The 272,556-nt window shown below is 48.0% G+C and overlaps 12 protein-coding genes, 2 long non-coding RNA genes and 2 other non-coding genes across 114 annotated transcripts in view; 9 read left to right on the forward strand and 7 right to left on the reverse strand.

Annotated features, from left to right (window-relative positions):
* Positions 1–14,471: 14,471 nt before the first annotated feature.
* Positions 14,472–23,777, forward strand: Rapsn (receptor-associated protein of the synapse). Of its 3 annotated transcripts, XM_039105428.2 has the most exons (9): positions 14,829–14,846; positions 15,394–15,490; positions 15,612–15,732; positions 19,710–19,868; positions 21,005–21,103; positions 21,183–21,305; positions 21,734–21,787; positions 22,918–23,117; positions 23,512–23,770. In XM_039105428.2, the coding sequence occupies exons 3-9, from the start codon at positions 15,679–15,681 to the stop codon at positions 23,582–23,584; spliced, it is 762 nt and encodes a 253-aa protein (XP_038961356.1). In that variant the 5' UTR covers positions 14,829–14,846; positions 15,394–15,490; positions 15,612–15,678; the 3' UTR covers positions 23,585–23,770. The 3 variants fall into 3 exon arrangements, with proteins under 3 accessions (NP_001386657.1, NP_001102054.1, XP_038961356.1); NM_001399728.1 differs by having other exon boundaries at positions 14,472–14,846; positions 15,394–15,732; positions 23,512–23,777; NM_001108584.2 differs by lacking the exon at positions 19,710–19,868 and having other exon boundaries at positions 14,472–14,846; positions 15,394–15,732; positions 23,512–23,777.
* A 7,446-nt stretch (positions 23,778–31,223) lies between these two features.
* On the forward strand, positions 31,224–36,606 carry Psmc3 (proteasome 26S subunit, ATPase 3). Of its 2 annotated transcripts, NM_031595.2 has the most exons (12): positions 31,224–31,535; positions 31,792–31,875; positions 32,177–32,302; positions 32,708–32,812; positions 32,897–32,959; positions 33,180–33,317; positions 33,995–34,138; positions 34,245–34,393; positions 35,099–35,195; positions 35,342–35,487; positions 36,239–36,320; positions 36,426–36,605. In NM_031595.2, exons 1-12 carry the CDS (start codon positions 31,452–31,454, stop codon positions 36,534–36,536), a joined length of 1,329 nt encoding a protein of 442 aa, NP_113783.2. In that variant the 5' UTR covers positions 31,224–31,451; the 3' UTR covers positions 36,537–36,605. The 2 variants fall into 2 exon arrangements, with proteins under 2 accessions (NP_113783.2, XP_038960723.1); XM_039104795.1 differs by lacking the exons at positions 31,224–31,535; positions 31,792–31,875; positions 32,177–32,302; positions 32,708–32,812; positions 32,897–32,959 and having other exon boundaries at positions 33,979–34,138; positions 36,426–36,606.
* A 2,203-nt stretch (positions 36,607–38,809) lies between these two features.
* Positions 38,810–47,860, reverse strand: Slc39a13 (solute carrier family 39 member 13). Of its 11 annotated transcripts, none has more exons than NR_174175.1 (10): positions 46,556–46,625; positions 44,806–45,114; positions 42,671–42,784; positions 42,245–42,366; positions 41,571–41,672; positions 41,382–41,471; positions 40,706–40,851; positions 40,343–40,475; positions 40,105–40,204; positions 38,810–40,012 (listed from the first exon to the last, which is right to left on the reverse strand). NR_174175.1 is itself a non-coding variant. In XM_063283288.1 (10 exons), the coding sequence occupies exons 2-10, from the start codon at positions 45,104–45,106 to the stop codon at positions 39,937–39,939; spliced, it is 1,128 nt and encodes a 375-aa protein (XP_063139358.1). In that variant the 5' UTR covers positions 45,107–45,114; positions 46,556–46,812; the 3' UTR covers positions 38,810–39,936. The 11 variants fall into 11 exon arrangements, 8 of the variants coding, with proteins under 8 accessions (XP_063139358.1, NP_001386187.1, XP_063139359.1 ...); NR_174176.1 differs by having other exon boundaries at positions 40,706–40,756; positions 41,382–41,494; XM_063283288.1 differs by having other exon boundaries at positions 40,706–40,756; positions 42,245–42,405; positions 46,556–46,812.
* Positions 47,861–58,939: 11,079 nt separating this feature from the next.
* Positions 58,940–68,399, forward strand: LOC134486120 (uncharacterized). Its single transcript, XR_010064846.1, has 3 exons — positions 58,940–59,221; positions 66,355–66,441; positions 67,564–68,399. It is a non-coding gene; the product is annotated as an uncharacterized LOC134486120 (long non-coding RNA).
* LOC120101909 (uncharacterized) lies at positions 63,967–91,150 on the reverse strand. 3 transcript variants are annotated; one of them, XR_010064848.1, is made up of 3 exons: positions 91,012–91,148; positions 64,872–85,555; positions 63,967–64,429 (listed from the first exon to the last, which is right to left on the reverse strand). It is a non-coding gene; the product is annotated as an uncharacterized LOC120101909 (long non-coding RNA). The 3 variants fall into 3 exon arrangements; XR_005502948.2 differs by having other exon boundaries at positions 63,967–66,071; positions 91,012–91,150; XR_010064847.1 differs by having other exon boundaries at positions 63,967–85,555.
* Positions 73,090–91,785, forward strand: Spi1 (Spi-1 proto-oncogene). 2 transcript variants are annotated; one of them, NM_001005892.2, is made up of 5 exons: positions 73,090–73,289; positions 75,676–75,772; positions 89,313–89,500; positions 90,308–90,473; positions 91,096–91,785. In NM_001005892.2, exons 1-5 carry the CDS (start codon positions 73,245–73,247, stop codon positions 91,413–91,415), a joined length of 816 nt encoding a protein of 271 aa, NP_001005892.1. In that variant the 5' UTR covers positions 73,090–73,244; the 3' UTR covers positions 91,416–91,785. The 2 variants fall into 2 exon arrangements, with proteins under 2 accessions (NP_001005892.1, XP_006234594.1); XM_006234532.5 differs by having other exon boundaries at positions 73,148–73,289; positions 75,673–75,772.
* Positions 91,786–94,554: 2,769 nt separating this feature from the next.
* Positions 94,555–112,797, forward strand: Mybpc3 (myosin binding protein C3). 2 transcript variants are annotated; one of them, XM_063283293.1, is made up of 34 exons: positions 94,555–94,696; positions 95,678–95,944; positions 96,503–96,619; positions 96,700–96,807; positions 96,894–97,042; positions 97,371–97,488; positions 97,870–97,918; positions 98,075–98,104; positions 98,187–98,240; positions 99,001–99,015; positions 99,215–99,378; positions 100,248–100,380; positions 100,707–100,709; positions 100,816–100,940; positions 101,018–101,123; positions 101,209–101,375; positions 101,698–101,863; positions 102,362–102,468; positions 102,583–102,612; positions 104,903–105,042; positions 105,344–105,424; positions 107,111–107,270; positions 107,697–107,801; positions 107,880–108,068; positions 108,936–109,070; positions 109,156–109,323; positions 110,406–110,494; positions 110,649–110,844; positions 111,028–111,167; positions 111,347–111,506; positions 111,591–111,727; positions 112,006–112,192; positions 112,376–112,413; positions 112,515–112,794. In XM_063283293.1, exons 1-33 carry the CDS (start codon positions 94,672–94,674, stop codon positions 112,384–112,386), a joined length of 3,831 nt encoding a protein of 1,276 aa, XP_063139363.1. In that variant the 5' UTR covers positions 94,555–94,671; the 3' UTR covers positions 112,387–112,413; positions 112,515–112,794. The 2 variants fall into 2 exon arrangements, with proteins under 2 accessions (XP_063139363.1, NP_001099960.1); NM_001106490.1 differs by lacking the exon at positions 100,707–100,709 and having other exon boundaries at positions 94,642–94,696; positions 99,004–99,015; positions 112,515–112,797.
* Positions 112,798–113,721: 924 nt separating this feature from the next.
* Positions 113,722–157,269, reverse strand: Madd (MAP-kinase activating death domain). 50 transcript variants are annotated; one of them, XM_039106011.2, is made up of 36 exons: positions 156,998–157,256; positions 153,682–153,824; positions 152,569–153,165; positions 151,678–151,981; positions 150,933–151,064; positions 150,431–150,544; positions 149,261–149,341; positions 146,457–146,635; positions 145,884–146,119; positions 145,582–145,738; positions 143,643–143,746; positions 143,360–143,550; positions 142,732–142,985; positions 142,371–142,510; positions 141,337–141,438; positions 139,959–140,018; positions 139,493–139,595; positions 138,691–138,877; positions 138,445–138,595; positions 137,988–138,194; positions 136,332–136,385; positions 135,232–135,332; positions 134,410–134,481; positions 133,975–134,133; positions 131,771–131,873; positions 130,653–130,715; positions 130,286–130,406; positions 130,076–130,181; positions 128,234–128,344; positions 122,602–122,709; positions 119,631–119,795; positions 119,311–119,383; positions 119,093–119,199; positions 116,876–116,945; positions 115,033–115,079; positions 113,722–114,729 (listed from the first exon to the last, which is right to left on the reverse strand). In XM_039106011.2, the coding sequence occupies exons 2-36, from the start codon at positions 153,738–153,740 to the stop codon at positions 114,625–114,627; spliced, it is 4,923 nt and encodes a 1,640-aa protein (XP_038961939.1). In that variant the 5' UTR covers positions 153,741–153,824; positions 156,998–157,256; the 3' UTR covers positions 113,722–114,624. The 50 variants fall into 50 exon arrangements, with proteins under 50 accessions (XP_038961939.1, XP_063140833.1, XP_063140831.1 ...); XM_063284763.1 differs by having other exon boundaries at positions 134,401–134,481; XM_063284761.1 differs by having other exon boundaries at positions 134,398–134,481; positions 156,998–157,255.
* A 927-nt stretch (positions 157,270–158,196) lies between these two features.
* On the reverse strand, positions 158,197–175,634 carry Nr1h3 (nuclear receptor subfamily 1, group H, member 3). Of its 11 annotated transcripts, none has more exons than XM_063284426.1 (10): positions 175,471–175,634; positions 166,751–166,830; positions 165,751–165,933; positions 164,968–165,234; positions 164,381–164,589; positions 164,104–164,283; positions 163,827–163,926; positions 159,051–159,164; positions 158,791–158,885; positions 158,197–158,616 (listed from the first exon to the last, which is right to left on the reverse strand). In XM_063284426.1, the coding sequence occupies exons 2-10, from the start codon at positions 166,791–166,793 to the stop codon at positions 158,470–158,472; spliced, it is 1,338 nt and encodes a 445-aa protein (XP_063140496.1). In that variant the 5' UTR covers positions 166,794–166,830; positions 175,471–175,634; the 3' UTR covers positions 158,197–158,469. The 11 variants fall into 11 exon arrangements, with proteins under 11 accessions (XP_063140496.1, XP_006234597.1, XP_038961679.1 ...); XM_006234535.5 differs by lacking the exon at positions 175,471–175,634 and adding an exon at positions 167,744–168,425; XM_039105751.2 differs by lacking the exon at positions 175,471–175,634 and adding an exon at positions 168,228–168,292.
* Positions 160,759–160,833, reverse strand: Trnaa-agc34 (transfer RNA alanine (anticodon AGC) 34). Its single transcript has one exon. It is a non-coding gene; the product is annotated as a tRNA-Ala (tRNA).
* Positions 172,802–172,907, forward strand: LOC120101973 (U6 spliceosomal RNA). The gene has a single exon (XR_005503022.1). It is a non-coding gene; the product is annotated as a U6 spliceosomal RNA (small nuclear RNA).
* Positions 174,235–186,182, forward strand: Acp2 (acid phosphatase 2, lysosomal). 4 transcript variants are annotated; one of them, XM_063283072.1, is made up of 12 exons: positions 174,235–175,260; positions 175,432–175,657; positions 176,234–176,329; positions 176,849–176,947; positions 178,409–178,561; positions 178,664–178,762; positions 178,842–178,931; positions 179,378–179,510; positions 180,640–180,722; positions 180,865–180,971; positions 181,085–181,260; positions 183,566–186,182. In XM_063283072.1, the coding sequence occupies exons 2-12, from the start codon at positions 175,436–175,438 to the stop codon at positions 183,697–183,699; spliced, it is 1,392 nt and encodes a 463-aa protein (XP_063139142.1). In that variant the 5' UTR covers positions 174,235–175,260; positions 175,432–175,435; the 3' UTR covers positions 183,700–186,182. The 4 variants fall into 3 exon arrangements, with proteins under 4 accessions (XP_063139142.1, XP_006234562.1, NP_001344000.1 ...); XM_006234500.4 differs by having other exon boundaries at positions 176,861–176,947; NM_001357071.1 differs by lacking the exon at positions 174,235–175,260 and having other exon boundaries at positions 175,507–175,657; positions 176,861–176,947; positions 183,566–184,432.
* Ddb2 (damage specific DNA binding protein 2) lies at positions 184,504–211,198 on the reverse strand. Of its 6 annotated transcripts, none has more exons than XM_006234498.5 (11): positions 211,050–211,194; positions 206,728–206,882; positions 205,347–205,444; positions 204,638–204,829; positions 191,691–191,836; positions 190,290–190,389; positions 190,030–190,207; positions 189,644–189,786; positions 185,347–185,511; positions 185,169–185,214; positions 184,504–184,938 (listed from the first exon to the last, which is right to left on the reverse strand). In XM_006234498.5, exons 1-11 carry the CDS (start codon positions 211,067–211,069, stop codon positions 184,874–184,876), a joined length of 1,308 nt encoding a protein of 435 aa, XP_006234560.2. In that variant the 5' UTR covers positions 211,070–211,194; the 3' UTR covers positions 184,504–184,873. The 6 variants fall into 6 exon arrangements, with proteins under 6 accessions (XP_006234560.2, XP_063139036.1, XP_063139037.1 ...); XM_063282966.1 differs by having other exon boundaries at positions 205,347–205,483; positions 211,050–211,193; XM_063282967.1 differs by lacking the exon at positions 185,347–185,511 and having other exon boundaries at positions 205,347–205,483; positions 211,050–211,195.
* A 15,436-nt stretch (positions 211,199–226,634) lies between these two features.
* Positions 226,635–235,200, forward strand: Pacsin3 (protein kinase C and casein kinase substrate in neurons 3). Of its 4 annotated transcripts, none has more exons than NM_001009966.3 (10): positions 226,635–226,684; positions 230,441–230,531; positions 230,674–230,830; positions 231,433–231,668; positions 231,769–231,924; positions 233,291–233,466; positions 233,570–233,690; positions 233,799–233,935; positions 234,282–234,403; positions 234,696–235,200. In NM_001009966.3, exons 2-10 carry the CDS (start codon positions 230,478–230,480, stop codon positions 234,809–234,811), a joined length of 1,275 nt encoding a protein of 424 aa, NP_001009966.2. In that variant the 5' UTR covers positions 226,635–226,684; positions 230,441–230,477; the 3' UTR covers positions 234,812–235,200. The 4 variants fall into 4 exon arrangements, with proteins under 4 accessions (NP_001009966.2, XP_063139728.1, XP_063139729.1 ...); XM_063283658.1 differs by lacking the exon at positions 226,635–226,684 and adding an exon at positions 227,095–227,220; XM_063283659.1 differs by lacking the exon at positions 226,635–226,684 and adding an exon at positions 227,110–227,217.
* Positions 235,201–235,685: 485 nt separating this feature from the next.
* Positions 235,686–247,827, forward strand: Arfgap2 (ADP-ribosylation factor GTPase activating protein 2). 3 transcript variants are annotated; one of them, XM_006234530.5, is made up of 17 exons: positions 235,686–235,912; positions 236,083–236,201; positions 236,692–236,764; positions 237,393–237,524; positions 237,608–237,688; positions 238,434–238,515; positions 238,734–238,790; positions 239,367–239,408; positions 239,757–239,809; positions 240,234–240,370; positions 240,459–240,590; positions 244,316–244,444; positions 244,524–244,658; positions 245,576–245,702; positions 245,855–245,948; positions 246,058–246,176; positions 246,657–247,827. In XM_006234530.5, exons 1-17 carry the CDS (start codon positions 235,841–235,843, stop codon positions 246,675–246,677), a joined length of 1,605 nt encoding a protein of 534 aa, XP_006234592.1. In that variant the 5' UTR covers positions 235,686–235,840; the 3' UTR covers positions 246,678–247,827.
* Cstpp1 (centriolar satellite-associated tubulin polyglutamylase complex regulator 1) overlaps positions 247,757–272,556 on the reverse strand; it is a 167,909-nt gene continuing 143,109 nt past the window's right edge. For 6 of the 10 annotated variants that reach the window (XM_039104520.2, XM_039104525.2, XM_039104521.2 and 3 more), the window contains 5 exons: positions 254,568–254,653; positions 253,262–253,457; positions 252,617–252,726; positions 250,188–250,251; positions 249,208–249,940 (listed from right to left, as the gene is read on the reverse strand). In XM_039104520.2, coding sequence (XP_038960448.1) covers positions 249,766–249,940; positions 250,188–250,251; positions 252,617–252,726; positions 253,262–253,457; positions 254,568–254,653 — 631 coding nt within the window. In that variant the 3' untranslated portion in view covers positions 249,208–249,765. Of the gene's footprint in view, positions 248,031–249,207; positions 249,941–250,187; positions 250,252–252,616; positions 252,727–253,261; positions 253,458–254,567; positions 254,654–272,556 lie in introns of those variants that run through there. The other 4 variants (XM_039104523.2, XM_063283294.1, XM_063283296.1 and 1 more) reach the window with 2 other exon arrangements.

Raw genomic sequence — 272,556 nt, forward strand, 5'->3', positions numbered from 1 at the left:
GTCTGTCTTTACGTCATTCCTAGACAGTATTATTTGTCCCCCTCCCTCCCCGTCTGCATACTAACAAGTCAGTTGAAAAGCAGCCCTGCTGCTGCTAGAATTGGGGCACTCAGAATTAGATCAAGCCGTCCAATTCCCAGGCCCTTTCCTCTTTTTTTTTTTTTTTTTGTTCTTTTTTTCGGAGCTGGGGATCAAACCCAAACCCAGGGCCTTGCGCTTCCTAGACAAGCGCTCTACCACTGAGCTAAATCCCCAACCCCGGCCCTTTCCTCTTAACCACCAGAGCAAATACTAGCATGTTAGTTAACCAACTCTCCATAGGCAGTTGCAGTGAGGAGAGACTCTGTGAGGCCAGTGGCTCTCATTCCATCAGCCTAAACCCCAGAGGTGACTACAGCTTTGCCTCCGTTGGGAGTTTTGATGTTGGAAGGAATTACTGATCACTACTGCTCCTGCAGAAGTGCCACCACCTGCGGGACTCAAGGCTCCTGTGGGGTATTTCTCTGTAATTCTGCTCTCCAGTTTATTTTTATTTTTCAGACAGTCTCTCACTACATAGCCCTAGCAGGCATAGGACTTATTATGTACATCATGTTGACCTCCAGCTCAAGAGTTTAAGGTGTGAGCCACCTCATCTGCCCTTAATGTTTTTATTTTTATATATTCATATAAAATGTGCTGCCTTATGTGTCCTTATATAAATAATGGCATTTAAGAACAGAGTGTGCCATCTTTGCAATTAAATGGCTTTTTTATAGTTCTTTTTTTTCTTTTTGTAAATATGGTATATTTTATAGTACTTTTTTTTCTTAAATGGCTTTTTAATTTTGATCTTTTGGGGGTTTGGTTTGGTTTTTCAAGACATGTTTATCTGAGAAAAATAAGTGCACTAGAACGTAAAATGTCTATTGGGCATCCTCCCTGGGTTCTGTATTTCATACTTTGAAGAAATGGTGTGGTCAGAGCCTTCTGTGGACTCTCTTCCCAGAAATTAGTTATCTTAATGGTTTCCTGTTCACAATGCCTTCCCCTCCTCCCTCTGCCCCCTCCCCATCTCTGTTTCTTGAGACAGTCCTACATAGCCTCAAACTAGCTGTGTGGGGGAAATGACCTTGAACTCTCCATCTTCCTGCCTCTACTTCCTAAATCCTAGGGTTATGGGCATGAGTCACCAGGTCTGGTTCACGATTGATTCTCTCTGACTCAAATGGCTGTGTCTGCCTTTAACCCCAGCACTGAGAGGCGAGTGGTCTCTGACTTAGAGGCCAGCCTGCTCTAGGTTGTGGACTCTGGCCAGCCAAGGTTACATAGTGAGACCCTGATTCAATAAAAAGAAGAAAAAGCTTGAAGGATGGTTAGTTCTGTGGTTTAAAAGCCTGGGTTGTTCTTGCACAGGACCCCCAAGTTTGGCCCCCAGTTCCCATATTAAGTGGTTCACACCTTGTAACTCCAGCTGCTGGAGGTCTTCTGGTCTCTGGGCATCTGGCCCATGCAGTGGCACAGGCATAATTAAATCATTTTAAGAAGCAAGATAGGGGGCTAGAGAGATGGCTCAGTGGTTAAGAAAGAGCACTGATTGTTCTTCCAGAGGTGCTGAGTTCAATTCCCAGCAACCACATGGTGGCTCACAACCATCTGTAATAGGATCTGATGCCCTCTGCTAGTGTGTCTGAAAAACAAACAAACAAACAAAAAAAAAAAACAAACAGGGTAGTAGAGCGGCTCTCTTAGTCGTTCCCTCAGGCTTGGAGTCTGCATTTCTTAGTTACAAAAATTAAATGGTAGGATGAGCATCTTTCAGTTCGATGGCATACCTAAGAGCTGTTGGTTTTCTTTACAACTTAACAAGACCAGGGGCTTCAGAGACTGCTTGTTCAGTGCAGTGCTTGCCGTGGAAACACGCAGACTTGCACTTAACCCCCCAGGGACCCACATAAAGAAGCCAGGCATGCTGGGAGGCAGAGGCAGGACGAGGCTGGGCACGGCAGCCATGTTTATTCTCTCTGCATTCAAAGAGAGACCTGATCTGAAAAATAAAGTGGTGGGGGGCTGGAGATATGGGTGGCTCTGTGAGTAAGAGCACTGGCTAAAAGATTGGGGTTGATTAGCAGCACCCACCCACACGGTTGGTTCTAACCATCTATTTAACTCCAGTGCCAGGAGATCCACACCTCCTATCCTCCATCGGCATTAGGGGTGTGTGTGTGTGTGTGTGTGTGTGTGTGTGTGTGTGTGTGTGTGTGTGCGCGTGCGCGCGCGCGTGCGCACACACACACACACTACACAGACATACATATAGGCAGAATGACAATACACAAAAGTATTTTTAAAAGTAGTAATTATGGGGCTGGAGAGATGGCTCAGCGGTTAAGAGCACCCGACTGCTCTTCCAGAGGTCATGAGTTCAATTCCCAGCAACCACATGGTGGCTCACAACCATCTGTAAAGAGATCCAATGCCCTCTTCTGGTGTGTCTGAAGACAGCTACAGTGTACTTATATATAATAAATAAATAAATCTTAAAAAAAAAAAGTAGTAATTATGGAAGATGCCTGATAGCATCCTCTGCCCCCCATATACATGTAAACACAGCATCTATAGCTCAGATATGCCTAGTTAGCATGCAGAAGTCCTATGCTTGGTTCTTGGAACCACAAAAATTAAAATTGATGTCGAAAGTAATTTGGTTCTGACGTTTTATTTGTTTGGGGTTTGGTTTGTTGCTTATTTGGGTTTTGTTTTTGAGACAGGGTCTCTATTTAGTCCTGGCTTTCCTGGGACTCACTGTATAGACCAGGCTGGGATTAAAGGCATGTACCACAATGCCCAGCTTGTTTTGGTGTTTTTGAGGTAGAGGTCTCATGTAAACCCAGGTTGGCCTCAAACTATGTAGCTGAAGATGACCTTAAACCAACCTCTGATCCTCCTTTATCTTCCAAGCACTGGAATTACAGAGAAACAACACACAACACACACACACACACACACACACACACACACACACACACACACACACACACACACACACACACACCAATGCATGTAGTGCTGGAGGCTGGACCCAGGCCTTCATAAACACTAAAAGAACACTACCAGCTGAGCTGTACCAGTTTGGTTTTTGTTTTTGTTTTTGTTTGGGTTTTGTTTTTTTTTTTTTTTGGTTCTTTTTTTCAGAGCTGGGGACCGAACCCAGGGCCTTGCGCTTACTAGGCAAGGCTCTACCACTGAGCTAAATCCCCAACCCCGCTGTACCAGTTTTTAAACTTGGCTTTGAGGCAGAATTTCTACATAACCCTGACCCTCCTAGAACTTACTCTGTAATCCAGGCTGACCTCAAACTCGCCTTTTATAAAGGTTTAAAGTCTGACTTTATGTTTCTGTAATACAGATGGTGCCTTAAACAGTTTGTATCCCCTTATGAAACACTTCTGTGGTGGCCCACCACCTTGGTGCTTTTTTGTCATCTGTGTGCAGTGACTTTCTTGGTCAGTACACGGTTGTTCTGTCACATGCTGCATTCATCTCAGCAGCCCAGTCTCTGATACAGAAAAAGCCACCAGGAAGGAAAACCAGATTTTCCCTTCACCTCTGGGAATGTCACACTGATGTCATAGCATTTCCCTCTGGGAGAGATGGAGACTTTCTTGTGCTTTCTGTGACTTTCAAGCACTGGTTCCTCCTTCTGGGTTCTTCTCCATCCCCTACTATCTGGGATTTAAATTACTTTGCATGTGTGGCCTTTGTTTCTGCAGGGGAAACTCCAGTAATAGGAAGGGCTTTCCTTTTTCTAAAGGAAAAGTTATCTTGGCTTGAGAAACTGTCACCTGGGAAAGGCATATTTCGTGTCCTAGGTATTCCCTTGACACACGGGGAGTTCGGGGCGGGCTGGCCGGCTAGCCAGTTTGCTTTGCTTTTTTGAGACAGAGACTTAATGCAGCTCTGGCTGATCTGGAACTCCTTATGCAGACCAGGCTGCCCTTGTATTAGAGATCCACCTTCTGCCTCCCAAGTGCTAGGTTTAAAGGCTTGTACTACCCTAGTGAACTGGGTAGTTGGAACCCATCGCTGTGCAGTTACCCCATTGGGTTTTAGAGTGGTGCAACTACTGTACATCCTATCGGGAAGGTTCTCCTCACTCCAGAGACTATTCATCAACAGTTATTCCCCCAGCCCTTGTTGACGAAGCTACTTTGTAGTTTGTTTTTTTGTTTGTTTTTCCCCCAAGACAGGTTTTAGTTTGGGTTTTATTGCTGTGAAGAGACAACATGACCAAGCTCTTAAAGACAAATATTTAATTTGGACTGGCTTACAGTGTTAGAGGTTCAGTCTTTTATCACCATGATGGGAAGGATGGCATCATGCAGGCAGGCTTAGTGCTGCAGGAGTCAAGACTTCTACATCTTGACTGGAAGGCAGCCAGGAGGAGACTTGAGTTCTATAGTGGGCAGAGCCTAAACCTAAGAGACCTTAGAGCGCACCTACACCGTGACACACTTCCGCAAGGCCACACCTAAAAGTGCCACTCCCTATGGCCAAGCATTCAAATACATGAAGCTATGGGGGCCAAACCTATTCAAATCACCACAGGATTTCTCTGTGTAGCCCTGGCTGTCTTGGTGGTCAGATCTATAGACCATGCTGGCCTGAACTCAGAGGTCCACCTGTCTCTGCCTCCCAAAGACTAGGATTAAAGGTGTGCACCACCACACCACCACCACTGGCTAGACCGATCTATATCTAGTTTTGTGTGCTTTGGATGTTTTAGGTAAATGTAACCACAGACTTTCAGATAGCCAGCATCCTGAAGTAGCTTCTCCTTCCTTTCTCTTCTAAATCTACTCAGTGAATAAATATCCTACCAGCTGGCTGTGGTCTTTCCAGCCCTTTGAGTTTGTCTTCCATCTTGTTTCAAAGCCACCCTCCCTGTCTAGCCTTTCCACCCCACCTTCCCTTCCCCATTGTGACCTGCCTCTTCTGAAACTGTAGAGTAGTGCTTCTCAACCTTCTTTAATCACAGTTTCTCATGCTGGGATGACCCCCCAACCATAAAATTGTATTGCTACTTCCTAACTGCAATATTGATAGTATAATGAATCTTAATGTAAATATCTGGTATGCAGGATATCTGATGTGACCCCAAAGGGGTCCTGACCCACAGATTGAGAACCGTTGCTTTAGATCTACATCATTCCAGTTTACCCATTATTTAAGTTCAGGTTTGCCAGACAGTGGCGGTGCATACCTTTAATCCCAGCACTCCGCAGGCAGAAAATCTCTTGAGTTCAAGGACAGCCAGGTCTACCAAGCAAGTTCCAGGGCGTCCAGGGGTACACAGAGAATCCCTGCCTCTAAAACAGAAACACAAAAAGGAAGATTTAATGTATTTTTCACATGCATGAATATTTTGCTGGCATATATGTATTTGCGCCCGTGTTTGTACCTGGTGCCTTGAAACTCAGAAGAAGGGGTTGGAGCCCCTGGAACTGGAGTTAAAGATGGTGAGCTGCCAACTGTGTACCAGAAACTGAACCCATGTCCTCTACTTGAACAAGTTCTTTTAACTTCTAAGCATCTTCTCATCCCCAAATAAAATATTTTTTTAAAATAAAATTGGTTCTTCATCTGTGCTTCCCTGACATTTCAAGTATTCAAAACTACATTTGACTCACGGTCAGTGTGTGTCTTGGTTACTGTTCTGTTGCTGTGATGAGCATATTCAAGGCAACTTATGAAAGAAATGGCATCAGTTGGGGGTTTGCTTAGTGAGTCTATGACCATTATGGTGGGAAGGATGGCGGCAGGCAGGCAGGCAGGCATGGTGCCGGAGTAGTAGCTAAGGACTTACATCTTACCTACAGGTTGAAGGCCCAGAGCAAGAGACTAGGCCTGGCGTGGTCTTTTGAAACCTGTAAGCCTACCTTCAGGAGCACATGTTCTCCAACAAGGCCTCTGCTAATCCTTCCATAGTAGTGCCTCTAACTAGGGACCAAGCATTCAAATATATGAACCGGTGGGGCCATTCTCACTTAAACCACCACAGCCAGCATAGAACATTTGCATTGTTAGTCAGTTGTTGGACTGTTCTAGATGGGTGCTTCTCTGGGGTTAACAGCAGGTTTTGCTCTTGTAGAGACTCAGATTTTATTCTCAGCACCTATGTAGTGGTTCACAACTGCCTATAACTCCAGTGGCAAAAGGCACCTGAGTTACCCTCTTCTAACCTCCCAAGGACACCAAGCATATGCATAAAATGAATCTAGTAATGAAATGTTTTGAAAAATAGGGGGAAGAAAACCTCGGTTCCTTTTTAAGATTATCTATTTATGTATATGAACACACTGTTACTCTCTCAGACACACCAGAAGAGGGCGTCAGATCCCATTACAGATGGTTGTGGGCCAACATATGGTTGCTGGGAGTGAAACTCAGGACCTCAGGAAGAGCAGTCAGTGCTCTCAACCACTGAGCCTGACAGAAGCTGTCTTAGGGTTTCATTGCTGTGAAGAGGCACCATGACCAAGGCAACTTTTATAAAGGACAGCATTTAAATGGGGCTGGCTTGCAGGTTCAGAGGTTCAGTCCACTGTCGTCATGAGAGGAAGAAGCATGGCAGCGTGCCGGCAGACATGATGTTGGAGGAGCCGAGAGTTCCACATCATGGTTTGAAGGTAGCAGGGAGGAGACTATCTCTCACTGGCCAAACTTGAGCATATATATGAGACCTCAAAGCCCACCTCTCAGTGGCACTTACAAGGTCACACCTAACAATGCCGTTTCCTCTAAGCCAAGCATTCAAACCTAGGATTCTTTGGGGGCTGTCTTAGTGAGGGTTTGTATTCCTGCACAGAACATCATGACCAAGAAGCAAGTTGAGAAGCAAAGGGTTTATTCAGCTTATACTTTCACATCCCTGTTCATCACCAAAGGAAGTCATGACAGGAACTCACACAGGGTAGGAACCTGAAGGCAGGAGCTGATGCAGAGGCCATGGAGGGGTACTGTTTACTGGATTGTTTCCCTTGGCTTGCTCAGCTTGCTTTCTTATATAGAACCCAGGACTACCAGTACAGGGATGGCACCACCCACAATGGGCCCTCCTACCTTAATCAGTAATTGAGAAAATGCCTTGAAGCTGGAGGCGTTTCCTCAAGGGAGGCTCCTTTCTCTGTGATAACTCCAGTTTGTGTCAAGTTGGCGCACAAAACCAGCCAGTACAAGTGACCCCTTGTCAACTTGACACACAAACACATCACTATTAAGCCTCAACCCTTACTTTCTTATTCATCCCCAAGATCTAAATAACTTTTTAAAAAGTCCTACAGTCTTTATAAATTCTTACATATTAAAATTTCGGTCCCTTTAAAATACCCAATGTCAGGCTGAAGAGATGGCTCAGTGGTTAAGACTGCCCTTACAGAGATCCTGAGTTCAATTCCCAGCAACCACATGGTGACTCACAACCAGTAATGGGACCTGATGCCCTCTTCTGGTATATCTGAAAACAGTGTACTCATATAAATTAAAAATACGTACATACATACATACATACATACATACATACATACATACATACATACAATATCTTAAAATTCAAAGTCTTTTTACAGTTCAAAGTCTCTTTAACTTGGGCTCCACTAAAATACTTTCTTCAAGAGGGAAAAATATCAGGGCACAGTCATAATCAAAAGCAAAATCAAACTCGAACCTCCAATGTCTGGGACCCACTCACAATCTGGGCTCCTCCAAGGGCTTGGGTCACCTCTCCAGCCCTGCCCTTTGTAGCACACACCTTGTCTTCTAAACTTGAGCTGCCTGTTCTCCACTGCTGCTGCTTTTGGTGGTCATCTCCTGGTACTGGCATCTCCAAAACTCTGCTGTCTTCTGCTGCAACTGGACTGCACTTTTACAAATAGCCTCCCATAGGCTCTTTTCATGGTGCTAAGCCTCAACTTCTCTGCATGACCCCTTCAGTCCTGGGCTTTCACCTGCCACTGAGGCTGCACCTTCACCAATGGCTTCTCCTGGCCTCTGACAGTGGGCTCTCGAAAAACCAGCCAGTAAAGGAGCCATACCTATTCAAACCGTCACATTGCACTCCATGTCACCATAGGCTTGTAGCCATAACAATGTAGAATGCATTTAGACCAACTTCAAAAGTCCCCATAGTCTATCACAGTCTTGATGTTTAAAAGTTCCAACGTGGGGCTCTGGATTTAGCTCAGTGGTAGAGCGCTTACCTAGGAAGCGCAAGGCCCTGGGTTCGGTCCCCAGCTCCGAAAAAAAGAACCAAAAAAAAAAAAAAAAGTTCCAACGTGTCTTCTAAAATTAATCACCTATAAAATCAAAAAGCAGATCACATACCACCAATACATCATGACACAAACTATATATTACTGATCCAAAATGGAGAGATGGACCGAAATGCAGTGAGGACCGAAGCAAGACCAAAACCCAGCTGGGCACATTGCAAACTTTGCAATCCCATGTCTGATGTCAAAATGCTCTTCAGATCGCCACCTCCTTTCAGCTTCACTGACTGCAACACACTTCTTTTGAGCTGGTCCTGCTTCCTGTTAGAGCTTGCCTCTGGAGTCTCCCATGTATGCCTTCTCTAACCTCTTGGGGTCTCCAGGGCAATCCAGGCTTCATCTTCACAGCGTCACACAATGGTTTCTCTGGTCCTCCATGCACCCTTGCCATGTGCCTGGCGTCAGTGGCTTTTATTAGTCTCAGAGGGAGATTTTACAACCCCTTTCACAAAATGGCCTCTCTGGTCTTCCATTCAGACACATCCCTGATATATTCTATCCTTAATTCTAAAGTCAGGACCTTGTGGCCAAAGCTGCCAAGTTCTGTTTGCTGGGGCTGGAACATGGCTCCCTTGTTCTGTGACATCACCAGCTTTCTACGTTTGATGTTTCCTTTACTGCCTATATGCTTGATCATTATGAAACTTGCTCTGTAAACCAGGATGGCCTGATCTTAGAGATCTGCCTGCCTCTTCCTCTCAAGTGCTGGGATTAAAAGTGTACACCACACCTTGCCTAGATCTAAACTTTTCTTTAATTCCTTTTCACAAGATGGAAACTTAGCTAGCTGGGATCTTGCCCCAAGTCAGATTTTGCTCCATTCCACTTCCAGTTCCCCTTCAATCCTTGAACTGTACATTGTATTTTTCTTGCTCAGTTTGCTGTTTCATCAAAATGCTCTTCATAAGAGTTAACATTAGGGGCTGGTGAGATGCCTTAGTGGTTAAGAGCACTAGCCACTCTTCCAGAGGTGCTGAGTTCAATTCCCAACAACCACATGGCAGCTCACCATCTATCTATAAAGGGATTTGATGCCCTCTTCTGGCCCATGGGTGTATATGCAGCAGAGCACTCATACATTAAATAAAATTTAAAAAAAAAAAAAAAAAAAAGTTAACGTAAGGACCTAGTGGTGGTAGCACACACTTTTAATCCCAGCACAAGGAAGGCAGAGGTAGGAGGATCTCTGTGAGTTTGAGGCCATCCTGGTCTACAGAAAAACCCTGTCTAGAAAAAAAAAAAAGAAAGAAAAAAGAAAAGAAGAGAGAAAAAGAATATTGGTTACTACACTACAGAGTCTGTACTAAGCTATTTTGAAATTTCCTTTGCCAGTGCAGTTAATCCAAAAGTCTTCACTTTGGCGTCAGGAAAGTCTTAGACAAGGACAAAAGCAGCTAAATTCCTTACCAAAATATCACAAGAACGATCTCTAGGCTACAAACAAATGTTCTCCTCCGAAACCTCCTGAGCCAGGCCTCGACAGTTTATCACCCCAGCACCACTGCCTTCCATATTCTTCTAGGGTGGCCCACTAAGCCCCTTTATTTATTTTATTTATATGAGTACACTGTCACTTTCTTCAAACACACCAGAAGAGGGCATCAATTCCCATTACAGATGGTTGTGAGCCACCATGTAGTTGCTGGGAATTGAACTCAGGACCTCTGGAAGAGCAGCCAGTGCTCTTAACCACTGAGCCATCTCTCTAGCCTCCATTAAACCCCTCTTAAAGCATTCCACTGCTTTCCTAATGCAAAGTCCCAAAAATCCACATTCCTCCACACAAGAACATGGTCAGCAATTACAGCAATATCCAAGTTCCTGATATCAGTTCTGTCTTAGAGTTTTATTGCTGTGAAGAGACACCATGACCAAGGCAACTTTAAATGGGACTGGCTTACAGGTTCAGAGGTTTAATCCATTATCATCATGGGAGGAAGGGTAGCAGCACGCAGGCAGACATGGTGCTGGAGGAGCCGAGAGTTCTACGTCTTGATCTGAAGGTAACAGGGAGGAGGCTATCTCTCACTGGCCAGACTTGAGCATATATATATATGAGACCTCAAAGCCTGCATCCTCAGTGACACACTTCCTCCCACAGAGCCACACACTCCAGCCAGGCCACACCTCCTAACAGTGCCATTCCACATGAGCCAAGCGTTCAAATGTGTGAGTGTATGGGGCTGTGCCGATTCAAACTACTACAGAAGCCAAAGCATTCCCTTCCCTGGAGACTCTTGGTTGTGTCACGTTGACAAACTAGCCATCACACTGACCCTAAGAAGAAAACAAGCAGATGGAAAGATACCTCTGCTGTTTATGACCTGCATCGCTGCCAGGTGTGTCGAGTGAGTGCTTCCAGTCCAGCCTGGTCTTCACAGTTCCCGGACAGCCAGGGCTGTGTAGAGAGCATCTGCATCAAATAAACAAGTAAATACATAAATGTTGTTTCCCACTCTTGAAGAGGACCCATGTTTGTTCATGAAGCATCTCACGACTGCCTATGGGCATTCAACACTTGCAAACTCCACAGGCGCCTGCATTTATGATACACACTCCTTTCCCCCCACACACACACACACACATAATAAAAACAGATCTATCTTCCCCAAACGTTATGCTACCTAAAAAAAAAAAAACAAAAAAACAACAACAACAAAAACCTTTCCCTAAAGGTCATACCCTAAAGGTACATGGTCCAGGCATCCCAAGTAGGCAACTCCATGAACACTCAGGGTCAGAAGCTAGAAATTCAAGATGTTCAAGAATTGGTCTCTCCATTTGTTTTTTCCTTTGAGACGGTCCTTTGTAGCCTCGGTTGGTCTTAATTCCTCGTACCTGAAGATGGCCTTGAGTTGATCCTCCAGGTGTGCACCACACACTCGGATTCACATTGTCTTCCTGTGTCTAAGTCCTGACCTCTCACCCATAATAGGTGTTAAGGCCCACTCCAGTATCATGGAGCTGATTCCTGCAAACTGAAATGTCCTCAGGGAGGGGGTGGAGAGAGAGGCTCAGGACTCAGGAAGCCAAGGAATCTATAAGGTTCTGGAACCCGTGAGCGGGTGCTGGGAGGAAGGAGACGTGGTGGATCAGACTGTCAGCTGTGGAGGAGGCTCCAGGGATGCAGAAGTCCTCATCTGCTGGGGTCAGCTTTCCAGCGATACTTTCCAGGAGCTTTTGAGTCACCCTGCTCCTGTAGGGAACTGTAATAAAGTCATTGGTTCACTCAAGCTAGACAGGCGAAATCCCTTCTTGGGTTAGGTCCTGGTGTCCCATGTAGGATTCCGGGATCACTGTTTAAGCCTCCCCACAAAAGCACAACAAATATCTCTTCTTGTGAGGACTGCTCACAGACCTTAGAACAACCAAAGTTTCAACTCTAGGTGTCTGTTGAATCATTGGTGGAGGAGGGAGACGCTTCAGTGGGATTGCCTGCGAGCCTGTGAGGCCTCCGGAGTCATCCCTATGTCAGGTGGGTGTTATGATGGAACTGCCTAAGTCACCCATGCTCCAGGGAACTCTGGTTACTCAGGGTAAACTTGGGTGGACTCCACAGAGATGGTCAGAGGTCAAGAGAGCTGACCGCTCTTCCAGAGCACCCCAGTTCAATCCCCTGCTCACAGCTGTCTGTAACTCCATTTCCTGGAGATCTAATGCCCTCTCCTGACCTCTGTGGGCATATGCACGCTTTTTATTGCTATTTTTTAATTTTTAAAATTTATTGAATGTATGAGTGCTCTGCTGCATATGCATCCATAGGCCAGAAGAGGGCATCAGATCCCCTTATAAATGGTTGTGAGTCACCATGTGGTTGCTGGGACTTGAACTCAGTACCTCTAGAAGAGCAGTCATTGCTCTTAACCACTGAGCCATCTCTCCAGTCCACAGTACACATGTTTTTTGAGATAAGGTTTCACTTTGTCGCCTTAGATGACCTGGAACTTTCTATGTAAACTAGGCTGGCCTGCTTGCTATGTAGACCTGCCTCTGACATGTTGGCTTTGGAAGCGTATATATCACCACACCTAGCTAAATATACTTTTTAAAATACAGGTCTACCCAAGTCTACCTGGTAAAAAGACTTGATATTTCCCCAGAAAAAGTCACTCAACCCCTATTGCCTCACTTACCCTTAATTAGCCCTTTTAAAAAAAAACTTTTAAAATTTTTAATTTATTCATTATATATAAGTACACCCTCTCAGTCATGCACATTGACCCTCGTTTTACCAGCCTTAGAGCACTGTGGGTAGGCAATGTCTGTTTATTGTCCAGCCTTCTTTTTTTTTTAAAGATTTATTTATTCATTTATTATATATAAGTACACTGTAGCTGTCTTCAGACACACCAGAAGAGGGCATCGGATCTCTTTACAGATGGTTGTGAGCCATCATGTGGTTGCTGGGAATTCAACTCTGGAAGAGCAGTCATCTCTCCAGCCCTTAAAAGAAAAAGATTTTTCATTGTCTGTGCATTGGCGTTTTGCCTGCATGTAAGTCTGTGTGAAGCCGTCTCCTGCAGCTGGATTAGAGCCCACCTTAACTAGCTCTAGACTGTTTGCGTATACAGATGCGTTGGGAGGAAGGGGTTAGGCCTTCAGGATACGGATCTAGGATGGGAGACACACTCTAGCCATAATTAGGGAGGGCTGATGGGAACTGCTCGTGAGTGCACACTTCTGAAAATAGTGGCAGGCCAGGCACCGCTGTGACAATATGCTGCAGTGTTTGGTGTTCGAGTTCACTGTTAAGACACTCAAACCAGAGCTGGAATTGGAATTGGAGCATTTAAAATGTTCTTATTTATTGTGTGCATGTGTAATGCACACCCTCTTCTGGGAGTCTGTTCGTCCTGTCACATGGATCCCAGGGATGGAGCTCAGGTTGTTGTGTTTGGCAGCAAATGCTATTACACCGTCTCACCAGCCCCTGGAACTGGGATACTTTTTGAACCTTCAAGGACCTAATTGTGACCTCTGGTCATCATTTTGTCAAGGGGTCATTCCATATTTTCTCACTAACACACTGTGTTTCCTTCACACTAGACACTGTTCTAAGTCCTTGTCGGCCATCAAGTCTTCTAGTTCTGTGGCAATCCTGTGAACTAGGTGCTGTTAACTTTTCTTCTTCAGGGCTAGCAATGTGCCCACATTCTCTGCGCTCACACAGCTAATTCAGAAATACAGCAAGCAGAGGCAGGCTGGTACCCATTGCTGTGCTGTGTGAGAACCACCACGCCGCTGTGAGAGTCTAACTGTCCTCGCTTTGGAGAGGAGGAAGCAGGCTCAGAGAGCTGCATGATTTGCTTAATTAATCGAGTTAGGAGAAAACCAGACCTCCCACCAACAGGCTAAGGTGAGGTGTTGGGAACAGTGTGGACGTGTGTCCAGGTAAGTGTCTATGTGATGAGTAAAATGTGAAGACAAAACGGGGGAGAAACTGGGAAGAAAAGAGGCAAAGCTGGGCTGTGATGGCACACACCTTTAGTCCCACACTCAGGAGGCTGAGACAGGCAGATCTCGGAGTTCCAGGCCATCCTGGTGTAGAGTGAGTTCCAGAACAGCCAGGGCTATGCAGAGAAACCCTGTCTTGTGTGGGAGGGGTGGAATGTTCCATTAGCCAGGTGTGGCTCATTCCTTTGGTCCCAGCACTTGGGAGGCAGAGTCAGGGAGATATCTAAGTTTGAGGCTACCCTGGTCTAAAAAACAAGTTCTAAGACAGCCAGGGTACACAGAAGAAGAAGGAGGGGGAGGGAAGAGGGGGGGAAGGGAGGGAGCGGGAGAGAGGAGAGAGAGAGAGAGAAGAAAAGAAAAACAGAAGAAAAGAAAAAGAAGCAAGGAGAATAAGCAGGCTGGACATTCACCTCACCTCCCTGATGCCTGTATGCCCAGTGTTCTGCCTGCTGTTTTTCCTGCTGTCAGAACCTCTGGCCTAAGGCTTGCCCACATCCTGGCAGACAGCCTTTGAGAGCTGAACCTGCTAGGGCATCAAGGCCAGTGTCAAAGTGTCAAAAAGGCACCAAACAGGTTCTCAGGTGGCACAGTGCCTGTATCCCCGGGGCAGCCACCTTTCAGCTTTGAGTGGGTGCAGCAGAAACCCTCGTGACCTTGCTGCTGACATTCCTCAGAAGCCACGTGGCCCCAACTGGCAGGGACAGCTGCAGACAGGGGCTGAACCAGCCTTGTTCCCAGGGTGGCGCCCGTTGTCCATCCAGGCCCTGCTTAGCTTTTGCCTGGTGTTGCTTTTCCCTCCCAGAGATCAGCTGGCACTGTGGGTCCAACACCATGAAGGTCTAAAGACACCTAGCCAACCACGGTCTTTCCGAGTGGCCAGACTGTGGGAGGATGGGGCAGGACCAGACAAAGCAACAGATCGAAAAAGGACTGCAGCTGTACCAGTCCAACCAGACAGAGAAGGCACTGCAAGTGTGGATGAAGGTGCTGGAGAAGGGCTCTGACCTCGTGGGCCGCTTCCGGGTGCTGGGCTGCTTGGTAACAGCTCACTCGGAGATGGGCCGCTACAAAGAGATGCTGAAGGTAGACAATACCCTTCCAGGGTGCTGTGGGAGGGCCCAGGCACTGAGAGGGTTGGGAACAGGGCTGGGTGGCTTCCTACTCCCAGGGGCCCTTGTATCTTCCTGAGAACCCTCTGTGTCTCATAGGCTAATGTCTTTTGTTTGAAGTTTTGAATATGCATGGAAATCTCCTCTTAGATGGCTGGGTATCTTTAGAGTCAGGCCTGTGGCCTTCAGCTTCAGTGTCAAAGCCTGTGAGACTCTGGCATCAGGAGCCAGGGTCCAGACCTCCAAGCCTAGGTTTTAAGTCTGCTGCTTGCTGCCTGGAGGAACAGGCTATAAATTTGAGGGTCAGGCTGATCAGTTGTAGACTCCAGGTCTGAGGCTGGGAGTGACAGGGTAGTGTCTACCTGAGCTTTGCGGTGACTGGAGCTTGGGAGGATGAATTCTTGAGTCTGAGCTTTGGGGTCTGCCATTCGCTCTGGCTGTGAAGTAGGGCTGGCTATGGCAGCAAGGGGGTGCAGGGTGAGCCTTGGCTGAGTGTCACCTACCTGTTACCCTGGGGTCAGTTTGCCGTGGTCCAGATCGACACTGCTCGGGAACTGGAGGATGCGGATTTCCTGCTCGAAAGCTACCTGAACCTGGCACGCAGCAATGAGAAGCTATGTGAGTTTCACAAAACCATCTCCTACTGCAAGACCTGCCTCGGCCTGCCTGGCACCAGGGCTGGTGCCCAGCTTGGGGGTCAGGTCAGCCTGAGCATGGGCAATGCTTTCCTGGGCCTCAGCCTCTTCCAGAAGGCCCTAGAGAGCTTTGAGAAGGCCCTGCGCTATGCCCACAACAATGATGACACCATGCTGGAGTGCCGCGTCTGCTGCAGCCTGGGCAGTTTCTACGCCCAGGTCAAGGTGGGCCTGGGCCCTTTGTGGGGAGCAGGGGAGGATAATGGGACATGTGAGGCTCCCTGGGAGTGTCCTGAGGGGGGTTCATACCGTTATGTATGATAAATATTTTCTGATTTTCTCTGGCCAGAAGTTCTTTTGAGACAATGCCATCCGAGTTAGCCAATCAGAGAATAGAATTATCTCACTCACCCATCCTGCAAATGGTCCCGCAGGTGCCATTGGTTTTAAACTGGCCATGGAACCTGCCTCATTCATGTGGATGGATGCATGGTTCTTGGCACCAGTGATGATGCTGATCATGGAGCCTTTCTGCAGCACACGCAGGTCCACAAACTCTCTGGCATCCATGAGCTCACTGGTGTGGTTTGTTGAGGCTGTACCCGCTTCCTCCAGGTCCAGCACAAGAAAGCCCCGAGATTCTCTCAGGAGCCACACACTTTGCTGGGCACTGCCTCAGCCCTCCTTTTAGATAGGGGTTCAGTGAATGGGAAACTCCAGGAAGGTAGAGCCATGAAGCTCACCTCCATCCTTGGATGACCTAGGAGTCCAGGAAGTTGCTGTATGAGAACAGGATGTGAAGATTCATTAGTCTAATATTCATTGGCAGGGTGGGGGCTGGAGAGACTACTCAGTGGTTAGAGTGCTTGCTGCTCTTGCAGAGGACCCAAGTTTGGTCTCCAGCACTGACATGGTGGCTCATAATTGCCACTACAGTTTCCGGGGATCCCATGACTCTCCTGACATCTGCAGGCTGCTGCAGGCACACAGTGAACATATATACACCATACTCTTAATATCAGATAAATACTTGAGAAATAGTTTCTGAGCCGGGCAGCACCTCAGGAAGCAGAGGCATCTGTGATCTGTGAGGCCAGCCTGGTCTACAGAGTGAGTTACAGAACAGCTAGGGCTGTAACCCTGAAATCCTGTCAAAAAAAAAAAGCGAAAAGGGGGTGTTTTGGTTTGGTTTGGTTTGGTTTTACTGAGGATCAACTACATCTCATGAACTGTTGTTGGACCGTGTGTCCCTAACAACAGAGATGATGGCAGGGTCTCTTATGAAGCTCTGGATATCTGGATGAGAAGAATAGTTAACACAACCAGGAAGTTGGTTGTTCATTATGTGAAGAAGTGTGGGCGATTTCAGGATGAGGGTTGGGGCACCATTTTTAAGAGAGTGGTCGGAAAGCCTCAGTGAGTGGTGGAGGACTGGTGGAGCTAGGCAGAGATCTCGGGAATAAGCTCAAAGCTCTGCCAAGAGAGAGGGAGGCCACTGAACTGACGGAGGTATATGAGGAGGTGGGAAGCCACGCAGAAGGGTGGGGTGTGAACTTACTGGGAGGGTCAGTGAGCAAAAGCTTCCGATTACCAGGATTTTAGTGTAGCCTAGTGTAACACCCAGATGTGGGGGAGTTTTTTTTTTTTAAAAAGACTTGCTCATTTTTATTTTATGTGTATGGGTATTTTGCCTATCTGTGTGTCTGAGTACCACATGTGTGCATTGCTTGTAGACAGCAGAAGGTGGCATTAGAAGGACAGATGGTTGTGAGCTGCCACTTGGATCCTGGAAGTCAAAACCAGGTCCACTGGAAGAGCAGCCATCATCTCTCTAGCCTCAAGCTTTGAGAGAATTTTTTTAAAGATTTCATTTATTTTATTTTTTTTAATTTTTTAAAAGATTTATTCATTTATCATATATAAGTACACTGTAGCTGTCTTCAGATACACCAGAAGAGGGCATCGGATCTCTTTACACATGGTTGTGAGCCACCATGTGGTTGCTGGGAATTGAACTCAGGACCTCTGGAAGAGCAGTCGGGTGCTCTTAACCACTTACTTAACCATTCCTCCAGCCCCTGCTTTGGGAGAACTTTAGCTGCTGGCACATGGTAAACACGGCCCCCTAGTATGTAGCCCAAGCCTGCGATCCCAGCTCCGAGGAAGCAGAGCAAAGAGGATTAGAAGTTGAAGGTCATTGGTAACTGACAGTGAGTTCGAAGCCAGCCTGGGCTACATGGCTCTGTCTTAAAAGGAAGGGAGGGAAGAAGGGACGGAGGGAGAAAAAATGTTGACACCTTGCTATTATTTTACTTTTATTGCATTTCTTACTTTATTTTCCATGTAAGAGTGTTTGCCTGCATGTGATTGCACTGCGTATGTGTCTGTGCTCCAAGAGGCCAGAAGAGGGCATCAGATTCCCTGCAATTGGAATCACAGATGTGGTTGCTGGGAATCAAACCTAGGTCCTCTGCAAAAGCAACACGTGTTCTAAACCGCTGAGCCGTCTCTCCAGCCCAGCATCTCATTTTTGACCCTGAGGTAGTCTATGCACATCACTAACATCTGAAAATGATGTTTTCTAATGACCAATTCTCACATAACTACAATAACTGTTCTCACACACCAGCTGTATCGTGATCTCAGAATAGCAGCTAACCAGCCCCTGAACGCTGTCTGTATTTACGTCTCTGCTTATCCCAAAACACTTCCCTTACTGCCGGCTTGAGGAAAGCAGGATACAGCCGGAGCTACGCAGCCAGCGGCTTATGGCGTCTTCTATGGCTCTGAATAGAACATTCTGGCTCTCCCTTTCATTTCCCCTGACACACTGAAGAAACCAGGCTAACTGCTTTGTAGAATGCCGTGTCTCCTTTCTCATCTCGCTTCTGTGTTTCCTTGAGGTGTCCTGAGATCCCTCCTTTATCTCCAGTGACTGTGATAAGATGAGGTCACACCTCTTGGGTAAGAAAGCTGTTAGACATATCTGTGTCCTGCTTTCCCATTTATTCGTTTATGGTTTTTCAAGATGAGGTCTGTGTAGCCCTGGCTGTCTGCGGACCAGACTGTCCGCTGTCATGCTGTGCTACTAAATCTTTTCAGATACCAGATCAACTGGAATTCATACAGCAGGACTAGTTCCACCCCAAACCTAGTGTTTAGGAAGGAGTTCCTTTCCACTGACTGTAAACTCAGTCCTTCTTCCTTGCAGATGGAAAATTTGGATCCATTTGTTTGTTTGTTTGTGTGGGTGGTGTGGGTGGTGTGGGTGAATGGTTAAAGACAGGGTCTCATGGATCCAGACTGGCCTCAAATTCCACACATAGCCGAGGCTGGCTTTGAAACCCTGATTCTCCTGCCTCTACTTTCCGTGTCCTGGGAGTCCAGGTAAGCATGTTACACTTAGCCTTACTGTTAGGTTTTAAATGAGGTAAGAAATGCCGGGCCTTGTTTGCATGCAGTAGATGATTAGCTAGGAAGATCTTCATGACGCCTTGGGTGTGGGGCTGGCGATTGGGTCCCACGATATGGATGGTGCACAGAAAGGGAACCATGATGTTGGTAGACGATGTGGCCTAGTACTGGACAAGGGCACTCCTGAGCCTCTGCTTTCTTCACGAGTGGAAGGAAGGCATTGGCTGTTCATAGGGGATGCCCTGGTGGGTTTGAGGGGGAAACTCAAGCAGGTTTTCCTGGCCTCGATAACCCTGCTGCTCTGATGTTCTTTGGTGCTGATGGTAGAACACTGTTTTTGAGCCCTTGGGAGCAGCTGCTCCCGGAAGCAGAACCCTTTGTGGTTCTGAAGCCAAGAAGCCATCTAGGACTGCATGAGAGGAGAACCCAGCTGCTTCTTTGCCTTTTCGTTTAAGGAACAAATATTTAAGAACTGTGTTTGGCGCTTGGAATACAGCAGCAATCTCAAGAAGCCATACTTGTGCACTGGTTTCCCCTGCTCCCTGGTTCATGCTTACTGCTGGAAGCTGAAATGAATAGGCTGACCATGACCACTGTGGTGCATATCTGCGACCTCAGTACTCAGGAGGCAAAGGCAGGAGCACTACAAGTTTGCAGCTATTCTAAGGAACATTAAATATACAAACACTGGTGCTCCCTGGCTGTCACAGATCCTGGGCCTAGAACCCTGGGATTGGGTCAGTTCCTACCACTCAGTGTATCTCCCTCCTGTTCTGTGTCCCCTGCAGGACTATGAGAAAGCCCTGTTCTTTCCCTGCAAGGCTGCAGAGCTTGTCAACGACTATGGCAAAGGCTGGAGCCTCAAATATCGGGCCATGAGCCAGTACCACATGGCTGTGGCCTACCGCCTGCTGGGCCACCTGGGCAGTGCCATGGAGTGTTGTGAGGTGGGGCAGCTGGGGAGCATGCAGGTGGTGGGGGTGGGAGAGGATCTCAGGCCCAGAACACAGGGCTCCCTATTTTCTAGAACGGCCCATGGAATCCCCCAAAGGCTTGCCAATAAGCACCTGAAGAGTGTTATCATTAACTCTGCACCAGACCTCATCCCCTTCCAGTCCATCCTCAGGGCAAGGAGCTTCCCTGCCCCAAGTAGCCTCTGTGGACCACTTTGAAAAGAAAAACATAAGAGCTGGAGATGCAGCTCAGCTGACAGAGTGCTTGCCTAACGAGCACAAAGCCCTGCTGGGGTCAACCCTTAGCCCTGCATAAAACCCAGTTTAGTAATGCATGCCTATAATCCCAGCACTCGGAAGGTGGAGAAGACAGGATCAGACGTTCAAGGCCATCTTCAGGTACACAGTTAGTTCAAGGCCTAGCTGGGGTACATGAGTGTCTTTTAAAAAAACAAAAACAAAAATTTAGTAGAACAGAGAGTTACCTGTCTGTAACCCCAGCACTCAGGAGCCAAGCAGTATGAGCACTTAGCTTGAGACTAGCCTGGACTGCATTGGGAGCCCTCGGGCCAAAGAATAAAAGAAAATAAAAGACTCGGAGGGGAGGGGGGCTCTTGGATCTCAGAGCTGTTTCAGCTCTCTAGCCCATAACATTCAGCCATCTCTCTCTCTCTCTATTTCTCTCTCTCTCTCTCTCTCTCTCTCTCTCTCTCTCTTCTGTCTGTCTGTCTCTCTGTCTCTGTCTCTCTGTCTCTGTCTCTGTCTCTGTCTCTCTCTCTGTCTCTGTCTCTCTGTCTCTGTCTCTGTCTCTCTCTCTCTCTCTCTCTCTCTCTCTCTCACACACACACACACACACACAGACAAAAAGAAAAAGAGAGCAGGTCTTGAGGTTTCTGCTCTCAGGTTCAAATCTCATTGCTTCTTCCTCTGATCCTGATGAAGGTGCTTCTCTCTGAGCCTTGGTCTCCCTCCATCAGACAGTACTGCAATCTTAGTGATTCAACCCAAGAGGCCTCAGCAACCACGAGAGGATGTGTGATCCCAGCTGTCCTCTCTAAGGGACTGCTGAGTATAGGGCACCCCATAGTAGGGCCATATGAACTCTCCTGAGCAACCAGCCTTCCTTGCAGGAGTCCATGAAGATTGCCCTGCAGCATGGTGACCGCCCACTGCAAGCACTCTGTCTGCTCTGCTTTGCCGATATCCACCGGAGCCGTGGGGACCTGGAGGTGAGATCACCAGGATGAGGTTGGGGGTGGGGGGCTTGGACCTGGAGCATCCTGAATCTAACCCCGCTTGGCTCTGCAGACAGCCTTCCCTAGGTACGATTCCGCTATGAGCATCATGACCGAGATCGGAAACCGCCTGGGGCAAGTGCATGTGCTGCTGGGTGTGGCCAAGTGCTGGATAGCCAGGAAAGTGCTGGACAAGGTGAGGCCGGCCCTTTCCGGTGGTAAATCGCTCTCTGATGCTCCCAATTTGGGGCTTTTCAGCCAACTCTGGAGGTACAGTGTTGGGCTTGTCCCCTTAATTTAACATCTGCCTCAACCTGTTGCCATGAGACCCAAACATTCCCAATTCTCCACTCTCAAAGAAGGTCCATGCCTCACCCAGGGACCCACAACTTATAAAGGGCCAGCGCTAGCATTTAAACCATATATTCCTAAACTCCCGTTTACTCTCTCATAGGATCCCATGAGGGGATCCTATGTTCTGCCCGTTGTGTCAGCATAACTCTCTTCGGCTGCCTTCCCACAGGGCAAAGGCCCCGCCCCCGTTCCTCAGGTTCACTTTTCTTTGTTTTTGTGTTGAGCCACGGCAGAAACTGCCCACAGCTCTGGCTTCTGCTCACCTTCCAGGCTTTGGATGCCATTGAGAAAGCCCAGGACCTGGCTGAAGAGGTTGGAAATAAGGTTAGACATAATTACGTCTCCTGGGTCTGGGGTCAAGAGCCACAGGAGAAAAACTGGGTATGTGAGGAGACAGGAGTTCAAGGTTTTTCTTGACTATATAGAGAGTTGGAAGCCGGCTTGGGATACATGAGTGAGACCCTGCTCACGCTTTGAGCCCTTCTGACCCTCTGGAAGGCACTTCCAGTCACTCCAAACTCCTGGATCTTCCTCCCAGAGAATATTTCTGGGGCCGGGCAGGCATTTCACACCTTGAAGAGTCCTGAGTTCCTAACAGCGTCTCAGTTCCATGGAGTAGATGTCTTCTTCATGGGCATTAGACATGCACCTGGATGTACACATGCATGTATGCAGGCAAAAACGCTTGAACACATTTTTTAATTGTACAAACAAAAAACCAAAATAACAACCCTAACACCCTTCACTCCTCACGAGCTGGATGTCCTCATAAATACTAAATACAGACTTCCCTGTGAGTGCTCTCATGCTATAATGAGGCCCAAGGTCCCCTGGCGACCAGCAGTACACATAGCACATTGCTTCTTCAGATGTCTCAGTTGTAACCATACCTTAACGTCTTGGAGAAAGCTTTGTGGCTCCCAAGGTCTTCTAGAGAATGTGCATCCCTGTAGGCTCTGGGGCACAGCCCAACTAAGATGTTGAAATATATTTGCTTTGGGCTGGGCCACAGCCACTCATGTTTATCCTGGTATCAGGATGATCAGAAATGTATACTCAATAAAAATAGGGAAACACATTAGTTATTGTAGAGGCAACATAGCAGCAGGTTTGGTCAACAAAACCCTTCAGAAACCTGGTCTGGTGGGGCACACCTGTTCCAGTGCTTGTAGAAACAGAAGGCTCAGGAGTTCTAGGCCAGCCATGACTATATGGTGAGTTTGAAGCCAGCTTGGAATATATATATATATATGAGACCCTATCTCAAAACAAAAACATGGGCTCCCATGTTCTCATCTCAGGTCTTACCCATTCTGTTCAAAGGGAATCCAAGGCTGGGGTGGGCAGGATATTTCTCCCAGGTCCCACAGCAAGGCAAGGGTGTGGTGGGAAAGGCACCTTCTTAGCCCTGCCCTTGCTCTAGTCCCTCATGGGATCTCTCCCCACCACCCTAGCTGAGCCAGCTCAAGCTGCACTGCCTGAGTGAGGGCATCTGCCGCAGCAAGGGGCTGCAGCGTGAGCTGCGCGCGCATGTAGTGAGGTTCCACGAGTGCGTGGAGGAGACTGAGCTCTACTGTGGCCTCTGTGGTGAGTCCATTGGGGAGAAGAACAGCCGGCTGCAGGCCCTGCCCTGCTCCCACATCTTTCATCTCAGGTGAGTCCTTCGCTGGGTGGGCAGGACCCCCCACATCACACTAACAATGTTAAATGCAAAGACCTGGTTTCTTGGGGCCTTGGTGTCTTCTAACAACTTCCCACCTGCTCACTGACTCTCCCTCCGGCCTTGCTGTGTGTCACTTACCATTATTCCAAGGGGAATCAGAAAGGCCCCTTCAAGTCACCTCCCAGCCCCAGGCTTGACCTGGGGTAGCAGCAGATGCCAACTCTGCCACGGCCTGGAAGCCTCTGGTGCCGGGCAGGCCGGAAATGAGCAGAGCCCAGGAGAGCCTTCTCCTCCACTGGGCAGTGACTTTCCTGGAAAGAAGACACAAGCCAGGGCCTGGCGTAAATCTCGCCTGGGTGAGTGAATGCAGCCTTGGCCTCCACAGATGCCTGCAAAACAACGGCACTAGGAGTTGCCCCAACTGCCGCCGCTCCTCCATGAAGCCAGGCTTTGTGTGACCTCAGTGGCCATCTTGGCACCTCCACCATCAAGCTGGAGGCCCTGGTGAAATCCTAGGGTAGCAGCCAGGACCTCCACAGCCAACTCAGGGCCAGAGGCCTGCCTGCTGCTCCTCTGGGCCTACCTCCCCTCCCTTGCCTCTTTGTACTTTGTTCTTTATAGAAAAATAAAATGTTTCTACCTGGTGCCAGTGATTGACCCTTCTTCCTTGTGGAGGTTTCCCTAGACACAAGCCTCAACCTATGTGTGTGAGACTCTCTGGCTAACAATTAAGTTATGAGAACTGGAGACAAGAACCCTGCTGCTGAGATGGTGGTGGCACTCACACACACACACACACACACACATGCATGCATACACACACACACACACACACACACACACACACGCACACACACACACGCACACACACACACACGCATACACACACACACACACACACACCAGCATGGGGAGTTGGAAGGGAACTACCATACAGTAAGCAGAACAGACAAGTAGTGTGGAAAGTGCTAGAAACTTGTGTGGATTTCACTGTAAACTTCTGCCCCACCAATGTTTTTAAGTACATCTATTTATTGTGTGTGCACATGTGTGGGAGCATATGTGCCCGGGTGAATGTGTGGTCAGAGAACCATTTTGGGAAGTCAGTTGTGTCCTTGAACCGTGCAAGATCATGGGATGTGAATGTGGGGTGATCTACCAGCATTTGGACCACCTGCCAGTGGTTACACTCCTGCAAAGAAAACTAGTTACCCCTTTCCTTGCAGCCATCAGCAAGAGGTGGGGTCTCATGAGCCCTTCCTCCTGCACCTATGGAATTTCCCTCACTTGACTGTGTGTAGGTCTTACAGGTAGCCACAGCTGCTGTAGGTTTTGGAGTAAGTGGCTCTCTCGAGCTAGAATACAAACATTTCCAGCTACCGTAGGAGACAAAGTCTCTCACTGGGACTAAGGTCTTACCAAATGAGCTAGGCAGGATGCGAACTTCACTTGCAAGCTCCAGGGACCGGCCTGTCTCTGCCTCCCTTGTGAGGGGTTTATAAGCCCATTGCCAGCACACTCAGCTTTGTGGATGCTGGGAATGAACTCGTGAGTCTTCATGGCTGCTCAACCATCCTCATGGTTATGTAAAGACAAGCCTGGTGGTGGTGGCACTCGCCTTTAATCCCAGCACTCAGGAGGTAGTCAGGCAGGTCTCTGTGTGGGGACAGCCAAGGCTACAGAGAGAAACCCTGTCTCCAACAAACAACAACAACAAAAAGGCTCGACAAAGTGGGTAATTATATTAAAAAATAATTAGAAATATGGAAAAGGAAAAAATAGAAGAGGCTCAGTAGTATTGTATCAAATTGTATTTTGTGCTCATCATTGTGAGCTCGTGGGTTTCTAGAATTCTGCCTTACCACTGTGTCCTTATAGCCTTTTATCTGTACTCCGGAAGAAAGAGAGGCATTCTTCCTTTCCTATTTCTATAAAGGTGAGTGCCCCACCTCATCACTGCCTCCTAAAGCCCTGTCGCCAAACGCCATTACCCCAGGGGCTAGGACCTCAGCGTGACTATTTTTGAGAGACACAAAGGTTCTGTACATCAGTGACACTGTTTAACAAGGTAGGGGCATACTGATATAATCAAAACTTCAGTATGGAATGTTTACAGTTTGCAAGTTCTTCCTCATCAAATGGGTATTAATGTGATTTTTAAAAACATTTATATCGGGGCTGGAAAGATGCCTCGGCGGTTAAGAGCTCTTCCAGAGGTCCTGAGTTCAATTCCCACCAACCATATGGTGGCTCACATCCATCTGTAAAGGGATCCCATGCCCTCTTCTGGTGTGTCTGAAGACAGCTGCAGTGTACTCATATAAATAAAAGTAAATAAATCTTAAAAACATTTATTTAGTGTTTGCATGTGCATATACATACCACTATGTGTGTGGTGTTAGTCTGGCTCTAGTCCTTACTCAAGAGGGAACCAGCCCTTTCAAGGAGATAAAAACTACACTTTCTGCATGTCTCAGGAGTCCAAGACCACAGCACCACAGCATCTGTTATCTTAGTGCCCAGAGGTCTCCACAGAACAATTTCTTTTTCAGAAGTTTGTTTGTAGCCGTTGCCTTCCCTTAGTGCTCTCCTGCCCCGTCCCAGCCTGACTTAAACTGGCCTATAAAAACCCAGCCTCCCTTTTGGCACGGCTGCTCTTCCTTCTCTCAGAGACAGGCCTCAATAAAGCTTCCTTCTTCGGCTTTGGTGTGGCTCTGGTGATCTTGTTCTCCTGTAAACCTTAGCACATGGATGTAAGAGGACAACTTAAAGGGACTCAGTCCTCTGCTTCCCTCAGGGGATCCTGGATGTTGGACTGGGGTCATTAGGCTCAGGAGCAAGACTGCTGAGCAATCTTTCCCCCTGGGTATTAATCTTTTAAAAAGATCTATTTACTTTTATGTATATGAGTACACTGAAGTTGTCTTCAGACACACCAGAAGAGGGCATTGGATCTCATTATGAGATGGTCGTAAGCCACCATGTGGTTGCTGGGATTTGAACTCAGGACCTCTGGAAGAGCAGTCTGTGGTTTTAACCACTGAGCCATCTGTCCAGCCCAGGATATTAATTTTTTTAAGGCAGGATTTCATTGTGTAGCTCTGGCAGACTATGTAAGCTTGGATAGCCTCAAATGCCGAGTACTGGAATTAAAGATGTAAACAGTTATTAATTTTAAAGGGAAGCTGAGTCTCAGTGGAGATGACTGGCCCAGTTCATCAGGTGAGGAGGGTCAACATCTCCAGGACAAGATAAAAGGAAGCAGAACATTAGGAGGATGCAGCTTTAGAAACATTCTGCAGAGTAACTCTGATCTCTGAATATTAAGTCAGCACCGTTCCACTGAGCTACATCCCCTGGCCCAGGAGGATGTTCTTCACCTCAGCAAACTTTCTCTGAAGTATCCAGCTGATGTGACAGCTAGCCCTCACCTTACTTCCATGATTCATGAAAAGAAGTTACAAGGCTGGCTGTGGTGTGGCTTACACCCTTAGTCCAGCACTCAGGAGGCAGAGGCATATGGAGACCAGCCTGGTCTATAGAGTGAGTTTCAGGATAGCCTGAGCTCCACAGAGAAATCTTCTCTTGAAAACTGCCCCTCCCGGGGTTGGGGATTTAGCTCAGTGGTAGAGCACATGCCTAGCAAGCACAAGGCCCTGGGTTCGGTCCCCAGCTCTGAAAAAAAAAAAAAAGAAAAAAGAAATCTGCCCCTCCCCTCAAAAGAAGAAGTTACTAGGGTTGGAATGTTAAGATTGCTTTAAGTATATATATGTATGTCTATATGTGTGTGTAATGTATAAGTATATGTAATGTATATGTATATTACACACACACACACAGACACACACACACACACACTCACGCACACGCACACACCAGGCATGATGACACAACCTGTAGGCCCAGCTCCTCAGAACACAGGAAGGTTGCTTCAGCTTGGGAATTCCAAGAAATAACCCACATCTTCATGTAGAAAACAAAGACAATAATACATACATTTTTTACAAAAAGTAGAGTAGATCCGGAGTAGGCAGAGCTGGCAGGCTTGGTATTAGTGTGGTTCTTAGGGGTTGTCTCACTGAGGTATTGCTTCTCAAAAGAAGCAAGGAGAGCTGGGATGCATCTCAGTGGTGTAGGGCTTGTCTAGCATGTGCGAGGGCTTGGATTCAAACCCCAGTACCGAAGAAAGAAGACGAGAAAGCCAGGTGCTGTGGGCTGTGGTTGTAACGTCAGCACTCAGAAGACTAAGACAGAAGAACCCCCGTGAGATCAAGGTCAGCCTGGGCTAGAAAACAAGTTCCAGCCAGTTAAGTTACAGAGTGAGATCCTGACCTTAAAACATAGGGCAAAAAATTGCTTAGTGCTTAAGAGCGCTTATTGTTCTTCCAGAGGAACAGAGTTCAGTTCCCAGTGCCCATGTTGGTGTCTCACAACCCATAAATCCCATAATTCCAGGTCCAAGGTGTCTGATCACCCACTCTGGCACACAGCACTCCTGAGTGCACAATACAGATGCGTGTGCCTACACTTCAATAAAATAAATATTGAAAGAGAAAGAAAAATCAAAAATAGGGATCAGGACAAGCAGCAAAATTATCAGTAAAGGATATTCTAGAAAAAAGGAATAGGGCCTTGCCTGATATAGTCAAAGCCCAGCAAGGAGGCTGCTTACCATGGCCTAGAGCTGGGGAGTCCAGAGTCTAAACATACCGGGCCTTATAAGCTACTGCAAGGATTTGGGTTTTTACTCAGAGAGAAAGGCAGCTGCTGTGGAGGTTTTAGGCAGGGTGACATGATCCATGCAGTTTCAAAGGAATTCCACTGCTATGCAGAGAACAGATTAGGTACAAGACAGCTGGCCTGGATACTTCAGAAATGGCAGACTGGGGTATAATGTCTCTCACAAACGCACACACATGTACACACACGCACTCGGGAAGTTGTGAGCCTTCAATATTAGCACTAGGGAGGCAAAGAAATTAGATCTCTGTGAGTTCATGGCCATCCTGGTCTATATAGTGAGACCCTCTCTTAAAGGAGTGGGGAAGAGAATATGTTTTGTGGTCTGAGCATTCCCCTGGGCTCTCATGTAAACACTAGGGCCTGTGTACTCGAGGAGTTTAACAGAAGACAATCAAATCATTACACGGAAGATATATCTACCTGCTAAGTGTCTTGAAGGGGAAGCTCAGAGAGCGTGGGAAAGAGTAAGACTTGACTTAGTCTTTGATGGTCAGTCAGGCTTTGCTGTTGACTTGAAGAACATGAATATTCATTGATATTCAGTGGTGACAGGGTTAGAGGAGGTGTAGAAACCAGATGTGGGACGAGTCATTGGGGGTCTGAGACACCAATCAAAGAGCAGAGGCTCAGGTACTGTGAAGAAGGATATGGAAGGTTAGCAAGATGTGGTCAGGGATCAGACTTGAGTCTTCATTCTGAGAAGGCTTTGCTTGTTTGCTGTTGTTTTTTCTTTGAGAGTGTGTACTGTAGTCAGACCCAGCTTGAGCCCAATATCTCTGGATAGTCCATGGAGAACACATTAGGTGACTCTCACCCCAGCCTAAGGCTGTCATAGAGAAACATTGGCTTTCTTACTATTCTCAGAGAACATCCACATCCACCAACCTGCTTCTTCCTCAGCACAACTTGTGTGATCAGCATGAGGAGACCAGAGCTGTTAAAGGACACTTGACACTTTCCATTCCTGGTCCCTTCCCCAGGAGCTTACGGTCAGAATGGGGCAGCCCAGCCATTCCTGATGCCCTCCTGGCTCCAGCTTGTTCTGGCACCAGTGTGTTGACTGCAGGGCTTCCTACCTTCTTTGCTCTGGGCCTTTTCTCCCCTTTCAAGACCCAGACAGAGCTGATGCCCTAAGCTGCTTTCTTCTTGAGGTCAGGCTCAGGATCTCAGCTTCCTCCTGGGATGGGCCCCTGATGAGTCCTAATTTCCCTCTGGACTGCAATGTTCTCAAATCACTTTCTTTCCCATCTTCCCCAAACATCACTACTTTGCTCTCAAGAGAACTGATCGATCCTGTCATTGTCATAATGAGAAATCCAAACAGGTTGAGATCGTTCATCCTTCCTCATCTCCTGTCTCCTGTCCTGGACTCCCAGTGTGCGTGCGTGTGTGTGTGTGTGTGTGTGTGTGTGTACGTGTGCGTGTGTGTTATATGAGCATGTCTTGTGAGCACACTCACATGTGTGTTTGTGTTGAGTGTAGAGGTCTAAATAGTATCTACTTGCTCTTGGCCTCCTCTCGCCCTCTGAGACATGGTCTTTTACTGATTCTGGTGCCTTGTTTGGGCTAGACTGTATCACACAAAAAAATCACCCCCAAATCTCCCTTTCTTAGTCCAATAAAAGGCTCTTTCTCTACCATCAATAAACTGTAGACATTACGAACAATGATGAAAACTATCAGGTAAGAATTACATTCATAATGTCCACTCCATTAGAATTTGGCAAACTTGGATAAAATACCGCACTCTCTATCCTGCCTTGGTGAGTACAGCATTCTATACCTAATTCATGTCTATCATGACTTGCATGTATTGACCTAAAAACATCTTTTTAGACCTTAAATCATTTTCTTAAACCCTTCACAATGTAAGCTTGATGTGAGACTGTAACTATCTAGTCTCCAACCCCATCAGAGACCTGAGGATAATTACCTGAATTAACAGGAAGTGTGGGGCAACCAGCTTCCAAAACTAAAGAGATGACAGACTGCTGGCTGCCTGGTCAGGCACCCAAGATTCCTCTGCAATGTTGGGGTGTCTATCTTCAGCCCACAGGCCCAGAATATCTGACACACTTTCTGTGAAGCAGGAATTATGAAGGACTGGTCTACTTGTCTTGGCAAAGTTTGGCAGTTGACTGCCTCTGTGTCCCTCTTGTCCACAGGTTGGACAGTAGTATGCTGTCAGCAGTTGAGGGGGGCAGTCTTTTGCCCGGTGGCTAGCTTTGTCACATTTGAATCAAACTCCGTATGAAGGGTCTTCAATGCCCATCATCTTCTTTGAAGTAGTATTCAGGTAATGTCAGGAGCTGATGCATCTCAATGTCACACACACAAAAAAGCCTTGTTATTAAAACAACATCCGAAATGCCGTATCCCATGGATTTCTGGTGTATCTGAAGACCGTCTATGTCCCTGTAGTATATCTGAATAGGCAAACATTGCTTCTTTCTAGCTACTTACTATCTGTGTAACTTTGAAAACATCTACAGGCTAAATAAAGCTTATTTCTGTAACTAACTAAACTAGTATCTAACATGACCATAAATTTGATTATTTATAGGTAACTACTAACTTGCATTTCAAATTACCCTAAACGGTCTGTAATAGCAGCTTTCAAGGACTACAACTTTATGCTACATTTTAAATGAGTTGCATCGATATAATAATACCTTAAACAAGAGTTGAAACAGAGATACTGTATGTTGTAACAAAAATAATCCCCCTGTGTGAGCAGTTCGATCTGCATTAATATTAGTAGAAGCAGTGGTTTATCTGGGATTTGTTAGGTTATTTTTGATTAAGACTCACACTGTGGCCAGAATAGCTAGAAATGCACTATGTAGCACAGGCTGGCCTTAAATAGGCAGCAATCCCTCTGCTTCAGCAGTGGCTCAGTGGCTGGAATGACAAGGATGTGCCATCACACTTGGCAGTTTCTCTCTCTGTGCCCCCAACTCCCCTTCCTGGACTCACTCTATAAACCAGGCTGGCCTTAAACTCAGAGATCCGCCTGCCTCTGCCTCCAGGAGTGCTGGGACTAAAGGCGGACCACCATACTCGACATTTTGCAAATCTTTTTTTTTTTTTTTGAGCTGGGGACCGAACCCAGGGCCTTGCGCTTGCTAGGCAAGCGCTCTACCACTGAGCTAAATCCCCAACCCTGCAAATCTTTCAATTCCAAGTTTACCCGAGACCTTTTTGAACCTTCACCTGTGCAAACTCCTTTTCGGTTATCCGCCACGCTAAAAACTGCATTTCCCGAAAGACGCCGCGGCTCCCTCCTTTCTTCCGCCTTTTCCGGTCCTGCAGCGAGTCCCGCCCCGCCCGCGCGCCGGCCAATAGCAGCCCACCCATTTCTCCCTCACAAACTGGAGCAACCGGCGAGCCCGGGGCGGGCCCTGTGGCCTCGGTTTGGTTCGTGGAGTCCCAGCGGCAGATTCGCTCGGCAACGCGGACAGGGCCAATTCTGTCGCGTCAGGAATCGCGGGTGAAGTTCGCCACGGGTGGAGAGAAGACGTTGAGGAAAGCCGCGCTGGGCTCCCTCAGGGGCTCGTGCGCACTCCCAGTTTCGGCCTTTTCATGCAGGAAATGAATCTGCTGCCGACGCCCGAGAGTCCAGTGACTCGGCAGGAGAAGATGGCGACCGTGTGGGATGAAGCTGAGGTGAGTGCTGGGAGACCTGAGGAGCATCCCAAAGTTTGGGCTATAGGGTTAGACGTTCTTGGAGGGCGGGGAAGGTGGTAGCTGGAAGTCCAGGTCCGGTCTGGACTGGGCACAAAGCTTCTTGTGCTGTGGGCAGAATTCTGTCCCGACTTCATCCTGCTGTTGGGTTAAGGAAGTAGGCAGTGAGGAGGTTTGGGAACGTGGGATGGCAGCTCTTAGTTACAGTAAATAAGTACTTCTTCCCTTCTTTAAACAGCAAGATGGCATTGGGGAGGAGGTGCTCAAGATGTCCACAGAAGAGATCGTCCAGCGCACACGGCTGCTAGACAGCGAGATCAAGGTGGGCTCCTGGCTTCGGGGCAGGCAGCAGAGTTCCATTTTACAAACGAGGAAACTGAGGCTCAGAGAGGGAGTCATTCACACACAAACCCGCGGAAAATATCTAGCCCTATACCACAGCCACTTCATCACACTGGCCTTTTGTCTTGACCTCTGCAGTTTGGACATACACAGGCCGGACCTTCAGAAAGCGGTGGATCTGGTTGGATGGGGTCTCACGGGCTGCCTGGACCTCACCCATTATAGGGCCCTAATTAATGCAAGCTGAATCAGAGGTAAACATTTGTTTTCTCTTATCCCAGATCATGAAGAGTGAAGTGCTGCGAGTCACCCACGAACTCCAAGCCATGAAAGACAAAATCAAAGAGAACAGTGAGAAAATCAAAGTGAACAAAACCCTCCCATACCTAGTCTCCAACGTTATTGAGGTGTGTGTGTGAGTGTGGGTATGTGTAGGGGAAGAGGAGGAGGCAGTAGGGCTTGGAGACATCTTGGGATGGGGCCCATAGGGTAGGGTGTGTAAAAAGCTTTAACCTTACACTTCCTGAGACCCACATCCTAGACATAAGCCTGCAAAGTCCTTAGAAGTGTCACAGGTTTCTGCCTTTTTTCTTGTTTTTGTTTTTCCTTTTCTGAGGCAGATGGACTTTACAAACAGAAGCAGCACCTAATGTTATCAGCTCCCTAGTACATCAACTGTGCATTTATTAACCTTAAGGCTAGTTTGAGGAGGGAGGTAGGGTCTGTGGCCTCGTGGGTATAGGGAACTGTGTAAGCACACGCAGCAGTGGACTCTGGGAAGTTCAAGGGCATGAGCTTATTTTCCTTCTTAGTTGCTGGATGTTGACCCCAATGACCAGGAGGAGGATGGTGCCAATATTGACCTGGACTCGCAGAGGAAGGGCAAGTGTGCAGTGATCAAAACTTCTACCCGACAAGTAAGGCTAACTCAGTAACAGCCGGGCAGGGTCAGCATTGGGAAGTTTCAAGGTAGCTAAGCCTGCCTGTAACTGTTCCTACAGACGTACTTCCTGCCAGTGATTGGGTTGGTAGATGCCGAAAAGCTGAAGCCGGGAGACCTGGTGGTGAGTGATGCCTGCGCCCAGGCAGGGATTCTCCAGTGAGCTTCCTGCACAGGTCACTGTTGCCTCTGAACCTGCCACTGCTGCAGGCATTCTGTCTGCAGCCTCTTTGATTCCTGCAATTTGCCAGTCCTGTAGCTTTCTGTTTACATTACAAATAACTGTCCCCCAGAGCATTAGGCAGAGCTGGGACAAACACAAAGGCTCCATGCTCTGTTCTCAGGGTGTGAACAAAGACTCCTATCTGATCCTGGAGACCCTGCCCACCGAATATGACTCTCGGGTGAAGGCCATGGAGGTGGACGAGCGGCCCACAGAGCAATACAGTGACATTGGCGGCCTGGACAAGCAGATCCAGGAGGTGAGGGAGGCGAGGCTGCTGTCCACAGCCATGCCGGCTTTTTTACTTTTCATCTACTTGACCAGAGTGTATTCCCTTACTGTGGGAAAGAAAACCAAACCAAACCAAAGACACTGTCAAATGCTCGTAGCCTAGATTCCAGAGACATTGGCGATTGCAAGGCCATATAAAGGGCCAGAGCCCAAACTCCACTGAGGTTCCCAGTTTTTGCCCCAATGTCTTCCTCTCCTCCCTCCTTCCGTGTGTGTGGTGTGTTTGTATAAGTGCATATAAGACAGAAAATGTCAAGTATCCTGATCTTTACTCCACCCTTTCCCTGTGAGACCTGCTCCCTCACTGAACCTCCTGACTCTGACCCACAGCACCGGCTTGGGCCTTAGGCTTGTGTTTTATAGGCCTGGACTTTTACATGGGTCCTAGAGATTTAAACTTAGGTCCTCATGCTTATGCAGCAAGCACTCTAACTCTCTGAGCCTTGTTCCCAGTGCAGACCAGTGTCCTTATCTTTCTGTTCTGTCCTGACTGCCTTTAGGGTGGGGAATGGGGACGTTGATGCCTTTTTGTCGTGAGAGGAGGGAAGACGGCCTGTGCATTAGAGTAGGAAAGATGCAGACGAGATTTGGGCTGTAGGATCCCTCAGGGCATCACTTTCCTCACCTAGGACTTCTTCCTGGCAGCTGGTGGAAGCCATTGTCCTGCCTATGAACCACAAAGAGAAGTTTGAGAACTTGGGTATCCAGCCCCCAAAAGGAGTGCTGATGTATGGGCCGCCTGGTACAGGGAAGACTCTCCTCGCCCGAGCCTGTGCTGCTCAGACCAAGGTGTGTGAGGAATGGGGCATGGGGATGGTACTTGAAGCTGTATGAAACAGGCTTGAAGACTTTTTGAGCCTCGTGTGCCTTTGATCTGATCTGTCCCTTCTCTCAGGCCACCTTCTTGAAGCTGGCAGGCCCTCAGCTGGTGCAGATGTTTATTGGAGATGGCGCCAAGCTGGTCCGTGATGCTTTTGCCCTGGCCAAGGAGAAGGCACCATCTATTATCTTTATAGATGAGTTGGATGCCATTGGCACCAAGCGGTAAGGGAGTTCCGGGGACTTGCAAGGGTTGTTGGGGTGAGGTGTGAGCTAGGAGCTCACCTCCCAGCTATGTTACATCCCAGTTCTCTCCCATTCGGTCCCTCCCCTGGTTAGTAACACTTCTGTTTTTCTGCCTCCTAAATTCCTCATAGCTGACAGCTTGCTCTCAAGAGAGAAAACTGGCACCTCTCGTTTCAAAGTCTGTCATCACACACTACTAAAAAGCACCTCTAGGCCACCCTATTGCTTCTTAGCACAAATGCTAGATCTGTATAGCCTGTTCTTTCAGTCTCACTCTACCCACTCCCAACCCAGGCCGCCTCCCAGTACCCGATTGGTTTTCAGCTCTTTCTATTCACTGAGTGGTTGCCTGGCCCTTGTTTATAGACTCAAGAACCCCTGCTTGGGGTTGGCTGTCTGGGTTCCTGGTTGTAGATATTTCTGGGTAAGTTCTGGGGATCATGTATTGCTCAGAGCCACAGCCCTAGCCTGGCTGTTTGTGCTCACTGTTTGTCACTAGCCCAGCACTGATCCCAGAAGCCTCTGCAAGCTTTGAATGCTGCAGTTAATTATTGGTGACCCTTTCTCTGTACCAGTCCCTGGGCTGGGAGCCTCAAGTTGAGGCAACCATTTCCCTGGACAAGTTGGAATAGCCTGTGCTTATGCCGTGGTGTCACTGGCATCTCGGGCTCCTGTGCACCGCAGCTTCGACAGTGAAAAGGCAGGGGACCGAGAGGTGCAGAGGACCATGCTAGAGCTCCTGAACCAGCTGGATGGCTTCCAGCCCAACACCCAAGTGAAGGTGAGTGCAGGGCTGACTCCATCGGCTTAGGTACTGACAGCTCGGGCTCTCCTTCTCCCCGGGCTGCCTCCTGTTGCTGCTGTGATGTGTGCTTGTGTTGGATGTCCTGCTCCTCAGTTCAGGTTGCTGCTTCCCCTCTTCCTTAGGTAATTGCAGCCACTAACAGGGTGGACATCCTGGACCCTGCCCTGCTCCGCTCAGGACGCCTAGACCGCAAGATTGAGTTTCCAATGCCCAATGAGGAGGCCCGAGCCAGAATTATGCAGATCCACTCACGGAAGATGAACGTCAGGTCAGCTGCAACAGCTTTTTCAGCCTTCAATTTTCATGACTCTGTACTGTTAGTTCCCGGCCTCCGATCCCCCACCCCCATGCATGCACACAGCCTCCATTTCTGCCCATTGCCTGAGGTAGAGTTTTGCTGGGGCTCAGACCCTCCTGGGTGCTGTGGTACTCAAAGTCACCTGTGCCCCATCCTCCCATTGAAGACACATAGGCCTTCGCAGCCCAGTAGATGGACACAGCCCAAGCATGGCTTAGGAGCATGTAACCAGGACCAGATAGATGATCTGAACTCAGATCTATACAACTTTCAGCACGTGACCTGTGTTTTGTTTTTGAAAGTTGAGGATAAATCATTCCAGTTTGAGATTTAGCCATGGTGATGTCTTAGGCACAGTGCTTGGCACATGAGGGCAGATGATGGGCAGCTGCATTGTGCTGGCTGATGCATGGCTTCATCAGGAATCATACTGTCTTTTGTCTATATAACCCCATGTTCCCAGCCTCAGGCAAACCTGCTTCCTGGGATCTCAGATGCAGGGTTCTAGAAGGCTGGTTTATGTATAGATCCTATACATAGGATCTCATTTACCTTTGGCTCCTTTCTTCTCTTTATACTAGAAGAAAAGTCAGGGTGGATAAAGACTTGCCTGCCAGCAGAAGCAAGTTGATTTTATTGTTTCATGGGTGCATAGGACTCCTTCCCTTTGCTGTTCGCTCTCCATGACTAATCAAGCTCTGGTGTCTTGTCCTTTCTCCAGTCCTGATGTGAACTATGAAGAGCTGGCTCGCTGCACTGATGACTTCAATGGGGCCCAGTGCAAGGCCGTGTGTGTGGAGGCGGTGAGTGCTCAGGGTGGGTGGGTGGGCTGAGTCAAGCCTTGCCCTTTCCCTGGGTAGCTCAGGGGTGCAGGGAGGCATTCTGGATCATATCTGTCCTGGCTGCAGGGTATGATCGCACTGCGCAGGGGTGCCACGGAGCTCACTCACGAGGACTACATGGAGGGCATCCTGGAGGTGCAGGCCAAGAAGAAAGCCAACCTGCAGTACTATGCCTAGGGACACCTCTAGTCTGTCTGCTGGTCCGGGGGCTACGGTTGATAATAAAGGGGGTTTTTGTTCTTTGCCACCAGTCTCTCTCAGCCTCCGTGGACTCTGGGTGGGGGCAGAATATATGAGAAGGCCTTTTCCTCGGGAGCTACAGCCTCAAAAATCCTGTAGGTGGCCATGGGGGGTGGCTGTCTGGATAAGGCCCTATGGCAGGGAGGTGCAGGGCACAGCTGTTGCCTGAGTCCTCCCCAGTCCCTCCTCCCACAGTCTCCTTCCGTCTCTCTCCACTGTTCATTGCTATAGCTCTGACCTACTTTGAGTCAAGAAGGAAGGGCCCATTTCGCATTGGTACTCCAGTTCTTACTGTCTTCTGAAACCAACATTTAGGGTTTTAGGTTTTTTTTTTTTTAAGATTTATTTATTATATATAAGTACACTGTTGCTGTCTTCAGACACACCAGAAGAGAGCGTCAGATCTCATTACAGATGGTTGTGAGCCACCATGTGGGTTCTGGAAATTGAACTCAGGACCTCAGGAAGAGCAGTCAGTGCTCTTAACCGCTGAGCCATCTCTCCAGCCCTAGGGTTTTAGTTCTTGACTAATGCCCCAATGTCCTGGCTTTTGGACCACATGTTTTTCCATGACTTTATTCATCCTTCTCATTTTTTCTGGCTCACAAAATAACCTTTAGCAAGATCCATACTAATTTTGCCATCTGCCCTGCTCTGTATGGCGCCCCATGGCCTTCAGTTTGCTGTGATCTTGCTAGACCTATTCTCGCTGCCCCAAGTGCTGAGGTTACAGGCATGTCCCACCAGTCCCAGTTTTACATGGCACTGGAATGGAATTTAGGATTTTGTATTTGTTAGGCAAGGACTCTACTAACTTTAAGATGCATTTTCCAGCCCCCTATAAAAGTCTTAATGCATAAATTTTATCAGGATAGTTGCTGGAGAATCTGTATTTACCTCAAAAATTTCCAAATTTGCCAAAAAGGGGGCACAAAAAAAAAGCCCTTGCTACTTCCCTTTCTTCTTTCCTTATCTCAAGTGGACACGGCTGCAGCAAGCTACAGTCATACCTCTGCAGGCTACCGTGCTGGCTCTCTAGTTTTGCCCTCCCCACATTGTGGCTCACTGAGCCTGCTGGTCACGGTGTGGCTACATCTTGCTCCAGGTGCTCACCAGCTAAAGTGTGGATTGTCCTCTGGCCTAGACTTAGGTGTCCTGTCTTCCCAACCACATGGGATTTGCTCCTGGCCACAAAACAAGTGAATGCAGGTACCACCTTTTCTCTCACAGTACTACAGGATCCCCTTCTACATCCCCTGGGGCTGTGTACAGTGGTGGACAGTAATCCTTGGCATGTGCATCTCAGCCACCCTGCAGGGCCTCATGCCACAGCGGCAGCCCTCACTGAACACCCGATGTCATCAGAGACAGCTGGGCTTGGACCTTTCGGGTCCATGTCAGCTAGGTGGAACCGAGCTCCCTCTTGGCTGCTGTGCTGATGAGACACTGGCAGCTGAGCATTTCCAGCTAAGGGCGTGGCTGATTCTGTTTCCCCAGCTACTTGCTCTGGACTCCTGGCCACACAGATGGTTGTCCCAACCAGTGGGCTGCTAAAGGCTGTTTATTAGCTGGACAAAGGATTCTCCTGCAGAGGCTGATGGAGATGCAGTGCCCCCTGCTGTGTGAGGATAATGGTGCAGTCTAAGGGAGCTTGGTAAAGACCCTCTTCTCCAGCCAGGATTAGGGAAGTGGATGGCGTGGGAAGGCTCGAGTGAGACAGGACCTCGAGTTCACTGTTCTGCCTGATATATTACTATATCCAGTGCTCCTTCCCACATGCCCTCCTTTTTTAACCCCCTTGTTTTTCATGATTTGGGTTTCATGTAGCCTAGGCTGGCCTTTTAACTCCAGATTCTTGTGCTGCCTCCATTTCTGGTTGCTGAAGTTACAGTATGACAGCACACCTAGCTTCTTAAATGAACTATAATCTCATTGAAGTCAAAGCAGGAGATGACTTTGTGGCTCCAAGTCCCCAGATGAGAATTGTTAAGAAAGAACAGGGAAATAAATACCGTGGCTTTTTACATCCATAAGATCACTAATGGTAATGAAGGCTCAAATGGGTGCTCAAGCATTACTGGGATAAGAAGCTAACAGTGAAGCATGGCAGGAAAATAGAGCCCTTTCGAGATGCACAGCAAGTGTGACACACAGACCTGCAGAGAGACTTAGGAAGAGCTGTGTGACAGCCCTAGTGTGTGGACGAGGCAGCCAATCTAGGTAATATTTATTATATCTACAGAACAAATATTTACAGATAAGATGAACCACAGAGTAACTGTGCAATCATTCAGATTCTTCAGTGGCCTCTTCTCTAACGTCCACAGTTGAGCAGCAGGGCTGGAGTCTGGCTGTAGATTGGGCCAGCTGAGTACCTGGGCATCAGCCAAGGGAAATAGTTGGGGATTATGGCTTCAGCGTTCTCCCAGTTCACATTCCTGAGCACTGACAATGTGGAGCCTTCACCACCCCCGTCTTACACTTAACCCAAAGGACAAGGGGCCCTGAGCAGGAAAGGGCAGCATGGCTCATTCTCTCTGCCTGGGGCATGCATGCCTGCTGAACCCTGTGCTGGCAGGAGCATCCGGGAGAGCTGGCTGGGAGACTGCTAGCCTCGGACTACTTACTGACTCGCAGACTGCTGTTTGGCAGCCGGAGGTGGTGAGAGCTGCCCGTGTGGCCAGGGAGCATTTGTTGGGGAAATGTGCCAGCCAGGCTGGCTGTCCCTAGGAAGAGGTCTTGGAGCACTTGCCTGCTCAGTGCTGGGGAGGGGTAGGACATCAGTGCTAAGTGGGGCTGGGGCTACAAGCACCCACCTCCCCCTTCTTTGGCTGTAGAGGTGGTGTAGGAAGGGTAAGGAAAATGGATAGCAGAGAAAAGCTGTGTAGCCTCTGCTTCTAAGGTGCTTTGGGCAACTTAGATATGTGAGCAGAGAGCTTTTGTTTGGATATTTTCTTTTTCCTTCTCTTCTCTCTTGGCTAGAGCCCAGGAGGAACAACTTTGGGCTATAGCCCTCTTCAAGCTGTAGCCCTGGGCTCATGGGGCTGGTTTCTTTGTCAAGTGAGAAGTGAGTCTTGTGCTGGCACCGGGACTGCCATTCCTTGCTGCTAGGTGACAGTGGGGTGGCCGGGCAGATGCTACGTTGGGCTCTGGGTTCTGCACCCAGAGATCACAGTGTCGGTCTCTCTCTCACACTCTGGCTGCACGTGCACACCACACACTCCCTGTCCAGTGAGAGGCTGGCTCTACCATTCACCCTCTGCCTCTCACACACATAGTCACAGAACAAATTGGAGTCTCTTATTGCTTGCTATGCAGAGTGGGCTGTCAGCAGTGGTTATTCAACGAACAACGAGAGCAGCACCATCACCACGATACCGGAGCAGAGCAGCAGCACCTGCTGCAGGGAGTGCCTGTTGGGAGAGGGGGATTTAGGTGCCTGGACAGGCTGGACAGATGCAGCGGTTCCTCCTTGGCCCCAATAGCCATCCCACAGGTTGCTCACCATGGGTCATCTTCCTCCAAGAGGTCAGGTAGCACATTCACCAGGGCAACATAGAGAAAGCCTCCTGAGGTAAAGGGCAGGGTCCAGACCACCGTCTCCTCTGTAGGGAGGGAGGGCCGACTGGTAGTGAGCTCAGGGCACATGTACCCCGCCCTCCTGCACAGGACACCAGGCAGATACTACCCAATAGCAGCAGGGCAGAGGTGCCTCGTGAACACACTGTCCACCACTCTCTTACCTACTCCTTTGGGGGATTGCGTACAGATGGCAAAGCAGGCCCCCAGAAGGCCTCCCAGGGCTGTAGAAAACTGTAGCTTGGCTGCGGTCCATCGGTCAAAGCCAGCCCGGAGCAGGATAGCAAAGTCACCCACCTGAGGAAAGGCTCAGATGTTCAACCAAGAACCAGATCATAGGAACACCCAGCCTCCTGTCTACCCTACCCCTGGGCCAGTATCTGATGAAGCCATGCCTGCTCCCCACCCTCCCTCTCCCCCACTTCTGTGGGCAAGGCCCACACCAAATCCTTAAACAAGTTGCACACCCATGTTGAGCATAGGAACCTTGGAATCCCCGACCCTAGGACCACGATCTGGGTACTTACCTCATGGGGGATCTCATGCAGGAGGATGGCCATGGTGGTTAGAAGCCCAATCTGCAGAGATTCGAGCCTGAGTCTATGATGCCTTTATGGGGTTACTAGGCTTCCCCAACACCCAGTCCCTCATAAACATGTATTCTGCTTTGAGTCTGCTATAGGAAAGACAGTAGTGACTAAAGGAGACAAAGCTTGCCTCTCAGACTTAACAAGGTAATATGATATCATCTACAGATGTGCCAGGAAAGACAGTAGTGACTAAAGGAGACTTAAGGTAGTATGATGTCATCTACAGGTGTGTTGGGCTGCATTCACAGCACACTGGGATATGTGCAACCCCAAGCTGCAGGTTGGACATTTACTGCTTTTCCTAGTTCAGCTCCCAGCACCCACATTAGGTGGCTCACAACTGCCTGTAACTGCAGCTCCAGGGAATCCAAATCCAGCTTGATCGTTTGGCCTCCAAAAGTCCACACATGTGGCACCAGCACAAACATGCGAACAAAAATAAATCTTTGAGGACAATCAAGGTGAAGGGAGAAAGTGAAGAAGGCAGCATCCAGGAGAGGAATAGGGACCAGGTTTCACAAAGGTACTGTTAATAAAAGCAAGAAGCAGAGGCTGTTTTGGAGACTGATCTTACAGTAGACACTGCCAGAGCTCTACTTGTCCCACCCCTTACCTTTTTGCTCACAAGGAAGCTGGCAGCCACAGCCAGCCCATGGGTGAAGTTGTCAATGGTATTGGCCAGCAGGTTGAGATAGCCACTGACCTGTATGAGGGGAGAGAGCCAGGCTGAGCCAGGGAGGCAGAGCTGAGTCAGCCATTCAGCTCTGCAGCTGCAGGAGGGGGGCCCGCATGGGCCACTCACTTTGAGGTTCCGGACCACGGCTCTCAGGCCGGGCTCTGCAGCCGGCTGGGCCAGACAGTGGCCTCCATTGAGCGCGGCAGCAGTGGGGTCTTTGCTGGGGGCCTACAGCCAGAAGAAGGAGAGAGAGGAGACATTAGATGCCCCCACTCAGACAGGCAGGCAGAAAGAGAGAGTGAGGACAGGAGATGATGAATACCTCTTTGATTTGGCTAGACTTTGCTGATCCATCGGCTGGGTTCCTCCAAGTCATCAGATCTCAACCCCACACTGCTGTTTCTATCCATCTAGGACAGTGCTTCTTAACCTTTCTAATGCTGCAACCCCTTAATACAGTTTCTCATGTTGTGCTGACCCCCAACCATACATTTTGTTGCTACTTCGTGGCTGTAATTTTTTTCTGCTGTTATGAATTGTAATGCAAATATCCTATATGCAGATGATATTAGGCAACCCCTATGAAGGGTGGTTTGACCCCCAGGTTGAGAACCACTGACCTAAACAATTAAACTACTTCAGAGGCTAATACTGTTGCTCTCAAGAGTAAGAAATGAGAGCTGGGAGATATCTTAGACTTAACCTAGACCCTGGGCTTCTCCAGGCCCTGGGTTCCACTTTAGGAAAAAAACAAAACAAAACAAAACTGGTATACCCAGGCTCTGGGACTTGGGGCTCACCTGGCTAGGGTCCTCCTCCTTGCAGTTGAGGAACATCTTCTCCAATGCCAGGAAGGTCAGGAAGCCAGCGATGACCCACAGCCCCAGTTGTTGCTGTCGCTGCAGACTCTGCCCTTCAACACCTGCAGGGGAAGCACTAACAGGCCATGCCAAGCCAGTGGCTAGAAGGGAGCCATTTAGAATGAGGCCTAGATCAGAGCTAGTCCAGGGCATTGTGGGGCTGCCAGGCGTGTGTTAGGGACTACCTACTGAACAAGCAACTGGGCCCTAGAACTCCCAATGAGGCCAGGGCATCAGGATTAGACCTTCCCTCTCAAGTAAGCTTTTTTGGCTATCTCTTCCCATACCCTCTCCCAGACGCTGTAGAGCCAGCAGGGCCTAGGTTAACCCGAGGATGGACACCAGCTCTGTAATGTTGTCACTCACCGGGGCTGATGTTACAGGTGTAGGCCCACGCCTCTGGCAGCAAGTGCAGAAACACATTGCCCAGGAGTCCACCTAAGGCAAAGCTGAGCAGCTGCTTCAGGCGCCAGGCTCCAGCTGCAAAGAGAGACATGAGGTCTGGCACTGAGCCTCTGCTACTAAGCCCACCCACCTTACTGGCTTTCTAGACTGCAAGCTTCCAAAGGCTTGATTTGGGCCACTGCTTTTCTGGGTCTCCACATCCCACAGGCCCAGCAAGGGTTCTCAGGAGGATCTACTGTGCTGTGGAATCATTGTGGATTTACTGACTACTATTGGTTAAGAGATGGGCTTATATCCTGGCAAGTTCCAGATCTTTAATCCATCTAATGGCAACCACAAGATAAAAACTTCTGAGACTTAGTTTACCCATGTATAAATTTGGATCTTGGCAGAATTAAACCACAATGCATAGAGCAAATGTTGATTAAATGGGAATTTCTTCAGCTAATTCCACCTTTAGAAAACTGACAGATCTTGGGACTTTTACTGGATTGCACATCCAGATTTGGAAATGCATTATGGAATATATGGAAGCCATATTCAGCTCTTCAGCTGATAGAGCAGCTGAGGCCTACAGGACAGATGTGCTGGTGGCGGGATGTGACACCCTCCCACCCTCCACCCTCCTTCGGGGACCCTGATGTCTCCAGGCTGGCCAGAGAGCACTTATAAAGTGGGAGTACAAAGGCTCCAAATGCATCATCCTGTACAGACCCCCGCTCAGGCCTCCACACAACAAGGAATCATTCTACCACAGAGCTGCCCCGCACCCTGGGACACCTGCTGCAAGGACATGACAGGCTCCAGAGGGGTTCTGGTCACAACTGGTAGCAACCATCAGACAGGCACCATCAACCAGGAGCCATCTGCATTACTGAATGATCCTGAGCCGGCAATTGGTAAAAGGCCAAGAGTATTTCTCACTGTCTATTCATTTGTTTTATTATTACTTGTAATGTGTGAGTATGGGTGCATGCGTGTTCATATGGAGGTCAGAGGACAACTTTATGGAAGGTTTGCTCTCTCCACCTTTACATGGCTTTCAGAAATTAACTCTGTTCTCCAGCCTTGCAGGGCAAGCACTTTTACCCACTGAGCCATTTTACCAGCCCTTCCCTTTCTAAGATTTATTCTTTGTTTTAGTTATACATAGTGCAGGTGCCTGCTAAGACCAGAGCATCCTGCTGGAGCTGTAGTTATGGACACTTGTGAGCTGCCTCACATGAGTGCTGACAATCAAACCTGGATCTTCTGGAAGAGCAGGATGTGCTCTCAATAGCTGAGCCGTCTCTCCAGCCCTAACCTTTTTAATTTGAAAAAGGGTTTCATATAGCACAGGCTGGCCTCTGCCTAAGTAGTAAAGATGACCTTGAGCTGGTTCTTTCATCTTCCGTGTGTGCTATACTCAGTCAAGTGTATGCTACCATATCCAGTCTTATGCAGTGCTGGGGACCGAGCTGCTGTGCACCAGGCAAGTGCGATACCAACTACACTACATCCCTAGCCTTTACCCCACTAACCAAAACTGGGGGTGGGGGGGTATGCAGCACTTGCTGCACCCAGGGTTCAACATGAGCCTTTAAACACCTGCCCCTTCCTTGTGCCAGGCAATCCTCCAAGTGCTTCATCTAAAACTCATGAGTTGGTATTTTCACTGGGGGGTGTTGAGAATTGAACCCAGGCCTTGAACATGTTAGGCAAGCATTCTACTACTAAATGACATGCTTTAGAATATTATCCCTATTTTAAAGTCTGACAGACTGAGGCAGAGTAAAGTTAACTAACTTGCCATGTGCTAACATAGTTGGTGGGTGGCAAAGTCAGGATTTGAGCCCAGGTAGTATGGCAGCCATATTGCCAGCCATTGTTCATACTGAGTCTGGGGAATGTTTGTTGATTGAAATAATAAACAGATGTGTGCATGAGTGAACAAATGAATAGTATACCCTATGCTCACAGGATCAAGGTGACGCTGGACTCAATGCTAGGCATACTATGTCTAGTATGCTTGGTATATGAGATGGCATTTTCTAAGAGCAAGCGGCATGTTTCCTACCCTTCAGACTGATCGTCAGGGCTACTGAAGGGTTACTCACCTTCTGATTGTAACATGGTCCCCATCTCCAGGGGAATGACCAGCAAGGGGAAAACCCCACTGAGCCCAACCATGAGAGAGCCCAAGAGGGAGCAGATCCAGGTGTCCAGTCGCTCCCCACTCAGCAGAGCCCCCCAGGACTCGCTTTCTTTACTATCCAGGCGACAGGCAGCTGCAGCCCCCAGGCTCCGGAGGGCTGGCTGGGAACCTCCAGCCCTTTCCAGGAGCTCCAGGGCAAGGACAGTGAGGAAGAGGAGCCTCTGGCCTGCCATACCACAGCCAGGGCAGGGACATCCAGGCATGCCGGGCACTAGAAAACACAAAGATTGCTCATGTGAGCTGCCTCCCTGGACCACACACCCCACTTAGGAAGCACAGCAGTTCTTCCCGCTCTCAACTGACCATGGCATCACACTCCTGCTCGCTCTGCAGAGGAAACAATCCCAAGGGTGGGTGCACAGAGCACCCTCTGCCCCTTCATACTTCTCCCAAGAACCACACATTTTTTCCTTCTGAGCTGGCTCCAGCCTATGTGTCAATGTGTCCGCCTGAGGCCAAACTTTCCTTAATGACTGGGTGAGGCACTGGCAGGTCTCCTTCAGCCACCGGAGGAGGAGGGACCATCCCTGCTGGGTGCCTCTAGCTGCCAGGAGAGGCTTGTGTGCCAGATTGTGCCTGCGAAGACACCCCAGGGTCTAAGGCCAGCACTGTCTAGCTTGATGGGTGGTACTAAGAAACACAGGTGGGGAAACTGAGTCATGGTCCAAATCTCTTCCTCCTAAATGATCTTCTTGTTCTTGGGCACCAAGAGACAGAGGTGGTGCTAAAGGGAAGAGATGCCTCACAGATGCCAGAGCCAGAGGCTATGGTGACTTACGGCTAACTAATTTGATACTCTAGCTTGCTTACTGTTTGACTGTGGGTAACTCCTGTAGTCCCTTTTGAGCCTGAGCGTCAGCATCCTGTCAGGGAGCGGCTGAGGTACTGCCTCCCGAACAGAGGTGAGCTTCACAGTGCAGGCAGTGCTGGCATGGAGGAGCTAATGCAAGTCCTCTGAATGCCAGGGGAGGCCTGAAGCACTCCCACAAGGAATGTGCACCGCAGACGGATCTCCGGATGGGGATGTGAGTCAACCAAGCAAGAAGTTCAATCTGGAAAGTTTAAAATGTGGTCTGTCCCATCTTACACTGGCTGTGACCTTGAACCTGCCTCAGTTTCCTCATTTGCTAATGGATGTGAAGAGAGAATTCATCTGCCTCTGGCTGGTGGGCTACAAGCCTACGTCTGGGACCTTCAGGCCATAATTAGTGACCCCACTCCCACCCCTACCCCTGGCTGCCACTGCCAACACCATCACACACACACACACACACACACACACACACACACACACACACACACACACAGAGCAAAGTTTCATTGGTACCAAGGCAGGCCCTAGCCAGGCCAAGTCCTTGGCAGGTCATGCAGAGGCAAGGGGGACCACAGGTTTAGCAGAGAGGTATGGGGTATGGAGAGAAAAGAAAAAGCAAGAGAAAGGAGAGTTAATAAAGCGAGCTAGAATGTCTGGTAGGAGAAGGCAAGAAGCGGGGCAGCAGGGAGGGCTGAGGGGGCAGCGTATGGGACGACAGAGGTAAAGAGCCAAAAAAGCAGGCAAGTTCGACTCCTAAACTCTGAGTGGCGACAGGTTTGGGAATTGACACGGTCCATCCCTCCCCGGACGCCGGCCTGAGGGTCCAGCGACCACTCACCGTGCAGCGGCAGAGGTGGCAGAGGTGGCAGCGGCAGCAGATGCAGCGCTCCGGGCGGGCCGGGCCATCCAGCTGCAGTCTTGCGCCCCGCCCCGGCTCTGCCTCGCCTGGCCCCGCCACTAGGCCCCCAGTCCGGAGCTACCCCCGGCGTGCAGCCACGTCACAGGGACAGTCCGGAACCTGACGCGCCCGGCTCCGGGGGGCTAGACGGAGCGACGCGGGGGGGGCGCTTCCGCCTCTTGCCGTGGGGGACCCGCGCGGTCAGCGCACTTCCGCTCGGGCCGGATTATGGGGCTGCGGGGAGGGTAGGACGGAAGTGGGTACCCTCATGGGCATCGCTTTTAGCCAAGCTAAACTAGGTTGAGGGCGGCACCCATGCGGGGACCGGGATCAACGGGGCGGCGGGACTTGAGTATGGCTGCTGCCTTCCTTCTGAGAATGCAGTGCCGGCAGTGGCCACACGGGGGCGTGCGTGGCTGCCAAACCGCTCCGTCTCGGGATAAGAGCAGGGCTGTGGTTCTCCTCTGAGTCAGCGGGCCTGGCTCCTCCATGAGCTAGGGAAAGGGGAAGTGCTTGCCTGCCGCAAGGAGGGGCCTGGCCCCGGGTACCTCAGAAGAGGGAATTTTATTCTTACTCATCGAATTATTTTTATGCTTTGGTTTTTTACTTGGAACCTCAGGCCACTATCTCCAGGACCTTAGTAACCCTTTGAGGCCCAATACATATTTCTAGACCCTGTGCCCTGGAATTCCAAGCCAGGATACAAAGGACTTTGTGTTCTCTTAACCTGACACAAGCTGGGCCTGAACTCTTAGACTAGTGGAGCCATTAATGGCAATAATAATTCAGTTCCCTGATGTAGTGTAGCCTTTTACTGACCATCTCTTTAGTAGTGTTACCTCACCAAATCATTTTATCCTTCAGGTGAGGGCCGACTGACAGACTGCCACGCAAATGGCAGAGCCGGAATTCAACTTGGATGTACCTCTACCTAGGTCATGTGGTAGCCACTTCAGGTCTAAGCTTGAACACAGGTGTGAATGTGGCCTAACATACCCCTTTTGAGGTTTGCATCCTTTTCTGGGAATCCGCTAGCAACTGACATGGAAGACATTTAACAGAGGCCAATGAGTACTCCCTTGGGCAGACTGTAAAAGATTCTGTGTCCAGTGGTAGAGCACTTGCCTAGCAAGCCCAAGGCCCTGGGTTCGGTCCCCAGCCCCGGAAAAAAAAAAAAAAAGAAAAGAAAAGAAAAGAAAAGAAAAGATTCTGTGTCTCATTAGTCCTCACCTCCCACTGAATCTCTCTATGGTCCCTTTTTCCTTCTGGGTGCTCTGAGAGCAGCCTGAACTCCCACTTCACAGCTGCTTCCTCCCTCACTTACCTCATTTGTGTGTGTATGTTTTATTTATTTTGAAATTGGTTTTATGTAGCTCTGACTGTTCTGGAACTTGCTTTGTAGATAGTGCTGGCCTTGAACCTACAGAGATCTACCTACTTGTACCTCCTTAGTACTGGGATTAAATATGTGTGCCACCACTCTTGGTATATTTCTTTATATATTTTTGATATGAGGTCTCATGCTAGACTGTCTCAGAACTTGTTACCTGGCAAAAGATGACCTAGAACTTGTGGACCTCCTAACTCTAGGCGTGCACTCCCACATCCAGTTTATGCAGTGCTGACACCCTGGGCATTGTGCATGCCAGGCAAGCACTCTATCAACTATATCCCCCCAGCCTTTTATACCCCCACCCCCTCCAACCCTGAGTCAGAATTTTCTCTGTGCAATCCTGCAACTCCATTTGTAGACCAGGCTGGCCTTGAACTCACAGAGATTCTCCTGCTTCTGCCTCCTGAGTGCTGTGTTTAAAGGCATGCACCGTCACACACGGCTAACATACAACATGTGTGCTTCCTAGACTTCCAGCTCCTTCCAAATGCTCCTTTCTGGCTCTCATCGACAGCCTCTGTTAAGTCTTCCAGGATGTGCTTCTAGGGCCTTCTGGAAGCTCTGAGACAGAATGCTTAGTCAGATTCTTTGCCACAGGGAGAAGGTGTTTAGGGATGCCACACTGGAACTTTAAAGATATCTTCCTCCCTGTATGCAAACCCTGTCATCTTATGCAAAGTACCTCACAATATGCAAATGATTTCACAATAACAACTGTCAGCATTCCTGCCTACAGAGGTCAAAGGGCTCCTAGCCAGCCAGGACACTAGCAAGACCCAGCTACAAGTACTAGTTACTGTATACCTTCTTCCCTCCTGGCCTGGAAGTAATACCAACAGAATCTAACCAATTAAAGGAGCAAGGGTGTGGGAGTGGGGACAGAGACAGGAGCAGAGTCGGGAGGGCGAAAAGGCCCATTGTTTGAAACAGACATTAAAAAGGTGATCTTGTGGGGAAGAGATGGCTCAGCAGCTAAAAGCACCGGCTGCTCTTCCAGAGGACGTGAGTTTAGTTCTCTGCACTCAAAAGATGACTCACAGCCATCTGTATCTCAAGTTTCAGGGAATCTGATGCCCTTTTTTGATCTCCACAGGCTTCTCATGTATGTAATGCACATGCATATACTCTGGGCACTCCGGAAGCTCTCTATTCTCTTCCTCTCTGCCTCTCTCCTCTCTCTCTCTCTCTCTCTCTCTCTCTCTCTCTCTCTCTCACACACACACACACACACACACACACACACATACACACACACCCGCACACACACACGAATAAATGAATAAGACTAGGCATGGTACCACATGCCTTTAATTCCAGCACTCAGGAGGCAGACACATGTTTGCTCTACATAATCGGTTCCTCTCTCTGCCAGTAGCTTACATGTATGTGCAGTTAGAAGTGTTAAGTCTCGGTGTGTGTGTAGTGAGGAGTGAATAAAATTATAGAAGAGTGCCAGGTTGGTGCCACACACCTTTAGTCCCAGCACTCAATCAGTTACAGGCAACTCTCCAAGTTCCTGGCTAGCCTGGGCTACATAGCAAGACCTTGCCTCAAAAAAAAAAAAAAAAAAAAAAAAGGCCTGTGGGAGGCAGAGGCAAGAGGATCTTTATGAGATCCAGCCTGATCTGCCCATCAAATTTCAGAATAGTCAGAGCTAAAAAATAAAAAGACCCTAACTCAAAACCAAAACCAAAACCAAACTACACACACACACACACACACACACACACACACACACACACACACACACACACGCAAAGAAAAAAATGAGTATGAATGATTATTCAAGTTAGTATGATATCATAAATTTCCTCAGAAAATCAATTATCCATATTAGGATGATATAAATTTCCTCAGGAAATCATAAGCTGAAAAAAAGGAAAATAGACTGCTTCATCCAAAACTGTATGTACTGTGTGTGTAGAAACAGGCAGATCTATGAGTTTGAAAAAAAATCTGTTTCCACACTTCCTGGGACAAATTACTTGCCTCAGTTTCTTAATCTATAAAGCAGATAAATGTGGTTGATATATTAGTGGTTTGGGGTGTTTTATTTTGATTTTTAGACAGGGTGTCTTGTAGATGAGGCTAACCTTAGGTTTACTATGTAGTTGAGGCTTGCCCTGAACTCTTGAACTCTTCTGCCTCCACCTTCTGGATTCTGGGAGCACAGGCTCACACTGCCTGCCTCATTCTGAGCTGGACTGCTGGGAGGGCCGGGAATGAGGGCACATGAGATACTCAGAGGATGAACAGTGTGAAGATTTACATAAGGACTAGATTAAAAAGTTATTTGTTTAGGGGGCCATGGGCATGTGTGCAGGTACCTGAAGAGGCCAGAAGAGGGGGGCTGACTCCCCTAGCCAGATGTTGAGAGCTTGTTGATGGCTGTTGAGAGCTTCCTGACATAGGTACTGGTCCTCACAAGAGCAACAAACTCTCTTAACCACTGAGCCACCTGTCTGTCCAGCCCCAAAGGTTAGATATTAATAGTCATTATATGCGTATATGTCTGTTACAAGTTTGTGCAAAGAAAACAAAGAACAAAGACATCAAGAAAGAGTGTCTACCCTTTCTTCCTGCTGAGCAAGTATGAACATTTACTGATGCTTATCAATTATTTGAAGGTCCTAAGGACTAGCTGGACTGAGTGCTGGACACACAAACCCCTGCTGGAATGGGTACTGCTCAGATCTGTGTGGCCAGGGGAGCCCTAGGGTCAGGAGCTGCAGGTCTTACTCTGCTTCACTGGTACGTCCAGCACTTTACTTCAACACCTTTTACCTGAGCACATGGTAGACAGTCAGGCCTCTACCCTCAGAACTCAGAAGCTGGGCCCACCCCTGGGCACGTTAGTCATGAAGAGGTAGTGGGCCAGCCTGGCCTGGCACTGCTGGGACTCTGACCACCCGATAGCCAAGGCTGCACACTTGGGCTGGGCCTGAGTGTTTCCAGAGTGTGGCCTCCTGAGAGCAAGCACTGGTCCTCTTCGCGGGTCTCTGTGTGGTTTAGCAAGCAAGTTGCAAGGTGTTCTGGAAAGGCATTGCCCTGGGTTGCAGCCGAAATGAGGCCCCATCCAGTGTTCCCTGACTATAGTCAGTACACCTGTCTCTGGAGAGTGTGGTCTGGGTCACTGTATTCAGAGTGAACTATACTTGGTCTGAGTTTCTGGATGCTTTCTTCTCTTAATCCTGAGCACAAGATGCTAGTGACTCCTCAGAGCTTGGTCCCACACTCAGCAGCTGTTCCATGAGGAGGCAGCCCTCTCCTTGTGCTCAGCTTTCTCGAGCTGAGACCTCCACCTCGCCATGACACCACCTATGTTCATCAAAATTCAACCTAACTGTCCATGGTGACCTTTAACCACAGCATTTGGGAGGCAGAGGCAGATGGATTTGTATGAGTTCAAGTCCAGCCTGTTTCCAAGGCTCCCTCTTTGTGGGATCTTTCCTCAGACATCCATCCTGACGTCTCTAATGCCTGAGCACTTGGGATTCTTGATAACATAGGCTCTTCGTCTGCCAACGCAGCCTCCTAGAAAAGACAAGCTCTGCGGGGCAGTGGTAGTGTGGGCTTTTAATCCTAGCACTCGGAAGGCAGAGGCAGGCAGATCTCTGTGAGTTCAAGGCCAGCCTGGTCTACAAAGTGAGCTCTAGAACAGCCAAGGGCACACAGAGAAACCCTGCCTTGAAACTTCACCTGTATGAATACAATAAATAAGTACACAGTAAAGACCCTCCCCTTGATGTCATGGTCCCGGTGTGCTAATTTGGGGCAAAATCACTACACTTTTATGCAAGTCACCTTAGCCCTTTAGGGTCTTCTTTAATATCTGTGTTTACTTATACTTTTTCTCATGAATAAAACATAATCTTATCTTGTCTTCTTTTTGAAGTAACCAGAATTTAGTGAGATTAGCATTTTGGTTGTGTTTTGTTTGTATTTGGTGCTGGGAATGCAAACCCAGGACTTTATGCATACCAGGCAACTGTGCCACCAATCTCCCTCTCTCTCTCTCTTCTCTCTCTCTGTCTCTGTCTCTCTCTCTTTCTCTCCCTGAACAAGGTCTCACCATGAGTAGTTCCAGGCTGGTTCCTCAGCCTCCTCTGTGCTGGGATACAGAGGAGTTCAGTGCGTTAATATATGTCTATGCTTGGACAATATTCTTTGATTTAACATTTCCTTATAAGGAAAAATAATTTTAAGTTTTTTTCATTATTTAGTTTTATAATTGTCTTCGTATGTGCCACCTTCACAATTATTAAATTTATGTGCAAATGTGTGTGTCAGTGTGAGTTTATGTGCATGATGTTTATGTAGGCGCCCAAGGAAGCCAGAGGACATCGGATCTGCCTGTAACTGGAGTTCTAAGCAGTTGTGAGCCTCCTGGTGTGAGTGAGGACTCCCAGTCCAAGAGCAGTAATCACTGTCAGTCACAGCCTTCCCTCCAGCCCCGTCTGGGAGAACATTTTAAGTGGAACCTTTCCATTAAGCTTTGAGAAATATTGGTAGAATATAAGGAAAAAAATTTTATTTAGTATTTATCTTGGTGTTTTGAAACAGGTTCTCTCTATGTAGTTCTAGCTGTTCTGGAACCCAGTATGTAGGCCAGGCTGGCCTCGAACTCAGATCTGCCTGCCTCTGCCTCCCGAGTCCTGTGATTAAAGGTGACCACCATGCCCAGTGTTATTTTTTAGTATTCATATTTTTGAATGCCTGTGTGTGCCTGCATGAGTTCATGTGTGCCATGTGCTAACGCTGGAGTTACAGGTAGTTGTGGGCCACTTGGTGTGGGTGCTGGGAATAGAACCTAGGGCCTCTGCAAGAGCAACAGTGCTCTTCCCACTGAACCATCTCTCCAGCCCAAGAAGATAAACTGGTGCAATCTTTTCTTTGCCTACCTTTTACCTGACCTCATTTTCTGAGCTCTAATAGTTTTTTAACATGCAATTGAGCCATTTGATGGCTTCTTTCTTTCTTTTTTTTTTAAGATTTATTTATGGGCTGGAGAGATGGCTCAGTGGTTAGGAGCACTGACTGCTCCTCCAGAGGTCCTGAGTTCAATTCCCAGCAACCACATGGTGGCTCACAACCATCTGTAATGGGATCTGATGCCCTTTTATGGATACTCATATATAATAAATAAATCTTTAAAAAATAAATAAATCCTTCAAACACTCCAGAAGAAGGCATGAGATCCCATTACAGATGGTTGTGAGCCACCATGTGGTTGCTGGGAATTGAACTCAGGACCTCTGGAGGAGCAGTCAGTGCTCCTAACCACTGAGTCATCCAGCCCTGATGGCTAGTTTCTAGTAGAAGCAATATAGGGAGGATCAGTATTGCTGTTTATAAAGATGTGACTGGGCTTGGCTTTGAAAGTCACTTACAAGATGCCTGTCTTTCCAGACTGCCCCGCCCCCCCCCCCCAGGTGGTAGCCAGCCACTTGTGATAGTCTGTGCAGTTTTGGGTCATTCAGATACTTTGTTGAACTAAATGCTACTTCTGTAAATGAATCCACTGAAACTGGTTTATCCATTCTTCTGCCCACAGATGTTGGTTGTTTGGTATTGGTGCCTGGAGTATGGTCTTGGGGCACAGCCTTAGGACCGTATTTGCTGACTGGCTTACTGAATGCTGATTTCAGCTTTGTAAGGGGAGGCCAAGTGGTTTTCCTCATAACTGCTAGGAGTTGAGCATAATGACCATTCTGTTGCCACACCTCTTTTTAAGGTCTTGAATCTACCAGGCTTGTTCTTGGTTTTTTGTTTTTTGTTTTTTGTTTTAAATTTTATTATTTTTTTTCCGGAGCTGGGGACCGAATTAAATTTTATTTTTATTGGTTTGTTTGTCGCTGCTTGTCCAGACAGAGGCTCTGTCTGCTACCCACTCGAGCTAGAACTCATTACATAGCCCACTAAAGCCTCAAGATCATTACTGTCCTGCCTCAGACAACTGCCATGCCTGATAGGGCTAGTTCATTTTACCTGATGAATGGTGTAAAATAGCATCCCACAGCGGTCTTCGTTTGCATTTCCCTGCTCACCAGGGAGGTTGGGCGTCCTTTAAATGCTGTGTGTGTGTGGGGGGGGGGTGGGCGACACGACAGTGTGTTTTCTCTTTTGTAGTTGTCGCTCTGTTGGATTCCTTGCACTTTTTCTGACCGCGTGCAGGGGTGCTGTATAGATTTCTGGGGTGTGTCCTCTCAGCGGGTACACTGCACACATCGCTAGTCTGTGGTTCTCTGTTCACTTTCTCTCAGGTGTCTTCTCCACCTTTCTCTTCCCTTCCAACTCTGAGCAGATGTCGCTAGGCGTGGATGTGTGTGCGTGTGTGCGTGTGCGCGTGTGTGTGTTGCGCACACACGCAAGGGCTGTGTCAGTCAGAATCTCTATTACCCTGACGACCTTCGCCGCTTCCTTGTCCCCTGAGACTTTGGGGAACCTTCCCACTGAGGGTGGAGACCGGCTTGGGGTGGACAGGATGGCAGGGAGGGTCTCTGCTAGGGGCTGATCACTTCCGCCGCCCAGCTGGGGGCCGGCGCTCTCCGCTCCGCTGGGCAGCAGCACCGCGGCTCCGACTCCCCTGGGCCCTGGGGTCCGGCGCACGGAGGCGGGGGCGGGGTGGGGGTGCGGAAGCTGCCAGGGCAGATAAGGCCGGGGTCGGTCCTGCGGCGAGACGTGCGGGACGCAGCTGGCCCACCCCGTACCCATTGCTCTGGGGAAGGAACCTTGGTGGGGTGAAGACCCCACCTGCACCACAGAGCCTGACCCACCCCCGGGAGCAGTGGGGTATGAGGCCCTTCCTGCTCCCTCGCCTTTGGACAAGTAGCAAGAGACAGCAGGACTGCCCCTACCCCCACCCTCGGGGAGGGTATCTCAGCTGGAAAATACAGGACTAGGAGCTCACTTCTCCCACAGCTTGTGGGATGGAAGAGGCCGACTTGGATGCCCTCTGAGGTTTTGGACTGGTCTTGACTTTTGGGCCTGATGTACCCCGAGGCTCTCACTGGCCCTGCCACACCTTCTTGACTGTCAGGCTTCATTGATCTCCAATGAATGGGTGTGGGGGGCTTACCGAATGTACAGCCAGCAAGCAGATTTAGGCTTTGTGGAGACTCAAGTGTTTACAATATTGGGCGAAGTCTAAGGAGAAGGTTAAAAAACCATGAATACAGAATTGCAGATTCCCTTCCCAGGGTTAAAAGGGCTAAAAGCAGGTCAAGTGCAGTTTCCTAGGGCAGCCCCCCCACCCCTGAAGGGCCTATATGTCTCTTCTCAGAGCTTCAGAGACCACCAACACAGGTAACTTGTCAGATCAGACTGCAGGGTGACAGAAGCAGCAACCTTTATACCCAGGCGGTGGTTGCTAAGACTATCAAGAGCAGTGGGGTACTTGAGGCCAGAGGGTCCAAGCTTTCCTTCTTTCTTTCTTTTTTTTTAAAGACTTATTTATTTAATGTATATGGATACACTGTAGCTGTCTTCAGACACACCAGAAGGTGACATTGGATCCCATTACAGATGGTTGCGAGTCACCATGTGGTTGCTGGGAATTGAACTCAGGACCTCTGGAAGAGCAGTCAGTGCTCTTAACCGCTGAGCCATCTCTCCAGCCCAGGTCCAAGCTTTCAAGTACCACCCTGCCACTCAAGGGTTTCTGGTCAGAGGAGCCGGTAGAGAAGGAAAAGCCTTTGGGTCCTTTGTGAAGTGCAACCAAACTGGATTTGTACAGGAAGGGGCTTCAGGGCCCAGGCAGGCAGAGGGATGAGGGGACGGGGCTCGCCCTGACTCCTGGACTACTGTTGAGAGCACCACCTCAGTGACGCCTGATGTTCCAGGAAGGAGAGCCTTGGCTGGTGGAAAAGTCAGGTTCTCGTCCAGGACACTCCAGACCACTTTCCTCCCAACCCTAAGATCAGGTTACATCCTCAGGGACTGCTCTCAGCTGCAAAACTAGACTTAAAAAGCTATCGATGGGGCCAGGCTTGGAGGCACTCCTTTAATCCCAGCACTCAGCAGATCTAAATTTGAGGCCAGTTTGGTCTACCTAGTAAGTTAAAGGCCAGCCAGGGCTACATAGACAGACAGACAGACGGACAGATGGATGAACAGGAGCTCTTGCAGAGGATCTGGATTCAGTTCCTGTCACCCACGTGTTTACATTCAGTGTGTACATTGGCAGTTTCCTACAGTCTGCAACCCCAGTCCCAGGGAACCTGATTGTCCTCCTTTGGCTTTCAAGGCACGGCACGCACAAACACGTGTAGCCAAACCATCCAGACATAAAATAAAATCGAACAATCCAAAAATCCTACAAGTGTTTGGTGTCACTGGAGGCCAGGCACCAGGAATACACCTTCCTCAGCCGGTTAGTGTCCTATAGACCTGTGGTTCTCAGCGTGTGGGTCACGATCCCTCTGAGAGTCAAATCACCCTTTCACAGGCATCGCCTACAACCATCGGAATACACAGATATTTACAGTACAATTCATAATAACAAAATTACGGTAATGAAGCAGCAATGAAAGTGATTTTGTGGTTGGAGGTCACCATGACATGAAGAACTGTATTAGGGGTCGAAGCATTAGGAAGGTTGAGAAGCATCGTTACAGGGTTCCCTCCTACTGTTCCTCTGGTGAATGTCCAAGGTGGGGAGGTGAAAGGGGCCTGTCAGTCAAGGAGGCTGCACCACATTCTGCTTCTTCGTTCTGTTTGTTTTTGAGACAGGGTTTCTCTGTTTAGCCTGAATCAGAGATTTGCCTGCCTCTGCCTCCCGAATGCTGGGGATTAAAGGTGACATTACAGTGACAGGCCTCACATTCTGTTTTTCAGACTGTTATTACGTTCAGTGTGTCTGTGCTCATGTTCAGGAATGCACACACGAGTACATACCATGAGATACATATAGTTGTCAAAGGACAATTTATAGGAGTCAGTTCTCTCCTTCCAACATGGGAGTCCAGGGGACAGAACGCAGGTTGTTAGGATTTGTGACTGGCTATCTTGATGGCCCCATTTTGTTTTGGAGATGAAAAGTCTCATGGACCCCAGGCTGGTCTTGTACTTGTGTAGTTGAAGAAGACCTTGAACTTCTGATCTTCCTGTGTCCACCTCCCAAGGGCTGGGATCACAGGCATGTGTCACCGTGTTCCATTCTCATTGTAGTGTTTCTAATCTCTGATTTCCCATACCCTTGAGGCAGTTTCCCCAACTGCAGCACCTTCTAGGGGGATAGGGGAGGCAGACTCTTAGGACAGCACTGCAGCAGAGGGCTGGGAGATATGGTCCCTGGCCAGACTGCCTGCTCATTGTTTGCACAGGACTTCTCCTGGACTGGAGAGCAGGAGGACTCAGCTACCTCCCTTCGGCAGCTTAGGTCACCTGGCATCAGTCACTCATCTGCTCTGGGCCTCAGTTTTCTCACCTGTAAAATGGAGCTAATCTTACACCTGTAAGGACTAAAGATGCTGTCTGCCTAAGTAGTCTGCTGAATACCATGGGTCATCAAGAAGTGCCAGCAGAAATAGGGAGTCCAACCCCTGGCAGAAGCGTAGGCCTTTGAGGTCTCTGATTTTAAGGGGGAGCCCCTTGGTTGAGGGTTGAGAAGCCTGGCTCTGGCATTCTCCCAAACCAGGAAAGGTCAGAGCAAGGCCAGAGGCTCTGGGGTGCTCAGGGAAGAATGGGGAGCCAAGCTTCTCACCTAAGTCAGCCAGGTGTGTGGGGAGGAAGTGGAGATTTCTGGGAGGAGGCAGGAAGGAGACTGTGGTATGACGGTGGCCCCAGGATGACTTGAGGCCACACTCCAAACCTTGTTTATTCCTCATTGCAAATGTTTGAAAGAAGCATCCCCCCCTTTCCCCCAGGCTCAGGGAGGTCACTTCTCAAGGGTCATTCACAGTGCACATCCCATGATCTTTTTGGCTGACAAGGTTGCTAGAGAGACGGTGTAATCTTGTTTTATTGCTGAGGAAACTAAGGCACCAAAGAATGTCAGTTCCCACCACTCTCTCCTAAGAGTTTCACGGGGGCAGCCGTCTAGATGGCACTGTGACGCTGGGGCCCGAGGAGAAGTGGCTCACAGTAAGAGCAGAGAACTGGAGTAAGTGTGCGTTCCCATCAGAGGGCCTTCAGTAGAGGCACCTGGTGTCCCCTTGCCCGTACCCCAATAGCAGAGATGTAGCAGAGGAAAAGGCTAAGATAAGAATTCCTTATCTTACTATTCATAGCTTTTTTTGTTGTTGTTTGTTTTTGAGACAGGACTTTCTTTGTGTAGCCCTGGCTGTCCAGGAATTCATTCTATAGACCTGGCTGGTCTCAGACTCAGAGATTCAACTGCCCATGCCTCCAGAATGCGGGAATTAAAGGTGTGTATGCCTACTGCCTAGCTTCATAATGTGGAAAGGTTCCCTATTTTAGTAGAACCTCCCTTTTTAACCTTTTGCCTAAGTGGGCACCCCAGAGACCCATACCACGGCTACCTCCTATGGCTGTGTACATTCTGTGTCTATACCTTGGACCCCAGGGACCCTGGGGAATTGAGAGCTGAGAGAAGAGCAAGAAAAAGAGAAGGGCCAAGGCAAAGGCCTGGCTGCTGTCACAGCACAGGGCCAGCTCTGCCTCTGGCCCCAGCCTTGGCCATCTTCTCTCACGGGCGTTTGTCCATTCAGCCCCAAGAATCTTGTTTGCAGTTTGCTCCACCTCACTTTGCTCCATGAGGCCCTTGGTCTGCCACCCATCTGCATGACCTTTTGCTATGCGGCCTGACACCCACCCTCCAAGGACTGGCACACAGCCTGGGGATTTTTATACCTCTTAGGAGGAAATTTGGGCCCAAGTTTCCTAGTCAGGGGTGCCTAGCCCCAGAGATCAATGAAGAGGGTTGTTGGGGAGGAGGCTTTGGGTAGGTGAGGTGCCAAGGCTTCAGAAGAGATCTGGACGCTGGCTGGAGAGGCAGGAGGAAGGAGGGAAGGCTATGGGTGCCCCAAGCTGCTGCCTGGCAGGTCCCCGTACCCAGGCTAGGGAAGTTTGTTATTTCTCCTGCTCCGACTTCCCCCTTTGATTTATTATAGCCATGAAATGCTCTGCTCTCTTCTCTTTTCCTTGCTGTACCCCGGGGTTGGAGGAACACAGGCCTCCCCAGGCCCCAGGATTCAGCCTTACTGGACTACCATCTCTTTCCAAGGGCAGGGCATGGGGACCAGGAATGAGAGGTGAGTGGGGTAGGCAGGGTAGGATGGGAGGGGCCATGGCCTCTTCAAAGCAGGCCACCTCAGGGTGGGCAAAGTATTTTCTGGACAGAGGGTGAAGTAGGTATAGATTTGACAGCTGCAGGCTATCTGGAGTAGTGGGGATAGCAGGCTCAAGGCTAACAACCTTGGTAAGGCTCAGAAATAGAGCCTGGCTAGGGGTCTGAAGACCAGGCGTCTCCAAGAGGCAAATACTGTATCTAAGACATGGGCTGTCTATGACCCCTGATTCCAAAATCTGATTTAAGTATAGCTACAATAGGCCTGGTTCAGGCCAGTTTGGGTAGTAGACTGAGAACCTTGAAGAAAAATGGCCTGAGGTCCGAGGGCCCAGAAAACTTGAGGTTCCTCTAGGTCACAACGGGACGTCAGCCTAACCCCTGCACATGAAAGCCAGGGTCTGTCTGCTCCTCTGCAGGCTTGGTGGCAGGAGCGTTTCTCCCAGGCCCTGTGTGGTGCCTGTGGTAATGGGGCTGTTGGCGTTTTGCAATGGGCAGGGGGTGGGGAGGCAGTGCACACATGCTTCCTGTGGTGACTGGGCGCTTCCTGTTTTCTCAGGCACCGGCCTTGCTGCTGCCGATGTGGAAACAGGGGCAGCTGCAGCCAGGGCGGCTCCAGGCTGGGCACTCTGACCCTGCCCAGAAGGGAGTGAGGGGCCCACCACCCTCAGACTTAAGATCTGGACAGTGGGTGAGCAGGAGTCCTAGTCTTAGCTCAGCCAAGGGAAAGGTCAGGCATGAATGGGTTCCTGAGAGCCCAGGAGGTCAGCAGCTACAGTGCTAGGACACATGGTTCTGGGTTTGGTTGTGTCTCTAAAAGCCACTGTCTGCCTCTCCCATGCTCCAGCCCTTGGTTTCTGGTTTTGTGTCATGGTAGCCATGATGTAAAATCTGTAACCCACATGGCCCTAGTCCCAACATTCACAGCTTTGGGGACAGCACTGAAGCTGAGCCCTCCAGAGGTAGAGCTGGGCATAGACCTTGGCAGAAGGGAAAATCGTAGAGACAAGAAGAATGTAAGGCAGGTGGGTCCTACCAGAACCAAGTAAGTCCTGGTGTTGGTGGAACAATAGTGGGTGTGTAGTTGACCCAAAAGGGACACTTTTATCCCTGCAGATGCTGGAAAGGTGTTTGACAGCCCCAACATCCTTCCTCAGAAGACTAGTGGTCAGATGCAGGGCTCCCCTCTCCCAGGGGCATGGAGTCCCATATGGTATATGCATGACCCAAGAGCCTTGGGAGAGACCCTTTCCGGCCCCATCTGTCAGCCTGCTTGCTGGGCTGAGATGGGGTGTTGCCATTAGGGGCAGGCCTTGAGGTTTGACATCGCCTCTTCCCAAAGCTGTTTTGCTTCTGGGCTGGTATTCCGAGAACTGGAGAGAATGACTTTGTGAGGGATTTGCAGAGGACCTCTGAATGAGGCTGAGGGTCAAGTCCCTGGCCACTGACCAATTTGTGGACTGAGTTAGCTAACTACTCTGTTGGTCTAGGATGCTTTGAGATGCGTGCCTCACAGGAAGTTCCCTTCTAATCCTAAGATTTCCTAGTCACAGAAGAGGGACCCAGTTGAAACTTCAGGATCCTCTGGCCCTGAGACTCAGGCTAAGGGGCCATTGGACCAGCCTGGCCTCTACAGGCCAGGCCCTGGGCCTGCCTGAGTGCTGAGTTGGCGACAAAGCAGCTGTCCCGGCCACGGAGGCCCAGTTATAAATAAGCGCCATCTGGCCAGGTCATCAAGTTCTGTAGCTCCTCCAGGCCAGCTGCATTACCTCAGTGACCACTGGGCTGCCCAGTGCTGGGCTCGTCAGAACCCACCCACTCAGACCGAAAGCTGAGGGTGAGCCTCGAGTCTCAGGCCTAAGCATCTGCCTGCCCCTCAGACCCCAGCCTCCCTGGACACAGGTCACAGAGGGACAGGGCACATTCCGCCTGCACAGAGCCAGACGGGCAGCTATTTACAAACCGAAACCGGGAGAAGTGAAGTGGCTGTGGCCAAAGTGGCTCCAGGTCCCCAGCCCCCACTCCCATCCATCCCCACTGGCCCAGCCCCCTCTCCCCATGGCTTCCTCTTTCCTTCCCCACATAGCTCCCCAACCTCCCACTGCCTGGTCAGCTCTAGATTACCTGCAAGCACCTCACAGTGACCTCTAACTCCCACAGGACGTTTCTGGGGGTCACCATCCTTTCATTCCAGGACCCCAACAATCAGAGCTCTTGGAACCATTCCTTCCCATCAACCTCAGCTCACCCTGGGCTGCACAAACACATTCCCACAGTTCTCAGTTCCCTTTCATGCCTGGAAAGGCTCCAACCTCAATGGCCGCCACAGTGCTTCTGGCCTCCACCCAAGGGCGGCTTCTCTGGCCGCTCCTAACCTTTACAATGGACAAGTAAGGGTCAAGAGATCTTGCAGGCTTGGGTGGTACTGGAGTCCCTGGGGCCCTCACAAGCCATGCTTTCTGACAAGAAGCCCTTGCCATCACTCTATTCAAATTGGATTTCAGCCCCTTGTCAGATCAGGCTCGTGAGGGGCACAGGCGTTTGTGCGGTCCAGACTTGAGTTGAGATAAGTAAGACCACAGCCCAGCACTGCCTAGGAACTAGTACTTCAAAAAAGACAAATGATTGACAACATAAACCCATTACTTTGAGGCTGGGAATGTAGCTCAGTGGGTAGTGCTCTTGTCTAGCGCAAAGCCGTGAGCTTGGTCCTCAGAACTATATGAACAGTCATGGGGCACACGGAGCAAGAGGATCAGAAGCCCAAGGTTGTCTCTAGCAAGAACCGCATCCAAGGCTACCCTGGACTACATGAGACTTTGGTTCAAAAACAACAAGGAAAACCTCTACTGAGGGTAGACAGCCTCCCCACATGGATACAGCCGCTTAAAGCACACAGTCATCTATTTGTCTTGGAAACAAAACAATCTCCTTATCTATCATAAAGTGGAAACAGAGGCCACGGAGGAAGCCATGCATCCAAGGGTGCACTGCTCAAAAGCATCTCAATGCATATGGCCTCTCCTCTGCCTGCCCCGCTCCACTCCTTAGTCTCCCTCTTCGCAGGATAGATGTTTCCCAGATGCAACAAGAACACAGAGAGATGTCCCGAGGAGAAAGCCGGCCTTCGTGCACGGAGCTGGTCACCTTCCCTGGCTCGTACATTACTCATGCCCGGTTCCACCGGCCTTCTCCGCTCACCCAGTCCTCCTTTCTTGCCATGTCCTGGCTGAGGAAGGCACTAGACTGAATTTGCTTGGTCCACAGACAGCTGACTGAGGCCTACTTGTCCTCTCTGAATCCTCACAAACACTTAGTTAGTATGCATGCCAGCCCGGTGTCAGGTGCCCAGTGTCTCTACAGCTGAGACTTATCCTTTGACCCCAGGAACCTATAATCCAATGGGCAGACGAGCTACAAAACCCCAAGAACATCAAGAGAAGGCCGTGGGAGGAACAGAGGAGCGGTGACGGTTGTTTGGGATGGGCAAAGGAGGTACAGGAGAGGGGTTACTTGAGATGACCCATGCCTGACAGGAAAGTAAGGAGGGTGGGATCTCCACCCTAAGTCACATGCCCATGCCTCAGCTTCAGTGGTTCTCACAGTCTGGGTGTCTCTCCTCGCTCTTGACTTTGCTGGATCCCTTACCAACCTACCAAGGCCCTCAGACGCATCCTAGAATGTATGTCAGCTCCTCACCGCCCTCCTCTTTCCAGAGCCTGAACAGAGCCAGAGGCCAGGTCTCCTTGTTCGCACCCTTGCCAGCCCCACCCGGGCAGGCGTCTGCTCCCAGGCTCCAGCCCCCTTTGTCCTCTGCTCTGAAAAGCACCGTTTCCCTTTTCTGGGTGACCACACACCATGCACAGGGAATTTCCATTGTAGCCTGCGGAGTGTCTGATTCACTCAGGCCCCTCACTAAGTTAACTCCTTGCAGGTCCAGCATACCGGGCTGATTCCCACCCAAGCCGGGAGGCCTGAGTAGCTGCACACTGACCTTAGGCCCCATAGAGTGGAAGTTGAGCTCAGAAACTCCACTTAGCACCCCCCATTCACCCTGTCACAAAACCCCCAAACATGTACCCTCAGGCAGCTTCCCAGATAACAAGATATTGGATGGGAGGCAAACCTGCCCCTTTCTACCTGTGTGGCCTGAAATGAGCCCATTGCTTATCTATAAAGCAGAAGCAATGGCTGCCCTTGGTCTTACTGAAAAGACAAGTGTGCTGGGCCCACATGAGCTCTTTCTTAGTTTTCCCTCTTTTTAAAGGACCCACTCCTCTGATCCTGGTCCCTGCTCTAGACCAGGCCCTCCGGGCTAGCTCTCTCTTAGAGCAGAGGTTCATGGACACCACCTTTAGGTTGGTGGGGACCTAAACAGAGAGAGGTGTTCCCAGCTCTTCTTTTCCAATTCCGTGGCTCCGTTTCTCGGAGCTCTTGGGGGATTGAGGACTAAGCAAGATGCTGAGCTCTGGGGACAGGACTAAGTCTTCTTCCCCAGATTGAGAAGCCAGGCATGCGTGTCCCACAGACTCAGTGCCTACGGCCTTCATTAGCCTAGAGAAATCCCCACCTCCATTCCCAGAGGTATCTTCTGTTATTGCTCCCATCTGGGGACAAAGAGCCTGAGGTCCCTGGAAGTGGGCTCAGCCATGCATAGGGATGGGAGTCACACTGCAGGCTTCAGAAAGCGTAGGCAGAAGACAAAGAAGCCCACGCTGAGTAGCCTTTTACTCCTGGAAACAGGGCTAGGAAGTGGTTCTTGTTGACGTCTCTCCGTAGAGCTGAGACCAAGCTCTGGAGACGGGAAGGCACTCAGAAGGCTACACAGCCAATCCATGGGGAGGCGAGGGGTGGGGTGGGGGGATTCCGTGGAGCTTAGAGATGGGATGGTACAGGGGGCTCCGTAGAGGAGGGGGCCTGAGTGGGGAAGCAGCTCTTGTCCTCGGTGAGCAAGCTGGGGGTGTGGTGCTGCCCGTGGTGAGCAGACGGAAGTCGCTGTGGGTGGCGGTGGGTTTGAGGTGCCAGAGACTGAGTGATGTGGCCAGGAGGTGAGCACTTGCATCTGCAGGCCTGGTCAGCAGGAGACGGGGTACAAAAAGATTCGGGGGAGTGTGGCTTGATCTGGAGATTCATATCTCTTGGTCACTGGTACTGGGGCATATGGGACCAGGAACTGGAATAGAACAGGAGGAGAAACTGAGGCAAGGCTTGGGAAAGACAGGGCAAACTGAAAAAAAAAAAAAGGCATGTGGAGGAGTGTCCAGTTGGGTGTGGAAGAGGGCGAGAGCCTGTGAGCAAGGCCTGTGGGAGATTGAGAAAGAGGTTCTGGGAATGTTGAGTAGTGTCTTCTGGTTGGCATGGGGGTAGGGCTAGCTAGGCTCCCAGGGTAGGAGGCTCCAACTCAGGCCTCCAAGGTGTGAGCTTCAGTTCTGCACAGGCAAGAGCTAAGGAAGACTTGCAGGTAGGGAGAGACACAAGAAGCCAAGAGGTGGGACAGCTGCAGAAGTCCAGGCCTTAGGGCACTCAGAGCTGCGGGCACCTCTGCCCCCACCCCTATCCCCAGCCACGTGTGTGCCCACTGCATGACCCTCACCTCTCTGACCTCAATCTCTCACCTGCAAAATAGGACTGCTAAGTCCTGCCTCATGGAACCACAGGGAGGCCGGAGGAGCTAGAGTAGAGCCTTAATAAATGCCAACTGCCCACAGTGCTCGGAAAGCACTCGTGGGAGGCTTTTTCTCCTGCCTTTTCTGTTCTGGCTTGGCTGAGTAATTCCGAAAGATGTAAAACCTCTTCAGAGCCTCAGTTGCCTGCTACCAGGGGATGATAATGGAGGTGACTTCAGATTTCGTTGAGCAAGACTGTACTTGCCCACCACTGTACCCACAATCAGAGTCAAGCCCAAACTCCAGCTCCCAGCCCTGTTTGACCTCCCCTCTGGGTCTGCTCTTAGGGCTCTTTGGCTGTTCCCACATCTGATGGTCTAGTGTTGACACTGGGTGGCTCCAGTGCTTGGAACATGTCTCTCGGGAACCCCGTGCACTCATTCCCTCACCTGTGTCCAGGGCTTGCTCAAATCTACCCCTCTGCCCTGCTTGACTCCTGCAATACATCAAACTTCCAGCATGGGAGCCCCCTTTCCCAGATGCATGATCTTTTTCTCTGTGGCCACTTTGCTTCTAACAGGCCCTGGAAGCCACCACACATCTACAGTTTGTCATCTCTTTGTCCCTGCTGTGTGGGCAGGAAGATTCCCGCCTCTTCTGGTCACCTGGCAGCTAGAGAACCCAAGTAAATATTTTTGACTATCTTAATGCTCTCAAGAGCCAACCCAGTGCTGTGACCAAAACTTGTGGAGCTGAGAGGCCCAAGTAACACAGGCTGGGGCCCCAGGAGCCTCTCTCAGTGTCTCAACCATGAGAGGAAGTTGCAAGACGGCCATTTCAGTACACGGGCTCGGCTCTTTATGGTCAACTTTCCCAGCCCTTGATGGGGAGGTCTGTGTTTTCACACGCATCTTGCCACAGCTCCTGGGGTTCTGTGCTTAGGAAGAGGAGTGCTCTTACCTCTCAGTCCTTTGGGCTGAAGTGACAGGCTACGGAGGTTGAGGGTCTGTAATTTCAGGACTCCTGTCTGTTTCCAGTTGCCAGCCTACTCTGCGATTGCATTAACACCCTGCCCACCCCCATCAGCAACAGCCCAGAGGGGACAAAGGGATACACAACCACCAGGCTGCCCGATCTCCCTGTCACTCACTCTCAGGCCAGCCTCTTGTCCAGTGTTGAGGGGGGGGGGTATCGGCGCCATCATGTGTGCTGTGAACAGAAGGATAAATAGGTGCAATTTAGGGGTTGGGGATTTAGCTCAGTGGTAGAACGCTTGCCTAACAAGCACAAGGCCCTGGGTTCAGTCCCCAGCTCCAAAAAAAAAAAAAAAAAAATAGGTGCAATTTAGTTGAGGGAGATAGGGCAACGGCTATCTGTCTATCATCTCTCAGAATTAAAAAACGCACTGCCCTTTGACCTTGTAATTCAAGCATTAGGCATTTTTGCTAGACATATCCCTGCATGCATATAAACTAATGTATTTTATCAACAGCAGTCCCAGTTAGAGCAGAGAAAGATGGCTGAACAGAGCTGTACGAGCCTCTGACCGTGGCATCCGGGAAGCAGAAACAGAAGACCTGTAAGTTCAAGGCCAGAAAAAAAAAAAAAAAGAATAAAGAAAGAATAACCCAGATCGATAAGGACCTGGTTATAGAAACCGTGACCACGAGACACTATCCAGCAACGACAAGAACCACAGCAACATGCATCCACACGGGCCACAGGGGCGATACCCAAGTTCCTGCAAGTTTCCTCTATCATTTTCTGTTATGAAAATAAATTAGAAAGCCAGTCTAGGTTAGAGAGGGAGTTCCAGGCTAACCAGACCGGCATGGGTCAATTGTAAGTAAGCGAGTACATTAAATAAATAAAAGCGAAGAACTAGAATGTACATCTAGACACGTTTATAAGGAAGAGCAGACAGGGCTGTAGCTGAGTCTTGGCCGGTACTCGCGAGACCTTTATTTCAATCCCCAGTACCACAAAGAAGCAGGACTGAGGGACAGGCTGGGAATCCCAGCTTCTGGAGAAAATGAGATGAGTGTGTGTCTGGGGGTGGGCAGGAAGTTCCAGACCTGCTGGGCAATTCAGTGACATTTTGTTTCATATTAAACTGTAAAGGGAAGCCAGGAAGATACAACTCAGTGGTAGAGCACTTGCCTGCCTTATGTGAGGCCCTGGGTTCAGCCTCAGTGCAAGACAGAAAGAAAAATCAAGGAAATAAAGTTAGGGTACAGTTCCTTCTAGAAGGAAATGAGGGGAGGGCACCTAGGGCTTGCTTCAACCTGGGCTTCTCTCTCCTGGCTTTCTTTAACAGCTCCATTCCCAGACCTGATGTTCATGTCTTCGCCCGGGTAATTATGTCCCAGGTGTTAACCCCACAGTTATTTTTCGCCGCCCCTACGTATGTTCTGTACTCTGTTTTATGAATGGTGTCCCATGGTCTGCAGATACACAGCCGGACGGGGAGACACACATTCAGTGCCTCGCTGCTGGGTTTGTTCTTTTCTGTTTTTCAGTACCTGGGAATCAAACTCGTGGCCTTGCGCTTGTTAGGGAAGCACTCTAAACACTGGGGTACATCTTCAGCTGTAGTCCTTGCTACTTATGAGATTGAGGGTCACTCGAGCCCAGGAATTTGGGGATAACCATCACAAGACACTATCTCAATAAAATAAATACGTTTTTTATATGTATTTAGTGTGTGTGCATCGTGGCCTGCGGTGAGGGCGTGCATGCGAGCTATGCACATGTGCGGAGGTGAGAGGAGCTCTCATTTGTGAATCAGTTCGCACCGTCCACCAGGTGCGTCCCAGGCATCTAAGTTAGGTTGTCAACGTTGGTGACCTTTACCACTGCGATATCTCACTTGACCTGTTTTTGTTTTTTTAACAAACTACATTTTTGTCTTGTATTACCATGTTACATCCTGGTAAAATAATCAAGTTGGAAATGCTTAAAGTTAGAAATGCATTTAGTAAGGGTGGCCAACAGGCTCAGCAGATGAGGGGATTCAGTCCTCGGAACGCACACAGTAGAAGAGAACCGATTCCACAGGGTTGTCCTCCGACCTCCACACTTGGGCTATGGGACACATAGCTGCCCCATCAAACACAACAAAAACACAACGTGTTTTAACTTCAGAACGCATGTATATAAGGCCATGGTGTTTGCCTTTAGTTCCAGCACTCAGGAGGCAGAGGTAGGTTGATCTCTGAGATGGAGGCCAGCCTGGTCTAAAGAGGGAGTTTCAGGACAGCAGGGCTTCCCAGAGAAACCCAGTCTCTGGGTAGGAGATGCATGTATAGGGCTGGAGAGATGGCTTAGTGGTTAAGGCAGTTTATTACTCTTGCAGAGGACAAAGATTCAGTTCCCAGCACCCACATCAGGTGGCTCACAAGTGCCTGTAACGCCAGCTCTAGAGGATCTGACATCTTCTGATGACTGGGGGAACTCGTACTCATGTGCAGATCACACACACACACACACACACACACACACACACACACACACACACCATATGTTTACATCATCAACTCAACAATAAAAATAATTTAAAACTTTGTTTTTCTCTTCTGTTCCCTGAGGCCCCAATAATTTTGGTTCCAAATCAATTTCCTGCCAACAAGAGTGAGTCAAAAGCACTGTCCAGCAAGAGGCATCTGGTGACCTCCAGAAAGCCCAGGACACTCTCTTCTGGAAAGGAAGGAGGCTGGGGTGTACTCCCTTCTCTGAGATCTGCTCACCTCCTGACCACCAGTTCTCTGAGGCCCCACATTCCTTTGTTCCTCTGTGTCCCCTCTTCTCCCCCACTCCCTTCCCTCCTTCCCTAAGGTGCCTGTTGCCAGCTTCTCCTCTCTCCTTTGGCTTTTGTATTTTCCCTTCCTGGAGTATCAGAGCCCCTCTTCCTGCTGGGAAACCTGAACCCACTCTTCTATCCATAGGGTGTGTGACCCTGTCTGCTTCATAGATCTGATAGGCCTTGGTTTATTAGGTTGCTGTCTTCGTCCCATGCGATCACAAGGATACATCCAGCTTGGTAAGAGACCCCAGACCCCTAAACCAACAGTTTTCTCTGTCATGTGTATGTGTGTGTGCTTGTGCATGTCTGTCCGTGTATATGTGTATGTGTGTGTGTGTGTGTGTGTGTGTGTGTGTGTATGTGTGTGTGTGTGTGCACTCATATATGTATGCATCCATGTATGTAGAGGCAAACAGTCAACCTCTTTTACCAACCTCTACCGTTTCTTAGGACATTGATTTTTGAGACAGGTTTCCTCACGTGGCTTGAACTCACTGATTTGGCTAGGATGATCCCTCCAGTCTCTACCTCTTCAGTACTGAGTTTATAAAGTACACCACCATTCCCTGCTTTTTATGTAGGAGCTGGGATTGCACTCAGGTCCTCACCCTTGCAAGTGAGCACTCAACCAACTGAGCTCTTACTGCATCCAAGCGTCTTTTAAAAAGTGATGCTAACTTGGGTTAGCATTAGCAGACTTCCTCTATTGCTCACGATTTGAAACTATCATGGCACCAATACCCCACAGAGGATGAAACTCACTGCAAGCTGCAAGCATCTTAGGAAGGTGCCTTTAGCTCAGCACCACCACAGTCTCAGGTGTTTCTCTTAGTGACCGGGGTCAGGCTAGGAGCCTTTCTGTGCCCTGGGTCCCCTCTGTGAGGCACAAGGTTTGACTTGGGCTTCCTTAGAGTCTAGGATTCTGGGATTTTAATAACAGCAGGTCTCTCGAGGTGAGAGGGGAAGAGGCCTTGGAGGCCTATTGGAGCTCCAGTGTGCTCAACCATAGGACACTGTTATCCAGAGGGTGGGCCTTAGTTCACACATTCTAGAGAGTTTAGTCTTATATTTCCTTGTGTTCTGCACACGGGAACCCCTCCCCAACTGCCCAGGTCTATTTTGTACTAGGGATTGAACTCAGGACACTAAGCACAACCTGGTCTCCAGAGTGAGTTTCAGGACAGTCAGGGCTACACAGAGAAAACTCTTTCTGAAAAACAAAAAACAAACAAACAAAAACAAAAAAAAAGAAAGAAAGAAAGAAAAAACTTGAGAATTATTTATTTTATGCGGACAAGTGACTTTTACCTAAGTATGTGCAGCACACATGTGCCGAAAGAGGACATTGGCTCTCCTGGGACTGGAGTTACAGACAGCTGTGAGCCACCGTGTGGGTACTGGGAGTGGAGCATAGGTCTTCTGCAAGAGCCGCAAATCTCTCTGTCATCTTTCTGGACACCCTGGCTCTTTTATGAGCTGCCATTGGGCAGACATAGAACAATGGGACAATTATTTTCCTGGAGGCCCTTGAATCTTATGCCTTGGGGACAAAGCCTACCTGGTCTGTGAACATAAGACAAAATCTCACACTCCCTGCTTAGAACCAACAAAACTCCATTGATGGTGTTATTTTTGGCCCAGGCTCCTGGGCTTAGCAGTAAAGGTTTGCCCTCTTCCTATGCCTTTCTTGTAGCCACAGTGATGGCAGCTTACTGCTCCAGGTTCTTCTCTGACTCCCTACCTCCGCTCAGACTGCCTCCTCAGCCAGGCCTGCCTTTTGTGATATCCCTTGCACGGTACTCCCAGGGTGTCCTTTGTGTGGCCTTGATCAGATGACTTGTACCTGCTACCGCTCTCTCTTGCACTGTTTCCGTGAAGCCCCACAGTCTGTCTGCACATCTCTCTTACGGGCCTGTGAACTCCTGAGGTCTGTGCAGGTCTCATTCGTGTTTGTCTACCTTTAGGTCCAGCACAGAGAAATCACCAAGGGAAATGTTTGTAGCTGGAGGGATGAGGAAATGGATAAACATGTTCACAAAGAGAACAAGCTAGGGTCTGGGGATGAGAGGCCCAAGTTCAATCACCAGCACCACATAAACTAGCAATTGGATGTGGCGGCCCACATCTTTGCTACTTTGAAGGTGGAGGCAGGGGGATCAAACGATCAAAGTCATTCTCAGCTACATAAAAAAGTGCAGGGACAGTCTGAGCTAGAGATCCTAACAAAAGCAAGGTGGGGTGAGGGAGGGAGTGAAGGGAGAAAGGAAGGAGGGAAGAATTTAGGGCTTGGCATGGGCTCACTCCTGGGACTCCAGCTCTGTCGAGGTAAATGTGAGAGGGTAAATACGATCTGATGACAGCTCGGTCTACACAGCAAGTCGCAGGCTAGCCTGGGATACCACAAGCGAGACCTTACTAAAACAATCCAAAGCAAGGAATTAATGACTGAAATAACAATCAGGGCCTGGTTCTCACATCCCAGCCCATTCTTCCCTGTAACAGAGTCACCTGGAGCCTGTTTGATGGAGGCATGAGGAACTACAGCTGCTGGTATAGAGCAGGCTTGTATCTACCCTCATCTCAGGGAGGGGCCTGACCCTCTGGGGACTCCCAAGTGTGTCTACAAGAGAAGAGGATGGAGGTGGAGGTGACATTGTTGGCAGTAAGAAACTACTGGGTGTATGGAGGGTCAGGCAAGTTTTACATTTATGTATATATTTTACATATACTTTAACCTTTAGCAAGAGGTTAAAGTATACACAGGAGGAAGTTGATTAATCAAGAAGACCTCCCTAGCCAAGGGGGTGGTGGCACACACCTTTAAGCCCAGCACTCGGGAGGCAAAGGCAGGTACAGAGTGAGTTCCAGGACAGCCAAGGCTACACAGAGAAACCCTGTCTCAAAAAGACAAAAACGAAACGAAACAAAAGCATCCTCTCTCAACAGAGTAAACTCACTAGAGGTGTGAAGAGGGGGACAGGTGTGTGTGGAGGAACAGGACGATTGTTTTACTCTCCAGACTGCAGGGCAGGAGACCTTTTCATTTTCCCCAGAACTCAGCATAGAACTTGGTTAACATTGGGAAGAAACATGCATGCATGCATGTATATATGAACAGATGGACAGATGGATGGATGGATGGATGGATGGATGGATATGTAATATGTAAATAGGTTTGATTAATAGGTGGCGAATGGAAAAATGATAGCTAGATAGTATATAAATTCATGAGTGGGTGGGTGGATGAGTGGATGGGTAGACAGACTGATGGATAGATGGATGGATGGATGGATGGAAAAGTAGCTTAGGAGTTAGATGGATAAGTAGGTGAGTAGACAGGGAGATGGATAGGTATAGGCAGACTAATGAATGAATAGATATATAGATTAAGTGAATAGATGGATCTGTGGGTGCAAGAATGTATGCATAGATAAATAATGGATGGATGGGTGGATGGACAGATTGACAGATGACCAGATTGACAGGAGATTATATAGTGGATAAAGAAATAAAAATATAAACTGTTAGCAGATGGACAGACAGGTGGCTGTAGGAGCATGTCGCTAAACACAAGGGTGAGGGGATGAATTGACTGACAGTTGAGAGGTGAGCAGTTGGATGAACAGATAGATGTGTAGAGGGATGACTGCTGAGACGGCAGGAGTGATGAGCAGAGAATCAGAAAGAGATAAGGATAGGAGAACAGAGGAAAGGAGAAACGTGCAGGAAGGTTTATAAACTAGGATGTCTACATAGTAACATTCACGGGGTGGAGAAACTGGGAAATCTGAGGTGCCCTTAGGGATCTAACACTATCTGTGGTACTTAGTATAAAAAGCCATGATCCTTACCAATTGGAAGGGAAGCCCATTTGAGGGGCCAGAAAGAGATACAATATGCAAGACCCAATGTCTACTGTCGGCCCTAACCGGTTTAGGGCCATCTAGCTGATACTGCAGGGCCTACAGAAAGAGCCAAGACTGGCAGCCTTGGGACCAAAGTCCTCCACCTGCCAAATTCACCTTAGAAATTAGGAACCCACACTATCACTATTCTGACTCCCCCCAAAGGGGTGGCTCTTGGCCACCATAGGGGTCTGAGAAGAAATCGGCATTATTAGGCTAAAAGAAGAGTGGACAGCCTCAGCAAGGCCTAGCGGGCCAGAGCAGTAGAAGCCTTCCGTGGTAGTGCTAGACTTTCTCCCTCCCAGCACCAGTTTCCTCTGGGCAGGGGGCCTGGCCCCCTGGCTTCCCAGGGCTGCCCTTTGAGAACCACCTGCCTCAGCCGGCCAGAGACTTCCTGTAGCGCAAGAGATTTATGCAAACGGGCTGGGGCGGTGATGTCACCCCAAGGGGACTATCTCCCAGTGGCAGGCCCTTCGATAAAATCAGGAACTTGTGCTGGCCCTGCAATGTCAAGGGAGGGGGCTCACCCAGGGCTCCTGTAGCTCAGGGGGCAGGCCTGAGCCCTGCGTCTGACCCACGACCGTCCAGCCCCCCCGACGGGGCACCTGGTCCTGAGGGGGATCCGCATTGATCCCCACCGAAGCAGGGGATCTGACCAACCTGGAGCTCAGCTGGATGTTACAGGCGTGCAAAATGGAAGGGTTTCCCCTCGTCGCCCCTGTGAGTACTGGGGCTTCGCTACCAGCCCAGCCTCGGGCCTTGGGATGTGTGACCATCTGCCCACTGACCCACCAGCCCACCCGCTGCCCTCCGGGGCTCCCTATCAGTGGGAAGTTGGTGTTTCCTCCCTGGAGCTGCTGGTCTGAGACCCAGCGAGGGGCCATTGGCTTCCTTAGAGCATGCCCTGGCGGGCTGAGGGTTGCCGGCTGGCCCCATGGTGGGGCTGTGATCGGTGGGGCCTGAACAGCTATTTATAGATGGGTTCAGTGGCAGGCCGAGCTCTAGGGCAGGGTACTGGGGTGAAGGTGGCGAGCGCGGCTACGGAGAGGCCATGGATGAGGAGATCTGGAGACCGGCCGAGGAGCCTTTGGAGGCAACAGGAGAGGTTTCAGCTCATGACCTGTGGGCTCCTGAGACAAAGGCTATTAGAACTCTAAGTCACCCTTGGGTCCCCAACATTTTTGTGGCCCGGCGTAGAAGAATGGCTGTTGATCCAAGTGTTTGGGCTTTGGGCCTACATGGACCTGAGAGTCTGGGGCAATGACCAAGACGGTCTTCTTGGGGCCAGGCTGTAGCATACAGCAGAAGCACTGCAATTAGATTTGTGGCTAGAACTTAGCTCAATAAGAAGTTGGGTGACGGATGGACTGGGTCCAGAATGGGACGGAGATTGGGGCTGGAGTAAGAGGACCTGGCTGGAGTTAAGGTGGGGCAGGGATAGGGCCACAAGCAGGTAGGTAGATCCTGCTGGTCCTCCTGTTTTCAGTGACAGTTGCAGCTTTAGGCAACTGGCAGCCCAGAATCCCTTAGAGAGGACCCTCTTGATTTCTCCTACCCTAGGAGGTGTTGGGGCAGCGAGGAAAGGCTGAGCAGGGCCTGCCCACCTGACTCAGCTTTCCTGAAGTAGAGACAGATCTCTTTTCTACCCCACCCAGCCTTCAAGCCCTCGGTAGCACCTGAGGCCTGACATCATAGCCAATGACCTGCAATAGGGGCAGGCCTGTTGTGCTGCCTGGAAACCCAGGGAAGCAAGGCAGCTCCTGACCTCTTCACAGGATAGAAGACAGGCAGGCCAAACCTGACCCCCTTCTCCCGCCTAGGACAGAGAAGGTGCTAGGGCAAGCACAAGTGATGGAGGTTGTCCCAGAAGTCCACTCTGCCTCAATTAAAGCCACTGTCCCCAACCCTTGACCTCTCTTCCTGCGGATATGGGCACAGGGCAGACCTCCAGCTCCTATACCAGCTCCTTAGCCCCTCTCTCCAGCCTCAAAAGTCTTCCCAAGTGTCTCTTGAGTGGATGGGCCACCAAGCAAGGCCACAGTAACGATTGTGCAATCCTTGGGCACATTCTGTGGGGGTGGGGAGAAGCCCAGTGACTGATGGGAAGGCTTGGGCGTGCATATCCCAGTGCCCAAGCAAGTGAGAGAGGAGATGGAGGAGGCTGAGGGAGAGGGAGAGAGAAGGTGGAGAAAGGAGGGAAGAAAGGCAGAAGGAGAGAACAGGAGGAGGGAAGAGAGATTAACAGTGGCAGGGAGTCTCCCATCAAGGACAGGGCAGGGAAGAGGCAGAAGGAATAGTTTCTTGGTCCCCAAAACCTGCCTGGGTGACCTTCGTACAGACAAATCGTCAAACATGACAGTCATCGTGTAGGACTGTGCCTGCCTGGGGCTAGATGGACAGAGGCTAACAGGGCGAGAGGAGTCAGGGGCAGGCTGTAGCAGAGGGGTTCAATGTAGCACTGGAGAGTAGGATGTGGTTGTCTCTGAAAGGCTGTGTGAACCTTACTGATGACTGGGATGTGAGTGCGCACGTGTGTGTGTGTGTGTGTGTGTGTGTGTGTGTGTGTGTGTGTGTCTGTACCCACAGTGGGTGTCTATGAGTGTGAGTAGATGTATAGATTTGTGGGGCTCACAGAGGGTGAGCATGCCTGTGTGTGAGACAGAGACAGGAACCCAAGAGTGAGCGGGTGGACATGTGAGAGTGAGTCCCACGGGTTTGGGTATAAGTGTGTCACAGGGAGTATTTGTACATGTGGGGGAAGGGTCAGTTGGTGGGAATGGGAGAGGGCAACAGGCTCCCACAGGCGTGGGTGTGTGGACCGATGCAGTGGATCCTAAGAGAAGAGAGGAAGGGGCTGCACACACCCCTTTTTCAGCCTGTTTCTGCTGACCTCTGACCTCTCTACCTCATCACTGCCTTAGCACACTGTCCTGAACTTCCCACCACCACCTTACCCTCTGTGTCCCTGGGCACTCTGGATTCTGAGCAAAGGCTGGGCAGCCCCCGGGTGCCCCAGTCAAAGAAGGTCACAGACCTCAAACTTAGCTGAAAACCTCACTGGAGTCTTTTTGAGATCTCAGGCTCTGACACCTTTCTCTCTCAGCAGCCATCGGATGAGCTGGTTACTTATGAATCAGAACTATACCAACGTCAAACACATGACTACTATTCCTTGATTGGTGGTGATGGAGACAGCCATAGCGGTGAGTACATGGTCCTCCACCCCTCATCCCAGCATGCCCTGGGGCTGGAGCGAGGAAAAGACTCCTGAGCTACTTGGAATTCTGAGAGTAAGATGCAGGCAGCTACGTCATCCCTGCATCCCACAACATCTGCCTGATCTCTGATCCTTGAGCCTCTTTCTGTGTCAGGGACAAATTTAGTTTCTTTCTCATTCACCTTGTCTGGTCCTTGGAGACTTTTTTTTTCTTTTTTTTTTCAGAGCTGGGGACCGAACCCAGGGCCTTGCGCTTGCTAGGCAAGCACCCTACCACTGAGCTAAATCCCCAACCCCCCTTGGAGACTTTCTAAAAAAGAGATTTATTTTCATACAATATATTCTTATTGTGGTTCCCCCTCCCCCAACTCACTTCAGATTCTCTCCACCACCCAAATCCACACCTTCTCTTTCTCTCTCATTAGAAAACAGACAGGCATTTAAAAATAAAACAAGATAAAACAAAAACAAACCAGAATAGGATAAAATAAACAGAAAAAAAAAGAGCCAAAGAAAAAGGGCAAGAAACACATATAAGCCTAATCTACAGAGCGAGCTCCAGGACAGCCAGGGCTACAGAGTGAGCTCCAGGTCAGCCTGGGCTACAGAGTGAGCTCCAGGACAGCCTGGGATACAGAGTGAGCTCCAGGACAGCCTGGGATACACAGAGAAATCCTGTCTCAGAGTGAGAAAGAAAGAAAGAGAGAGAGAGAGAGGAGAGAGAGAGAGAGAGAGAAAAACAGATAAAACACACATTCACACACACACAGAGAAGTTCCATGAAAATTCAAAACCAAACCATAAAGTTTGTTTTTAAAAAGTGCCCAAGGTATTGTGAGACAAAAACAAAAACAAGACAAAACTCCAAAAACACCATTGAGTTATTTGTGTTGGCATTCGGCATGGTCCTCCACCCAGGGAATACGTGTGACCTGCCCTTAAATGTGGTTTGTACACTTAGCGAGACTCCACTGAAGAAAACTAAATTTTCCTTTGTGAGTAGCTTCTGAGGTAGGGATGAGGACTTCTGTCTACTTTCTGTCTCAGCACTGGGACCCCACCTGACTTAGACCTGGGTAGCTTAGGGACTTTTTAATAAGTGAGGACAGGTAGGGAGCTGGATGCTTGACCAGGCAAGTGAATTCTGGTCCAGGTGATCTGTCCTGTGCCTGTGCTCATTCCTGACCACTCGTCCTACCTCTTCCACTCTTTTGTTATCCTCCTTTATCCAAAAACCACTTTGGTAAGTCTTTCCTTACTGTGTGGCTAACTGCCTTTCACTAGTGCCACTACTGAGATTTGGGGCTTGGTAATGCTGTTGGTAAAAGGCTTAGCAATTTTTAAAAAAATCTCTTTAAGTAGATGCCAGAAGGCCTCCAATCATGACCGCCATCTCTCCAGCCCCCCAACTCCACCTTGTTGAATGACCCTGGGTCCACTGAAAGCCTCTGAACATCCCTTGTTCAGCAGACACCAATCCTCCAGTCTAATGGAGGTAGTGAAGAGGTCTGGCCCCAACTGTCCACCCCAAAACCCAGCCTTGCCCTCTAGATAGTTAAGGGGAGAGGGAAGAGACTCTTAGTGATCAGAACCTTGGCGAGGAGGGAACAGGTCACCTGAAATGAACCATGAAGCATAGCCACCTTGTTCCAGACTGGGAGAGGGGATTCTCCACAATGCCTGCATCTGGAAACTCAAGGTCAGAGAAATGCTCAGTGCCACAGCTCATGGCTGACGGCCACACCCAGGGCTGTCATGGGGGGATGGCACACAGTTAAGGCTTTTTTATTTGGAAGCCAGACCTTGAGAGCACCTTCACCTGGCACTCAGCATAAGTTTCCTGGAAGTGTGTCCTGTCGGGAGGGTCCACCTCAAGGGCACAGGCTTCTTTCAGATCCGCCAGTGCTAGAAAAGCTTCCAAATGCCCTCTTTTGTGTAAGAAATACACCGTCCCTGGGTGAAGTTCAGATAACGTATGTTATCTCTTCCTACGTTTTCCTTATTTCCCCTCACCCAGATTAACAACCAGGTCTGAGCGATTGACCCCATATCCATTCACCCTTCCAGCAGCAGTGGGAGGACTGACGGAAATCCCGCTGGGCTTGAGGAGGGCTCCCTCTAGTGGCACAGGTTACGCAAGCACAGCGGGGCTTGGAGCCTCTTTCTCTGTCAGGGTTGCTTTCTCTTTGGCCTAGTCTCATGTTTGAGTCACTGGCATTTCCTTCAAGAGTTTTGCCACCTCGGTTTTGCCTTCATGTAGTTGCCTAAATATCCTGAAATCAGATGTGGGGATGTGGCTAGGAAGATGGAGTGAGCACTTCACGGAAGCCTGGGTTTCCCTGGCTCAGGTCCCAAGTGGGTTCTTTGTATCTCAGGCAGAGGTATAGCAATGACTCCTGGTCAATCATGGCACTCTGCTTAAGGCATGAGCCCAGAATTCCTTCAGACTCCTCCAGGGTCTCTGGGTGTTCCGGTCCATTCCCCACCTCTGCCGCTATTAGACATCTGAGTATCGGTGCTGTCCCCGATCCCTACTGGAACATTCTATTAGAAGACTCAAGAAAAGAGTCTCTTGCCCTTCACATCCTCCACTGATTCCCTCCTGTCCTTTGTGTCCACACCTTAAGAAAGCAATGCTTAGTGGAATACTGACTTCTCCAGCTGTGTGTCCTTGGGGCAAGCAACAGAGCCTCTCTGAGTGCCCCCCTCGTCTGTCAACCTGAGACATGGAAGCACTTCACAGAATTGCAGTAGGTTGATGATGTGTCCTCTCTGAGGTTGTGTGTACCATGCTCAGAACAGGACTGGGTGAGTGCTCAGTATGTCAGCATTGCTGTACCCAACCAAGCAGCTAGGGCAGTGGTTCTTAATACTATGACCCTTTAATACATTTCCTCATGTTGTGGTGACACACAGTTATTTTTGTTGTTTCTTCTTCTTTTTTTTTTTTTTTTTGGTTCTTTTTTTCAGAGCTGGGGACCGAACCCAGGGCCTTGTGCTTCCTAGGCAAGCGCTCTACCACTGAGCTAAATCCCCAACCCCTTGTTGTTTCTTCTTAACTGTGATTTTGCTACTGTTATGAATTCTAATGTAAATATCTGATATGCAAACCCCAAAGGGGTCACTGACCTGGGTGACAGCCATCCATTCATCCACCCACCTACCCATTCATCCATCCATCAACCAACCATCCATCCATCCACTCACCCATCAATCTATCCATCCACCCACCCACCCACTCATCCATCCATCCACTCACCCATCAATCTATCCATTCATATCCATCCCCTTACCCATCCACCCAGGCACCCATCCACCCATCTACCCGTCTATCCACCCGTCCGTGGATTTACCCTTCTACCTACCCACCCACTCATCTATTCACTCTCTCATCGACCCATCTTACCCACACCCATCCTCCATTCAATTTACCCCTCTCCTCCTCTACTCATCAGTGTGTGGAAGCCCTGATCACATGAGTGTTGAGGGAAGTCTTTGAGAGGGTAATGGCTAAGCTGAAATCTGAGTGAAGAGAAAGGACCATGCATGTGAGGTGAATGGGGACAGGGAACAGCAAAAACAAGAGCAGGAAGCCCTCAGCAGAGGACACATGGCTACAGATCACCAGGAGACAGCACAAACAACATGAAACCAAAGTGGCCATCAAAGGGCCAATCAAAAACGGTTTGAAGGCCACAGAGGACTGGAAGTCTTCTGTTACTAAGTTGTAATTAATCTTACTGGATAGGGAAATTACACGATCTGAATAGCCTTATGTTTGGTGAAAATTTAAATACACTTTCTAGTTTTTATAGTCAGTCAGTCAGTCAGTTAGTCTGTCCGACTGCCCATCTCTCTCTCTCTCTCTCTCTCTCTCTCTCTCTCTCTCTCTCTCTCTCTCTCTGTGTGTGTGTGTGTGTGTGTGTGTGTGTGTGTGTGTGTAGTAAGAGAACAACTTGTGGGAGCCATCTTGTCAGCCTTAAATACATTTTAAGTGCTTAATTTTAGACTATAAATGACAAGTGCTCAGGTGCTGGAGAGAGTTCAGCAGATAAGAACACTGGTTGCTCTTCTGAGGACTCAAGCATGGTTCCCAACACCTCTATGGTGGCTCACAACTGTCTGTAACTCATGACTACCACACGTGCACATGGTACAATGGCATACATGCAGTCAAAACATTTGTACACATAAAATAAAAATCTTAAATACATCTTAAAACAACAAGTTCTCATTGCCATAGTGAAAGACATACAGCACCTCAAGCAAAGCCTTCTCCTCTCCCTCCTCCCCAGTGACGCTGATACCCGCAGGAACTCTGTGGTACCTCTATCACCTTATGTATTTTCACCACTAGTATGTCTGGTCAGCTCGCTCTAGAGAATACTGGTCTTTTCCTTCAGAGCCCTGGAGTCACAGGGGCGGGGGGGCTGCCACTTACACTAAAAATTAACATGGGTTCTAGAATCTGAACTAGAATGCTCATGGTTGGATGCCCAGTGCTTTATCCACTGAGCCATCCCCCCAGCCCCACAAACATCTGTTTTTACTGAGAGCCTTCTAGGTGTTGAGCAGAGATGAGTCAGCTCAGTCTTCCAGATTGAGATATGTATGTGCATGTAGGCTGTGTGGAGGAACGTTTGACAGCAGCCATTCACAACACAACAGCTCACATCTCTGCAGGCTTCCCATGGTTATATGGTAACACATCTGAAGAGACCTGCCCCTTGTTATGATCATGTGACCAGGGCACAGCTCTGCTGAGCCTTAGTGTGTCCTTTGGATGCCTAGTCTACCTTTCCCATGTGCTTCTCAGTAACACTGTTGTGAGGCGTAAGAGCCCAGACTGCTGTGAGGGGTGTCTTAACTTTTCCGTGATGACACCCACTTGCAGACTTATTATAAGGACAGAGTGAGCCACTGTATGCAGAGAGCCCAGGAGGAGCTTATAGTAGACGTGTCAGGAACTCCAGAGTGGCTACCCAGGAGGTGAAGTACGGCTGTGCTGTGTGGAGTTTCTCTCTTCCTGTCTATTCTGTGCTCTCACCTGTGAGCAGCAGTTTGGTTGTGTCACATTTCACAGTGAAAAAAAAACCCTTGTGTCCATTATAAATTTGAAAGCATTTCCCTACTGTCTTATGGCTATTACAGGGTTTTGTTGTTCTTTGTTTGTTTTACGACATCTGGCACCATTCCATGTGTTTGTTCTCCTTTTTATAATCTAGATTTTTTTTTCAGTTTTGTCCTTCTGGAAGGTTCTTTTTCCTTTTCATCCATTTCTCCTTGCCTCTCTCCTCCTCCTTCCTTTGTCTATCTGTCTCTTTGTCCTTGTCTCTTTTTCTTGGATCTCATCATATACTCAGGCTAACCTCAAACAAGTTATCCCCCGCCCCCCGCCACAGCCTAAGAGGTAGAATTGGACCAGTTTTAAATGTCCCGCTGGCTGCTAGGTAGAGAACAGACATGCAAGAGACAGGACAGGATCTAGGCGAAGAGCACTTAGAAAAAAGGGCATCACTGTAGTGCTCTCCTAACTCAAGACACAATGGAGGCTCAGATGAGAGTAGCAACAATAGAAAGGAAGCAGAGTGGGCACAAAGATGGGGAGATGGGGAGAAGGCTCAGTGGGTAGGACTGCTTGCTACATGAGCATAAGGACCTGAGTTGTAGCCCCCAGCACCTACAGAAGAAGCCAGGCATAGCTACCAACTATACCACTGTGACTCTGGCAGTTAGGGCGGATCCTGAGAGCTTCCTAGCCAGACGAGTCAAAATGGGAGAGCGTCTGGTTCAGTTTCTTTCCCTTTCTCCTACTCCTTCTTCTGAGATAGAGTTTCACTATGTAGCCTTGGCTGGCCTTGAACTCAATATGTAGGCCAGGCTGGCCTTGCACTCACAGAGATCTGCCTGCCCCCTCTCAAGTGTTGAAATTAAAAGTGTGCACCACCAAGTCCAAAGAGAGACTCTGCTTTAAAGAAAAGAAAAAGGTGGAGTGTAAAAGAGAAAGATACTTGAAGTCCTCTTCTGGTTTCTGCATGTGCACACACTCTGCTGAACATCTACATATACACAAACATACACACCAAAAACCAAACCAAACAAACAAATTAACAGGTTAGACATAGTTAGGGGAGGTTTTGAAGGTATCACAAATATACATATCGTATAAAATTTACCATCCTGGGGGTTGGGGATTTAGCTCAGCGGTAGAACGCTTGCCTAGCGAGCGCAAGGCCCTGGGTTCGGTCCCCAGCTCCGAAAAACAGAAAAAAGAAAAAAAAATTTACCATCCTAATCTTAAAATTTTTTATATCTATCTATCCATCTATTATCTATATATCCATCTATCTACCTATCTTTCATTTACCTATCCATATATCATCTATCTATCTATCATCTATCTATCTATCTATCTATCTATCTATCTATCTATCTATCTATCATCTATCTATCTATGTGTAGTTATGCATGTGTCAGCACAGGCATGGAGATCATAGTGAGTTCTCTCCTTCCATCACATGGTTCTGAGGAATCAAAGTCAGGTTGTCATGCTTGGTGGCAAATGCCACTGTCAGGCTACCCACCTAAATTATCCAAGGGCATAAGGGGTAGTAAAATACATTCACAAACGCTGGGCATGTGAGCACGGTGGTTCGTGACTGTAATTGTAGCACTCAGGACACCAAAGATAGGGGATCAGGAGCTCAAGGTCAGTGTCTAAGTGAGTTCAGGGCTATGGGTTACTTGGCCCTGTCTCAAACAAAACAAAACAAAACAAAAATTCACGCACCATTGTCTCGAGAACTCATCTTGCCAAGCTGAGACCCCGTGCCCATCCTCCAACCTGGCAGCCCTTGGCAACCTACATCCTTCTTCCTTCCTTCCCTCCTTCCTTCCCTCCTTCCTTCCTTCCCTCCTTCCTTCCTCCTTCCTTCCTCCCTCCCTCCCTCTCTCCCTCTCTCCTCCCTCCTTCCTTCTCTTTTGTTTTGTTTTGATTTTTGTTTTTGTTTTGAGACAGGGTTTCTCTGTGTGTATCCCTGGCTGTCCTGGAACTCTCCCTGGCTGTCCTAGAACTTGCTCTGTAGACCAGGCCGGCCTTGAACTCAGAGATCCCTCTACCTCTGCCTCCCCAGTGCTGAGATCAAAGGTGTGCGTCAACACCGCCTGGCTCTACTTTCTGTCTCTATGAATTTTATTACGTTAGGTGCCTTTGGTAAGTGAAGTCATACTGCAATTTTCCTGTTATAACCGGCTCGTTTCCCATAACAGAATATCTCAAGATTCACCCATGTAGCACATGCCAGAATTTCTCCCCGTTTACAGATTGAATAACATTTCACTATATGAATACATTTTGAGCTATGCTCATGACCTGGACCACTACATTTTGCTAATTGGCTCATGTGTTAATGGATGTAGTGAATAAAGCTGCTGTGACCATGGCCGTGGGTTTATACAGTCCCATTAGGACACTGACTCATACTTACTTAGATGTACATTCACAAATGAACTTGTTGAACTTGCTGGGTCCTGTGGTACTCCTTTCTTTAGTGTGTGTGTGTGTTTATTTTAAAGTTTACTTTTGAGACAGGATCTCACTTTGTAGTCTTGGCTGGCTTGGAACTCACTACGTAGACCTGGTTAGGCCCAAACTCACAGAGATCCACCTGCCTCTGCTTCCCCAATGCTGCGATCAAAGTTGTGCAGTACCACACCAGGTGGTTTTATTATTTTTAGGTGTGTGTGTGTGTGTGTGTGTGTGTGTGTGTGTGTATGTGTGTGTGTGCGCACACATGTGTGTGTACACACACGCACGAACACACGCATGAACACACGCATGTTTGGATATATGTGCATGAATGCAGGTGCCCATGGAAGTCAGAGGCATCAAGTATCCTGGAGCTGGAGTTACTGGCAGTTATGAGCTGCCCCGTGTGGGTGCTGCTAGGAAGGGGACTCAGGTCCTTTGGAAGAGCACTGAGCACTCCCAGTCACTGGGCCACCTCCTCAGCCCCTCTTTTTCTTGGGTGCTGATATGCTACTCTTCATAACGGCAGCTGCTTTATAAGCCCAACAACATCGCACAAGTCTTCATGTTTTTAGCAACACTTATCACTGCCGGCTGTTACTGTTGGCTTTTAGGAATCAGCAGTCCTAGGGCTGGAGTTTACTCACACATCTGTGTGACCAGCCACTCAGCCTGCTTAGCGACTGTCCTTCCCTCCACCCATCAAACCTCTGTCCACTGCACATTCAACTCTCCGCCTCATAGATACACCAGGGGTCCTTTCTGTGCCAGGCACGGGGCTGATGTGGTGAATAGGATACTGGTACATTCAAATCAAGTCTTGTCAGGGGAAGAATTAAAACTCCGACAATCAGGATCGTAGTTGAGAGAAACAAGTACCATGAAGCTCCCTGCTCTCCAGCCCTTGGCAACATGCTTTCAGGCTTCTGGGGAGAGGCTGTTCTGCAGTGGTAGTAATTTCCTAAAAAGGATTTTTTTTTGTTCCCTCCTTTCTGGATTCCTTATCTTCTCTGGTTTGTTTGTTCTGTTCTGTTCTGTTGAGACAGGGCTTCACAACTCATGCTAGCCTTGAACTCCCTACACAGCTCATGCCGGATTTGATGTTCTTCTGCAAAGATGTGTTTTTATTGTTTTAAATTGTGTGTAGGTGTATGTGTCTGATTGTGTGTGTGTGTGTGTGTCTGTGTGTGTGTGTGTGTGTGTGTGTGTTCACGTGTGTGCTAGTGTCCTCAGAGGGCAGAGGTGTCAGATCCCCTGGAACTCGAGTTGTTCTGAGCTGCCTGACATGGCTCTGGGAACTGAATCAGATCCTTTGGGAGAGTCAGTGCTCTTAACCAATGAGCCGTCTCTGCAGCCCCTGATCTTCTGATTTGAGAATACTCTGGCTCTACTGAGGATAGCCCTGGCCTTCAGCTGGGTTTTCTGTGCTGAGGAGATAAGGTCAGCTGAGTGACTCTTAAGGCTTGGTGTTTTTAATCTTAATATCGCCTTGTTTCTTGTCCTTCTTACAACGAAGTAAGAACACAGATGAGTGGGTGGGAACAAAAAAAGATCAAGACAAAAGGATTGGCAGTTGTAGTGTTTTCCACTTGTGATCTCAGCACATGAGACCAACCTATTAAGACCATGTCACAGATGGGCTCTTATTTGGCTGGGTGGCTGAGTGAGTTACAAATGACTGATAGGTAAACGGAGGTTAGGTGATGGGTAGCTAGATAGGTGGATAATGGTTGGATGGATGGGTGTGTACAGACAGATGGACGGGAGCATCAGGAGAGGCTCTCAGGGTCACCATAGGTCTTACTTAAAGCTTACATTACTTAACAGCAGTAGCCTAGATCCTGAGAGCTGGCATGGCATAGTAAGAGTTAAAGCACAATAAAGGTCCCTGGAATTACACAGAAGTGGGCTTGGACATGACACTACACGACTGGGGGCCGCTGTAGACAAAGGACTGGACTTTTGTTTTTAAATTTTGAGATAGGTTCTCTCTCTATGCATCCCTGGAACTTGCTATGTAGACCAAACTGGCCTCAAACCCGCAGAGATCCTCCTGCCTCTGCCTCCCAAGTGCTTGGTTAGAGTCACAGCTTCCTTCACTGTCAAAAGGAAGAGTCCACGCCAGCGTCTGTCTCCTCAGAGCAGAGAGAAGTGGGCTGCATTCTTAGCGAGTTGCCTGGTAGGTTGTAAGTTAGCAGCAGTCATCCTGTCAAGCACTGAGGCCTTCTGCATGGTGGATGCCTACAGGATATAGAAAGTGGACATGGAACTGTCACAGATATACAAATAACCTCTGAAGGACTGAGAGTTATACTAATGCTATGTGGGTGGACGCTAGGCAGAGGGCAAGGTGGCACAATAAAGGGACAAAACAGTTAAGCGCTGCGTTCACTAAGAGTTGGCCAAGCCGGGTACAACGGCACATGCCTGTTATCCTGGTACTTGGGATGCGGACACAGGGGGATCAAGACTTCAAGATCATGCTCTGCTACACAGCAAGTCTAAGGCTAGCCTGTGCTATATGAGACCCTGTCTCAGGAGAGAGAGGGGAGGGAGGGAGGGAAGAGAGAGGAGGAAGGGGGGACGGAGGGGGAGGGAGGGGGAGGGAGAGAGGGAGAGAGAGATAGAGGGAGGAAGAAAGGAAGGAAGACGATGTCAGAACAAAAAGGAAAAGAAAAGAGAGCTGTCTAGAGTCAAGCATGATGGTTCTGTAATGAAGCAAGAGAATCACCATGAACTAAAGGCTATCCTAGGCTACATGACCCATAGGTTCTGGGCCAGCCTGGATTATAGAGTAAGACAGGAGAAATAAGGATCAGGAGGCCAGAAAGGCTGACCTTTGCTCTCTGAATCATTTCTTGGACGCTCTTTCTGGGAGCCCCATATTTGGGATGAGTGTGCCTACCAGACTGCTGGTTACGTAATTGCCTGGGCACCCAAATCAAGGGGAAAGGTGAGGTTTTGAAACCATTGTAGCTCAGGGAGTCCTGGCCATCGCCTTCAGGAGACCGAGCAGGGAGCAGGGTCCCACATTTCCCCACAGTGCCTCACACTACTGTCATCCACGACAGCTTTGGGAAATGCTACTTTAGGCTTCAGAGCTAGCAGAGGTGGGGTGGGGCCAGAAAGAGTTAGGTCAGAGGCCTCAGCTCTCACCTAGAGGACCGCAAACATTCACAGTTCCTGTCTCTGGAGCCAGAGTGGGCTGAGGTAGAGGCAGGGAAAGATAAATGGCAGTGACCTAGAGGAAGCTGTGTCTGCAATCCAAATCACAGAGCCCCATTCTGTCCTTGCTGGTTTAGTGACCTTTGTCTTTAGTTCTGGGGCTCAAACCAGGACCCTGTGCATGAGAGACAAGTGCTTCTACCATTGTGATACAGCCCTAGGCTTTTTTTTTTTTTTTTTGGTTCTTTTTTTCGGAGCTGGGGACCGAACCCAGGGCCTTGCGCTTCCTAGGTAAGCGCTCTACCACTGAGCTAAATCCCCAGCCCCAGCCCTAGGCTTTTTGTTTTTGTCTTAAGATAAGATCTGCTTTCTAGCCCAAGATAGCCTCAAACTTTTTTTTTTTTTTTGGTTCTTTTTTTTTGGAGCTGGGGACCAAACCCAGGGCCTTGCGCTTGCTAGGCAAGCGCTCTACCACTGAGCTAAATCCCCAACCCAGCCTCAAACTTTTAAAAACATATTTTTTATTATTTACTTGTCTCTGTCTCTGTGTGTCTCTGTGTGTCTTTGTGTCTCTCTGTCTCTGTCTCTGTGTGTGTGTGTGTGTGTGTGTGTGTCTGTGTGTGTGTGTGTGTGTGTGTGTGTGTGTGTGTGTTCACATGTATGCTTTAGGAGTCCAGAAGAGGGTGCTGTTGACAAGGGTGGTCTTGAACTCACAGAGATCTCTCTGCCTCTGCTTCTGGAGTTCTGGGATTAAAGACATGTGCCAGCGTGCCTAGCTTGCCTTTGATGTTCTTTCCTCTATTTTCTGATTATTGGAATTACAGATGTGCTAGCTCAGGCTTTTTAGGACAAATATGAGTGTGACAGGAGTCAATGTTCTTCTTTTGTGCCATGTTCTGTTCTAAGTACTCCCCCAGGCATCAGATAGCTCATGCACTCACAGTGTATAAATAAAATGGGTATAAACTATTAGACCCACTCAGATGAGGAAACTGAGGTCTAGGAGCATGCAGCAGTAAATGCATCCCGGGTTTGTCTGCAGCTCCAAGGTGTGCACTTTTTCTTTTGTGCCACAGGGTCCCCTAGAGATCGCTCAGACAATATGGCACATGGACAGGGTCTTGGTAACAACCTTTTAAGAGGGGAGTCAGAGACTCAGTGGGGAAAAAATGTCTAGGCTCATACAGCCCAACACCACTTAGCAGGACAAGAAAGCTAGAGCCAGGCATGTAAGCTGAAACCTCAAAAGACTAAGTCAGGATGATCACAAGTTCAAACACAGCCTGGATGAGACCCTGCCTCAAAAACAAGGATTGGTGAAACGGCTCAGTAGACGAAGGCACTTACTGCCCCCAACCTGAGTTTGATCTTGGGACCCCTGAGGTGGAAGGAGGGAACAGACTCCTGAAAGTTGTCATGTGACCTCCACACGTGCACAGCATATCTGGCCCCTCCCAATAAACAAATAAATAAAAGCAATTTAAAAAAGAGTCCTGTGATATTGGTGCACAGCTGGAATGCATACGCATACGTCCTTTCTCAGAGGATGTGTGAGTCAGGATATGTTTGTGTGACAGACATAGAAAAAGCAAGAAGATCATAGGTACACATACCTGCGCGTGCACACACATGCACACACACGCACACACGCATACGCTCACTCGCTCACATGCATGCAGGCACACGCACACATGTGTACATGGAGGACTTCCCCTGGTCCCCCACCTTCCACACTCCTTTAGGCCACAAGAGGAAATCCTTCTCCTAACACCATGCTTTCATGTTTTTCTTTCTCTTCTTTTTTTTTTTTTCTTTTTTTCAGGGCTTCCTAAGCAAGCGCTCTACCACTGAGCCAAATCCCCAACCCCTTTCTTTCTCTTCTTAAATTCATTTATAGATTATATGTGTGTATGTTCTCCTGTGCGGCACCATGCTGAATCCAGGTCATCATGCTCAGTGGTGAGAGCTTTTACCAGCTGAGCCATCGCTAACTCCATACCATACTTTTCTTTTGGAGCCCAAATTGTGCCCCAAAGTCCCTCAGATTGGCAGGAACTTTTGTTCCTAGAAAAGGTGCAGGGAGAAACCACATCGCAGATCTTCCCAGGGCTGTGAGGCTGCTTCCTGAAGTTGGGTTCACCCTTCCACAGACACCAGACACTCACGGGGGCTTTCTGGGGAAATGTCTTCCTTCAGTCTCCCGGGAACCTGGGTGTGGCTGCCCCTGGTTTTACAGAAGCAGCACTATAGGTTTGGACAAACTCTGGTATGTGAGAAATGTCAGTCCTGTGACTTCGATCATACCCTGACCATGTGACAGGACCCATGCTTGTGACTTAGGTAGTCAGGAGCCTGGGGAAGGTCACAGAGACAGGAAAAGCAGTCAGTTTTCTAAGGCCTGCTGTGGGTCTAGAAGCCCTTACGAATGTAAGCTTATTTGTATTCTCCCAATAGCAATTCTACCTATTTTATAGGTTAGTCCACTGAGGCCAGAGAGGCCTAGGCCGGTGCTGAGGTCACACAGCCAACAAATGGCAAAGCCAGGATTCAGGCTAGGGCTCAGAAGCCCGTGTCTGGGCCCAATCAGGAAGCAGGATACGGAGTGGCTGCTGATAACCACTCCAGGCATGACTGTTAGGGGCTTTGATACTGACATTTAGGAAACCTCTGTAGGCCTCAGAGTCCTTTCTATAAAGCAGCAGTGGAGTGAGTGAACATCACAGGAGATGATTCATGTAAACTTTCTGCCCAGGCTGAGTGATTGTTCTGTTATTGTACCCTCTCCCTGCCCTGGCACCTTGGCTCATGCCCTCCTCCCTGGCTTTCTCCATAGATCACTATTGGGATTTCTCCACACACCATGTACACAGCGAGTTTGAGAGCTTCCCTGAGAACCACTTCACGGAGCTGCAGAGCGTGCAGCCCCCGCAGCTACAGCAGCTCTACCGCCACATGGAGCTGGAGCAGATGCACGTCCTTGACACCCCCATGGCACCGCCCCATGCCAGCCTCAGTCACCAGGTGCGTGCTGCTGGCTGTCCTCTGTCCCCCAGGCCTCCAGCCTGTGGTGAGGCATGGAGCCTTCACAGGAAGCTGACATAGGCTCTTACTCAACGTGGCTTCCTGCTCTACAGAGCCAACGGCAGCTGGTACCCCAACGGCTGTGGTGACCTCCCGCCTGACCTTAGGAACCCACACCTTTATCTCACAGAGGATGGACAGACTGCATAGGATCCGCTAGCCCTCAGCCATCTTCTCCCACCCCGTTCCTGTTTGTGGCCCTCAGGGTCCCATTGATTACAGTTCCCATTTACTATCTTTTCACGTACCCAGAATCTGAGTCACTTAAGTGCTAGCCTCTACTGATGCCCTGGTTCCCTGTTGATCTTCATTGCTGACCGTTCTTTGCTCCAGGGACCCTAACCCCAACTACTGATCTCAGCCATCCCTCACTGACCTCCACTCCACTTTCATTGGTGCATTACCCCCTTCTCAGGGCTCACTCACTTCCTTATCAAGCCTAACTTATTGCTCCCAAGAACGTCCCCTCTATTTCTAGTCCACTGCCAGGCCACATGGCCCCTTTACATGCACGAGGATAAAGCACACCTTCACCTGCCCTAAACCAGAGGCCACAGTGGGAAGGCTCAATAACTAGCAACCCATTGACCTGCACCCCCGAGTCCTGGTCCAGACTGGCCCCTAGTTTTCTCTTCTCAGTCCTCGCCCTGCTGACCTCTCTACAGCACTCGGTCTCCAAGTCAGCTGAGCCCTCCTGCAGCCCTGGGCTATCCCTTATCAACTTCATGTTCTTCCTTCCTTTTGCAGGTTTCCTACATGCCCCGGGTGTGCTTCCCTTATCCACCCTTGTCCCCAGCCCACCAGCAGAGCTCAGATGAGGAGGAGGGTGAGAGGCAGAGCCCTCCACTGGAGGTGTCTGATGGAGAAGCTGATGGCTTGGAGCCTGGGCCAGGCCTTCTGCATGGGGAGACAGGTAGGATTCAGCCCAGGATCCAGATGACACTAGCTGCATTTATATTTATGTGCTTTGCATATTCCTAGCCAAAGGCCAAATGGCCTAGCAGCCATGTTCCATACAGGTGTGTGTGTGTGTGTGTGTGTGTGTGTGTGTGCATGCATGTTTGTGGATGCTTCTTTAGTACAGGTCTCTAAGTCTGTCTGTGTTGTGAGTAAACAGGCATATTTTCAAAGTTCACGAAGGTCTGTGTGTGTGCATCAGTATTGTGTGAGTGGCACACTGTGTATACGTGAAGGCCTATGAGTGTTCGGGGGCCTGTGGGTGTGTGTAACATCTTGTGAGTGTGTGTGGACTTATGAGTGTGTGAGGGCCTGTGAGTGTGTTAGGTCTTCTGTGTGAATGCCTGCATGTAAGGCCCTTGGATAGGCATGTAGATATGTGAGAGCAGATGTGGATATATGTATGGATATGTGTGACCTGTAGGTATGAGGACTTGTATACATGGAGGGTTATGTCCATGAGTGGGAGTGGACATGTGTGTGCTTGTACTTACCGTGGCCGGGAGGAGCTGCAGGGAGGGTCCCTGCAAAGTCCTTGCATCCTGTCCACACTCTACTTGCTTGCCCATCTCCCACAGGCAGCAAGAAGAAGATTCGTTTGTACCAGTTCCTGCTGGACCTGCTGCGTAGCGGAGACATGAAGGACAGCATCTGGTGGGTGGACAAGGACAAAGGTACCTTCCAGTTCTCGTCCAAGCACAAGGAGGCGCTGGCGCACCGCTGGGGCATCCAGAAGGGAAACCGCAAGAAGATGACCTACCAGAAGATGGCGCGCGCGCTGCGCAACTACGGCAAGACGGGCGAGGTGAAGAAAGTCAAGAAGAAGCTCACTTACCAGTTCAGCGGCGAGGTGCTGGGCCGTGGGGGCCTGGCTGAGCGGCGCCTCCCGCCCCACTGATCGCCTGCAGAGCCCGCCAGGCTCCCGGCCCCCGCCGGCCATAGCATTAACCTGTCGCCCGGCCCGGACACAGGGAGGACATTCCCAGGGCCGAGGCAGGACTGGGGACCCGGCCTCGCCCCGCCATGCCCCGCCTGGCCGGCCCCGCCCGCTTCGCCTCCCACCAGGACTCTAGCCAGGCCCAAGGGCTGCCTGGGCCTCGGACCTCACCCGAGGGTCAGCCTGGCTTAGTGGCCACGGTGCTTCTTTGGGAGTCTGGCGTTGGCACCTTTTTGTATATTGAATGCTTTTTAAAAAGCTCTTCATCTTCCCACCCCACCCCCCATCCCCATTAGCCTCAAAAGTAAAATTATTGCTGGCTATTCTCCCAGCCAAGAGTCTCATTCAAGAGTTTGTGTGTGCCGGGTCGCCCCGAGTGCACGGATGTCTCTCTTACTTATCCAGTGAACATGTTTCCAAAGCTGGACCCTAGGGACATGGGGACCGTGGACACACAGCACTTATTTCTAGTAAAACAAGTCCTGGGTTGTTATCAGGGATCGGGGATCATAATGAAAGGCCCTCAGCACCAGGAAGGGTTTACGTCTCAGTGAAGCTTGAACTCATAATCTTCTGAGTGCGACACACAGTGATGGTGGTGATGACCACAGCAATAAGCACAGGTGTTCTGGTCACTTAGCATCTGTCGACTTTGAGATGACGAGCCTAACATCTCCCAGCTTTACAGAATGGGAAACTGAGGCTCATAGTAGTTAAATAATTGTTTCAATGTCGCACCGCTGGATGCTCTCTAGGACTGTCCATCACATCAGGCAGGGTAGAAGCTCCACTTATCTGAAAGAGGAAATGCTTCTGCAGGAGTGAAGTCCAATGCTCCTGGTGCCACCCAGCATGATTCTGGATGATTTGATTGTGAGCCTAGCCTTTACCAGCTGCAATCTTTCTAGCATGGACGCAAAGCATTCTTTTTTTTTTTTTTTTTTTTTTTTTTTTTTGGTTCTTTTTTTTCGGAGCTGGGGACCGAACCCAGGGCCTTGCGCTTCCTAGGTAAGCGCTCTACCACTGAGCTAAATCCCCAGCCCCGACGCAAAGCATTCTTAATGGAGACTCCATAGGCACGGCCTTCCCTTCGAAGCACTTTGCTCCCAGGAACTGCAGGCAAGGGACATCTGTAAACATCTTGTTTCATTTAGGTGATGTAGACAGAATGTAGGCAGGTGATGGCAGTCAGGGAGTGAGGGCATTTCCCAATGTCTGCACATCTCAGGAAACACAAACCCTAGGGATGTCACTGTCGGGAAAGATCCCTGCACACCTCCTGGCCACGCTGATGTTCCCTAGTCAGATTGCCGAGTCTCAAGAGAAGCCTGTGGATATGAGCTGCTGATAGCTCTGTGGTAGAGCCACAGTCTTTTTTTTTCTTAAGTATTTTAATTACATTTTAATTCATTTATTTTGTATGTATGTATGTGCACACATGTCATGGCATATATGTGGAGGTCAGAAGAAAACTTGTAGGAGTCAGTTCTCTCCTTCCACCAATGGATCCCCCAGGAGTTGAACTCAGGTCATCAGGCTTAGCAACACACACCTTTAGCAACTTGAGCCGTTTGTTTGTTTGTTTGTTTGTTTGGTTGGTTGGTTAGTTTTTTAGTGACTCTCAAGCCCCAGTTCTTTAAACATTAAAGAAAAAATATTTTGCCCACATGTATGTATGTGTGCCATGTGTGTGCCTGCAGTTTAGAAGAGGGGTGTCAGGTCCCCTGGAGCTGGAGTTACAGATGGTTGGAACCATGTGGGTGCTTGGAACGGAACCTGAGTTTTCTGCAAGAACAAGGGCTTTTAACCACTGAGCCATCCCACACCAGTTCTCTGAAAGACTCAGAGATAAGTATGTGGTGCATACCTGGAAGAGCAGCCCTTAGGTCGGGGCAGGAGGATTGTCATAAGTTTGAGATCAACCCGGATTACTAGTAATAGCTTCAGCACACACACACACACACACACACACACACACACACACACACACACACCACTCTCAAACACACACACACACGAACCACACACACAAATACACACACACTCACACGCACACACCACACACACATATACACACTCAGACTCACACACCACACACACACACACACACCACACTCTCAAACACGCACCACACACACAAATACACACACACACACCACTCTCAAACACACACACATGCACCACACACACAAATACACACACACACTCACACACACCACACACACATATACACAGACTCACACCACACACACACACACACACACACACACACACACATGACTTAGGAGCAGGTGATGTGACTTTAAAGTAACTAAAATTGGGTGGAAATCGTGGCTGATAAGTTCCTATTGAATGGAAGATGCTTATATATGGGCTTCCTCCCTTCTGGTGATAGGCTATCTATTCTACTAGTGTGGCTTGATGGGGATTCCCATCATTTCTTTTTCCCCCCTAACAGTGGATGAACCTGACGCATGAGGAGTATCAGGAGGGTCCAGTCACAGAACAAGAACAGTGGGGTGGGGTGGGGGCTGAGGGATTCAGGATCCTCCCCATTTATCTTCGGTTCATCCTCGTGACTTCAGTAAGAGCTCTCTCTGCTCCTGTCCTCCACTTTGGAGTACATTTAGAGATTCACCCCCATTCCCTCATCTGCAGGCTTGCCTAGCGCGTCCCTTGGTGGGACAGTAACTCCCAGCATTATTCCCTCCCTGCCCAAGCCTAGACCAAGCCCACCCAGGATTCCATGGTCCAAGGCCAGCCCATGCCCCTCATGGTGCAGTAACGTGTGCCAAAGCTCTGCCGATCAAAAGAACAATAGCAGCTAGCTAGCCCTGGACACCTTCGCCCCCAGCGCATGTGCCCTTGACCCTTTAGCTGTGGGTGTCACAGGCCAAGAGCCCCTCGACAGTATAGTTTTCCGCTGGGTGGATACACAAAGGTCGGCCTACCTCTGAGGTCCACGGAGGATTGGAAGGGCAGAAGTTATTCAGTCCTGCTGGAAGTGGGGGAGGAGAAGCCGGAGGACCAAGTGGCCCTATCTTCTCCATGAAGATACCTCAGCTGGATGGAATTTGTCTATATTTAGCAGGTGGCTAGCAGGAGGCTGATAAGCAGGGCTGGGGAGGGGGTAGTCCTCATAAATAGTGAGAACACGGGACACTGTTCAGTCCCTCCGTGGGTGGCCTGCTTGGTGCGCCGTGTGACTGTTCTCAAGATGCCTGAGCCAGGGAAGAGACCAGGTAGCTCCACAGAAGGGGTTGGGTCTGGACCTGGGGCAGTGGTGTGCATGGCTTGCGGGTAGGTTAGGTACTGGCATAGGATGAGGCCTGTGGGTTCCAGGAAGGGACAGGACAGCGGTCCTCTTTGGGCTGTGTCTGATTCTCTGCTTCTTTTCCCAACCCTCTAAAGAGGTTGAGGATTAAATTCAGTGTCAGGGCCACTGAGAGATGACTTTTCTAAGTTAGGAAGAATCCAGGGTCATTCTATTCGGACCTATGCTTTCTTTTTCAGTCAAATTCCAGAAGTTCCACGTAGGTTGCAGTGGAGGCAGTCCACTGAGTCCCTGAGCACCTTCTGGTCTCAGTTTCTGAATGTACTGAGTATGTGGGGGTAGTGATCCGTTCCAGCTCTGAGTGTCTGCCACATGAGCCGGAACCCCTAGGGTCCTCACATCATGCCTGACTCCAGATATGGGGTGACAGAGCCTCTCTTCTCTTGACTAGAACAGGCAAACGAAGGACAGAGAACCTGCAACCAAAGGCCTGAACCAGGCCCATACCCTTGCAGAGATCATGGGGGCAGGGATCCAGTCCCCAGGCCCTACCTCCAGCCCCCCTGCTGCTCCCAGGCTAGTGTTATCTCAATTGCTCATTCTTAGTGTGAAGCCCTCAGAGGACAAATTTAGCTATATTCCAAGTAGGCAGCTGGGGCCCTTGCCAAGGGTCCCACAATGGGAGAGGAGGCTGGGCCCATCGCTGATGTTCCTAGTCAGGAGGGTAGGAACATCTTGTGGGGTGGTAGGGACAACATCCTGAGCTCTATCATCTGTCACTTAACCTCTCCCTCACCTGAGAAATAAATATGGTTGCACCTACCCCATAGAACTCCTGGAGCATTAAACAAGAGGCTTGGAGTGTGCTTACCACAGTCTTCTTGAAGGAGGGTGTCAGGGGTCAGGTACCAGGGAGCCTGGCTCCTGCAATTTCCATCTGACTCTTCAGTGTCAGCCTTCACCAAGAAGCCCAGGTCAGTGGAGGTGACCGCAGGCAGTGCTGCTGTGTTCGAGGCTGAGACGGAGCGGTCAGGCCTGAAGGTGCAGTGGCAGCGGGATGGCAGTGATATCGCTGCCAATGACAAGTATGGTTTGGCAGCAGAGGGCAAACGACACACACTGACAGTGCGGGATGTGGGCCCTGACGATCAGGGTTCCTATGCGGTCATCGCAGGCTCCTCAAAGGTCAAGTTTGACCTTAAGGTCACAGAGCCAGGTAAGGGCTTGCTGACCTCTCCTCAGGGCCCAACCTGATCTTCAGTCATAGCCCTGAACAGGGAATGGACTCTGGGCACTGGCCTTTGCCCTGGCAGTGCTGTAAACCAGAAATGCCTGTTCCCCTCTTCTGCACCAAGATCTCTCTAAGCATTAGTTGTGGCTGCAGCTCTTTCTGCATTGTGGGGGTGGGAAACCATGAGCGGTGTTCTAGGAAGGGCCCTCTCCCATAGCAGACCCGGAGTCTGGCCACACCCAGACAAGGACTTGGCTAGCTGTATGTGTTGGTGAGGAGCTTGGTGGTGCTGGGGGTGCTGGGTCAAGGCCAAAGCCTGGAAAGGGACAGCAGATGGATCGCAGGGCTGTTCAGAGCAGAAATCTGGACATGGGACAGGTGGACTGTGAAGGTTGGAGGAGCAGCAGGCTAGCTCCTCTTCTTGGAGTGAGACCAGTGCCTGAAGGAGTCTGGGGCACAAGTGGAATGCATTTTAGGTGGGACATAGGTCTGATGTCCGAGAGGGGGGCTCTGATTAGAAACCGTTCCATGACCCCACCTAAGCCCCTCCAGAGAAGGCAGAGTCTGCAGTTGCTCCAACCTCTATGGAAGCTCCAGAAACTCCCAAAGAAGTTCCTGCTCTAGCCACTCAGTTGGAAGGAAATGTCTCAAGTCCTGAAGGTAAAGGGGACTGGACAATGAGGGACAGGCCAGTGGGTGGGGAATATCCCAGGACAGACCTCAAAAGCCTTCTTTCTTAGGGTCAGTCTCGGTAACCCAGGATGGCTCAGTCGCAGGGAGTCAGGGAGCCCCTGACGACCCTATTGGCCTCTTTCTGATGCGGCCACAGGATGGCGAGGTGACCGTGGGTAAGTGGGAGCTTCTGTGCTCATACTTGGGACGGGGAAGGAAGCCCCAGGGCAACAAGGTCAGAGAAGTCACCTTTCTCTTGCAGGCGGCAGCATCGTCTTCTCAGCCCGAGTGGCGGGAGCCAGCCTCCTGAAACCGCCTGTAGTCAAGTGGTTTAAGGGCAAGTGGGTGGACCTGAGCAGCAAGGTGGGCCAGCACCTGCAGCTGCACGACAGCTACGACAGAGCCAGCAAGGTGGGACACAGGGCACGGAACTATGGAGTACAGGATGTAGGGAGGCTAGAAGACTGGGAAGCAGGGCAGAGCTGCAATGGTCAGCCACACCAGCCGCACACTGCACAAAACAGCTCCTACGTGTAGCCATCTGCTTGGAATTTTATCGTGGCCATGCGCCAGCAAGAGCCCATCAAGGGTCTTGAAAGGTGGATCCTTTCTGTGAGTTATACAAAGGCTCTGTATGTGTTAGCCCTGAGAGGTGAGGCGGGCAGGCTTTGCCATGCCCATTCTCTCTAGAAATGCAGGGCCTCTCCTTGCCCAGACTTCCTCCATCCCCTGCCCACAGGTCTACTTGTTTGAGTTGCACATCACAGATGCGCAGGCCACTTCTGCTGGGGGCTACCGCTGTGAGGTGTCTACCAAGGACAAATTTGACAGCTGCAACTTCAACCTCACTGTACATGGTGAGAGAGGCCCTGGGATCTCATCAGTTCTTGTGGTCTTCATGGGTCCTGGTCTCTTGGGCTTGTCTCTGTCTCACAACTAAAGAGGGTGACTAGCTGTGGCCAGATGCCAGTGCTGATCACCTGAGGTGTGAAAGAAATCCATGAGTTCAGGAGCAAGCGTGGGAGCAAGTCGAGGGTGGGATGCCGGTATCAGTCATCCCAGCCTGACACAGTTTGGATGTGAACAGGGAGGTGAGTGGGAGGCAGCCCACTGTAGAGATGAGGGTGAGAAACTGCCCCACCTCTCTAAACATGAACCCTGGAAAAAGCTGAGAAGATGGAATCTTGTGCCCCCACCCCCTGAGGTCACCCCCATCACGTCACTCTCTTTGTACACAGAGGCCATTGGTTCTGGAGACCTGGACCTCAGATCAGCTTTCCGACGCACGTGAGTGGCTCTCTTTCCTCAGGAATAGGGGGAGGCCAGTGTCAGGGGCTAAGGCCCCTTTAAGTTTTAGATAGACACACGGTGGGGGGTCCAAGCTGAAGTCTGAGGGACAAAGGTGAACTCCTGGGTCCTTGAGGAGGCTGTCTAATTCCACAGGAGCCTGGCTGGAACGGGTCGGAGAACCAGGTACTCTTCTGTCCTCCCTCCGCCCCATCCCCTAAGCCCCGCTAGCTCTTCAGTGAAGCCTCATGGGGGTCTCTCTCCACAGTGACAGCCATGAAGATGCTGGGACTCTGGACTTTAGCTCCCTGCTGAAGAAGAGGTGAGTCCCTGGGTCACATTTTCCAGGGCAGGGAGTAAGACACAGCATTGGGGTTTCCAAGCTGTGTGACCCTGAACAAAATAAGGCACCTCTCTGAGTTGACTTCCTTACCAAGTGGGATGACCCCAGTGTGGACAGGAGTTATGTCTTAATAACATCCTCAGTGTACCCCTGAAGACCCCATATTGAATCTATAATAGATCATTTCCATAGATTCTGAGGGCTATAAGAAATAGGAAGAGGGTCCCCAAAGTTGTAGCAATAAGGACCTAGCCCAGCACCTGACTTTTTTTTCTGTCCTTTCTTCCCCTTTCTTCCCATCTGCCCTTCATGGCTGCTGCTGCTGCTCCTGCTCCTGCCCAGAGAGTAAGGAATGGGTTGGGAGGCTCTGGGTCTTGCAAGAGGATGTTAGCTTTGGGAATGTGAGCCCTTTCTGCTGGGTTTTGGTGAAACTCCAGAGTGACATTCTTGAGGCTTGGAGTGGCCTGGATACTCTGTCTGGTATTAAGAAGAATGAAATGGGGGCTGGGGATTTAGCTCAGTGGTAGAGCGCTTACCTAGGAAGCGCAAGGCCCTGGGTTCGGTCCCCAGCTCCGAAAAAAAGAAAAAAAAAAAAAAAAGAAGAATGAAATGATTGCCCTGAAAAGTAGGGGCACCGTATGGGAAAGAGGGAGCAATGAAGGCTCTGGGTAGGTCCCAGTCTTGGCAGGGCGGTGTCCAGACTTCTAATGTGTCCCTGTCCTTCTTTCCTCGTCTGGAGCAGCAGTTTCCGGAGGTGAGTACCCTACAATCTCAGAGCCCTCCTCTGCGCCCTCAGCCCAGAACCCTCCCTAGTTCAACCCCCAAGACTCCTAGACTGGGAGGGAGGACAGGGGAGGGGACAAAGGCAGGGCCTCATGTGTCCAGGAACCTCCCACCCCAGGAAGGGTCAAGGAGGGGTTGCCTTGAGCTTCCCAGTGGGCTGTGGGACACAGGGACTCAAAGCTAGAAGCACCCGCTGAAGAAGATGTGTGGGAGATCCTGAGACAGGCGCCACCGTCAGAATATGAGCGCATCGCCTTCCAGCACGGAGTCACAGACCTGCGAGGCATGCTGAAGAGGCTCAAGGGCATGAAGCACGATGAAAAGAAGAGCACAGGTTAGCCCTTCCCAGACATGGGAAAGGAGATGGCACCAGCTAGCTCCCAACAATGGAGCCGGGCTGGAAAGCACCATAGAAAAACCTGTAGTATGGGCAGAGGGCCAGACAAGGAGTAGTAAAGGGAACAGTTGACAGTTCAGCCAGGCAGTGTGTGTTTTCCATAATCACCCTGTTTAATTCTCCCAGCAGCACTGCCAAACGGAGTAGGCAGTTCACTTTCACAAGTGAGGAGACAGAGGCACAGAGACATGAAACTCACAGCCCCATGGCTGTCTCCAGGCCCAGCCTGAGTATCTGTGGGCTTCTGCACAGTCCTCCAGCTGCAGAACTGTTTTTACCAACATGGCTGCAAGGGGACGCATGGTTGTGACGTGGGCCTGGGCTCTAGACTCGTCCATACCACAGATTAGTGGGATTTGTGGCCTTAGGCCACTCACCTAAGCCTTTTCTATCTCTACAACATGAGACCCATGACAATGGCCTTGAGAACTGGGCAATACAGCGCTAAGGGAGGGGAAGCTGGCAGGGATGCTACGGTGAGGTGTGGCATTAGCAGGAGGAAGTGAAGGGCATGTGTTATACAGTCCTAGTTCTCATCTATCTTGCTGGATGCCTCTAACCCTGCCCACGAGCTGAGTGAGCAGTTAGGAAGAACCTCAAGGAAGACAAAGCAGAGACAGACGGATGGACGGACAGACAGACAGTCACAGAACAGAGATGAGGAGACAGGGTCATTATGGAAACCCAGAGGATGTGTCGGGGATATGCAGCAGGGGGAGGAGGGTGTAAGCCTGCCGTAGCTGCAGTGGCTGTGATGGGGGGTGGTGTGGGCATTGGGGGTGGCTGGGCTGAGTCATGGGGTTCAGCCTTTCAGAAGAAGCTGGAGCCTGCCTACCAGGTAAACAAGGGCCACAAGATCCGGCTTACTGTGGAACTGGCTGATCCAGACGCCGAAGTCAAGTGGCTTAAGAATGGACAGGAGATCCAGATGAGTGGCAGGTGTGGTGGAGGTGGGGCAGGGTCCTGGGTCCTGGGGTTAGGGGAGAACCGCACTGCCTTGTATTTTTCTGTGAGATCTCTCTGACTCTGGCTCCCAGTCCCGTTTGTATCTTTCCCCTATTTCCTCCCCATCTTTGGTATCTAATTCCAGGCCATTTGACCTAACCCATCTCTCTCTCTCTCTCTCTCTCTCTCTCTCTCTCTCTCTATATATATATATATATATATATATATATATATATATATATATATTATATATATATATATATTATATATACATATTTCCTTCTATGTGGAACACTGCAATGGCTTCTTCTGTTTCATAGCAAGTAAGTCTCCTCCTTGACAGCTTGAGGCAGGCATGGGGTTGTGAAGGGCACCAAGCCCAGGAGGGGCATCGGTGGCCCTCCTGATATGCTGCTGTGTTCTACCCAGGTACATCTTTGAGTCCATCGGTGCCAAGCGTACCCTGACCATCAGCCAGTGCTCACTGGCTGACGATGCAGCCTACCAGTGTGTGGTGGGGGGTGAGAAATGCAGCACAGAGCTCTTTGTCAAAGGTGGGCTGGGGACCAGGGGACCCTGGAAGGAAAAGAAGCCACAGGGACCAGCCCTCATGTGGTTCCTCCCTGGACAGAACCCCCGGTGCTGATCACTCGGTCCCTGGAAGACCAGCTAGTGATGGTGGGTCAGCGGGTGGAGTTTGAGTGTGAGGTCTCAGAAGAAGGGGCCCAAGTCAAATGGTGAGTGCAGGGGTGTGGGGGGTGTGAGGTGGGCTAGAGGGTGGGGACATCTGCCCAGAGGACACGTTGTCCCATGTCTGGCCAGGCTGAAGGATGGGGTTGAGCTGACTCGGGAGGAGACCTTCAAATACCGGTTCAAGAAAGATGGACGGAAGCACCACTTGATCATCAACGAAGCGACCCTGGAGGACGCAGGACACTATGCAGTTCGCACAAGTGGGGGCCAAGCACTGGCTGAGCTCATTGTGCAAGGTGAGGGCCCCTAGCCCCACCCTGGCTGGCATGGAAGGAGCAGGCTTTGGGCTAGCCTTTGATACCCTGACCTCGTCTTCCTCTCTGTAAGTTGGGTGTGCTGAAGTGTGCCCTGCACAGGGGATCAGGTGAGCCTGGTCAATGTCACCCCCTGAACCTGAGTTTCCTTGTACAACTATAAGATCAAGACACAGTTGTGTACCACACAACTGCACACACCTAACTGGAGGCCGGCATACCATTGCCTGCCAGCCCACCTGTCCTCACAGAGGTCCACACTACACTCACATTCCCGAGCTCACAGGCTCTGCCCGTCCCCCAGAGAAGAAGCTGGAGGTCTACCAAAGCATCGCGGACCTGGCGGTGGGAGCGAAGGACCAGGCTGTGTTTAAGTGTGAGGTTTCAGATGAGAACGTGCGTGGCGTGTGGCTGAAGAACGGGAAGGAACTGGTGCCGGACAACCGCATAAAGGTGTCCCATATAGGCCGGTGAGTGAAAGAGAGGCAGGTAAAGGAGGGAGGCCAGACGACTCGTGATGGGAAGAGAGAAAAGGAGAGGAAGAGAAAGTTACAGAGGAATCGCATGGGAAAGTCACCTAAGACAGAAGGCAAAGAGTTTGGGAGACACTCAGGGTGGGGTGCCCTGCCATTCCCCAGACTGTGACCAGTGGCGGTAGGTCACTGAGGAGGTTGTATCGGCTCATCCCAGAGCCTCTGGGGGCCATGCTGGGCTCCAGTTCAGAGATTACCCAGGTCAGTGTTTGCCTGTCTCCAAGGGCCCCATCGTGGGGTTGCCCCTGCGCAGACATCATGTCTGCACTGCTGACCTCAGAAAACACACGAGGGAGCTGGAAAACACAAAACTAGATAAAGAAGCCACATTTTAAAATATCAGAATGCTAAGGAGCTAGGGTAAGGCACAGTCCCCTGAGATTGGGGGTACATAGAGAGGCCAGGCTTGTGAGCTGAGTTACCACTGCCCTTCAGGGTCCACAAACTGACCATTGACGATGTCACACCTGCCGATGAGGCTGACTACAGTTTTGTGCCTGAAGGGTTTGCCTGCAACCTGTCTGCCAAGCTCCACTTCATGGGTGAGCTAGCTGCGTGTGTGTGTGCGTGCGTGCGTGCGTGTGTGTGTTTGGGGGACCTGGTCAGGATGCCCTATGGCTTGGTCCTTAGTGTTCATTGCTTTTCTTCTCTTTCAGAGGTCAAGATTGACTTTGTGCCTAGGCAGGGTGAGTTGTGGGACCCATTTGTGCCCCTCAGCCTTTTCTCTTACCCCCCATGTCCCATCCCAACCCCGATTCCCTTCCACTGCAGACACAGAGATGGCAAATGTCTGGGAATAGGACCTTAGACCCATGTCTTAGTTAGGACTTCTGTGGTTGTCATGAAACACTGACTAAAGAGTGAGTTGAGGAGGAAAGGGTTTATTTGGCTTACACTTCCATATTGTGGTCCATCACTGAAGGAAGTCAGGACAGGAACTCAAGCAGGGCAGGAACCTGGAGGCAGGAGCTGATGCAGAGGCCGTGGAGGAGTGCTGCTTACTGGCTTGCTCCTCGTGACTTGCACAGCCTGTTTCTTATAGAATGTAGGACCACAATTCCAGGAGTGTGTTGGGCTCTCCCTATCATTACCTGACTAGCCCACAGCCTGAACTTAGGGAGGCATTCTCTAGGTAGAGGATTCCTCTCCAATGACTAGAGTTTGTGTCGAGTTGACATAAATCTGACCAGCACAGTCCAGCTCCACCACCCATGACCATAGGCTCAGTTATAAACTCGCTGGCCTTGAATTCTTTGTGTTTGTACAGGTAAGTTAATGCACGTGCACACTTGTGTGAGGCCCAGAGTCATCCTTGATATTCCTCAGACACTGTCCAGTCTGTGGGGTTCTCACTGGGACTTGGGACTCATTCATTAGGTGAGATTAGGTGGCCACTGAGTGGGCCCCAGGGACCTACCTGTCTCCATCCCTCCAGTGCTGGGATTATATATGCACATCTGGCTTTTCTATGTGGGTTCTGGGCATCAGACTCAAGTCTAACTTTGCCAGCCGAGCCATCTCTTCTGACCCTGATTTATTCAGGTCTAAAATGAAAGGTGACTGTGTTCCTCACAGGGATGGTGTCTCCATTGTGAGATGTTAGCATATCTCTCTCCTCTCTGCGCTCTCCTCTACTCTTCCTCCACCTCTTCCTCTTCCTCCTCCTCCTCCCTCTCTCTCTCTCTCTCTCTCTCTCTCTCTCTCTCTTTCTCTGTCTCTCTCTCTCTCTCTCCCTCTCTCTCTCTGCTTTGAACTTTGAACTAGGAGATCTGCCTGCCTCTGCCTCCCAAGTGCAGGGGTCAAAGGTGTGAACCACCACTGCCAGCACCTTTTCTCCATTAACACTAGGATTTAATCAGGCATTTTAGAATCCTAACTTTAGCAGACTAACTCAAGCTAGGGTTTTCTCCAGCTCAGTGCTATCCAAAGTGGGCTCACTCTACATTATCAACCATGTGAGGAAGTTCTCATGTTTAGAAGTACTGAACACCAATCACCTGGTGCCCCAGAAGGTGGGTTGTTGTGTTAATGGCCCCCAAAATCTTGTGGTAATGACTTCCTCATACCTGTCTAACGCAAGCTTTCCTAACTTGTGTGCCCCCTTTTCCTCTAGTAGGATATCTGGTACTCCCCCAGACATGGTGGGTGAGATGTGATACTTGGTGACCAGAGTTCTTCTCAAAGAACTGGGCACTATGGAAGGTTCTAGATCCTGTTTGGGTTGGTAGTCACACAGGTGTATACATTTATTAAGAATCTCAAGTCTGGGCAAGTGACAAAGCTTAGAGAGGAAATGGCACTTGTCACACAAGCCTGGGACCTGAGTTCAATCTCCTGGGGTCACATGAGGGTGGAAGGAGGAAAGGAGGAAGCCGACTCCATGACGTTGTCCTCTGGCCGTGTGCACACTGTATGTATGGCATGCCTCACCCACCTGCCATGTGTGCACACACAAGACTGTCAGGCCTAAGGGCACTTGTAGTGATCATAATGGCGGTACCACGGGAAGGAGCAGTTTGTTCTTCAAGCCTTCCCTTAGGCCCTGCCTAGTTCATGGGAGGTGGAGTCAGGAAGATCTAGAGTTTGAGGTTAGCCTGGGCTAAACTTGAGAGACCTTGTCTTTTGTTTTGCTTTCTGCTTTTGCTTTTGGAGACAGGGTCCCTCTATCTAGTTCTGCCTGTCCTGGAGAACACTCACTAGACCAGGCTATCATAGCTCACAGAGGTCCACTGGCCTGAGTGCTGGGACTAAAGGCTTGTATCACCACGCCCGGCTGAGACCCAAGAAAATCCCGCAGGACACTCTGCTGAAACTTGTAGCTTTTATTGTATATAAATTATACTTAGATGAAATTGATAAAAACAAATCATCAGGGACATGAGCTCCCAGCACCCACCAAGCGACCTCTGTACCTCCTCTGCCACATTTGTGGGCCCATACCCCTCCCTTTTCTCTGAACTGTACTCCTCCATACAGAACCTCCCAAGATCCACTTGGACTGTCCTGGCAGCACACCAGACACCATTGTGGTTGTTGCTGGGAACAAGTTACGCCTGGATGTCCCTATTTCTGGGGACCCTGCTCCCACTGTAATCTGGCAAAAGACTATAACACAGGTACTGTAGTTCTTCTTCTCCTCAGTTTCCCTATCTGTACAATGGGTGGGTGGGACCAGATGAGTGTTAACCTTTGCTTCATACCCTACCCCACACTAACCTGAAGGGGTCAGCTCCATTCACTGGGAACATGAGGTTCCCTACTGGCCAGAAGACAGCATGTTGGAAAGCACTTAGGGAGTGGAAGGAAAGCTGACTCAGCACCCCAGAAAGCTGACTCAGCACCCCAGAAAGCTGACTCAGCACCCCAGAAAGCTGACTCAGCACCCCTAACCCTAATCCCAGTCCATTCTGTTCTCAGGGGAAGAAGGCCTCAGCTGGGCCACCCCCTGGTGCCCCAGAAGATGCAGGTGCTGATGAGGAGTGGGTGTTTGATAAGAAGGTAAGATTGAAGTCCGGTCACGCCCTGTGTGGTTCTCACTCTATACATGCCCTACCCACCCTACAGAAAGACCTGACGGGCTCTCTCATGGTGCAGAGGGAGGGAACTGACAAGGCCCTTGCCAAGGTGTTGGTATCCTTGACTTTGCTAGGAAGTCACTGGAATTAAGTCATGGTTCCTCGATCCCTGCCTCATCTCTCCCCACCCCTTCTTTTTATTCATATTTTTTTATTCTTGAGAATTGAATTCGGATATACCATGAGATATGAGCACACCCACCATTTCCTCCCTCCTACTCCCAATATCCCCCCTCCCAACTCCTTTCCTTTTCTAGACTATGCAGTCCTGGCTGACCTGGAATATTCCCTGTGTAGACCAGACTGGCCTTAAAACTCAGACATCCACCTGCCTCTGCCTCAGGGCTGCTTGGTGTTTTGTTTTGTTTTGTTTTCTCTAACTCACTAAGTTCGATTATGGCTGAAAATGTGTGCACAAGCATGGGACCACCCGCTGGAGCATGAGCAGCCTTCCCCCCCCCGCCCCCCGCAGTTATGCTCGGCCAACCGTCAGGGTGGAGCCCGGAGGGCACTTCCTTGGTTACCTCTGATGCCTGGCTGGCTTCGTCAAGTGTGGGCAAGCACAGCTGCTGAGTCGCTATGGCTGCGCCAAGGCCAGAGACGGCATTTCTCCACACTCCTCCCCATCCTTTGTGTCTCATATGCCAAAATGTTTCCTGAGCCTTTGGGGAGGGGACAGAGGGCTCCATAGAGATTTGTCACTTAGGGCTGGACATTCCGTCTCCTACTCTCAGCACTGACTTCCACACATCGCTCTCTTGACTGCTTGCTGCCCAAAAGGAAGTTTCTTGATTCAGGTTGAGACCAGCCAGGTCTATGGGGTAGGCAACCATTTGGAAAGCAGTTTGACAACATGACAAACATTTAGCAAAACAATAGTGGCAGGTTTAACTCCGGGGCCTGTGACCTTCTCAGCCCTGGGCTTTGGAACAGGATTACAGTAGCAGGCATGGCGTTCCCCTGTGAGACAGGCCTCAGATCCTAACGGAGAGCAGCACTTACCCCCTAACACCTGGGCCAGTGCACCCACGGACCCGTGCTTGGCAGGTCGGCATCTCGGCATGCAGGGTCCAGTGCTGGGGAAGACCACTGAAAGCTTTCATCTCCAACAGCCTGTGTAGCACCTCTCTGAAAGCTAGCCAGCAGGGAGAACACCTCCGCGCTGATTTTAGATTGTGTGCCTCTGGAGCTGGCCTTGGCTATGTGCACTCGGGTTCCCTGGCCTCCGCAGCAAGCGCAGCTGCCTGGCGTGGCCCAGTTCTGCTTTCTCCTCTGTCACTACTGGCTCTTCTGAGGGACTGAATACCTGTAACATTTCTGCAGCTTTGTGGGAGTCACATTCTTCCCATGGGACAGATAGGAATCTAACACACACAGAGGCGAAGTTCCATTGACAAAACTAGAGTCTGAGCCCTTTGCCTGTGTCTTGTCTATGGTGTCACAGTGAAAAATTTTGAACTAGTCACTTACAGAGGTACAGTTTCCACTCAGGCTGTGCCCTGCACCTCACTTCCCACAGACCCTGAACTGAACTGCCCTCTCAGTGAAGGGTTGATGGCTACTGTATAGACTCAGATGAGCCTTGTCCCCAACTCTCTCTCCCTTTCAGCTGTTGTGTGAGACGGAGGGCCGTGTCCGTGTGGAGACCACCAAAGACCGAAGCGTCTTCACGGTCGAAGGGGCGGAGAAGGAAGATGAGGGTGTCTACACTGTCACAGTAAAGAACCCCGTGGGCGAGGACCAGGTCAACCTCACAGTCAAGGTCATTGGTGAGCTCCCGGCCCAAGAGCACAGGACAACACCAGGGAGGGTCCATTCACTCCCTCATTCAGTTACTCAACAGTGTTCGTGGGGACATTCTAGAGCAGGCCATGGTTCTGACTGGGACTGCCTGAGAGGAGTCCTGTGAGGAGATGGGTGTGTATAAAATACTGTGTGTGACACTGACGGTTCTCTGGGAGAAATGAGCATGGGACAATCATTGTGTTCTGGAAGCCTGGGTGGATGTAGCCAATGGGAGCTTGGACAAGAGGTGAAGACCAGCGGGGAGTGACAAGTGGTGAGATGGTGGATGTAACACCATCCGGTTCTAGATTGCTTTGACTCTGCAGGTGGGGGGGGGGGATAAGAGATGGACGAGCGATGTTGTTGGACTCTGAGTTGGACATAGCTAAGGTGGTTCCTTTCCCATCAAGATGTGCCAGATGCTCCTGCAGCCCCTAAGATCAGCAACGTGGGCGAGGACTCCTGCATTGTGCAGTGGGAACCACCTGCCTATGATGGTGGGCAGCCGGTCCTGGGTGAGTGCCAGGGCACAGGGACAGCCTAGGGCAGCTGTCACTCAGGGCACAGACCTGACTTCTCATCTCCTCTCTCAGGATACATCCTGGAGCGCAAGAAGAAAAAGAGCTACAGGTGGATGAGGCTCAACTTCGATCTGCTGCGGGAGCTGAGCCACGAAGCCAGGCGCATGATTGAGGGTGTAGCCTATGAGATGAGAGTCTACGCGGTCAATGCTGTGGGAATGTCCAGGCCCAGCCCTGCCTCTCAGCCCTTCATGCCTATTGGTGAACTGCCAGATCCCCAGAATGCAGGGGTCAAGTGGGTGGAGGGTAGCAGCCTCTTAGCTGACAGGCAGCCTCTGCACTGGACCTTTGCATGCATGGTCTCTAGTGCTCTCAGGGAAAAGCTGCCTTGCATTACAGATGAGGAAACTCAAGCCAGGCAAGTTAAATGACCTCAGGATCACCTTGCTGGTAGAATGGATCCCCTAATGAACGTTAGTTACAACCCCCTGGGATTTGAGACAGGATCTCATTTATGTAGCCCTGTCTGGCCTGGAACTCTCTATGTAGACCAGGCTGACCTCAGACTCAAAGATCCACTTTCCTCTGCCTCCTGAGTGCTGGGATTAAAGGCATGTGCCACCCCCTCAGAGGCCACAAGGGGACATCAGATTCCCTGGAATTGGAGTTACAGGAGTGTGTGAGCACCAAGTGGGTGCTGGGAACTGACCCGAGTCCCTACAAGAGAAATAAGTCTGTAACACAGATAAGTCTTGGCATCACCCTCCAGCCTTCCCTTTTTTAAGGAACTAACTTTCGATCTGTGCAACTCACCTAATCCTACATTGGCAGGAAGTTGCCATGCTTCACTCTGGCGTTTGGCTTTCTCTTACACTTCCAGCATTCCCTACACTAATAGGTGAGCCCTTTCCGAATCCTTCGTGAGTCCCCGTTTTGTACCAGCTCTTGGTTTGTAAGTCAGTCCAGAGACATGACTTTTAATGCAGACCAAACACTCCTGAAGGTATCTGGAAGCCAGCAGAAGGAAGTCCTTTTTGAAGATCATCAGACAACTGAGGTCCCGGTCATGGATGGCAGCTTCCCTGCCTTACAGGCTCACTCAGACCCTCTCTACCTGTCTCTGTCCAGGGCCCCCTGGTGAACCAACTCACCTGACTGTGGAGGATGTGTCGGACACCACAGTCTCACTCAAGTGGCGGCCCCCAGAGCGTGTGGGTGCAGGTGGCCTGGACGGATACAGTGTGGAGTATTGCCAGGAGGGCTGTGAGTACTCCACTCCTGGGGCAGTCCTCAGAAGGTAGTATAGCAAGGTAAGGTGTGATTTTGACTTATTTATGTCTGCACCCAGGCTCCGAGTGGGTGACTGCTCTGCAGGGGTTGACAGAGCGCACTTCGCTGCTGGTGAAGGACCTACCCACTGGGGCACGGCTGCTGTTCCGAGTGCGGGCACACAATGTGGCAGGTCCTGGGGGCCCTATCATCACCAAGGAGCCTGTAACAGTGCAGGAGATACTGCGTGAGTGCCCCTCTGCTAAAAGGCCTGCTACTGACCACCTTTGCCCAATCAAGACGAGACGAGCCGGGGCATGGGCATCATCAGTAGCCAGGGACAGGGGCGGGGACAGGGCGGGGCAGGCCTTGGGCCCTCTTTGTTTTCCCATCAGCCCCTAGTTCTGGAACAGGGACTCCAGCACATAGATATTGTCCTCAGAACTGAACAGTGAGGTTTCTCCGGCCCATTTAGGGCCATCTGGGATACAGTTCTCATTCTTCTGTTGGTCTTTGTTGTTATTGAGACAGGGTCTCTCTATGTAGTCCTGGCTGTTCTGGAACTACATAGACCAGACTGGCCTCAACCTTACAGACTGCCTCTAACTCCCGAGGGCAGGGAGTGTGCCATTTATACCTGGCTTCTTCTGTTCTTTACCTCAACAAAGGTAGAAGGATTGGTTCTCTAGGTTGGAAAGAAGCAACAAATAGAAATGGTACTGGGTTGAGGGTCCGAAAGTGTGGAATCAGTCTTTGCTTACATCTTACAAGATGTGTGGCTCCAAATAATTTCCTTACCCTCTTGAGCCGAAGCTGAACACAGTGGCATCCACCTGCAATGTTGTCAGGAGGGCAAGGGATGTGTAGCCAGGCTGGGCTATATGAGCTCCTCCTCAAAAGATAACACCAGGGCTGGAAAGATGGGTTCTCAGTTAAGAGCACTTGCTGTTCTTGCAGAGGCCCAATGCACGTTTGTGGTTCATAATCATTCTAAATTCCAGTTCCAGGGGACCCATTGCCTTTTCACGACCTCTGTGACACATGGTGCACATATATTCATGCAGGCTAAATGCTCTCACACACAAATAAATCTAAAAAGTGAAGTACACACACTCACCAAAATGATAGTAATATATGGAAGCTCAGTATATAGCTTTTAGTGTTGAGCATATTGGAATTGCTGTGAGTTAGGAAAGTCTGGCCCATGGCAGATTTTTTTTTCTCAGCTACAGTGCTCTGGGCTCTGCCCCAAGAGAGAATAGACCTGTGGAATCCTTCAGGTTGGGCTTCAGAAGGGCTCTGGTTGAGCTGCCCCCTTTCTACCCACAGAGCGACCACGGCTCCAACTGCCCAGACACCTGCGCCAGACCATCCAGAAGAAAGTTGGGGAGCCTGTGAACCTCCTCATCCCTTTCCAGGTAGGTTGATTCCTTCCCTGCCCGAAGATGAAACCACAGTTGAAGGATCTCCTGGGGGCCGCAGACCTCGAGGCCTCAGTTCTCATGTAGCTGGTATAGTGCCAGCCCCTCTGGAGAGTGGCGCTCAGGGTTGGGCTGGTCATCCTCCCCCCAGGGCAAACCCCGGCCTCAAGTGACCTGGACAAAAGAGGGGCAGCCACTGGCAGGCGAGGAGGTGAGCATCCGCAACAGCCCCACAGACACAATCTTGTTCATCCGAGCTGCCCACCGCACTCACTCGGGCACCTACCAGGTGACAGTTCGCATTGAGAACATGGAGGACAAGGCAACGCTGGTCCTGCAGATCGTGGGTATGTGGCCCTGGGACCTCCCTTTGAGTGCCCCTGTCTCCTGACCTTGAGTCTGGGAACCCCCCTCAGAGCCTGCAGAGGGTAGTTAGAAGGAGGGGCTCCTATCTATAAACTAGCATGCTCCTGCTTCTGCTCAGGCAGCATCAGGATGCTCAGTGATCCAATCAGATCTGTCTCCTGCAGACAAGCCAAGTCCTCCCCTGGATATCCGGGTCGTTGAGACTTGGGGCTTCAGTGTGGCTCTGGAGTGGAAGCCACCCCAAGATGATGGCAATACAGAGATCTGGGGTTATACTGTACAGAAAGCCGACAAGAAGACCATGGTAAGCCTGGGGTCCTGGGCCTCCATATACCCTCCTTAGGTCCAGCGGCCCTTCCCTGTGCTTATCATTGACCTCCAGTCCATTGTTCTGGTTTCCTCTGCGGTAGGGGTAGAGGCACAAGGGGTAGCCAAGAAAGGCAGAGGTCCTCAGAGTGCCCTCCCTTCCTTCACATCCTCTAGGAGTGGTTCACTGTTTTGGAACATTACCGTCAGACTCACTGTGTGGTATCAGAGCTTATCATTGGCAATGGCTACTACTTCCGGGTCTTCAGCCATAACATGGTGGGCTCCAGTGACAGAGCTGCTGCCACCAAGGAGCCCATCTTTATTCCGAGACCAGGTGCTGTGCCCTCAATCACACTGTGGGGGATCTGGGGAAGGAGGGGGAAGCCTAGCTTGGGTGACCAAGACTTGTCACCAACAGGCATCACATATGAGCCACCCAAATACAAGGCCCTGGACTTCTCTGAAGCCCCAAGCTTCACCCAGCCCTTGACAAACCGCTCCATCATTGCAGGCTACAATGCCATCCTCTGCTGTGCTGTCCGGGGTAGTCCTAAGGTAGGGACTCAAGGTTCTGGGCTAGACTGACAGGGGGCTAGTCTCCTAGGCTCCCTTATGGTCAACTCCCCAGCCTGTATATTGTCTGTGCCTCTTCTCTGGATATCTTCCAGTCTTTTCCCTGAACAGGGCCTATTGTTGGCTCTATGTCCATTCCCAGCCTTGGGTTGAGTCTGGTGCTCCAGTGGGAACTTCTAGAATAGTCCCTCTGAATTCCCACTGTCTCCCCCGACCCCCAAGATGCTGCCCTTCTCTTCCTCCTTTTACTTGATGTTTAGCCCAAGATTTCCTGGTTCAAGAATGGCTTGGACCTGGGAGAAGATGCTCGTTTTCGCATGTTCTGCAAGCAGGGAGTATTGACCCTGGAGATCAGGAAGCCCTGTCCCTATGATGGGGGTGTCTATGTCTGCAGAGCCACCAACTTGCAGGGTGAGGCACAGTGTGAGTGCCGCCTGGAGGTGCGAGGTAAGGAGCCTTCTGGGCCAGGGCTTGGGAGAAAGCAGGGCAGTGACAGGGACCCTGGGCTTGGCTATGCTGTCCGGGTTCAAGCAGGACCTCTGGCTGCTAGATCACTGGCCCTGGCATAGTAAGTGGATCTTGGCTTCTGGAAGGCTAGGAAATCACATGGCTCATCTCCTTCCCTCTTAGTTCCTCAGTGACCAGGATGGCTCCCCAGAGATGGTTAGGTATGTATTCCAAACCACCTCAGGCCAAAGGCCTAGGGTGGCTATCAGGAAATGGGGGTACAAGGAGCCTCAGTTAATTCACCAGGCAGCCTATGTCACAGGTAAATGGATGCCAGCCAGTGTACCAGAAGCCCAGGAGGGAGTTGGAGGAGCACATCTTTCTGCTGCTGCATGTGTATGTGTGTGCAACTGTGCATCTTGGAAGGACTGGTCAGCAGTTTTACGGGGCAGGTCTGGTGGATTCTGCAGAAACTGATGTCACAGCTCCCAAGGAGTGCTGTTAACATTGGGAGCATAAAGTGTGCGTGCCTCAGAAATGGTGACTGGGGAGAGGCCCTCATGGTGGCTCATTGTGTAAGAGCAATAAAAAAGATGAGTGCAGTCATGGGGGGTTGATGTTTCCTGTTCATCCGCACGGGAAAGCATACAGCATTTGCTTGATCTTGGCAGGCCCAGCATTCTCCAAATCAGGGTTCTGTGCTTGTGAGACACTAGTTGCATCAGAAAGGATATCAGTCTCTTTCACCCTTATGTTCAGGTTAGGAAAGTGGACATGTAGAACACTGGAGCCATAGGTGTTCCACTGTAGGCACAGGCATGAGCCTTGTTCCTGTAACCCAGGGACCACCAGATGTGTGCCGTACAGGGCAGGGCAGTAGGGCCCTGTACTGTACTAGGCATTAAGACCCTGTGAACCCACAGTTCATGACCATATCTCGTGAGACAGAGTGACTCCATCTAGCTCAGACACAGGAAATCACAACCTTCTCTGACTTCCTCCCTGGAGACCACATTTCCTTACAAATCTGGTGGCCGGTAGGTCTACAAATCTGGTAGGTCTGACACTCTTAGGAGTGTCATGGCAGTGTGGTGGGTATTCTGCCCACAAGTGCCAGGGTTTCCCACGGCATAGATGGCCCAGGAAGGTTGGACCTGGGTTACTACTTCGTGCTTTATTCAACATAAGACACTCACTTCCCCAAGAGCACAGAGCCCTGACCCGCAGGCCCTTGGGAGGCCCAGGTCATATCCCAACACACCTGGCCACACCTGTATAGGGGATACAGAGCAGCGTCTGTGTTTTACTGTGACTTCTTTATCAAGCTGCTCAGGTATGAATGCCCAAGTCACCTCCTCTCTCTAGTGGCCAGAGTATCCCAGGCCATAGTGTAGTAGGTGTTCATTTCTGGCACCCCAGGAAGCCCAGAAAGCAGGAGGCCACAGCAGGGCCTCAGTGTGCCAAAGCTGGATGTGGATGAGCTAGGCCTTCCTCGGGCCTGAGCTGAGAGGAAAGTCAGGGAGCTCCAGCAGAGTTCAGGACATTTATTTCACATCACACAGCTGTACATTTTTCTATAAATAATGTGGAGCTGAAATATTTACATTCTCCCCCTGTCCAGTCCTTAGCACTGAAGCCAGGAGACTCTGCCTGCAGACAGGCATGTGTGTTGGGCTCAGCCCCGCCCTGACCCACCTAGCTCCAGCTCTTAGGCAGAGCGGCTGGTGCTGTCTAGGAAACCATCACCTCACTCCTCTGTCCTCTCATGCCACAGGCCAGGAGGACCACCGCAAAAATCCCAGCCCAGCACACGCAGTCATTCAGGATCCCCCACGGGTGCGACAGGCAGCAGCATGAGCTGCAGCCACAATTTAGGAGCTGAGGAAGCAAAGAGGTTGCCACTTACTGAGCTTCCTTTGAATCCTCCCTCCTCCTCCCGGGCCCTCAGCCAGGAAGGCTGTCCCCAAGTGTCTCTCACTTCCCAGACTGGAACTGTCCCAGGTGCCCCACAGTGCCAGACCACAGAGGATGGAGAGAAGACCCATAAACAGGAAGGGATAAGGACAAGGACACGGGACCACAGTGCAAGGACAGGCAATAGAGTGCTCACAGTGACCCCACAGACACGCACGCACACACACAAACTCTCTGGAGCCCTGAGGGGACAGTAGGCTAGTCTGCTATTGTAGGAAGAGAAGGTAATGAGACTAGCTTAGCCCCATGACAGATGAACACAAGGACACACTCAGACATAAAACGAAACCAGCTCAACCGCAGGAAGGAGCTTGCAGAGAACACCTTGCAGAGAACACACACACACACACACACACACACACAGAGTCTCTGTCTCAGTCGAGGCAGCTTCAGCGCTTAGGAGCAGCAAGAGGTGAGGGGTGACCCCTGGGCTGGCCCAGCTGTGTAACCCCTCTCTATCAGCTAGAGACAGGCCGAGGTGGGGTTCGGAGGTCTTCTTCACTGCTACGAACTGCGGCCACATACGAGAAGAGACACAACACAGAATAGCAGATCTCGTGGGCCTGCAGGAGACAGAAGACCCGTTGGATCAGCCACACTGAGACTCCTGCCCCTTCATAGGTGGAGGGTCAGCCTAGGGTACAAGGCCTGCCCTAGCACTAGCACTGGCCTCTGGGCTGAGTCTTTGGAAGCCTTTCTCTTGAGAGAGGGGGTCAGCACATGTACCCCAGGATGAAAGTGTATTTCAACTTGAGTTGAACCACTGGCATCTGGACCAGTCCCCCATGAGGGTCCCCGCTTCTTGTCGGAAGGTTCCCAGGGAGCCCTGTGTGCTTCAGTCTGTTGTGGCTGAGACGCATACTCACCATTGGAGTCTTGTACTTGTGGCTCACCACTTCTTTAATTTCAGGAACTAAAACCGGACGGGCAAGAGACAAAACAGAAAGCTCAAAACTAAGAGTGACAGTGGCCTACTCCCCCAGGCGGCAGTGGGCAGCGCCAGGCTCCCCTTCCCTCTGTATCTTCTCACAACAGCTGGGGTAGCTTAGGCTATGACAGAACAGAGCTCAGCCTGTCCAGCAGACTCCTTGGGTTGTCCAGGCAGACTCCTCAAATAGACATCGGAAGTCTGCTGTGGCTCCTTACTTGACGGTTGGGATCTACATGCTTCTTTAGGTGCCCCAAGGTAGAAGGGCTGGCCGTTCTCCCGCCTGGTCATAGCTACTCTCCAGGGTTTTTGAGGAGTTGCAGTAGGGAAGAGAGTGGTCTCTAGCCTGTGCCTCCCTTGCTGAGATGCCCATGAACTCATCCTTGTCACGAGAGCCCACAAATCTAGTCATGAGAAATTGTCATTCCTCCCACAACCCCCACACAGAGGGTCACAAAGTAGTATGAAGTAATAGAATACTAAACCCAACATCAGACTTGGAGGAGACATCAACTCCTGTGAGGCAGGAGACTCTTGGGCCTGCCTGTGTGAGGGAGAGCGTCAGAGGGCTCTGGAGCAGACACACTGATCAGGAGAGAAAGGCGAGTACAGCACCCAGGTGGAGGTGACGGGGAGCATCAGGCAAGTACACACATGTCCACAGCCCAGAATGCAAGACTAGGAGTCAACCCATCCCAGCCATGCAGGGTCTGTCCCCGGCCAGAGGAAGGAGTAGGGTCTCCCAGGTCCAGCCACCAGTGTGGCCTCGTGAGACTGGGAGGAGGGCATGACATCCCTCTGGGGGCAGAAAAGATAGAAGGAGAGTTGGTCACACCTTCTTCTGACCCTGGGAGGTAGAATACCCAGAACCCAGTGTTAGCATGAAATAAACTAATTAGAGACAGAGCAAGAAGCCCCAGATCATTCTCCTGAGTTGGAAGAGTTCCCCAAGTTTCTCTCCGGCAAACGAGAGAAGGGAGCACAGTGAAGAGAGAACTCAGAACAGGGAGCCAGCACAAGGGGGAGGGGTGTTGGAAGGAAGAGGGTGGGGAGAAGGAGAGACCACTAGTTATGAAAAGAGCCCACCACCCACTGCAGGGCCCAAGGCTGGGGCCTGGAGAAAGGCAGCACGAGCTGAAGTCACGTTACCTGCTGGAGAACGAAGGTTTTCATAGCAGCGGATGAGGGGCACAAAAGAATGAAGCACAAACACAGCAGGAACTCAAAGCCCCAGGGTGAGCCCCACTACACCATTCCTTAAAGCCTGTTTTGGGGGAGGGATCCAGCTTCCAGATAGACCTGCCCTTCTGCCTCTGAGGCCCATGGGGCTTCTCTGGCCTCAGCTGAGTCTGCCAGTGAGGCCTCATCCCCCTCCTCTAGAACAGAGGCCAGGTGGAACCCAGAGTGGTGCCAGGGAGGCTGGGTGGAACCTTGTTGGGCTGCTAGAGAGGTGGTGGTAGGCAACATGGACAACAGAGCTTGAGGACCACCAGTCTGCTCTGCCCCAGAACTTTCTGACCACTGGCTGGCCAAACAGGAAAGAGGGACTACATTATTACCACCCTAGACTCTAACCTGTCCAAGGCTTCCTGCTCTCCGGGGACCACTGGTTATCCTGTCTTTCTCCTTTCTGTTGTCTTCTCGGGGATCCTTTCCTTCCCTGTCAACTCCTGACCTCTCTGCAGGGCTTTTGTCCCCCTGCCCTACTCCCTCCTCTGGAGCTCCAAGGTTTGAGTTACTGCCATGTGAGTCCAGACCTAAGAGCAAAATAGTGTAATTACCAAATTCTTCCAGGACAAAGACGCCTCGAACTGTATTGCACTTTTTAATGTGATTCAGCTCTATGAAAACCTGCAAGAGAGGGAGGGGGCGGGGGTAAGGCCCAAAGGCTCCACCCCTGCCCCATGAAGCCCACTCTCCCAGCTACAGCCCATGCTCCCCGAGGAAACCTAGTTCCCAGAGGGAAGACATAAGAATCCACACACACACAATCAAAAGCGCTAAGAGGCGAAGAAAGCAGAAAGGGCAAGTACCTTCCGCTCCTGGCCGGAGGAGAAAGCATGGGAGAGAAATGAAGGCATTAGTTTTAATGGTCAAACCCAGCCCAAAGGCCCCTCTGCTGACCTGGGTTACCCACCCGTACCCTCTGTCCAGGCAGCACTCATAGGACACGGTGCCCAGGGATCTCTGACTCGGTCCCTCAGGTCTCTACCCTTCCATACATCCTCCTCCGGCGCAGAGGGCTGGCACGGGTGCAAAGCTCCCCTCGGACTGTCCTGAGGGTGGGAGATGGTCTGATCTTCCTTGACACAGGATCCGGGACCTCCCGAGAAGCATGCAGTGACAGTAATAACTGCTATGTGCTGAGCTCTGACCTGACGCTTTATAGACTCTTATCTGACTGGCACAGCCTCTTACTGTCTGCGTGTTACAGATGAGGAAGAAACAGGACCAGAACATTTGTTCGTTCGTGAGTGAAGCTGGGCTTCAGATCCAAGAACACTCTGACTCCCAGTCTATGCTGCTCCCATCTGTTACTCCAAGAGCAGAACCACACTGAGGGCCAAAGCTTTGCTCACCCCAGCTGCTTGCTGTTGGCAGAAGATGGGTCAGGCCACAAGAAACTGCTCCATTAACATTCTAGACCATGGAGTCAGACCCAGGAGTCGGCCTTCACTGTTACTCTCTGTAGGATGCTACTTCTAGAAGCCAAGCCTTCCAGTACAGGCCATTTTGGACCCAATAGGCAACTGTTAATGTGAAGGCCCGGGATGGGGAACACTGAGCGCTGAACAAGGAGGTGGGCAGCATGTCTGGGTACCAATTAACAAGAGCTCACCTTTTCTGGGAGCGAGGGGCACGGCACTGAAACGGGATCAGAAGCCACCTCTCTAGCTCCTTCATGGTCTAAAAAAGTACACAGGCACTACCCGTCCTTGGGATAACCCTACTAGGTTCCAGACTGGAAATACACTAATAGAACGACAGGATGTCTGGGCAGCTAGTTAGCTATTTCTTGTATCTAAACTTCCCAGCTAGACGTCTTCATGGCTAAACTGGCAAGGAGGGGCAAAAGTAACGTCAAAGCCAGATATCCACCTTCACTGAGTCCCTGCTCGGCCAGGGGATTCAGGACATCACACTAGGACCTAGTTCAGAGTCTTGGGGACTTTAGGGAGGGGAAGAAAGGCACTTGTGTGAGGAGGCAGAGCCGGGAACGGACCTGGGATGATGCGCTGGCCTCAGAGGGAATTAGCTTAAGCAATGTCCACTGAGAGAAAAAGTATCACTGTGTTAAAAAGACCAAGAAGAAAGAGAGAAGTCAGCTCCTAGGGTGGAATCACAGTAGGAAAAGGATCCTGAAGCAACTCCCCCATCAAAGGAAGGCATGAATGAGGCCTGTGGAGCAGGGCAGAGTAGGGACATCCAGAGGAAGAGAAGGGACAAGAGTCAGCAGGAAAAGGCAACCACCCATACTTGGAGAGGACAGAGACAGACAGACGGACGGACAGATGGACACACACACACACACGCGCGCGCGCGCACACACACACACACACACACACACACACACACACACACACACACACACACACGAGATCGTGTACACAGGGAGATTGGCCAATCTACACTCTCAAAGCAAAACCACCAAGAGAAGCACGCCCTGGGAATACAGGAAGGCAGAGAGACACGCAAGAGGGGCCAAGTGAGACGCTCCCACTCACACTGTGTGAGTCTAACGGGTGGGCAGCACAGCCACCAAGCCTCTTCTCTTCCCGTTCCCAACACAGGCTCCCTGCTGCATCTGCTCAGAGCCTGGGTCTCGCCCGCCACTGTGCCCTCCCCTTTGGTTTCTCTCTCGGTCTAGCCATTCACTTCTCTCTCACTTGTCCAAGGCTCTCCCTCTTACTCACTGGGAGAGCACAGAGAGCCTGGAAACTGATCGTATATAGTAAAACACTGGGGCCGGGAGGCCGCCTGCTGCTGCTTGTACATACCTGGTTATGCATGAACTTGAGATTGATCCCTTCCAGGGTGACCTGAAGCAAGCCGCCCTCTCCAGTCTTCATGTCCTGCACAGGGAACTCACCACCTAGTTCAGGCCCTGTGGTAAAAGCAAAGTGTCAGCTGACTGGTGGCGGGAAGGTCCCACAGCCCCTTTCTAGTCGGGTCCCTGGGGTGAGAGGGAGAGCACTCTGGGGTGTCTGCTCCTCACCGGGTTTGATGCTTTGTTGCCGGGCAGCCGCACGCTCCATGCTGTCCTTCACACAGTAGTACAGCTCCCGACACTGCAGCACAGGGAGGGGAGGTCCTTGATAGCAGCCCTTCCAGGGTTCCATTTCCCTGCTCTAGTGCTCCCAAAGGCTAAGGTTAATGTCAGGTCTCAGAGCCAGTGCAAGCATTCCAAGTGAGAGTGGGAGGCCAAATCTGGCTTTAGGTGTGGATTTCGGAATTTTAACTTTCCAGTGAGAAATTCAGCACTTAGTCCTAAATGCCTATCCAATCCCCAGCCCAAACTCTGATGACCCCGGGTACCTTCTTGGTATAGAACTTGTTGAGCTGCGTCTCAGAGCCATTTCTACGCCATAAGCACAGGACCTTGGTCTTGGGACAGTAGGTCATGTTGATAAGCTTCTCATACCACCAGCGCTCGTACACTGTCCCGATGTTACTACGTAAGACCACACAGTCGTCACACACCTGCCAAGACACATAGCCCTGGTCAGTGGTTCTGGTCTCTGGCTGCTTTTTCCATCCCAGGCCACACTACACGAGCCTCACAGGGAAAAGGTGGCATGACTGACCTGGGGGCAGCCCTGCGGTCAAGTTTTCTGCCCAATACTCAGGGCCCCTCAGGGAAACACAGCTGGACAGACTTTCTGTTAGGAATACTGACAGAAATGGAATCTCGGAAAAGCGCACTGTCCAAATCGGTTAGTGTGCCCCACCTCATAGGTGCTCTCTAGACCAAGGACTTAGAGCGTATCTCCTGCCTCCACTTACAACCATATGGAGAAATTAGCTTTGTTACCAAGGAGGAGGCGAGGCGTGACTGGGGAGAAAACACTAGGGCCAGTACATTTTCTAGTCTAAATACTTTTATTTAGAATTCACTAAATTACTTTATTTGGAATTCACTCTTAAATTCTACTATAAAATGCTTTTATAATTACGCAAGTGACACATGAACAATGGTTATTGTGTAAAAATTACTCAATATAGGATGATAGGCGTTAGGAAGCAAGGTCCCCTTCACATGCTTTCCTAGTTCAACAGTTCCCTCCAGACGAACTCACCCATTCTCATAGCTTCAATTACTGGAGTGACATGTGGCACACTGGTTAGCAGATGGGTCTAGGGCCAGACTGCGTGGGTTGAGATCCCAGCTGTACCATACGTAGCTATGTCATGTTGAGCGGGCTCTTTTGTCAGTGTCCCCTCATGGCTAAGGAGGGACTCACTGACAGTAATAACTACTAAGTGTATTAATATGAGCACTTTGTGTTGTTCCGTTTTTGTTTTTTTGTTTTTTTTTTTTTGGTTCTTTTTTTCGGAGCTGGGGACCGAACCCAGGGCCTTGCGCTTCCTAGGTAAGCGCTCTACCACTGAGCTAAATCCCCAGCCCCCCGTTTTTGTTTTTAAAGATAGTGTCTCACTCTATGTACTCCTGGATGCCCTGGATCTTGTTATGTAGAGCAGGCTGGCCTCGAACTCACAGAGATCATCCTGTCTCTGCCTTCTGAATGCAGGGATTAAAGGAGTATCCATCACGCCTGGCACAACATGCATAAACTCTTTAACGTACATCAGAAGCCAGGTATAGGTGTGGGGATGCAGCTCAACAGCAGGGTGCTGCACACAGAGAGTTCCCAGTTAGCTGCTTTGACGACCTAGGTACGATGCAAAACCATAATACTTAGGGCCAGTGAGATGGCTCGGCAAGAACAACGCTTGCTAAGCAGGCGAGGAAACTTGATTTTGGGCACCCAAGCCCTCATAAACATGGGACAAAACAGAACCAACTCTACAAAGTTGTTTTCTGATCTCCATACACATGTGGTGGGACATAAAATAAGAGGTATAATTTACATAATTGTTAGCAACATAGTGATGCTCTTTAAATCTTTCTCCACCCAAGCCCTCTCGCCTCTGCTCCTGACCACTCTTGGAAGATATTCTTGCCAAAATATTGAACCTTAAACCAAGCATCTCTGCTGGGCTAAAAGTTTACAGAAGAAAGGCAAATGACTGAGAAACAGGGTCAAGGAGATGAGATTGCCAGAAAGTCTAGATGCTAAAGGCAGAAAGTGAATTTCTTCAGCAAAATAACTGGCAACAGGGGAACCTATGTAAGGACATGCTCGAGAATTTTAACTATCGAAGCTGGACAAGCGATACCTGCCTTTAACCCCAGAACTTGGAAGCAGAGGCAGACAGATCTATGTGAATTCAAGGCTAGCTTGGTCTATACAGTGGGCTCTAGGCCAGCCATGGCTATGTAAAACTCTGTCTCAAAAACAAAACAAAACAAAAATGGAAACAGGGCTCCAAGATGGCTCCATGAGTAAAGGGACTTTCTGCCAAGCTGAACACCTGAGTCTGCATTTGACATCCAGGGTCCATGTGGTGGAAAGAGAAAACCAAGTCCTATAAGTTGGCCTCTGACCTCCACACACATGCTGGGATACACATAGAGAGATAAATATACATTTTTTAAAAGAAGGAAAGATAAAGGAAAAAGTCTTTTTATTCCAGTATAGGGAAGTAGGATGGAAATGCTGAATGAAAAGACTAGGTATTGGGGCTGGGGATTTAGCTCAGTGGTAGAGCGCTTACCTAGGAAGCACAAGGCCCTGGGTTCGGTCCCCAGCTCTGAAAAAAAGAACCAAAAAAAAAAAAAAAAAAAAAGAAAAGACTAGGTACAGGCCAGTGAATAGGCAGCCATGCTATACTGTCAACAGACCAGCACGCTCTAGGGCACACCGGAGGTCTCTACTCCCTTCCCACGAGAAAGAGGAACATAATAATTTATGTTCACATCATCTGTTGTTTGGTTTCTCTATGTTGCCTTGACTGTCCTGAAATTGGCTCTTTAGACCAGACTGGCCTCAAATTCTGCCTCCCAGTGCTGGGATTAAAGGTGTGCACCGCCACTGCCTGGCTATGGTCACATCTTACTGCTTGCCTACAGTCTCCTGGAGGAGACAAAGGAGACAACGATGCTTGGTGGATGAGAGGATGAGGATAGTAGAAAACAAGGAAGCGGAGGTTAAAATACGCAGCAGCCACCACCCAAACACGTCATGCTATGTTCTCATTCATGGACAATGCAATTATGTCCTACATCCAATACTGAGAAAAAGAAATAAATGGTGAGGATCGCAGTTACCTAGTCATTTGCAATAATAACTTGGTAAATTAATGATAAATAGAAAAAAACCCTAGTGCTGCTCTAGAACCTTCTTGGATCTCTGTATATTCTTCTGGCTCTCCAACATGAACTCACTTCCATGAAAAAGATATCTCCATTTGTGTCCGTCCCTGCGTGCACAACGAACGTCTGCTTCTTCATGTGCCTGCTGCCACTGGATCGGATGGAGAGATCACGCCCATTCTGAGGAAAAAGAGATGCTTAAAATTTTCAGATGTTGCTCTTGCACACAGATATGGAATTTTAAAAAATGTCTCAGGGAATGGGGATGGGGTGGGGAATTTATTGGGGTGGATGGGGAAGGGGGACAACATTTGAAATGTAAATAAATAAAATAATAAAAAAATAAAGTCTCACTTAAGCAATTAAATTTCTAGTACCTTCCTTAGCCCAATCTTTTCATTTGTTTGTTTTGTTTGTTTCTTTGTTTCAAGACAGGGTTTCTCTGTGCAACCCTAGCTGTCCTAGAACTCCCTCTGTAGACCAGGCTGGCCTTGAACTCAGAGATCAGCCTGCCTCTGCCTCTTGAGTGCTGGGATTAAAGGCCTGTGCCACTATGTCCACTGCAGCACCACATTATCTGCTAGCCACTGGCCAAGGGAAAGACCAATGACTTTTCAAAGAATTTCTGTTTACATGAATTGTGGCTATACTTACTGTTCTTGACGTAGTAATAACATTTTAACAATTATTAATTAATTTTAAGATAATTAGACCAGGAGGAGATGGGGGCTGTGATCAGATGCAATAATTTGCTGATGGCCAAGCGTATGGTAAAGAATGCACCTCTTATAGGGTGTGTTTCTCCTAATAACAGCAACAGTGAAGAGTGTCAGTGTTTCACTTACAGATCCCTTCAGTGTTTGAGAAAACAGCTGCATTCTTGGGCTGGGCATCGTACCCCACACTCAAGGCAGGAGATCACAGGTTGGAGGCCAGCCTGAGCTACATTACAAAACACCACTTCAAAAAAGAAAGAAAGGACAATAGAGAGGAAGGAGCTGGCCCTGCTCCTTGCCATGCTGCATGCCTATTTTCTCCAGTACTTGGGAGCTGGGGCCAGAGGATGGGAAATCTAAGATCATTCTTAGTCACATACCAAGTTGAACCATGAAATCTCATTCTCATCAGAAAAAAATACAATGATGTGTACACCTTAAATACCAACATTTGAGAGAGGCAGCAGCAGCAGGTGGATCTCTGTGAGTTTGAGGCCAGCCTGGTCTACATATAAGTTCCAGGCCAACCAATGCTATACAGTAAGACCTGTCTCGAAAATAAAATGGAACAAAATAAAATAAAAAGGAGGTTGGCAAGATAGCCCAGCAAGAAAAGAACTTGACAGCTTGAGTTAGGTCTCTGGAACCCACACAGTAGGAGAGAACTCTAGCAAAATGTCCTCTAGCACACATACCCAAAAACAAATAAAAATCCAATTTAAAAACAAGAGCTGCCTTTGTTTAAAGCCTCTCTGTGAGTGTAAGGTCAGCTTGGCTTATATAGTAAGTTCCAGGACAGCTATAATTGAATATAGAGAGATGCTGTCTCTAGAAGGAAGGGAGGGAGGGAGGAAGGGAGAAAGGGAGGAGGGAAGAAGGATAGGAGTGAGAGGCTGGTGGGGTAAGGAACTAAAAGAAAACTGCTACATTCTCCACCTATTTCTGTATATAAGCTATTGCGTATGTGGCCTTGGCTAAGGAACAGAGAAAATGTGACCTCACAGGTAGGCACTGGAAATGGGGAGATTCTAAAGGCCTTTCCAGATAAGCAGGTCTCCATACTCTACTGACCTAGAACTTGCTTTCTATACCTCCAGGCTGGCCTCAAGCTCGCTACAACACTCCTCTGCCCCCCTCCCCCTAACACTGGGATTAGCAGCATTACTACAGCAGCTAGGATGTGTATTTGAAAGCCCAGCCATTGGGTTGGGGATTTAGCTCAGTGGTAGAGCACTTGCCTAGGAAGCGCAAGGCCCTGGGTTCGGTCCCCAGCTCCGAAAAAAAAAAAGAACAAAAAAAAAAAAAAAAAAAAGAAAGCCCAGCCATGGACAGTTCATATAGTTACAGTAAAGCCCGCCTGGCTCCTCTAACCTGGAGTAGGAAATTTACCCTTATTTGTACTTGTGATATCACACAGTATATTAGAAAGACACTAACCAAATGTTAATCCTTCAGTATATCTTATTTTTAAAAATCATATTCATGGGGTTGGGGATTTAGCTCAGTGGTAGAGCACTTGCCTAACAAGCACAAGGCCCTGGGTTCAGTCCCCAGCTCTGAAAAAAAGAAAAAAAAATCATATTCATTACATCATCAATCTCATTAGAAAAGCCTTAAAATCCTGGAAAACTGGCCAGACATGGTGATGTATACCTTTAATCCCACCACTTGTGTGGCAAAAGTAGGTGGATCTCTGTGAGTCTGAGGCTAGCCTGGCTTATATAGTGAGTTCCAGGCCAATCAGGACTATGTAGTAAGACTCTCTCTTTAAAAAACAAAACCAAAAAACAAACTAAAAAAAAAACTCCAAAATTCTCATTTTCACATTTAAAAATTTGGTAACCAATATTATCAACTGCCTACCCTAAAAGAACTGGCTCATGGCTCACAGAATCAACTATTGGGAACGCAAGTGGTTCACAGAAATCAGGAACCTGTATGGGTCTAACCTAGGACCTCTGAATATATACTACGGTTGTATAGCTTGGTGTTCTTCTTGTTCTCCTAACAGTGGTAGTGGGGGCCGTCCCTGGCTTCTCTGCCTGCCTTTGGAACCCTTTTCCTCCTGCTTGGTGGCCTCATCCAGCCTTGGTGAGACGGTATGTGCCTTGTTATGCTGTGTTTGGTTGATGCCCCTGGGAGGACTACTCTTCTCTGAGGGAAGGCAGCAGGGTGGGTCTGGGGGAAGGGAGAGGTCAGGGGGAGGAAATGGGGGACAGGAGGGAGGGGAAACTACAGTTGAGATGTAATATAGGAGAGAAGAATAAATTTTTAAAAATAGAGAATTGGTTCACTGTTTTGTTTTTTAAAAAGTGTCTGTCAACTCAACCTAATAGGCATAGGGAAAATGGTGTTTCGTGAACACGGCTAATATTTCACTTATCACAGGCTGCTTTTCCTCACAGCAATCACTGGGTTTGCAGCAGAAATGCTTTATGTATAATTGCCATTTTATTTCAGGAAATATTAAAAAGGCATCAAAGCAATGATTAAAATGTAATAAAAGTGATGTGTTTCAGTTTCATCAAGAACATTCATAAGTGAAACTGGCTTTTTAATTTTCATTTTATATACATGAGTATTTTGCCTAAATGTGTGCCTGGTGCTCACACAGGCCAGTGATGGGCACTGGATCCCCTGGAACTGGAGTTACTGATGGTTGTGAGCCACTGTGTAGGTGATGGGAACCAAGCCCAGGGCCTCGCAAAAGCAGTGTGTGCTCTTAACCACTGAGCCATCTCTCCAGTCCTGAAATTGGTAGGGGTTTGTTTGTTTGTTTGTTTTGAGACAGGTTTTCTCGGTATAACAGCCCTGGCTGGCCTGGAACTTGATCTGTAGATCAGGCTGGCCTCAAACTCAGAGATCTTTCTGCTTCTCCCTCCTGAGTACTGGGGTTAAAGGCAAGCACCAACATGCCCAGAAAACCAGCAGTTTTTTAAAATAATTTTTTAGACAGTCTTACAATATAAGCCAGGCTGTCCTTAAGCTTGTGATCCTCATGTTATTAAGATGCATTTTAAAAAGTCAGTTTCAGGGGCTGGAGAGGTGGCTCAGTGGTTAAGAGCACTGACTGCTCTTCCAGAGGTCCTGAGTTCAACTTCCAGCAACCACATGGTGGCTCACAACCATCTGTAATGGGATCTGATGCCCTCTTCTGGTGTGTCTGAAGACAGCTACAGTGTACTCATACATGTAAAATGAATAAGTAATTCTTTTTTTAAAAGTCAGTTCCAAGGTCCATAGAGATAGCTCAGCAGTTAAAGGCACTTGCTTTTCTTCCAGGGGACCTGGGATTTGAGTCCCATCTCCCACAGAGTGGTTACCGAGTAGCTGTAACTCCAATTTCAGGGGATCCAGCTCACTCTTCTATACTCTGTAGGCACCATGCACACATGTGGTGTGTGTGTGTATGTATGTATGTATGTATGTACACACACACATACACAGACAAACAAATACACATAAAATAATAAAATTTTTAAAAATTGCAAGACCTAGTTCTAGGCTAAAATAAATAAATTCTAAGTAATAGGATCACTGTGTGCCTCATTACATTCAGCATGAAACTGCTAGGTTTTTAATTTTAATTTTTTAAAACTTATTTTGTAATTTTATATGTATGAGTATTTATGCTCAGAGTGTGCATGTCTGGTACTCTCAGAGGTCAGAAGAGGGCATCGGATCCCCTAGATACAGATGGTTGTGAGCCACCATGTGGGTGCTAGGACTCAAACCCAGGCTCTCTGGAAGAGCAACAAGTGCTCCTAACCACTGACCCAACTCTTTAGTCCTTAAATTATATTTTATTTACTTATTTGTTCTTTTGTTCATTTTGCAAGTGTGGCTGGGTGGGTCGTGGTCTGTGTGTGGGCACGCATGTGTCGTGAAGATCATGTGCAGGTCAGAGGACGGCTTACAGGAGTCAGTTTCCTCTTTCTACCAGTGGGTCCCAGGGATCACACTCAGGTGGTCAGGTTTGGCAGCAAGTGCCTTTCCTACTGACCACCTTACCAAAAAACTGTCTTCTTTTTCTTCTTCTTTTCCCTGAGACAAGGTTTCTCTGTGCAGCCCTGGCTATGTCCTGGAACTTGCTGTGAATTCACAGAGATCCACCTGCCTCTGCCTCCCAAGTGCTGAGATTAAAGGCATGTGCCATCATCCCCAGCTTACAGAACTATCTTTTAAAGAATAGAATGCATGGAGCAGAGGGTGGGGCTCACGTGGTTTAGTGTCATGATAGTAATATGCCACAGTCTACTCAGGACTGCTTTTACAGCTTGGATACAAATATTGATCAGTTATAAAAGGCATTTTAGTTAGGCATTGGTGCACACACCTTTAATCCCAGCAATCAGAAAGCAGAGGCAGATAGATCTCTGTGTGTTTGAGGCCAGCCTGGTCTACAGAATGAGTTCCAAAACACCAGGGCTGTTACACAGAGAAACCCTGTCTCAAAAGAAAAAAAGAAAAAAAAAAGAAAGAAAGGAGGAAGGGAGGGAGGGAAGGAAAGAAAGGAAAAGAAAAGGAAAAGGAAAAGAAAAGAAAAGAAAAGAAAACAAAACAAAAAGGCATTTAGTGTGATGAGAACAGATTTCATCTTGCGGATACCCAGAGATCTGCAGACCTCACATGGAAACAGTTGTACTATAACAGCTGGAGTATTGAGAGTCCCAACACTGAACAGAAGGGCTAAAACCTCAGCTGGACTACTGCCCCATTCTCTAAACTACCAACTATAACTACCCAGTCTCTAAACTACTACTTACTAACCACCCATTCTCTAAACTACTACCTCATTCTCTAAACTACTAACTACTAACTACACATCTCTAAACTACTAACTACTAACCACTCATTCTGTAAACTACTGCCCCATTCTCTAAACTAGTGATTAACCTGGCTGCATAGCAACATGGCCATGGTTCCTCGTGGAAGCTCTGTATAGGGAGGGATGACACGCAGAATGAAGGAAGCCCAGGTGTGCTCACCAGGTTGGTCAGCTGATCGAGCACCTCATTGATTTGTTGACTGTACACCAGCCCAACGTGGGATTTTCCCATTAGGCGCCGTACTTTCTTCCTGATGTCGTTCTTGTTCACCTGTAAAGCCAAGACAGGAGTCTTCATAAAGGATCTGCTCTCTTCCCAATGGAAGCAGACACAAGAAAACGTCCAAGTTTCCACTTACCTGAGAGAAATGGAATTCTGAAAGACTATATGACTCACTATGGCAGAACACTTTAACTGTGTATTCTGCCCATGCTGGGGAGAAAAGCATTGTCTTGCCTCTAGCTAGCTTCTACAGAAAAGCGGCTCCCAGAGAGCTGGGTATCAAGGAGATGCCTCCTCCTATTCTTCGCCAATACCATAGTATCCTCCCAAAAGGACTTCCTAGAGTATGATTTAGAAACAGTAACATGGGTACCGTAACAGTGGGAGTCTGGTACCTGAGACACCTTGCAGATAAGTACCACCATCCACCCCAACCACAGGGAAATGGAATTCAAGCACAGAGAGGGAAAAGCTTACAATACAGGGAATGCTGACTAGCTTTTGTCAACTTGACAGAAGGTAGAGTTACTGGGAAGGACTCTCAATTGGGAAAATTCCTTTGTAAGACTGGCCTGCAGGTTAAGCCTATGAGTTGTTTTTTGATTAATGATTGATGTGAGAGCCCAGCCACTCATTGTGGGCAGTCCCTCCCCTCGCAGGTTGGTATAGAGGTCTATAAGGACGCAGCCTGGGGTTGGGGATTTGGCTCAGTGGTAGAGCGCTTGCCTAGCAAGCACAAGGCCCTGGGTTCGGTCCCCAGCTCCGAAAAAAAAAAAAAAAAAAAAAAAAGGACGCAGCCTGAGCAAGCCGATAAGCAGTGCTCCTCCATGGTCTTTGCATCTGTTCCTGCTTCCAGGTTGCTGTCTTGGCTTCCCCTGACGATGGACTGTCACCAGTTAGCCAAGGAGCCCTTCTATCCCCATGTTGCTTTTGGCCATAATGCTTATAACAGCAACAGAAACCTAACTCATCAATCAATCAATCGATCAAGTCAAAAGGCTCACAGAACTGTAACTACATTTGAGCAACTGATCCCTTCCCATTTAAAAGCTAGGGAGAACTCAAGGAGGCTCATTCCCAGAATAATTCTCTGCCACTACCAGTCCAAAACCACATTTCTCTTTCAGAGAACTCTTGATAACAGCGATACACTTCTCCACAGCTGTCAACCTGAAGCCCAAACAGCTCAAGCTAGAGCTGTCACTGCTTCGTTAATAAGCAGATATTTTTTTCTTTTTGACAAGATTTTCTATAGTTTTATTTGGCCTTGAACTTGTAGCCGAGCCTGGCCTTGCATTTCCTGATCCTCCTGCCTCTGCCTCTCGAGCACCTTATTTACTGGCATGAACCATCATGCCTAGCTAGGTAGCTTTTTCCAGCTTCTACAAGACTGAGAGCTGATGCTGAAAAATAAATTCTGAGCACCTGAAGGTTTTAGAATATTTTACTGAAAAAGAAAAGTTTAAATCAGTTGTATTCTCTGGAGAGCTCTAGCGTAACCTAAAACAACTTAGCAAAGGCAATACATAAAATTTAAGGTAAACGAGTAACAAGTGATAACCAATTACCTTATAACATCATTAACAAAACAGCCTGGCGGCCTCAGTGAAAAGAATAGTGTGTAAGCCGCCATAGGTGCCTTGGACTTTCAGGTCAGGATGAGGACCCCAGTCAGATACTTTGACAGCTTCCAAACTACTCCAAAATTTAGGCAATAGACCTATTTATTCTTGCCCTTCCAGCAGCAGTAACAGCTGGACATAAGCAGTATCATTTTACCTTCATCAGGAGCATATAGGATATGAGGTTGTGTAAGAGTGTGGCCAGTAAGCGATCTTCATCATCCTCCAGGCGCTTCCGGTCATGCTCTCCTAGGGACAGGTACCTAAGCAGAAGCCCAAGCACAAGTTAGTTCTCAGGTGGGAGGCCACAAGACCACGTGGGAGGAACTGAGTAGCCACATTGCCAGGAGTCTGTTAAGTCTCATACCTGTCGATCATTTCCTGAGGGCCCTGGTCCATACCCATTCCTTCTCTTTCCAACATCACAGCATCTAGGAACGCATCTTCCCAGAACTGCATTTGGTCCCATAAAGTAGACCGCTCTTTGCCTGTGTGGAACAAAGTTGTTTCTTGGGTGGGGGGCATGGCTTGTTTAACATTTTGCAAATGTAGCTGCTAAATAAAAAGAAAGCCAGCCCCAGATAAAACAAGGCCATTTCAAATCCCAGAGCAAAGGACACTGGAACTTTCTCCCAGATCTGACATTTTTGCCTCCAACCCCAGAGGCCTCTAAGTGAGACCTTGCCCCTCCCGAGCAGGAGGGGTGAACACATCACACAAAGAAAAGCAGTTACTTATAGAAAAGGTCTCCATAGCAGCATCCTCTAACTGGTCCCACATGGATCCTTTGTCCCTTCCTGCCAATTTGTGAGCAGGGAGGAATGTGGTAGCAAGAGGGAAGAAAGGAGACAGAAAGGCACAGCCTGGTGAGTAACACCCAAGCCCAGCTTCATCTGATTTTTAGCCCTGGTCTATCCCACAGACCCCTTGGTTCAGATTTTAAAATGCTATCTGGACTGCTGGGATGCCTCGGTGGGCAAAAGTGCGTGCAGTCAAGCCTGCTGGTGAGTTCAGTCCTGGAGCCCACATGCTAGGAGGGAGGAGAGAACCAACTTCTAAAGTCCCGAGACCTCCAAGTGTGTGCGTAGCATGCACCCCTGTCCCCACTGAGTAAATGAATATTAAAAGGAAGTTCAAGGCCTGGAGGGATGGCTCAGCAGTTAAGAGCACTGACTAGGGGTTGGGGATTTAGCTCAGTGGTAGAGCGCTTGCCTAGGAAGCGCAAGGCCCTGGGTTCGGTCCCCAGCTCCGAAAAAAAGAACCAAAAAAAAAAAAAAAAAGCACTGACTGCTCTTCCAGAGGTCCTGAGTTCAATTCTCAGTAACCACATGGTGGCTCACAACCATCTGTATCAGAACTGATGCCCTCTCCTGGTGTGTCTGAAGACAGCTACAGTGTACTCATATATAAAATAAATAAATCTTTAAAAAAACACATATATTAAAAACAAAGAGAATGATTTAACTTGATGTTTTAAAGAAAAAGAAGTTTAAAATGCTCTCTGATATCAAAATTGAGATTAGTAAAAGGCAAGCAGTAGACGTTCAGTGCCACCCTCTCCCATGGTCACCCTTTCCCATTGCTACCCTCTTCCATGGCCACCCTCTCCCATGGCCACCCTCTCCCATGACCATCCTCTCCATGGCCACCCTCTCCCATGGCCACCCTTTCCCATGGCTACCCTCTCCCATGGCCACCCTCTCCTATGGCCACCCTCTCCCATGGCTACCTTTTCCCATGACCACCCTCTCCATGGCCACCCTCTCCCATGGCCTCCTTCTCCATGGCCACCCTCTCCCATGGCTGAGCCCAGCTTCTTCCCACTAAGGGGCCTTGCCAGTCTATTTCTTACCTAGTAGTCCCTCATAGAGATAGACTCGCTGGCTTACATCTTCGGAAGAGCGAACTGGACTACTAGCCGGCTTCTCCTTTGGCTTCAAGCTATGGGCTTTACCCTAGAAAGACAAGATGGTAGGTCTGATGCCAGAGTTATCAACCAACAGGGATGAAGTAAACCAGGCACCTCGGGGAAAGGCTCATCCACTAAGTAGACATCATCCATTAACAAAACAATTTTCCCTGCTTCTGCTTCTACTATGCTTGGCCCAAAGTCAATCTGATAGCCCTGTTTGCTGTTATTGCTCACTAAAGCAAGAAATGAAGCCTTTGTTCTGGCCCACTTTTATTCTTTAGTCTCTCTAATGCTTTCTCTTAAAGGTGGGCATGCCTCTAATCCCAGTTTGTTGGAGGTTGAGAAAGGAGGATCAGCAGTTCAAGGGCAGCCCTAGCTTTATAACGAGTTTGAGGCCAGCCTGGTCTCACACCCTTACACCACAGAACAAGGTAAAGGTTTTGTAGTGACTCGACACAAAAGAAAGAGCAGAGCCTGAAGTCAGCTGGCCATGGTTCAGATCCCTACTTTTTATTAATTTTGTAGTTGCTGAGGATCGTTTCCCTTGTCTATAAAAGGAACATTGTAACATCTACCCACAGAACTGGAGAAATGACTAAGTTAATTGATTGTTTATGTATTTAATGTGTGTGCATGATCGCATGTGGGTGCAAGAGTCTGTATGTGTGAGGACCCAACAAGACCATGGGAGACCAGGGGAGTCTTCCGACATTATCTTCTACATCACACACACACAAACCAAATAAGAAATTTAGTAACCTTTCTCACCTCAACTGTGTGGTAAAAGAGGAGCCAGGAAAGGCAGCACATTGTGACCAGCATCTTGCAAGAATGACACTCATATTTGTTTAACATCCAAAATCAAGCACAACAGAAGGATTTTTAAAAAGGTTTCAAAAGACTTTTTTTTATGAGTACACTACACTGTCTCTGTCTTCAGACACACCAGAAGAGGGCATTGGATCCCATTACAGATGGTTGTGAGCCACCATGTGGTTGCTGGGAATTGAACTCAGGACCTCTGGAAGAACCATCTCTCCAGCCCTCAGAAGACTTTTTAAACTAACATTTATTTACTTTGTACATGCATCCTGGGGGTTATGTGTGGATTGTGATTATGCATTCACGTGTAGGCCAGAAAACACCTTTTAGGAGTTAGTTTTCTCCTTCGACCATGTAGTCCCAAGGATCGAACTCAAGCTGTCAAAGTTTGAAGACAAGAGCCTTATCTGCTGGGACATCTTCCTGGGTCCCACCCCTTTTGACAAAGTCTTACCATGTTGCAAGCTGGCCTCAAACTTAACATCCTTCTACCTCGGCCCCTGAGGAGGATTACAGGCCTGAGCCACTGCACCTAGCTGGAAGGATTTCTTAAATACTCTTATTAAAATAGTCTGTGTAGACTCAGAATGAGTCAGGCCCCTAACTTGAGCGGCCCTGCTAATTCTTAACTCTATCTCAGCCTCCACTGGCTCTACTGGGAGCAGACATACAGAAGGAGGAAGGACCTAGAGACAGATTAGCACTGGTAGTAAAAATGACCTCATTTGAATCCTGTCTTCCACTGTCCTCTCTAGACAAAAGGACTGAAAGGCTGTTGTGGAGAAGACTCACAGTCCTCTTAACAAAGCAGCACATGGATCAAAGCAGATAATTCTGTCTAAAGAAACAGGCGTAAGCTGCAAAGCAGAGGGGCGAGATAAGAGCTCAGTGATTCACTTTGTTTGGGTGTAGTGGTGCATACCTGTAATCCCAGCACTTGAGACTAAACACAAGGGTCACAAGCTTGAGAGCAGCCTGGGTTACACAGTGAGACTGTCTCAAAAAGGAGGAGAAGGGAGAGGAGGAAGGAAGGAAGGAAGGAAGGGAGGGGGGAGGAAGGAAGGAAGAAGGAGGGAGGGAAGGAGGGAGGGAGGAAGGAAGGAAGAAGAGAAAGACAAAAACCCAGACAGAAGGAAAGGAAAAGAGGAAGGGCAGAGCCGTCCTGGCTGAACCAGACCTCCGCATGACTGTGGCAGGGTTCCCCTTTCCTCTGCAGTACCATGTGCCTGTTCGGCAAGTGCCCTGCCACCGAATAGCACCTCCAGCCCCACCTTTTCCTCTCCCATTAAAGAAATGCTCTTTTGTTAGGGAATAAAGCTTACAAAGATGGTGCTTGTAGCAGAATTGGTTTCAATTTCACTGTCAGACAGAGTAGCCCGAGAACTTGCCAAGTGGGCACTGCCTTCGCCTCCTGGCCCATCACCTGCATTGCTGCTCAGGTCACTGTCTGCTCCGAGGGTCTCTCCTGAACTGTTACTCACCTGGAGAAGACACAAGGTGGTGAGGGACAGTCCCCAGAGAGGGACTCCCAAAGTCAGTTAGAGCCCTGTACTGCTGTGAAAAGCATCATTTTAAAGGTGTGTCAGCTTTCCCAAGCACCTCCTTGTAAAATGAGTGACATCCTGTGCACACACACCCATGAGAATCAAGCTGATCTAAGACTGAGAACAGCCTTCAAAGGGAAGAAGACCTTCCCGAGAAATCCAGGCCCCACCCACACAGAGGCCAATGTGGTATTCCCCTACCACGGTGCTAACTTCAGAATCCTGACTTGAGCTTCGGATCATAACAGCTGGACTCACACCGATGACAGAGTCTTGATCAGTCCTCTGAAATGAGACCGAGGGACACCTATTTCTAGAGAGATCCTGAGCAAGTAATTTTTTTCTTTGATGGAATGTATGAACTTACATAAATAAAATAACACATTAAAAAATACTCAATGTAGAAAACAAAAGAATAAGGAAATAAGAATAAGTCATAAGTCTACTGCCCACATTAACCCCTACTTTTAGTGCATTTCCTGTTGGTCATCTTTCAGATCTATTTAAAAACCAAAGTGAAGGTGGACAGCGTAGTGCGCACCTTTAGTCCCAGCACTTGGGAGACAGAGGCAGGAGAATCTCTGTGAGTTCAAGGACAGCTGGGTCTACATATAGCAAGTTCTAGGCCAGTCAGGGCTAGACAGTAAGGCCCTCCCTCTCATAGATGTATCGATACATATATAAAATCATACTGTGTTGGCTAAAATTTTGAAAACAATGAATAGCAGTATTATATTTTATGACTCTATTTATTAAGTATTCTTTATTATTGGTTATGTTGAGATCTTTTTTTAACTATCAAAAGTATTTTTGAGGATTAATGGTATAATTTAGTAGAAGTCTTGATTTAGAATGTATACTCTGAATTTAATTCCCACTGCCAAAATACATGTGTGTCTGTATGTGTCTGTCTGTGTGTGTGTCCTGTGTGTCTGTGTGTGTGTCTGTGTGTGTGAGTCTGTGTGTTTGTATGTTTGTGTCTTACTTTGAGACAGTATTTTAGTCCCGGGAATTTTCAGGAAGGCTCTCACAAACCTGGGAAGCAGATGCCAGGCTCACACCACTGTCTGCGCTGATCTGGGACTTTTTCTCCTCAGTCTCACCCAGGTCAAAGACAGGCTTGATGACCTCTGGTCCTGAGTAGGGAAGACTTGTGTCATTCAGCACAGAGAAGCTCAGGGCAGGCTGGTGAAGGAGTGGGCCAGCGGCAGAGCCTGCTCCACACCTAGTCATCCCATCCTAGTCACTTCCCAGGGACTGCCCCTCCCCACCACTGAGACCCATGAGAAGAGGTTCCCAGAAGCCGTAAGAACCAAGGAGTACATTAGACCTGGCCAAGGGTCTTTGCAGCCATCTTCTCAACCTGAGAAAATCCAGAGCAAATCATCCTAACACAAAACATTCCACAAACAAACCCCATTCCATGGCATTCAAAGTCAGAGTTTCACCTGTGCCTGAGACAGACCATTAAAGTATTCCCAGATGCTCAGTAACAAATGTGTCTAAAGAGGCCAGAAAAGATTAGGCCAAAAGAAAGAAAGAAACGCTGTTTCCATGGGTACTATCTACCCCCACCCTACACCATCTACATTTGAGACTGGAAAAAAAGCCACTATTTTAACTCACCCACCCTGGATGGTATGGCTGAAGGACAGAACGACAGAAAGCAAGAAAGTGTGCCTAGGCAAGCCACTAGAGAGAGCTGGGAAGCTACAGACTCAACACAGAGGGACAGCAACCATCTCTGCCAACTGCGTCCACAGGCCTAACAGTGAGGGAGGTGTGAGCCACAGAGGGGCGCTGCAATCGGCAGACGTTCTCCCACCAACTACAGAGCAATAGAACACGGAGGCATGGGTATTACTCAGTAGACGCCTGATTGCTAATGAAGGGAGGGGCAAGGAGTAGCTTACAGCCGTACACCGAGGATTTACACAGCACCTACCTGCTTTCAATCCAAATACAGCACCGCCCACCCCCCAAGAATTCTCTGACCTGTCTTTACAACTCTTCCTCCAAATACCACCCAAGAACAAATTTGGAGTGGGGCTGACCAAGGGAGCCTGTCCCAACTGGGCCTGGGAAGTTGGCAGGTATGGGAGACTGGGGGACAGGAAGGGGCATTTGTTCCTTACTCTGTTTTTCCAAAGCCTTTTGCTTTTTCACTTCCTGGTGCTTGTTCCACAATTCTACCCCAGATGCAATGCAAGCGGGAGAGAAAGACAGAAAGAGTCAGACTGGTCAAAGGACTGGAACCCACCTCCCACGCTCATTCCGTTTCAGACACAGCATTATCAGTTAAAAGATACCAAGATATCTTTATTCGGGTAGGGTTGAGAAAGCAAAAGTCCACTTTTTGTCCCTGAAGTCGTGAACTGAAGACTCTAAATCTCTAGTCCTAGTCCCCATGTAAACACTCTTCAGAACTTTGGGGCTGGAAGGGCTCTTCATGAAAAACCAGACCCTAGTAGGCCAGAGACAGATCATGTGACTCCTACTTGCCAAATGAGCTGAGCAGAGGCCATGTTTACAAATTACAGATAAGAGAGACAATCCGATCAAGCAGTCAAAGAATTTCAGAGACAGGAGCAGAAATCTGCTTGACTCCTGGACTGGACCGAGGCCAAGCATTCAGTTAGCATTCCTCCTGTGCCACCAAAAAAACCAAATTTACCCTTGGGACTATTGCCTGCTCAACTGTGATTCATAGTGACTATGAAAAAACGCTTCCAATAGAAGGAACAGAGAACAGAAAATGATCAAGGCAGGCTTCTCAGTAATCCAAACACAGAAAACACCAATCAGGGCATTTGGTCAAGGCTGGCTTCTCAGTAATCCAAAACACAGAAAACACCAATCAGAGAACATTTCCCCCCCTGGAAGGGGCCTCAGAGTTTAATAATCTCTTCACTTTCTAGATGAGGCAACAGAGATTCTAATAGGGAAGTGATCTGCCCAAGCAGAGTCAAGACTTTCAGAGCATCGTATCAGATGGGAGAAAGCCAGACTTTACTACAGCTTCTAGGAGAATGTTTGCCAACCAGAGAACCGGAGATACCCTAAGAAGAGAGCTGCTTCGTTCCTATGAGAGCTTACGGCAATGGCTAGAGGCTGTGGCAAAGAAGTACCAGCTGAAAGCATAGCAGAGAGACCAGGGATCTAGCATCAAACAGAAGGTAGCCTAGGTGACTCGAGGTCAAGTAGGAGTGAGACAAATAGGTAACACCAGAGTGTGAACAGAGAGACACCAAACTTAACCAAGTCTTCAGTCAAGTCTGGGGTGGAAAGACAGAAACAAGAGCTGTCTCAGAAATCTGTGACTTTGGAGTCTAGAACCCAAACATGCCAGAATGGAGCAGGTTCCAGAGCAGTGTAATGCTTGGATGGGGGAGAACTGGATGCAGATACCCAGATGATCATAATTTTACATCCCAAAGATGTATCTATAAATTTCCTAATAGTTTTCAGGAACATGCTTTCTCTATGTGAAGAAATTCAGATGTAAGTTAAAAGGGATTGAGAATACAGCTCAGCATCCCTGCACTGCACTCCTGGGTCTCTGAGCAAACTTCCACTGTTCCTCAAAGATGCTGGGGAGGCAGCTACAGAGCAAGCAGAAGACCAGACACGGGAGAGAAAATGCTACTGGAAATGGAGAAAGACCTCTCTCCCTCTCTAAAAAAGCAAGCACGGGGAAGAGAAGGTCAGGATTCCGGATGAATTGAGAGCATGAAGAGATATTTAAGAAGCCAGGCCATTTTGGCATATTAGGCACAATAAATAATACCTACCCACAGACGCTACAAAATTCTCTTCCTTTAAACTTCTGGTGTCCAGTTCTTTAGGACCCCTTCCTGTAGCACTTGGTGCCCGAGGACCCAGCTGAGGGACCCTTAGCTGAGCCATTGCCTTTGGGTCCCCCCGCCCAGCCAGACCAGGATCCTTGCCAACTGGGGTATTTACATTCTCTGTTGGACTTCTCTTGCGTTTGTCTGGTTCTGAGGAAAGGGACAAATACAAAAAGTGGTTAAAGGAGACATGGAGTAGAAATCAGGTCAGGAAAGTGGGATGGGGGGATGCAGGAGGATGTGGGGCAGAGTTAGCACACAGAAAGAACAGCTAAGGCCTTGTTTCGCATGGTAGGAATGTTTCTTACATATCAATCATACCAGAAATTAAAATCCCAAAGTGTGACAGAGTGGAGTGGCACTGGGAAGCCTGACAGGGAGACAGCAAGTACATCCCTACCTTTACTATAGTAATGGGTCTGGGCAATCTCCAAAAGCCCAAAGATGCTGGCCATGCCACCCAGACCAGCATGGGCATAGGACTGCTCGAGGCTGAGGACTGTGCACTTGAGGAGGTCTAGCATTCCCTTGTACACCTTCCGACTGATCTCCTGCAACAAGAGCCAGGACCTAGAGCTAGCAGCTTTTCTTTGACATCCACATCCTTCTGCCCAGTTGATCCTGACTCCCTTGCCCAAACACTCACCACATCCTGGATGACATCCTGTCGGGCATCATCCTCTGACTGCACTGCACGACTCAGCTTGCTCAGTACAAAGACTCGGAGCTGCTCACTCTCCAGCAGCCGGCGCACCTTTTTCATGTTGAGCCAGCCGACTCCCTGGCCATCCAGCACACTGTGGACCACCTCCTTCAGGAACTGTTGGTTCTCGCTACAGGGCCCACAAACCACTTCTGTGGTCATCTGATCCTTGGCACAGCAACCAACCCCCTTTGCACCAAGCAAGACACATCCCAGGGAAAACATAAGCTAAGTCTCCAAATGCTCATGGCCGCCATGCCCCCATCTCCACAAGGATCATGTTTGACAACTTCCCTGCACTTTCCCTTTCTCCACAACATAAACCACACCATAAACTGTTGCCTGAGGACTGGCTAAAAACGGGAAGTGCTGACAGAAAATTGATTAAACCGACTGTTTTGAGAGCTGCTCTCCCAATCTTGAACATTCTTCAAAAAAAAAAAAAATTTTTTTTTTTTGGTTCTTTTTTTCGGAGTTGGGGACGGAACCCAGGGCCTTGCGCTTCCTAGGCAAGCGCTCTACCACTGAGCTAAATCCCCAACCCCCAAAATTTTTTTTTAAAAATAGGAATCATTCCCTCTGCTGGTTAAGTGTAGTGGTGCATGCCTACAGCCTCAGCACTTGGGAAGGGAAGTAGAGATCAGTTCAAGTTCATCCTCAGCTACATACTGAGTTTAAGGGAAGCACTGTAGCAGATATTAGACTGTCTCAAGAGAAAGCACACAAACGAACGGCCATTTATTACCTAGAATTGCTGGACCGGCCCTGCGGTGATGGAGGTTCTCTTTTCACAGTTGGGCTGTGTTTAATGACAGATGATTTCTGGTCCACTAAGGCCCTCCTGTTTCCTAAATTGGGAAGGTAGAATTGAGGCACATCATCGGCATAGTCCGGGGGTGGGGCTCATGTTATCACACCCCTGGGTTGCCAAAGTCCACGCCTGTTCTCCAGCAGGGCTGGGCAGGGTGATACCAGAACGTCACACAAAGGAAGAAAGCAGCCATGGCAGTATGCAGGAGATAGGGACGGAGACCAGGCCACGTCACATGCACCAGCAGCATGCCCCATGGGCTGCATGGGTGTCCTGGGGGATACGCAAGGCAGGCCACACATGTGACATTGCTTGCTCCATGAGGAGGATGGCCCTCAGGCACAGGCAGAGAAGATGCTAGGAAAAAAAAGGTCATGCACAGCTCACGGGGAAGACCCACCTTCACCACTCCCAGGGCCGGCTTCAGTAACAATCTCCATTAGAGTATTTAGCCCAAATACTGGGACAAAAATACACAATTAGTAGGTGCACCACAATACTTGAAACCCTCTACCCATTGTTGGAACAGTAAGTCAGACCATCTGAGCACTCTCGCAAAGCCTGGAAAGTGCGTATAACCTTGATTCTTGGGCACGTCAAAGCTGGAAGCCAAGTGACCAGGAGATAACAAAGGCTCTAAGAAAGAACATTCTTAGGCCTGGGACCTCAAAGCCAGGGGCAAGGGTAAACAACAGAGAGCCTTCAGGTACTAAACAGGCACATGCATGAGAGAGGGAATGCTGTTTTTGTGAAGTCTCTAGCACAGGGATACTGAGGGCCTGTGGGTAACCACAAGGAGACATCTCACAGATGCTGTCAGGGAAGAGAGGGTGCAGCGTGAGGATGGGCTCAGGTAGAGAGGCCAAGTGCAGCGCATGAGATGCAGCATTACATGCAGTGGAGAGTTTCGATCACTCTTCCCTTCAGATGCACTAGATGAAAGCCAGAGAGGCCAGCACTCCTTCCGTCCCTACTCTACCCATCCATCTGAGGATTCACCGTAGCAGTATGGGTCCGTTTTCTGTATTACCTCTCTGCCTCCTTCACCCACCTACTCCAAATCCCTGCCCCACTAAGTTTCCTATAACCTCTAGCTGGATGTGATGGGTGGTACATCTAATCTTAGTACAAGGGAGGTTAAGGGAAGAGGACTCTTATGTGTGAGGGGCTCTACATAGAAAAACCCTGTATCAATAAAATGGTTGCTTCTCACTGTGTGTACTATTATAATTAAACATTTCAGCACAACATCCAAAGATGACAAACAGAAGCCAAATTAAATTGAGAAAAGCCCCTCAAAGATCACAAGTGAAATTGAAATGTCTGAAGTGACCCTAGAAACCAATCAATACCACTCCTAGACCTAAAGTTGGCATGGAGCCATATGAAGCTACATTCTATAACTGCTGTCCATAATCATTCTCCCATGGACCGGCTCCTTGGGAAGTTTACCCAAGTTCATGTAGAAGGAATCTGATGATGACTGAGGGTAGCTGATTACCCCTGTGTTAGCAGATACTTCTGATAGGGTCCTCTCCAAAGCAGCGGCAATCCCATGCCGTATTGTCCTACCGATAGGACAGGGCCTCCTCCAGCTACAAAGATTATCTCTATCTGCAACCACCTAGTGCCTGGAGTGCACAGTGAAAGCCATGATAAGCAAAATGAGGTGGCAGCCAGGTCAAATGATTCATGGTACGCAGGCTCCTGACAATCACCCACATGTCTGACGTGTCTCTCAGAGAAGCCTGGTTTGACAAAAGAAGACTTGTAGTTACCTTTCAGGCTGGGGAATGGTGTAGTCTTCTCTCGGGCACCTTTGGTGGGCAGTGTGAGGTTTGAAAGGCTGAAGCTTGTACTATGGTTCCGATACAGGCTGCCTACAAAGGGAAGGGGATGAAAATGAGTATACCAGGGAGTTAACAGGACAAGCACTCGAGGCGTCCCCATAAGTGACTGTTCCATCATCTTGTCACCTCCCTTCTTCAATCAGCATCCCAAAGAGCTTGATACTCTCTGCTCTATCTTAGAAAATATTGAGTGAAACTTAGGGTAAATAAAGAAACCCCAGATAGATCTGCTCAAAGTCCAGTCCTAGTTTTCTTGGGCTGCATACAGTGACAATATCCACATCTTGCTTATATGGTTCATTGATCTTTAGATCTGAAGTGCAATTGCTACCTGGGTTCTCAGGACATCTACAACGTAATCATCCTTTATGGTAGCTCCCATTAGCCCCTAGTCAATCTACAGTCTATGAGTGACTCCTGCCCTCGGGTGCTAAAAGTAAGCCTGAAAATTAGTTGCACATATATTTCAAACATGTTCATTAAAACTCCTTACCAGGCAAAGAAGATAGCATATCCAAAACAAGTATTTCCACAAAGTCTATGTAAAACTGTATGATTTAACTGTAAGATTTAATACTCAACGATGTCTGAAATACATGTGTGAGTGGGTTAGAGAGATGGTCTGGTGAGTAAAGGCTACCAGATCTAGCAACCTAAGTTTGACCCTGAGGTAGAAAAGAACTAACCCCTGCAAGTTGTCCACTGACCTCCACATGCATGCTATGACCTGTTCGTACATTCATGTGTAGGCACATGCACACTTCATACATACATACATACATGCATACTTAATGACTAGTTTGGTTGGTGTTTCTTTTACCTCATTTAAAAATGCTTCATTCGGTATCACCCCAATTATCTGAATCAGGACTAATGCCAACCTAGTCCTACATCTCAAGTTCTGAGCAACACAGGCCCTAAAGAAAAGGAAGCAGAGGAACGAGAAAGCTTGAGGTACTTACTAGCAAAAGACATGATGCCCCCGAAGCCCTCGGTGCTGTTGTTAGAGACGGTGGAGTTGGGAGAGCTTGCTCGGGAGTCTGACTCTGCGTCTGAGTCACTGGCCAGCTTCAAGCTGTTGGGCCGCAGCAGCTTTTGAGCCCTGGAATGACAGTGCCACCTGTAAGTCCCAGGCAGGGGTACCTAATCTCGGGAGCGGGCCTTACGCTACACTGCAGCTGCTGGTCTGATCTCATAGTTTCTAAGTCCCTAGTTCAAAGAACTTCATCTGGCAGGATAGTCTGTAGACTTTTTCATTAACCTCAGGGTTGCTGTAGTGGGGCCCCTCAGTCACCCATCTAAAGAGGATCCCCAGGCTCTCACCGACTGCCACTGGCATGTTGGCTGAACCGGGGCGTGTAGCTCTCTCCCTGCTCGTCATCATCTTCCTCAGCGGGGGAGCCATATTGGGGCTCAAAATATGGATGGTCGTAGGTTCGCTGGCACACTGACCCCTCTCCAGTCTCTGTCTGTCTCCTGTCCACAGTAGATTTGCAAATGCTGGGAGGCACAGGAGGGAGGGGCTTGGAGATGCCTGTTGCTGCCTTATCTCCCACCTCTGTAGAATCAGCAGGTTCCTAGAAGTCACATTAAATAAAGAGCAGTCACATGATGCCCAGTGATGATTTCCCACAGTTTCAGTTTAGTGAAGCAGACCAGACTTGTCAGATTCCTAGCCTATGGAATGTATGGGAGAAGCCACTGTACTCTTGATGTCTGGATCTATGTAAGTAGACAATAGTGACACCTTAAAGGAAGTCCAGTGACCTACTTCCAGGTCATCTCAGAGGCTTTAGCCAGAGGCTTTAGCCAGAGGCTTATGGAGAAAAAAGATGGGAAGAACATGGAAAAGGGCAGACGGACAGCTGCAGTAAGGTTTTCCTAACAGACAGAGCCCACCCTGTAAAGAGTGGCCCTCGCTATCTGCCCACCCCTCTACGTCCTCACGTACAGAGTGGGCGCCGTGGACGATGGTGCTAGGGCTACTGCTGGCAGTGGTGCTGGAGCTGGAGCGCAGGGGAAGGTTCTCCTGAGAGTTCTCACTGTCTGGGCCAGGCTCCTCTCCCTCCTTCTGGGGCTGCAGCTCATCAATCTCCACTTCACTGGCGTCTCCCAGGGCCGCATGCGTCAGAGGATCCACATCTACCAAGAGAGACCAAGAGGTACAGACCACTTCAGCCCTAAACCCAAGCCCTGACTGGTTCATACAGGCCAGTCTTCCCAAGAGTACTTACTGGGAGTGTCGCCATTGATGTCACACTTCATCATTTCACTGACGAAGTCCCCCAGGGAGGAGTAAGAAGAGCTTGAGTCATCATAGTCCATGCTGTCACTGCCGCTGCAGAGTCAAAACAACACAAAAGAAGGAGAGGGGCTGGCCCAGGCACTCAGGCTGTTACAGCGCTGCTGCCAGGCCTGATAACTTGAGTTTGATCCCTGGGACACATATGGTAAAAGGTGAGTACCAATGCCCTTGAGTTGTTATCCGACCTTCACATACTCACGGGGCCACACAAATGCAAACACACATCCACGTGCGTGTGTGCAAGCGTGCGCACACACAAACACACAAACGCACACACCATAAACTGTTTTTATAGATGAGAAGTGGCAGATGTAGCTCATTTGGCAGAAGGCCTGCCTAGCATGCAGGAAGACCTGGGTTCAATTCTAGCACTGTAAAAGCCAGGTAGAGAAGTATAATCTACAATATCAACATCTGGAAAGTAGAGGCAACGGGATTAGAAATTCAAAGTCATCCTTAGTAAACTTAATCCAGCCTAGGACACAGGAAAGTGTTTCTCAAAATAAAATAGAAATAAAACGAGGAAGGGAAGACAGAGGACTCCACAATCAGTACTTACAAAGCACAGCTAACTCAAGGCCAAGGTACAAGATAAAACAAGATGTCAAGGAAGCCAATCAGAGCGATGATGGTGGTTTATGCCTGTAATCCCAGCACTTGGGAACTAGATAGGAGAACTGAGTGAGTTTGAGGGCATCCTAGACTATACAATGAAACTGTCTCAAAACACAAAAATAGACGAGAGGCTGAAGAGATAGCTCAGTAGTTAAGAACACTTGCTACACTTTCAGAAAACTCAGCACTCACATGACTAATTGTAACTCCAGTTCTAGGGGATGCAATGCCATCTTCTTCCCTCTGCAAACACCAGGCATACACATGGTGTACACAAATACATTCAGGCAAGACACGTATACACATAAAATAATAGATAAATAAATACTAAAAACACCCCAGCTCCGAAAAAAAGAACCAAAAAAAAAAATACTAAAAACAGACAAAACCCACCAAAAGCAACCTATTAAAGGACCGGGAGTGTAAATGAGGTGGTAGAGAGCCTGCCCAGAAGGCAGGAGGCCGTGGGTCTCATTCCCAGCACCACAGAAGCTGGGTGTGGTGGTGCACACCTGTAACCCTAGCGTTCCAGACGTAGAGGCAGAGCATCAGAAGTTCAAGGTCATCATGAACTACATATGGAGTCCAAGGTAAGTCTGAACTACATGAGATGCTAAAAAAGGAAAGCAAGCAAGCAAAGAGCAACAAACACACAATAAAAAGAAGGGAGGAGCAGAAGGGGGAGGGGCTGAAGGGAGATAGGACCAATATATAGTATACGTACGTACGTATGAAACTGTCAAATACAAATAAAAAATATTCAAAGGAGGAAGAGAAGGTGAAAGAGAAGAGGAGACCCCAGTGGTTAGGAGAGCTTGCTGCATAATCATGAACCAGGGTTCAGATCCCAGCACTCACCTGACAAATTAGGTGTACCACAAAGTCCTGTAACTCCAGCCCTGAGGGACCTGATGCCATTTTCTGGCTTACACACAAACAGACACACACACGAGAGTTCATCCACATATACATCCACTAGACAGACACACACACACACACACACATGAGAGTTCATCCTTATATACATTCACTAGATAGACACACACACACACACACACACACACACACACACACACACACCACACAGGAGAGCTCATCCACATATATACATCCACTAGATAAGACACACACACACACACACACACAATCTTATTTTAAGGGAGAAAGCTGGTTAAAATATAATGCAGCGCTTCAAAGACTCACACCCACAACTGCTGTGAGATTTTTGTCCCCTCACCCAAGGGACAGCTCACCTGTCATCAGTGGGGTCAGACTCAGAATCACGCTCCGGTGGCACACTCAGGGCCTCAGCCAGCTGAGAATTGCTGTCATAGACTCGATAGTGAATGGGCTGCAGCTGGTGAGCGTACCACTTAGGCTTGTCACCAATGAGGGCTGGATCAAACGTATCTACCCAGGGAGGAGAGACAGTGAGCAGTAGAGAAAAGAAGAAAGTGGGGGAAGCCTAAAGCAATAAAGAGGGAGGGAAGAGGCACGGGCAGGGCCGTGAAGGGGCAAATGCACTGAGGGAGAAGCAGAGAGCAGGTGGACTCACTGTTGTGAATCCGCTGGAAGGCATAGTTAGAAGGGTTCAGGATCCATTCTCCAAAGTACTCCACGGCTTGAGTCCTGGCCAGTTTCTCAGCAAAGGGGGTCTGCCGGGGGCGTGAGGCCAGAAAGGAGCCAGCTTGGAAGGCAACCACGGGCCGGGGGAAGAGTCGCAGGGTACGTGTGTGCATCTGAAAGCCCTGCAGCACGTTAGCAGAGTTGAAGAAACGAACCATGGCCACTCTGGGAAAGAAGAGGGTGGTGAGATGATCCAAGACCCATACCCTGAATCATTAGGATAGCCTGAATCATTAGGATAGCCGTGATCCAAGGTCTTAGGCCACCTCCCAACACCATCACTTAACAGGTTTCAACCACCATCATGGAGAGATCTTAAAGAACCATCAGCCTGTCTCTTCATGCTGAGAGTATGAGCTATTTCTTCTCCTTACTTTTGCTAAGGTAGAAAATTAACCAAATATCATACACATTTTGTATACAAAGTAAGTCTGGCTCTCAGAAGGAGTCTCCCCCAAAACCAAGAGATCAGAGAAACAAACTTAAGAACTCATGGTCTTACCTCGTTGCAACATCGACTGAATCTACATCATTGCCATAAATGAGTGGGTTGAATTCAGTGGAAGGTGTAGACTGAAGGTCATTAGAAAACCTTCCCAAGAGAAGTGGTGTCTCCTGGCCCTCATGGAATTTCTCCAGATTAAGAATGGGCTGGGTGTTGAGACTCATGCTGGCTAGAGCCTGTGGAACAACAAAAGTCCTCATATAAGGCAGACTCCCAGGCAGCCCATCTCAGCTCCTAGGAAAGTGCCCTAACTCTGATCAAAAGTTCTCTACGAAGAACTGTGCTCATTTGAAAATCACAACCAACTCATTTTAGAGTCTATATATTTGAAAAAAAGAATCCAAATATTAGGCAGAATTATATAGCTGCTCATCTTAAGTCAATCGAGCTCAAGGTGTTTTTTAAATAAACTGAAGTTCAAGACAACTTTTAGTTTCCATTTATTTTAGCCAAGAAGTGATTTTCAAATTGAAATATACATAGAAATATAAACAACTGAACTGTAAAAACAGAGCTGCTTAGAAGGACATTAAAAAAAAAACCTTGGGGCTGGAGAGATGGCTCAGTGGTTAAGAGCACCGACTGCTCTTCCTGAGGTCCTGAGTTCAAATCCCAGCAACCACATGGTGGCTCACAACCATCTGTAATGAGATTCGATGCCCTCTTCTGGTGTGTCTGAAGACAGCTACAGTGTACTCATATACAATAAATAAATCTTAAAAAAAAAAAAACAAAAAACCAGAGCCTTGCTGGACCGTGGACACACTCCTCTAATCCCAGCATGGTAGAGGCAGGGGCAGAGAAATCTGAGTCCAAGGCCAGCCTGGTCTACAGAGCAAGTTACAGGACAGCCAGGGCTACACAAAGAAACTTTGTCTTGAAAACAAACAAAACAACCACTACCACCACCACCAAAAACCGGGTCTCTCCAAGGCAGCCAGAACTGTATGGTGAGACCCTGACTCAGAACAACAACAACCCCCCCAAAACAACAAAACAAAAACAAAAAGCCAGAATCTCAAGTTCCCAACTTAAATTAGCCCATAAGAGACTCCATGGTGCCCTCTGAAAACCACTGGTAGAAACCAGGATCGTTTTTTTGTTTTTTGTTTTTTTTTCTTTTTCTTTTTTTCGGAGCTGGGGACCGAACCCAGGTTCTTGTGCTTGCTAGGCAAACGCTCTACCACTGAGCTAAATCCCCAACCCCAACCAGCAGCATTTCTTAAAAGCAGGTGAGCTCAGGAATCACCTGGGCTGGTGTCACAGAACATGAGGAATCAACACATCTGTGTGACTGTAGGGTTTTAATAAGGCCGCAGTGTTAATGCTGCTGGTTCACGGACTGGGCGGTAGTAAACTCGTCCTCTCTTCCTCTCACACTCTCTTTCTCTGAAACACGGTTTCATGATGTAACACTGGGTGACCTGGAACTCCTTATGTATTCCAGGCTGACCTCAAACTCAGAGAGATATGCTTGCCTCTGATTACTTATTTTTATTTCATGTGCATTGGTGGTTTGCCTGCATGTATGTTTGCGGGAAGGTGTCAGATCCTCTGAAACTGGGGTTACAGGCAGTTATGAGCTATCCGGTGGGGACTGGGAATTGAACCTGGGTTCTCTGCAAGAGCAGCCAGTGCTCCTGACAACTGAGCCATCCTTCCAGTCCCTACTTCAGTCATTCTTAAGCAGCCATCGAGAAAGAAACCACAGCCAGAGAAGACAGCTGGAGAACTTTCTGATCTTGCAGCCCTCTCCAGACTCTGCTGCAACAAGGTATCATATTACATCAGCAAGGATGAGGCCCGTGAGCTGAGAACCAACGCAGAGCCGCCCAGGTCAGTTCAGTACAGTTCCAGACGCTAGAGTCCAGAGGAGCTACTAGGCACTTGAGACGACACAGAAAGAGGACTGACTTCTAAAGAGCTTTGGAAGGAAACTAGGCTCCTTAGAAGCACAGCGGGGGCCTACATAATGGATAATACAACAGGAAAGGGAACAGAGCACTGTTGGGCTTTACCTTCAGGAACTGTTAGGCATGCAGAAGAAAAGAATCAATCAATAAAAAATGGATGGAAGGGTTTACTCAAAGAAAGGGACTGTTAGAAAGGGTTTCTATAGGGACTTTGGGATTGATTTAAGATGCAAATTTGTCCAAACTTCTAACTCCCACCTTATAAGGCTAAAGAAACGATGCTATAAAGACATATAATGGTAGATACGAGAAGAAACAAAGTGGAGGGTGTTTTTGGTTTTGTGTGTTTGAGTTGAGATGATCTCACCATGTAGGCCAGGCTGGTCTCAAACTCACAACCCACCTCCACCTTCACCCCACCCCACCAGCCTGAGTGCAGGGATTTCTGGCAAGAGCCACCACACCTGACCCTGAAGTATATATACACAAAGCTTCATGGTCATTACAGGGTAATAGGACAGACGTGTCAGAAAGATCCTTTTCAAGATTTACCCTGACACAAAATTTAGACACACCTCTTCTTAAGCCCGTCCAGGGCAAAGAAAGCCTATTCCACGTGACGGTTCTTAGACCAGCCGCCTTCCCGTAGCAGCCTTAAGCCATCTACTACTTCCTTTATTTAAAAATGTCGTGACATTTGAACTTATTCTGTGTTGTCTACACCTGAGCACTGCACATGCGTGCCATGGCACGTGAGTGAGTGCCAACTCGCAGAGCAGGGGGCTCTTCTACCTGTGGGGCCCAGCAGTCAGAGTTGATGGCAGGCACCGTCACCTGCTGAGCCATCCTGCAGACCCTTCCCCTGCTTTTCTTCCATTCCTCACCCACCTGCTTTAAGTGTTTTTTCAGCTCTAATGATTCCGGTTCTGGCAGGATGGGTAGCACTTCTGCATTGGTGGGGGCAATCACCTGCAGCAGAGAAAAGAAAAAGAGACCTGAGCTTAGAGTGGACTGGAGGAGCTCTGCTTACAGACAGCAAAAACCATGCATGGGAGAGGTGACAGACACAACAGCATCATATGCTACACTGACATACGAGAGATATGTGTGAGAGCAAATACCATGTGTAGGGAGAGGTGACAGACACAATAGTATCATATGCTAGCTACACTGACATACGAGAGATACATATGCAGACAAGAGCTATACCTACATGCCTAAAAATTGCCTCAATGATATTGGTGACTCTCTAAATAATAGGACTATGCATCATAATTTCTTTCTTAAATTTGCTTTATTTTGTGAGACTTTTATTTTTAATCATGTGTAGGTCTGTGTGTCTGCATGTGGGTATGCACATGTGTGCAGATGCTAGCAGAAGCTGGAGGCATCAAATCCGGAGCTGGAGATAGAGAGGGCTGGGAGCCACCTGCTGTGGGTGCTGGGATGTGAACCCGGGCCCCTGCAAGAGCAGGAAGTGCTCTTAACTGCTGAGCCATCTCTTTAGCCCCTACACTTACTTTCCATTTCTTTTCTTATTGCATTTATTTATTTGTATTTGGAGGGAAGAGGCATTCCATGTCACATGTGTGGAGGACAGAGGACAACTTTCCACCATGTGGGTTCTGGGGGTTGAACTCAGTTTGTCTGAGTTGGGGGCAAGTGCCTTTCCCTGCTAAGCCATTTATTTTCCTAAAATTTAATAATGAACACATAGTGAGCTTTCTACAAGAGGTTTAATATACTCACATCACTGATTATGCTAATATAATTTTAAATGTGTGCTGGAAAACAGCTTCCGACTTGAAACATATAGGAAAACTGGTACCTGATTATCTACACTTTACAGAGTGACATATACAAACGTCACAGTCTATGGCTTGTGGAGCATGTAGGAAGAGCTCTTTATTCTGGAAAGACTGAACTCTATAACTGGTCCACCCAATAAAGTCAAAGCAGCACTAGAAAAATGTGTTTTAATGAGTGCTACAATAGATAGTCCGGAAGAAGGCTTAGGACTAAACTGGGTTTAGAACAAGACCCTCCTGAATGCCTCACCCTGTTGCTGTCCAGATCCACCAGCCACACGTCATCAGGCATTTTGAAGTCTAGCTTATAGAGGAAGAAGCTGGCAGGGACTCCAATGATATATGGGGTTGGAGCCAAGAGTAGCTGTGGAAAAGATAAAAGAGGATAAGGAACAGAGACAAGACCTATTGTGAGCACTTAAGTCAAAACTTCTCTAGATAAGGAAATTCAGACAATTCCTTTCGCAAAAATATCTGCAGGTGGATGTATTGCGAAATTTAGAATCTTTCAGATTTTAGAAAGGTAACAATACACTTCAGTATATTAATAGCTACCGCACCATAGCAAGGAATCCATAATCGCTAACCGTAACAAACAGAAACCAAAAATGTCATAGTTTTACTATAGAATCTGCAAATCCATCCAAAATTTCAAACTAGTGAGTTCAGAGTGATAGAGGGGCAGTGCTGACTAATGGCTTCTTTCCTCAAGAGCCAGGGACAGTGCAGCAGGAAGACACCTTGAGACTCACCTGCTCTGCCGAAGCCATGCAGGTGGGAAGCAGCGGGATGACAGGGAACATGTACTCCAGGGGGTAGATCATTGCCACAAACGCCATCACAGACATGGAGAGTGCGTTGTAGTCTCGAGACTGTAGCACCACCTGCCATGGGCACACCATAAATCGCTCAGCAGGGTAAACCAAGGTTTGCTAGGAAATGGCTCCCAGCAAGCGCTCCAGTTTAATTTCAGGCTCACCAAGCCTACAACTGCAGCTTATCTCAGCAATCACCATGGCTCCAGTCCCCGCCCTGCCAGTCACCTTCCAACCCAAACACGGTAGTAATCCTCTCTTGAAGCACTTACGTTCTTAGTTCTCCAGTCCCTGTCCTAGGACCACACACTGGAACTGATATCCCCAGAGAATTAACTCCGTCTAACAAAGAACTCAACTAAGCGGGGCTGGGGATTTAGCTCAGTGGTAGAGCGCTTACCTAGGAAGCGCAAGGCCCTGGGTTCGGTCCCCAGCTCCGGAAAAAAAAAAAAAAAAAAAAAAGAACCAAAAAAAAAAAAAAAAAAAAAAAAAAGAACTCAACTAAGCATTCCACATAATATCAACATCCTAATTCAACTCACGTACCAAATACCTGCTATCTACCTGCCATCACATTACCTCCTAGAAATAAATAAAAGAAAAGGACACACTTCCTGGTTCTCAACAGACTCATGTATGACCTAGCTCTCTTCTAGAAGGGTCCACAGAGCTGGCCTCTCACCTTGTGCTCCAACAGGATGCAGGTTAGCACCTGAAGACAAGCATCTACACCCAGAAGTTCCAAGGGAAGGTGAAGAGGGAAATCTACTAGGGTGAACCGGGATGGATCTGGAAGAGCAAATGTCAGGGCCTGCTGCACTTCCTGGGGTAGGACCTCAATGTCCACTCGCTTCTGCCCAGAGACAGGCACCGGGGAGCGTAGCAACCGATAGATCCAGGCCTCGATCTCTCGAAGGTCATGCAGAAGGGCACTGGACTTCTCCTCCACTAGCAGTGATCCAGTAAAGATTCGCCACATGGTGTCCCTAAGGAACACATGGGGAGACTCAGACACAGAAGCAATATCGGCTGATACCACTGCAACCCGATAAAACCATCGATTACACCTCAGTGATAACAGGGAGAGGAGTATTACTAGGGAAGCCCGCTAAGCTCAGGTGGGACCAGAGGGGATATATGATGACAAAAACGGGTGTAGGCGGTATGTGATGGAACCCAAGGCCATGTCCACATCAAACTTCTTGGCATTTCTCGAAACGCAGCTACAGTATGAAGGCCAGTGCTCAGCAATCTTTACATGGGTACTAAATTGTTTAAACAGTCCTAAAGGGGCTGAAGAGATTTCTTTCTTTTCTTTTTAAGATTTATTTTCTATATGTGAGTACTCTATCACTGTCTTCAGACACACCAGAAGAGGGCATCGGACCCCATCACAGATGGTTGCAAGCCACCTGCTGGGAATTGAACTCAGGACCTCTGGAAGAGCATTCAGCGCTCTTACCTGCAGAGCCATCTCTCCAGCCCTAGAGGAAATCTCTTTTCCTCTCACAAACTAATCATGTTAATCTCTGAACATTTTCCCTTTCATCTGAGCATAAGCAGCAAACCGTACCTTTGTACACCTCGAGGGATGCCCGGTTTCTTGCCTAGGAGCCGTTCACTACAGCAGTCTACCAGACGTTTGAGAGTATACAGACACTCTCTGAAGGTAGAGAAGAAAGGGTAGTGGCTAAGCACACACAGGGATGTCAGGGTACTGTTTCGGGAGCGGTTGCCTGCTTTTGCCCTACGTTTGCCCCGAGGAGACTGGTTTACGTCAGGAGTGGAGTCAGCACTAGGAGGCTGCAAGGTTGAGCCACTCTCTGAGCTCTCGGTGGCGGCCTCTTCTGAGGCACAGGGGGCATGAGCTCCTTCCTTCCCACGGGGTCCTGCTCCGCCTTCCGCCTTTTCCTTTGGCATTCGCTTTTGAAAGGAACGGTAGAAGTTGACACAGATGCCATAACGGGTGACTCCAGTGTCCTTATCGGTTAGGGTGAAGACAAAAGAGGTATCATCTCGGAGGCTCATGCGCCGTTGCCGCACGCTCAGACATCCCTCTGGCTGGCAGAAGAACACCACATCTGGGGGCAGGGGAAACTCCGGGTGGTCCTCTAGTGGGTACCTCCGCAGAAGTTCAGGAGTCTGAGCCACACTGTCACTGCTTGGATGCCTGAAGGACAGAGAGGCACACTCAGCAGCCGAACAGCATATAACACATCATCACACTTGAGCCACACTCAACAAATGGAGCTCAAAGGTACTTTAGGATAGAGTTTGGCTGGCAGACTAAACAAAGTACACGCTGTCACGAAGACACTACCCTGAGAGTTTCAACAAGAAAATCATCGCTAACACCTAAAGATGGTCAGCACCTTAGCAGAAGAAAAATCACCATAAGAATGTAGGCAGATAGAGAAATACAGGGTGCTTTTCCCCTTTTTACAAACTGTGGAAACTTGGCTATAAAGAATATATTTGCTCAAAACCCATAAGGCATGAGTTAAAATAATTTAGCATGTGATTATTTATGAGGGGCAGCCTGCACAAAGTGGAACATAAAACACATAACAAGAATTCAAGGCGATAGGAAAGGGCAAGATATTCAAAGCAACGTGATAAGGTCTGGGAATAACGAGGCATTGTGGCTGCCTCAGAGAACAAGGGGGTTGTCGGTCTTCTTGGTTACCTGGCCCCTACGATCACTAGATAGTCAAGTAACCGAGGGCAGAACTTCTTTTGCACCATGGTTCCAATGTATCAGTTCATCGCAGAGAGACTTCAGGGCACTGAGCAAGGAGCCAGCGTTCCAGGGAGGAATCTTGATAAAATCTGAAAATCCAATAGGGGAAAAGTGCTGATAAACATCTAGTGCTATGCCCAAGGGAATCATCCTTCTCAGGTTCACCTCGGCAAGGGGCAGAGGTCAGAGGCCTTCCACTTCGATACTCACGGTAGAATCTGACACTTGTTGTGCCCGGTGATTGTTTAGGTGTATGGGCTTCCAGGGTCAAATTTCAAACGGAATAGGGTTGAGGATGTAGCTTAGTGACCAAGGACTTAATCTAGTATGGATGGGGCCCTGGTTTCAATCCTTAGCACCACGAAAAGGAGAAGAGGAGTTGAAGAAATAGTGGCACAGACTACTAACTAGCTCATTTCCAGCCTAGTTTCTGGGACTCTGTTTCTGAAAAATAGACCTAGACAGTCTAAGCTAGATTGAACAATTGTAACAAAAAAGTCACTTTCAGGACTACTCCAGGGGCGATTAAGATAAAAACAGTCTTTGTCCAGCACTAATCTGTGCTCTTCCGTCTAGGTGGAAATCTAATCATTCTGTCTCACTGAGCAGTATTCAGCCTGATGTCTAACTATCATACAGACTTTCCGGGTAACTGCACTCAGACAGCAACAACAGCTGGATACTGTAGTCCACCAGTTTTCTCACTTCAAGGTAGAAAGGGGGCCCGCAGCTACTGCTGCTTCCTCTGCCCTTGGTGCTGAACCATAGCTCTTGTCTATTCTGGTCAGAGTCAGTAATGCAGTACATTCCCATGAGTCCTGGGCGTTCTCTATCTTGTGGGTATTATGAATTAGGGACTGAAAATACCGGGGTTTCTGCAAATATAGGGGATGTGTTTAAGGGAATTTCTAAACATATTAGGAATCAATTATTTCCTGGGAGCCAGAGAAATGGCTCAGCAGTTACAAGCACTCATGGCTCCTCCAGAAGGTTCAGCTCGGAACACTGGCACTGGATGGCTCACCCCTGCTGTAGTGCTAGTTCCAGGTAAACTGTCTATATTTCTCATTAGATTTTCATATACTTCTAAATAAAATGTTTCACTCTTGTATAGGGCATTTCCAGTGCTCCAAGATTTTGCTTCTATGATGTCACTGAGACTTTGTTCACTGTACACACACACACACACACACACACACACACACACACACGTACCCATAAACACACACTTCATTTGCCTCGTACACTCCCATACCACACACATAGATATTGCCTGTGCTGAAGGTACTACTTGATCTAGATAATTAGTTCTTTTATTTTTTTTTCCTCCTCGACCCTCAAACAAGACCTATTTACAATACCTCTGGTGTCCTCAAAATACTGTTCCCTCTTTCCCCCTTGCTCCCAATAGAGGACCCATAGGTAATAGGATTCAGTTTTGTCTCCATAGCGACTCTGGCTCCCAGAACTATTTATAGCAGAGCCATGGCCCCTCCCCTGCTTGGTGACCGAACAGTGCTAGCAGCTGCTACTCCAAACTCAGCCATGGTCCACAGCACTTCATCCTCCCTAACCCTGGGTATGCCATTTCCACGGACAGCACCTACTAAGAATCAGGTTATCTCCACTACTGTCTGTGTTCAATTTTATTTTTAATCCCACGTTCAGCTTTTAATAGAAAGAGCTCTTCACCACCAAGTTCTGAGCATGCCACACATTCAGTCATTTCTGAGATTCATCGCTCTTAATAATCCTAAGCAAACCCTCTGGTTCTCCCAACTGCATGAACATATTGCAAAAGTGGAGCACCTTCACAGAGCTGAGCTCCCTTCCTAAGAGAAACGAAGCTATGAAATAGGACACAGGCAAAAACCATTCTGCGTTCTCTACAGATGGATCTACCTACAAGCAAGCTAGATTGAGCTCTGTATCACAGCACCTTACCATAAGACAGAATTTGTAGAACTAGAAGCTGGGTCTTAAATACAGGTTTACACTGAAAACCAGAAGCATCTTCTGGCTAAAATTCCCTCCCAAAAAATAGTGGGCGCTGAAGCTTTCTCTCACTAGTAAATTCGTTATGGGGCCTCTCTAGTGTTGGTGAGATGAAGCTTCCCTACAAGTTCAAGTCAATTGCCATATTCCACAGTTCTCCTTTCAGAGCTGCAAGAACACAAGACCTTGGGACCATCCTAGCTACCAGTGGTCAGATGTAGTTTTAGCCTCAATTCTTATCTCATCAATACCCACTGACTACAGGTACTCAGGCTACAAAGATAATCAACACTGTCCTTCTCTGCCTTCCCCACAGACTCTAAATCCTCTACCACCACCTATAACTCAGTCTTCATAACCAACCAGGCCCTGACGCTATCTCTTGCTTCAATCTTATTCACTAATGTAAAGCTCCTAGCTTCTGTCCTGCTCTAGTCCAAATCTCTAAATGCACACCTTGCTGCTAATCCTACATCACCATTCACGTCTAGAGTCCACGGACTTTTAGGTAATCTCTGCCTTTCTAGCCTACAACGGCCATGCTACCAACCCTGTGGATTTGTCCCTCATTTGGGGGAGGATCTCATACTAAAAACCACAAGAACCCGACCCAAGGACGGTATGACATCTTTGCTGACGTGAGCACAACGGGAGGCTTCCTCTCCTTCCTCCTCCCCAGGCAGTGACCTTGCAAGCTCATCAGCAGACTGGTCCAGCATGGGGGAGAACTGGAGCAATGAAGCCAACGATGGTTAGGACTGAGGAAGGAGCGAGCACGAGGGAGAATTGAGCTGCGGGAGGATGGAAAAGGGAGCGGTTGCAGAAAATGATTAAATGGTGTGCCTAGTCTTCAGCAAGCCAATATTGAAGGATGAAGTGTAAGTATATAAGTATATTTTAGAGAACCAAACGTGGTTCTCCAAACGTTGAACAAAAATAAGGCGTGCGCACGCACGCGCACACGCGCCAGGCGCTGGTGCCTACCTCGGGCCCGGGGCTGGACAGCTCTGCCCGCCCCCTCACCTGCTGGACAGCTCCTCGCCCCCACCCGGGAACCCGCCTCGCGGGCCCGCAGCCCACCAGTCGCGCGGCCGCTCCGCATCGACCCCCGCCTCACTTTCTCAGCAGGCTCCACGCCCCCTCGCGCTCGCGCTCGCTCCTTCAGGGCCGCCTCAGAGACCCTTTCCTCCTGGAACCGCTTTTCCTCTCAGGCGCTACTTTCCCCTCAAAGACCCACACAGGGCTCCAGACCGCACGCGCTCCCTACCTACTCTCCGAGGAACCTGCCAGGCCCGCCGGACGTCTCCGAACCGCGAAGCGCCCGTCGCTTCCTAGCCCAGCGCCGCGGCGAGCCGGCGCCAGTTCCGCGTCTGCACCGGGGGGCGCGTACCACTCAGACCTGATGCCGGAGGGGGAGGCTGAGGGGGCTGGGGCGGTACCATTCGCCGCCCGGGGGACGGGGCTGCACCAAGTGGAGCCCAGGGAGGAAAGTCGGCTACGCACACACCTATCGCTGTGGGAGTGGGAACGGGATGGGGAGCACTGGGCCAGCCCAGTGCAGGTAGGTGTCGAGGGGAGGACCCAAAGGAATACATTTTGTTTTGGTTGCTCGAACAGCTTTTAATTCGGCTTGGGTATAGAGTCCGTCTTGAAGAAATGGTGATCAATCCGAAAATACTTCGCAAGATAAACTGCCTCTAAGACTTTCTGACAGTTTATCCAAATCTTATCTGGCTCCCCCTGCACGCTGTTTGGGTGTGCCCAGCCTCCCAGGCTGGAAGGCCAACTTGCCAGAAGGTGGAATCTACCAAGTCGGGATGGCGGGGGGGAGCACTTTGGGAAGGAGCTGCCAGGGTATTACCTACACCAAGGTAGGGGAACGAGAACGGTGCCGCGATGCCCTCTGGGAAATGGAGTCCAGTCCTTTTGACAACTCAAACATTTGTCATCCTCCACTGGCCTACGGAGACTTTTCTTCGAGTTCCACAGGGCCCAGAGCCCAAAGAGAAGTATTACCGGGCCCTGGGTCTTTAAGTCTGTACTCTTTTTCGGATGCCAATGGAAAAAGTAAGACAATTTATCCACACACGTGAAGTGTACAGCTGAGTTATTGCTGAAGATCCAACTCCTCCCCTCACAGAAAGAGCACCTGCTCCTACCTGGGTCATTAAGGGGAAGGAGCACCGAAGCCGCGGGCCTAGTGAATAAAAGCTGTCTGTAGTTTGCCTCTCTCCTCTGAGTCTGGAGGCAGAGCCTAACAGACACAGGCTTCCTCTGACACGGCAGCACCCCGACACTCAATCTAGAAATTTGCTTCCCTAATTCTATATTCATCTTGGCCTTCCTGTTTCAAATGCCAGATCTATTGGTGAAGCAGCCTGAGGCACTTAGAGCCAAGCCACAGAGTGATAGTGGAGAATTTCTTTGGGGCACCATGAGGAAAAACAGGAAGTGGTAGAGGCAGGATGGGCAGGGCCCTGAAGAACCCTGCACAAAGTGGCTCTCCTGGCTAGTTTATTTGGTTGGGTCAACAAGGCCTTCAGATGGCATACAACGTTAGTAGGTCCCCAACTGCCCAGCAGCCACAAAACACCCAACCCTTTGACTCTCTTTAGTGCCATGCAAGGGTCTCTTTCACCCAGCGCCCAGGAATGTTTGCCCTCCTCAGTCTGCTCCACCTCTAGGAAGCAGTCAGTAAGCTTCAGCTGCGTGGCCAACACAGAGGACACGGAGAAACAGTCATTCGTGGACATCCCAGATCTCGGAGAGCAGAGGGGGAAGTTTTTTGTCCTGCAGGCGAAGTGCAAACACTTGCTCTGAATGGACGCTGCTCAAAGTCCGGAGGCTCACCAGCTTCATTAGCATCCGTGGGAACATCAGTCGGTCCTGGGTGGGGGGAAGTCTAGTTGTTGCTCTTCCCCAGAAAAGGTGAGGCAGGGCGGGGAGATTGTTAGAGACGCAGGAATTATCATGCTAGGTGGAGGCAGGATTCTTGAAAGAAAGTGGGTATCAGAAAATGGGCCTGAAGAGCGGAAGAAAAAGATCCCGAGGGAGACTCACGTGGGGGTGGTTGATGGAGACATAGGCATGCAGGGCCTCCACATATGTGTGTTGCAGTCTCTCTACTTGGAGCTGGTCCTGCACGTTGGGCCGGTCTATAGGTCACCAACAGAGTTGAGGAGCAGGTCTTGGTTCCATAACCCAAATCACAACTCCCCAAATAGGGACATGTGCCACCCAGCTCTCTCATCCACTGCAGGGACTATAGCCCTCCTGGGCGAACGTCTCCCACTCGGTTCCCTCTTGCCCCTCCTCCATACCTGCAGAGAAGATGCTGATGGCTATGAGCAGAGCAAATTCAGCATCATTGAGTTGCAGTTCATTCATGGATCTGGAGAACTCAAAGATGGGGTTAATGAACTCCACCTGCAGCCCTGGGGAAGAAGAAAGGAGGCTTCGGGTCTCGGCAGGAGCAGGAAGAACACCCTCCAACTCAACAACTCGGGGAGTAACTACTAGGAAGTCACTAACAGGTCTCCAGGTTTCTGCCACGTCAGAACAAACTTCTAGGGCTGGAGAGACGGCTCAGTGGATAAGAGCACTGCCTGCTCTTTCAGAGGTCCTGCGTTCAATTCCCCATAACCACATGATGGCTCACAACCTTTATCTATACTGGGGTCTGATGCCCTCTTCTGGCATGCAGGCATCCATGCAGATAGTACACTCACATACATAAAATAAATAAAAGGCAGACAGGCAGACAGACAGACAGAACGAACAAGGTTCTAAGCTTCTCTGAGTCTCCTCTGTGAAGTTTGAGTCATGGTTGAATCTATCTAAGAAAGCTACTGAGCATGGTGGCACATGAAAGTAATTGAAAGGCCGATGCAAGAGGATTCCAAGTTCCAGTACTGTCTGGGCCTCATAGCAAGATCCTGTCTCAGAACAAAACAAAAAACAGACCAAAAACAAAAACAAATATTTATTGTGACGATGGAATGGGACCGTCAACTTGACAGAATGTAAAATCACTTATGAGACACAGCTCTAGGCAGGTCTGTGAGGGACTAGATAAAGCAAGTTGAGTACTGGCACTCACCAGTCCCTCCATTGCTGGCTGTGGATCCTATGTGATCACCTCCATCTGCTGCCACCCTTTACCCCATGGCAGACCAGACCCTCAAACCAGGAGCCAACACTGCCCTTCTTCCTTAAGTTGCCTTTGCAGGTATTTTGTCATGGGGTCGGGACTCGTTATACAGACGGTTATATGATAAAGTATGCAGAAGGTTTAGCACAATGTCTGACACACAAAAACTGTTGAATTAGGCCAGGCGATGGTGCACTCCTTTGATCCCAGCACTGGGAGGCAAAGGCAGGTGGATCTCTGACTTTGAGACCAGCCTGGTCTACAGATGGAGTTTCAGGACAGCCAGGGCTACACAAACAAACCCTGTCTTGAAAAACAAAACAAAACAAAAAGTATTGAACTAAATGACAAGTCTACTATTAGGATTCTAAGAGTGCCACATTTCTAAAAATATAGCTATCTCTGACTTTTGCTTATAGAGAAACCCTTTATAGAGGCCAGTAGGGATGGTGCTCTCCTTTAATGCTAGCACTCAGGAGGCAAAGGCAGACAGATCTCTTTGTGTTCAGGGTTAGCCTGGTCTACATAGTGGGTTCTAAGACACAGAGAAACCCTGACTCAAAAACAAAAACAAAAGAGGAGGAGGAAAAGAAGGAAGAAGAAGAGGAGGAAGAAGAGAAGAAAAAGAAAGAAAGAAACCCTTCTTGGCTTATCTGAATACTACAGTTACATTATCACATCCTGGAGAGAATACACTGTGGCCAAGGGCATGGACTGAGGTTCAAGACTGCCAGGATTTGACTCCCTTGAATTTACCATTGCCTAAGCTGGGTGACTTGAGGTAAAATATTTAACCTGTCTGGGTCCTGTAGTCCCCATTTGTATTACATAGATAGTAATAAACTTTTTATTTTTATTTTTTATTTTTTATTTATTTTTTTTGGAGCTGGGGACCGAACCCAGGGCCTTGCGCTTGCTAGGCAAACGCTCTACCACTGAGCTAAATCCCCAAACCCCATAAACTTTTTAAAATAGTAAATAGTATATGTGATATCTACTGTGTTCATTAAATTTTTTTAGAAGACTACATCTTTGTGATAAGGTCTCAAGAAGCCCAGTTTGTCTTCAAATTCACTATGTAGCTGAGGATGGCCTTGGACTTCTGGTTCTCATGCCTCTCTATCTTGTTGAGCATCCACCACCATAACCATGTGGTGCTGAGAGTTGAAACCAGAACCTCATATAACTTAGGCAAAAACTCTATCAACTATGCTATATTCACTTCAGTTGAGTGTGTGTGTGTGTGTGTGTGTGTGTGCATGTGTGCGTGTGTGTATGTGAGAGAGAGAGAGAGAGAGACAGACAGACAGACAGACAGACAGACAGACAGACAGACATAGCCCTTGGCTGTCCTGAAACTCACTATGTAGAACTGGCTGGCCCAGAACTCAGAGTTCTGTCTGCATCCACCTTCCAAATGCTGGGATTAAAAGTGTGTGCCACCATACCTGGCTTCTCTTAATTTCTGTTTTTGGGTTTGGGGTGGTTGTTGTTTTCTTCTAGTTTTGTGACAATGTCTTATAAAACCCCAGACTAGCCTCATACGCCCGATGTGGCCAAGGGTGGCCTTGAACTTGTGTATGTATGCATGTATGTGGGAAGGGGAGTGCACTTGCCCACGCATGCTCATGTGGTGGCCAACAGTCAACATCAGGTATCTTTCTCTATTGCTTTCCACCTTAGTTTTTGAGAGACAGTCTACCACTAAACTTGGAGCAAGCCATTTTATCTAGATGACTGACCAGCAAGCCCCAGAGATGCTTCTGTCTCTTCTGCTCCCTGGCACGGGGGTTCCAGGTGTGTGGCACCTCCCCAGCCCCATGGACTTGAACCATTGATCTCCATATTTGTCTCCCAATTTGAAACAATAAGAACAAACCCCAACCTTAATAGACCAGTCTTCCTGCAGAGAAGACAATGAGCACCCAACAGCTTGAGCTGCAGCCTAGGCCTGGTACACACTTCTTCCATTCACACTGTCACCCTCTCCACCCCACACTGTTTTCCAGGCTTTCTCGGCTTTCTTTTAGCAACCATCTGCTATACTTTTCCATTCGAGGTTTCTTGATGAGTCACTTCCTGTAGCTTCCCCATGATGTGCACCAAGCATTTTGTGTTCATCTATTCAATAGACAAGCTCTGTTTTTATAGAGCATTTCTTGATGAAACTTTTTTTTTAATAATTTATTTCATATATATGAGTGCACTGTAACTGTTTTCAGACACACCAGAAGAGGGCATCAATCCCATTACAGATGGTTGTGAGCCACCATGTGGTTGCTGGGAATTGAACTCAGGACCTCTGGAAGAGCAGTCAGTGCTCTTAACCACTGAGCCATCTCTCCATCTCTTGATGAAACTTTAAGCTACAAAATATGCTTTAAAAGTCCCTTCATACGAATAAAGAGAGAAGGTTCTAGAATTGAGTTGTCCTCCCGGGAGGGTCTGCTAACGCTGGCTGGAAGAAACCCTCAAATGAGATGGATCCACGTCATCAGTCAGCCATTGTGTGAGGAACACATGTGGATGTGCAACAAAAGGAGACTTGACATAACAGAATCTCCAGGGAAAGAAAAGGCAGGACACAAAAATGAGAGAGACAGAGACAGACAGACAGAGAGAGAGAGAGAGAGAGAGAGAGAGAGAGCGAGAGAGAGAGAGAGAGAGAGAGAGAGAGAGAACACAAGATAGTCAAACCTTTAAAAAGAAAAGATGGTTAAAAAGAGAAGAAAAAAGTAAAAAGAGACTTCTGTTCCTTTTCCCCCCAAGAACACACTGATAAAGTGAGAATTGAAAAACATGATGAAATCAAGATTGCTTAAATAAAGGAATCTTACAAATAGGTACAGATTCAGATAATGAAGTCCACAAATGCTGAAGAAACAGGAAGGGTCCACGAGAGAGGGTGTTCTGACAGAGGTAAGGGTTAAAAGAGTCTAAGGTAGCAACCATGTTTTGAGGGGAAGGTGCTTGTCAGCAAAGGGGGACAGGGGACAGGGGACAGGGGACAGGGGACAGGGGACAGGGGACAGGGGACAGGGCCGAGTCTTAAGGCAGGACAGAGCCATCGCATAGCTCACCAGGTACTAAGACATTAAGAAAATCAAAGAAATGCAAGAGGGTCTGACTGAGTCTTGCCCTTCCCTGCAATTAAGAAAGGCTTTCCTAGAAAACCCATATTGGGACAAGAGGCTCATGGGCTGGTCTGAGTCATCAAACACCAGTGAAAGCTTTATCAACTATGCCCTGAAACACAGCGCTAAGAACAGACTCACATTAGCTACATTTCACAGCCTGCTCTCTCGGCTGCCACTCTTCAGTCTCCCACAGACTTCTGTCCTTTCCCAGCTCCAGTCTCATAAACATCACTAACAGCTGTGAGAGGAGCTCGGCTGCTTGGCCCTGAGCAAGCATCAGACCCCAGCACCAGTTTGAACTAATTCTTAACTAGCTCTCCTAGTCCGCATGTTTGTCATGCATCAACTCTAGTTCCACAGCTCACCAGGAAAGGGACAGAAAGAGTTTAAGGGTCAGGTGAGCCTGCATATCCTTAAAGAACATTATCTTTAAAAGGGTTCTTGCCTTTTGTCTGGTAAAAGGCCTGATAGGATGGTTTTCAAATTCTTTTCCTAGCTACATGTTTTTTAAGTGTTGAGCACAAGCTCAGTTCAGAGTAGCACCTCCTCGATATAGCGAGAATGATGGCCACTGCTCTGCCTTGCCTGGTCTCCACCAAGGAGATGCTTTCATCGACTCCTCAGATGCTTCGGTGGAGCGGGGTCTGTTTGGAGTGGTTGAAGTGGCTGATCAACATTCCAAACTCCTCTCTTGGAAAAACAAGTGGCATCTTCATAGTATAAGCACCCGAACCTCGGACCCACGGCTCTCTAATCATGACGGGCACCATGGTGGAAAGCGCCAGCCCCCTGGCAGCGTCAGATCTCACCTGCTTTGGCAAAGTCTTCCCGGTTGTAACTGAAATCCTTGAGGAAGGTGATGCTCTCACTCCCAGGGTTGTACCTCCGCGATGTCTCCAGAAGCATCACCTGCACACAAGCAGCATCTTTCAGACAGGGACGAAGGGGCTGGTCTTGGTATGTGGCCCTTGAGAGGAAGCTGATTCCCTTTCCCAGTGGCTTGGACTCTCCAAGCTGGATATCTGGAGGTCCCCTATAGACAATCCTACTCTGTCTCTCCCTTCACCCCATTCCCTCTCCAGCCACCTCGATCGCAGAGGTCTTCAGCAAGGCGATCTGGTCCTCCCTGCTCAGCTGTAGGAAGCCAGGGAGCTGTTTGGCAAAGTCAACAATCTCCTGCACGGACACGATGGCCAGCTCAGTAAAGTGGGCAAAGCGCTGTTGGCGGGCTTCCCGGCTCTGAGGGTCGGGTGCAATGGGCCAAGGCTACCCAGGGTGGGCAAGGAAGACAAAAGGTAAACTGCTGTGAGTCAAGAAGTTAGCTGGTGCTTCAGGTACAGCCACCTCTCCCCAAGTCAAGTACCGTGACTCGAAGTCGGTCAGAGAAGGAGCGCCTGTTACACTGTTGCTGGGCAGCCACCAACTTCTCAATCATGCCCAGTTGTTCTGGGCTGAGCTGTGGCAGGACCTGGGGCGGTGAGGAAACCCTTGGGGACACCGATGTGGCTTGAGCCTGCTCCTCTTCTTGACGCTTCAGTTTCTTCAAGCGGATCTGTTCTTCTGATAAGACACCTAAAGACAGGGCCAGATGTGAGGTGGGAAGTATGCCAAGGGTGGGATGATGCTCCAGAAACAAAATGTGTGTAACAGCAAGGAGGATTGATTGATTGATTGATTGATTGATTGATTGATTTAGATTTAATTTCCAATACAGGGTCTCACTATGTAGCTCTTGGCTGTCCTGGAACTCACTATGTAGATCAGGCTGGCCTTGAACTCAGAGATCCTTGCCTCCCGATATTGGGACTAAAAGCATATGCCACTTTGGCTAGATAAGGAAGTTTTCATGCACACTCAGGAGATCCCTGCAAGGGTAAGCATCTGTCTGCCTTCACAGCGGGGCACCAATATTTCCCTGTCAGCTCTTCCCAGTCCCTGCCCTGCACTTACACTCCTCCCTCATGCCTGCCTGGCGGCATTTGCGAAGGCGACACTCCTGGCATTTCCGCCGCATGTAGGTGTCCATGGGGCAGTGGCCACCGCTATGGCAAATGTAGCGTGCTCCCTTGATGACACTGCGGCGGAAGAATCCCTTGCAGCCCTCGCAGCTCAGCACATTGTAATGGAAGCCAGAGGCCTTGTCCCCACATACACTGCATAGCTCGTTCCCCAGCATTTTGGGGGCTGGCCCCTTTTTCCGCTTCTGTGGACGAAGTTCTGGATAGAGACACAAGGTTTAATGTTCTCCCTTCCTTGGTTGCTCCTAGCTAGGCACTCTTCATTCCCTTCCCTTCACTGAATGATATTCTTTCCCATTCATTCATATTCTCTCTCTGACTCATGATACATACGTAGCCTTTGAACTCCTGGGCTCAAATGCTCTTGTCTCAGCTTCCAGAGTAGCTGAGATTACCAAAACATGTCGCGATGCCTGGCTTATTCTATTATAACAATTGCTGTCCTTTACCAAGGACTATAATGTCCTAAGTTCCCCATGAGCTCTTTATAAGTATGGATCCTTAACACGATCATAAGGATTAATTTCACTTCATAGGCAGGGAGACTGAGGCTCAGAAACACCTAAGATATGGACGCAGGTCATACCAAAGTCATTCAGGTCCAGCTGGCCCAGAGCATTTAGACTTAGTTGTGACATTAGAAAGCAAAGAGCCCCAGAGGTCCCCTCCCTGATCTAGGGAGACTTTACCTTCTCCAAATCCAGGTGGTTCTTACCTGTAGGCTCTGGGAGGGTCTCTGCCCTGGGGAGCAGGGCTGTAGGCTCGGATGACTCCAACCCTATCCTTAAAGCACCCCCAGTTGATTGGGGCATCCTGGCTTCCTCCCTAAGGATGCAAGTGTTGCCTCCCTGGTCTCCTGCATCTTGAGGTTCTGTCTTCCACAACTCCGTTGCAGAGTCTGAGCCCAAGAGAAGCACAGGGGAGTGGGTATGGGTTCAGGTCCTATCCAGACTCCATCCCCAAGTGTCTTGGCTAGGAAACTACAAACTCAACTCTGCCCTTAGAAGTCAGGCAAGCTAGCCAGGCATGGTGGCGCACATCTTTAATCCCAGCACTTGAGAGGCAGAGGCAGGTGGATCTCTGAGTTTAAGGGCAGCCTGGTTTACAGAGTAAGTTCTAGGACAGCCACTCTACACAGGAAAACCCTGTCTCAAAGAAAACAAAGGAAAAACAAAAAAGAAGGCAGCTAAGTCACAGCTCATGATTTCAGATTCCAGTATTCTGTTGGATCTAGGACTAGTGTCAGTCACAGTCCTTTGCATACTAAGACTTCTTCCCCCCCAGAGATAGGGTTTCTCTGTGGAGCCCAGGCTGACCTTGAACTCACAGAGATCCAACTGCCTCTGCTTCCTGAATGCTGGGATTAAAGTAAAGGCATACACCACCACTGCCCAAGTAGCACATCGAGATCTTAAATGAAGGCGCTAACTTTTGTCCCCTGGGGGATGAAGGAGGGCATCCATTTGCAGAATTCTGAAAGCCAGAGCCGTCTAAGCATGAGACATGTCAGCTTTCCCAGAAGAGCAAACCCAGACTGAGGGCTTCACTGATCAAGCACCAGAACCAGGGAAAAGGGTTTGAGCAACACTAAGAATAGATCTGGCTGTGCTTCTGAGGGGTGCTGGATGCAGGTAGGGGAGGGGGTTGATTCTTGAGGTAGGAAAGGAGCCAGAGGCCTGGGCTCTGGGGAGAAGGGGTTGAATAAAACAGCTTACCAGGAGAAACATCAGGCACTGCGGCCTCCAGCCACAAGGACATCTCTTCCTGGAGCCCTGGACATTACCAAGACACTGTCCTGCAGGAACAAGCCGGGTTACACTTTTCCAGATCTAGGCCTGGGCTCCCTTCTGTGCTGCCATTTATCTGTCCTCACACCCTCAGCTGACATTCACTTATCATGGATCAACCAGTGAAGCCTTCTTTGTTATATCCCTACGAAGTCCGGATTTGCTTGTTTGTTTGTTTGTTTACTTGTCTTGTTTTTGGAAACAGGGTTTCTCTGTGTAGTTCTGACTGTCCTGAACTCTGTAAACCAGGCTAGCCTTGAACTCAGACTCAGAGATCCACCTGCCTCTGCCTCCTGAATGCCAGGATTAAAGGCCTGTGCCAGCATGGCCCTGTTGAAGTCAGGATATATACACATATTTCTCCAGTTCTGGAGATTGAACCCAGGACTTCAGGCAGGCTAGGCAAATAGTCTGCCATTGAACTCTACAACCTCCACCCAGTCAGTTCTATTCCATTCTTAATCATTTTAAAGATAAGCAAACTAGGGCTTAAAGAGATGAAAGAATGTGCCTATAGACACACAGGTGGTAGAGCCAAGAGTAGAATCGTGACTTGTCTGCGTTCTCACCTTTGTTCTATCCCTCTCTGTACCCACCTCCAGGCTATGCGGAGGGTCCTTCCCTCTGCTCTGACATTAGGGTGAGCCAAAGTTGGCAGGACCGCAAGACTGGATCCAAGCTCACTCTATGAGTCTGTTTATTATCATCTTTTCCCTGCAGTTTCTGAAGCCCTAGCATAAAGTTCTCCTCTCAAGAATCCTGCCAATACAAGGCCTCCTCTTCCAGAACCCCTCCAGTTCTTCTGAGTCCTAGTAAAACTCTCCCCCTGCCCAGCATTATTCCTCACTGCTAGAATATCCTCCCATCACATCCCTCCCCCACCCAGATGCAAGGATACAGCCCCCCAACCACTAAGCGGACCCGCCGAATCTCCAGGCCACCAGACTTCCTGGCTGCGTAGTCTCTGGAGCCCCCTTGCTGGGAGAAGAGGGTGTTGCAGTACCCAGCCCTCGAGGCCGCAGCGGGCAGCCAGTGACTAGAACTGAGCGCACAGGGGCCAGCAAGGAGAAGCAGTAAAGTAGGAAAAGGCTGAGGGGAGGGACTGCCAAGGGGTCCTTCCTCCTGGCGACCCAGGGCCCCTTTAGGCTCCCGCCCACGAGATAGCTTCCCCACCAGACTAACTCCTCCCCAGGCAGCCACTCTCTTAGCCGGCGCCATCCTGTCCCCTACCCTCTACCAAGACTGTCGCGTTTCCCCGCAGACCGGCCTAGTTCCATCTCTCTCCTTCCTCTCCTCACCCTGGAGGCTCTTTGCTCTTACAGAAGGACTGCTTTCTCAGTCACCCCCACCCTAATCCCAGCAGCCTCCAGAGTCAGCGTTCCCTCCCCCCTCCTCCCATAGACACCTCGCGGAGCAAAGGTCCCGGCACGGCCCGGAATTGCGACACTAAGCCCCAGCCTGTGTTCCCAGCCTCCCTCCACCCCTGCCTCTGGGAAGGCGCCAAGCTCTCCCCACTAGCCCCAGGACTGAGCCAAGCCGGTAGAACTCCAAGGGTGAAGTCAGGCAGGTGCTGGGCCTTCCAGTGAGTTTGTGTGTGGATGTCCTGAGGGGGACAGAGAAAGGAAGAGGCCAATAAAAAGAGGCCTGGGAGAGAAGCAGACGCTAGCAACCCAGGGACTAGTCCAGAATAGACACACCACACACACACACACACACACACACACACACACACACACACACACACAAAGATAAAAGAGGTCGCCTCATCTAGGGAACAGTCCCATCTGAGGTGGTGTCAAGATCTTCTGAATCTAAATAAAGCCATAGCTTTCCTGCCTTGATTCCTAGGACAAGAGATTCAGCCCTGGAGGAATATACCACACTTCACTGACTTAATCTCCCAAGGGGATCCAGCGCTGGTTTACAAACACAGAAGAGACTATGTTTCTTTTTGTTGAATAAGTAAACAAACAAACAAGCAAGCAAACGTTTCTTTTATTTCACACATGTTAGCTTGAGTTAAATCCAACTCACCACGATCATTTCTCCTTTGGGTTCTGGGTTCAAACCTAGGGGTTTGCTAGGGGTTACAACACAGGAAAGGCTATAATCTATGCTAGGAGAGCACTTCTTGGCTGAACTTTGCCCCATTCAACGATGCGTCTTGACTGAGCAAGTTAATGTCTCTGAACCTCTCTTTATCTTTAAAATGGGACGATGATGATGATGATGATGATGATGATGATGATGATAGTTTTACTACATATGATTAATGTCAGAATAAAAATCAAAATAGTGGGGGCTGGGGATTTAGCTCAGTGGTAGAGCGCTTACCTAGGAAGCGCAAGGCCCTGGGTTCGGTCCCCAGCTCCGAAAAAAAGAACCAAAAAAAAAAAAAAAAAATCAAAATAGTGTGTCACAGTAATGTCCAAGGATGGGCAGGGGTTATCTTTCCTCTCCCAGTTCCGTTAGTGGTTTGTCTTCCCATAACCTTGAACCTGTGCATTGTCAGCCTTTTGAATCTTTGTTGCCATAAACAGATCTCTCATTATCTCTTTGGTTCCTGAGGGCGGCTCCAGGAGGAAGGCAGTAAGAGTAAATAAATGCTCTGTTACAGAGGGCACTGATGCTTGTTTGTGAGCTTGCCCAAACACAGTGGCCAAATTGAGATCAGAATTCGGATGTCTTTTCTCCAGGCTCTCTGATTTTTTCTTCCTGTGTTTGAGTCCAGAACATTCTTGGGTCTGAAGATGGAAGAAGTCAGGAGTGGTGGTCAGCAGGGCTGGTGGTCAGCAGGGCTGGTGGTCAGCAGGGTTGGTGGGCTGCAGAGTTCTGCAGATGCTTCAATTCAGATGCGAGAAGCCAGAGTTGAGGTTACTGCTGGCCATTCATCCCCTGCCCCATTCCCAGTTTCCTGCGCACAGGCCCTTCCTGTTTTGCTGTGAACTCCAATTCCCATGGGTCCACATTAAACCACAGGGCAAGGGCCAAACAAGCAGCCAGAAGGACCAGAAAAGAGATGAACAGGGCATGAGGGAAGAAAACAGAGGAAACAGGGAAGGGTGAATATGGTTGTGGGGGTGGGACGGAAGGGACAGGATGGGGGAAGGATGAGAAAACTGAAGTAGAAAGGGGCTTGGTGAGAGATGAGAGGAAGCGCAGGGTGAGCCGAGGGAACGGGCAGAGACTGGAGCACGTGTGAGAAGGCGGCAGGCTGTGGGGGTGTTGCAACATCTGCCCATGTATTCATTTCTCACATTCAGAAAAAGCCCCTCTGGCAGCCCCCATGTTCAGCTTCTGCCTCTGGCTTTTGCTCTCGTTCCTTCTCGTTGTAAGGTCATCCCTCACAAGGCCTCCACCCTGGTCTGGACACTTATGAATCATAAGCACAAGGCTCTCCATTCTTCTCATGGGTTCCTTCCTCAATTTTCACAAAGACCTGCCACCCTGGGAAAGTAGAAACCAAGGACAGCAGCCACAGAGACTGGGGCAGCTCAGTGCCAGCACCCATCAAGTGTCCAGCTTTGTCCCCTCGCTCACGTTCCAGCGCAGTATCTCCCTCAGAGATGTTCCTGAGATACCTTATTTCAAGAACTTGAAATGTAACATTGGCCTGAAGTCCAAAAACGTTATCTTCCAAGGATTTAAAAAAAGTCTCCCTCTTCCGGATGCTAACCCTTCTCCTGACTCCCTAACCTCTTCACGGGGTACTTCCCAGGCCCCAGGAACAAACATACACAGCCCAGGCTGGAGACCACTGACTCAGACTAGAGGCAGCTGTGGAACAAGCAGGTCCTCCCTCAAGCCAGTGAGGTGGGGCAACCCAGTTTCCTGTAGAAGAGGCAGCATTCTCAGACCTCACCATCACAGGTTATAGGTGATGGAAGAGCTCGCCACAAAGACAGGGGAGAAGGGAAAAGTGGGGGAAGGCTAAAACTGTTGCTGGAATCTCCACGGACTTTCTGGTGAGCAACTGCTGGGACTTCTGCCCCCAGCCAGAGCAAGTGATCAGGTGATCAGCAGCACACGTCCTACTTTACCAGCCCCACCCTCCTGGCACAGTTACATCAGCCTACAGGAAAGTGTCCAGGCCAAGGCACCCAGTCCTCTAAGTCCTTACCGTGTTTTCTTGACTCCGTCAGGAAGCAAGATCCCTAGGAACATCTTTGGGGAATCTTACTAGCCATGGCTCTGACTCTTCCGTTCCCAACTTCCAGAGGCTTAGAAATAGCATTCACACGCCCCTAGCCAAACGGACCACTAGATAACTCCCCCAAAGGCAATCCTTCCTATTAAGTATGTCATAAAGGAAGGTTTGCAGAGAAGGGCTAGGGCAGATAATGTTTCTAAATTCTTCTTTTTGGTGCTCTAGATGAGTAAAAAGTGAAGGAATCGTCTTTCAGAGCCCTGGGAATCCACTCAAGTTGACTTTTGCCCAATCTCCTAATCACAAGATAAAGGTGATCCTAGGATCCTAGACCTGAACCTACATGTTCAGAGATAATGTGGAAGGCAGAACGCAAAGAAGAAAAGTAGTATTTGCATAATTTATTCTACATGCATTATCATTTTATGTCTTATCGTGGTGAATCTTGGGTTACTAACAAGGTGTAAATATCGAACCTGATTACAGATAAAAACTGATTCATAAGCTCATACTCCCAACTGGAGAATGAATGGCAGAGCCCTTGCTGCTCCTACAACGGTCCCAACTCTGGGTCCCTGTACATGTGGAGTGGCTCACAACCCCCTTAACTCCAGCTCCAGAGATCTGCTGGCCTCCATAAGCAGCTGCATTCATGCATAGACCCATACATAAGTGAAAATAAGTTCCTTCTCACACTCACACTAAAATAAAACAAACCTACTTTATCCCATTACACAGACTATCTCCCAAAAAATGAGGGAAAAGAGTTAATTCACTTGGATTTACGTTTGCTCCTGCCAACATAGGGTAAGCAGTTGTTCTCAAGCCTGACCTCACCTTCAGAAACTGATTTAATTGATCTGGAATAGGCTCATGAAGGCATCTATCTATCCACTGAGATAATGATTTTTTTTCAACTCTAAGGAACCAGGGTGGGAAGAACTTGAAATCACCTGTAGAAAATAATGCAGAAGCTGAGGAGTTGCAAACTTGAAGTGCCCTCATTATCCTGGGATCATTTCTCACTCTAAAGATTGAAATAATATCTGCTTCACCAACCCTCCTACACAGAGGCTGACAGACACAAAGGGTGTAGACATACTTGAGCAAGTGGGAAGAAAAGCAAAGCCTGAAGGAGTTCTGTTCTATTTGGTGAGCTAAAGATTTACATTCTGAACACACATTGGCCTGGATCATTTTGCAGAGTAAAAGGGGTTTTTTTTTGGGGGGGGGGGTTGTGGGTTTTTTTTTGTTTTTTTTTTGTTTTGTTTTGTTTTGTTTTGTTTTTTGAGACAAGGTCTCCTGTAGCCTAGGCTGGCACTGAACTAGCTCAGTAACTAACTGAAGCTGTCCTTGAACTCTTGAACTTTTTGCCTCAATCTTGCCATGTGCTGGGATAACTAAATAATATAGTCTTAAAGATGCCAGGCAGTAGTACCTTTAATCCCAGCACTGGGGAAGCAGAAGCTGACAGATCTCTGTGAGTTTGAGGTCAGCCTGGTCTACAGAGCTAGTTCTAGGACAGCCAGGGTTACACAAAGAAACCCTTTCTTGAAAACAGAACAAAACGAAAAGCAAAACTCCACAGATGTGTGTGTGGGGAGCACATCTATACTACCAGCATGTAAGAAGAGTGGCAGGAGAGCTTTGGAGCCTACGAAGTGAGACCTTGTCTGAAAACAAACAGAAAAACTTCCACTACAGTGCACTGGTCAGTTCACCACGTTCCATTTGATGCCACTTATGTGAAAGGTTTCCTTTGATAAAATCTCCAGATACCTTGGGGGTACCATAGGTACGTTAACAATGCAGTTTGAACAAGCTACTATTATGTCAATGTTGTTGGCAGACATAAATTAAAACTAGAGCGATACAGAGAGATTTTCATAGTCCCTGCAAGAAGATGACGAGAACATTTGTGAAGCATTTTATATTTATTTATTTATTTATTTATTTATTTATTTATTTATTTCTTCGGAGACAGGGTTTCTCTCTATAACCCTGACTGTCCTAGAACTCACTATACCAGGCTGGCCTCAAACTCAGATATCCACCTGCCTCTGCCTCCTGAGTACTGGAATTGAAGGCATGTGCCAGCACATTTTATGTTTTAAAAAGGGTTGGGGGAGGGACTGGTGAGATGGCTTAGCAGGTAAGGGCATGTGCTATCAAGCCTGACCACCTGAGTTCAATCTTTGGAGCCCATATTGTAGAAGGAGAGCATGGACCACTGAGAGCGTCTGTCTGACCTCTTCACATGCCATGAACAAATAGATATTAAAAAAAAAAAACAAAACAAAACAGATTATATACTAACCAAGACTCAGAAAACTTCCATTTCAAACTTGGTGTGGCAACATATACTTTGTACATTTCGGGGGTGAGGCAGTAATAAGTTCAAAGCTAGCCTGGGCTACACAGCGAAATCCCAATCCTGTCTGAAAGAAGAGAGGGAGGTGGAGGAGAAAGCTGATGAGTTGGGTTGTGCACACTTGTAATTCCAGTGCTTAGCAGGTGGTAACAAGAAGACCAGAAGTGTGAGGCCAGCCTGGGTTATACAAGACCCTGTCTCAAAAGACAAACAACAAAAATAAGCAAATGAATTTCAATCCACTCTCTAAACTGCGAAGGTTAGGCGAAGTACTCTCTGGGTTGGTTTCCTAATTTGGGTTCCTTTCCTAATCACAAGAGGATCTTTGTGAGTCACTCGAGATTATATGCAAAACTGTATTCTGTGTTCATGTGTGGATACTTTCTTCCAGAGAGAGGGCTAATTTTTCATGTGATTTATAAGGAAACTATGATTAAGAAAGTTAAGAACTAGCCAGGGAAGGTAGTACATGCCTTTAATCCCAGCACTCAACCTGGTCTACAAAGTGACTTCCAGGACAGCCAGGGCTACACAAAGAAACCCTGTCTCAAAAAACAAAATAATAAATAAAAAAGTGAAGAACTTTTAAGTTGGAGGCTTAGCAGCCAGAAGTACTGGCAACTCTTTAGAGGATTCAGGTTCTATTCCCAGCACCCACATGGCTGTTTAAAGTCTATAGGGGATCCTATGCCACCTTTTTGCCTCCAGGGCACTGTATACACATGGTTCTCGGATATATATGCAAGCAAAACACACATACATAGAAAATAGTTTTGTTTCGTTTCCAGACAGGATTTCTCTGTGTTTCCATCTGTCCTGGAACTTGCTCTACAGACCAGGTTGGCCTACATACAACTCAGACATCTTCCTGCCTCTCCAAGTGCTGGGACTAAAGATGTGTACCACATAGGTTTGTTTATTTGTTTTTTTTTTTTTTTTTTGGTTGTTGTTTTTTCTTTTTTCTTTTTTTCGGAGCTGGGGACCGAACCCAGGGCCTTGCGCTTATTGGGCAAGCACTCTACCACTGAGCTAAATCCCCAACCCCTTGTTTTTGTTTTTGTTTTTTTTTTTTGGTTCTTTTTTTCAGAGCTTTTTTTTGGAGTTTTTTTTTTTTTTAAATGAACTATTTAGTTTTCTGCTCTCTCCTCAGTCGTTGTCAAGGTGACTTTGGAAGTAAAGTTTAGGCAGTAAGGCACACAATTTTACCTGGAGTTCTGGGACAGTAACAAAAAGTTCTGATCAGATTTGTTTGCAGATAATCTGAGGTGGGTTTGCTTATAAGTAGACAGATCTGCATTAAAGCATATCAAGGGCCCAAGATGTGACCTACAACTGCATGCTATTCTAAGGGTTGGAATTACAACACCCAGAGGCCAGACAGGCTGCCTGTCTCTAAATCCTAAAGGCTAATGTTTAGAGAAACTCTGATTCTGTGGCAATTCCACAGTTATATGCGTGCATCAACATTGATGCAGTTATCTGAAATTCCTGCCATTGGAATTCAATGTAATGGGTTTGGGAAATCTGAACATCTTATACAATCCAACTCCTCTGAAAGGAAAACATTTTGAGTCTAATTTAGAAATCGATAAGCACAAGAAAGGGACTGAAAAACTGGTGAGTGAGGTTTGTTCAGGACAGGAATGACTGTATCTACCTCAAGGGCACAGGGAGTCCAAAGGGCTGTTTACATGCAGTGCTCTACATCTCAAACAAGACCGCTTGGAGGAATAGTGCCTGAGCCAAGGCTAAAACTAAACTACAAACCTAGAAAGTTAGTCTCTGTACTTCTCCCTTGTCCTAATTTTGCACCAACTGAGGCTCTGGGATCACTCTCAGAAGCACTGCTCAGAGGAGCCATTCCGTCTCCATTCGGCCCAGACTCCATCCAGGGAAAGCGCCGGCCGGGTAGACGAAGAGGTAAGCGCCTCTACAAAAACGAGGTCTTTAAGCCTTTTCTGCCCGGAAGGTCGCGTTACAGTCTCACCCTCGTTCATCACCGCCAATCGCAAGCCTTTTCTGTTTGCATTCCCTCCCAAATTCCGCCTTCTCCCACCACACTTTCCTATTCCCTTCTCTCGCAACCCACAGAAAAATGGCGAAGGCTGCACTTCCGGCAAGTGTCCTTACGAATGCATCCGGGCGGCTGCAGCAGGTACCGCCCAAGGCGTTCCGGGCTCTTGCTGCACAGCCTACAACGGTGATGGCCGGCAGACAGTCTGGTTGGAGCCAGGCGGCTCTTCTCCAGTTCCTTCTTGGCATGTGCCTAATGGTGATGCCACCCATACAAGCCCGGAGTCTGCGCTTTGTTACCTTGGTAATGGGAGACGGAGTCCCCAACGGGTTCGCCAAAGCTGAAAGGGCAAAGGCCGGCTGGTAGAGGGAGGGGCAGAGCTTGTGCTCTGGGGTCGGGGGTCTCACTTCTCAAGGAGGAGAAAGAACCGCTCTAGGGAGCAGCTGGCCCATAGTGGGTTGTGCGGCTAGATTCAGAATTGATTTGGAGCCCTAGGCTATTTTTTAGAGCAGGATGACCGAGTATTGTTAGAAGATATTCTTCCTTGGGATGATTCTTTCCTAGGATGGGAATTTAGTTAAAAGGTTGAAAGTCACCCATAAAGACGACTTTGATCTTTGTTTTCCCAGTCCCATTGTCCATCTCCTCCCCGAAGAAGGCATAGCTTTCACTACTTTTCTACCTGTGCTTTTGGGCTTTACCTGTCATCTCAGGTTACATTGTATGGCCCAAACTGGGTTCTTTTTTTATCGCTTAGTAAAGAAAGATGGGGTGAAATTTCCTTTCCTTCACAAGCACAGAACACATGTGCAGAGGTGGGTCCTGTCCTTAACTAGAAGACCCTTCTGATTCTGTAGACAAACCATTTCTTTTGCTCAGCTGTATCGACACGGAGATCGGTCACCAGTGAAGGCATATCCTAAGGACCCCTATCAGGAAGAGAAATGGCCCCAGGGATTTGGTCAGCTAACCAAGGTGGGTCAGAAGCCATCCTGCAAGGTCTCAGGATGTGCTCACAACTGGAGCACAGAAACAGGGGCTCCCTAAACTGCTAGTTTCCCTCAGGGGTTCTGATGGACAAGATGTCTTATTTTGTTGTTTTGGTTTTATGGTTTTGGAAATTAAACCCAGGACCTTGTCTATGCTAAGCACAGTAGGCTACAACTCTGGCAATGACCAGATTTCTTAACAACTCTGTGCCCGGGACAGTATCATTCACAACTGGCCACTTCTGGAATCAAGCTCATTCCTTGCCTAAATGCCTAAATGCCACAGGACTTTTGGTTCATCTCTTCCTTTTGGACTTTTTTTGAGGGGCAGGGGGAGGGGGGGTTGGGGGGGGAGGTTTGATACAGGTTTCACTGTGTAACAGAGCCCTGGCTGTCCTAGACTCACTTTGTATACCAGGCTAGCCTCAAACTCCGAGATTGACTGCTGGAATTAAAGGCGTGAGCCACCATGCCCAGCTCCTCTTTGGACTTTCTTAACTCTCAGGTTTGCCTACAGGAAGGGATGCTACAGCATTGGGAGCTGGGCCAGGCCCTGCGGCAACGCTACCATGGCTTTCTGAACGCCTCTTACCACAGGCAAGAGGTAAGGCTTGGAACTTGAATGACAAGAGGATTGGGATGTTTGGATTATATCTTCTGACCTCTGAGAATCTAAGGGTGAGGCTGGGCAGTAACGTTTCCCTCCTGAACTTTTGGTCCCTGTTCAACACATCTAAGACCTGTCAAGAATACTGCTCTGGAGTCTGAATTGTCTCTCTTTGTCTAGGAAAAGACAAAAACTGACCAGGGGTCCACCTCAGACATGATAATGTACTTTCTGACTCTGAAACAACAAATAGGCATTTGTCCAAGACATTTATCGTCACCTAAGGGCCAAGCACTGTAGTAATGCTTTCTCATTGATGGTATACTGTAGAGTTATGATCTCTCTCTTCTCGGAACTTATATTGGAGCAGTCTAATAAGCTGGACAGAGCCAAGATAAAGTGGGGGGGGTAGGGGGAGCAGTGAAAACTGTCAAGTGTGCTAGCTCCTGAGGTCCTCTGCTTACTCCAGTGCCCAGTGGAGATAACTGTTCCTATGGTTACTGCTTTCAGCCACAGTTGTCTCAGCGCTCTAGGTTACTGTTCCCTAAAGACCTAGCTCTACCCTGAGCTTGCTTTTCCCTTCCCTATTTTCTTCCTTTTTGAAAGCTACCTCTCTCTGTTCCTCCTCCACCCTCTTCCCATTTGTAAAAGGGAAGGGAGTGTGGTGAGGAGTGGTATCTGCCACTTGGACTCTAGGGTTATTGATTTTGTGTTTTTAAACAGGGTCTCACTTTATGGCCCTGGCTAGTCTTGAACTCAGAGATCTGCCTACCAAGTGCTGAGATTAAAGGTGTGTACCAAACCAGTGGTGGTGGCACACACCTTTAATCCCAGCACTTGGAAGGCAGAAGCAGGCAGATCTCTGAGTTCAAGGCCATTCTTATCTACAGAGAGCTTTCCAGGATAGCCAGCTGTTTTACACGAAAAACGCAATCTCGACAAACAAGAAAAGAGGAAAAAAAGTGTATATCAAGATGAATCAGAGGCACATACCTTTAATCCAAGCACTTGGGAGGCAAAGACAAAGGGATCCCTGAGTTTGAGGCTAGCCTGGTCTACATATTGAGTTTTAGGACAGTCAGAACTACATACTGAGATCCCGTCTCCATGTGTATAGAGGGGGATATACCACTCTGGCTGACAAGGACTCTGATCTTCACAGGAGACAAATGAGTTATTGAAGTCTCCCAGACCAGATAGTTTACCAAATGAGTGCTTTTGATGAACAGGAAGGAGTATTTGAACTAGAGTCATTCCCACAAACTGAGTTGTTTATACAGTGGTGATAGCCTGCAGCTGAATGTGTGAGGCCTTGCTGAATAGGGAAGAAGCAGAGAGGGTGCGCATGCATGGTGAGTTTATAATGTACTGAGTAATCATCCAGAACAGGCTCTCCCCTGGGGCTCTGGGGAGAAACAAAAGTGTGTCTACACAGAGACTTGTGTTGCCAATCTACAGGTTTACGTGCGAAGCACAGACTTTGACCGTACTCTCATGAGTGCAGAGGCCAACCTGGCCGGACTCTTCCCTCCCACTGAAGTTCAGCACTTCAACCCGAACATTTCATGGCAGCCTATCCCTGTCCACACCGTGCCCATTACTGAAGACAGGGTAAGACTGGCCAGCCCTTCTTAAGTGGTGAGAGAACAACTATGGTTATGAGCCTGCTGATCCCAGACTCCTTCTCTGCCTGTTCCCCCCCTTAATTTGTAGTTGCTGAAGTTTCCTTTGGGTCCATGTCCCCGTTATGAGCAGTTGCAGAACGAGACTCGGCAGACACCAGAGTATCAGAACATGAGTATTCAGAATGCAGTGAGTTGGGGCCGAGGTGTAGGTCATCAGATTGTTCTTTCCCCATTGCAGTACTGATCTTCTGATCCATTTCTCATAGCAATTTCTGGACATGGTGGCCAATGAGACAGGGCTTATGAACTTGACCCTAGAGACCATCTGGAATGTGTATGACACACTCTTTTGTGAGGTGAGCTGACCAGGATGCCTGTTGGGATTGCTTGCTCTTCTGTTCTCAACAGGTCCATGTCTCTAGGGCAATAGAGCACATTGCCTTGATACTGCCGGCCCCATTGGGAAGGCCCAGCAAGCCTGTGCTTATGTAACCTGGGAACTTCCCTCATGGGTAAAAAGAACCTCAAAGTGGGAAACGGTTTACTAGTTGTCAGCACTCTACCCTTCTCCATCCAGAGCTCAATGCTGTGAGATTTCTTCTGTGCTGAGTCTGCTCTTCATGCTTGAGCTTCCTTTCCAATGCCCCACTGTCTGCCATGTCTGCAATGGCCCCTCTGCCTCACCTCTGCTCTCCTCTTCCTCCCTCATACACACAGGCACCTTCCCCACTTGGGGAAGAAAGCCACCCTTGGAGAGGCTCTGGCCTAGGCCTAGGGAGCTAACCTGCCCTGCGATACACAGCAAACACATGGGCTGCTCCTGCCACCCTGGGCCTCTCCCCAAACCGTGCAGCGTCTGAGCCAGCTAAAGGACTTCAGCTTCCTCTTCCTCTTCGGGATCCACGATCAAGTACAGAAGGCCCGGCTTCAGGGGGGTGAGTGACAAGAACAACATGCCACTACCCTTTCCTCAAAACTCTCTAGCATTGAGAATCTGCTGTGGGAGCTTCCTACATGCTATGCTGCGTAAGAGTAATTTTCTGTTGTTTTTTTTTTTTTTTTCCGGAGCTGGGGACCGAACCCAGGGCCTTGCGCTTGCTAGGCAAGCGCTCTACCACTGAGCCAAATCCCCAACCCCAATTTTCTGTTGTTTTAAAACAAGATCTTCCCTTTGCCATCCTTGCTAGTTGCCCACATCTCCCAGTTCTCTTATATTTAGCTAGAGTCACAGGTCTCACTCTGTAGCTCTGGTCAAGCCAGCTTGAACTCCATGTAGACCAGGCTGGTCTCCAGAGACCCACTTGCCTCTGCCTTCCAAGTGCTGGGATTAAAGCTGTGTGCCAATTACACGTGGCCAACTGTTCTTTTTTAAGATTTAATTTATTTTGTATACATGAGTACACTGTAGCTGTCTTCTGACATACCAGAAGAGGGCATCAGATGCCCAGTACAGATGGTTGTGAGCCACCCTGTGATTGCTAGGGATTGAGCTCAGGACCTCTGGAAGAACAGTCAGTGCTCTTAACCACTGAACCATCTTTCCAGCCCTGGCTTACCATTCTTACTCTTAATTTTCATCCATGTTGAAAGGCCCTTCCTCTCTTTCCTAACTACATACCTCCCTCCAGAGAATTGCTAAGACTTTTAGAGAAAGACTAGGGCAATACATGTGTGCCGGTTAATTTGAGCACTAAGGGGTACCCATTTTCAAACCTTTGAGAATGCAGTGGTTTTCAAAGAGTGCATACAGCAGTTGCCCTGGTATGAATCAGCATCTTGGGTGCTGTGAAGCAGTCTTAAGTTTACACTGTGTTCATACTGTTAAGTTGTGATCAGTGCCTCCTAGCTGGTTCCTACACCTGTGTTTAAATACTAAGAGCTTGCTTTACCTGTCTTCTCTATAAACTTGACAGTTCTTAGCAGTAGTTGGTGTAGAGTTCCAGTATGGTCCCCATGATCTGGAAGAGTTCTCTAGGTTGGTGATCAAACTAAGATTAGCATGTGATGAGAGGAGCAGATCAGTGATGGCTCAAGACACTGACACTTGGAATTTCTCTTCTTCAGGAGTTCTGCTGGCTCAAATATTGAAGAATCTGACCCTAATGGCAACTACCTCTCAATTCCCTAAGCTTCTGGTTTATTCTGCGGTAAGCTTCGACACCCCCTCCCCACTTCCCACCCACCCAACACACAAATATCAAATTAGGAATTAGGTGTTTCCCCCTGATCCAGTTCCTGGGATGTAGAAGGGCAACAGTCTTACTTATGGGCAGCCCTTCTCCTTTGCAGCATGACACTACCCTGGTTGCTCTGCAAATGGCACTGAATGTCTACAATGGTAAACAAGCCCCCTATGCTTCCTGCCACATATTTGAACTGTACCAGGAAGATAATGGGTAAGTGGGGCTACCATGTGTCTTCTAAAGAGGCACTTGGGATGGCCGAGGGCAACCCAGAGACTGTTATGGGCATGGTGAGCATCCCTGTCTTGCCTCCTGTCAACTCTCAGGAATTTCTCAGTCGAGATGTACTTTCGGAATGACAGTAAGAAGGCACCCTGGCCACTGACCCTGCCTGGCTGTCCTCACCGTTGCCCACTGCAGGACTTCCTTCGCCTCACAGAACCTGTCATACCCAAGGACTGGCAGAAGGAGTGCCAGCTAGCAAGCGATACTGCAGACACAGGTGAGTTGCCAGCCTCTTCTGTACAGATCCTTTCCCAGGGCAGCATTCTGATCAAATCCAGAAATCTTCAGGCAACAGACGTATTTGCAGCCATCTTCCCGCCTTTCCCTGGACAGCCTTCTCAACCCTAAGACCATATTTGTGTACTCTTCTCATTCTTCACCCTTAGGCAATACTCTTATCACTGAGACATAATAGTCACCATTCTCCTGCCAGCCACATCTATCAGCTTACCTGCTTATATAAAATAGTATTCAGATGTGGCTGTCCAGTAGTCTGTGTCAGACTCTTCTCTGGTCCCTTTTCCCCTGGATAACTCCCATTAACAAAGACTTCTGAGACTCACTTCTGTAGTCTCCCTTTCTCTCTGATCTCTTTGAGGGATCCTTCAAAGAGTTGCCTACATTCCGGCTTTACTTCCTCAGACTTTTTATTTCAGACCTGATGTTAAACAATTTTGTATCACCTTTTGCTGCAATGAAGCTGTTATCAAGATCATCAATTCTTAGTCAGCTTCTCTCACCTCAGCAGCCCAGTTGCCATTTCTTCCTTAAACACATTTTTTTTAGTGTTGTGGACATAGCCCAGTGGTAGAATCCATGGCTAGCATGTGTGAAGCCCTAGATTCCCTCCCCGACCACCGCACTGCAACAGTAACAACCGTTTTCATGACTTCAGTTTTTTACTTACTACAAATTCCTTACCGTTTTCCCTCTTCTCTAAATAATGAATGGCCTGAGGCTTATCCCTATCCCCTTTCCTATCTGTCCTGACTCCCAAGGGATCTCATCAACCTCATGGCTTTCCTACCTCATCTTCATGGTAAGTTAAGTTCCACTTTTGTAATATGACTTTGATTTATAACTTCTTTTTTTTTTTTTTTTTGGTTCTTTATTTTCGGAGCTGGGGACCGAACCCAGGGCCTTGTGCTTCCTAGGCAAGCGCTCTACCACTGAGCTAAATCCCCAACCCCGATTTATAACTTCTGAGCTAGGCTTTCCCCCAGCTACTGACTTGAAACCTCTCTACATGGATGTCACATGAGGCATTGTGTCTGAACCAGCATCTCTTCTCAGATCTACTTGTTCATTTTACAGCTGTCAATTTAAAGATTTAGTTCACCTATGAGTGCACTGTTGCTGTCCTCAGACACCCCAGAAGAGGGCATCAGATCCCATTACAGATGGTTGTGAGCCTCTATGTGGTTGCTGGGGATTGAACTCAGGACCTCTGGAAGAGCAGCCAGTGCTCTTAACCGCTGAGCCATCTCTCCAGCCCACAGCTGTCAACTTAATAGATGCTGCATTAGTCTCACGGTCACACAGTGTACCATTAGGCATTCTCTTCCTCATAGCCCACACCCAGTCCACCGGCAGATTCTATGCTTCTCAGATGCTGAGCTCTCGCCTCTCCAGTCATTAGCAGTTCTTGCCTGAGCCGCTCACAAGCCTAACGTTCATTCTGGTTCCATTCTTGTCCCTACCAGTCTCCAGACAGCAAAGTTAATTTCTTTAGAAATATAACTTGAGGCTAGGTGTATAACCCAGTTGATAGGGTACTCACTCTACCAACCAAACTATGGGAAAAACCGCTTAGTTTAACTCCTGGCACTGCATGAACTGGGTGTGGTAGTGTACACCTCTAATTCCAGCACTCAGAAGGGGGAAGGAGGATAGGTCAAGGTCATCCTCTACTATATAGTCAATTTTGAGACAGCCTGGGCTATATGAGACCATGTTTTTTTTAAATGTGCATATATATTAATCACACACAAAGACCCAGGTTCTCTATCGTGACTGCCCTGCCTCTGCTTGACTTGGATGTCTTCTGGTTCCTAGTGCCCCTTGCTTACTCTGTGATACTCTTGCTGAATCCAGCACACCAAGCCTGTTCTATCAGATGTGTCCTCCTACCCCCACTCCATGACACTCTACTCTCATCTGTTTTACTTCCTGACCCCCAGGTCTGGTCCTATTTCCTCAGTGATTTCTAATGTATCTTGTCCATAGAGCATCACTGATGTGTCATTCCCGTGAAATGCTTGCTCGTTCTAAGAGCAGACTGCCTCGACCACCTTTCTATTTCCCTGTTTTTTTTTTGTTTTTTTTTTTTTTTTGGTTCTTTTTTTCGGAGCTGGGGACCGAACCCAGGGCCTTGCGCTTCCTAGGTAAGCGCTCTACCACTGAGCTAAATCCCCAGCCCCCTATTTCCCTGTTTTGTCAACACAGTACCTGGCTTGGGGTAGGTGCTCTGTTATTTGTTGGATGAATACTAATGTTACTTTCTTTTCCTCTCCCCTGTCCAGAGGTGATTGTGGCACTGGCTGTCTGTGGCTCCATCCTCTTCCTTCTAATAGTGTTGCTCCTCACTGTCCTCTTCCGGATGCAGGCCCAGCCTCCTGGCTACCACCATGTTGCAGACAGGGAAGACCATGCTTGACAACCACTCAGTCCCCTTCCCTCTGCCTCCTAGGGGATGTGGGCTGAGTCCTTGCTCCTGACTATTGCCGATCCCAGCCCAGGGACAGGTTTAGCCTTCCTGATTACCTACGCCCAAATGAATGAGTGAGGCTGGGCTGGTCGCACGTCACCTGTGACTTACCATCCTCATGCCTGATGTTTACCATGTACTGTGTTGGACACTGGCTTTCTCTAAATGGGATTTGCCTCTTCTATACTCCCTAAGGACTTGAGATACAGACAAGCATTCAGGTTTTACTCAAGACCTGGGATTAAAAAAACAAAACAACAACAGAAAAAAAACCCCAAACCCTGAAGAAGCTGGTACTTGATCTGTCTAGCTCTTCCCCCAAGCCTTGCTCTTTGTCTTCTAGCCCATATCTTTGGCAAATGGCTTGGAGGACATTGTCCCTTGGTACTTTTGCAGTTCATATAAATGGCTCATTTTATATGGATCACCCAACAGCAAAGTTTCCCTCTGACTGAGGCTGCCGTCAGTGTCAACCTCAGGCAGGTTGAAGGACACTGGTGCTGCACCTGGATGACAGTGGGAGGACACAGGAGTGAAACACATGGAATCATGACGTGACTCTCCCTCAGCTGGGCTGGACTCTTCAGGGACTTGAAGTAAATGCAGCTGGTGAACTGTACACCTTGACTGTGGCCCGAAACAGAGCTGAAGTAACTCCGAGGAAATGAAGGTTTTGACTGAGTGCTGGTTCTGTGCCTTTTTTTTTCCTTCCCCATTTCTGACATCCAAGAAGCACTCTTACCAGGTCAGTACTAGGTCTCAATACAAAAGATATGCTTTTATTGGTTATGTCAAAATGAACATAAAAATTTAAAAATTCCCTGGTTATTCTGCTACTATACATCAGAAAAAAGGAAAGTACCTTGGCTCTAGCATGAACTTGGTCTCCAGGCTAGACACAGCAGGGACCCTGAGGGTAGCTGGTTTACTCTTTAATTTTCTGAAGCAAAATCTAGAGCAGTAACATGTCAGTATCCTAGTTCCATACAGTATCCCATGCCACCAGCACCCCTACTCCCACACTGAGAGTTGGGTACTTCTGGCCTGTGAACAAACAGCTACCACTTCTCTCACAGAACCTGCTCCCATAGGCAGGGTCAGGTGTTGCTGTCCCACACCATCTTCATAGTCTTTCATGGTCTTTCAATGACCCATCTTCCTCTGGGCTCCAAATGAGAATATGATAACCTAGAAGAAACAAGAAGTCTGACTGACACCTTCCATTATTGGTCTGTCTCAGAGGTTGGTGCTGTCTTGGGGGAACTAATAGACTGGCATCGCCATGACCAGAATAAAGCCAGATGGGTAACCTAGGCCAGAGACCACTGTCTGCCGGGTATGTTTACTGCCTACTGCCCTGGGATGAACTGGGCAGGGATTTAGCCTCCATTGCAACCTAGTTTGAGATAGTTACTCACCCATAGTAGAAGCCAGTGTGTCTCCCATAGGATTGAACTCATTGAGCTGCAAGAGTGAGAGTATCGGTGTGAAGTGAGGAGAGAGCAGTACAGAGGCAGTACATGGGGACTCGTCCTGATCAGAAAGCTGCTTAACTCCCTACTTCCCCCCATCACTGTTTGAGGTGCCAAGTCTCACCGAAGTAATACCGGAATATCCTGGATCATAGAGCTGACACATCATCTTCCCCGAGCTTCCATCAAACACATCTATTGTCCTTAGTTCATAGGGAACACAACTTTTAAGATTAGGATCTGGGTATCGGCCCACAACAATGAGGTTGTGCCGTGAATGCCAGGTCGCCTAGGAAATGGAGAGGTCAGTCAGAATGTAAAATATTCTTGAAGCCAGGGAAGATGACTCAGTTGGCACAAGTACATCTGGTTTTGGAGCCCCAAAACCCCTATAAAAATTTTGTCATGATGCACCTAGAATTCCATCTGGGAGGTGGAGACCTGATGCCTCCGAACTTGCCAAATCTACTCCAGCCAAATCAGTGAGTTCCAGGTTCAGTGAGAAACAGTTTCAAAAATAAGGTGGAAAACAATTGAGAAAGACACCTGCTGTCAACCTCTAGCCTGCACACAAGTATTCTTTAAGGAGTAGCTCTGTGGCAGAGCACTTACACAGTATACACAAGACTGTATGTTTCTTCCCAGAATCTCACATATAGGCCAACCTGGTCTACACAGAAGCCCTGTCTTGAAAAAACAAAAGTCTGAACAAGGATGATGGGAAAACATTTGTAAGAGCCAGAGGTGTTCAGTGGTAAAGACCTTGCTTAGCAAGCACAGGTGTTCAGTCCCCAGAATTGTAAAAAACAAAGCAAAAATGCAATGCCCAATTTGATATCTTAAGAAACTGGGGCTGGGGATTTAGCTCAGTGGTAGAGCACTTACCTAGGAAGCGCAAGGCCCTGGGTTCGGTCCCCAGCTCCGAAAAAAAAGAACCAAAAAAAAAAAAAAAAAAAGAAACTGCAAGAGAGGAGCTAGAGATGGCTCAGTGGTTAAGCACACGCTATTCTTGCAGAGGGAACCTGTGTTCATTTGTAGTACCTACACGCCAGCTCACAGCTATAACTCCACTTCCAGGTGATCCAGTGCCCTCTTCTGGATTATATACACACAATGTGTGTATATGAATATATATGTATGTGGGCATTATACACACATACATACACACATAATATGCATATTTTTCTCTCTTTTTTTTTTTTAACCACTCATAGGTCAAGAACCCAATACTACATACAATACAAGTATGAGGGCTGGCTAGATCTCTCAGCAGATAAAGGCATCTGACCCCAACCAAGCCTGATAACCTGAGTTTGATACCCAGGGCCCATGTAGTGGGAGGGAAAAAACCAACTCTGACCACCTGCCTACTGTGGCATGAGGGAAAAGGCACATACACAACATTAATAAATAAAAGGGATTTTAATCTTTAAAAGACTTCTCTGTAGATTATTATATATCTAGGAGGGGACTTAAAAGTGAGTTGCCCTACATTATACGTGCTTGCTTTCCAGGTCCTTAGGAGGCCTCAGACCTTTTATTTTAAAGATGATTTTGTGTAGTGTCTTACTCTATGTACTCCTGGCTGTCCTGGAACTTGCTCTGTAGATCCAGATGGCCTCAAACTACTGGGATTAAAGGCATGCATCGCCACCACCACTCTTACATGTGTGAGTGTTTTGCTTGCATGTATGTAAGTATACTATATATGTTTACCTAGTAGAGGCCTGAAGAGGGCACTGGATCACCTGGAAGAGGAATTAGAGACAGTTGTGAGCTGCCATGTACTAGGATTTGAACAGGTCCTCTGAAAGAACAGCATGGTTCTTAGCCACTGAGCCATCTCTCTAGCTCCTTTCTTGCATTTTCTTAAGGTGATACCAACTTGGGCATTTTGTTTTGTTGTTTGTTTTTGTAATTCTGGGGGCTGAACCTTTGTGCGTGCTAGGCAATGTCTTAACCACTGAACACCCCTGGCTCCTTAGTGTTTTTCCATCAGCCTTGTTTTTTGGAGGAGGGATGCTAGAGATACACACACACACACACACACACACACACACACACACACACATTTCTTTTTGGTTTGTTTTTTCCACCAAGACAGAATTTCTCCTGGAACTCCCTCTATAGAACTGTCCGCCTGTCTCCTAAGTGCTGGGATTGAAGGTGTTTACTTCTATTGCTAAGCAGCCTTGTTTAGACTTTAACCTAAGAGATAAACCTATAACAAGACAAAAAGCCTCTGGTAAGCAACACCAAAGGACTTAGGTTCTGAAGCAGCTCCACTACTAATATTCCTCTCTCCACATGTAACAAAGATTTAAATATAAAGTCACTGGTGTGAAAGGGGAAGGAAAGAAAGCCCTCATCCCCTAATCACACCACTCAAAACAAATCTCGCTGTTATTGGTGGGATAGGACTGGATAGGCTTCTCCTAATCTCAAAACCGTTCTTGTTTTTTATAAGACAGGGTTATACTGTGTAGCCCAGGAATCCTAAAATCTCCAATCCTGCCTCAACCTGAAGTGCTAGGATTATAGTTTATAGTTTGTGCCCCATTCATGGCTTCAAGACAGTTTTGAAGGAAGTAAGACAAGATCAAGAGAAGAGGGGCTAGAGAGACAACCCAATGGTTAAGAGCACTGGCTACTCTTTCAGAGGACATAGGTTTCCTAGCACCTACAATGCTAGCTCACAATCATCTGGAACTCCAGTTCCAGGAGCTCCTAAGCCCTCTTCTCACCTCCAAGGGTACATATGCACATGGTACACAAACATGTATGCAGATAAAACACTCATACATGCTCCTGGAGAGATGGCTCAATGGTTAAGACATTCACTGATCCTTCAAAGGTCCTGAGTTCAGTTCCCACATGACAGCTCACAGCTGTCCGATGCGATCTTCAGGTGTGCAGATATACATACAGAAAAGTATACACACATACACACACACACACACGAATCTTTTTTTTAAAAAAAGATGTATTTATTTATTATGTATACTATAGCTATCTTCAGATATACTAGAAGAGGGCATCAGATCCCATTACAAATGGTTGTGAGCCACCATGTGGTTGCTGGGATTTGAACTCAGGACCTCTGGAAGAGTAGTCTTTTTTTTTTTTTTTTTTTTTTTTGGTTCTTTTTTTTGGAGCTGGGGACCGAACCCAGGGCCTTGCGCTTCCTAGGCAAGCGCTCTTACCACTGAGCTAAATCCCCAGCCCTGGAAGAGTAGTCTTAACCACTGAGCAATCTCTTCAGCCCAATCACTCATACACATTATATAAATAATACTTAAGAGAAAATTAATACATGCATTGGCTTGGAAGTAGTTGCTAAAAAAGAAAATTAGATGTTGTCATCAATGGATATGATGGAACAGAAGAGCACACAGCCTAGCAAGAGCAATAACTGGCCTTGACCTCCTACTTCTACCCTCAGGTGCTAGGATCGCCAGTGTATACTACCACACCTGATAATTTAGGTATGTCATCACTCACACACACACACACCAATGTTGTCTACCACTGGGCAACATCCCCAGAAAAAAAAAAATCCTTTTGTGTGCATGTGACAGAAATGTGATAGAATCTCAATATGTAGTCACGGCTGTCCTTGAACTCAGATCCTCCTGCCTCTGCCTCCTGAGTGCTGGGATTAAAGGCATGTGCCATAATTCCTGGCTTCAGAAGAATTCTTAATATTGTTTATTATTGGTTTTGATTTGATGTGTGTGGGATACTAGGTTTTATTTAATATTTAACTGTTAAGTCCTTATCAAGTTCTAGGCATGGTGTCAGTGTTTTATGTGTCCTGACTCATCTTTACGACCCTACCAGTTAGATACTATTCCCTCTTACAGATGAAACAGGTCTAAATTGGGAAACTAAGGTCTTATTTCTATTATTAGAAACCACTTAAACCTCCAAGGCAATCCAATAACGTTAGGTTAGTTTATGAGTCAGCTGAAACATGGGTAACTGAAACAGGGCAGAACAAATGTTCAAGGCCATAGAAAATGCCTACAGTAAGATCAATGCTGGGCTGTAAAGTTTAGAAAGCTAGCTTATAAGATATACTAAGAAAACTCAGTGGGTGCTTGGCGTGGATGGTGGTGCATGCCTTTAATACCAATCACCTGGGAGGCAGAAGCAGATGATCTCTACTGGATCAAACGTAGTTTTGTTATGTAGCAAGTTCTAGGCTAGTCAGGGAGACCCTACCTCAAAAAGACAGAACTCTCAATTGAATTATGGAAATGGGATAAAAGAAACAGAGAAAGCCAAAGGGCTAAAGGGCCTTTTATTATGTCAGTGAAAGGTTTTATTTGAGATTGTAGGCTTCATACGTGACCCTTCCCCCAACATGGAAAGATCTGACCCATTCCCTTAATGACAGATTCCTTTCTCTTGTCACTCACCTTGATGGGTGTGAGGTGCTGAAAATGGCGGTGAGGGTGGGAGATCAGACTCAGGGGGCTATCCCACTGGGAGGCAGAGTAAACCCGAATCTCATTGTTCTGGTCAGTAGTCAGGAGCCGAGCTCCATCGGGGCTAAAACAAGCTGACAAAGTGAAAAGCCCTTAAGCTGAAGGAACCCTCAGCCCCTCGTATCCTAACCTTCCAAAGTGCCATTCCTTTCTAGGTCAGGGTAGCAGAGGTCAATCTGGACTATGAACAAAACTACCATAGAAACTCCACACCCAAAGGGGCAGTCAGTGCCGGAAAGGCTCCTCGACATCATTGACCTGGTGGCAGTGGTGAGAAAGCCAGGGTCCATAAGAAAGATGGGCTTGGGATATCACACCTGAATTGACAGGATGCCTGTGAGGCAGTGAGAAGAGGAAGCTGTCTTTCCCTTTAATTTGGCGCAGGTCCCAAATTTTCACTGTTTGATCTATGGAGGCTGTGGCCAGAAGCCAATCACAGCAGGGGTTCAGGGCCACATGGGCTACTTTCTTTTTGTGCATTCTGAGGTTCCAAAGCTGCAGAGAAAAGTTTGGTTCAGGTGGAGGTACAGAACCAAAGAGGGGTGAGGGGATGAGGAGTGGGCCACATTGTACCCACCTCCTTGCCATCTGTGTTCGTCAGGATCACGTGTCCCATATTGTCTCCTGTAACCACCACTCGGCTCTTGGCAGAAACATCAAGGCTGCAAAACCAGACCCTAGAGGGAGAGCGTGTGCTGTAAGACTCTTTAAGACTGCTGCAGCTCCAGTACCCAACAGGCATCAATAAGTATTTGTTGAATCAATGAATAAGGGTCTTACTATAAACTTCCAGCGGGGGTACTCAGCCTTGTTTACCTTGCAGAAAAAGTGGGTTAAAGAGTACAGAGTTGACAGAATTCAGAAATATGTCCAGTTACTGCTGGGCTCAGAATCCCCAGCTAGTCCCTGGAACTTCGGCCATAAAGCAAATTCAAAAGCTAGCGTGCTCCCCACAGCCCAGGTTCTGAAGAGCCTTATTTACTATTCTAACACTCATCACTCTTCAGTCTTTGCACCAAAGGAGAGGACGGACCAAACAGGAAATGTTCAGCTCAGCTCTGTGAACATCTGTCCCCTTCTGAGCATTTAGGGGGAAAAAAATCAAATACTCACAGAAACTTTTTACTCTCGAAAACTATGTGAGAACAAAGAGACTCGAGAAGCAGGTATTTCGTGGATCCTGATTGGAAGCCAAGAGAACTCCAAGTCTATCTAGTCCCATCTCCTGATGGTGCTGTTCTTGACCTTGTGGGACAGCCCAGAATGATACCCAAGCTGCTTAGACTCACTGCACACACCTACACATCCTTAGCAGAATTGTGCCCCTGGCTAGAAATCAAAATGGCTCCATGTCTCCAGCCACTTGTTCTTAGGAGAGGACTCTTCTACCGGTTAACACTTCCACCAAGGAGACAGTACGGCCATTTCATCCCAGAAAATGAAGGGCAATAAAACTGCACTTCTTTCGTTTCTTTCCCACCTCCTCTCTCTTTTTCCTTTCTTTTTTTAAAGATAGGCCCTCACTATGTAGTCCTAGATGGACCAGGCTGACTTAGAACTCACAGTGATCCACCAGCCTCTGCCTCCCAAGTGCTACCACTAAAGATAAATGCCACCATACGTGGCTAAACTTCAGTTCATGATTCCTGCTCTACTCTGTAAATACCTTTCTAAGGAAATACCTTGTTGATTTATCCTGTGAAAGTAAAGGTCTAATTTAATTTGGATATAACTTACAGGAGTAATTAAGCCCTTCCGTCAAAGATGAGAGCTAAGGATCCAGAACACCTTCTTAGTGATCCCATTTGGATCACAGTCAGAGCAGTCAGAGTCTAAGGAAGAAAAGGAATGTTGCAAAGTGGCTAAGACCCCTGTCTTCCCTGTGCTGGGCCAAAGTGAAAGAAACAACTGGACGTGATCTTAGCAAAACTGCGTCTAGAGCTTAGAAGCCATTTCCCTGACTAGTTGGACTACTCACTTGCAAGAGTTTGAGCTGGTATAAATTCTGAGAATGTTGCCTTTAAAATCCTGCAGCCTGGTTGTTCCCTCCATTGAGGAGGCAAAAAACTGGTTGGTATTGAGATGATTAAACTTCAGCCCAGTGATGCTTCCTCCAGCTCCAATCTAACATAAGGAAGGAAAAAGCCAGTGAGTAATGATGGGCCAGAAGTGAGGAACCAGGTCTGGGCACACAGACCTAAGGCAGCAGCACCAAGGCCAGCTTAGGTATCTGACATTTGAACTTCTATTTCTTAAGGCTTTATTTTGACTTATATTTTCAATTAAGAGCTAGTAAATATGACTGGTTCTGGTACACAGTTCTTTGAATTTCAACACACACAAACATTTGAATAGCCTAGCCACTCCCAAGTTAGGATGCAAACATTATTGACTCCACAAAAACTTCCTCATGCTGGCCTACTTTATCACACTTCCCAGCTTACATTTAACCCTTGGAAACCACAGTGAGCTTGAGCTCAGAAAAAGTGGGGTTTGGAGGACAGGAAACCATCGGTGACACAACTGTGAAGAGCCTGGAGGTATAGGAGGTGTTAGAGCACTTGCCAAGTATGCACAAGGCCCTGGGTTTGACCCTCAACTACACACACACCCCACAAATTAAAAAGGGAGAGGAGTAACACCTATGGCTTAACATTACTAAGAAGCTAGAAAGATGGCTTCGTGGTTAAGGGCACCTACTGCTGTTTTGGAGTTCAGTTCCTAGTATCTACATAACATGGCTCAAATTGCATGTAACTCCAACTCCAGAGAATCCAATGCCCGATTCTGGCCTCCCATACACATGGCATACACACACACACACACACACACACACACACACACACACACACACACACACACACACACACAAACGAAAACAAAAGAAACCAAGCCAGGGCGTGGGAGCACATACTTTGAATGCCAGCAGTTGGAAGGCAGAGACAGGCAGATCTCTGTGAGTTAAAGGCCTGGTTGTTCTATACAGTGAGTTCCAGGACTATATATAGTTCCAGCGCTGATAGACTGTCTCAAATACAGTAAGAGCTGAAGCCAGAGCAGTGGTGGTGCACCCCTTTAATCCCAACACTGAGTAGGCAGAGGCAGGTAGATTTCTATTTGATTGAGGTCAGCCTGTTCTACAAAGCTGTTCCAGGAGAGCCAGAGCTGTTATACAGAGAAACCCTATCTTGAAAGATGATTGGGGTGGGGGGTGGGGGTTGACAGAGACAAAGAAAGACAGAGGCATAGAGAAATCATTTCCACTTCTTATACTGCTGCAATCCAGCCTCTTAAGTTTGAACAAGGTCATTAATATAACAAGCACTTAACTGACTTAACATACTGGCATGCTCTGGTTTTGTTTTTAGATAGGTCTCAAGGAGCCCTGGCTAATCTCAAACTCAGATATCTGCATACCTCTGCCTCCTCAAGGCTAGGATTGAAGGCGTGTGCCACCACTCCCAGTTGTAAGAACATTCTAACCAGTGTCCATTGTCTCTTAAACCTTTGCTGCTAGTAAGACAATCTTCTGTTCCCACTAGTTGATCACGTTTCACTATTTCAAGACATCACCACTGCCCCCCATCCTTCTCTTCTACCTGCTGAATAGCTGGCCTTATCCTGTTTAGACCCTGACGTACTACTAAGCATTCTGATACTACCTGCACTGACATTCATCTCAACTTAATGGGATCTGGAAACTGGGCTGAGGCCATTGTGCCGCCCTACTGTGTAAATGTCTCCTTGCCCCTACTTAATTATTTTTGGATTGAACTACTCAGAAAGGTAAGGAAAGAGGAGGTAGCAATCTTGAACAATCCACGGACTGAATAATTTCCAAATTTAAGGTAAATGTAATCTTGACGTGCAAATCTGTCAAAGAATTTAGAAAAATTACTGGGAAATTTTATACATGAACACAAAATGAAAAATTCTGAAGAATATTATCAAACTACATCCAGTGATAATTTCAAAAGGTCAAATACCTTATGATTAGGATGGATTTGTTCCAAAAGACAATGTTGGTTTAAACATTAAAAATTAATCCAGCCATGGTGGCCTGTGCCTGTAATCCCAGCACTAGGCAGAAGTTCAAGGCCACTTCGGGCCTCATTTCTAAAACAAAGCTTGGTTAAAAAAAATTTAATTAAGCATCAAAGGAAGCAAAAATGAAAAAGCAACCAATAGAATGGAAGAAATACTTGGAAGTCATGAATTTGAGAAGAGGTTAATTTTAAAGTCATATTATTTAGTCATATTTAGTCATAACTAAACTAAACAACAAACAAAACTCCAAATATCCACTAAAAAGCCACACAGATGTCCAATAAACATATGAAAAGGTACTCTTCATCTAGAGAAACGCAAAGGAAACTACAATGCCACCTCCACACCTCACAAAGAATGGAGAACAACGTTAGTGAGGATTTGGAGGAACTGGAATTCTTGCGCACTCTTTTAAAAAAATTATTTTTTATTGAAAATAGACTTTAAAAATATAATATATTCTGATTATGGTTTCTCCTAACCCGTCTTGTGCATTCTTGATGCAAGATGGTGTAGCCACTACTGAGAACAGTATTGTTGGCTTACAATCATCTGTAATTGAATCCTATGCCCTCTTCTGGTGTGTCCGAAGAAAAGAGAGATCACCAGAGCTCACTGGCCAGCCTACCCTACTTGGTGAACTCCAGGCCACTAAGAGCACAGTGGGACAGTGTGATAGCTCAGCAGAAAAGGTGAGACACAGCTGAGCATGCATTTGTCCCCCATTACAGGTGGGCTACTACGCCACATACTGGAGATTCGAATTCTATCCTCATTATCCACCAAGCCATCTCTTGCCTCTCTGTAGGAAAAACATTTAAATCTTCAGATAAACTGTGACAATTAAAAAATGTAAGGGGTTGGGGATTTAGCTCAGTGGTAGAGCACTTGCCTAGCAAGCATAAGGCCCTGGGTTCGGTCCCCAGCTCCGAAAAAAAAATGTAGATTTCTGCTTCTGGCCATGCTAGTATCAGAAATCCAACATACCTCATCTTTTAAAGAACTAGAAAAATGAGCAAAATACATGAAACGCATTTACAATACACGTGCAATAGGCAGACAAGAAAGGATGGAGAAGTTATGAGGGTGGCCTGCAAGTGTGCAAGCTTATTGCTTAGAGAATATATCCAGGCTAGGAGGGAGAATAGCTGCTGTGTCTCAGTAAGACGGGCAGAGAGACTGTGAACATGGAGTGTTGAGGAGGCAGATGCACAGAGAATACTTGGGAGATTTTCCATGGACTTCTTCCAGACTTTGACTGACTGTTACTGTGTAAATGTTTGTGAGGAAATTGCCCTAAATTGGAGGAAATAAAATCGGCACAAATTAGTTGGAGAAAATCTTTAAAATGATCTTTGTAATCTCATCATCCAATGAAAAGGTGGGTTTTGTTTTGTTGAAGCTGGTTTTGACTATTCAGCCCAGGCTGGCCTACCTCTTTCTGTCCTCCTGCCTTTGCTTCCCCAGTGCTCAGATTACAGGCCGTGACAGAACACTATGCCCAACTATGGTTATTCATAATATACAGGGTATCTATTGGATATATTAACTACACTTCAGGGCACGGTCCATATTCAGGAGTAGTTGGCCAACACAAAATTACTCAATGGTATTTTTGTAAACTTTTCATCTTATTTTTCTTTGTTTGGCTTTTTATTTTTTATCTTTTTTCCTGAAACAGGGTCCCATTATGTAGCTCTGGCTGTCCTGAAACTCACTATGTAGACCAGGCTGGCCTTCAGAGTTCTGCCTATCTCTTAAATGCTGGGATTAAAGGCGTGATCACTACTGCTGGCTATTTGGACATATTTTTATTTTATTTGTATTTTCTTGTTTATTTTTCCATTTTGGGTATGTGTGTTTCTTGGGTTTTTTTTTCTTTTTTCTTTTTTTTTTTTCTTTTTTCTTTTTTTTGGAGCTGGGGACCAAACCCAGGGCCTTGCGCTTGCTAGGCAAGCGCTCTACCACTGAGCTAAATCTCCAACCCCGTTTTTGTTTATTTGTTTAATTGTTTTTGTTTTTTTTAATATTTTATTTATTTATTATGTATACATCATACAGCTTTCTGCCTGCATGTGTGCCTGCAGGCCAGAAGATGACCCCAGATCTCATTATAGATGGTTGTGAGCCACCATGTAGTTGCTGGGAATTGAACTCAGGACCTTTGGAAGAGCTGTCAGTGCTCTTAACCACTGAGCCATCTCTCCAGCCCCCTTGTTTTTGTTTTTAATGAGAGAAATAACAGAAAGTTGGGTGGTAGGGAGGTGGAAAGAATCAGGGAGAAATTGAGAGACGAGAAAACATGAAAAACATTTTTCTTTGTTTATTTGTTTGCTTGCTTGCTTGTTTGTTTTTTGAGACAGGGTTTCTTTGTCTAGCCCCAGCTGTCCTGGAACTCACTATGTATGTAGACCAAGCTGGCCTCAAATCCAGAGATCCACCTGCTTCTGTCTCCCAAACATTGGGATTAAAAGTGTGTGCCACCACTGTCTGGCTTACCAAAATATATTGTATAAAAACTTAAAAAAAAAAAAAAAGGCCAGACATGGTGGTACATGCCTTTAATCCCAATCCTCAGGAGAAAGAGGCAGGCAGATGGGGAAAGAGGGGAGTAGAAAGGGGAGAACAAGAGAGAGAAGGAGACAAGGGGGAAGAAACTACTAGAAAAAAAGTAGCCTGAAATTTGTAGCCAAATTTGGTGACAACTGTAAACCAATTGGTTGAGGCTCAATGATAAAAAGCAGATAAAACTTGGAAAATTAAGGAGCACATCACAATCTTTTGTATTTATTTATTTATTTATCAATTTATTTATTTTTGGTTTTTCAAGACTAAGTTTCTCTGTGTAGCCCTGGCTGTCCGGGAACTTATTCTGTAGACCGGGCTGGCCTCTAACTCCACCTGCCTCTGCCTCCCAAGTGCTGGGATTAAGGTCTTGTGCCACCACTGCCTGGTCTCTTTTTATTTCTTTTTGAGGCAGGATATCATGTAGCTAGTTGGCCTCCAAATCAGTATGTAGACTGCGGCTGGCCTTAAGTGCTGCCATTACATATGTGTGCCATGTATGACACGAGCATAGATTATATGAGCACATGAGTTTTTAGAAGAATCAGAAAGAAAAAAATATTCACATATAAAGACTTTATAAGGGTAGTGGCTAATCTCTCACTAAAAAGCATCTTTCTAAGAGTCTGGATGACTTAGTGGTTAAGTACTCTTGAGTTTGGTTCCCAGAACCACCTTGGTCAGCTTATAACGTCCTTTAACTCTCACTCTAAGTCATCTGATGACTCTGTGAGCACCTGCACTTATATACACATACCCACATGGAAACACACACACACACACACACACACACACACACACACACACACACTCACACACACTCACACATGTACATAATTTAAAACTAAAATAATAAAAGTAAATATTTTTTTAAAAAACATCTTTGACGTACTAAAAAAATGAACCAACAACACATTGTGCAATGTAAATATATTGACTTTTTATTTGTAAACTAAAATGTAATTTTAGGGCTGGTGAGACATCTGAGCAGGTAAAAGCACTGGCTGCCAACACTGACAACCTGAGTTTAATCCCCAGAACCCACATGGTGGAGAAGAGAACCAGCTCCCACAAGTTGTCTTCTGATCCCCATATATTCAAGTACTCTTCCTCACAAACAATAAATAAATGTAAAAAAAATTAATTGATTTCCTAAAATTTAAAGGTCTAGAATCCTATTATCTAATAAAAACAACTTACTTAAAAATACAGCAGGGGTTGGGGATTTAGCTCAGTGGTAGAGCGCTTGCCTAGCAAGCGCAAGGCCCTGGGTTCGGTCCCCAGCTCCAAAAAAAAAAACCAAACAAACAAACAAAAACAAACAAACAAACAAAAAAACAGCAAAATTCTCTTTTAGGCAAATAGAAACTGGAAGATTTCATCACCAACTAATCTATATTATAAAAACTAGTAAAGGGATTTCTTCAGACAGAGGAAGATGTTTGTAAGAAGAAATCTAGAGCACATAAAAGAATGAAGAGCAGTGGAAGTGACAATAGATACATATAAATATTTTCTACACTTTAGAATATCTTTGAAGCTAGGTGTAGTGATGAATTCAGCACCCAGGAGGGAGAGGCAGGGTCTCTCTGTGAGTTCCAGGTCACTTTGGTCTACACAGGCAGTTCTGCAACAGCCAAGGCTACATAAAGCCCCTATCTCAAAGAAAAGGGTGGTGAATTGGGCTAGAGAGGTGGCTCAGCAGTTAAGAGCACTTGTTGTTCTTGCAGAGGACCCATATTTGATTCCCAGCACCCACATGGTGGGTCATAACCATCTGTGATTCCAGTTCCAGGGAGTCCGACCCCTTCTTCTGACCTCCTGACAACAGGCTGCATGTGGCATACATACATATATGTAAACAAAATATGTATAAAAATAAAACAGCTAAATCTTTAAAAATATACTTTACATTGTTAAAAAATGGAGCCTAGGGGCTGGAGAGATGGTTCAGCGGTTAAGAGCACCCGACTACTCTTCCAGAGGTCCTGAGTTCAATTCCCAGCAACCACATGATGGCTCACAACCATCTGTAAAGAGATCCGATGCCCTCTTCTGGTGTATCTGAAGACAGCTACAGTGTACTTATATATAATAAATGAATAAATCTTAAAAAAAAAATGGGGCCTAGGGTTATAGCTTAAGTACATGCTTAGCATGCACAAGGCCCAGGGTTCAATCCCCCTTACACACCTGTAAAATATTCTAACACTATAGCTGGCCTTGGGACTGTTGGTTCAAGACTAGCTCGAACTGTACAGTGACACTTGGTCCTAAGAACACACACACACACACACACACACACACACACACACACACACACACACACACAAAGATTTCTACCCTAAATCCCAGCCATTTCAGTTGTAAGTATTTACTAAAGAAAATACTGGCAGTGGTGGCACATGCTTTTAATCTCAGCACTTGAGAGGCAGAGACAAGCAAGCAGATCTGAATTGGAGGCCAGCCTGGTCTACAGACAGCTAGTTCTAGGATAGCCAGAGCTACACAGAGAGACTGTCTTGAAAAAAAAATTCAAGAAAATGTAAATTAATCTATAGGGATAGAAAGCAGATCAGTAGTTCCCAAGAACAGGAGCAAGAATAGAAAAGAATGGATTATAAAGGCATCAGAAATTAATAGAAATGACACAGACATTATTTTTCTTGTGGTAATGGGTTAATAGTATATATGTGGTAGAAGTCATCAAATCAAATACTGCAGTTTACCATATGTCAGTTAAAGAATAAAGAAATGATTAAAAACAAAGAAAGGGGGCTGGAGAGATAGCTCAGTGGACAGAGTCGACTGTTGATAAACTTGTCTGAGTTTAACCCACAGAGCCCACGTTGTAGGAGAGAACGCTCTCTCGAAAGCTGTCCTTTACCCTTCACACGTATTCCATGGTATCTAACCATACAACAACACAAATGTAATTTAAGGAAGGAAGGAAGGAAGGAAGGAAGGAAGGAAGGAAGGAAGGAAGGAAGGGAAGGGAAGGGAAGGGAAGGGAAGGGAAAGGGAAAGGGAAGGGAAGGGAAGGGAAGGGAAGGGAAGGGAAGGGAAGGGAAGGGAAGGGAAGGGAAGGGAAGGGAAGGAAAGGAAAGGAAAGGAAAGGAAAGGAAAGGAAAGGAAAGGAAAGGAAAGGAAAGGGCTAGAAAACACTGTTCCCGCAGTGGACCCAAATTCAGTTTTCAGCACAGACATTAGTTAGCTCACACAGCCTACCTCCAGCCTCAGGGAATCAGATGCCCTCGCATAGACATTCAAATTTACACATAATTAAAATAAATAGTTTTGGGGTTGGGGATTTAGCTCAGTGGTAGAGCGCTTGCCTAGGAAGCGCAAGGCCCTGGGTTCCGTCCCCAGCTCCGAAAAAAAGAACCCAAAAATAAATAAATAAATAAATAAAATAAAAAATAAATAGTTTTTTAAAATGAGAAAGTGCTGGACATGGTGCTGCTCACCTTTAATTCCAGCGTTTGGAAGGTAGGAGCCAGTGGATCTCTGGTGAGTTTGAGGCCAGCCTGATTTTACAAAATGAGATGGAGTACAACCAAGGCTGTTTATACAAAGAACCTTCTCAACAAACAAACAAACAAACAGTTCAAGATCATCCCTACATAGTGAGTTCAAGGCCAACCTGAACATACATACTTTACATAAGTTAACACACAAAATTCTATGATAGCAATTCTATTATGCAGCAATATGGAACAGATAAATGGATGTGTGTAATGTACACACCCACGAGAAATGTTCAAAATGGATTTGGCTATTTACCTAAGTCTTTAAACTTCTATTACTTGAATTTTATAATAGACTTAAATTTTACAAAAATTCATTAGACATATTTTCACTTTGAAAATGTAATGTGACCAAACCCAGGATCAGATGACAAAAATCACAAAACATGGCCCTACTGTTCCCCTGTAACTGTTCTCAAGTCAACTTCCTATCAACATTTGGGGGTAAACAAAGTCCTCTACACCAGCAAACCTTCTCTCTGTTCCAAGTTAGCTCCCTGTGAAGCACAAAATTCAAATGCTCAAACTAATCTCCATGGCAGTGTAGGAAAGAAACTTCACTCCTATGCATGTATGATAATATACATACACAGTATATACAATATAATATACATGTTATCCATGTAGAAAAGGTGATATAGGAGGATAGGGTACAGCTCAGGAACAGAAAGAAGTTTGCCTAGCAATGTGGAGCCCTGCAGCACTTTACAAAAAAGTGGGGGTAGAGTGTGCAGAAACAAAAGCAAGCTCAGTCTGGCACTACCTCAAAGCAGCTATCTTTCTCCTTTTCCTCATGATGCTGTTCCCTAGAATATTTCAGACTATTTACCACCTCCAGGCATAACCACATTTTTCTATTCCCATGTCCTAGATTCCTGGGGAAATTAAAATCTCTTGCTGGAATTCTTTGTTCAAGCTTAAATTTAAATGTCCTCTCCTGAAAGTCGCCTGTTTTGTTACCTGCACTGATACAGGGGCCGGAAATCTATGCAGCCCCGTCCTCAGCACTCATTTGGTTGTCTTCCTTCTAAATTTCTTCTGGTATTTGTTTTCTTGGCACCCATCTCAGACCTGGACTCCTGGTCTCCCATGCCTGTCTAACCTGGACTTTCCAATGAGCTAAACCTCCCATTTAAAGAGGCCTCATCGGGGCTGGGGATTTAGCTCAGTGGTAGAGCGCTTACCTAGGAAGCGCAAGGCCCTGGGTTCGGTCCCCAGCTCCAAAAAAAAAAAAAAAAAAAAAGTAAAGAGGCCTCATCTGGGACACAACTTTGCCTCTTTCAGCTCTAACTCGAGAGGGAGATATAGTAAGCTAGAATGTGAGCAAGCCCAGATGTGTGCTGTACTTTATTTAGCCACAACAACATTTAAAACCACTGGAGACTAGTTACCTAATGCCAGTGTTAGGCTAAATACAATGAGTTGGTCCAAGTCTCAGCTATTTAGCAATCACTCCAACCTAGAAGTTTAGGGCCAGCCAGGGCAACATAATGGGACTTTGTCTCAAAAAATAAAATAAAGTGGTTAAATGATATTTTATATGTATTTTAGAACAATTAAAAATAATTTTTAAAATGGTACTTGATGTTACATCCATTTTGTAACTATTTTTTAAATGCATGACTGCTGTCCTGTCTGCATGTACACCTGCAGACCAGAAGAGGGCACCAGATCTCATTACAGATGGTTGTGAGCCACCATGTGGCTGCTGGGAACTGAACTCAGGGCATCTGAAAGAGCAGTTAGTGCTCTTAACCATTGAGCCATCTCACCAGTCCCCATTTTGGAACATTTTAAAATTAGGAGTAGGCTACATAGGGAATTCAAGGTCAGCCTGGATTACTAGCAGATCTGATCTCAAAAGATAGTAACTGGACATTGTAGCACATCCCTTTAATTCCACCACTTGGGAGACAGAGGCAGGTGGATCTCTCTGAGTTCCAAACAATCAAGGACCACATAGTAAGACTCTGTCTTAAAAATAAGAAAACAAAAGCCAAATAAACAAAACAACAAAAAGCATACAGCACTCATAGAGACCATATATATATATATATATATATATATATATATATATATATATATGTGTGTGTGTGTGTGTGTGTGTGTGTGTGTGTGTGTGTATACACACAGACACAGACACACAGACTCTCTCTCTCTCTCTCAGGCTTTATTTGAAAAAGAAAAAATTTATTTCCAAAAAATTTAAGACTTACATTTTTGCATGAAAATTGTCTCTTTACTATTAACTGTATAACTCCCCCCGCCCCTGCTCCCAAACCTGCTTGGCTTCTTGAGGTCTATTGAGTTTTTAACTTTAGTTCTAAAACTAGAAAGTCGCTTTTTATAGAACAACTCTCCAATGACAGCTACCAACCAGATAAGGTAAACTTCCCAAACAGCCAACACCTTGGCAACTAGACACAAACCTTAGCATTGTAGACCATCCCTAAGGGACTGGTGGGCACGGTGGTGCACACCTATAATTCCATGTGAGAAATGGGAATAGGAGGATCATCTGGAGTACAAAATCATCCTTACCTACATAGCAGTTCAAAGACAGCTGGGGCTAAAATGAGCCCCTTTTCCAGAAAATCAAATGGTCGGGCTTTGTGGCACATACCTTTAATTCCAGTACTCATGAGGCAGAGGCAGAAAACCTATGTAAGCTCAAAGCTAGCCTGGTCTAAATAAAATGTTCCAGGCCAATCAGAGCTACATAGTGAGACCTTGTCTCAAAAAGTAAAAACCCAAATCAAACCAAAAAACAAAAATAAACAAAAATAAAAACTTAAGTGGGGATGTCAAGATGTAGTTCTGTGGAGAGATGGTTCAGTGGTTAAGAGCACTGACTGCTTTTCCCGAGGTCCTGAGTTCAATTCCCAGTAACCACATGGTGGCTCACAACCATCTGTAATGGGATCCGATGCCCTCTTCTGGTGTGTCTAAAGACAGCTACAGTATACTTATATATAATAAATAAATAAATCTTTTAAAAAAATGTAGTTCTGTGGTAAAAGGCTTGCCTTTGAGGCCTAACGACAGAAGCAGGGAAGGTCCTATGACAACAAGGCACCTCATAAACTCTACATTGAATTTTCAAATCTTCAAGTCTTGCTGATACCTGACAGCACCATGCCTTTCCTCTTGTCTCCTGATTATTTAAATAGTATTCTTCAGTCATCCATGAAGACTTTGACAACATCTATAACTCCCAGGGACTCCTTAGTGTTTTAGAGCATTTGGCATCTGCCTTTGTCCAGTTGTACCTCAAGCCCCTCATTTGTCCAACAAATACAAAGCAGCTACTTATGTCAAAGACTGTTCTAGGCCCTGAGGATATAGTGATAAAGCAGAAAGACAAGGTCCCTGCTGCCATGATTACTTTCCCATGGGCAAGAGAAATACAATATTCCAAATACTGATAAATGCTTGGGGAACATTGTGACACAGGGCAATTATTTAGGAAGTGATTGGGTTGGGCAGGGGCTGCTTCCTCTTTAACCAGACAGATCAATGGCACTTGCCTTTAATAGCAGCACTCTTGGGGCAGAGGCAGGTGAATCTTTATGAGTTCGAAACAAATTTGGTCTAAATAGTTCTAGGCCTCCCAAAGCTACATAGTGAAACCCTGTTTCAAAAATAAATAAACAAGAGGCACATTAGGAGATGGAGCGACACCTCCACTGTTAAAAGCACTTGTTGCTTGTGCAGAAGACCCAGGTTTGGTTCTGAGCATTCATTTGGCAGTCCACAACCATCTATAGCTCCAGTTCCAAAGGATGTGATGCCCACTCCTGTAGGTATACATACATGCAGGAAAAACATTCATATGCAAAAATAAAAATAATTTAAAAATTTTTAAAAAGGCAGATTACACAGCAACCCGAACTGTAAGTGGGAGGCAGCCATGAGAAAATTATAGAAAAGAGAACTCTAGCCAAAGAGAAAAAAACAAGTCCCAGCTTCAGGAACAGAAGTCGCTGGTACACCTGAAGCATGGGAAATACTATGGTTTGTGAATGAACGGTCCCCCTCCCCAACCCAAGGCTCATATATTAAAGGTCTGGTCTCCAGATGATGGAACTATTGAAAGGTTAACTGCATCATGAGGGGGCTAACTTCATCACCGCTTTAATTCATTGGTGAGTTTCCAAATGAATGAGCTAATAGGGCATGGGGTCTGGTTAGAGGAAACAGGTCACTAGGGGACAAGGCAATCACTTACTCCAGACCCCTTGCAATTCATTCTCCCTGCTTTCTGACTCCTGAGATAAGCCGCACTGCTCTACCATCCTCTTCTACCATGATGCCCACAGAGCAAACAAGCATGGGCCAAAACTCTCCAGCTGTTTTTCTTCCTTTAGATCCCTTCTCTCTGGGACTGCCACAGTAATGAAAAATTAACTACCACAGGAAAGATGGACAAAATGAGGTTTTGTAGGAAGGGATACAGAAAGGCATGGCCAAGGCAGGCAGGTCTATGAATTTGAAGCAAGCCTGGTCTACAATGCATTCCAAGCCAACCAATGAAATTCTATCTCAAAAAGAAGATGACGAAAAGGAGGAGGGAGAAGATGAGGAAGAGGAATGCTAGACTTTATAGACCAGTCTATACCTTCTGATATTTTAAAGACCATCATTAAAAACATATTTGAATTGTGTTGCCATTTATAAGTTTTAAAACCAGTTACTTTTTTCCCCAATCATCTGGCTATCAACATTCCTTCCATTCCTCCAACAATCAGCCTTAAAGCATAACCATCTGGCTCACGTAACCACTTACCCCTTTAAGGAAGATGGGTTTGTCCTTTATGCCAAAGTTCCAGATCATAATATCTCCCCCTTTGGAGCCCACAGCCAAAGTACTGGGATGAGTCGGGTGCCATGCCAAGGACGTTGTCCTCCTGTCAAAGGGGGCAGCTTTTTGGAATACCCGGTAAGAAGCTAGAGAGTGCAAAAAGGACTTCTGGAGACCCTAATACAGAGAAAATAGAGTTAATCTGGATTCCCTGAATTAAAACTCATGTCCTAAGCTGGGCATGGTGGTGCATGCCTTTCACTCCACTACTCAGCAGGTAGAGGTAGGTGAATTTCTGTGAGACTGAAGCCAGCCAGGTCAACATACAGAGATCCAGGCCAGCTAAGGCTACACAGAGATTGTGTCTCAGAACATTAATAAAAACTAAACTCAAGTCCTGGGTAAACTGTCACTCTCTGGCTCCTTTGTGCGTAGGCAGTAAGTCTTTGTTGGCCTTGTGTATCAACTATCTGCAATGTATGTGAACTAATCCTGGCAAGCAGGAGGGAGAATGCTTGTTGTAGCTAGGATGTCTACAGAGTAAAACATTTTCTCTTTGACTGAGTGTCCAGTAGGTCAGTCATCATATCTGAGGTGACCTGATGATTCTGAACCAATCCATCGTCTGGTTAGAGCGGGCAGCAGTTGAAAAGCTATGTACACCTTTGAGCGCCTCAGACAGGAAACATCTCACCTGCTGTAGTGACGGCCAGGTGGCTTTGCCCAACTTCTGCTGGTAAAGATCCCGGACAATGCTGCTGCTCCTCGGAGGGATCTGCAAGCTGGACAACTCTGCCAGAAGGCAGCACGACTCACATTTCCTACTAGAAACTGCCCAAGAAGAATAGACGTTTTCCTCTCCCCAGTCTCAGGAAAGGTTTCCCCTCTGAAAATCCTTTGTCTCATCATCTCCTAAAAGCCTTTCTCTGCTGTTGAATATCACTCAACCCAAGAAAGTAATAACAACACTTTCCCAAAACACTCCTCCAAACAGTAATTCTGCAGTGAAACTAAATATGGCCTTTCAGGGTTCCTTAGAGCTTTGCCAAGGAGCTACAGAATAGTGTACACTCAAGACTTTTCTTGTGTGGGATGACAAATTAGTAGGAGTTGAGGGACAAACTTAAAATCACATTTCTAGGACAGCATGGGAGTAATTGCTTAGGGAAAGAGGTTTGTTTAATCTTATATTAAAATAAGAGCTATCCAAACATATTGGTGCATAACTGTAATCCTAGCACTCTGAGGGCTGGAGCATAAACATCTTGAACTGGAGGCCAGCCTGGTCTACACAGAAATACTAAATAAATAACGTGATGAGCAACCATTACTTGAGTGGAAACCAGAAGAATTAACCAGGGTTTAGAAAAGCTCTAAATTGATTAGGTTGCTTCAGGGAAAGGAGGTAAATCAGAGTATATGAAAACAAAGTAACCCTGAATTACCAAACCCTTCTGGTGGACCCAATCTTATAAGGTCCTTTCTCTTGACAACTTTCCTTCCCATGAGAACATGGCTAAAACCATATCACTTTACCACATTCCTTATAGCCCCAGGTTCAAGCCCTGGTAAACGAGAATGAGCTTCCTGAAGAAAAGGGGTTGGGGGGAGACTTCACTCTCCGAGCTGAAACCCAAGGCCATACAGCTAACAACACCCACTATGGAAATTCAGCAATCAAAGGTCTATGAAAGTGAGGATAACTTTGAAACAGATGTGTAAAACTTCTGCAAGGAAAAGTGATGAGTGTGGCTTTTATGGTGATGGAGCTCATCTGATTCTTACTGCCACCTGGGGTAGAGGTGGGGGGTGACAGTTAAACTTAAACTCTCTGGTGTCAATGAACTGGCAAATAAAGCGCAGTCCTATGAGTGTAGCTCAGTTGCAGACCACTTGCTGAGCGTACTAGAGGCTTGGGTTCGAGCCCTAGATCTCTCAAATAAAATCACAGCCTGAGGTGACGGGGACCAGGAACTGCTTCAGAATCCTAGGCACAAGCACCGACCACCCCACCTTCAGCCTCTGGCGTGAGCACCCTGAACCACCCGAAAGCTAAGGCAGCGCACAGGCCGTACCGGGACCCTGCACAAACAGCTTCTTGGCTTCGGGCTCCAGCTCCTGAGGACTTCTGCGGCTTTTGCTCTTGAGGAGCACCGCAACGTCGGGGGACTTCTGGGTTTCTGGGCATTTCTTGGGAGCCATGACGTACTCGGTGAAGAGATACCAAGCTCTATGGCAAAATAACGAAGCAAGACCTGAAAAGCCTCGAAGGAGAAAAACAGGAAGGGACTACGTACGAAGGAGCGCCGTCGTCGCAGGTAGCTTGGCACAGACAACTTCGCGCCAAACTCTCCTAGGGCTGCTTTACTTTTAGCCCCGCCCTGTCCCCTCAGGGCTGTCCCGCCCCTTGGAACTACCCCGCCCCCTCGGGATTGCCACAGTAGGGGGCTGTCCCGCCCCCGGAACTGCCCCAGACTGCCCCGCCCCTTGGGCATGGTCCGCCCCCGGCTGCTCCACCTCTTCCGGAGTAACGTGTGGAGCGTGCTGGGAGGGTTTTTTTTTCTTTTAACTCCCTAAGGACTGGGACTTCGCTTGTGTGCTGGACCAGAAGAAACCGGATTGTTTAAACCCGGCGGAGGTTACGCACGCCTTTAATCCTTGCACGCTGGAGGCCGAGCCAGGCGGCATTAGAGGCTTGCTTGGTGTACAGAACGAGTTCCAGCAGTCAGGAGAACTACGCTGAGAAACCCGGTCTCGAACAACAACAACAACAACAACAACAACAACAACAAACATTGTCTCGAAGAGGAAGAACAACAACAACAAAAAGAATAAAAAGGAAAAAAGTAGGCAGTTTATGTCTTAACAAGAGCAAAGATCCAAGTGTTGCCTGTTAATAATACCCAATCTGATTACCCAATCACCGCTTTAGCATTCGATTCGTTCCTCTCACTTTACAGATGTATTTTACCTCATAGATACTTCAGGGAAGAGCAGTATCTATGGTGGCACGCTCTATGTAATTTCCAGCACTGAGGAGGCTGGGGTATGAGGAGTTAGCCTGGACTACACTGACATCCTGTAGGGGTCAACTAAGAGTGAGACAATCTGGTGTACTGTCGCACAGCGAGGTGACTGCAGATAAGGGTCATTTGCGCGCTCTCTCTCTCTCTCTCTCTCTCTCTCTCTCTCTCTCTCTATATATATATATATATATATATATATATATATATATATATTATTTTTTTTTTTGGTTCTTTTTTTCGGAGCTGGGGACCGAACCCAGGGCCTTGCGCTTCCTAGGTAAGCGCTCTACCACTGAGCTAAATCCCCAGCCCCTATATTTTTTTAAAAGAAAGATTTTGAATGTTTTCACCGTAAGCGATATCGGAGAAATGTTTAACCCAGTTTAAAGAATACAATATATGTAGGTGGGTGAAACGCAATGTATGCATTCGTTATGAAGATGATACTCCATAAATATTTAAAATTCATATGTCTTTATGTAGTTTAATTTTAAATTAAAGCGATGCTCTAGAGGAGAGTAAAAAGCTGAGCCAGTCGTGGGGCTGTCCTAAGATGGGCTTGAATTAAGAATTGTAGCTTAGGGGTTGGGGATTTAGCTCAGTGGTAGACCGCTTGCCTAGGAAGCGCAAGGCCCTGGGTTCGGTCCCCAGCTCCGAAAAAAAGAACCAAAAAAAAAAAAAAAAAAAGAATTGTAGCTTAGTGGCCAGAGAGATGGTTTAATAATGGTTAAAGGAGGGCTGGAGAGATGGCTCAGCGGTTAAGAGCACCGACTGATCTTCCAGAGGTCCTGAGTTCAAATCCCAGAAACCACATGATGGCTCACAACCATCTGTAATGGGATCCGATGCCCTCTTCTGGTGTATCTGAAGGCAGTCACAGTGTACTCATATACAAAATAAATAAATAGATCTTTAAAAAATAATAATAATAATAATAGTTAGATGAGCTTGCTGCTTTTCCAGAGGACCTGAATTCTGTTCCCTGCACCCAGGCAGGTGGCTCACAACTACCTTGTATGTAACTCCAGCTCCAGAAGACCAGACACCCTTTTCTGGACTCTGCAGACTGATGCACTCATATGTACACATAAGCACATAAAGACACATGTATACACAGAAGTAAACAATTTAAAAAAGCTGCCCAGTGGTGGAATATGCCTTTCATCCCAGCACTTAGAAAACAGAGGCAGGCCTGGTCTATAGAGCAAGTTCCAGAACAGCCAAGGCTACAGAGAAACACTGTCTGGAAAACCTAATAAGTAAATAAATAGCCAAGGCTGCCAAGAAACCCTGTCTGGAAAAACAAAACAAATTAAATAGATAGCTAGGCCTCAGTGGAGCATACTCTTCTACACAGAAAGTTCAGTGACAGCCAAGGCCACACAAAGAAACCCTGCCTCGATAAACTAAATAAATATAAAAAATAAAAATGAATCCTAAGGGGCTGGAGAGATGGCTCAGCGGTTAAGAGCACCGACTACTCTTCCAGAGGTCCTGAGTTCAATTCCCAGCAACCACATGGTGGCTCACAACCATCTGTAAAGAGATCTGATGCCCTCTTCTGGTGTATCTGAAGACAGCTACAGTGTACTTATATATAATAAATGAATAAATCTTTAAAAAAAATGAATCCTAAAAAAGTTGTAACTAGGAAGATTATGAGGAAAAATAAGTTATTTGTATAGGTCCTCTTTGGGGTGGTGTCAGCCTCAAATGATCAGAATGTTCATCTGTTTATTTTCAGGCTTTGTTTTGGCTTGCTTCATGTGTGTTTTTTGTTGTTTGAGAGTTTCACCATGTTATCCTGAGTGGCCTAGAACTCAGTAGACCAAACTGGCCAACTCACAGAGATCCACCTGCCTCTGCCTCCATAGTACTGGGTTCAAAGGTGTGTGCCACTACATCTAACTTCTAATGTTATTTCCTCCCCTCCCCCCTCTTATTTTTTCCTTTTGATTTTTTGAGACAGGTTTCTCTGTGGAGCTCTGGTTGTCGTGGAACTCTAGAATTCACTCTGTAGACAAGGCTGGTCTCACTCACAGAGCTCTGCCTGCCTCTGTCTCCTGAGTGCTGGGATTAAAGGGGAGAGACACTACTACCTATAATGTTATTTTCTTTCTTTCTTTTTTTTTTTTAAAGATTTCTTTATTATATATAAGTACACTGTAGCTGTCTTCAGACACACCAGAAGAGGGCATGAGATCTCACTACATATGGTTGTGAGCCACCATGTGGTTGCTGGGATTTGAACTCAGAACCTCTGGAAGAGCAGTCAGTGCTCTTAACCACTGAGCCATCTCCCCAGCCCATAATGTTATTTTCTTAATCAGACATGGTGGCTCATACCTGTATCCCACACAGGCTAAAGCAGAAAAATTGCTTGAGTCTGAGTCTAGACTGGGCAACACTGTGAGTTCCAGACCAGTTTAAGCACACCAGTGTGTTCTTGTCTCAAAAGAAGCAAACAAACAACAGCAAAGCCCAAAAGCAAAAATAACAGCAAGCAAACCAACGAGAGTGTCAACTTTCTGGTTCAAGGAATGGATACTTTCTTCATGAGCAATATCATGATTTGGTTTTAGGGGTGTGTGTGTGTGTGTGTGTGATTAGAAGCTTACTGTTTTTTAAGTACCCTCAGCTTAAAATAATCCTCCTGCCAAGGTGGTATATTTGAGAGTAGTACATTTTAAAACCAGTAGGTGATCATGGAATTACACCTATTTCCTGAAAGTCTCCAATTCAGAGCAAAGCCTCCTGTGGTGCTTTGAGTTTGAATGACCCCCCATAGCCTCACTTGTCTGAATGCATAGCCAAAGGGAGGGGCACTACTAGGAGGTGTGGCCTCATTGGTGTAGGTGTGGCCTTGTTAGAGGAAGTATTCACTGTGGAGGTGGGCTGTGAGGTGAAATGTGCTCAAGCTAGCCCCAGTGTGACGCCCAATCTCCTGGGTGCCTTTGGACCATGACGTAGAACTCTCAGCTCCTTCTCCGGCACCATGCATGCCTATATGCCACCACACTTCTCTCCATGATGGTAATGGACTAAACCTCTGAACTATAAGCCAGCCCCAGTTAAATGTTTCCATTTATAAGAATTGTGATGGTCATGCCATCTCTTCACTGCAATCAAAACCCTAACTAGGACACATCTATTCCTTGAACTCTTCCCCAAGTGCTGCCATGTTTAACGCATATTAAACCCTATAAATACCCTCTGAGAGCCATGTCTGTCTTCTGCAGGGTGGATTACCTAAAAGCCTCAGGTGAACTGAGAAACTTGGGTAGGAAAGTTGACTTAACAGCTAACACTAGTGGAGACTCACATACCAAACCTGCTGGTATCTACCCCTTCCAGCCTGAGGAAGAACTGACCTGCAGGTGGACTCATCCATCCTCAAAGTTCCTCCTTTCCTATCCTATAAAGCGCCAAGAGCCTGTGGCACGCTCACATTGTCTCGTTTCCTTCAGTTCTGGTTACAGGACCAATTCTGCTTCTGGAGATGTCTGCTTTCTTTTATTGGTTCATCACCTCCAGACCCTGCTCCAAAACTTTTCCTGTAATAAGCGCTCTCAATTGTGAAGGACAGTGAGCCCAAATTTCAAGGACTATAGAATGTGATAGGGTAGAAGCATAGGCCAAGAGAGTGACACACAAAAGGGATATTTCTAAGAAATGTATTAGGGCCAGAGAGATGACTCAGCAAATAAAAGAACTGGCTACTACTCTTCCAGAGAACATAGGTTTGATTCCTAGCACTCACATGAAAGCTCACAGCTTTCTGAAGCTCTGGTTCTAGGGTATCTGATATTCTCTTCTGGCCTTCAAAGCCACCAGGCACACAAATTCTGTACAAACACACATGCAGGCAACACTGATACACATAAAGTAAATTTTAATACACATTTTTTCAATTATAATTGTGCATGTATATGAGTGAATGTCCTTCACAGAGCATGTGCAGAGGTCAGAAGCACAATGTTGTAGAGTTGGGTCTTTCTATCCATGTTTACATGGGTTCTGGGGCTTGAACTTGGGTACTTTACCCACTAAGCTATCTTGCTTGCCACCATCATCACTACCACCCTTTTTTTGAGACAGGTTCTCTTGTCACCTAGTCTGGCCTTGAACTCATTGTCAATCATGTAATCTTGGCATCTGGAAGGTAGAGGCAGGAAGACCACGAGTTCAAGGCCATCCTCTACTATACAGCAAGTTGTAGGCCAGCCCGGGTTAAGAGCAACTGGCTGTTCTTCCACAGAATTTGGGTTCATTTCCAGCACCCACATTAACACAGCGTCTGTAACTGTAGTTCTGGCCCCATCAGGCACTCTGCACACATGGTACACTGACATACACACACACACACAAGACCCATACACATAAAATAACAAAAACCTGTAAAAGGAGATGGCTCTTGACTGCAGAGGAAAGGGAGGGTGCTTCAGGCCGAGGGAGCAGGACATGAAAAGACCAGAAGGGAATAGTGGATTGTGCTGGACTCATGAGCAAAAGAAAGATTCTGCTTGGTGCCAGGTTTCCCCAGAATCTGTTTCTTAGACCTGGGGATTTCTCCATGATGGGTAGACCTGATTGTGAGCAGTGGTGACCCGCCTTGCACACACCAACAAAACACTTGGTTTCAGGTTGTGGTTTTGAGGCACCTTTAACCCAGAGTTTGCTTTGTTTCCTGATTTCACAATAAAGCCTCAGCCTGGTGGCCTGATGTCACTCCTTCCCAGCTGATGAGCCACCAGGTGCAGGAAGGACAGGGGTATTTCATATGGGCGTTCTCAAGATGCTGGTCTGCTAAAGCGGTGTGTGACTTATTGCTCCAGTTTCAGGCTGTGCCCATGAAACCTCATTTACAGATGCTTGGCGGTTTTTTTGGTTTGGGTTTGGGTTTGGGTTTGGGTTTGGGTTTGGGTTTGGGTTTGGGTTTGGGTTTGGGTTTGGGTTTTGGGGTGTGTGTGTGTGTGAGAGAGAGAGAGACAGACAGACAGACAGAGACAGAGAGATACAGAGACAGAGAGAGACAGACACAGAGAGAGAGAGAGAGAGAGAGAGAGAGAGAGAGAGAGAGAGAGAGAGAGAGAGCACACTACTTTTACTAAAGGGTACCACAAAGCAGCTCTTTGAAAACCTGCTGGTTGCAGTAAATTGTGGTCTCGTGTTTGTTCACACGGGAAAACTGGGGCAGACCACGGGCATGACCCTAAATAATACCAGCTTCTTTGAGGTGCAGAACAATACATGACTTCTTTGGAGTGTTTTCTAGAACTGATAATAAAGCACAGTGGGGCAGAAAGTTGCACTTAGACTCTGACCTGGACTCGGATTTTCACTTTTTTGTTTGTTTAGGAGCTTTTGTTTGTTTCTGTTTTTGTTTTTGAGACAGGGTATTTCTGAATTTCCCTGATTGTTCTGGAATTCTCTATGCAGACCATACTGGCTTGTAACTCAGACATCTGCCTGCCTCTGCCTTCCGGGTGCTGGGATTCAAGTTTGCACTACCACTGTGGGGGGTCCCTTTATCTCTGCTTTAGTCAGGAGTTAGTAGGTGGGTAGGGGGGAGAACTGTTGGTTCCTGCCCAGGTTTAGGATCTGGAATCCTCTGAGTTGCTGTACAGGCAGCAAAAAGCAGGATTTCAGGCTGCTGTTGGACGTTATCTGGCGAGTAGGAGTCATTGCTGTGTGGTGCAGGCTGATACATGACTCCAACTCTACTCAGGCTGTCTATGAATCCAAACCCTGCTGAGTCTGCAAACCCTTCCTCGATCCACACAGAGGCTGGTGTAGGCTTCCCACACACACTGACTACATACAGCCAGTGGTTTGCTAATGACAGGCTTGGGGATTCCGCAAAGCTTGCAGAGAACTCAAATTCTTCCCAAAGAATTGGAAACAGACTAAGTAGAACTCAAGTAGCCAGAGTTCTTGTTTGGCATCTCCAATTCATGTTTTAAATATCCAAATATGAACAATTTCATAGCAATATTAAATGAGATCCTAGGTCCCGCCCCTTGGGGTTATTGAATATAAGATTAAACACTATAGTTTTGGAAATAAGTCAAATATTGAAGCCAAAAAAATCTGCTAACCATCTTATGAAAATTACTTTGAATCATTTGTTGTTAAAATCTTTTACTTTTGGAGACTTGGTTTTACTACATGGCTTTGACTTGGGATTTGCTACATAGACAGGCCAGCTTACACCCACTTGCCTCTGCTTCCCAAGGGCTGGAATTAAAGCATGTACTAGTGTAATATATCCAGCCTTATTGATTTTTTTTCCAGACAGGGTTTCATTGTATAGCCCTGGCTATCCTAGAACTCACACTATAGACCATGCTGGTGTTGAACTCAAAGATCTGCCTGCTTCTGTCTCGTAAAGGGTGGCAGAAAAGGTATTCACCACCACCGGCTGACTATTGAAAATACTTTTAAGGGGTTGGGGATTTAGCTCAGTGGTAGAGCGGTTGCCTAGCACGCGCAAGACCCTGGGTTCAGTCCCCAGCTCCGAAAAAAAAAAAAAAAAAGAAAGAAAAGAAAATACTTTTAATTGGGTCTACACAGACAGCTCAATCAGTAAAGTACTAACTGAAAGCCTGAGGACCTGACTTCAGATGTTCAACCCCCACGTGAAATGCTAGGTATATTGGCACACACTTGTAATCCCAGTATGGGCCACAGGAAGCTCCCTGACCAGCCAGCCTCACCTAACTAGTAAGCTGCAGATCCGAAAGATAGACTCATTGTCTCTAAACACAAGGTGAACAGCTCCTGAGGAGTGACAATTAGGTCATCATGCATATACACATGTGCACACACAATTTTTTAAATTTTATTTATTTTATATGTTTAGAATTTTACCTGCATATATGTATGTGCACCACATGGATGCCTGGTGCCTTTACAGGTCAGAAGACGGCATCCAGTTCCCTAGAACTGGAATTATGGGTGATTGTGGAAGAGCTAATCCTCTGCCAGGGCGACAAGTGCTCTTAACTGATAAGCCATATCTCCAGCCCAACAGAGAGAGAGAGAGAGAGAGAGAGAGAGAGAGAGAGAGAGAGAGAGAGAGAGAGAGGAGGAAGGAAGGAAGGAAGGAAGGAAGGAAGGAAGGAAGGAAGGAAGGAAGGAAGGCAGAACAGAACAGTATAACGTGATGGTCCACTCCGGAGGCAGAGGCAGGCAGATCTCTGAGTTTGAGGCCAGCCTGGTCTACAGAGAGAGTTCCAGGACAGCCAAGATTACACAAAAAAACACTGTCTCAAAAAACCAAAAAGCCATACAAGCGAACAAATAAATGAGTATGTTAAGAACATCTAGGGCTGGAGAGATGGCTTAGTGGTTAAGAGCACTATCTGCTCTTCCAGAGGTCCTGAGTTCAATTCCTGACAACCACATGGTGGCTCACAACCATCTGTAATGGGATCTGATGCCCTCTTTGGATGTGTCTGAAGACAGCTACAGTGTACTCTTATACAGAAAATAATTCTTTTAAGAACCAAAGGACGTCTAACAATGACTTTCAGTTTGGATCTGTATAAGTTTTTCTAGCTAATGGCAGCCATCAATTATTGAAACATGTTCTCAAACTCAGGTAGACATCATTTTATCACAAAAGTTAGAAAATCTAGACTAAAATTTATTTTTCTATCTATAATCCTATTATTGGAAAAAGCTGATGCAGGGGGATAGTGACTTTGAGACAGAGGTGGGGAAGGGGGAAAAAAGAGAAGGACAAGGAAGAACAAGAGAAGAAAGGGAGGGAAACTGGAAGCCACTGGGGAGATGGCCCGGCTGGTACAGGTACTCACTCCAGGAGCAGAGTGTGGCCCCGCATCCAGATCTACAGCACTCACACTGAGAAACTGCATGTGGCCGAACCTGCCTCTATCGACCCCAGTAGTACTGAGAGGTCAGACAGGCATCTCCTGCGAGCCCACTGGCAGCAGCCTAGCAGAAACAGTAAGTCCCTGGCTCTTCAAGACCCAGTCTCAAGTGAATAAGGCAGAGAGCACAGGGGAAAAATACTTGAAGTCCTGCTTTGGCCTCTACACTTGGGAAATGAAGGCAGGAGGTTCAGGAATCTGGAATCTTTGGTTGCACAGTGAGTTTGTGGCCAGCCTGGCTCTATGAGACCTTGTGTCCACAAAACAAAACCCACCCAAAAAAAAAAAATCTGAAACAAAAGTTTCTCTACTTAAATAACCCTCCTAAATAGTTGGTACATTTAAGTAACAATTAAAATAATTGTATTTCCTTCATCTTTCCCCAACTATTTTAAAGATTTATTTATTTATTATATATAAGTACACTGTAGCTGTCTTCAGACACACCAGAAGAGGGCATCGGATCTCTTTACAGATGGTTGTGAGCCACCATGTGGTTGCTGGGAATTGAACTCATGACCTCTGGAAGAGCAGTCGGGTGCTCTTAACCGCTGAGCCATCTCTCCAGCCCTCCCCAACTATTTTAAATTGCTCATTTCTATTCAAGATTTATAAAAGTATATGAAGATATTGCTAAGTATACATGACATAAATAAATAAGCTTATATGCATTAGTGTTTTATATTTATAAATATACATATACATCATATATATAAATATATAATGTATATATTAAAGGCATATGTCACCATGACCAGCCCTGAAACTATTTTGAGTTGTTTTGTCTTAAGCAGTTTCCTTACAAGATGGATTGTTTAAATCGTGAAAGAAACAGCTACACAACACATTACCATAATGTGTGTGTGTGTGTGTGTGTGTGTGTGTGTGTGTGTGTGTGTGTGTATAAATTCTGGCCTACGTAAGTACTTCAGTGCTTAGCATGCATAAGGTGCTAGGTCCAATCCCCTGCACCACTAAAACAAAATTACATATACATAATTTGGGTTAGCTTTGGAAATGTTAGACTGCGTAAAAAGCAAAGCAAAAGAATAAATGAACACTTTCAGTGTTTACTGTGGAGACTGAAGCACTGTTCACATGCTAACTCAATATCCTGTCATGAGATAGCATGGTAAATGTGCCAGGGATCTCCAGGCAGCCAGATTTGCATAGCAATACGTCAGGACTAACAGGATCTATGTGAAGTACTTTGCAAACTGTAAAGTGGCTGCTAATAGAGGTTGTTGTATAATCTCCTGACTAGGTGTTCTTTACTATAAGGCCTGATCAAAGTGATAAAGAAACCCTCATCAGGGGGCAGAAATATAGTTTACTTGGTAAATTATTTGCCTAGTGTGTGCTGCTGAGTCCAATCCCCAATATCTGGTAAACTGGGTGTGGTGGTGCATATCTGTACGGTATAGGCAGGAGGATTAAGAGTTCAGGTCTTGGAGCTGGAGAGATGGCTCTGCAGTTAAGACTGCTCTTCCAGAGGTCCTGAGTTCAATTCCCAGCAACCACATGGTGGCTCACAACCATTGGTAATGGAGTCTGATGCCCTCTTCTGGTGTGTCTGAAGAGAGCAACAGTGTACCCACATAAAACAAATAAATCTTAAAAAAAAATAAAATAAAGAGTACGGGTCTTTATTGGCTACTACAGAGCAAGTTTAGATTTGTCTTAGGGTTTCTATTACTGTGGTAAATCAGCATGATGTTGTGTGACAAGACTATTCTTGGGAAGATGCAATACACCCCAGACTGCCTATGACAGACCAAAGTATAGATACCAGCAAAGTCCAGTGAGTTTTATTGGGATTCTTATAGGAATATGGATGAAGGGCTACTTACAGAAATAGAAATGATTAAAAGACAGCTGCATCATCAAAGCCTACCACCCAGAATGGTTGAAAGCCCACAAAAGCTGGGGACCTGGGGCCCACTGCACAGCCTATAGGTAAATTAACAGGTGGGAGTGTCCCAAGTTGATCCAAACATCATCTGGGGCATCTTGGCTGATCTCAGAATTTTTTTTTTTTACTTACTCTGAGAGGAAGGGGGCCTAGTGAATCTGGTCAGTTTCAGGAATTTCCTGTTGTTTGTTTTGTGACAGAGTTTCTCTATGTAACCCTGGATGCCCTGGAACTCACGTATAGAGCAGGCTGTCCTGAAAGTCAGAAGCCCTTTGTCTGTCTCTGCTAGGATTAAAAGCACATGGCGCCATGAGCAGTCCTGGAACTATTTTGAGTTGTTCTGCCTTAAGGAGTCTCCCTGCACGATGGACCGTTTCAATCTTGGAAAAAAACAGCTACACAACACTTTGCCAAAAGCAACTTACTTGGGAGAGAAAAAGGTTTGTTTCCTGTCACATGCCTGTATCACAATGGATCATTGAAAAAAGTCAGGGCAGTGGGGCAGTGAGGCAGTGGTGACACATGCCTTTAAACCCAGCGCTGAGGAGGAAGGCAGGTCTCTGAGTCTGAAGCCAGCCTGGTCTACAGAGCCAGTTTAAGGACAGCCAAGATGATACCCCCCACCACTGCCCCCAATCTGCTTTTGCCTCCCAGGGGCTGGCATTAAAGGTGTGCACCACCACTGCCGTGCCAGTCTTATGGAAGTGTCTCCCCCCTTGAGATTCTCTCTTCACAGATTAGTTTGTGTCAAGTTGACATAAAACTAACCATTGTTCAAAGCCATTCCGAAGGGGGCACTTACTGGTAGGATAGCCCTCGTGGCAGGGGTTGAATTCTGACAGTGCCTTCTACTCTTCTGACCCAATGTTCTCTTCCAAGGACTGTAGAAGTCCCAAATGACAGACAGGAAAATGCCTCTTTGTGGTACAGCTGAGAGCCAGTTTCCTATGGGAGATGAGTCATGTTCTCGAGGGGCTGGGAGAACTCCATTTACATTCCTTCACGGCCCATCTTCCCACTGCCCTGCTTTGGCTCCTGGCCCTACTATGACATTGCAACTCCAGGAGCATGTGACAATAAAACTTTCCCAAGGTAAGTGTCTTAATGTAGAGGAAAGTGTGGTTCCCTTTCTTAGCTGTGGTCCTTATTGGTGAAGCCTTTAGCCTGTGATGCAGAGTGATGGTCAATGTTGTGAATTTCACAGAATCCAGAATCACCTGAGAGCTGAGGGCTAAGTCCTGACACCTTGACTTCCCCACCAAAATGGGCTGTATTCTGAACTGTAAACGAGGAGAAGTCCTTTTTTCTCTTACGTGGCTTTTGTCAGAATATTTTACCATAGCATGAGAGAAGAAACCAAGAGTTGAAAAGATGGCTCGGCAGTTAAGATCACTTCCTGCTTTTCCAGAGGAGCTGAGTTCATTACTTTGCCTCTCGTCTGGTGTCTCACAACCACCTGTAACTACAGCTCTGAGGTGTCCCTGTTCTGGCCTCTACAGGCAGCTACACACATGGCATACACAGTCTCAAAATTATACATGCATGCGTATAAATAAAAATTTTAAAAAACTTTTCAAAAAAGAAACTAAAGTCTAGATGATGGAATTCTAGAACTTGGGAAGCAGAGGCAGAAGGCTCTCTGAGTTCCAGGTCAGCCTGGTCTACAGAGTGAATTCCAGGACAGCCAGGACTACACAGAGAATCCCTGTCTCGAGAAACCAAGAAGAAAGAAAGAAAAGAGGGGAGGGAGGAGAAGGAGAGAGAGGGGAGAGAGACAGAGAGAGAGGGAGAGACAGAGAGAGAGGGGGAGAGAGAGAGAGAGAGAGAGAGAGAGAGAGAGAGAGAGAGAGAGAGAGAGAGAAAGACACACACACAGAGAAAGAGAGAGACAGAGACAGAGACAGAGAGAGAGGGAGACACAGAGAGAGAGGGAAAGACACACACACACACAGAGAGAGAGAGAGAGAGAGAGAGAGAGAGGGAGAGAGAGAGAGAGAGTGTCCCCCTATGTCCTTCGTAAATGTCAACCTCTGAGTGGGTTCACACTCAGGAAGTATTCGGATTTATTTTACTTTTATCTTATTTATGTATGTGGTTTGCTTTCACGTAGCTGGGCATTATATGCATGCAGTGTCCAAGGGAGGCAGAAAAGGACACAGGATTCCCTGGAACTGGAGTTAGGAGATGGTTGCTAGCTGCTACATGGGTGCTGAGAATTATTGAATCTGGGTCCCCTGAAAGATCAAGAGTTACTTTTAACTACTTTTAACCATTTCTCTACCTCTATTTAGTTTCAGTTCTGAAACAGGGTCTGATGTGGCCCAGGTGGACTTTGAACTTGCTGTATAGCTAAGCCTAACCTTGACTTCTTGATGCTCCCACCTCTACCTCTCACACCCCGGGATTGCAGACACCCATTGCCTGTCTGGCTCAGACACAGTTATTGTTCCTTCTTTTCCCTTCATTCATAACTATGTCTATTTCCTACGGGCTCAGAGCTGAAGTGTTTCATTATGATGACAGGCAGTCTAGACGACCAAGCCACCTCTGAGTTGGCAGCATGAGGGCTGCTGATCCCTTATGCAAAGAGGCACACTTAGGAAACTTCGTGAAGAAAACTTGCGAAAGCTGCCTATCTTTAAAGCTCAAGAAGAATTTGGTGAGCTTGCCTCGAACAGTGGTTTAACTGCTTAGTTTCTAGAAAGATATGTGTACATCCATTCCCCAGAGCCTGTGAGTACTAACTCATTTGGAAAAAGTGGCTTGCAGATGTAATTAAGGATTTTAAAATGAGACCATGAAAGCTGAGAGCAATGGTCAATGCCTGAAATTCTAACACACACACTCCCATTATTATTATTTCTCAGATTTATTTTATTGGTTTTTAAAATATGCATGTGGGTATGCACATGTGAGTAAAGTGACCTCAGAGGCCAGAGGAGGGCATCAGATCCCTTGAAGTTACAGAAGAGCTGCCCAACAGAGTTGCTGGAAATTGAACTCCGGTCCTTTGTGAGAACTGTAAGAGCTTTCAACTACTAGACAGATTTTCAGCTTGCCAACCCGCTGTGGTTATATTTTTGAGACAGGGTCTCATTGTAGCCAATGCTGGCCTCAAAATCATTGTGTGGTCAAGGATGCAGAACTTAACACTATAACACTACTAGCTAAGCCACAAACTGTATCACAGGTCGGTCACCAAGTGTCACTAAGGTCCTACTCCAGGACCACAAGTTCTGGGTTATTTTGAAATGTATCTCATCACCTCAATCCATCCTCAATTCTTCTTTCCCCTTTTCTTCTCTTCCTCTTACCTCTCTCTGCCTCCTTCCCTCTCCCTTTTGGCCCCTTCCCCAATCAGATAGTGCCTTGCTGCTATATAGAGGAGGCTAGCCTCAAACTTGTATGGAAAGGCCTACTGTTTCTGCCTCACAAACTTTTGTGGTTCAGGCATAAGTCACCACTGCTAGCTCTGTTGGCTTGGTTTTGTTTTTGTTTTTGTTTTTGTTTGTTTTTTTTTTAAAGATTTATTTATTTATTATATATAAGTACACACTGTAGCTGTCTTCAGATACACCAGAAGAGGGCATCGGATCTCTTTACAGATGGTTGTGAGCCACCATGTGGTTGCTGGGAATTGAACTCATAACCTCTGGAAGAGCAGTCGGGTGCTCTTAACCGCTGAGCCATCTCTCCAGCCCTTGTTTTTGTTTTTGTTTTTGTTTTTGTTTTTGTTTTTGTTTTTGTGACAGGGTCTCACTCTGTGTAGCCCAGGCTGGCCTCCAGCTCAAGATGATCTCCCTGCTTCAGTCTCCCACATGCCATTAGCATGTTCTGGAAGCTCTTTCCTTAAATTGCTTCTTCAGTCTGTCCACATCTTAGCTCCATTATCATCAAGATGGAGGAGGCCACTGTCATCTCAGCCTGGGGCTGGTACAACCTCCTGCTTGGGCTTTCTACTTTTAGTCTCTCTCTAACCCACAGGCCACTTAGTTTTATTGTGAAAAGAGCCAAGTAGTTACTATTTTAGGCTCTAAAGACCACACAATCTTTGCTCCACCTTGGCCAATGTAGCGAGACAATGACAAGACAATTTGTGTGTAAGTGAGTAAGGCTCACTTTATTTTTGTCCCCCTCAACCTCCCGGAGCTGGGGACCAAGCCCAGGGCCTTGCACTTGCTAGGCAAGTGCTCTACCACTGAGCTAAATCCCCAACCCCTTATTTTTGAACATTAAAATTTGAGTTTCATGAGGAATATTTTTTTTTTGAGTTTTGGTTTTCAGGCATCCTTTAGAAAAGTTAAAAGCATTCTTTGACCTGTGGATCATACTAAGCCACTGTCTGTTGATTCCTAAGGCCCTTCTGTACCCAGCGTCCAAGACCAGTCAGCTCGCTCCTTGCTCCTCCGCTCCTCCCCTCTGCTGAAGAAACTCACAAAGCTTGGGAGCATGTGGGTGTGGTGGCCTTTCCCACTCTGTCACCATGCCCCCTCATGCTACATTCTTTCCAGAAGGTCAAGGTCCCATCGGGTTGGTGCTGTCAGCAGTCAGCAGTCAGCAGTCACCAGCCCTGCTGGAGTGCTCTTGGGTACATCTTCCCTTCCCTTGGCTGTCATTCAGTGTTTGGGTCTTTGAGCGGGAAGAGGGGATTATGCCTCCAGAGTCTTTTCTCACATGTTCCTAATGGAAATTATGCTCCGTGTATTATCAACACACACCTTTTTCTCCACCCCACCCCAGACTTTGCTGGTGCTAAGCACACTTTCTACCACGACTGAGCTTCACTCCCAGCCCTGTACTCTCTTCCCCCCACCCATTTAAAATGTTTGCCCCAACCTGTAATCGTGTATTATTTGATTTTACTGGAGATTTTCAGGAAGTCAGGGATTTTGTCTGTTTTCTTCAAGTTGAAGGCTGAACACCTGGGGGCATCTCACACACTGTGGGTGTTCTCAGGAAATGTGCGCAGGGAAAGGACCGTTGAGTATCACTCACTGTTCAGCCGACACCACGGCAGACCTCCGCAGAAGCCTCCCTGATGTACTCAGGCTGGAAGCTGAAGATGCTGCTGTAGCCTCTGGCCACCTCCTGCCTGCAGTAACCGGAGGCTCTGCCCTGAGCAAATTCCTGCGCTTGGGAAATGCTGTGCTCTGTAACCTGCTTTGCATTTCCTCCTGGTGCCCTTCCTCTGCTGTTCTTCCTGTGAATCAGCCTTCTCTGATGAGAGTAACCCCTCACTCTCATAACTCTGACCAGTTTTCCCACCCGGGAGTGGAGTTTCCTGGGATCTTAAAGGCATAGTAGTTAAATCAGATACATTACTCAGCCGCCTTTCAGGAATGCCAGGGGTAAAATCCAGAGGCGGAGAGAAACTTGAGAAACAAGGCAGCCTTCAGAGGAGCCTCGCTCTCCCTCGAGTCCTCGGTGTGCTGTGCTCCATAGGAACTCCTTCCAGAGTTTGGAAGGGTAAGTCTGGGCAGGGATACAGCTGGTAGAGAGTGTGCTTAGTATGTCAGGGGTTCCAGCCCCTCAAGGAGAAAACAGCGGAGGCAGGAAAATTGTTTGAGTTTAGGAATTTGAGAATAGCCTTAACAGCATAAGGTGATCCACCCCCTATAAGAAAAGAATAAAATCCAGTTCATCCAAGTGCTCAGAAGCCGCATGGGCTGGTGGCTGCCCACTGGACAGCACAGCAGTGGGACCTTTCTACTGGTGCACACAGTGGTGGCGCATGCTTTTAATCCCTACGCTTGGGAAGCAGAGGCAGGTGGATCTCTGTGAGTCCAAGGCAGTCCTGGTCTATAGAGCTAGTTCTAGGACAGCCAGGGATACACAGAAAAGTTATCTTGGAAAAAAAAATTCTATCAGACATCCATGTTTTAGACCCAAACCCTACACACTATTCCTCACCAGTTTTCATTTTAATTATAGTGTTTAGGTGGGCCTGGTGGCACACTGCTGTAATCCTACCCAGCATTTGGGAAGTGGAGGCCAGTATCAGCTATGTCACCAGCTTTCAAAGGCAGCCTGAGCTATGAGTCCCTGACTTATAAAGCAAACAAAATTGGAGAATTTATGCACAAGTGCATTACTTTCGTTTCAGTACTTGGAATTAACCACAAGTCTTCGTGTGCTGAGAAAGCTTCCTACTAACCACTGAGCCATACCTCAGCGTCTCACGGTGGCGTGGCTCCTCTAACATGTCAATTTGAGACTCCTTTCCCAGAGATAGCTTCCCAAATCAGTCTGATGTATTTGCTCTCCAAATGGCGTTTTGCACTTTTCTTTCCACTTAGCAGTGTCTTGGAGAACTTCATATGAGAATATGTGTGTATCTCAGGCTGAGGTGGAGCTTAGGAGCAAAGCATTGCATAGCAGAAGCAGGACTCTGAGTTTAACTTCAGCACTGTGAGTACAATGATTAATTATAAAATATGTCTCCTCTGTTCTGGAATCGTACAGTACCCCATAGCTTTATGTCTTCAGCAATGATGGGCACTGGTATCTCATTTTCTTGGATTTTGATAGTACTATATACAACACCTTGGCACTTCTGTCTGTATTGGTACACATTTATCTATGGTAGATACCGAGTAGTAGAATTGCTAGGTCATAGAGTCACAGAGCACTACCTCTGGGGCTTGGCACACCCTCTTACTCCTGCCTAGAATACCTCTCTCCATGACTAACTCCTATTCAACAAGCCCAACCAGGTGTTGTGCTTTTGTAGAAAGTGTTCCTTCCTGCCTCAGTTTACTTGTGGGACTGTCCCTCCACATCTTCATTGTTGTACACATAGGGCTCAGCCTTATTTCTCTCTATAGTCCCAAAACCTGGGATAGGGTTTGGCATAAAGCAAAAATCCAAATGTTTCCTCGGGTGAATAAACAAACAAATGAAGGCTCAGTGGTTAGGACATTCCAGAAATTCAAGGCGAGGCTGAGTGTCCTGAAAGTTGACTGTAGATCACTGTGCCACCCGGTACTCTGAACCAAATGTTTTCTTGCTGGGTTTCTGTCTTTGTCCCTCTCTGGGCCTGGGCATCTCATCTTGAACTGATCAGGTTGAGGGATGACAATGTTGAAGGACTGTGTAATTAAAGGGCCTGTTCCTATGAAATCTGAGCCCCTGGGGGAGTGGGAACTGGGATCCTGAGCCCATGTCTGTCTCCTTTCACCTACAGCTCCAAATGTTCTGTCCTTTGCCCCCTCCCAGTACCTTAGGGACAATTAAGATCAGCTGCAACATTTCTGCTTTCCGATTCTAGATTGGAACCCCAGGGAAGCCAGATGTTTTCCACTGCATATCCTCTTCTCCCTGTGGTCTGATGAACAGCCTTGTTTCCTGAGCTTCTATATCCTGACTTCCCCACATCCCTGAGCCTGGCTGCCAACTTTATTTTTTAATGAGGTTTTAATAGGCTGCCTCTGTAATTAATTTCATTCTTGTATTTTCACACTTTCTGTCTAGGTGCCTAAACTCCCCCAGGCGATAGGTGCGATGGTAACTGATTCCAAATCGTGCTAGCACCATGGCTGTGATTAGACGGTTCCCAAGCCCCTCTCATTTGCAGTTGTTTAACAATCATTAATTAACTGGGGCACACAGCCCAGTGGTAGGGTTACCTGTCAGGTTTTACAGAGGCAGAAACAGATAAGGAGAAAGATCTGCACAAGCCTTGAGAGAGTGGGTGTAGAAATTGGTTTCAGAAACCACATCCTCAGGTTTCAAGTCTCCTATTACAGATTTGCTACACGCGCGCGGCCAGAGTCCTCAGGCCACGAGTGATGGGCGTCTTTGTGACAACACGGGCCGCTGAAGGAGACAGTTTCACGCTCCTAAGTCAACCCCCCCCCCCCGGCAGCTGGTGTCACTCCTAAGTTACCGTTAAACTCAGGAGCCCCTCTTCCCATTCTGTGAGTGGACTCTACTGAGCGAAGAACTTGTCAGTGATTTCTTCCAGATTTAGAAACAACACGATTTTGCTATTTTTAAAGTTGTCTTTTTAAAAATCCGCGCGCGCACGTACTCACACTTCTAAGGGAGTGGAGGGGGCTGGGTTGGAAATGTGCCTGCTGGAAAGAGAGCAGCAAGGCCGGTTGCTTCCCAGAGCGCGCACGGTCCCCTAGGGGGCGGTCCCTTGGGCTCTCCAACCCGGAGTGAACTGTGACTCCAGGACCCCTGAACCAGAGGCCTGGGACCCCGCTGACCCGCGTCCACTCCTGTCTCTCGGGTCCTGGGCACCACTGCTGGCTCACCCGGCTCAGGAGAGAGCAGGAGGGGCGGGGAACCTGAGCAGGTGGCGATTAGGTCAGCCTCAGAACATTCTTGGACCGCTCCAGTGGATATAAATAACAGACCCACGGGCTCTGAAATCCCGAGAGGCTGGGGGTGGGGCAGGGAAGAAGGGATCTATTTAGGGTGGGGTGCCATCGTGACGATTCGGAAAAAGTGTACATTGGTCTAGGAGGTAAGACCAAGGATTTAAATATGAGCCGAGATACAAAATCTGAAACTGTGAACACCGAGGAGTTCGTGGTTTTTGTTCCACCCCCACCGCATGTTTGTCTCAGGTCTGGGAATGCGTGCTAGAGCTGCAAGCAGAGCTGCTCTAGGTAGGCATGGCTTTCCTAGTCTTGCTTCTGCCGGACTAGAGATCTTGGGCAAACCGCTGAAGGTATCTCTAAGCCTCGTTTACGCCATTGTGAAACGTAAGGTTTACAAAGAGTGGGTGGTTGTGAACCTGTCTCCCCGTAGAAAGGTGCTCTCAGCAAAGAATGTAATGCAGCATTGTCCCCGAATCCCACCCCAGTGATTAGTGTGCAAGTTTCCGCTCACTCCCACCGGCCTCCCAGGCTCTGGAAAAGTCGGAGAGCGACAAAGCTCAAATCTAGCTCTCTGGTAGCCTCGCTCCGCCACCTTAGACTATTGGCTCCGGCTTCTCTGCACCGGGGGAGCAGATCCTATGGCTCGTATCCCGAGCCACCTAGCGCAGGGATGCCTGCAGTCCCCGCCGCGGGGATGCCGTCGGTGGGGTTGGGGCGGCGGCACCGCGAAGAGGGCGGGCCCGGGGGCCGGGCTTCCCGGGGGAGGGCCCGAAGCGCTCCAGGAGGCGGTGGCCGGGACCCGGGAGTGGTAGAACTGCACATCGAGCGTGACCAGATTCCCCTAACCCACTGAAGGCCCCTGAGAGGACACGGTGAGTGCTTTGGAGGGGATGCTGGGGAACACGGCGGCGGCGCGGTGGCTCTAGCTCGCTTTCTGGTCCTCCGACTCCTGAAGTTGGCAATGGGACGGACTCCCGCGCGGGCGACCCCGGCCATTGGCTGCCACTGAGCGCAAGGCCATCTCATCTCCTACGCTAATTAGGCGTTTCTACAGACCAGCCAAGGGAAATGGGGCGTCCACGCTGGAGGAGTAAATCATCTCTTGGGGCCCCTAGAGGGTCCCAAACTGCTCTCCTCGCGCCCGTTCTGAAGCCCTAGAAGGGGCCTCTGTAAAAAGCCCGCCCCCCCCGCCCCTTCGCGCCACCATCTGTATGGCTAACCCTAGTAGGCAGCGCCCCTTCCCCGCTGCAGCAACCAGCTGGCCCCACCTCCCCACCGAGACCAAGTTCAACTAGTTTGTCCAAGAAGTCCTAAAGCCTCCATGTCTAGGCCTGGCTATGCCTATCCGTGTGGCTGGCTCCACCAGCTTAGAGTTGTTCAACACCGAGCCTTCTGGGATCCGGAGGTGGTTTGTTGGGTGGCACTGTCTATAAGGGTGGAGGCCAAAGACCGGCAGCCCCTGGGTTCTGTGATTTGGTGTGGAGGTTCGAGGTTAGGAGTGCGTCATCAGCGACAGGCACCTCAGCCGGCAGGTCGGGTTTCCAAAAATGCCCCTTTGTTATGCCCCTCCCTGACTCTGCCTCCTCCCCCTTTCTCTGAGCCGCCCCCTCCCCCAGCCTTCCAAAGACTGTGCCAGTCTCTTGGTTTTAAGTGCCCCTCTCTGGATCAGCAACCAGCCAGCCCCTCCTGCACCTCCAAATCTTAGGTCTACAGGCTGACTGGGAGAGGCTGCTGGGCGCAGCCTGTGACTCAGGACACAGGACTGGGCTGGGAAGGGTGGCTTTGCTCTCTTCCAGGCCTATGTCCCCAGCTACTGGAAAAGGGTGGGGGCTGGCTTATGTGTAAGTGAAGAGCAAGGTAGAAGCCTTTAAGCTCAGGTAGGGAGAGTGGGCTCAGTCCTGAAGCCCAGGACTCCCCGTTCAGCACTAGCGGCGGCGGAGAAGATGACCCTGCCAATGTCCCAGAAGCCTTCTCTGACAGGCTAGGTGGAGGGCCTGGGCTGGAAAGATTTTTAACTACCTGTTCTTGTTCTCTGAGCTCTTACTGTGGTAGGATGTGCTTACTCAGATGTGGGCCTCTACTAACGTCAGGAGGCACAAGATGCCAATCCCCCTCAACAGGGACCAAGGTGCCAGGTCCACCCCCATAGCCAGATGAAGCTGGGGTGCCGGGCCTGGCTGTGCCTGGGGCTCCATCCAACTTGTGTTTGCTCTGTGAGGCCTGAGGGAGCTGTGCCAGCACTATACACACAGCCTGCTCTGTTCTGGGGCCAGGGAGAAGGAACGGGTTGGGGGCAGCTCTCCTGGGAGCCAGGAGCAGGGAGCCTGGAGTAGCAGGGGCCCCAGGTCCCAGATAGTTCACTGGGGCAGCTCCAAAGGCCTAGTGATTTATAATTACTGCTCTTCCTCCTCACACACACCCCATCTGACTGGCAAGCCATTCTGGACAAGCGGGGCTGATTCAAGAGGAAACGAGGTGGAGAGCTAGTTGAGGTTGGGGGGCAGTTTGGTTTGTGTCCAGGGATCTTCATTGCCTATAGGCTAATGGGATCCCAGGGAGATGCTGGTCTCCCTCCTGCCAGCAGAAGTAGGAAGTCAGCTTAGACCAGGCTTTTCTCAGGGCTGCTGTAGTCATCAGCTTTTCTGGTCTTCAAATGGGACATTCTTCTTTCTTTTTTGATGCTGATGATGGACCTAACCTCTGGCCTCAAGTACATCCTTACTCTGAGCTATGCCTCCAGTCCCTTGTTTTCTGATTGAGTTGTTACGGATTTTAGTGCCCCAGGGGTAATGTGAATCGAAACTGCAGAAGTCTGACAATGACTTTGGACAAATCCAATCACAACCTATAGATTGTATAGTGTGGGACTGGGCACACAGGGGCTATGGGAGCCCCGAGGAAGGCAGAGTGAAGTTTGGAGTTTTAAGAGTAAGTAGAGGTTTACCAGTTTAGAGAGCACTGTGTCAGAGTCCTGCTTTGGTTGCTGCCATCTCATACTCTTGTCCTCTTGACCCAACTGTCCCTTAGGCCTTGGGCTATCTCAGGGAAGAAAACAATTTCCTTCTATGGACTAAGAGTCGGTTTGTACGGGGGAGAGCTGAGAACTTGCCTGGAGGCAGGAGGTTGCATGTCACTGTGTCCTCTAGTGTCGGGGAAGGGAGACGGGGGTGGGGTGAGGGGGACAGAGAGACAGAGAGACAGAGATGGACAGACAGACAGACAGACATGGACAGAGATGGACAGATAGACAGACTTTGGGGGTAAAATTTCACTTTGCTGTCCTCCACTGGCAGTTCATAATGTCACACCCTGGGCTTTTTTTTTTTTTAATTTTTTAAAAATTTTTTTATTTAGGGGTTGGGGATTTAGCTCAGTGGTAGAGCGCTTGCCTAGGAAGCGCAAGGCCCTGGGTTCGGTCCCCAGCTCCGAAAAAAAGAACCAAAAAAAATTTTTTGGGGGGGGTTGGGAATTTAGCTCAGTGGTAGAGCGCTTGCCTAGCAAGCGCAAGGCCCTGGGTTCGGTTCCCAGCTCCGAAAAATAGAAAAGAAAAAAATTTTTTTTAATTTATTATTATATATGAGTACACTGTAGCTGTCTTCAGACACACCAGAAGAGGGCATCGGATCCCATTACAGATGGTTGGGAGCCACCATGTGGTTGCTGGGAATTGAACTCAGGACCTCTGGAAGAGCAGTCAATGCTCCCAACCACTGAGCCATCTCTCCAGCCCCACCCTGGGCTTTTTGAAGGCAGAATGGAATTATCTCAGGACCCTTTGATCAGGACTTTTGGATGTTGTGTGGTGGTGGTAGGGGGTAGGCAATTGTCTCCTTATGAGTGATGGATCTTTCAAGTGTTTCCGGTTCATTACCTAGTTTTATCAGCCATAGCATGGACACTAACTAGGTGGGGGAATTTCCACCTCAGAGTGAGGTAAAACACAGTAAAACACAGTTGTCTGAAACTTCCTGGTCATGATAGGGTCCTTCTGGCTCTCTCTCCACTCTGTTCAGCAAGGACAGTTGCTGGGGTTGTGACAGGGTACCTCCTCACTTGGACTGGTTTGTTCATGGGGTTGCCTTGTCATCCAAGGGGCCTAGTTAGGCAAGAGTTCTCATCTAAAGTAGGTGTGTGGGGCTTCCTGCCCACCATCTACCCCTGTCTGTCACCTAATCCCTTGCTGGGCTGTGTGACCGATCTGGCATTCTCGGCCTGGAATCTGGCACTTCTGACAGCAGTTGCTATATTGAGGGTACTGGGCACCGCCCTGGACACTGGAGGCTCCCACTCTTGACTCCCTTCTGTGCTCTTGTTAACATCAAGACAGAGTCATAGCGGCAGCTTGGAGACTTGGACGCGGGTCCTTGAAGTGATCTGGAGACCCCGGTGTGTAGAGGATGGAGTGAGGCGGGTAGACCCAGAGGGAGAAGGGAACTTGGGGGCTGCCTTCTTTGTCTCTCTCCTGGCTCCTCTTGGGGACTTGTAGCCTTTTGCTGCTTGGTCACTGCTCTGCTCTTTCCGTGGGTGGTGGGGATGGCAGAGGACAAAGCTTTGGACTATTAGAAGGCCTTTTCCCAGCCCCCAAACTGCAGGCCTCACTTTACTGCTTATTTACCTGCCTTCCTCAGCACCACAGCTGCCACCATTCCGTGCTGCAGGGATACCATGGCTCCAGAAGAGGATGCTGGAGGGGAGGTCCTAGGGGGCAGTTTCTGGGAGGTAAGCCGCTGGGGACTGGGTTTGGAGTGGCAGTAAACTGTCCCCCTCTTTCTGGGCTCAGCTACCTGTCCAGGGGAGTAGCCTAGCTATCAGTCCCAGCTGGAAAGGGGACTCATAAAGCCATCGCTCCACTGTGCTCCAGGCTGGCAACTACAGACGGACGGTGCAGAGGGTTGAGGATGGGCACAGGCTGTGTGGGGACCTGATTAGTTGCTTCCAAGAACGCGCCCGAATTGAGAAGGCCTATGCCCAGCAGCTGGCTGACTGGGCCCGCAAGTGGAGGGGTGCCGTCGAGAAGGGTGAGCCAGTACACAGGCCTACCAAAGGCCTCACAGGTGGTGAGGGTGGGACCTTCGGGACAGCTTCTTGAGGTTTTGTGGGTACTGGGGATGGAATTTAAGACCTCAAGCGTGCATGGCAAGAGGGATCTATATTCCTACTCCACCTGTTTTCTAGAACAGAAATAAAGGTCAGAGAAGGGACTTGCCTGAAGTCACAGCTAGAAGAAGCTAAATGTGGAATGCAGGTCTTTTATCTGGGTAGAGAGATCCCAGGCAAACAGCTTGTGCAGCAGACTTGGCTTTACTCTGCTTTGGACAAGTTAACCTCTCTTCTCTAAGTTTAGTTTCTTTGTTGTTTGTTTTGTCATTGTTTTTGCCCATTCCGTGTTGGCAATGGCGGTGCTCCCATGGTAGTAGTGAAGGCAAAGATTCACGAGATCACTCATGTCAGGGCAGAGTAGGGAATCCTAATATGCAGCACTTGACATTGGTGCTGTTCAGTTTGGCACCCCAACTCGTACCATGCCCCTGTCTGGCACCCAGAGCGGGACGTGGGGAGATGGGAAGGTCGTATTTAAGATAGCAGCCGCACCTGGCCCAAGCTCATCATCCCTCTGCAGGCCCACAATATGGCACTCTGGAGAAGGCCTGGCACGCCTTCTTCACTGCGGCTGAGCGGCTGAGCGAGCTGCACTTGGAAGTGAGGGAGAAGTTGCATGGTCCAGACAGCGAGCGAGTGCGGACTTGGCAGCGCGGGGCTTTCCACCGGCCAGTGCTGGGGGGCTTTCGGGAAAGCCGGGCTGCAGAGGATGGTTTCCGTAAGGCCCAGAAGCCCTGGCTAAAAAGGCTGAAGGAGGTGAGGCCAGGGGCAGCATTTACTGGTGGCAGGCACCCTCCAGGTCCGCAAAGGACCAGGTGTGGCGTCTAGGATTCCGAGTTGTTCTCATGCGTCTTAGGTTGAGGCGTCTAAGAAGAGCTACCACACAGCCCGCAAGGACGAGAAGACAGCCCAGACCCGGGAGAGCCACGCGAAGGCCGACAGCTCCATGTCCCAGGAGCAGCTTCGAAAGTTACAGGAGCGGGTGGGACGCTGCACCAAGGAGGCAGAGAAGGTACAGTTCCCTGGCAAACCTTCCGGGATGCCTCTTCAGACCTTAGGCTCCTCCTGCTCTAACTCCCAATGCCGTCCGTTTTTTTTTTTTTTTTTTTTTTTTTCGGAGCTGGGGATCGAACCCAGGGCCTTGCACTTGCTAGGCAAGCGCTCTACCGCTGAGCTAAATCCCCAACCGCTGTCCGTTCTTGAGATGGTTATCTAAAACTGGAACTTGGGCTGGGTGTCGTCGGGATGCACACTTTAATATCAGCACTCAGGAAACAGAGGCAGGTGGATTTCTATAGGTTCAAGACCAGCCTGGTCTATATAGAGGCTAACCTTGTCTACGTGGAGTTCCAAGACAACAAAGCTACTGTAGTGAGACCCTGTCTCAACAAACAAACAAACAAACAAACAAACAAACAAACAAACGAACAAGCAGGAGGAACTTGGGCCTGGGGAGATAGCTTAGTTGGTGAAGTGCTGGTTGTGGAGGAAAAAGCTAGACAGCGCAGCAGGAGTGGTAAAGCAGAGTTGTCAGAATGGGTGTGAGGCAGGAGTGGACAGGACAGGTGGATCCCAGACCTGGATGGCCAGCTTGTCTACAGGCTGTGCGGGACTGAGGAAGGCACCCCATGTTGACATTCTGCCACCACCATATGCACGCATGCACACATGCACAGAGAAACATGAGGAAATACGATGTTTTTTTTTTCTTTTTCTTTTTTCTTTTTTTTGGAGCTGGGGACCGAACCCAGGGCCTTGCGCTTGCTAGGCAAGTGCTCTACCACTGAGCTAAATCCCCAACCCCAGAAATATGATGTTTTACCTAGGAGTTTTTTTCCCCCCAAGAGAATAATGGCTGGGTTTCAGGCCATTGGGGACTTGGTTACCTGGAATCATTTCTCATATTGCATACTCTGTCCCCTACTCCCAGTGCCCTTCTCTCTAGCATTCCAGGACCTGAATGGCCCTGAATGGGTGCCATTTCTATAACACCTCCTCTAGGAAGCCTACTTTATCTCTCCTTATCATCTAGATTGACCCTGTCTTGTGCTCCATCCAGATTCTTTTTTTTTTTTTTTTTTTTTTTTTTGGTTCTTTTTTTCGGAGCTGGGGACCAAACCCAGGGCCTTGCGCTTCCTAGGTAAGCGCTCTACCACTGAGCTAAATCCCCAACTCCCCCAGATTCTTATAGGTGTTTGTATGCCAATTCCCTTATTAGGCTGCTTCTGTCAGTCCCCGAGGGTAGGAAGTGAGTTTCAGGCCTGGCTGCCCCTGGTAGCTAGCTTCAGGTCTAGCCTGTGGCTATGCTCAGTGAATACTGGTTGCAGGCCTAAGTGGAAGGCAGTCTGTCCTCACTGCCTCCCCTCTCTCTCACTCAGATGAAAACCCAGTATGAGCAGACCCTGGCAGAGCTAAATCGCTATACCCCACGCTACATGGAGGACATGGAGCAGGCCTTCGAGAGCTGCCAGGCTGCTGAGCGCCAGCGACTTCTCTTCTTCAAGGATGTGTTGCTCACCTTGCATCAACACCTCGACCTCTCCAGTAGTGACAAGTATGGCCAGCACACTGGATAGAGGCTTCCCTGACTTCCTCTGGGTTGGGCTGCATGACTTGAAGGGGGCCTTGGCCTTCCCTGTCTGACTGAGTCCTCATAGGTTCCATGAGCTCCATCGAGACCTGCAGCGGGGCATCGAGGATGCCAGCGATGAAGAAGACCTGCGCTGGTGGCGCAGCACACATGGGCCTGGCATGGCCATGAACTGGCCACAGTTTGAGGCAGGTGGTATAGGCTGGGTGGGACTTGGGTTGGGCTCAGTGTGGGTCCCAAAAGAATGACAAGGTTTGCACTGAAGTCAGCGAAGGTGTTCCAAAATCTCTCCACAGGAATGGTCCTTAGACACACAGAGAGCCATCAGCCGGAAGGAGAAGGGTGGCCGGAGCCCAGATGAGGTTACTCTGACCAGCATTGTACCTACAAGAGATGGCACCGCACCCCCACCCCAGTCCCCATCATCCCCAGGGTGAGAGCCAGGACCCTGGTCAAAAAAAAAGAAATAGCTCTATTCCCTGCTTGTTCCCACCTCCTACTTCTTTCCCATCTCATCTTGGTAGAGTTAAGGCCATTTCACAGAGGTTTAGATTTGCTCCCTGGTCTAATGTCCTTCACAGTTTGGATGTATAACAGCCCTCTTCACAGAGTTGGACCCACATTCACAGTAGTGAGAGGCAGCAGTGTGACTGACTGTTCACTCAGCTTCTTCCCACCCACCTCTTTAGCGATCCTCTAAGCGGCAAAGCCCATTGTCTTGAGTACTGGATATAGTCAGTCTTTTGCCCTGAGTTGTCCCCTTGTGTTTCCTTCTCTAGTAGTGGGCAGGACGAGGACTGGTCAGATGAGGAGAGTCCCCGGAAAGCTGGCACTGGGGTGAGGGTACGGGCACTTTATGACTATGCTGGCCAGGAAGCCGATGAGCTGAGCTTCAGAGCAGGTACGTGGGGCCCTTCCAGGTTCCTTCTCATTTCAGCCTGTCCTACCTGCTAGAGCAGGGCTGTAGGGAAGGAAAGCCAGAGACTCCCTTCTCACACATGCGCTGCTGGGGGTCCAGCCTCAACCTAACAGCTGCTTCCCTGGGGTCTAAGGCTGGGTGGCTTGTCCAGGCTGTGCTCTATCATGGTCTGAGTTGGGGATCCTCCAGTTTGTAGGCCCTTGTGCTATCCCATCCCCCAGTTGAGATCAGTGAAGCCAAAGCCTTTGGCAGTGACCAGTTCATCTTTCTTCAGGGGAAGAGCTGCTGAAGATGAGTGAGGAGGATGAGCAGGGCTGGTGCCAGGGCCAGCTGCAGAGTGGCCGCATTGGTCTGTACCCTGCCAATTATGTAGAATGTGTGGGTGCCTGAGTGCCCTGACAGCCCTGTGAAATGGCCAGAGCTCAACCCTTCCTGGACTGCTGGACCTGAAAGCCCTGAACCATATGCTGCTGCTGTCCCTCTGTTCCCACAGGAGGAAGTCTTAGGGCCCATGATGGGAAGGGGGTCTGGGTTTAGAAAGAGGACAACAGTTTAGGTTGAGGGCAGGATGGGAGATTGGAGTGACAGAGGGTTGAGAAGGGCCTGAACCTCCCAGGGAGCATTTGGGTCATCCCACAAGTAGGGGGATCCAGTTCCTAAACTGTTTAGGAGTTCCTGGTGTGAGGTTGGGGAGAATGTAGTTTGGGGCTAGCAGCACCCTCTTTTGTGACTTCTTGTAGTGTGTATTAAATTTGATCAAGAATAAAAACTCCATCAAGTGTTGTGAGCATCTTTTGATACCCCACTCTTGCTGGTGGAAGGCATGGGGCAGGTTAGTGGACCGGCCATGTGTTATGGAACTGGGATTGGGCAGGCAGTTGCCTCCTGGTATCTGTCCCGGAATTTCAGTGGCGTAATCTGGACTGGAAGAGCCTCTGCTCCAGGCCAGTTGCTGGATTGTGAGCTGAGCTGGAGCCCTGCCAATGTCTTCCCGATGGAACCAGGAGCACTTGGGAGATTGTTAATCATTACTCATCTATCAGTAACTCATCACAGAGTCTGTTGCCATGGATATCTGCCTGTGGCCCACAGGCAGTAGTCGAACTAAGCACGTAGGGTTCTGGCGTTCAACAGGAACTCGCGAGGAAATTTGGGCCAACCCACGAGCCGTAGCCCGTTCCGGTTGCCGATTGGCTAGGCGCGGCGCGGCGTTCACTCTCAGACCCATTGTGGAGCTCCCGGCTGTGACGTCATGTTTCAGTCCCGCCCGACGTTCATTGGCCCAGATATGGTCGAATCACTCTACTCGTAGGCGGGTCAGGGCATTGTCGGGACCGGCGCGGTTAGCCTCCCTTCGCCGTCAAGGATTGGCCCGCGCCGGGACCTGTCGGTCGGGGTTGTGTCTGGGAAGAAGAGAAAATGGCGGCGGGCCCGAGCAAGAGCGAAATCCAGACTCTTTTTAAGAGGCTTCGCGCAATTCCCACCAACAAGGTGCTTGGGCGGGAGGGGCACGGGTCCTGGCGCCAGCGGAGAAGACGTCTCCTGTCCTCTAGGGTCTGAGAGAGGGCGGCGGGGACGGAGGTTGGAGGCTTTCTTGTGGTTTCTAGCGCTGGGCCTCGACTCTGGGCCCTAACCATTTACTCGTCGCCTCTTCCACTTAGGCCTGTTTCGATTGTGGAGCCAAGAGTCCTAGTTGGGCCAGCATCACGTATGGTGTATTTTTGTGTATTGACTGCTCTGGAGTGCATCGCTCCTTGGGTGTTCATCTCAGCTTTATCAGGTAGGTTCTGTGTGAGGGTGTTGTGCCTTCACAGGGGCTGTATGTATGGTCAGAGAGGAGAGGACGTTAGGAATTGGACCTTTCTGAACTCGGTGTTTGGATACCTCCTGGCGGGCTTTTCTCCTCACAGTTAACAAGATACTCGGGATCAATTTGGGGAGAAGTTAGATGCATTGACCTTGCTATTGAAGAAAGATTAGCCCAATAGATCTCTAGTGTGCTTTTGACCACTCTTGGAGGAGAGCCAAACCCGTGCCTGCATTCCTGAGAAGTCGACCTCATTTTGGATCTCCTTTTCAGAAATAATTAGTACCCTTTGGATTAGGTGAAGAGCAATGATTTCAAATACAGGGAAGAGAGGAGGAAATGGGACAGTGAGTGCTGGTTCCTGGACACCCACAGAAGCCTGAGGCCAAATGACAGGTTTGGTCTTGATAGGGAAGCATGCTTTGGTGTCAACGGGTAGTTGACGCTCAGTGTTTGTACACAGGTCCACAGAGTTGGATTCGAACTGGAGCTGGTTGCAGCTGAGGTGTATGCAGGTCGGCGGGAATGCCAATGCGGTAACGTTCCTTTACCTTCCTCCACCCTATCCTTCTGCCTGAGTAGTAACTTTTCTTTGATTCTTAGAAGTGAGTTTGGTTTCTCAGTTCAGAGAGGTTGCAGCTCTGGAACATGCCACACACTTTCAAAGAGACTTAATTAAGTACAAACTGAACTAGACAGTGCTCTCTGGAAAAGCCCAATGTAGTTCGTCTCCATAGTCATTGGGGGTTTGTGGGCTCCTTGGGAGGATAGCTGGAGTGAGAGGTACATACATTCTTTAGTTCCCTAGACTTCATTCCCTGGTCTCACAGGGAGGGGATGGCATGGTGTTTTGTTTTGGGTTTTGTTTTGGGGAATTTTTGGATGAGGGAAGAGTGAGGTCAGTTATGTGAGGTGCACATATAATAACAAAAATTAAGGTGTTGTTGTTGTTGTTGTTGTTGTTATTGTTGTTGTTGTTGTTGTTCCTGTCTTGTTTTGAAAAGGAATTTTGGAAGACCTTTACCTCTATGAAAATCAGTTGGTGTCAGTAGTGTGTCAGTCTGTATAAATAATACCCCAATTGTTTAGTAAAATGTTTCCTATAGTGTGAATACAGTTCTCTTTGAGAGTAAATACATATTACTTCCTCTGTCTGCTCTCCAGACTGCTTTTTTCCGCCAACATGGATGTCTGGCCAATGATGCTAACACCAAATATAACAGCCGAGCTGCCCAGATGTACCGAGAGAAGATCAGGCAGTTAGGGAGTACAGCTCTGGCTAGGCACGGCACTGATGTGAGTGTTGGTTCCTGGGCTAGGGTGTTGGGATAAGAGATGTTAACAACCCTGAGTTTCACAGTGTCTCTCCTCCCTTTCAGCTTTGGATAGACAATATGAACAGTGCTCCTAGTCACTCTCCAGAGAAGAAAGACTCTGATTTCTTCACAGAGCATACTCAGGTGAGTACCACAGGGATATTTCCTCTGATAAATGCTTTACTTACCAAGGCTATAATACCCTTTTGTGATCATGACATAAATTCTTGTGTTTAGGTATAATGTCTCAGAGAATGTTTTGTAGCTAAGAATTGGTAATTACTGCCTGCTTCTTAAGGGAATGCAGTGGAATCCTCCTTAGAAATGGATTCTAGAGTAGAGAAAAGTTGGAAAGCTCAAGAAGTCTCAGGGATCCTAAACAACTTCTAGATTTTCCAGAAAGGAACATTAGTTGGAGACAATGAGGATCGCCTCTCCTGTGACCCACCTGTATATAAGAAAGGCCTCCCCTCTGTTGGCAGTGGGTATTGAAGTTAAAGCCTCAGGTCACATCCCAGCTTCACTGCAAGTATTTCTGTGATGTGGCCAAGTGACTTAACCTAGCAAAGCTCAGTTTCCAAAATGGAGACATAGTTACTTGATAGAGTCTGTACATAGTTACTTCAGCTGAACCTGCTGTATCTGTGAGCACCCAGGGATTTGTGCCTGTGCATGGCCAGAGTTGTTACTGCTTTATCAGTTAGGGGAATGAGTTGGGCTATAAGTTGAAGATGCTATTTTCCTACATTTTTCTCCCATGGTAACTGGTGAGTATAATTGCTAATCTCCAGTTTTGTCTTAGAGCTGGGAGCAGTGCCTCCCATCCACAGGTAGCTGTGGTTTTTTAGGAGGGCTCATTGAGGCCTCCATGATCTGGCTTCCTTTTTAGGCCCCTGCTTGGGATACAGCAGCCACGGATCCTTCAGGGACCCAGCAACCAGCCCTACCTTCAGAGAGCAGTAGCCTGGCGCGTGAGTTCAGCCCAGATCTCGACAAAGTGCTTGGGCCTGGAAAAGGGTTAGGGTATATGAAGTGGACACTTGGCCAGTGACATAGAAGTTCGGAGAAGGTTTCACTTTAGTCCTTGGAGGAATGAGTGGGCATACATCTTTTGATGGCAAGCTGAGGAAAGCCAGTGACTCCTGTCTTACCACCTCCTTAATGTAACTCCTGTCAATTGCTTCCACAGAACCTGAACCTGGCCCCAACACTGATCTGCTTGGAACCTCACCCCAAGCCTCTCTGGGTATGACAGCTGGCAGGTGTGGGAGGCTGGGAGAAAGTGGGCAATATTTGTTCCAGATCTCTGTTGCCTACTCACGTGAACTAACCACAGCACACTGAGCAGCTGACCCCTCTTGGGTAGGCACTGGAATTGAAGCTCTGACTGCCATGTTGACCTCAGAGCCTTTGAACTGACAATTCTGTATGGGCTGCCATTTTGAGTGTGGGAGTAGATCTAGCCACAAGATGGGAGGCTGGAATGGGACTGGTGTCAGGTAGGACTGGCTCGTTTCGTCCATTTCCAGGGTATGGGTTTAGCTTTAAGCTACTCATGGCTAGAGGTAATACTGTCCTTTCAAAGTTCAGCCTTTTCCCACTCTTCTGTGGCCTTCAGACTTGGTTATGGTAAATAATTCCTTTGCTGACCTTGGTTTGTTCTGTTGACTCTTGGGGGATGGGGCAGGAAGCCAGTGACTGTCCAGCTGATTATGTGCGAAGGCAGACTTTGAAGCAGGCTCTTTATAGGCTTCTGGGTTTGGGAGCTTTATAAAGCTTCTGGGGCAGGCCCTTGTTAGCCACACGTCTGTTTCTCCTCCAGAATCCATGTATCTGTCAGCTAAAGGGCTCTCTTCTACCAGAGGTAACCAGGGGTTTGGGACACCTGCCCTGCTTGCCAGCTCCCTGCATTAGCAGCTGAGACTGTTGAGCAATTTCCCTGCCTAACAGTTGTTACTTTGGTTGGGTACTTTGTCTTTTGTGCCTCGGGTCTAGGCTCTTACTGTGACTTTTTGGGCATCAGCAAGCTCCCCTAACTTTGTCTGGTTTTGGCTTGAACAGTCTCGGCTGGATCTGGTGGTGGCAGTTTTTGCCTTTCCATCTGAAGGAGTTCTTTTTACATGCTCTTGTTGTGAAGCTGCTTGGTGTGGACTAAGCCACCTTCTCTGACCTTCCTTTGTCCTAGCTCATGCTCACCTTCTTCCTCACACAGAACTGAAAAGCTCCATTATTGGCAAGAAGAAGCCAGCAGCAGCTAAGAAAGGGGTAGGTGGGATGAGACAATATTGTAGGGTGGTTGTGAGCTGGAGTTGGGCTCCTTCAGTTCTCCCCATGTACTGGCAAAGGTACTAAACTTGTCTGAACCTTGTCTGTGAAAGTGATATAAAGTTACTTAACTCCTGGTACAGTAAGCTACCAGTACTTTCTTCTGGGCAGTAAGCTAGATCAAGCACATCTAGTATTTAGAGAACTTGGCACATAGCAGGCCCCAGTCAGCATTAATTGTTGTCTTCATTCCTGAGACCTGCGCGGCGGTTGTGCCAAGCAGAACCACTGTTGTCTTAGAATGCTCACTGGACCCTAAGGAGGAGGATCCCTTTCACTGTGGGTGTGACTACAGTGACCACACTGGGGAGGGAGCTGAGGAGACTGGCTGGCCAGACCCCACATCACATGGTTTTCTCTTCAGCTGGGTGCCAAGAAAGGCCTGGGAGCTCAGAAGGTGAGCAACCAGAGCTTTACTGAGATTGAGCGGCAGGCCCAGGTGGCAGAGAAGCTCCGAGAGCAGCAGGCAGCTGATGCCAAGAAGCAGGCAGAAGAGTCCATGTGCGTGATTGCTGTGGTGCCCTTGGCTTGTGTGGGGGTTGGTGACAGGTGGCATGGGTGGCAGCCTCTGAGTGTTCATTCCTTCCAGGGTTGCCTCCATGCGTCTGGCCTACCAGGAGCTCCAGATTGATCGCAAGAAGGAGGAGAAAAAGCTACAGAACCTTGAAGGAAAGAAACGAGAGCAGGCTGAAAGGCTGGGCATGGGCTTGGTGTCCCGAAGGTGAGGCTAGGGCTCTGGTGTATTAGAAAAATGCCATTGTTTTTCTGGGAGCCAGAACAGGCTGTACCTAGTGAGTCAGGGTTCCTTGCTTAGTCTTCTGAGGCTGAAGAGAGAATTATTTTGTTGTCTTAAAGTGCCTAGGACAGTGGTTGGCCCACGTGTATTCATTGCTTAAGTGAGCAGGATCAGGTGCTGTTTTACTCCAGGCTAGGATAACACTTATTAATATGACTGCTTTGTGACTGAACAGTTCTTTTTTCTCCAAGACCTAAGATCCTTAGGGCTTGGGGGCTGGAGAGATGGCTCAGAGGTTAAGAACACTGTCTGCTCTTCCAGAGGTCCTGAGTTCAATTCCCAGCAACCACATGGTGGCTCATAACCATCTATAATCAGGTCTGATGCCCTCTTCTGGCCTGCAGGCATACATGCAGGTAGAAAGCTGTATAACGTATACATAATAAATAAATGTTTAAAAAAAAAAAAAAGAACCTTAGGGCTTTTTGCTTTCTTAGTCCTTGTCTAGTAAATGCCATTCGTCCTACCAGATACTGTAATACCTCAAACTATCCCACACTTTTTTTTTTTTTTTTTTTGGTTCTTTTTTTTTCGGAGCTGGGGACCGAACCCAGGGCCTTGCGCTTCCTAGGTAAGCGCTCTACCACTGAGCTAAATCCCCAGCCCCTATCCCACACTTCTAATGCCTCTGGGGAGTCCTGTGTGTGTTTTCGTGAGAGAGAGAGAGAGAGAGAGAGAGAGAGAGAGAGAGAGTGTGTGTGTGTGTGTGTGTGTGTGTCCACCACTGCCTAGCTAGGAGTCTATTGTTCTAGAACTACTTGGTTTTTGTTCTGTGCTTTGCTTAACAAAAGCAGAGCTGCTCTCTGAAGCATTTTGAGTTACTATTTAGAGATTTCAGTAATAGTGGTTTTTTTCAAAGATTTATTTATTTTATATATGAGTACACTGTAGCTGTCTTCAGACACACCAGAGAGGGCATCAGATCCCATTACAGATGGCTGTGAGCATGACTTTGTTTTTTAAGATGGTCTTAGTGTTCAATCTGGGCTGGCCTCAAACTCCCAGAAATTCTTTTGCCTCTACCTTCCAATTGCTGGAATTAAAGATAGTAATAGATTTTTTTTATGTCTTTTAAAAATTAAAATATGTGGGCCTGGGAATGTAGCTTGCTTGGTAGTGTGTTTGCCTTGCATGCATGAAGCTCTGAGTTCAGTCCTCCGTACTATATAAAACTAGTGTGTCGGTATAAGTCTGTAATCTCAGCACTCCGGAGGCAGGAAGGTCAGAGGTTCAAGGTGATTCTTGGCTATATAGCAAGTTCCAGGCTAACCTGTGCTAAAATGTAACTGCAAGGTGGCATGCACCAGGGATCCTAGCACTTGGAATGTAGAAGTGGGTAAGATCAGGAGTTCAGAGTGATCTTGGCTACATAGGAATCCAAAATAAGACTGGGTTCTGGGAGACTCTGTCTCAAAAGAGAACTGATGGTGATGATGATGATGATGAAGAAAAAGAAGTAGAAGAATATCTGCTGATGCCATTGACAAGGTCCTGGCTGCAGTTAGCATGTGCCATGGCTCTTCTTAGGAGGCCTGGGCTCCCTATGAGGAATGTCTTAGACGTGGTAAGGACTTCGCTACCTCTGTGCACATGAGGATCCTGAGATGCTAAGCAGCTTCCTCAACGCTCCGAACCTTGCAGTCGGCAAATGAGCTGACTTTTTCATTCTAAATTCATTTGTAGTTTTGTTTGTTGTTTATTTTTGGTTTTGTTTTTTAACACTGTGTGGCTCCGGCTATCCTAGACTCACTTTGTAAACTATGCTGGCCTCTAACTCAGAGATCTGCCTGCCTCTGCCCAAGTGCTGGGATTAAAGGCCTGTGCTACTATACCCTCCAAGGCAAGTCTGACTTGAAATTTAATCTTTCAGAACATATACTTGGATTTACCTTATTCCTTTTCTGTGTGTGCACTAGTGTAAGCACTAGTGTCATTGGTGAAGTGCAGAAGTGTGAACATCTGTGTGTTCGTGTATGATATAAGTGTCTATAAGGTTTTTTACATTATTACATTTTTTTCGTGTGTGCGTGTGCGTGTGTGTATCTGTGATCATGTCCTTTCACTGTCTGGACTCCAGGGTTAAATTCAGGCCACTGGACTTGGTAGTGAGTGCTTTTTTACCTACCGAGCTCTCTTACCAACATTTACCAAATCTTTTATTTTGTCTTTTTCTTTTCCTGGAGCTGGGGACCGAACCCAGGGCCTTGCGCTTGCTATGCAAGCGCTCTACCACTGAGCTAAGTCCCCAACCCCTACTAAATCTTTTTTTCCTACTAAATCTTTTAAAATTACATTCTTATTTACTTTTTTTAAAATTTGTATGTATGTATATGTATGTATGTATGTATGCCTACATGTCCTATGGCACACATGTGGAGGTCAGAGAGCACCTTGGTAGAAGCATTTCTCCCCTGCCAAGTCCTAGGGAGTGATCCCTGGTATGCTGCTAGTGTAAGCACTAGGGTCATTAGTGAAGTGCAGGAGTGTGTAGATGTCTGTGTGCTTGTTAGTTTGAGACAGCGTCTCATTGGTCCTGGCTGGCCTCAAACAGGCCAGTCTTTTGTTTTGTGGACAGTCTTATGTAGCTCAGGCTGGCCTCAAAGTAGTTACATAGGCAAGGATGACTCATGGTCAGAGAGAATATTGGGTCACCTGGGACTGGAGTTAGATAGTTGTGAGCTGCATGTGGGTGCCAGGAATTAAACACATGTCCTTTGGGAAAGTGGCAGTGACCTCTGAGCCTTCTCTCTAGCCCCTGTGTGTTCTTTTTTTTCTTTTTTTTTACAGTGCAATAGAATCTCTTACTTAAATCTAGTCCACCTTATTTAAAATCCAGTTGCAAAATATTCATTCCTTGGCAGTTTTCAGTTTGGAATCTATTAGTGAGTTTGTGTGAACCGAAGGGATCCTGACAGGGGTGAGGCATTGGCTGTGCTGCCACCCACTCTAGGGAGCACTGGCAGATCCAGGTCTTGGTGTATGGCCAGACCCTGTGCTAGGAGACGCAGTTTCTTCCTCTTTTCTTTTCTAAGAGATGGAAGAGTAAGGGCTCACCGTGATCCCATGAGGGTTTCAGGTGTTTCCACTCTGTTTTGTGCATGTGTACATTTGTCAGGATCTCAGGAAGGAGAGTCTGTGGTGTAATGGCACTAAGTAAGGATGGAGATGGAGCTGGGCATGGTGGCTCATGCCTGTCATCCCAACCCTGGAAAGGCTGAGGGAGGAAGATCCGGGTCACATAGCCAGTCTCCTTAGAAAATGCAAACCAAAAACCAAAAGGGGAGGAATGGAGGCTGGTGTACATTATTCAGATAACCACCAATAGCCACTGTCTTGGGACAAGCCTTTTGAGAGAACAAAGCTGGTATGTTAACATTTCTGAGTGTGGTCCCAGGTCATGGAACATAGTTCTTTGCCTGAACTGGCCCAGTGCAGCACACAGGCAGGGAGCCACACTGTGGTGGGTGGTGGGTGGTGGGTGGTGGGTGGTGGGTGGTGGGTGGTGGGTGGTGGGTGGTGGGTGGTGGGTGGTGGGTGGTGGGTGGTGGGTGGTGGGTGGTGAAACAGACCCATCAGCCTAGCCTCTGCTCTTGGTCTATGAACTGTTGATGCTTATTGCCAGCCTTTGGCCTGCTGTGCTTTCCCCACAGCTCCATCTCCCACTCTGTGCTGTCTGAGATGCAGATGATTGAGCAGGAAACCCCGCTGAGTGCAAAATCTTCCCGTTCACAACTTGACTTGTTTGATGATGTTGGAACATTTGCTTCTGGACCCCCAAAGTAAGGCTGTTGCTGGGGCATAGACTTGACTGTTTTGTTCTTTTACAGGTTTCTCTGAGCTATTCTGATATCTCCCTAGGTACAAGGATAACCCCTTTTCTTTGGGAGAAACTTTTGGTTCCCGCTGGGATTCAGATGCAGCCTGGGGTATGGACAGGGTAGAAGAGAAGGAACCTGAAGTTACCATCTCCAGCATCCGGCCTATTTCAGAAAGGTAGTGTGGGCAGGCAGTGCTGTCTGCAGAATTTGCAGTGATGCAAGGGTTTGGTACCTGCACTAGCTGTATGGCTGTTAAGCTAGTGCAGCTGAGGAACTGAGTTTTTAATGTTATTAATGTAATTTTAGCAGATGTAAATAGCCACATATGGCTTGTGACCATTCACTAGACAGGTGGGAAGCCTTGGATTGGGATCTGTTTTATGGTGGGAGGAGCCTGCTTTTCTTTTTCAGTTCTGATGTCCCTTCCAAAGGTGACTATATGCTTCAAGTTTTGATTGTTTGCAGAATAGGGATCAAACCCATGTTTTCCACCTGGTAGGCCCCTTATTTTTTTAAAACTCTCACTCTACTCACTATGAACAATGTTTTGTTACTATAGACTATCCATTTGTAAAATATGACATAAGAAATAACTTCACTGGGTTGTTGGAAGGACAGTTGTAAAACCCCCAGCCTAGAGCCTTCATCAGGAGTGAAGTGGCGTGGCCCTCCTATCCACATTAGCATGATTCTGAAACAGTGATCATGGTACTGAATAGTTACAGCAGGAGAGTGGGTGTAAGCCAGGGAAACAGACCTGGTTACTTCAGATTCTGAGTAGGACAAGGACAGCAGCAGTGATAATAGGGCCTTCTTGTGAGCCTAAGCCCTCAGAACCATACTCCACTCTGTCCATACTCCACTCTGTCTAGATTGAGGCTCTTTGTGCCTTGGATTCAGTGAAGAAAAGGGAGAGGACCTCTTGGCATTCTTTTGTAGGGTATTCACTAGGGGGAAAGGTTCTTGAATCCCAGAGTTGCAGGACAGATGATAAGCCATGGCCAGAAAGTTATGGGTACAGTTTTTGGCTTCTGAATCCACTTTCCCTGGTGGTAATGAGAAGGGACAGAGATGTTCTGCACTTGCCCACAGAACCACAAGTCGGAGGGAAGTGGAGAGTCGGATCTCAGGTCTTGAGTCCAGTGAAGCACGTCAGAAGTTCGCAGGAGCCAAAGCCATCTCGTCTGACATGTTCTTTGGTCGAGAGGTGGACTCTGAGGTTAGTGAAGTTGTGTACTTGGCACAGCAGGCAGCAGCCAGAGCTTCCCTGTCTGTCCTTGGGCTTCAGCAGTAGGTAACCTAATTTGGCATAAATCAGTTCTTTTATCACTGGCCAAAGATTGCCCAGACCTTGTCTTTTCTCCAACACAGTATGAAGCCAGGTCTCGGTTACAGCAGCTTTCGGGCAGCAGTGCCATCAGCTCTTCAGACCTTTTTGGGGATGTGGATGGAGCTCATGGAGGAGGTAGGGCCTCCGTGTTGTCGCAGACACCGAATGAGCACAGCTGGAGTGCCCTGTTGCTGGGACGGGCTTCTTGCAGAGCTCTTGATCACCCCTTCCCTTAATTTTACAGGAACTGTATCTCTGGGGAATGTACTTCCTACAGCTGACATTGCCCAGTTTAAGCAGGGTGTCAAGTCTGTGGCTGGCAAGATGGCTGTGCTGGCCAATGGTGTGATGAATTCTTTACAGGTGAGGCTGGGCTACTGGACCTGGGAAGAATTGTTGAGGTTTGCCTTCTACTGTATCTAGATATACTGCTAACTAGCCCTGGCCAGCTCTGTAGAGATCACTTGATTTTCTCAGCAGGAAAGTTACTCTCCATCCTTGTTTTTGGGCTAAGCCTCTCCCTAAGGTGATAATGTGTCTGCACTGATTTGGCTAAGCTTGTTTTACTTTTCTTTTTTTTTTTTTTTCCGGAGCTGGGGACCTTGGCTAAGCTACTGCTCTCCCCTAACCCCCCAGGTTCTGTCAGGCAGGACTTTCCTTTTCATTAGTATCTAGGTGGCTTTCACTCCAGCTTCCATCACATACTTCCAACATGGGGTCCCCAGCCCTCTGCAGCAGCCAGCCCTAGTTCTGCTGTGGATGCGCTGGGGAGGCATTGTGTATACTGGGGGAGCTCCTGCAGATTAGAGATTCTGACTTTGTGTTTTTATTCTCCCCACTCAGGATCGCTACGGTTCCTACTGATCCAGGCTCCATGGCTCAGGCCTGTGGTGGTGACAGCAAGAACCCTGATTCCCAGGCCAGAGATGCCTATCTTGTGGATCTGGGGATTTTGACTTTGTGTGTGTGGTGTGTGAGTTGGATGAGTTGGGGGATCTTGGCAAGGGGAATGGTCAGCATCAGCCCTTGTCCTCAGCCTGTGCTTTGAGTCCTTGTCCCCATCCCTCACACTTTCCCTCCATGCTAGTGTCCTTCCCTCTGGTCTTGCCCCAAAGCTGCTGCTGCTTGGCCTGCTGTACTGGGAGTGAGGGGAGGAGTCCATCAGGATGGCTTTATGGGTCTAGTTCTCCCCACGAGGGAAGGCCTAAGGCTTTGCAGGCTCTAGGATCCTTGTAGGTGGTTTGAGGGCTTGGGCCTCCATCTTCTGGAGGCAGGGGAGGCCTAGCAAGAGTTGTGCTGTATCAGCCCTTGAGGGGAAGTTATGGATTTGCCACTGCTGTTCCTGTCAGTGGCCTCTTCTGGGTTCCAGGGAAGGATGGATTAGGAGAAGGACCCTGGTAGCTCACTAAGAGCTAGAACTTTTGCTTGGTACCTGAAGGTTTTATTTGGGATCAGCCTGGAGGCCTGAGCAATCTTCCGTTGTCACAGCTGTCCCTTGGAGGCTGACTTCTGCCTGGGTGTTTGAGAGCCTTTACCTACCATTCCTGTGGATCACAGCACCCTCTGTCTATGCTTGAGGTCCTCTCTTTTTGTGTCCTGCTTGGCCCCATGGTGAGTCTCACCTGTGTCCTGCCTGGATGCTGTGAACCTATTAGCTGAGAAAGCTGAGACTCTGAGAGAAAGAAGCCCCTGGAGCTCAGCTTTTATCCTCTGCATCATCCTGGGTTTAGGGGTCCTGGACAGCACCCCATCAACCAGTGAGAGCTTGAGGACCTGCAGCTGCAGGCTCCAAACACTGGCAGCTGGGCCATGCACTGTGTCATCCTTGGTGCCATCTCACCCTGCCACGCTGGCAGTCTGGGCCCAACCTCTACCTGTGGCTTGCAGGTTGGGCTCCCAAACAACGACCACTCTTCCCTCATCCCTCCCCAGAGGGACATGACTTTCTTTCAGCACTGTTTGTATTGAAACAAAGTGGTGTCAAAATAAAGCCCCCACGGGGCCCTGCGGGTCAGTGTCCTCTCCATCCTGCCTCCCTGCCCAGTGTGGCCCTTCGCTCACTCTCTGGGCTCCCACCGATATGGGTTGGGCGTCGGTGCCAAAGCTGAGGGCACTCTCTCCGGGGCCTCCAGCTTGTCTCTTCTCTGAAAGCCAAAGGCCCCTGGCTCCTTGCCCCTTTGCTGCCGCGGGGTCCGGTACAGCCTCGACCTCACCACCCTGTTGCACGTGGAGGAAAGAGGTGGTGTTAGTTGGTCCTTTAGTTTGTCTGCAACCTCAGTGGTTTAGCACCTCATCACAGGAAGCAGACAGGGACCTGCTTGTCAACGGAGCTCTGCTTTGTGTTTGAGACTGTCTCCATACCTCAGACTGGCTTTGTACTTGAAATCCTCCTGTTTCAGCATTGGCTAAAGGTACTAAAATGCTTGGAAAAGCATTTTAAATATATATTTAATAGAAGAAGACTCCCCCCCACCCCCGGAGCTGAGGACCAAACCCAGGGCCTTGCGCTTGCTAGGCAAGTGCTCTACCACTGAGCTAAACCTCCGACCCCTAAATATATATTTAAATTTAAATAGATATAAAATATTTTGGAAGAGTTAGGGATGCTATGTGTAAACCCTTTTAAGGCCACTTTGTTAGTTATAAGCCTCTCTGGGAAATAGAGGGTTAGAAAGGCAGGTACAGGGAGCCAAGTTCCCTGGAATCATCTGGGGTGTTTAAATACATGATTTCTGTTTCCAATGCTAACTTGGTATAGTAGGACTCCAGCTTGATAAATGGCACTGTGACAAGCTTCTCTGGTTCTGGTACACACCAGAATTTGAGGAACCTTTGAGGGCTCACTCAGATGCCTGTAGGTAGGCTTGGTACCACAGGGCTTCTGGAAGCCACTTGTAATCATCCATTGGCAAGGAAGAATGCAGGAAATTATGTGTCCAGTAAATGGTGATATCGGCCTTGGAGCAGGCAGCCTATTCTGCCATGACTCCTTAGTGAATTTTATTTTTTAGAGATCTACCTCATTCAAGAAAGATAAGAATAACTCTGACCTTTTCCAGTCTCTTCTTCAAAATCTTAGGCCTGCTTTGTGCAGATGTGCACCACTGCCCTAAACTGGTCTTCACGAACATCTAATGGAACTCTGGAAAAGGCTTGCAGCTCTAGTTCTTGTGGCCAGGGAGAGAGAACCTGACACTCACATGTTCTGGAGGCCATGTTCAGAACACCTGCTTTGAATGGCTGTCCTCATCTGTGGGAGGCCAGTCCTCTGTCAGCTGAGGCAGGTCTCCATCCTGGAATGGCCCCCAGGTTCCACCTCACGTCCAGTCAGAAAACCACCCAAGTCACATTTTCCCTTCCCCTCCCCAGAGCCTACTGGCTTTAGACTCATTGCTTACCAGACACAAGGGACTTTATTCATTTAACAGATTTGACTATTTGATACAAACTTGAAGCAGATTTTAAAAGTGAAATTCTTGCCCATCCTCCCTCTTATTCCAGCTAGTGACTGATCACTCCAGCAGAAGGCCAGTTGATACGTCTTCCCAGCACATGCTCTCAGGAGTCACCCTCCACCATGAAGACCCTGCATTACTAATTCATGTTTCCCTTCTAAAGGAGCTGTGAAAAATTACCCTTACTAGGAGGATCATGGGCTGGCTGAGACAACACTGTACGTAAAGCATAAGCAGCTCTGCCAACAAGACTAAAGCCAACACTCTTCCCTGTGCTGAAGTGGCCTGTGGGACAGCATGTCAGTTTAGGGACCAAAAGGTTGCTTAGAGCATGAGTTAGAGGATCTCTGGGATTATTGAACTAGGCTGGTCTTATGAGGACTGTTATTCACCATTCTCTCCAGCAGAGGGCCGCATAGTGATGTGGGAGAAGTCTGGTGAGAGCGGCAAGAGCAGGGTGGGAACAAGGTACAGGCCACAGATGGGACCCTTCAGATTCAAGTCTCGGACTCATCTGTCTCTTCAGTGGAGCCATCGCTCTCTGCATCCAATTTGCGGGAGCGATGGAGGGGTTTCCATGGGGAACCAACCCGGGGAGGGGTTCGGGAAGGCAGGCAGCTGGCCTCAGAAGTGGCAGTGATGGAGTTGACCAGGCCTGGGACCTGGACCAGCCTGAAGAAGGAAAGAAGCCCAGAAGGTGATGTGATGAGTCTCCTATTCAGAGATCAGGACCCTCTACACTTAGACTTGAGCAGAGCCCCAAGGACTTATGGTACCTCTCTTCTCTCTTGGCCCCAAGCTTTCCCTGACCAATATGGGGTGTTAAAAACAAAGTGCTGTGTCACCTACAATGAGGCACAGCCACATCTGACAGATTTAGCTTCCACAAGAGGGCAGCATCTTCCCACTTGACACTTACAGCCGTTCCAGCTCCTCATCCATGGCTGGGTCATGCATCAGGTCTCCTTTGTCAGGCAAAGCTCCTAGAAGACAGGGATTTGGGGGTGAAGTCATGAAACAACATGAAGGCCCTTCAAACAGGCAGCAGATATTTTGCCCTTTGCCTTCATGTCTGACAACTGGTTGGCCAGAAGAAGTTAGTTTATGTGGTCTTGGGTATCACTTGATAAACTTAGTTACTGTTTCCCTTTCCTCATTTGGGACAAGCTAAGGAGATATCTACAAACAGGTTGATCAGTCCCCTTCCAAGATTGGATGTGGTTTGTGACCGGCACTGGTGTTTAGTTCTTGAGGCCCCGTGTGCTTAGCTGGATGATAATGGCCTAAGCTAACTCCAGAGGGAAGAAAAAAGCCAATTGTATGTCCCCATGTCAGGTGATACGTGGAGACATGTTAAAATTGCAGCTTCTGGTAGGGAGGAAAGCCGTCCCGTCCTGAGGTCTCATGCTAATGTCTGTCTGGATTGGTTTCCTTAGTCATGAGGGGTAAGGTTGGTGATATGAAGAGTCTTTAGTGCTTCTCCACTTAAATTTTCTTTGTTTTGCTCTTTTTCAGATTAATTAGATTCTTTAATTTCTTTTCTTTCTTTTTTGGTAGCTGGGGACAAATACAGTTGAAATTTTTTGAGGGATTGAAATTTGCAGAGAGGAAGATTGTTACCAGTAAATTGTTGAAAGAACAGGGCTTAATGGTATTTAGTCCCTAGATTGGACAGTCAGTGGTGCTGGGCTTCAGAGAGATTAAAAAGTGTCCAGCACTGACTCTTCTAAAAGGTATCGGGCGATTTGCCTTATCATTTTGTGGGGTGTTTCAGGGATACCCCACAGTCTTACACAAACTGTTAGAACCAGGATATTTCCCAGTCCCTATTTTAACACATGCTGCCTTCTATCGTTGCTTATTCTACACACTAGCATTAGTCAGTACTCAGAGAACATTGCACAAGGCTCCTTTCTGTTCCCCTCAGAAGGTTCTTTTCTGGTTTCCTTCCCTATTGTTGTTGAAACAGTATTCTTGGCTATCCTGAAACTCTAGATCAGGCTGGCGTCACCCTGAAACTCTAGATCAGGCTGGCATCACAGAGATTCACAAGATGAATCTCTTCTCTGCCTTCATCTGCCTCTACCTCCTGAGTGCTGGTATTAAAGGTGTGTGCTAGCATTGCCTGAGCAGAGGGGATGAGGTTAATGCAGGCTGTGATCATTGCTAATAGCCTTTTCTTTTCCTGCTTGCAGAAGTCACTGGTAGAGAAGTGGTCAGTTCCTCGGACTGTGAAAGAACAGCAAGCCCTCACTGGCTCCTGAGTCTGATCCCCAGTTGGCCTGATCTCTAACTCTAGTCCAGCAGTCCTAGTTATGAATCTGAGTTGAGCAGGTCCCTGAGTGACTCAGAGTAACCAGGCTCTGATCAATTACTTAGTTCTCGCCTATCTCCTCTAGGACTCTGGCAGATGTGAGTACACAGAAATAAGCATAAAGGCTCCAGTACAGCTTCTGGCCCACTGTGTTAGGCATTTAGCAGATGTCAGTTAATTGCCCTTCCCTCAGTGCCATTCCCTAAACTGGCACAGAGGGAAGAATGCCTGGATCTAATCACACAAGGAAAGTCTCCTGAGCATAGACGTAAATACTAAGTGCTTAAAACTTATTAAAACACCTTTAATCCCAGCACACACTTGGAGGCAGAGGCAGGCGGATCTCTGAGTTCAAGGCCAGCCTGGTCTACTTAGTACATTCCAGGCTACACAGCCTCATATATACAATGAGACATTGCCTCAAAACAAAAATCAACAAGTCTTCAGAACAAGAGTGGCCTGCTGGTCCCTAACTGGGAGAGTAGTGGTTACACATGGGGGAGGGGTGCAGTGGGTGGAGGAGGCCAGTGAGAATAAAAGTGATAGGTATTAAAACTGGGCCAGTCTCCATTTTTTTCTTTTTCAGATTTATCAGATTTCTTGCTCCCCACCCCTGACAGCTGTGGAAAAAACTTCCCCAGACACACCTTTGCCTTGTTTCTAAATGGGATTCAGTTGCTTTGATACATAATCTCCAGAGTCATTGGGTAAATAGCTTTGTGTCTGCCCAACCTGCAGGCCACTCCTTAGAACAGAACCAGGGATTCTGTAGGGAGGGGCTGGGTAGACCTATGCCAGGTAACAGAGCAGTCACTTATTCATGTTGGGGCAGGGCAGACAGTTGTCAGTCACTGCAGTCACATGGGAATGTAAGGGACCTCCTAGGCACAGGCAGGCAGATGATGCACATTGCAGCTTCTACCTTGGAGAAATCAAGAGTGTCATCCTATTCCTGTAGGGCCATGTTGACAGGCCAGCTGTTGTTGCCTGTGTTGTTGGGAGGAGCACAGGTGATCACAGTGAGCTCTGCTTACCTAGGGCTTGGTTGATCCCATGATGCTTTGAGAGAGCCACAAGGAATCCATAGAAAGTCAGCCTCTGGACATTGCTCAGGATCTCTTTGACAAGTGCTGGTGGTGGACAGCTAAAAGGGAGAGGCCAGATTCAACTCTAAGTGCTATCTTTTCATCCCCACCTGTAGGACACTCAAAGCTGGGAGAGCCTGCAGGAGCAGGGCCAGACTGCAGACACACAGGGCTGGTGTGCTTACTGCTGTTCAGCTGGTGGAGTTAGAGATGGAACTCGTGCTCTGCCACAGCCCCAGCCCTATAACTAACTCTTACAGGGAACCTAGGACAGGGGAAGGAAAGAGGATGCAGCTACTATTAAGAGCTTCTTGCCTGGAGGCTATGTCCCTCAGGGGTCTTTGTGTCATACTGGACAGTTTAAACTTGTCTTTCTGTGGGAAGGTTTGGAACAGTGAAGTAGCCAAAGCTAGTCTTCCCCTCGTAAGCAAGACACTTCAGCTAGTCTTTCCTGCTTTGGGACACATGAGCATGCTTTAAAATCATGACCATCCTGGGACAGAAACCCTGAACCAACCAGAATATTCTGCCAGAGACTTGTTCTCAGCAACAACCTGACCTCCAGGGCTGAAGTGGGCCTCCTCCCAGGCCCACCTGTACTTGTGCCGGTCACATAGGTTTTCCAGGCGCTGACAGAACAGTGATGCTTCCACTCCATCCAGCATGCCAGCATCACCCAAGGCGGGTCGTTGGCGGTGTTGCCCACTCGATGATGTTGGGACAATCACTGTATTGGGGTTTTTCCCTGACAGTAAGTCCTGATAGATGGCAGCCACACTCTCCAGAAATTCTGGTGCCATAGGAATAGGAAGGGACAGTTTAGGTAAGGAGGACATATTTCATTTCTTCACCATGTCTTCCCTTCTGATAGCTCAGTCTGTCCAGTCAGTGAGGATGCCAAAACCCCCGGAGTATATCACTGTGTCTGGTTTGCTGTGTTTATTAAAAGGCTATGAGTACGGTCCCCAGCTCCGAGAAAAAAAAAAAAAAGGCTATGAGTAAGGTAAAAGACACAGGCCACTGGTGATCAAGGACCAAGGGAGTAGCTAAAGGCACAGGTCTGGTTTCTAACCTCTAAAGCTTATCTCTTAGGACTAGTGAACAGACTAAAGTCCTTAGTGCTGCACCTGAGAGGTAGTAGTTTTCAGTGAGTGAGTGCTATTGGTGTCCTTTCTGCTGCTATCACTTAAGTGGATTTTTGTGCTGCTGATTGGAAGCAGTGTGTTTTTATCAGTGTCCTCAGTAGGCTTGGCAGATTGTATCTTGTGACCAGCAGTGCAAATCATACATCCTGTTAGTGGGCAATGATGAAGTATACCTCCAAAGGAAGTGGAGATGGGAACTGTGTGTGCCAGGAAGGAAGTGGGGATGGGAACTGTGTGTGCCAGGAAGGAAGTGGGGATGGGGACTGTGTGTGCCAGGAAGGAAGTGGGGATGGGGACTGTGTGTGCCAGGAAGGAAGTGGGGATGGGGACTGTGTGTGCCAGGAAGGAAGTGGGGATGGGGACTGTGTGTGCCAGGAAGGAAGTGGGGATGGGGACTGTGTGTGCCAGGAAGGAAGTGGGGATGGGGACTGTGTGTGCCAGGAAGGAAGTGGGGATGGGGACTGTGTGTGCCAGGAAGGAAGTGGGGATGGGGACTGTGTGTGCCAGGAAGGAAGTGGGGATGGGAACTGTGTGTGCCAAGAAGGAAGTGGGGATGGGAACTGTGTGTGCCAGGAAGGAAGTGGGGATGGGGACTGTGTGTGCCAGGAAGGAAGTGGGGATGGGGACTGTGTGTGCCAGGAAGGAAGTGGGGATGGGGACTGTGTGTGCCAGGCATCCAGATGGAAAAGACAAGAGGATGAGAAAGGGATACACGGTCCCCGACAAAAGCCACATGGAGCCTGGAACATTCTCACCTGAGTAATAAAACTGGATCTGGAAGGCAAAGAGGAAATCTGAGAAAGACATCAAGCAGTCCATGGCATCATCCATGAGCACAATCCTGGGAGGGAAAGAGGGAGGGGGAGAATTGGGGGGGGGGAGAGTGTATGTTACATGTGTGTGCCTGGGAGGAGAGAAAAAGTCAAACTGACATAGACAAAGGCTATGCACGAACAAGTTGTTTTGAGACCTCCAGTCTCCCTTGGAACTGCAGTGTATTTGGGGAAAGGGTCCCAAAAGCAAGCTCCTCCTGTAGTCACCTCATCCCCACCAATCCAACTCTCACTGAACTGCACTGAGCACACTGCTCCAAGGGCAGGCCCCCAGGTCAGTCTCAGTGGCACCAGTCAATGGAGCATGGGCAGAGTGGAGTGGAGCAGCAAAGAGTGGGTGCAATTGTAATGCTGCCAACATTTCCTTTTGTGTACTTAAAGCAGTAAATCCTTTCATTCTGCAGGGTGGACTATTTGGTTCTGAATAAATACTGCTGATCAGAAAAGGCAAAAAGAACAGCCAAGGGGTTTAAAGGGGTCTTGGCAAGTGGTGCTGAGATTTAATAAGCTACCAAATGGCCAGAACAGCAGCAGGCACCTCTACATGGGGACACAGAAGGTAGGCTGGGAGCAGGAGGTGGAGAGCGGACAGTTCTGCACACAGAATGCACATCAGCTAGTGGAGTTGTGACGATGGTCACTGCTCTCCCCACTGAGCACCCTCCAGGAGAAACCACCTGGTTGGTAAAGATCACACTAAGGCCAAGTCTGTACTCTGCTCGGGGATGCAGCTGAAGGGAGAAGGAAGAGAAAGAAGTTAGCACTTGCTGGGCTCCAGCCGTGTGCCAGGCAGAGTGCCAGACTCCTCTACTGGAGTGAAGCTGGGCCTCCAATCTGGTTATGACAAGGCCCTTCTGGCTTTATCTTTTTTAAAAATTTTTAAACTGTTTTGTTTTGGACTATTTTTCTAAATCTCTACTTCCTTGGATCAGAGGGGTCAGGGTTAGGGATATATTCCCAAAGACAGAAAGAGGGTCCTAGGTAGCTGCAATAACAGAAGTAGTGACAGGTACCATTTCTTGAGCATCTTGCTCCACAGTGGGCACTGTATTTAGCTACCTTTATTAAATTTCACTCATAGCACCATACAAGTTTGTACTAGTTACTTCCTTTTGCACATGAGGGGTTTTTGATCCTAAAGGAGTCCACTTACTAAGAATATATACACCTTGTGAGTTTGTATGACTTCAAAGGCTTCCATTAGGTCACTACTATTGGAAACTATTTCTTTAAAAGTTTAAAACTTTAAAAGAAACTATTTCTTTTAAAATAAGAAAGAAATCAAGTGCATGCCTTATATCCCAGCACTGGAGAGGCAGAGGCAAGCAGGGTGAGCTCTGTGAGTTTAAAGCTAGCGCCAGCCTGGTTTACCTAGAGTTCCAAGACAACTAGAGCTATTTAGAGAGACCCTTTCTAAAAATAACGAACACACAATAGAAACATTATCATTAGAGTATAAATTAGATTCTAGGGCCAATTTATATTCTTTGCCATATACATCTTAGAGCTTTAACTGTTTCCTTATCTCTTGAGAAGTAAAGCTGCCCTCCGCTATCCAGCTGGAAAAAAAATGAGGTCAAAGTGGGAAGCAACAATGCTGCAAGGGCCACAAGAGGGCGCTCCGGTCCCTCCATCAACGGCTGGGAGACTAACTGTAGCTCCATAATGCAAAGGTCACGTTGAGTTCTCATATCCAAGGGAAAAACAGACAAATCCCCCCCGCCCCCCCCCCAAAAAAAAACAAAATGAGAGGGGAAGAGGGGGAGAGACAGGTGGGCGGGTGGGCGAGCTGGCGGGCGAGCGTGCACTAAGATGCACTGCAGAGGGAGAGGGCGCTCCACCGGAACACCCAGGGAGGAAGACACCTTTTGAAAGAAGTCAAGTGAATGTCTTAATATCCCAGCACTGGAGAGACAGAGGCAGGTAGTCAGGCCCTGTGAGTTTAAAGCCAGCGCCAGTCTGGTTTACACAGAGTTCCAATGACACATCGGGAGGAGAGAAGGGAGATGCCAATCTTTCCTGCCCTACTCCTGGAATGGCCTAGTACCCTAGCAGCCAAAAGCAGATGGCACAGGAGAGCACTGGGCTGAGCCTCACCCTCAGGAAACCTTGGTCAAAGCCTTGAAGCTTTCAAAGACCACAAATGCTTCTATCATTAACCTGGAACCTAGGGCTTGTATCTTTATTGATCATTATATTGTGATGTAATTAAAATACCATAAAGCCAACTCATTAAATATAAATAAGACAGTGTTTTAATCTATTGAAAGCACTGTGCACTCCCTATCACAACTGTGATGATTCTAGAAGTTACTTCTCTCTGTGTTTCTCCCCCACCAGCATGCTCCTGAGGTGTATTCTGCTTCTCTAAGGGTCCAAGCAGATCCTGCCAGCACCTCTCTGGAATGTTAGGAAAATGACCTCCCTACCCCTTTCTGGGCAAAGCAATATACCATGTCCCCACCTCAGAACTGGCTCCAGCTTTCTGTCAGAGGCTTTTTTTTTTTTTTAAGATTTATTTTATTTTTAGGTGTGTGTCAGTGTGTGCATGTGAGTGCAGGAGTCTGCAGGTCAGAGGCCTTGGAGTTATGGCAGTTGTGAGCTGTGGGTGCTTAGAACCAAAGATGGGTCTTCTAAAAAAGCTCAAACACTCTTAACCACTGAGCCATCCCTCTAGCCTGAGAGGCCATTCTTGATTAGAATGTTAGCCTCCTTTTGTTGTATTTGGTTTCAGGTTTTGTTAAAGCACACATAAAATATGCACTCAAGCTGCGTGGTAACCCCACACCTGACCTGCTGTGCAGCCATCTGGTGGAACTGCTGACCTGATAGCCAGAGAGATAACAGTTCTTATCTGCTGCAGGGATTTGCTGCTCTTCCAGGGTGGCTTTGCTGTTCTGGGAAGAAACACCTTAGACAGTTTTAGCAGAAGTTGTGGCCAAGAGCAGCACTTTAGACTCTGTGGATCAGGAGTGAGTGTGCCTGTCACTCACCCAGTCAGGGGCAAAGCCACTGCAAGTATGAGCTTATCTACTTGTCACTCACAGAATCAGCAAGGACACAAAGATCTGAGCCTTGAATCTTTTCTGCAATCTGTTGTCAGTACCTCTGGGATTCCAAGAATTAGGCTTACATTTGAGTTACTGGTCATACTTATGCCAGAAACACTTCTTGATCCTTTCTTCGACAACATGAGAGACTTCAGGGTGGCCATGATGCCCAAGAGGAGATGGCTGCTCCATACATAGGTATGGGCACTGCTAAGAAGAGAGACCAGCCCATCTCTGAAGATGGCAGAGTGGAACCTCAATGGGGGTAGGGTAGCCTGCTGTGCTTGGCTTTTTGTCCCTGCTGTTTACTTGGCTGGGACTGAGGCATGGTCAGAAATGCCTGTGGCCAAGTGGAGGAGGCAGACACGTACAGGGGTGATACTGGGTGACAGCAGCACCCACAAATCCCAGCCTAGGGAGGGTGGAACAGACCAAGCAGGCAGCAGGTAGGAAGAGGGACATGAGTTGTAGGACAGCAGTGGATTAGCTAGCTGGTAGAAGGGGATCTTTGCCCTTGTGCTGGAAGATCTGCCAGATAACACCTTTCTCTCCTGTTTGTTGTTTGACTCTGGGTTCCAGCATGGCACCTGCCACAGTTCAGGCACTCAGGAAATACTGTTGGATACAGGGATGTAGGAACAAGGAGAAAAAACATGTTACTACCCTAGTCTTTGTCCCTGGTCAGGGGAAACCTACATATACATTTCAGCTCTGGAAAATCCAATTAGGAAGAAAATAGAGTCCTGGAGAAGCAGGCCAGAATGATAGGGACTCGGGCAAGTGGCCATAGTTAGACCTTTTGTCTTGGTAGAGAAGCTAGGAGAAAGTCAAGGTCAGATCCAATTCTTTAGGACTGCCTCTGAGGACATCGGTGGACCTAGAACTGGGCACTAGGAGATTTTTTTCCAAATTGTGATTGTGGCTGATTTGTGTAGAAGGGAGTCACACAAAAGCTGGGAAGCTTGTATTTCTCAAAGAGCTTCTTCTGGCCCTGTCAGAATGTCAGCTGTCCCAACCATGGATGGAACTACTGATTTTTCTTACTAGAACTAGAGGGAAAAACTGGCTGCCCAGAGGCTGTGGCTGCAGAAGATTCTAAGAAACTGATGGGAAGGTGCTTTGATCTTTAAAAATACCACATTGGCTAAAGGCAACTGCTACCAAGCCTGAGGACTTGAGTTCAGTACCCAGATGGAAGGAAGGACAGCTTCCTCTACTGTCTTCCTCTCTGACTGTCACACGTGCACCACAGCATGCCACACCCCAGCAAGTACATACATTCAGCTTTCCTAATTTTATTTTTAATTGTGTATATGTCTGTATGAGAGAGAGAGAGAGAGAGAGAGAGAGAGAGAGAGAGAGAGAGAGAGAGAGAGAGCAGAGGCATCAGATTCCTTGGTGTGGGAGTTACACGTTGCTTATGACCAATCTGATGTGTGCTGTGGGAACTGAACTTGGATCCTCTGCAGAACAATATGTACTTTCAACGGCCAAGCCATCTCTCTAGCCACTAATTTTAAAAATACAGATACTTTTTTATTTTTAAATTAAGGGATTGGAAAGATAGCTCAGTGGTTCAGAGCGTGTGCTGCTCTTGCGGAAGGCCTGGGTTTGGTTCCCAGCACCCACATGGTGGTTCACAACCATCTGCACCTCAGTTCCAGAGGATCCAGTACTCTCTTCTATACACATACATACATGTAGGCAAAAGACTTATCGCCTAAAATAAAACAAATAAAACAACTAAATCAAACCGAAGCCTACCCTATATAGCCAAATGTGGTGGCACGTGTCCGTAGTCACAGCACTCTAGAGGCTGAGGGAATGGGATCATTAGTTCAAGGCCAGCCTCGACTACATCTCAAGCAAAACAAATCAAACACAACAAACAAAGGCAAAACAAAACAGACACAAACACCACATGCAGTATTGTCCATCTCTAGACAAATGTTCTGATCCATGAAAGTTCTGGGCATTTGCACCTTGCTCTGCACTGCAGCAGAACTGGCTAAATGCAGGCAGGAAGCTATGGCCCTGCCTTTGTCTTCCAAGACAGGGATAACCTGAGGTCAGGTATCCCCACAGATAACTCCTTTATCTTCTTGAACTCAGATTCATCTCCCAGAGGTCTCCAGAGCCTTCCTTGAGACAGGGTTGTCTACGTGTGCTGTTTTCCAGTGGAGAGCAGTTGGCTGGGCATCCTTCCTGCCAGAGGCCTTTGCTAACATGCCAGCTGCTTCTGACACCTGGAGGGGCCTGGCCACCCTGGCTTTGAAGTGGAGCCAGCAAGGAACTGCTGCCAACAAGAGTCCGTACAAATCTATTGGATCATGGAGGGATCCTCGCAAGCAATGCCTCTGGGCTAGAGGGAAGGCCTCTGGGGAGAAATACGGGTACTCTGGTTCAGGCTGGCTCTGAGCAGAACCATGTGGAGGGTGGAGTCTAGGGCCAACAACTGGGATGAAGAAAGTGGAGTTGGCAGGGTCCGAGCTAGTCCCAGGGGGTTGGCTGCTCTCTTCCTTGCTAACTCCAACAGCTGGGACAAGCTGGCTGCCTGGGGGGTAAGAAGGTGCCAAGGAAGCAGAGCGTCCAGGCTCATCCAAGTGCCAATCCCCTGTGCACCCCCTGGTCTAGTGACATGAACTGGGCCCTTTTTCCTGAAATTCTGGGCTTGATGGCATTGGGATCAAGTGGCAGTTGTCCTACAACTGGACTCAGTTATATCTGTGTCTGAGTTTCCTTAGATGCAGAGAAGAGATGAGCAAAGGACAGAGAACTGCAATATGGGGATGCCCTTTGCCTGGGGGTCTCACAGGCAAGTAGTGTGAGGTGCTGGCAGCGTGCAGAGCCTCTCTGGGTTACGGTGCTGGAAGAGCCTAAAATAGCAAACGAAAGCGGCTCAGTGGAAATGAAGGCCTCCAGCTGCCAGTCGGAAGCTCGAGATTCAGTTTCTAGCCCACTTTTGGGGGAGCTAGCTCTTAGTCAGAGCCCAAAAGAAGAGCCACTTTGCATGACTGAACTTTGGAGAAGTCATGTGACTAGTGTCCTTTACTGGGACAGCTGAAGCATGTCCCCAAGTTAGTTTGTGCTAACAGTGTTTTAATGTCAGGGCTGTGAGACTAGGACAGTGATAAAACCAGGGGACATGCCAGGATCAGGGAGCATGCTGCTGGAAAGGTCTCCTGGGTGTCTGTCTGTCTGCCTGCCTGCCTGCCTGTCTCTGTCTCTGTGTGTGTCTCTCTGTCTCCCCCCCACAACCCCTCTCTCCTGGCCAGGGTAGGAAACGTGCTACCCCAGGACCTCAAACAGCACAGGACATGTAGAACACAGTTTTCCCTCAGCTGCAATCTGTACGCTCAAGGCACCCCAAATTCATCCATCCAGTAGGGCCTGGCAAGTTTGACCCAGAGCAATATCAATAACAACAGTAATATTTTGTATCCATTTTCATATATTTTAAATTAAAATTTATATTTACTTATTTGAGCTTATGGAGGCAGGCAGCCCGTCATTTGTAGAGGTCAGAGGACAATTTTAACTGGTTCTTTCTTTCTACTGTGTGGATCCCAGAGACGGATCTCAGGTGTCATTCTTGGTGGAAATGCCTCTACCTTATGAGCCATTTCTCCTCTTAGCCATTCTGTGAGATAAATTCAGTGAGCACATTGATAAGGACATAGAGGTACAGAGGAGCATCACAAGTTAACCAAGATCACAAGCTAGAAGCTGAAGAGTCTCATTCAAATACAGGCCTTTCTGACTCTTGAGCACAGGTTCTAGGCCATCTGCTGTATCTGTTTAAACAAACAAACAAACAAACAAACAAACAAACAACCATCCCTGGACTCTGTGTTGGCAATAACCTTCCCCCTGCCCCTGCTATTGGCTCTCAGTTCTGGCACACTCCTGCATAGGGCTGGGTACTCAGGCGTGATACTGCTGCTTCCCTACAAACAATCCTGGAACCACAGAGCGGCCTGAAGTCTTGGGTGGACTGCTGCATAGGTTTGGGGAAGGTAAAGGTCCAGACTTCACGTCCATCTCTCCCTCTGACGTAGACACGTCTCTCTCAGGCACCACCAGTGCAAAGCCCAGCCATTCTGCACACTTTGCCTGGAATTCTTTGGCCCCCTTACTGCTCTGCCATCTACTGTAATTCTCCCTTGTCCTTTTGATTTCAAAGAAGTATGGAAGCTCTCAGATTACTGCAGAGAACAGCCTAACGCCCACACTCTTCCATTCAACTTTTAAATGGTTTTTGTTGCTTGGTTTTGTTTGTTTGTTTGCTTGTTTGTTTGCGACAGAATCTCAAATAGCTCAGGCAGGTCTTGGAGTTCTGATCCTCCTTCCTACTTCCCAAGTGCATCCCAAGTGGAATCACAAGTATATCTGCCACCAGACTCGAATAAAGCATTCTTGGAACTTAAAAGTTCTGGAACTTCTAGAGTGTTCTAAAGTGAACATAACAAATATCCTCTTCCATTCTTTAAATTTGTTTGTAATGTTTTTTGAGACAGGGTCTCACTATGTAGCCCTGGCTAGTCTGGAACTCACTAAGAAGACCAAAGTGTCCTTCAACTCACAGAGGTCTACTTGCTTGTGCCTCCCCAGTGCTGGAATTAAAGATGTGTTCTACACTGCCTAGCTCAACTTACGAAGCAAAAACAAAGAACCAAAACCACCACCACCACCACAACAGTACTGTACTAGGCACTGAACCCAGGGCCTTTTTCTCTTGTGACTGCATCCTGCCCTCTTCCTAGATTTAATGTGAGACACAGCTTCACTAAATTGCCTACTTACTAGCTTACTTTCCTAGTCCAGGCAGGCCTTGGGCCTAACCCCAGTACTCAGTATTACAGGCCTGTCACCAGACCAGGTTTTGCTTGGTTTCCTACTTTTGAGAAGGGTCTTACTAATATGCCCAGACTGGACTCAAACTCCTAAGCTCAAGTGATTTCTCTTTCATAGCCTCCCTAGTAGCTAAGACTTCAAACATGACATCAACTTCAGCTTTTTGTAGCCATGGTACTGCAGGTTGAACTCATGACCTTGCAAAGCATGTGCTCTGTCACTGGCCATGACCCAGCCCCTCAATTTTGCTGATGGTATCTTTTGTTAAATAGAACATTTACATTTAAATTCCCAGGTCCAATAGAGTGGTTCTCAATCTGTGAGTTGAGATCCCTTTGGGGGCCACATACCAGCTATCCTATATAACCGATATTTATATTACCATTCATAACAGTAGAAAAATTACGGTCATGAAGTACAATAAAGTAATTTTATGGTTGGAGTCACCACGTCATGAGGAACTGGACTAAAGGGTCACAGCATTAGGAAGCTTGAGAGCCACTGGTCTAGTAGCTAGCATTTGACTTTTTTTTTTTTTTTTTTTTTTTGGAGCTGGGGACTGAACCCAGGGCTTTGTGCTTGCTAGGCAAGCACTCTACCACTGAGCTAAATCCACAACCCCAGCATTTGACTTTTGTGGCCAGAGATCAACTTGCCATTGGGGAACCCCTGCTTCCTTGATGGTACCCACCCTCTCTCTGGCAAGTCAGCCCTGTTAAGGCAAGGACTTTTGCTCACTGCTCTAGCTGCAGTACCCAAAAGAGAGCCTAGCAGTAATGGCATGCTTGCTCAGTGACCAGTGGCTATGGAGGGAGCATTTTGTTTGTGGACAGTTGTGTTTGTCTTACCTACTGGGCTTGGGACTTAGCAGCATTGTGAAGATTCTTTTGCACTCAGCAGGACTTGAAGGATGAATACAGGTGTGAGATGCCACTAAAGTATATATGTATTTAATTTTTTTTAATTAAAGGCAATATTTTTGAGACTGGGTATCACTATGTAGCTGTGGCTGACCTGAAACTCACTATAGAGACTAGGCTGGCTTCAAACTCACAGAAATATGCTTGCTTCCACCTCCGGAGCCATAGAATCAAAGGCATGCGCCACTACGCCTGGCTTCTACCTCTCAGCTGTTGGTATTATTTTCTGAGTGACTGGAGTCCTACTTAGGACTCCCCTTTATATCTATTGCTTGGGTTCCCCTACATTTCCCTCTAATAGCCTCTGATTTTATATTGAGGTTTTCAGTCCCCCTGGAGTTGATTAAAAGGGTTTCTGAGCTGTAATAGCTGTGCCTGCATTTCCAAGTAACACCCACGTGCTTGTCTCTGCCTCCTGACTTCTGGGATTAAAGATGTGTATCCCCATGTTCAGCCTCTACATTCTAATTTTTTTTTTAAAAGATTTATTCATTTACTATATATAAGTACACTGTAGCTGTCTTCAGATACACCAGAAGAGGGCATCGGATCTCTTTACAGATGGTTGTGACCCACCATGTGGTTGCTGGGAATTGAACTCATGACCTCTGGAAGAGCAGTCGGGTTCTCTTAATCGCTGAGCCATCTCTCCAGCCCTACATTCTAATTTTAAAAATCAGATAATTTGACACTTTTCAGTATTTGGGTTAAAATCAAGTATAAAAATTAGGTAATTTTTTTGGGCATTATGGCATGGGTTTTATATGGATTATCTCATTAAAACTTTAAGATAACCATATTAGCTAACATTATTTCTGTTTTATAGATGGGAAAATTGATGCTTAGAGAAGTTAAATAATTGTTTTAATACAAGGTCTCACTGCGTAGCTCAGGCTGGCCTCTTTCCTTAAGAATTATTGCAATTCTACACATGAGCCACCCACCATCTCTGGCAAAGTTAAATAATTCAAATAAGATCATTCAGGCTCATTGTGATGGACGCCGCATTTGAATCCAGGTCTGTGTGGCTCTAGCCCCTGTCCTTCCCCATCAGGCTGTGATTTTGGGACACAGACCAGCTCAAAGTGGCTTTCCTGAGTGGAAGCGACTGTGTCTGGTGCCTGGGTAGCAAGCACTCTGTGCATTATTCCTAACGTAATGACGTAATGCAATGATGACAAGAATGTCTCCTATCTGGGCACATCCCTGACTGGAAGTGTGGTTTTTTGGTAAGGGAGATGTTAAACAGTATTACAGATGACTTCAGAGATGGGAACGCCAGCAGTTTAATCTGGCTAAGACGCCAGAGGGAGCCTGTGGCTAACACTTTAAACCAGCGGTCTCCAGTGTGGTTCCCAGACCATCTACATCATCAGGGACATTTTTAGAAATATGAATCTTTGAGGCCTTGCCCTAGAACTCTTGAACTTGGGGGTGTGGCTGCTACCTGGGGTTTAAGAGGCCCCTCAGGTGATTCTAATGCCAGTCCAAGGGAGGGATGCTGCTTTCAATCTAGCCTTGGGTTGGAGCTTCCAAACCTTGTCAGAGGCTAACCATAGGTCATCTTATCTTGATGCTTCGTTAGACATCATCTTCTGAGTGTTGTGAAGAGAAAAAGGCTGAAAAGCACTTTCATTTGTTCTTAAATAAAAAATAAAAACCCACCTTATTGTTATCTTATTGATTTATTATTATTATTAGTAGTAGCAGTAGCAGTAGCAGTAGCAGTAGCAGTAGCAGTAGCAGTAGCAGTAGTATGGATGTTTTGCCTGCATGTATTTCTGGGCACCACGTCTGAAAGGTCAAAATAGTTCATCAGATCTGGAATTGGAATTTTAGGTGGTTGTGAGTTTAGGTGGGAATTGAACCTAGGTCCCTTGGAGAGCAATCAGTGTTCTTTTTTTTTTTTTTTTTGGTTCTTTTTTTCAGAGCTGGGGATCGAACCCAGGGCCCTGCGCTTCCTAGGCAAGCGCTCTACCACTGAGCTAAATTCCCAACCCCGCAATCAGTGTTCTTAACTGCTGAGCTGCCTCTCCAGGTTTTATTTTTTAAACAACTGGTAATAATAACAACATTGCCAGGTGGTGGTGATGCACGCCTTCAATCCCAGCACTTGGGAGGCAGGGCAGGTGGAGCTCTGTAAATTTGAGGCAAGCCTGGACCACAGAGTGAGTTCCAGGACAGCCAAAGCTACACACACAAAAACCCTGTCTTGAAAAACCATAATAATAATAGTAATAATAATAATAATAATAACAACAACAATAATAATACCAACATTTTCATAAAAGTAATTTACCTGTTTATTTATATACTCTTGTTTTATTTTTGGTTTGAGATAAGATGTTGTGTATTCTTTGAACTGTTGACCCTCCTGCCTTACCTTTTGAGCACTAGGACAGGAATGCACGACTATGTTTCATTTAATTATTATCTATCACTGTTATTATTATTTTGTGTTTCTTCAAGACAGCCCTAGCTATCTGGGAACTCACTCTGTAGACCAGGCTGGTCTTGAAGTCAGAGCTCTGTCTGCCCCTCCCTGTCTTCCACGTGCCGAACTTAAATGACCATTTATTATAGTTGTTCTCATTTTACAGAAATGGAATCAGGGCTCAGCAAAGTTAAGTGGTATCCTGTGGCCCTCTAGTCAACTGGCTCTGGTGGGTTGCGTATTCACCGTCTTTTTTGGTTTACTTGTTATTTTTAATTATGTGTGTGTTGGTGTGCCTGTATGCGCAAATGAGTGGCGTGCTCAAGGAGGCCAGAGAAGGGAGTAGAATCCCCTAGAGCTAGAGTCACCTACAATGGAGAGCTGCCTGACTGGGGTTCTCGGCAAGATCAGTAAGCATCGAGACCTGCGCTCCTGTAGGTTAGTTTCAATGCTGCTGCGTTTAACTGTATTACAAGTTTACTCTGTGCAGGGCATTATTTAAAGCACATTATAGACAATTATTATTGCTACCTTACAAATAAGGACAGTGAGGCTCAGAGAAATAACTTTCCTAAGAGCACAAGCTAATGAATCTCAAAGTCTGATTCTGGCCACATGCTCTTGTTTTTCAGGGCTAGGGACTGAACTGGGCCTCACACATGCTAAACAAGTGCTTCACATGCCCAAGCCTCACGGACTGCTCTTAGGCATCAGGAAAACGTCCTGGTTCGGAGGATGCTGAGATGGAGATGCTCTGCTGACTGTTCAGGGATCAAGGGTCTCACTTTCTCATTCCTGAAAGAATGATGAGGTGGAAGGTCTCTGACTAGGCTGCTGTTTTAGAGCTTGTTAGCTCCTTCCTGTGTTTCCAGCTCACACCTGCTGCCCGGCGGCCTGGCTAGAATGCTTGTGGTGCTCAAGGCAGGCACTCGTGGAGAAGCCATGTCATGCACAGGCTCTGGTTTACAGCTGCCCGTGGATTACATTCTTTTCCATGTGCATCATCATAGACTGGAGCCTCCTGCAGCCTGTCCCCAGGCCTCAGGGCCCTGAGAAAGTAAGCCGGTGGTGGACAAACAAAAAAATCAGTCTTACAGGCTTAGCCACCCACATCTATAATCTGGTCAGATGCCTGGACTGTTGTGGGGAAGCTGGCCATCTGACTTTCAGGACAAAGTGAGAAGAGCTTAGTGGTCCGGAGGCATTTTCTGGGTAGTTGTGGGCTTGCAGTACACACAGCAACTGGAGTCAGGAGTGAACAACACGGAGCAGCTGAGGTTGACAGAGAAGCCTGATACTCACAGCCCGGAGGGAGCCAAACTTGCTTTAACTCAATTCCTCTTTCTTTTGCAGCCATCCTCCTGTCGATTCCCCAGGGGTCTCCTTCTGTTTGTGCGTGCATGCTCGTAACTCCCTAGTGCCATTGGTATTGCTGGTTAGGATGTGTCCACTCCTCACAAAGAGAGGCTGAGTTTCTGTTTAATAGCACATAAGCCTCTCACCGGAGAGGACTAGCACTTTTTGTATTGATTGTACATAGTATATATTTGTGCTGTGGCAGGAAGACATTTGGTTGCTTCTGACACTTGAGAGGTAGAGGTTGGAGGTCACGGTGGGCTACATAGTGAATTCCACACTAGCTTGGGCTACCTGAGACCCTACAAACAAGAATTCATTTATGTTCTTAAACTTTTATTCATTTACTTTTAGATTTATTATTAGTGTACATGAATATTTTGTTTGCATGTATATCTGTGTACTACATGCATGCCTGGTGCCCATGGAGAGCAGAGGGGCACTGGGGCCTCTGAAACTGGAGTTGTAGACAGCTGTGAGCTACCATGTGGGTGCTGGGAAACACTCTACAAGAAAAGTGTTCTTAACCACTGATCCATCCCTACAGCCCCTGATTTTAAATGTTTATTTTTAAATTTAAGTTTACTTTACCTTTTCTTCTTGCATTTTTATTTCTATTTTTAAATTAACTTATTTACTTTACATCTGGATCACAGTTTCCCTTCCCTCCTCCTCTCTTCCCAGCCCCTCCCCCATCCTCCTGTTCTCCCCTTCTCCTCTGATCATCTTATCTTTTTTGAGAAAGAACAGCCCTGGTTGTCCCGGAACTAGCTTTGTGGACCAGTCTGGCCTCGGACTTACAGAGATCCGCCTACCTCTGCCTCTGGCCTCCCGAGCTCTGGGACTAAAAGCATGATGACTTGCCATTGCTGGGCTTGTTTTTAAACTTTTAAAACAAAATTCTTGTTTGTGTGTGTCAAATGCCATACCAGGAATATCCATGAATCTATTTATTCATGTATTAATTCATCCAGCACACATGCATGGGACATCCAGTGCAGACTGTGCGGTGCATGTGTCCAGCACACATGCATGGGACATCTAGTGCAGACTGTGCAGTGCATGTGTCCAGCACACATGCATGGGACATCTAGTGCAGACTGTGCAGTGCATGTGTCCAGCACACATGCGTGGGACATCCAGTGCAGACTGTGCAGTGTATGTGTCCAGCACACATGCATGGGACATCCAGTGCAGACTGTGCAGTGTATGTGTCCAGCACACATGCATGAGATATCTAGTGCAGACTGTGCAGTGCATGTGTCCAGCACACATGCGTGGGATATCTAGTGCAGACTGTGCAGTGCATGTGTCCAGCACACATGCATGGGATATCTAGTGCAGACTGTGCAGTGCATGTGTCCAGCACACATGCATGGGATATCTAGTGCAGACTGTGCAGTGCATGTGTCCAGCACACATGCATGAGGTATCTGGTGCAGACTGTGCAGTGCATGTGTCCAGCACACATGCGTGGGATATCTGGTGCAGACTGTGCAGTGCATGTGTCCAGCACACATGCGTGGGATATCTAGTGCAGACTGTGCAGTGCATGTGTCCAGCACACAAGAGATCCAAAAGGGGACCATGGCTCCCTGGGAGTGACGCGTGTTTATAGGTTTGCTCTGTAGGTTCTGGGATCTGAACTCCAGTCCTCTTGCCTATGCAGCAAGCTCTTACCTGCTGAGTAATGTCCCTAGACCAGGGTTTGTGGTTTTAAAGAGTGTCCTACTAGTTATAATCTTGTAGTACTTACACAAATCAGATTGTTTAGAAGGACCTTGGAAATGGGCAAACGCAAATCTTTGGCTTAGTCTCATACATTTACCACATACTATCGAGAACGGGAAGGGAAGCGGGCTGGAGAGACAGCTCAGTGCTCAAGAGCACTGGCTGCTCTCCCAGAGGACCTGAGTTCAATTCCCAGCACCCACATCATGGCTTATAGTTCTACAGGATCTGGCACCCTCTTCTGCCTCTGTAGGCACTAGGCACATAAGTGGTACACAAAACATCCATACCCATAATTCTATAAAAATATAAACAAGCAAACTAACTAAGAGAATGGGAAGGGAAGACAGCAGCTATTCTGCAATGAAAGGATTCATGGGCTACATGACAAGTTCAAGTACTCAAGGGTACCCTTCAAAATTAAACCCTGTCCTGTGAGGGTGGGAATGCATTTTATTGTAACTATAGCCTCAGTGTTCAGAGTAGCTCTCTGCATGAAACTGGCACTCAAGAAATATTTGACGGGGCAGAGAGATGACACAGTGGTTATGAGCACTTGCTGCTCTTGGAGAAAAGCTGAGCTTGTTTCCCAGCACTCACAGCGGCTAGCAACTGCTTCTTACTGCAGTTCTGGAGGATCTAATGTCCTTTTCTTGCTTCCTGGTGGGTATGTGGTGCACATAAACTCACACAGGTACATACACACATACACACAAAAAAAGAAATCTTTTTTGTCTGGTTTTGTTTTGTTGGAGACAAGGTCTCTCACAGGGATTAAAGGCATATAACACTACACATGGCTAATAAGTAACCCTTTAAGAGAGAGAGAGGGGGAGGGGGAGGGGGAGAGGGAGGGGGAGAGGGAGAAGGAGAGGGATGAATATTTGATGAGGCCTGAAGACTGTCTCACACACCTGCTGCCAAGCCTGATGATCTGAGTCCAATCTCTGGGTCACACATGACAGGGAAGAAAGCCCCACCAGTGGTCTCTCCTTCAACTTCTACATGCATGCTATGGCATGCGTGAATGTCTCATATACTAAATAAATTAATAAACAAATTATAAAAAAGAAAGTTGCATGGCTCAGTGGTGGCCCACATCTTTAATCCCAGAGTTTGGGAGGCAGAGGCAGGCAGGTCTTTGTGAATCCAAACAAGTTCTGGGACAGGAAGGGGCTACACAGAGAAACCCTATCTCAAAAAACCAACTAACCAACCAGAGAGAGAGAGAGAGAGAGAGAGAGAGAGAGAGAGAGAGAGAGAGGCCAGTCACAAGTACTCCAGGCTGGCCTTGGTCTTACAATGATCCATTTGTCTCAGCTTCCAAGTGATGGGATTACAGGTATGTGCCATCATCAACTGGCAAGGTCCATTTAGGTGAAATGCCCAGATGCCCAGAGACAAAGCAGAGCAGGGCTCACCAAGCTCTGGGAACATGAGACATTGGAGAACAATGCCCAAACTGTTCAGGACTTCTTTTTTTTTTTTTTTGGTTCTTTTTTTCAGAGCTGGGGACCGAACCCAGGGCCTTGCGCTTCCTAGGCAAGCGCTCTACCACTGAGCTAAATCCCCAACCCCCAGGACTTCTTTTGAAGGTAAGAATGTCCTAGAATGGACTGTAGTCATGAGTGCATAGCTCTGACAATATTCTAAAAGCTATGGAATTACACACTCCAGTGAGTAAAGCTGTGAACTTGTGAATTATATCTCTGCCCTTAAAAAACTATCAGAAGAGAAACATTTGATGAATAAGCAAATAGATGAATGAGAGGTGGTGGCTTAGAACCACGTCTAGTGGTGGGTGAGTGCTCCCCTCTCTCCATTTACCTGTATGTCCACTCACCCAGGAGGCATGCACAGTGTCAAGCAGGATGGTTTGAGCAGAATGATGCTCACTGACAGGGCCTCTGTGGCAATGGAGGCTGCTGTGGATCCTGCCTGCTCTCCTGGAGCACACACATTTAGATGAATGGCTTCTTTCCTTTTCTCGTTTCTTCTCTCCATCCCCCTCCAACTCTTTTTGAGACATGGTCTCACTATGTAAACAAGGTTGGCCTTGGCCTGGGCCCCATGATCTTCCTAACTTAGTCTCCACTTGAGTGCTAGGACTACAGGTGAGGTCACCAGGCCCAGATCCTTCTCCTAACCAGAATTCCCCAAGAGTCATATTTTTATTCTTAAGTCCTGATAGATGTTCAAAGGATAAATTCCACTCCCAATCTCTTGGACTGAATCTTTCCTAAAATGAGCCAATCCCAAAGGGAAACTAGCATGAAATTCTGATGTTAACTCTACTGGCTGCTTTAAATTAGAGATAATCTCCTGTGATCATCATCACCTTCTGTTTTCTCCTCCTCCTCCTCCTCCTCCTCCTCCTCCTCCTCCTCCTCTTCCTCTTCCTCCTCCTCTTCCTCCTCTTCTTCCTCCTCCTCTTCCTCCTCTCCCCCTCCTCCTCTTTCTCCTCCTCTTCTTCCTCCTCTTCCTCTTCCTCCTCCTCCTTCTTTTCTTCCTCCTCCTCTTCCTCCTCCTCTTCCCCCTCCTCCTCTCTCTCCTCCTCTTTCTCCTCCTCTTCCTCTTCCTCCTCTTCTTCCTCCTCCTCCTCCTTTTCTTCCTCCTCCTCTTTGTCCTCCTCCTCCCTTTTGGTTCTTTCAATTAAGAATTCAAGCCAGGTCTGACAGTGTATGCCAGGAGGATACATAGAAAAAGACTGTCTCAAAAAACACAAAAACAGGGGGGCTGGAGAGATGGCTCAGCGGTTAAGAGCACTGACTGCTCTTCCAGAGGCCCTGAGTTCAATTCCCAGCAACTATAGGGTGGCTCACAACCGTCTACGAGGAGATCTAGTGCCCTCTTCTGGCCTGCAGGCATACGTTCAGACAGAACACTGTATACATAATAGATAAAACAAAACATAAACCCAAGCAAAATTCCAACCTCCCTTATTAATGAAAACACCAAGCCTGCATTAGAGCTGTCACTTGTTGATCCTGGAAAGGACAAGCATGCAGTACCCCATGGGGGTCAGGGAGCTATGACAGTTTTTGTTAACTCTGAACAGTATCAGCGAAGTTAGTTCATAAGCCTGGAATACAAGTGTCCTTTCCCTGGAGCAGATGCTGCCTCAGCTTAGGACCACCCTCCACCCTCCAAGTCTATGGAGAGAAGGAGCTGGGATCTTCGGGAGGAGCAAGGTGATTCTTGGTACAGCAGAGGCACTGGACCCTTAAGGAGCCGGCCCTCTGGGCAGACACTACTCTAGATGCCCCACACTGAGGGGTCAGTGAGGAAGCTGCCTGCAAAGTCTCTTGACTCTGACCAGCTGAGCCACGCACACCTCTGCTGCTTACAAGTTATCAGTCAATTGCACAACACCTTTAACCTCTTTGCCTGACTCCAGTTTCCACTTCAGTAAGGCAGGGGCGTGGCCGGGAAGGTGGAAAGGTCCTCTCAGGAGCACTAACATAACTGAATAGTAAACGGAGTGGGGAAGCGGAACAATGAACACAGTGACTTCAAAATAACTTATTTTGGAAACTGGGAGCTTTTCAGAAAATAGATCTTTTGTT

Source organism: Rattus norvegicus, chromosome 3 (assembly GCF_036323735.1).
Source record: "Rattus norvegicus strain BN/NHsdMcwi chromosome 3, GRCr8, whole genome shotgun sequence".
NCBI classification, from domain to species: domain Eukaryota; kingdom Metazoa; phylum Chordata; class Mammalia; order Rodentia; family Muridae; genus Rattus; species Rattus norvegicus.

Excerpts from the sequence above, each read along its gene's own strand:
- Rapsn (NM_001399728.1), top strand. The coding sequence starts at position 14,655 with ATGGGGCAGGACCAGACAAAGCAACAGATCGAAAAAGGACTGCAGCTG. Across the intron at positions 15,733-19,709 it reads GTTTCTACGCCCAGGTCAAG|GACTATGAGAAAGCCCTGTT; the intron begins GTGGGCCTGGGC and ends TGTCCCCTGCAG. Across the intron at positions 21,788-22,917 it reads CTGAAGAGGTTGGAAATAAG|CTGAGCCAGCTCAAGCTGCA; the intron begins GTTAGACATAAT and ends CCACCACCCTAG.
- Psmc3 (NM_031595.2), top strand. The coding sequence starts at position 31,452 with ATGCAGGAAATGAATCTGCTGCCGACGCCCGAGAGTCCAGTGACTCGG. Across the intron at positions 32,960-33,179 it reads TGAAGCCGGGAGACCTGGTG|GGTGTGAACAAAGACTCCTA; the intron begins GTGAGTGATGCC and ends CTCTGTTCTCAG. Across the intron at positions 34,139-34,244 it reads CCTGTGCTGCTCAGACCAAG|GCCACCTTCTTGAAGCTGGC; the intron begins GTGTGTGAGGAA and ends CCCTTCTCTCAG.
- Slc39a13 (XM_063283288.1), bottom strand. The coding sequence starts at position 45,106 with ATGCCTGGATGTCCCTGCCCTGGCTGTGGTATGGCAGGCCAGAGGCTC. Across the intron at positions 41,673-42,244 it reads AGGAGGAGGACCCTAGCCAG|GCCCCCAGCAAAGACCCCAC; the intron begins GTGAGCCCCAAG and ends TTCTGGCTGTAG. Across the intron at positions 40,476-40,705 it reads TGCATGAGATCCCCCATGAG|GTGGGTGACTTTGCTATCCT; the intron begins GTAAGTACCCAG and ends GCCTTTCCTCAG.
- Spi1 (XM_006234532.5), top strand. The coding sequence starts at position 73,245 with ATGTTACAGGCGTGCAAAATGGAAGGGTTTCCCCTCGTCGCCCCT. Across the intron at positions 73,290-75,672 it reads GGTTTCCCCTCGTCGCCCCT|CAGCCATCGGATGAGCTGGT; the intron begins GTGAGTACTGGG and ends TTTCTCTCTCAG. Across the intron at positions 75,773-89,312 it reads TGATGGAGACAGCCATAGCG|ATCACTATTGGGATTTCTCC; the intron begins GTGAGTACATGG and ends CTTTCTCCATAG.
- Mybpc3 (XM_063283293.1), top strand. The coding sequence starts at position 94,672 with ATGCCTGAGCCAGGGAAGAGACCAG. Across the intron at positions 95,945-96,502 it reads CCTTAAGGTCACAGAGCCAG|CCCCTCCAGAGAAGGCAGAG; the intron begins GTAAGGGCTTGC and ends ACCCCACCTAAG. Across the intron at positions 109,071-109,155 it reads GGAGTATTGCCAGGAGGGCT|GCTCCGAGTGGGTGACTGCT; the intron begins GTGAGTACTCCA and ends GTCTGCACCCAG.
- Madd (XM_063284751.1), bottom strand. The coding sequence starts at position 153,740 with ATGGTGCAAAAGAAGTTCTGCCCTCGGTTACTTGACTATCTAGTGATC. Across the intron at positions 151,982-152,568 it reads ATCCCTCGAGGTGTACAAAG|GGACACCATGTGGCGAATCT; the intron begins GTACGGTTTGCT and ends TGTGTTCCTTAG. Across the intron at positions 119,200-119,310 it reads GCAACAAAGCATCAAACCCG|GGCCTGAACTAGGTGGTGAG; the intron begins GTGAGGAGCAGA and ends CTTTTACCACAG.
- Nr1h3 (XM_063284426.1), bottom strand. The coding sequence starts at position 166,793 with ATGTCCTTGTGGCTGGAGGCCGCAGTGCCTGATGTTTCTCCTG. Across the intron at positions 164,590-164,967 it reads GGCAGGCATGAGGGAGGAGT|GTGTCTTATCAGAAGAACAG; the intron begins GTAAGTGCAGGG and ends CCCTGTCTTTAG. Across the intron at positions 158,886-159,050 it reads CATCAGCATCTTCTCTGCAG|ACCGGCCCAACGTGCAGGAC; the intron begins GTATGGAGGAGG and ends GGTGACCTATAG.
- Acp2 (XM_063283072.1), top strand. The coding sequence starts at position 175,436 with ATGGCGAAGGCTGCACTTCCGGCAAGTGTCCTTACGAATGCATCCGGG. Across the intron at positions 175,658-176,233 it reads GTCTGCGCTTTGTTACCTTG|CTGTATCGACACGGAGATCG; the intron begins GTAATGGGAGAC and ends TCTTTTGCTCAG. Across the intron at positions 176,948-178,408 it reads CCTCTTACCACAGGCAAGAG|GTTTACGTGCGAAGCACAGA; the intron begins GTAAGGCTTGGA and ends GCCAATCTACAG.
- Ddb2 (XM_063282966.1), bottom strand. The coding sequence starts at position 211,069 with ATGGATGAGTCCACCTGCAG. Across the intron at positions 191,837-204,637 it reads AACCCATCTTCCTTAAAGGG|ATTGGAGCTGGAGGAAGCAT; the intron begins GTAAGTGGTTAC and ends TCCTTATGTTAG. Across the intron at positions 189,787-190,029 it reads CAGGCATCCTGTCAATTCAG|CTTGTTTTAGCCCCGATGGA; the intron begins GTGTGATATCCC and ends TCACTTTGTCAG.
- Pacsin3 (XM_063283658.1), top strand. The coding sequence starts at position 227,150 with ATGCCTATCCGTGTGGCTGGCTCCACCAGCTTAGAGTTGTTCAACACC. Across the intron at positions 231,925-233,290 it reads GCACCAAGGAGGCAGAGAAG|ATGAAAACCCAGTATGAGCA; the intron begins GTACAGTTCCCT and ends TCTCTCACTCAG. Across the intron at positions 233,691-233,798 it reads TGAACTGGCCACAGTTTGAG|GAATGGTCCTTAGACACACA; the intron begins GCAGGTGGTATA and ends ATCTCTCCACAG.
- Arfgap2 (XM_006234530.5), top strand. The coding sequence starts at position 235,841 with ATGGCGGCGGGCCCGAGCAAGAGCGAAATCCAGACTCTTTTTAAGAGG. Across the intron at positions 240,591-244,315 it reads ATGGGCTTGGTGTCCCGAAG|CTCCATCTCCCACTCTGTGC; the intron begins GTGAGGCTAGGG and ends CTTTCCCCACAG. Across the intron at positions 244,445-244,523 it reads TTTGCTTCTGGACCCCCAAA|GTACAAGGATAACCCCTTTT; the intron begins GTAAGGCTGTTG and ends ATATCTCCCTAG.